Below are 288,358 nucleotides of genomic sequence, written 5' to 3' on the forward strand. Positions count from 1 at the left end.
GGGTTTGGGAGCCCCATGGTATCTCTTCTATAAGAGCACTTATCCCATTCCTGAGGATGGAGCCTCTCAAAGACCCCACCTACTAATATCATTGCCTTTGGAGATTAAGAGTTCAGTATGAATTTGGGTGGGGGACACAAACATTCAGATCTAGCAAATCTGGTAACATCAAAGAACTAAATCTCTAGTGCTTACCAATCCCAAATACATCCTGAAGATTTTGTGTTGAATAGAAGAAGAATACATTAATTAGCTACAGTTTTCATTTAGACTCCTTAGAATCTATTAAATTAAAAAAGCCAAGTTTTAGATACTATATTTTATCTTTTGTTACTCAAATAAGTAAAAATTTCTACTTTACATTTTATAAAGAAAGCTTGGTTGTTTTCTTTATAAATTGAGGTCTGGAACAAATTTATGCATTATAGTTTTGAACAGATTCAGTGAAAGACATGAAAAAAGTATTGAGAAATTTGCTTGAAAATAAATTCACTTTAATTATCTCCCCCCACATTTTCTTCAAATTGTGAAACAATTAAGATCATACCAAGAAACTAGACAAATTATTATATATCAATTCATTTTTTTATTTCAGTCATAATACTATGAGTTTTGAATTTTTTTTAAAAAAATAAGGTTTTAACACTGACAGCAAACAGTATATCCATTTTATTATTATAACTTTGGCTGAATAAATTTCACTTCTTTAAAGCTAATTATGTCTTCTCTTTCATATACTTTGAGAAAAATCAGTATATTTTTAGATAGAAAACAGAGAAAGACAATTTGAAGCTTGAAGGAAATTATGTATTTTATAATTATCGTACAGTAATATTCATCAGGATATGTACTTAAAGTTTCTGTGAAAGAAAACACATACTATTTCAAAATGTATCTTCCTGAAAGCCATATGTAATTAGCATAGGTATGGAGAAAACTCAGTATTGTTAGGATAATAAGTTCATATGAGAGACAAAAATTGTTTAATCTCTTTAGTATAATGCTTTACTATTTGACTGTACCTTAGAATGTGGACACAGATTATCATTATTTTGCAGGAAAGTAGACTGATAGTTTCAGACCTTTCAATTTGGATGGTTATCCTGTATCATTTCAAATTAACTCTTGGAATCAAAGCTAGGAAGGAAGATCATGTCAGCACCATGAGCTTGAATTTGAATGAGATAAAACAGTTTCAAAAAGTTATCTGCATTTTCTTTTTCCAAAGCTTTAGAAGTTCTTTACAGTCCAACAATTTTATATTTGAGGAAAACAGTATTAAACTCTGACCTTTTAAGGAGAAAGTATTACTCTTTTGACTGCCAGCAAAGCAATATTTTCTTAAACAGATAATATTAAAAGAAGTATGTATTAATAGAGTTATGAAATACAGAAGTATATGTGAATATATACCTAATTATTTTTCAACCAGCATATGAAAGATGCTTTGACCCATGAAGTGATTAAATAGTAATGTGCTGAGAGATAGAGCTGACCCTTTCATAGTTCCAATTTCTAGAAATTTTAGGTAGATATAACTAATTCTACTTTGAAATTCTCTCCTTCCTATGAGAGTCTAGTTTGGTATTGTTTATATACAGAGCTAAAACTCTAAACTCATTTCCTTGTACTTTATTCTAGGAAGCCTATTTTTCTTTCTTTTCTTCTCAAGTCTTAAAGTGTTCTTAACATGTAATTCAATACCCAATATTTTTATATATGTATTAGATATACATTTACTTTCACTTATTTGGAAATTAAAAAGTTATGCTTCTCCTATGGCTTATAAGATACATTCAGCTCAGTTCAGTTCAGTCACTCAATCGTGTCCCATTCTTTGTGACCTCATGGACTGGAGCATGCCAGGCTTCCCTGTCCCTCATCAGCTCCTGGAGATTACTCAAACTCATGTTCATCGAGTCGGTATGCCATCCAACTATCTCATTCTCTGCTGTCCCCTTCTCCTTGTGCCTTCAGTCTTTCCCAGCATCAGGGTCTTTTCCAATGAGTCAGTTCTTCGCATCAGATGGCCAAAGTATTGGAGTTTCAGCTTCAGCATCAGTTCTTCCGGGAATACTCAGGACTGATTTCCTTTAGGATTGACTGGTTGGATCTCCTTGCAGTCCAAGGGACTCTCAAGAGTCTTCTCCAACACCACAGTTCAAAAGCATCGATTCTTCAGTACTCAGCTTTCTTTATGGTCCAACTCTCACATCCACACATGACTACTGGGAAAACCATAGCTTTGACTAGATGGACCTTTGTCAGTAAAGTAATGTCTCTGTTTTTTAATATGCTGGCTAGGTTTATCATAGCTTTTCTTCCAAGGAGCAAGCGTCTTTTAATTTCATGGCTGCAGTCACCATCTGCAGTGATTTTGGAGCCCAAGATAATAGAGTCTGTCCTGTTTCCACTGTTTCCCATCTATTTGCCATGAGTCCCTTGGACGGCAAGGAGATCCAACCAGTCCATTCTGAAGGAGATCAGCCCTGGGATTTCTTTGGAAGGAATGATGCTAAAGCTGAAACTCCAGTACTTTGGCCACCTCATGTGAAGAGTTGACTCATTGGAAAAAACTCTGATGCTGGGAGGGATTGGGGACAGGAGAAGGGGACAAAAGAGGATGAGATGGCTGGATGGCATCACTGACTCGATGGACGTGAGTCTGAGTGAACTCCGGGAGTTGGTGATGGACAGGGAGGCCTGGCGTGCTGCGATTCATGGGGTCGCAAAGAGTCGGACACGACTGAGCAACTGATCTGAACTGAACTGAATGGGACCAGATGTCGTTAGTTTTCTGAATGTTGAGTTTTAAGCCAACTTTTTCACTCTCCTCTTTCACACTCAAGAGGCTCTTTAGTTCCTCTTCAATTTCTGCCATAAGGGTGGTTTCATATGCATGTCTGAGATTATTGATATTTCTCCCTGCAATCTTGATTCCAGCTTGTGCTTCCTCCAGCTCAGCATTTCTCATGATGTACACTGCATATAATTTAAATAAGCAAGGTGACAATATACAGCCTTGATGTACTCTTCTCCCAATTTGGAACCAGTCCATTGTTCCCTGACTGGAGGTTTACAGCAAAGGCATTTAGTTATAAGCATACATATTTCCATTCTTTTCCCATGTAGGTAATTATATAGTATTGAGGAGATTTCTCTGTGGTATACAGTCAGTCCTTGTTGTTTATATGTTTAACAGACATATCCCAAGCTCCTAATTTGTCCCTCTCCCCTTTGGTAACTGTAAGTCGTTTTTCTTGAAATCTGTGAATCTGTTTCTATTTTGTACATAAGTTCATTTCTGTCCATTTTCTTCATATAAAAGTGATATTATGTGGTATTTGTCTTTCTCTGTCTGACTTACTTCACTTTGTATGATAATCTCTGAGTCTATCCAAGTTGCTTCACATAGTATTATTTCATTCTATTTTGTGGCTGAGTAATACTCCATTATATACATGTATTTATACCATGTATCCTTTATCCATTCTTCTATTGATGCTCATTTAGGTTGCTTCTATGCCATGGCTATTATAAACTGCTGCAGTGAACACTGGGATGCAGTTTGTCAAATTATGGTATTCTTTGGATATATTTGAGGAATGGGATTACTGAACCATATGGTAGTTCTATTTCTAGTTTTTTAAGGAAACTTCACTCTGTTCTCAACAGTGGTTGGAAAAATGGGAGAAAATATTTGTAAATGAAGTGACTGACAGGGGGATTAACCTCCAAAATATACAAAGAGCTCATACAACTCATTATCAAAAAAACAGCTGAATAAAAAAAAAAATGGGCAGAAGATCTAAATAGATATTTCTTCAAAGAAGACATACAGATGACCAAAATGCATATGAGAAGATACTGAACATTGCTAATCATTAGAGAAATGAAAATCAAAACTACAATGAGGTACCACCCCACACCACTCAGAATGCCTATCATCAAAAAGTCTATGACCAGTTAATGTTGGAGAAGGTGTGGAGAAAAGAGAACCCTCCAAAAGTGTTGGTGAGAATGTTAATTGGTACTATTCTCTTAAATTTTTAAGTAATTAATGCTAAGAAAATTTCATTCCACTGCAGATAGATAAGAAGAAACAATCTTTAGAGAAATCAAACTTAATACATAATATCAGGTTAAAATTCTTCAGTAAAGAATTATAATTATATGGCTGTCTTTTCTGACCACATGAGTTGGATTATAATTGTATTTCATGTTCCACTGTTGTATTTTTTAAAGAATAATGAAAAGATTCTTTTAAATTTTGCTTTTATAAAATAGCAGATAGAATGAGAATTACAAAGTACAGTTTCTGGAATGATAATTAAATTTAATTTTCTACAAATTATTTTCTCTGTCCATATTAAATTCTAATTCATTTATTTCCTTGGTCATATCCTGTTGAAACTTCTATTTAGGATACTCTTGTCTCATATAGATCAGAAATAGTCATTTCTTGTGTTAAGATTTCAATACTAATTGCATTTCATTACAGCTTTGTGCTCAAAATGCCAGGCTTGTTTTGATTATTATCTAGAAGTATTATTCTTATTGGTGACACCTTTTTTTTTTTTTTTCTATTTTCTGAGCCCATTAAAGTGTTGTTAAGGGGCCTAATATAGTATTTCTTTTTATTGGAAGAGAAGTTTCCAGACTGAGTCAGATCCTGTAAGGAAGAATTGCTGCTTCTTCCATAATACTCTTAAATTTCCTTTCTCCTGATGAAGATAATTAAGCAAATGGACAATGATTTGAATGACAGCTTGAAACGCAAGAAGAATCATAAATGCAGTGAACTCAAGGCTGGAATTATATATCATGTGCTAGATACCAACTGATACAAAAGAGGAACATTTCTATGGTGTTCTTTAAATGTTTTTAAGAAATGTGGTTTGAATAGAAAGATGGTGCATTCATATGTAGATCATTTCAATCATCTTTGGCTTCTAACAGAAAGGTTAATATGCAAACAGTTGTTGCTTTGGAAATATCTCAACTTTCACATCTTTTCACATCTTGCTAGAACTGTATAGAACTGTGGAACGGTTCCCAGAACCTCAAGCAAAACAAAACAAAAACAGAACAAAACAAAAAGCAAAGAAGAACCGATTTATTTATGAAGACAGTTGTTAAATATTATTTCAGAGTTCAAGAGCAGTTTGAGCATCTAGAATGCTTTTTGTTTCTGTAAACAATCAAATTATGCAAGACTTTAAAGTATAAAATGAACACAGGATATTTATTTGACTCCTAAAAAAATTGTCAAGTTTTATTCAACTTAAAATCCAAGTGTTCTTTATTATACACTGAGAAATAATATAGTTTGAAACAGTTATTCCCCACAGTATAGTCTTGAATCAGCAGGCCTTGATTACTCACTCAGTAGGATGTCTTTGAATTGGTTAAATCAAATAACTGTCATGTTGGACAATTCATGAAGGATTAATGAAGTGGATGGAAACTGGAAAAAAGCCAAAATAGACTTTTGAAAAGGAAAACGATGACCATGGAAATTATATATCATCCAGTTTAGGTGTAAATATCCATCTGTCCCTATTATGTTATAATAGTTTATTATTCAAATACATACTGTAAAGGAAGATACTCAACTGATAAGCAATTGTTTTAGATTCTAAAACACACCAAAAAAAAAAAAAAAAGATAAACATTTTAGCTTTGTACAAACCATCTGTGTTTGATTAAACTGAAAAACTAGAGTGAAGAAACTTATGAGAGTAAGTTTCTGTTAAATTTTCCCATTTATAATAAAGAAATCACCAGTATCTGAAACAAAAGTGCGTTTTACAATTATTTCCTTGCTACTGGCAATAAACACTAATTAAAAGTAAAATTTTACAATATTTTGAACATTATAAAATGTTTACACACAAAAGAGATGCTTATTTATATTAAATATTTATGGCTATTAAAAAAGGAGAATACTTTCTTTATGACAGGGAAACCATTTCTGGATTAAATTAGTGAACTCAATAATTCAATTTAGTTTCTCAAAATCAAACTAATGGGTTGGATTCAATTGAATACTCCATAAAACATAAATTTTGAAGTTATTTTTTACTTTTAAAATGTACATTGAATTAATGAAAATTTTGAAAGACCTACAGGATTTTTGTTGTTGTTAGGCTTTTTATTATATCCTCTTATTAAGAAAATGTTGATCTTTGCAATCCTTTCTAGTTAAAGGTGACTTAAAGTTTCTGTAAAGAGGAAAAAGTTAAGGATGCTTAATGTTTTAAGCTCAGTGATACTGAAATTTAGCAAGTAAAAAATAAAGAATTTTTGTTAATTCTTATTTTATAATATTTTTCAAATTTTTCACTTTCAAACATTTTCATTATTCCTAGCTCAATACTATTTTACTAAATACTTGGACAGTTGCTATAAATTATTAATAGGTTCTTTGTTCATTTAGTGTGCTTTTTTTCTAATACAGATATATTTCTTAATACATTGTCCTGTGAGAAAAAAACCTGTAAAAAAATTACAATAACTATTATCTTAGCAGATCAAACCATAGCTCTTAGTCACAATGAAAACTACTCCTCTAATTAGTTTGTTACAAAATATATTTTGAAATTTTTTTCTCAACAAATTCTCCATTCTTAGACTTTATCTGATCCCTATATATATGTTCCACAGTTTTAAGACTCTTGATACCTGTGGCCACATTTTTCCTGAAGTATTGTAGACATTATGGAGATGATTATGAGTAAGGAATGAAAGGATGTGAAATATGACTTTCTTTGGATAGAATATTTTAAGCAGAGAGAAAGAAATCCTAAAGATGATGGTAGCGTATGCCTAGAATATTCAAGAGGCAGTAAGAGTAGTGAAAATGAGAAAAGGGGAGACCAGGTACAGGAGATGAGCAGTGAGGTGGGAAGCTGATGTAGTGTTTGGACTAATAAAATCTGATGTGTCTAAACAGGCTCTCTCTCTCTGCCTGTTCTACTGAGAAAATATTTAAGGAGGAAGGAATAAAGAAGGGAGAACCATCGAAATGTCATTTTAATGATATAGGTAAAAACATAAGAGGAGCATAGACCCAAAAGGTGGCAGGAGAGTTGGATAGAAGAGAATGAAATAAAGGTAGACTGATGAGAATCATCGATGAGTATAAGCTGTTAGAGAAAGACAAGAATCAAGGATGATTGAAGGGTATTTGAAGAAAACAACTGAAAGAATGGAGTCCTCATTAACTGAGATAGAAAAGATTAGTAAAGGAGTAATTAGGAGGACAGGCCAGTGGGAGACATATGAGGAGTTCAGCTCGAGGCATTGAAGCTTAAAACAGAAAAGTCTGCTAGAATCCAGTCACTTCCCATGCCCTCCTACAGTAATAACTATTTCCGGCCAACCTCACCTCTCTGGACTACTGCAATAACTCCTGACTAATGTTTTCCTTCTGTACTTGCCTCCTACAATAAATTCTGTCACCTCTTGGTGGCAACTAATGTGAAAATTATAGAGTGAGTCAAATCATGTCACGCCTACTGCTCAAAACCTTCCTATGGTCTCTTTTATATGGCTGTAACATCCTCTCTAGTCTCCTCTCTACCATTCTCTCCCTTTGTACTGGGCTCTGGACATTCTGAATTCCAACTTGCTTAGGCCACTCTTCAACCACATATCCAGGGCCTTTGGGTCTGCTATTTCCATTGCCTGGAATGTCCTTCACCAATACCTCAAGACTCAATTCATTAATTTTTTGTTATGTCTCTACTCACATTAAACCTTTATTAGAGACACCTTTCCTCATCATTTTTTCCTAAAATACCAAGTTCCCCACTCCCTAATTACCCTAATACCTAATTTCTTTACTCTTACTTATTTTAAAGCATTTAATAATATTTAAAAAAATATTTAACATACACTTTGGTAGTGCTTATTTTGGCACCAGGCTCAGTTCTAAGATCTTTACAAATATTCATTCATTTAATTTTCATAACATCTAGTGAGGTATATACTATGATTCTCTACCCTTTACAGAAAAGATAAAATAAGTGAGAGAATTTGAGTAATTTTCCCAAGAAAACCACATCTAGAAAATAATGGAGCCAGTACTGTCTACCATGTTCATTTGGTTATTGATCATATATCCACCATACTGTTTATCATGTTTATTTACTTATTTTTTTATCTTCTTTATTCTACTAAAATGTAAGCTCATTGAGAGGAAGAATTTTTTCTTCACTGCTATATCACCAGGGCCTAGAAGAGAGTTCCATACATAGAAATATTTAAACAGATATACTTTATCACAGGAGAATATAATAATATGAATAATTATCACACTATTTAGAAACATGAAAATTTTTCAGAGATATCTGTTACTTCCCCTGAGGTTCCACTGCCTCCAGGACTTCAGTTTAGGAACCATTGAATTATACAAACCGTTTTTATTGTTTGCAACAGTATAGAATAATCTTTAACAGCTTAGATTTACCTTCAGTCTAATCCCAGATCTGATATCTACTGGCTTTGTGAACTTTGTAACTTGAAGTTAGCTCATACTTCTTTTGTAATTTATAATTGAAGATAAAACTAATAACTTACCTTAGGAGCAACTGAGAGGAACAGTGGGTTTATGCTCCTAAAGAACTTAAACAGTGCTTGGCAAATAAAAAGCACTCAGTAATTGTTGCCGATGAGATTATTTTTATTTCTTGGTTTTGTTATTTAAAGAAAATCTATAGTCTCATTTGTTCAGCAGAGGCTTATCTTGAAAAAAAGTAATGGAGATCCCCCCTCCAATTTGCATCCTAATTAGACACTCTTTCAACTATTTCTCATTTCCCGCACCACACTGGCCGTTTTTCACTACATAATGTAAATAAAATGAAAATGCACAAATAAATATTTTCTTTTCCATGTATTTAGTTATATCTATGTCCAAAAATGGGCTTCCCTGCTGGCTCAGATGGTAAAGAATCTACCTGCAATGCAGGAGACCTGGGTTCAATCCCTGGGTTGGGAATATCCCCTAGAGCGGGGCATGGCAACCCATTTCAGTATTCTTGCCTGGAGAATCCTATGAACAGAGGAGCGTGGAGGGCTGCACTCCATGGTGCCGTGAAGAGTCAGACACAACTGAGTGACAAAGCAAAGCACATATCCAAAAATATTTCCTGAGGCTGCATTTTAATTTTGCTTGTTCTAATAAAAAAAAGCTCTTATTATTTGTAAGAAAAGACCAAATATTGAGTATTGATATAAAACACCTTAACTTTCTTTATAGTTATATAACTTATATATATCTATATGTGTGTGTGTCTATATGTGTATCAAATACTGTCAGGAGGTCCGTGGCATAATTTTATTTATCCAATGTGTTAGCTTGTTTCAAATATCTTTTATAGCTATTCTTATTTTCTTATTGCTATAAATTTGTACAGTTCTAATCTGTATTGACTTTTTATGTTGTAAAAAATTTCATTTCCTCTCCCCTCCAAAAAAGAAGTCCCTTTAACCCATTTCTGATATAGAATAGTACAGAACATATGAACTCATGGATATGCCCATTTTTGGCATAAAATTAAGAAACAGAAACATAAATATGTGTATGTATATTTATATGCATATATTCATATTCATGAAACAATTGGAATTTGGAGCCATGTAAAGTGAGATGTGTTTTGTAGTGGTGATGCAAATAAAGGGGATAATAAGAATAAAAAGCAAAAGACACAATGATAAATATCAATGATGAATGGGAAAGAACATTACAAATCATTCACATGAAAATAATAATGTATTATTTTAATTATCATGTTGATGTATGGCAAAACCAATACAATATTGTAAAGTAATTAGCCTCCAATTAAAATAAATGAATTTATATTAAAAAAGATATATACATTAGACATAATGTGTAACAATAATATAGATAATCTTATGCAAGTTAATTTGCAAATTTTGATGAAATTGAACAATTCAAAAACAAAACTAACATTATTGACAAAGTGAAAAATGAAAATATGATGCTTTCATTAAAATAAAAATAATTGTAAACATTAAATTTCACAAAGGAAACCCTGTGCCTAGATGATTTCACCCACATTTACTACTAAAATCTTAAAAGATAAATAATGCCATTTTTCCAGAAACTCTTCCCCAAAATAGAAGAAAGAACACTTGCCACATTGTTTTTATGAAGTCAGGCTTTGATGTCAAAACATGAAAAATATAAAAAAAAGTTCACACAGCAACCTCTTCATCAATTGGATGCAAACATTTTAAACAAATATATTAAACTAAACCCAGCAAATATTTTAAAGGATAATACTGTTTTACCATTTGGAGTTTAGTTTATAATTATAAGCTTATTTTAATATTTGAAAAATTTGGAAAATTCATCATGTTAACATAACAGAAGAGAAAATTATATAATCAACAAAGGATAGAGAAAAGCATTTGATAAATTCAAGAACAGCTTATGATAACAAAAAATATTACAAAAATTATACATAGGTAATTCCTTATTATGATAAAGAATATAACAACATTTTACAAGTATCATACTTGATAAATTGATCTAAAATGATATATAGCAAAGCACCAGGAAAACACTTTTTTTAAATTGGAAGTACTCTAGTCAATTTTATGAATTTATAGTAATTAAGACATTGTACTATCAGTTCAGTTCAGTCACTCAGTAGTGTCCGACTCTCTGCAACCCATGAATCGCAGCACGCCAGGCCTCCCTGTCCATCACCAACTCCTGGAGTTCACCCAGATTCAAGTCCATCGAGTCAGTGATGCCATCCAGCCATCTCATCCTCTGTCGTCCCCTTCTCCTCCTGCCCCCAATCCCTCCCAGTATCAGAGTCTTTTCCAATGAGTCAACTTTTTGCATGACATGGCCAAAGTACTGGAGTTTCAGCTTTAGCATCATTCCTTCCAAAGAACACCCAGGACTGATTACCTTTAGCATGGACTGTTTGGATCTCCTTGCAGTCCAAGGGACTCTCAAGAGTCTTCTCCAACACCACAGTTCAAAAGCATCAATTCTTTGGCGCTCAGCTTTCTTTGCAGTCCAACTCTCACATCCATACATGACCACTGGAAAAACCATAGCCTTGACTAGACGGACCTTTGTTGGCAAAGTAATGTCTCTGCTTTTCAATATGCTATCTAGGTTGGTCATAACTTTTCTTCCAAGGAGTAAGCATCTTTTAATTTTCATGGCTGAAGTCACCATCTGCAGTGATTTTGGAGCCCAAAAAAATAAAGTCTGACACTGTTTCCACTGTTTACCCATCTACTTCCCATGAAGTGATGGAAAATAGATGGGGAATGATGCCATGATCTTCGTTTTCTGAATGTTGAGCTTTAAGCCAACTTTTTCACTCTCCTCTTTCACTTTCATCAAGAGGCTTTTGAGTTCCTCTTCACTTTCTGCCATAAGGGTGGTGTCATCTGCATATCTGAGGTTATTGATATTTCTCCTGGCAATCTTGATTCCAGCTTGTGCTTCTTCCAGCCCAGCATTTCTCACCATGTACTCTGCATATAAGTTAAATAAGCAGGGTGACAATATACAGCCTTGATGTACTCCTTTTCCTATTTGGAACTAGTCTGTTGTTCCATGTCCAGTTCTAACTGTTGCTTCCTGACCTGCATATAGGTTTCTCAAGAGACAGGTCAGGTGTTCTGGTATTCCCATCTCTTTCAGAATTTTCCACAGTTCATTGTGATCCACACAGTCAAAGACTTTGGCATAGTCAATAAAGCAGAAACATATGTTTTTCTGGAACTCTCTTGCTTTTTCAATGATCCAGCTGATGTTGGCAATTTGATCTCTGGTTCCTCTGCCTTTTCTAAAACCAGCTTGAACATCAGGAAGTTCACAGTTCATGTATTACTGAAGCCTGGCTTGGAGAATTTTGAGCATTACTTTACTAGCATGTGAAATGAGCGCAATTGTGCGGTAATTTGAGCATTCTTTGGCATTGTCTTTCTTTGGGATTGGAATGAAAACTGACCTTTTCCAGTCTTGTGGTCACTGATGAATTTTCCAAATTTGGTGGTATATTGAGTGCAGCACTTTCACAGTATCATCTTTCAGGATTTGAAATAGCTCAACTGGAATTCCATCACCTCCACTAGCTTTGTTCATAGTGATGCTTTCTAAGGCCCACTTGACTTCACATTCCAGGATGTCTGGCTTTAGGTGAGTGATCACACTATCATTATTAACTGGGTCATGAAGATCTTTTTTGTACAGTTCTTCTGTGTATTCCTGCCACCTCTTCTTAATATCTTCTGCGTCTGTTAGGTCCATACGATTTCTGTTCTTTATCGAGCCCATCTTTGCATGAAGTGTTCCCTTGGTATCTCTAATTTTCTGGAAGTGATCTCTGGTCTTTCCCATTCTGTTATTTTCCTCTATTTCTTTGCACTGATCGCTGAGGAAGGCTTTCTTATCTCTCCTTGCTATTCTTTGGAGCTCTGCATTCAGATGTTTTTATCTTTCCTTTTCTGCTTTGCTTTTCACTTCTCTTCTTTTCACAGCTATTTCTAAGGCCTCCTCAGACAGCCATTTTGCTTTTTTGCCTTTCTTTTCCATGGGGATGGTCTTGATCCCTGTCTCCTGTACAATGTCACGAACCTCAGTCCATAGTTCATCAGGCACTCTGTCTATCAGATCTAGTCCCTTAAATCTGTTGTACTATAAGAATAGACAAATAATATAACAATATATAAAAGAGGAAGCTCAGGCATAGATTAAACAGATAGAAGGACAGGACATAAAATAAATTTGTCACTACACAGCAGTAGGGAAAAGATGAGGTTTTCAATAAATGATGATGGCACAATTGGAAATTCATGTGGAAGAAACCTGAGCACTACTTCACACCAAGCACAGAAATCAATTTGAGGTAAATTATTGATCAATGTGATTTACAGTTTCTAAAATATGCTATACAAGAATCTCTTCACACTATTAGTAAGGAAGGATATCTCAAACAGGACCGAAAAAGCAGTCACCTTAAAGAAATAGACTTATACACTGAAATCAAAATTTTAAATTTCTGTTCATTAAAAGAGAGTACAAAGAGAATAAAAAGGCAAGTCAAGGAGAGGAAGGAGTCATGTGTTACATGGATGGACAAGGGGCCTATGTGCATAATAAAGAAGGAACTTCTAGAAAAAACAAGAAGAAAACCAAGTGCAAAGACAGTGAGAAAAATACCTGAATAGTCACTGGGTTTATGAGGTTAGAGTCATGAGGAAAATTCTGGGTTCTGGCCATTTTTGATTTCCTGACCTGAGTAGTGGCCCCACAGACGTTGGCTTTGTGATATCATTCATGAAGCTGTGTAATTGTGTTGAACATTCGACTGTATTGTTCCATTTCATGTATTCATTGGAAATGTTTTAAAAGCAAGATCATTCAGGTTCCAGTGTGAAAATAAGCAATGAAGAGTGTCTTCAAAAATGAAAAGGAAACTAGCAATGGAGAACAAATTTCATGAATGCCCAGAGAGGGAATGAGAACATAGCAAAGACAGTGGAAGCAGACACTGAGAAGAAGGAAATCATCATCGAGGTAGTTAGGAGGGAGTTGTAAATATGCCTTGATGACTAACTGAAAGGGGAAGATGAGACAGAGGAAAAGACTTATATAGAGTAATGGGTAGGTCTTCAGTGTAAGCAGGGACAGTAATTATTAATTGCTGGAAGTAGTAATAGATTATATTTATGTCCTGATATGAATACAGAGAGAGAACTAGAGATGCAGATAGAAATTCAGTCATCTTACATTTTATTTGCAAACTGTTGAAACTGAACTTAAAGCTGAAGTCATGAGAATAGAATTCCTAAACCCAAAATACCCATATAGACTTGCTTGGAGTAAGCTAAAGAAATGGTTTCATTGTTGTACAATGACATTCCCTTTCAGCTTGCAACGTGGATCTTATCAATAATCAAGTTTCTTTACAGTATAAATTAAAAAAAAAGAACACAAAATGAGTAGAGATGATTCTTTTTGGAAGCAATGGTGTTCAATTAGCTCTTTATAAGTGGTGTAATAATTGGCAGCATTCAAATTGCTGACAGCTTCACTTTCTCACTCCTTTCTTTCCCTCCCTTCTTTTTTCCCCCTAGTTTCTTTTAAAGGAAGATCAAAGCCTTTATAGCTGAGTGAATGCTAATGGTGCATACATTTATTTGAAAAGCTTTAAGCCCTTGAAAATCTGCAAATAACAATTTTTTTATTCCCACATGTCTGCCTGTAAGTGTATTTGATACTATTAGAGGAATTATCTCCACTTTTTTTCTCCTTCCTATTCTTTTAAAAAGAAAACAAGCCTACTTTAACATTTTAGAAATGTTGATGAAAATGAGAGTTACATAACCTTTTTGACCCTCCATTAAATAGATACTTTGAACCACAGACTTGCCATAGAGTTAATGAGTCTCTTCCTTATGCATATGGACTTCCCTCCACATTGTACCCGGGATAAGGAGGGGCCTGAGCCTACCACACAAGCTTGGGAAAATGATTAAATCCTCTTGTTGGTGTATATGTAACTCTGACAGGTGGGAGGTGTTGCCGCCGCAGTTTGTAAAGAAAGAATGGGATATGTTCAACTGAATAAAAACATTTTACGGATTCTTACAAGAACAAAATGCATTTCCACTCTTTTAAAAATAATAAGAATTACCCATGGCAACTTTGCAAAACTGGCCCAGAGTTCTTTCAGAAAACTGAAGCTGATAAATACTACTGCTGATGGAATGGTTTCAGAGGAACTAATTTCCTGAAGTATTGGCTAAAATGTTTAATGATTGATTTTGGGGTTTCAGTCTCTGGATATACATTATAAGGGGATTTTTTCGTGTTGCTGAGTATTATGCTTAGCCAAATTTCAAGGAACACTATCTGCATCTGGATACTTTGCCTGACACACAGAAAGTCTTAAGTTACTAGTAGTTCTTGTTATTTTTGTTAAAGAAGGAAAAAGAGGAGGAGAGAGGGAGGAAGTAGAAGGTTTAAAATACCTACAGTACAGTACTCAGTGATTTAGGGAAGCTGTATTAATTTTCCTGGTTATACCTCATGTTTTCTGCTAACATCACTGAGTGAAGAATAACTGCATTATATTAAATGACACTTCCCTAGTGGCTCAGATGGTAAAGAATCTGCCTGCAATGCAGGAGACCCAGGAAGATCCCCTAGAGATGGGAATGGTTACCTACTCCATTATTCTTGCTTGGAGAATTCCATGGACAAAGGAACCTGGCAGGCTATAGTCCATGAGGTAGCAAAGAGTTGGACATGACTGAGCAACTAACACGTCACCAATTAGAAACATACAAATTGAGCTAGTTTGGCTAAAGTGAACAGTAGTTTAAGAACTGGGGAAAAAATGCCTTAAAATATCTGGCCCTTGTCATATCTAAGATCTACCTTCCAGAATATCAGTTTTTACAAGAGTGTTCAAAGGAAAGAATTTCAACCAAGGCCTTCAAACATTAAACACTAACTTGTTCTAAAGTCCATAAAGAGATTCCAGAACACCTGTGGTGGACGCTCTAAGAAAGGGAGTGAATGCCTTTATGGTGCAGTTCAGTTCAGTTCATTTGTTCAGTCATGTCTGACTCTTTGCGACCCTGTGAATCGCAGCACGCCAGGCCTCCCTGTCCATCACCAACTCCCGGAGTTCACCCAGACTCACGTCCATCGAGTCAGTGATGCCATCCAGCCGTCTCATCCTCTGTCATCCCCTTCTCCTCCTGCCCCCAATCCCTCCCATCTGGGTCTTTTTCAATGAGTCAACTCTTCACATGAGGTGGCCAAAGTACTGGAGTTTCAGCTTCAACATCAGTCCTTCCAATGAACACCCAGGACCGATCTCCTTTGAATGGACTGGTTGGATCTCCTTGCAGTCCAAGGGACTCTCAAGAGTCTTCTCCAACACCACAGTTCAAAAGCATCAATTCTTCGATACTCAGCTTTCTTCACAGTCCAACTCTCACATCCATACATGACCACTGGAAAAACCATAGCCTTGTCTAGACCAACCTTTGTTGGCAAAGTAATGTCTCTGCTTTTGAATATGCTATCTAGGTTGGTCATAACTTTCCTTCCAAGGAGTAAGTGTCTTTTAATTTCATGGCTGCAGTCACCATCTACAGTGATTTTGGAGCCCCCAAAAATAAAGTCTGACACTGCTTCCACTGTTTCCCCATCTATTTGCCATGAAGTGATGGGACCAGATGTCATGATCTTCGTTTTCTGAATGTTGAGCTTTAAGCCAACTTTTTCACTCCTCTTTCACTGGTACTTGGCTCTTAATCATCACCTTTCTAGAATATAAAGGAGGATACAATGAAAAGGACAGGAGGGCTGTGAATTAGGAGGATTTCTTTAGAGTAAAATGATTGTGTGTCTCTGACACTCACTCCAACCTGTAAATACACCCAAAGCTAGTAGTTCAGTTCAGTTTCTCAGTTGTGTCTGACTCTTTGTGATCCCATCGACTGCAGTAGAGTCCAGGAGATAAAGCTAGTAGAGACCAGATTTTCCTTTGAAAAGAGTAAATAATTTTGACAAATTTATAGTACTAAACATATTAACATGAAAAAAGTATATTATGAAGTGAGACTGGTTGCAGGATTAAAGTCAACAAAATGTATTTATTGTCTGAGAATATCCAGAAAATTTTATTTTTTTATAATATCAACAATCTAAAATTTATTAGCCTTAAATGCAATTGATTCTATGAGAAAACTAAGACAATTTGAAAAAAATATATATCTTTTAGAAATTATACCATTGATACATTAGAGACAGGTTCAATGAAACTGATTAAATGAGTATATTTTTTTTCTGTTTGCTGTTTAGATGAGGTGTTCGGAATAGGGTGCTACTGGTGGTTGGATGATGCTGGGTCTTGTATTCAAGTGGTTTCCTTTGTGTGAGTTCTAACTATTTGATACTCCCTAGGGTTAGTTCTCTGCTACTCTAGGATCTTGGAGTCAGTGCTCCCACTCCAAAGGCTCAGGGCTTTATCTCTGGTCAGGAATGAAGATTTTGCAAGTGGTTTGGTATGGCATGAAGTGAGATTAAAACAAATACCCAAAAATGAGAAAACAAAGATGAACTCCAGAACAAATGGCAGTTACAAAATCAGGCAAATAATAATTAAAATCATAGAATATACATATACACACATAGCAAAATCAAAACAGTCCAACAAAATTAAAGTACAGTAGATTGACATAGTGAACAAAAGAAATAAAAAATTTATATTTACCAGTTAAGAATAAAAAGAACTAAAACACAAACTGGAAAACAAAGCTAAAGCAAGGTGCCAAGTGGGTAATAAAGCAATGAAAACAAAACTAACAAATATGTTGAGAGGAAAGGAAAGAAAGAATAGATATACAAAGTTAAATAGCGGTAGATAAAGAAGATTTATATACATTAAAGATTGGCTGCAAAGGGAAAAGAACAGTAGGAAAAGCAAAGGAATAAATGTAAAAAAAAATAATAGTTTTAAAATAATTAAAATTAAAATTAGAAAAAGAGAAAAGAAAAAAAGAAGAAAGAACAAAAAAAAAAGGAAGAAGAAAGGAAAAAAGGAAAACTCCACAGAACTACAAAAGCCCAATATAGAGGCAGACGTTTATAATAACAATAAAAAATGTGACTGAGGGAAAAAAAAAGTTCAAAAGCTTAATTAGATTTCATAGTGCCAACAAAATTGACAAGTACATAAATATAAACCAAGAATATTTATCCTGCTTTTGTTAGTTTAATTTTTAGAATCTGTCTTTGAAGGGTCTTTTATTGTTTTAGTATACATGCTGCTGCTGTTGCTAAGTCCCTTCAGTCGTGTCTGACTCTGTGTGACCCCACAGACGGCAGCCCACCAGGCTCCCCCGTCCCTGGGATTCTCCAGGCAAGAACACTGGAGTGGGTTGCCATTTCCTTCTCCAATGCAGGAAAGTGAAAAGTGAAAAGTGAAAGGGAAGACGTTCAGTTGTATCCGACCCTCAGCGACCGCATAGACTGAAGCCTTCCAGGCTCCTCCATCCATGGGATTTTCCAGGCAAGAACACTGGAGTGGGGTGCCATTTCCTTCTCCAATGCATGAGAGTGAAAAGTGAAAGGGAAGACGTTCAGTTGTATCCGACCCTCAGCGACCGCATAGACTGAAGCCTTCCAGGCTCCTCCATCCATGGGATTTTCCAGGCAAGAATACTGGAGTGGGGTGCCATTGCCTTCTCCGTTAGTATACATAAATTTACATTTTAGGAAGAATCTTACTGGGAAGTTCAGAAAAATTTCTTAATTGTGTTTAAAAAGGTGGGCAAGTATCACCCCCTTACAGAATAGCTAGGTAGAGGGATCATTATAGAAAAAAGTATAATTTCTGGTTAAACCCAATGAGACCAACTTATTCAGCATACTGACTTTACTATATTTCAAATACCAAAATTTGCTTTATAATTAAACTTGCAGAATCCTCCATACATTCAAATCAAATCTCCTTCATGGCCATTTTCTGGCAAAAAGAAATCTAATTCAGAAATTTAAATAGGAGTGTCTCATTCTAACTTCTATTCTTGTGGAGCAGAATAGAAGAATTCTATTATTGTTTGTTATTTAATATATGAATATCTCTATGGGTCTCTATGGTAACAAAGAAGTGTTTTGGTGGTGATTGTAGTGGCTCAGATGATTGAAAAGGTGATAAGAATTATTATTTTTTAAAAATTCCAGGCCCCCTGCCAATATTTCAGAAACCTGTCTCTCTCCAAGCTTATGATTTTATTTAACTGCAAAAATTTTTAAAGGAAGAACTCCCTTAGTGGAGAACACTACTTTGTAATAAGGACAATTCTAAAACATTTCATAATATGTTGGCAAAGAATTAATGTCAAGGTGTTTACTCATTTGCTGAGCTAAGATTGTGAACTGATTAATTAAAAACATGATAACTGTTATTAAGTATTAAACATGTTCAAAGCTCTGAGCTTAGCTTTTTACATGGATCATCTCATTTAACCCTCACAGCAACCAACCTTTTTTTCCTGGATCAAGGAAACTAGGGTATAAGAAGTTAAGTAATTTCCTAAAGGGCATGCAGAATTAAAATCCTCTTTAGTCTGACTCTAGGCCCCATATCCTCAATTATTCTGCTGTCTTATCATTCTTCCTCCCTATGTTTCAAACATGGCTTGTTTGGAACATCCCAGAATTCTAATAAAATAAATGTGCACTTATTCTGTGAGATGTTGAAGGTGTGGTGTGTGTTTCATTGTCATTGTGTGTGTGTGTCTATACTTCCTGCAGTCTTCTATGTATCTAACCTAATCTTTTCTGTCAGAACCCTGTAGGATCACTTTTCTACTGTATGAGTTTACCCAGAGCAAAATTAACTCTCCCCAACATCTGTCTCTTAAACATGAAATTTATTACTCATATATCAAAGGATAATTATTACAGCTGTATCCCTCCTGATGGCATCAAGTCTTGGCTTATGCTGTCTCTGAAGATGAGAGTTTCCTTGAGTGCATTTGTTTTCTCTTTTAATTTATTTATTTTTAATTGGAGGATAATTGCTTTACAGTATTGGGTTGGTTTCCACCATATATCAACATGAATCAGCCATAGATATACATATGTCCTATCCCTCCTGAAGCTCCCTCCCACCTTCCAGCCCATCCCACGCCTCTAGGTTGTCACAGAGCACTGAATTTGAGTGCCTTTCTTTTCTTGCTTTAACTGCACAGTTCTTGCTCTGCCCACTATGGCTTCTGGGTCCAGTGGAATATGGCTGCTGAATGGGTGTCCAATGTCAGGCTGGATCTGCTATTTTCTTTGAGGCTGCTCCTTCCTCTCTTGAGGCTGCCTATAGATTGGTGAAGGGCACGGTCTCCCAGCTAACCCAATCATCTAATATCCAACATGAATCTTCCATCTCTTCCAGCACTGCCACTATCCCGGGCAGCACCTTTGTATTCATTAGGAAAAGCTCATTCTTCCTACATTGGGTAGGACTCCCTGAAGAAGGGAGTACAGGCTAGGTTTCATCATCAGGTATGTGTCCTCATGCAGCAATCCTTTTGTGCAGCTACAGCTGCAGACAAAAGCACCTACACCTAATGAAGACCTCATGTCTCAGAGACTTTCATTCCTGGTTTGCAATTCAATGGGAATGCTTTATAATTAGAAGAGTCCCAGGTGGAAAGAAAATATAAACCCAGGCTGCTCAATGGACGTATTTGAGGAAAAAAATAAAATTTGCTTCCTTCTATTCTTTCTGCCCATTTCTCACAAGGGCATTCCACTTTTAGAGCTTTTATTCTTCCTTTAGGGGCTTTCCTGCTAGCTCAGTGGTAAAGAATCTGCCTGCTGATGCAGGAGACCCAGGTTTGATCCCTGAACTAGGAAGATCCCCTGGAGAAGGAAATAGCAACCCACGCCAGTATTCTTGCTTGGGAAGAACCCGTGGACAGAGGAACTGGGTGGGCTCCAATCCACAAGATCTCAAGGAGCTGGACACGACATTGGCAACTAAGCAACAAAACACCATTCTTCCATTAGCCTAATGGTTCTTAACTTTGGCTGGATATTAGGATCACCTGAATAACTTGGACAACAATTGATCCTCAGACTTCAAACCAGTTAGATGAAACACTGTAAGGGTAGGACCTAGACATGTATATTTTCTAAGTGCTTCAGGCAGTTCCAGGGAGCTAAGTTGAGAATCACTGCAGATATAAATCACTGAGCTTGAGGTGGTGTAAGGATAAAAACCATGCCCTCTGCTCCCTTTCTTCAGATCACACCTCCTTGTAATGAGTTTGTGTGACTTTATTTATAACATGAAGGCTGCTTTTTATTACTTCAAATTTCTTAACTACAGAATTCAACTCAACCTATGATTTGCATTTTGTATCAAAATGGCTAAATCTATGTTGTTACTAATCAATCAAAATGCATTATAAACATAACAATTTTCTCTGTAGAAAATTCTATTAGAGTGGCAGAAAATAAACATTACTCAAGTGTAAAAGAGCAGCTTCTTACAACATGAATGTTCCTGAAAAAATAGCCCTTTGTAAAAACCTTAGAGTATAATAATTACCAAAAAAAGAAAAAAAGAAAGTTTAGCAACAAGTCAATAATCCCCTTTGAGAAATAGCTGTTTAAATACTTGATAAAATATCCATCTGTGGAAGAAGTAATGTGCAATGCCATCACTGGATTCTGAACTATCATAGCATATCAGAAAACCACAGTGAACAGAACAAATACTTTTGACTAAAGAGAGGTAGGTTCTCCAAACACAAATTAATCTCTTTAATGGATTTTCCTTACCTTCATGAAAAATACATTATGGGCTCTTAAGTCACACTCAACACATTGTTAGGGTTTTATATGATGTGGGGTTGGCACAGAGATGATTTTTCTTTCACACTGTGGGTAAAAAAAACAATGAGCTGGGTGGTTGGAGCCAGACTATTTAATCACTAGGTAAAGACTGGTGACCAAGAGAAGCTGAGTAATTCTCACCACCCCTCTTCCTGTGTGAGCTCCTTAAACTTTGTTGAGAAGTAAAAATAAATTATATTAATAGGTTTAATATTTGTGAAATTTTAAAGGTGTCAAAAAATGAGTCCTAGTTGGCCTCTTAACTAACTGTTGTGATTTTCTTAAAAGTTGATGAAAGAAAGATTGTCCTAACACACTCAAATTGCTCACGTTCATACCTAGATTTCTTTTTGTAATTGTGTTGTTGTTCAGTCTCTCATTCATGTCTGACTCTTTGTAACCCCATAGACTGCAGTACACCAGGCTTCCCTGTCCTTCACTATCTCTTGCAGTTTGCTCAAACTCATGTTCACAAGTCATTGATGCCATCCAACCATGCCATCCTCTGCAATCCGCTTCTCCTCCTGCTCTCAATCTTTCCCAGAATCAGGGTCTTTTCCAATGAATTGGCTCTTCCCATCAGGTGGCCACAGTATTGTAGCTTCAGCTTCAGCCTTTCCAATGAATATTCAGGGTTGATTTCTTTTAAGATTGACTGGTTTGATCTCCTTGTGGATTGATCTCCTTGCTGTCCAAGGGACTCTCAAAAGTCTTCTGTAGCACCAGAGTTCGGGCACATCAATTCTTCACTGTTATTCTTCTTTATGTTATTTCTAAATATCATTTAGATTTGCAGGTATTTACTTATGGACATAGATGTACTATGTGTATGCAAATTCATTGAGGAATGAGTGCCCACATTAACCAGGTCACGTGGAGTACATAACAAAGTATATACTGCTTCAGATACATCAAGACTCGCAGAAGAATTTTTTGTCATGTTCCTTTGTTGCCAGAGTTGTTGCAGGTGTGCAGAGATGCTGGTTTGAAATAACAGGAGCCACATCAAGTTTGTAACACAAGATCTGCCTAGCGGGGCTATTTCTCAGGATCTGGATGTGATGATCATTGAGAACAATTATCAAGGATTCATAGGATGTCTGAATTTCAGGCAAAGTACCTTCCAAAGATATCCCAGGAAGAAATTACATGACCTAGATATTTGGGATTGTCAACCTGTGATATGACTGTATTTCATCACAAAACCAAGTGAAGTATTAGGAAGGCATTTCAAAATTTTATAAGCATTCAAGTAAGTAATGAGAGTGGAACAATATTCAAATTAAAGAGGTAATTTTAATGATGGTGAAGAACTACTGCTGTGACTATGATATCTTAGAGTAATTGCTTTGAGTTACATAATGTTGGAACTTTTTTTTTTCAATTAACTGTGTGCAGCAACCCATGCATTTTCTGTGAGTTTATCACTAAACTCTAAGCTCACGTAAAATCTAGTGTGTAGTATGCCCTTAATTCCCCAAATTTCACAGTTAATAACTTTTCTAGTATAGAGGCTAAAAGTCAATGCCCCTTTTTACAGTGAACTAAGTTTGTAAAATATTTTACCTCACAAACACCAGTCTAATTGCTACTTATTTCATTTTCCAAAGGGATATATGAAAATAGAGAAAACAAGTAAGCCTTTATGTTTATTCTTGCTTCACTCCCATCCATTGTCCGCAGAACAGGTGACATACATTAGGCGACATAAATTTCTTGATTAAAAAGAAAAACTTCAAGGACTCCTCATGTTGTTAATAATAAATCCAGACTTTATACAGGAGTCCAGTTTAGAAGAACTGATCCTTGCCTCAGTCACCAACCTCTATTTGCACTGTTCACTCCTCAATCTCAGGTCATTGGTCACTGAAGAGTGGTCCCCAAAGATGTCTACATTCTATCCCAGGAAACTGGGAGTACATTACCTTATATACAAATGAAATTTTACAAACATGGTCAAGTTAAGGATCCAGAGATAGGAGAATGTGTGTGTGTGTTAAGTCACTTCAGTCGTGTCTGACTCTTCACAACCCCATAGACTGCAGCCCACCAGGCTCCTCTGTCCATGGAATTCTCCATGCAAGAATACTGGAATGGGTTGCCATGCCCCCCTTCCCAGCTCAGGGATAGAACCCGAGTCTTGCATCTCTAGAATTGGCAGGCAGGTTCTTTACATTTGTGTCACCTAGGAAGCCCAAGATAGGAGTTTATTTTACATTATCCAGTTGGTCCCAATGTAATCACATATATCCTTATAGGAAGGAGGCGGGAGAATCAAGTCAGAGGGAAAAGATGTAAAGTTGGACACAGGGGCCAGAGAGGAGAGAAGATGCCATGATACCAGATATACAGATGGCAGAAAGGGCTACAAGCCAAGGATTCTGAGGCCTCTAGGGACTGCAAAAAACAAGGAAATGGATTCTCCTTCAAAACTTAAAACAGTAACACAGGCCAGCTGCCATCTTGATTTCAGCCAAAGGAAACTGATTATGGATTTCTGACGTCCATTAAATGTATGATAATAAACTTATGTTATGTTAGACTCCTATTTTTATGGTTATTTGTTGCAACAGCAATAGGAAATAATGCTGGCACAGGACCTATTTATTATAGCAGCAATAGGAAACAAATGCAGTGTCCTCTTTCATTTTTTCACATGCCCAAAACTCTTCCTTGACTCAGAGATGTGCAGCGTCTCTAGACTCTAAGATGTACAGAGGAGAATCTCTTTCTTATTCATCTTTGTCTCCTTCATAAACAAGGTGCTGAATAGAAGTGTGTTAAATAAATGAATGATTGAAATAGAATGAAGGTGGGACTTCCCTGATGGTCCAATGGTTAAGAATTCACCTTGCAATGCAAGGAACCCGGTTCCAATCTGTGGGCAGGGAACTAAGATCCCATGTGTTGCAGAGCAGCTAAGCCTGTGCAGCACCCCTAGAGAATCCATGTACCACAAAGATCCCACAAGATGCAATGAAAATGCCACGTGCTGCATCTAAGACTTGAAACAATCAAATATTTTAAAAAAAGAATGTCAGAAGGTAAACATATACATTTGGAAACTGATTCAGGAGTGTGATTTATCTTATTCCACACAGGATCCTAGGAAAGTAGCAGGAAACTAGTAAGAACCCAGTGCATGTAATTCCCTGGAAACTTCTCAGTTTTGATTCCCTTTACTCCGTCCATACAGAATGCCCATTGTTGAAAGTATATAGAAAGGGAATGATGAAAGCAATGGGATATGAATTACTCATCTTTCTTCGCAAGTGACAACTAAACTCCTGATGGCTACAAACACAAGCAGCCCACCCTTCCTCCAAACCCTGATATCCCTAACTGCTGAATTCTCAGAGGATTTGGTAGGTCATTATTCTATACAATATCCCTTAATGAAGGAAAATATCACAAGGGGAAATTACTTCATGTTTTCAGAAATGTTGCAAATTAATCCTAATTGTTTTAAGACCAACTGACCAACTTGTGCTAAGGATCTTCTCTTACACCTCCTCCTCCTGTTGTGGTGGTGATTGTTTTTCAGTCTCTAAGTTATGTGCAACTCTCTGTGACCTCAGGGACTGTGGTCAGCCAGGCTCCATGGGGTTCTCTTGGAAAGAATACTGAAGTAGGGGATCTTCCTGGACCAGGGATGGAACCTGAGTCTCCTGCATTGGCAGGTGGATTCTTTACCAATGAGTCACCAGGGAACACCACACTTCCCCCTACAGTCTTATTTTATCTGATAAAATAACTTTCCGATGTTCAGTTAGTTTCATCAGACAACATATTGTCCTCTATTATTGTTTACATGAAACTCTTTTAAGAAGCATTGCTGGCATATACTATTTATGAAAAGGTGAGTTTGGGCTTTTCTTATTTAACAAATTATAATTTAACATATCTACATATGAGTACCTATATGAAAATGTGTATACTATTCTTTTTTATGCAATACATTAGGAAGGATATTAGATTTGGATCTTGACTATAACACATTAAATATCTTGACATATAATATTAATTTGCTGTTACTTTTTAAATGATGGTTTTAGAGAGTCATTTGGCTATTTTGAAAATGGGAACTATACTTTTTGTGCAAAGAGACAACTTTCATAGTTAGCTATGTTTCAAGCTATGCATGAATATAGTGTGAAGCCACACTATTTTACATGATGAGTAACACTTATGCCAGGTTTAAAAGTGGTGGGCTTTTTCCTTTCACAATGATGTATGAAAACTATTTCTTCTTTTGAAAGCAATGTTTTTATTTAAAATTTTACAAAAAATAGTATTCAGTTTTGTCTAGTTTTAAAATCCTTTACATTCGTTGAAGACATATGATTTCTTATTAATGAACTAAAAGTTAAGAATTATGTTCTTCGGGATTATTTATGAAAACTGTCATAAAATCTGAGATCCTCTTTTTGCTTGATCTAGTCTTACTGAAATAATATTTTCCCAGAAATTCTCCATCTAAAGCAAGATATTATAATCTTTTTAAAAATTCTAGTAAGAGTTCATGGGGATTAATGATGACTTCTTGACTATGGAAAATGACTATAAAACAAACAAACAAACAAAAAACCCTTAAATCCAGACTTTTCTACCTAAGGAGGATAAAGACAGTGAATAAGTGTTTTCTCTGAGTATCTTAATGAGATTCACAGGAACACAAAGAACTATTTTACTATTAAGATAAAATACTCATCCCTAAAAAATTGTAATGGAAAATCTGTTGAGCATTCAAGACTAGCCATTGTTAACCTCTGGGACACAGAACATTTCATGGATTTTCAGTTCTGTTCTAAACATTTTTTTTTTCTGTACTCCATTAGGGTTGTGCAAAAGATCAGGTTTTCTTCAGTTTTCTTTTATTTTTCCTTGGAAACCTTTGGCCTTTGTAAATTGTTTGGAGGGAGAAAAAATTTCATCTCTCTACAGGAAGTCCAGCTGAGTGTAAGGTACTAGGATCCAAAACCTTCAAGGATCATAACAAATGTACAAGTATGCATTTAAATTTATCTAGTTTGCTACCAAACTATAAAACTTCAGCTGAGTCAAATTATATTTGTGCCTTGGAAATAAAATAGTCAGGAGGTTAATTTACCACTAAATGAGGGGGAAAAATGATTAGCTGGCAACAGGATTAAATTTTGCCTTTTGTTCCAAGTACTGTCTTTTTTAAAAACCAGGCAGAGACTAGTTAATCAAAATATTTTGAAGTCATTGGAGAAACTTTGTTCTGGGCCTTTTAGTTTTGATGCCTTAATGGCCCTGACTTTTAAGTAACAACATTAATTAGTGAATTGAAATTCTGTTTTATTAAAATGGCAAAATCTGCTATTAGATTTTCTGGATCATTGCTGATTTTTCTGCCCCTTCACTAAGAGCCATTGGAGAAATTTCTATCTCAGCCAAAGAAAATTATGTAGTTGGATTCTGTTATTAATTAGAAGACTGAGAAATAGAGTTAGGAGAAAACAAAACTATCTACAGGGGGCTATGCATCTCTTGGTTGTCTGAATTAGCTGTTAAGACAATCAAGCTTGTTTTCCTCTAGACTGAGTTTACCTACCTAATTTTGAAGTGGTTTCAAGCATTATTATTGCATATACAAGAGAGAAGCCTAATTATCCTCTGCTGAATATTTTAATGTGTTGCTCTGCAATGCAGTTTTTAATGATAGAGAATAAATTAAACTTATATTACAGGAGGAAAGAGAATCTACAAACTGGTGCTTCTTAATTATCACCAAAGGAAAAGAAGCAGCAACACACTGATTCAGTGGGCGTATTAATAATTCAATCAACAGATGGCTAAGTGTACCTCTGAAAAATGCAAACAAATTAGTTCTCACTTGCTCTCATCTATTGGGAGGTAAAAGTAGAATTATGACTTTCTGTCTTAATACTTTTACATTACCTATATGCCAAGATATTTCAATGAAATAATCTAAGTGATGAAAGAGTATAAAGGGTTATTCTGCAATTTCTATATCACATAATATCCTCATTGCAATTAGTTCTAATAATATCTTACCTTATTAAACTTGAAGTTCAGAACTATTCACATCTTTGTTTCATGAGCTTATCTGTATCCATTTGCTTTCAGTATGCTACACTACAATAACAAATCACCCCAACGTCTCAATGGCTACAACAAAGAAAGGTTTTTTCTCTTTCTCATTAACACTCATTGCAGCTCTGCTCCATGTGTTCACCATTCTGCTACCCAGGGGAAGGCTCAGCTTCTGTCTTGAATAAGACAGAAAAAAGAAATGATGGTGGATCTAGGAGATGCCTTTAAAACATTCGTTCAGAAGTGTCATTGTTTCCATTCACGTTTAATTGGCAAAAGTAATTCCCATGGCCAAATGTGATGTCAGTAAGATGAGAAAAGTTTCCTGCAGAGATTGTCCTTGCAAGAAGATCCAACCACAATTTTGAGATCACACAATCAGTCTCATGATTATTTTTTTCCAAAATAAATTTATATAACTTTTCACCTGTCCTGAAACTAAGTTCTTAAGGCTGACAGAAAAACTTTGAGTAGACATGACAGAAATGAGGAAATATTACAGCTGATTACAAAATACGCTGCCATGGATTTACATGTTTCCTGGTCTGGCTTCCATGTAGATGAACCTGATATTATCATATAAGTATCTTCCATAAAAGGATAGATATTTTTATTAGACTCTTCTGGTTGTAGTTCTTTTTTTAGTCTAAGATTTATATGCCTATATCAAAAGGTTTTAATGAGAGTCAGTTCACTTCCTATACTGAAATTTAATCAGTAACATGGATTAATACATGGATAAAAACACAAATAAATTTTTGTATCTTGTACCAATGGGATAAAAAGTTTTGGAAATAGGGTCAATGAAATGGCTCTCTTGTTAATGTAAATAAAGAAATTGTGATAAAAATGTTTATATTAAACCCACATTTTAATCTTAGCACTAGGCTTCTTTAGAATCATTGGCAATATTTTAAGAACAGCTCACAGTTTACTAAATACCAAAACACTGTCAGAGCAGACAGATACTGCTCCAACTATGAAGTCATCCATAGAGTCTACCAATTCATCACCCAAAGCAATCAAGACTAGCTTTAAGCCAAAGAAATGGGATCGCAATTGGCTGTTGCTAAAGTCAGAACATGACCCCAGGAGCTCACTCCCAATGCCTGAAAGCAATGTTTCCTGTCTTTAAACTCAAAAGAAGAATAACATTTATTAGTGTTTTAATTAATATCCTATCGTGTACAATAAAGTTACTTTAAAACCCCAGAATATCTTGTGTCCTTTCTCCACCTACTTCATCTCTTGTCCAAGGACAGACACTATACCCTAATCATCTATATTCTTTAGTCAAAAAGAAAAATAATACAGTAACTACATCTCAAAATATCTTCTTTCTCTTTTACTGAGGGACCACATATTATATCATGAAATGAAGAATTCAATAAGATGCTGTATATTTTCTATAGTAGATTGTGTCCTTATAAGTAATTCAAAATAGGGAAGTGTAATGTATTACTTCGAAGTGAATTCTAATTAGATGTTTTAAACCATTCTCTTTTCTATTGAAAAATGATTTATCTAGTCTTTAGAAAAATTTAAAGGAAAGTATCCACACATTCAAGAGTTGAAAATAAGATACTTGTGAAAAGTGAATGTGTTAGTCACTCAGTTGTGTCCGACTCTTTGTGAGTCCATGGACTGTAGCCCTGCAGGCTCCTCTGTCCATGGAATTCTCCAGGCAAGAATACTGGAATGGGTTGCCATTTCCTTCTCGAGGGGACCTTCAGGACCCAGGGATTGAATCCAGGTCTCCGACATTGCAGGCAGATTATTTACTGTGTGAGCCACCGGAGAAGCTCCATCTGTGAGGCAATCCTAAATATATTTGTATTTTGCTCTACAGTGTACATTTGTCTTCTCATATATTCTGTTTGCAAGGGTGGTATTTCCTTGGTGGTTCAGATGATAAAGAATCTGCCTGCCTCCAATGTGGGAGACCCGGGTTCAATCTCTGGTTCAGGAAGACCCTGTGGAGAAGGGAATGGCAACCCACTTCAGGATTTTTGCCTGAAGAATTCCATGGGCAGAAGAGCCTGTGGGCTAAAGTCCATGGACTTGGAAAGAGTCGGACACGAGTGAGTGACTAACATATTCATTCACATATTCTCTTTAAGTTTTTCAATCACTGGGAGGGTTAAAGACACTATCATTCAGAAACCTTGAGTAACTGATAGAGTGGCAAAGGGATTTTTAAAGGAAGATAATGAGATGAGAGCAGACATCAAGCTGAGGGGTTGCTCTACAACCTGAACCCCCAGAGGTTGTGATGGGTGAAAAAGGAGTCCAATGGGCAGCGTCAAGGGAGCACACCCCTAATCCTCTAGCTTCCCAAATCCCCTTGTACTGTTACCTACACCCAAGAGAGAAGCTTCAGCAAGAGATAGTTGTAATTATTGTGAAACATCAATTGACTAAACTTTTCCCAGGAGAAAATAAGAACAAAATAAATTACCAAGAGAGTACACAGGTAATCAGATAATGAGAGAGAAATGAGAAATAGCATTTACAAATCCACGGAAGGTAAATGCTGCTTTGCATTCACAAACCCCAGTTTCTACTGAAGTTAGTATTCAATGACATTTCCAGTGTGCAGACATTGGGCACAAGGAAACTCAAGATTTTATAGCAATACAGTTCCCTAAGTAACTGTTCTCTGTAATAAATTAAAGCTTTTTTTTCTTTTTTTTTTTTCTTTCTAGGCCACAGTTATTTTCACTGTAACATCCTTTGACCCCTAAGAGAAAGAAGACTACACAAGGTAGATCATAGAACTCAGAGAAACAGGAAAAAAATTAATTTATGTACAATAGCAGTCAGCTAATGCTAATTTAGTATTGAATTCCAGTAATTATGGATAATGTAGCTTTTGTATAGTAGTTACTAAGGTGGGCTTCATACTATAATTTAGCATTACTTAAGAACAAAACTCAAGCAAGAACTTTTGAACAATGTGTGAAAAATGCTTAATCGTTATTAACTTTTCTTTTTGCTTGAAAATGCTCCTTTGTTCACCACATTTTTATTATTTAGAACTTATTTGTAAAATCTGAAATGTTGTAAGAGGCAAACCGTTAGGGAAAATGTAAGTTAACTTTCCTAAGGCCTTGTTATTTATCTAATTATTGTAGATAACTTCAAAGAAGTTTTACAGTCTTGAGAGTGCCACTACCTTATTTAATGTATTCTTATAGCAAAAGTTTTAAAAAAAAGTCAGCATTCTTAGATGGTAAAGTTTAAATTAAAAAGTAAATTTTTGAGTGATGGCTGTGTCCACATAAAATATCTTAAGGAAAAGGTGAAATATTTATACCTTTATGAATAATTGATTCTTTTATAGCTTTTTATATCTAGAAAAAGGCCTAAGAAACCATCTGGGGCTTTAAATTTGTAGGTTTTGTTGTTGTTGAGTCTCTCAGTCATGTCCAACTCTTTGCAACCCATAGAGGTTTTGTAGACTTTATATTATTTTTTTCTCAGTTGTATTTAAATATAATTGACATATAGCATTGTTTTAAAGTGTACAAAATAATGCTTTCTAAAAATATGTATAAATAAAACTGTATATAGAGTGACATGATTATCACAAAAATGTTTAGTTAATACTTACCATCTTACATAATAACACATTTTTTATTGTGATAAGAACTTTTATGATTTACTCTTTTAGCAGCTTTCAAATATGTAAGGCAGTATTGTCAACTATAGTCACCATGCTGCCCATTTTCTTTCCAGAACTTATCTGTCTTAAAACTGGAAATGTGTACCTTTGGACCGCATTCACTCATTTCCCTCACCCCCATACCCCTTGTCTCTGGCCACCACCAATCTGTTCTTTGTTTCCATGAGTTCACTTTTTTTTAGATTCCACATATGTGAGATCATACAGTATTTGCCTTTCTCTGTCTGACTTATTTCATTTGAAGCTTTTTAAAGTATTCTATTATTTCACAATAAAAATTGAAGAGCAATAATATTATATACACATGGCTCCCCTTCACAAGAGCAATGATTCTTCCAGGGATCATGTGATGATTTTTAACTTTAGTACTTGAGAAAGATAGCAATCTGGCTGCTCTAGAAATCATTATGTTAACTGAACGAGCTTGCTATTTATTCCTGGAGTGTGACTTTTCGGGTTGCACACCGTAATGGCAAACAATTTCATCTCAGTATAAGAGAAACCTTAGATTTAGCAATGTAAAACAAAGCATCGACAGTAGCTTCCCGAAAAGAATATGTTTTTGACAAGGTGCGGCTCAGCTGGTAAAGAATCTACCTTCAATACATGCAGGAGACCTTGGGTCAGGACTATCTCCTAGAGAAGGGAATGACTACCCACTCCAGTATTCTTGCCTGGAGAATTTCATGGACAGAGAGGCTGATCTTGTCCAGCACTACAATAGGAAAGCATCAGTTCTTCAGTGCTCAGCCTTCTTTATGATCTGGCTCTCACATCCGTACACAACTACTAGAAAAACCATCAGTTCAGTTGCTAGGTCACGTCCAACTCTTTGCAACCCCATGGACAGGAACACATCAGGCTTTCCTGCCCATCACCAGCTCCTGGAGCATGCTCAAACTCATGTCCATTTAGTCGGTGATGCCATTCAACTATCTTATCCTCTGTTGTCCTCTTCTCTTCCTGCCTTCAATCTTTCCCAGCATCAGGGTCTTTTCCACTGAGTCAGTTCTTTGCATCAGGTAGCCAAAATATTGAAGCGTCAGCTTCAGCATCAGGCCTTCCAATGAATATTCAGGACTGATTTCTTTCAGGATTGACTAGATTGATCTCTTTGTAGTCCAAGGGGCTTTCAAGAGTCTTCTCCAACACCACAGTTCAAAAGCATCAATACTTAGGGGCTCAGCTTTCTTTATAGTCCAACTCTCACATCCATACATGACAACTGGAAAAACTATAGTTTGACTAGACAGCCTTTGTCGGCAAACTAATGTCTCTGCTTTTTAATATGCTGTCGAGGTTTATCATTGCTTTTCTTCCAAGTAGCAAGTGTCTTTTAATTTCATGGTTGCAGTTACTATCTGCAGTTATTTGGGAGCCCAAGAAAATAAAGTCTCTTACTATTTCCATTGTTTCTCCATCTGTTTGCCATGAAGTGATAGGACCAGATGCTATGATCTTTGTTTTCTGATTGTTGAGTTTTAAGCCAACTTTTTCACTCTCCTCTTTCACTTTCATCAAGAGCCTCTTTAGTTCCTCTTTGCTTTTGCCCTAAGGGTAGTGTCATCTGCATATCTGAGGTTATTGATATTTCTTCCAGCAATCTTCATTCTAGCTTTTGCTTCCTCCAGCCCAGCGTTTCTCCTGATGTACTCTGCATATAAGTTAAATAAGCAGGGTGACAATATACAGCCTTGAAATACTCCTTTCCCAATTTTGAATCAGGCTGCTGTTCCATGACCAGTTCTAACTGTTGCTTCTTGACCTGCATACAGATTTCTCAGGAGGCAGATAAGGTAGTCTGGTATTTGCATCTCTTGAAGAATTTTAGACAGTTTGTTGTGATTACACAGACAAAGGCTTTGGCATAATCAATAAAGCAGAAGTAGGTGGTTTTCTAGAATGCTCTTGCTTTTTCTCTGAGCCAACAGATGTTGGTGATTTGATATCTTGTTCCTCTGCCTTTTCTAAATCCAGCTTGAACACCTGGAAGTTCATGGTTCATGTACTCTTGAAGCCTGGCTTGGAGAATATTGAGCATTACTTTGCTAGCATGTGAGATGAGTACAATTGTGCAGTAGTTTGAACATCCTTGGCCATTGCCCTTCTTTGAGCTTGGAATGAAAAATGACCTTTTCCAGTCCTGTCACCACTGCTGAGTTTTCCAACTCTGATGGCATATTGAGTGCAGCACTTTCACAGCATCATCTTTTAGGATTTGAAATAGCTCAACTGGAATTCCATCACCTCCACTAGCTTTGTTTTATAGTGATACGTCCTGAAGCCCATTTGACTTCTCATTCCAGGATGTCTGGCTCTGTGAGAGTGATCACACCATTATGGTTATCTAGGTCATGAAGATCTTTTTTGTATAGTTCTTCTGTGTATCGTTGCCACTTCTTCTTAATATCTTCCGCTTCTCTTAGGTCCATACCATTTCTGTCCTTTATCGAGCCCATCTTTGTATGAAATGTTCCTTTAGTATCTCTAATTTTTTTGAAGAGATCTCTAGTCCTTCCCATTCTGTTGTTTTCCTCTATTTCTTGCACTGATCACTGAGGAAGGCTTTCTTATCTCTCCTTGCTTTTCTTTGGAACTCTTCTTTCAAATGTGGATATCTTTCCTTTTCTCCTTTACCTTTTGCTTCTCTTCTCACGCTATTTGTAAGGCCTCCTCAGACAACCATTTTGCCTTTTGCATTTCTTTCTCTTGGGGATGGTCTTGATCCCTGCCTCCTGTACAGTGTCACAAACCTCTGTCACAGTTCTTCAGGCACTCGATCAGATCTAATCCCTTGAATCTGTTTGTCATTTCCACTGTATAATCATAAGGGATTTGATTTAGGTCATACCTGAATGGTCTGGTGGTTTTCCCCACTTTCTTCAACTTAAGTCTGAATTTTGCAATAAGGAGTTCATGATCTGAGCCACAGTCAGCTCCTGGTCTTGTTTTTGGTGACTGTATAGAGCTTCTCCATCTTCAACAGCAAAGAATATAATCAATCTGATTTCAGTATCTGCTGAAATCCATCTGCTGATGTCCATAAGTAAAGTCTTCTCTTGTGTTTTTGGAAAAAGGTGTTTTCTGTGACCAGTGCATCCTCTTGGCAAAGCTCTATTAGCCTTTGCCCTGCTTCATTTTTTACTCCAAGGCCAAATTTGCCTGTTACTCCAGTCATCTCTTGATTTCCTACTTTTGCATTCAAGTCCCCTATGATGAAAAGGACATCTTTTTTGGGTGTTAGTTCTTGTAGGTCTTCATAGAACCGTTCAACTTCAGCTTATGCAGTGTTACTGGTCAGGGCATAGACTTGGATTACTGTATTATTGAATGGTTTGCCTTGGAAACAAACAGAGATCATGCTGTCATTTTTGAGATTTCAAAAACCATACCTTTCACTATATGGACCTTTGTTGGCAAAATAGGTTTCTCATAGCTTTCTTCCAAGGATCAAGCATCTTTTAATTTTGTGGCTACAGTCACCATGCCCAGTGATTTTTGTAACCCAAGAAAAGAAAATCTGTCATTGCTTCCACTTTTCTTCATTCTATTTGCCATGAAGGGATGTGACAAGATGCTGTGATCTTAGTTTTTTGAATGTTGATTTTTAAACCAGTTATTTCACTCTCTTCTTTTATCTTCAAGAGGGCCTTTAGTTGCTCTTCACTTTCTGCCATTAGGTTGGTGTCATCTGCATATCTGAGGTTGTTGATATATCTCTTGGCAATCTTGATTCCAGCTTGTGATTCATCTAGCCTGATATTTCACATGATGTACTCTGCATTTAAGTTAAATAAGCAAGGTGAAGATAAACACCCTTATTGTACTCTTTTCCAATTGAACCAGTCCATTGTTCCATGTCCAGTTCTAACTGTTGCTTCTTGACCCACATAAGATTTCTCATAAGAATTTTTCACAATTTGTTGCAATCCACACAGTCAAAGGCTTTCACATAGTAAGTGAAGCAGAAATAGATGTTTTTCTGGAATTCCTTTGCTTTCTCTATGATCCAACAAATATTAGCAATGTGATCTCTGGTTCCTCTATCTTTTCTAAATACATCTTGTACAAGTGTTATTCCTCAGTTCATTTACTGTTGAAGTTTAGCTTGAAGGATTTTGAGCATAAACTTGCAATCATGGGAAATGAGGACAATTGTACAGTAGTTTGAACATCCTTTGGCATTGCCCTTCTTTGGGATTGGAATGAAAACTAGCCTTTCCCAGTCCTGTGGCTTCTGCTGAGTTTTCCAAATCTGATGACATATTGAGTGCAACACTTCAACAGCGTCTTTTAGGATTTGAATAGCTCAGCTGGAATTTCATCACCTCCACTAGCTTTGTTTATAGTAATGCTTCCTAAGGCCCACTTGATTTCTTAGTCTGGCTATAGGTGAGTGACCACACCATCATGGTTACCTGGGTCACTAAGACATTTTTTGAACAGTTCTTCTGTGGATCCTTGCCACTTCTTTATCTCTTCAGAATCTGTTAGGTCCTTTTAGTTTTTGTCCTTTATTTTGCCCATCCTTGCATGAAATGTTCCCTTGATGTGTCCAATTTTCTTTTCTTTCCTATTCTGTTGTTTTCCTCTATTTCTTTGTAATGTTAATTGAAGAAGGTCTTCTATCTCTCCTTGCTATTCTCTGGAGATCTGTATTCTATTGGGTATATCTCTCCCTCTCTCCTTTGCCTTTTGCTTCTATGAATTTAAATTGCAATTCTACTCTTAGTCAGTTATATGACTTTGAATAAAGCCCTAATCCTCAATATCCTTTATGTAAATCAGAGAAGGAAATCACTGCTTCATATGGTAGTTGTGAGAAATAAAATAAATAAAATCAATTAAATTAAATAGAATAATATACACAAAGTGCTTAGCATGTTATGATGACTTCTATATATTGCTCTGTATTTTTAACTTCTTAATGTCATATTTTGTTTATAGATTCTCTAATAAAGGTACCTAATTTCCAATAACATTCACTATTGCCAGATTCATACACCAACACTGTTATTTTAATATGATAATTGCTGGCTCAGTGTTTCTTAAATAGTTGAAGTTTAATGTCACACATATCATGCCACTGTTTTATTCTGTCTATATTTTATAATGTACTGGTGAAAATGCTCAAATGGGGCTAATATGTCTATTTGGAAATAAGTGTTAACTTTGTCAGTTATTAACTGTGATCTGAGCAAGTCTCTTTAAGTCTTTGTTTTCTCCTCAGTTAATTGTGATAATTATTATTGTCTGGTCAGCCCCATAGGTGTGATATAATGCTCACATTCAATAACTCATTTGAAAACCCTTTAAAATCTGAAAAGATATGTGTGAGGTTGGTAATAGTGGAAAAAGAAGTAACTTTGAAATCTAGTTCAAATCCAGTACAAATTCTAGCTCTGACCCATATTAACTTTGTGGGGATTAGAAGTCACCTACCCGCTTTGATCCTCAGTATTTATAAATATTACTGGTAATAATAATCTCTACCTTCAAAGGAATATCTTATTGCCAAATATTGTAGGGTTTTTAAATTTTTGAGATAAGTACGTCTTATCACATTTTCCCTCAGACTTAGACGTTGATTTGTACCAGTCCTACGTGCTCCCCTACGATCAGCACGAGACAACATACAGCAAATGCAACACAAAAATAACAAGCAAAAGAAAAACCCCTGATAGGCTGAGAGATGATTATTCTCCAAAGTGTGAGCCAGAGCCTACCCCTATTCTAATAGGTTCCTGATTCCAAAGGAAGGAAATTCACTGGAGTCTTAAATAAAAATGAAAGGGGGATTCTTTTGTAGTCCATGACGGTTTAATTATGCAGCACAACTATAAAGAGTGAAATTTGTTTACCATGACATGATTTCATTGCATTCGAATGGTGTAGAGAATGGCTGTCAGCAAGGCCTAGACAGCTGTCATAAAACGGATGAAATGGGTTGGCTGCCGGCAGTGAGGGCAAGCATCAAACACTGGCTTAGCCAAACAAAAAGAGTTGACAAGCCAGCCTGCTTTGAAGCAGGAAGGCATTAGTTTACCATTTGAAAATGAAGAATCCCTCATGATGCTGAACGCAAAAGGCAGGGTTGCAGAGGATGATGATCGTGACAGTAATATGACAAGCTTGAAGAGCTGTGGCTCACAATTGCATATCAAAGAGACATCTTAAGGTAAATTGTGTGTGAAAGTTGTTTATTGTTTACACTATCACATCCATGCACCTATCGCAGTTACTGAGAAGAGATTTATTCCAACTAGTGACAGCACTAAACTACAAAAGCCAATTAAGAATTAACTGTAATTTAGAGAAACATTTTAATTTCATGGATCTTAAAGATTTTGTAATAGGAATCAAGTGCTGGATAATCAGTCGATGTAGACGGATGATGCTGTGGCTTACACAAATGAAGGATCAGTGAATGTTCAGTTAGCGGTGTGGAGGAAAGAGAAAGACACTCGCAATAAGAGTTCTTCATGCTCATTCTTCAAAAAAGATAGGCATAAATAACTCAGATTCATGTACTGCCTGTGTGTCACATTTTTTTGTAAACCTAATGCCAGACGGCTCTGTTATCAAAATCATATGTGTAGCTTCTAAGACTCAGATGAAGGGAACAGACTCGTGGACACGGGGGCTGGAAGGGGAGGAGGGGATGAATTGGAAGAGTAGGATTGACATATATACACTAGCTGTTATATAACACTAGCTGCTATATAACACAGGGATGGTCAGCTCGATGCTCTATGATGAGCTAGAGGGGTGGGATAGGGGTTGGGGGAAGGGAGGTCCAAGAAGGACGGGAGATATATGTAGACATAGAGCCAACTTGGTTGTACAGCGGAAACTAACACAACATTGTAAAACAATTATTCATTCATATCAGTTGCTCAGTTTCATCCAACTCTTTGCGATCCCATAGATTGTAGCCCATCAGGCTCCTCTGTCCATGGGGTTTTCCATGCAAGAATACTGGAGTGGGTTGCCATTTCCTTCTCCAGGGGATCTTCCTGACCCAGGGATTGAACCTGGGTCTCCTGCATTGCAGGCAGATTCTTTACCATCTGAGCCACCAGGGAAGCCCTAAAACAATTATATTCCAATTTAAAAAATGTGACTTTGAGCAACTAAAAATATATTTGAGAGTAACTGGACTGTTTTATCAAGAATGTTTAAGAGAGTTTAGAATAAGAAGCAAATCATCAGCCCAGGCTTTGTGTGATTTGAAGGCTGTTTCTCCTTACCCCTGGATGGAGCATCCCCTCACCCCTGGAATAACTTTGTTCATTGCCCACACTCTGTGTGAGATGATCTGCCTTCACCTGGTAAGCATCTGTTCTGAACCTTAGCTTCAGTAGTTTCTGCGCAGGGGCCTTCCCTAACCACCCCTATTTGTAGGCTTTTTAATAACATCACAGCCTTTTAGAATTAAGAGAATGTTTGGTATATTTACTGAAAATTCATGGTTTTTAAATCCTTGTTTGAGAAGATGAGATTATTTCCTCAAGTCTCAACAGTATCAAATTGGCAAAACTACTCAAGAAGCTTCGATTTAAAAAAAAAGTAACAAGTGACTTTATTAAGTAAGGTGTGTGTGAACATGTGTCTGTATCAGTGTGTATTCACAAGATATTATATCTCAACTGTTAGATTTACTGCTATCTTTCACTTTCTTTATTAACCAATCTTATCTGTATGCTGATATTTTAAAACCAATTTTAACACTAGGGGAAATAGTAAAGAAGTCATCTTAGCTTAATGAAACCCAAAATTAATATTCTTGTACTTACATCTGAAATTGCTCCAAAATTCCCCATTATCCTCAGTTAAAGGACTTTACTAAAACAGATCAGGCTTCTGAGGTGGCGCTAGTAGAAAAGAACCTGCCTGCCAAGGCAAGAGACGTAAGATACACTTGTTGGATCCCTAGGTCGAGAAGACCCCCTGCAGGAGGGCATGGCAACCCAGTCCAGTATTCCTTCCTGAAGAATGCCATGGACAGAGGAGCCTGGCAGGTTATGGTCCTTAGGGTTGCACAGAGTCAGACATGACTAAAGTGACTCAACATGCACGCAGATCACATTACAAAAGCCAATATTTTAAACACTTCAAAACATTTTTCAATGTTTGATACTCTAGACAATTTTTTTTTTCATCAGGTTGCCCCATTCATTATTCTGCATGTTGTCTTTGTTACAGAGTACTACCATTAAACTATTAAACATATATTTTATTTTGTTATCGGCCTTTGTTCTGTGCTAAGTCACTTCAGTGAAAGTAAAGTCGCTCAGTCGTGTCTGACTCTTCGTGACCCCATGGACTGCAGCCCACCAGGCTCCTCCGTCCATGGGACTCTCCAGGCAAGAGTACTGGAGTGGGGTGCCACTGCCTTCTCTGTTGGCCTTTACTGCTGCTGCTTCTGCTAAGTCGCTTCAGTCATGTCCGACTCTCTGCGACCCCATAGACGGCGGCCCACCAGGCTCCCCCATCCCTGGGATTCTCCAGGCAAGAACACTGGAGTGGGTTGCCATTTCCTTCTCCAATACATGAAAGGGAAAAGTGAAAGTGAAGTCGCTCAGTCGTTTCCGACTCTTAGTGACCCCATGGACTGCAGCCTACCAGGCTCCTCCGTCCATGGGATTTTCCAGGCAAGAGTACTGGAATGGGGTGCCATTGCCTTCTCCGTGGCCTTTACTAGTACTTATTAAATAAAGTGTAACTGATGTTGATAGGATTATAAAATAAAATGAAGTTTTCTGACTAATACTATAAAAATGCAGCAACGGGTTATCTAAAATGCATTCAGAGTGTAATTCAGTGTATAATGATATATTTTTTGTTTTATGATATTAATGCTGATGATATTATTTATCTCTGACAACATTAGATTCTATTTTTCAAGTTATCTCATGATGATGACAGAGAAGGCAATGGCACCCCACTCCAGTACCCTTGCCTGGAAAATCCCATGGATAGAGAAGCCTGGTAGGCTGCAGTCCATGGGGTCACGAAGAATTGGACATGACTGAGTGACTTCACTTTCACTTTTCACTTTCATGCTTTGGAGAAGAACACTCCAGTGTTCTTGCCTGGAGAATCCCAGGGACGGGGGAGCCCAGTGGGCTGCCGTCTATGGGGTCTCACAGAGTCAGACACGACTGAAGCGACTTAGTAGCAGCAGCAGCAGCAACATGATGATGAATGACCCTATAAAAATATTTTTGCAAGTTATTTCATGCAATACCTTTTAGGAGATATGCAATTTGCTAAAATGAAAGTTTTAAAATGTAAATATAATTTAAAATTATATTGAATACTCCAGAGGAAATTTACAGATAAAACAAAGACACATAGAGGTATTTTATTCAGTTTCTTAAGAATAATTAGAAAAAATATATGTTTGTAAAATCAAAAATGTCAAAAAAAAAAAAAAACCATGAACCATTTGGTTATTCTTTTTTTCTTCACAGTTTTGAATGTTTCCTTTCCACAGAATGCAGCCAAAAATGGATCATATGACAATTTGAATACGGTCCAGAGAAATTAAAATGAAAAATTAAAAGCATTGGAATTGGAAGGCAAATGGAAGTTTGAGATAGCTAGACAACTTATCAGAGGTAATTATTCAGTCATTTTACCCAAATTATACTTCAGCCTTATTTGCCATAAACTCAGCAAAACATGGTGAATCTAGATAACCTACTTTTTGCTGAGGATGGATGACACCAAATTCTGTGAAAAAGTACAATCCTGAAATAAAATGAACCAGTTCCAAAATAAGTGGTAAAGGATGAGACAAAGCTGATAATGGTTAGTTCAGAGCAAAAGCTATCAAAGGCCAAGAATTTTAACTAAGTCTTACATAATTAGACAATGAAGGAACTGCTGAAAGATGTTCGCAAATTTCCTTAGTTCAAGAACTTGTGTTCTTAAAAACTCAATAAACCTATTATTTTGTAACTTTTGAAAATGCAGATCACCAAAGTTTAGGTTATTTTTAAAACAATTTTATGATTTTTTTTGATATGGATCATTTGTAAACTCTTTATTGAATATGTTACAATATTGTTTCTGTTTTAGTTCTGTTTATTTTGTTGCTTTTTTTGGTTGGGAGGCTGTCTGGGATCTTAGTTCCCTGACTAGGGATCTCTAACCTGTGTACCCTAATTGGAGGGCAAAAGTCTTAATCACTGGACCGACAGGGAAGTCCCTAGAAGGTTATTGATGATATCAATTGTCCAAAAAAATGTATGTAAAGCACACCTGAGTACAAATGGAAATGTTTTTGGAAATATTGAAATAATACTTTGAAAACAGAACTATGCAAATTTTAAAGTATTTTGGGAAAGAAGAGTCACCAAAAAATGTCAAGCCTCTTGAAGGCAAAAGTCATCGTTATTCACCAATTTCTTCCCAGAGCTTGGCATACAATACTGAACAAATTTTTGAAAATATGCATTACTAAGACCCACTTACTGACTAATTTATAGGGAGTAGTTATACTTTAATTTGATGTCCCACAAATATCTATTTAGAAGGGCCCATTAAATGCAGAGTGGCCAAGAACTGTGCTTTAATTTGGATAAAAAGCTGCCTATAAATTATGGATAATTGACTTTGCCACTTCAAACTTTCTTGAACATTTTTTGGACTCATTCTGTTCTTGATCTGAAGCTGCATAAATTAAGACAACTTTAAATGTGAACGTACTTTTCCTGTCTTATAATACTGACAGTCCAAACCACTCTCTTGCATGAAACACTATTCTATAATTGCTATCTATAAAACTTAAAAGAAAAAGAAAAAGATCCTGGTTTTGATTCACTCTCCAGATCCAGTTATCAGTGTGTGCAGCACGCGCAATCATAAGCCTTTTGCATCAGTTGGAAGAAATATGTTAAAGACATGAATGGTTTCCTGTTAGTGGAGATCATCAAATCAAGCTTCATGATGACAGTTCTCCCAAAGCCAAAGAGGGCAGCCATTTTTTCATTCTCTGTTTATCCAAAGCCATGTTCCATAGAGAGTCCATCTTATCTTCTGACTTTGTGATGAGCATCACCCCAGATTCAGTACATGACATCTTCAGATTCATAGCTCTAAAAGAATTAACACATTTTTTGGAGTAGGCTATGCTGTACTTATTGTCTTACACTGTTTCCTAAAGGGATATCTCCCAGCTAGCTCAGACGGTAAAACGTCAGCCTACAATGCCAGAGACCCGGGTTCGATCCCTGGGTCAGGAGGATCCCCTGGAGAAGGAAATGGCAACCCACTCCAGTATTCTTGCCTAGAAAATCCCTTGGACTGAGGACCCTGGTAAGCTACAGTCCACGGGTCCGCAAAGAGTTGGACACGACTGAGCGACTTCACTTTCACTTTCAAAGGGATATTTCCTTAGGTGTCTTACTTTTCAGCATTGAAATCAAGCACTAATAGCTCTGCTCTCCATAGCATTCTGGTCTAAGACTGCAAATAGAGTAAGGAAAGGATGACTTCAGTGAGCAGACTGCTGTGGCAAAACAGAGCCTTATTTTGATCAACATCTGTACCACACACAATATGGTTTCAATTTGAAACAGGGAACTCATTGACGTTGCCAAAGAACTTTGTACATTGGTGGTTATTTTATTTGGGCTAGAATGGTACACAGATTAAGATTCCAACTTTCTGCCAGAAGACCATCATGACTGCACTTTGTACTTTGCAAACTGATTTGGGACTCTGGCAACATGATTCATAAACTAATAAAATTGTAAGTATCCAAATAGATCACATGGAAATTGTGTCCCTTTATACAGTGTGTTTTTAAATATTCTGCGGGTCTTTTTCATTATATATCTTCAGATATGGAGATTCTCTCACAAGTATTTCTACCTTGAATATATCACATGACAAAGAGGATTTGATGAATCTGTCCATCCGTTCAGCATATTCTTTTAAGAGATACGAAGAGTCCTTAAGTTACCTGTATGATGCCAGTCACACATTTGTCACAATTGTCTATGTGAATTCTAAAATAATTATGAGTATAAAATGTGTACATTGTACATATTTCATATGTACATAAAAAACTTCCAAGAGTTTTTCTGGTAAATGCCAAGAGTACATCTTTATATCTTAATCTTGGTTCACTACACTCAACTTGGATCCTTTTTAAAATTCTAACAAACTTTGAAAAAAAAGTTTATTAATAATGTGAAGATGGAGGTTAACTGCACTCAGTATGATCAAAGACTCATTATAAGATATTTGGACAAGCTTTAGTTGCCTAAAATTTAGGCATAGATTTATTGTCCTGTCTTACAGATATCTCATTTGCCATTATTTCCCACCGATATAAATCTATCTCCTCCCACTTGAAATATTTCCCTCATAAATTATTCCCTTTGTAAAAATAGAAGTCAATTTTTAAAATTAAAACTTATACAGCCTTCTAATCAGTAAATATTACATACTTCAGATATATCAATGACTCAGCAGGAAAGAAATAGGTTACTTTACTATTGTATATGCTTCTTATTAATACGCCTACCGGTTTGGATTGGTCATGGAGATCGGATGAATCAACCAGTTAACAGACATTCATCTCAATTAAAAACATCTCTCCTTTTGTCTTTTGCATCTTAGACGCCAATGCAGAGTGAGCACACACCCACATTAGCAGGGCTTGCTTCGCATTTAGAGATGCACTTATTTGGCAAGAGAATATACACAAATGAAGGCTTGCTTCAACAACCATTCTGTCTCTGGGCCTGTTCTGAATTATCATTCTTACTCTTTACCCTCACATCCATTCGACCCGAAGGTTTCTGTGGTGCAGTCTTTGTTGATGTGTTGACAATGGTCTGGCCTCAGTGACTCTCTGGCTGTTCCTTGAACATGGAATGATCTCCTACTGGGGGATTCCCCATACCACTGCCTCTGCCTGCAACAGCATCACCCACACGTGTCCGTAGCTTGTTTTTCTGCTTCATTGAGCCCTCTGCTCAAATGTAACCTCCCGAGAAAGGCCCTCCCTGACCAACCCATTTAAAATAGCATGCCAGAATCCCTTGGTGGTCCAGGGGTTAAGACTCCATGCTTTAACTGCTGAGGGCCCGGGGTTCGATCCCTGGTCAGGGAACTAAGATTCCACAAGCCTCACAGCAGGGCCAAGTAAAATGAAGTAGCATGCACACTGCCATGTCAGCATCTAGCCCTTATGCTGCTTTAGTTGGCATGCAAGCATTTGTCTCCTCTAGACATGACAGTACATAATGATTGCTGTATTTGTCATTTATTGATGGGTTTTTAGCTCCATCTAATAAAACTTTATGTTCCATCATTATGTTCTTTGTCTAGTTTCTTTCTTGTTTCACCCCATGATCTAGAAGACTGCCTGACATGTGGAGAAAACTTAATATTGTTTGTGATTAAATGGATTCACCCAGGACATTGAACTTCTTTATATCTCTATTTCTTTGTTGACAGAGAATGCTGTACTTCATGGTCTTTGGTCTAAAGTATATTTGTTTGCAGTTATTATCATAGATGCATAGGTCATGTTAGAATTGAATCACTGATATTCATCTGTATGCATGAAAATTGTAAGCACCAAAATTTATTAGAAACTAGTGCCTTTTGCCTTATTAATAATAAATGAAAATACTGGATTAATGTATAATACTGATCTATAACTCTTGGACTGATAAACTATTAAAACTGCTGGATGGCTCAGTAGTGGTAACCATATAAATTACTAATGATGTGACATTACACCCAAAATATCTTTAAGGAATACATATTAGATTAATCATAGACTTTAATATTTTATTTCACACTGAAAGCTCTAATAAATGTATGCCAAAAGACATTTCATTTCTAGGCTTATTTTTCCTAAGGGGAATGTAAATTTAGTCATCTTGGAATGTTAGTCCTTTTTAAATTGAATCTATGACATAAAATAATGGAAAAAGGAAAAGTGCATTGCTGAATTATTGATTCAAAATTTAGCGATCATTTTCACATTTTACACATTAGTTTTATCATAATGCTGAATTCAAGTAAATAAAAAAGCATTTGCATGAACATAGTGATTTCGTAGATGGGTTTTCTGGAAGTAATAAAGTCACAGTGTGATATAGTTTGTTTTTTCTTATAAATAAAATATTTATAAAGACCATAGTTTTCAATAGTTTGTCAGTTAATCTCATCACCCTTCACATGGGTAAAGATTTTAAGAGCAGCATGGGAAGCAGAAACTGTGTTCCAGTCCCTTCTGATGCTGTTTTCCTCAAATGTCTTGAACGTATCTGAACAAGTGATCAATGAAATCAGCTAACTTAGGGAATTTCAGAAATGGCCTTGACAGGAATAGCAATGTCCTCCTTAAGAGCTGAGTGACTAGAGTCCTGCACAGTGTCACCAATCTAAGCCTACAGATCTTGTGGCTGAGTAACCCCAAGCTGCCTTTCCTGGCAACAAGCCCACTAAGGTATTTTCTGTTTGCACCTGAAAGAAAGCAATGTTTTCTCTACAACAGACAGCAGCAAGAGCCCCAGAGAGTGACTATATTCCAGGCAATCCAATGTACCCTTGCAGGGCTGGATTAACATTCTGAAGGCGTGGATTTATTGTGAAGCAGGTCACCACTAACGATTAATTTGTGAGGACTGTTACCTTGACAGGGCTTTCCAGGCGGCACTAGTGGTAAAGAACCTACCTGCCAAAGCAGGAGACAATAAGAGACGCGAGTTCAGTCCCTGGCTCAGGAAGATCCTCTGGAAGAGGGCATGGCAACCCACTCTAGTATTCTTGCCTGGAGAATCCCATGGAGAGAGGAGCCTGGTGGGCTGCAGTCCACGGGGTTGCAGAGTCAGACATAACTGAAGCAACTTAGCATGCATGCATGTTACCCTGTCAATTTGTCTTCAATCCCATTTCACTAGAATAATGTTATGCCACTTCATTAGTTCAGTAAGTATTCATCTGAGTCAAAATTTCATTCCCTACATTTCTGATTTGTTTTGTAATACAGTGTAAGTACTGTTCTTGCTTCAATGGAAAACATTTAAAGAAGGATGAAAGACTAGAAATTTTCCAATAAAAATCCTGTTTTACGCAGAGACTGGGATTGATTAATCAAGGGAATAGTAATTCTCTATCTCACAAAGAATTCTTAGAGAATTAGAATAGAGAATCTTGGCAAAAGATTCCTCACCCTTAACTCTGAGCTATAATCATGTTTATCATTTTACTTTTAGCTCTGTTCTCAATTATAGAGTTTATATCCTTGAGGACATTGAGATGCTTCAGAGTTTCTTGGAAAAAAAAGATGTATCCTGTTTTGAGTTATGCAAAACAATCAACATGTTCCCATATTTGGTGCATAAATTCATAATACTAAAATTCATAGGGAAATACTAAAACATGTTGGCTCATCCCAGGTGACAAAAAATTGCCCCAAATTAGATTAACATCTTACACTTAGTCCCAAAATCATGTTATATGAATATTATAATTTAGGTTATATTAACATTTTATTTTCTACTTGAAGAAAAATAATCATCTCAACATTATTAAATAACAAAATAATTCTGGTACATATCTCAATCTGTTATTATTAAAATATTTTATTTACTAAAGGCTTGTCCATATTTTATATACTAAAACCTTTTACAGATTGTTAAAATTTCTATTCAGTAAGAGACAGCCAGTGGGAGAGGATAATATTCTCAGCAAATATTAGGTATGGGACAGGTATTTAATTACAAAAAGTTCTGAGGTTGTGACATAATTTGCAGAAGTCCTGTTATTTCAGATACAGCTATTTATACACCCGTGGGTTTGTTCTAGGCTCGTCTCTTCACCTGGATTGTTTCACTCATGGGTGACTAAATGAAAATAGGGGTTTGTTTTGGCTAAGATAGCATGTAAAATTTGTTTAGAATTTATGCAGCAGAATGATCAATAAATTAAAGACAGGTATGCATAAGCAGAGTTTTCACTGTCATTCTTCCTAACCACCACTGGGTATAGAAAATTTGGAGTTGAATCCTTGGAGAAAATGAGACCCAGACATTTTTCCATAATTAGCTTTAATTCATTGCCTCTTCTATTATTATAGGCCTGGTTGAAAGCTGGCCTTTAGTGAACATGCTCTACTGGGAACTTCCAAGCATTTATTGCCAGAATGCTTAAACCAGGTTCATAACAAAGACAGTCTCCTAAGACCCAACTTAGTCTAGACTCATTAGGCTCTAGGGAAGTCCAAGAACTCTGACAGGTAGGAATGCACTAAAGCAACCTTAAAATATCTGTTCTGGCAATCATCCATATTCATGTTTTTAAAAAGAAAATGATGTTGCCCATATATCATTCAACTTGCCATACTCTATTGACAAGTGAAGACTTTTCTCAATTGGGCATGGAAAGAGTCTGGGAAAATGAAAAATTAAAATTACTCTATGAATGCAAAGTATTTTAAATAAATATTTTAATTCTATTGTTGGCATTTAAAAGTAGAAAGCATACAGTATGTTACAAATATCAAACTGTGAAAAATATGAACGTTACATAAGTAACAATGTAAAAAAAAGTATTTTCTTACCTTCCCTGAAAGTAAGAAAAATATTCAGCATAGGAAAATATCAGTATCAAAAACACAGCTTCGGTGTAAAAAAAGAAAAGTTTTTACATGGTATTAAAAAAAAAAAAAAAGGATCTACAAAATGACAGAAAGTAAGACATGTTGAAATTTGACTTTATATAAATTATAAAAACTGGGTACTTGGGGTAAATGTTAAATGGTTGAAAACTAAGTCCAATTATAGGCTTTCTTTAGGTCAATTCTTTAAAATTTTAAAAGCATAGAATATTTTTCAATAAATAAGTTTAAAAAATGTCTCTGAGAAGTGCTGCTAGGACCTCATTCCTTACAGGAGAGCGGCAGTGTCCTGGTGACAACATGCGATCATTTTGTTCCAAGTGGAAGCCTGATGAAAGTCTGAAGACCAAAACTGTTTACAAAAACGTTTCAGAATTTTTAACAAAACTTTGTAAAAAATAAAGTCCTAAAGTGCGGAACAAAATGACTTAATTTTAGTACCCACTGTCATGAAAAACATTCAATTATTCAGACATTTCAGAGCAACATTGAATACAGAATCTATAGTTCTGAAAAGTGTTAATACTTAGTCTTTCAATTAAGGATAGGAGGGCTCTTTCTACACTTTACAAAGATGGGTTAAACCTCGAGGATCTTGCAATGCAAAACATGACAATAATAATACAATGGAAACAATACACATACCCAAGGTTAAAGCACGAGTTCATTTTAGCAACGGTATTCATTTCAAAAGTCACAAATCAAACACTGGTAAATAAGGGAAAAAAACTTTCCAAATGCTGCATGCCACATAACTAGTTACAAAATACAATGCATGCAGGCAAAGAAATTTAACCAAGCATATTTAAATTAAAAGAGTTGTTTTGAGTCTGTTTCAGCAGCATTGTGGTTATTATTTTTAACTTTCCCTCCAACAACCAGTCCCTACTGGCCTCTTTTGCAAACGTGACCCACCCTAGTGGGCAACCTTACGATGGTCTGTCTCTTGTTTTTTTATATTTTTATAATGCCAGTACGCAGAGTTCACACATACTGTTCTGCCTCCCCATCTTTGGGAGCTGGCTTAGTTGTCCCACCTTTGCCTTCTTCATTAGCTGCTGCTTTTTCTGGAAGAGATGCCAAATCTTTAAAAACATCTACATAATGGCCAAAGCCAGGGCCCCAGTTCAAAAGGTTGTCCCAGTTGAAATTCCCTGCTTGCTGCCCAAGCTTCAAGGGCAGTGTGTTGTCAGCAACCCCCGGCGTTGCTGCCTGTGTGCCCACAGGTCCCCCCTCAGCCCTGCGGCCGTGGTACCTTCTAGGCTTCAGTCTGGCTCCGTAATTATCTTCATCATCTGCATCTGATTCATTGACTTGAGATAATTTGGGCATCCTGGAAGTATATACCATGGGCTTTTCCCTGTCATACTCCATTTCTGAGCAAGTGAAAGACTCGTGCGAGTCACTATCAGAAGAAGATTCTGGAGCCGGGATGCCATCAGCTGGATTCCGCGTTCTGGACAGGGGTCTTCTGCAGTCCTCTTCTGAAGACGACCTCCCATGATCTGCACTGCAGATACTTGGGTTTCTGGGGCGAGGCGTGTTGAGCCTCTCCACCTCTTCAATGGAGAGCCCTACTGGTGGAGAAGATTCCAGAGGGATCTGCCCAGTGGGCTGCTTCAGGCGACTCCCCGGTCTAGAGCCATGCGATGCCATGGCTTGAGGACTCTTGCTTCTCCTTCCCAGCCTCGTGGCATAGTTGAAAATGCCAGGCTGGCACGCATCACCATGCATCTCCAAAGTATTTCCATCCCTCATAGGGAGATGCAGTTCCCTGGCTGGGCTGTTCCTGTAGAAAGTGGAGGACTTGGAGAAAGGGGCTGGACTGTGTCGAGACAGAGGGTTGGGAGTCGGGCAAGCAGAGTGACTAAGGGAACTGGATCTCAAACCTTGACTGTAGGAAGGCTGGTACGTCAAGCTGCTGGCTCCCAAGGGCATGGGGGACTGCCTGGCAAAGCCCAGGGGGCTATGCCTCTGGATGGAAAATTTCGGGGTGTGGCTGCGGAACTGCTTGTAGTGTTGAATGATGTCGGCGTCCGAAGGGGCGATGCTGCTGGCATTGTCGATGTCGTAATGCTCTATTTCCTGCTCAGGTGAAGCCAGAGGGGCACTGGGGATGGTTTCTGAGTTGTGGGGAAGATCGGTCTCATCGTAGATGAGATAGGGGTTTTCCCTCTCAATGATGTCTGGCTTTGGGTTCCCTTCGGGCTGTTTTCTCACAGTCATGTCCTCCCCATAGGGAGGGATGTTGTCTGGGTCATCGAAAGCAACGTTCTCACTTCCCTTTTTCTTCTTCTCCTTCGGCTTCTTCTCCTCTTTGGGATTGTTGGCCTTCTTGCCCCTGCACTGATTACACAGGATCAGGCTCAAGACCAGGAGGGCCAGGACGGTGGCACAGCTGCCCACGATGGCGGGCACAGCCCACAAGGGCAGGGAGATCTCCTCGGGGCCCGGACTCAGGACACAGATGTGGCCTCCGGGGCTTCCAGCCTTGCACACCCTCCCCAGAGGACAGGAGACGCCCAGACAGGCCACCACCATCTCACATGTCCTCCCTGTGTGCGACTCCGGGCAGCTACAGGTGAAGCCGGAGTGCAGGCCTGGCTCACAGCTGCCCCCGTTCTGGCACGGGTGGGAGGCACAGTCCCCGGGGGGCACGCACTTGTATGCGTACCACTGGTTGATGCACAGCAGGTCTCCCCAGCACGGGTTGCTAGCACAGATGTTTGGGCCGCGGCAGCCAATCTTCACAGAGGGATCCGTCTTAGAAATGGAGGCCAGGCTGTGTTTGCCACTGAAAGGAAGACTCTCTCCACCATACAGCATGGAAGCGATGCAGCCATCAAACCCTGCAGGGCCAAGAAGGAGCTGTAAGGTGTTTCAGGGAAAATCAAACGCTTTAAAGGCTCCACTCATCTGGCAAAGGGAAGCTCTGCAATCACATCATGGGAGTTGAGAAACCACAACCTCCCAGCCATCCTCCAGTTGTAAGGCAATAAATCTGTGCCTGTTAGATGTAAGTTAGCAAGATGCGTAAGACTGCCATGACCAAAAGGTGGAGCAGATAGATGGGATCCTGCTCTTTCTGAAGATTTAGGAAGGGCTTGAACAGGCTGAGTTTTCATTTATCTCTCCTTTCATCCAGTCATCTATTGATTTTATTTTTACAGTTTATATACAAAGAATTACATACAAATAAATTTTAATTTAAAAATACTTTAAAAGAACCAAAATAGGCCAATAACTTCAATCATTAGCTCTTGCGGTTTTAATGGAGGTGATATTGCTCCCAAGGAGCTGAACATAAGTTCCTGAGGAACAAAAGAAAAATCTTAGCCATTACCATGGCCTGTGGGCTTCCAGAGGGCAGATATAGAATATACCTGTAGCATTAACATTTCATACTGGAGTGATGGCAGGGATTCGGAAACAAGGTCTAAAACAGCTCTTTAGGTGATGGTGATTTAAAAAAAAAAAATGTTTGAGAAAGACTTTATTAGACAAATATTTGTGTGCTAATACTGCTAACACTCCAGTCACAGAGTTCAAGAATATATCTTGCCACTCACAAAAGGGCGTGATTTACATTGGCTTATTTTCTTACAACAGCCAAATGAATTAGCGTCCATGTTCTAAAACAAGTTAAATATGTAAGAACTAATCATGATGTGGGCTTTAACTTTCACGCTTTGACTACGTTACTCGGTCATGCATTTGTCAATTTTCCTTTTACTTGATGCATCATTCCAACCTAGTGTCACATCCCTCCCATTTCCATAAGCTCCTGGGACATCTGCTTTTGTTCCTACTCTCCTGGTTTTCTTTCTATGAATTAGTCCCCTTTCTGTCTCATTTTCTACTAAACAACCACTGACTCTTAGAGTTACTCAAGGTAAGGCCTTAGGCTTTCTTTTCAGTCTACACCCTCACATTTGCTTATCACATCCACGCCCAGTACTTCAGTTACCTGCTTGACACTGCTGCTGCTGCTGCTGCTAAGTCGCTTCAGTCATGTCCGACTCTGTGCGACCCCATAGATGGCAGCCCACCAGGCTCCCCCGTCCCTGGGATCCTCCAGGCAAGAACACTGGAGTGGGTTGCCATTTCCTTCTCCAATGTAGGAAAGTGAAAAGTGAAAGTGAGGTTGCTCAGTCGTGTCCGACTCTTAGCAACCCCATGGACTGCAGCCCACCAGGCTCCTCCATCCGTGGGATTTTCCAGGCAAGAGTACTGGAGTGGGGTGCCATAGCCTTCTCCGGCTGCTTGACACTAGTAATTCCTAAAGATGTATCTCCAACTGGTCTACTCTGGATTTCTAGCACATCAACCCAAAGGCCTTTCTCAAAGGTGCTCCAAACTCAGAGAACCCCAAACCAAAATCTTGATGTTCCTGATAGATGTGCTTATTTTGGTACCATTCTGCAGTTTTCTCTCGTAGTGGCACTACCCTTCTTCTAGTTGGAAGGTCAGAAACCTCTCTGAATTTTATCAAAATCATTAACATTTTATTTGACTTTCATTCCTGATATTATTCCTTATCTCCTTCTTGTAAATATCCTGCCACCACATAGTCAATCCTCACAAAATACATTGGCTAGATCACTGCAGTATCTTCCAGCTAATTTATGCAAGTCCCCTCTTGTCCTTCTCCCATGCACTTTCCAGAGTGTAACCCAAAAGATCTTTACTATCACTGAATATCTAATTTTGATACTTCGATGATTAATTTTTCAGGTATTTTTCAGTAATTTTGATACTCCTGTGATTAACTTCTTACTGTTCCAAGAATGAGATCAAGATTGCCACATGCTCTAGAAGACCTGTCATTCTCCAACTTCATCTTTATTGGTGACATCAGTCCTCAGTGTTGTGGGTTCTGTGATCCTGACAATCTATTTTTCCCCCTTTCGTTCTCATCAATACAAATTAATTTTTCATTCCCTCCCATCCTCATTTTCATGTCAGTTTCCAGAGAAGTCTCCCTTTCTCCCTTTTTGGCAATCTCTTAGAATTCTATGTTCTTCCTCACATCATTTATCATAGGTTAAAATAATATATTTCCTTGTGTAACGACTTGATTGATGTGTGTCTTCCTTACAGGAGCATGCATTCTATGGAGAGTCCATCATTGTAGTTCACGCCAAGTACCTACAGGGCTCTGTAAATATCTGTTGTGTGAATGCACAAATGAATGAGTAAATGAATGAATGTATAAATAAATGTTCAGTGCACAAGAAAAGGATCAAAACATCCTGGACTGAATTATGAACTTGGTAGAAAATGGCTAAAGAAAGTGATGGCCAATAATTTATTACTAACCTTCTAAAGATATTTATGATGGTCTTGAAAAGTAAAAGTGGACGTGTCAATCGCTCAGTCGTATCCGACTCTTTGCGACCCCATGGACTGTAGCCCGCCAGGTTCCTCTGTCCATGGAATTCTCCAGGTGAGAATGCTGGAGTGGGTTTTCATTCCCTTCTCCAGGGAGTATTCCTAAAGGATGTTATCAGGCATCTAGCTACTTTTATAGGAACAATTTTACCTTTCTTTTGTGCCTCCACTCAGCACAAGCATTTACCTGTTTGAGCATCTCGATGAGCTTGATTGGGAGGAATTCCTCCAAGAGATATAGTGAGCACGTCCAGGCCACCAAAATCCTGAGTAGGGTGAATGATGTCTCTGTTATGAATTCTGTCAACGGACAACACTGTGGCTGTTCCATTTTTCCCAATTAGGAAAGTATGCCAGTGGCCATCAGCAACATAGACCTCAGGAATATTTCTCTCCACTTTGCCCGCAATTCCGGCATCTGATGTAAAATGTACTTTGCCATTCTTAATCTGTAAAACATATTAAAAATAATGTAGAATTAAACTATGATATGCTTAAATAAAAGCAGAAGTATAAAGAAACTAAGACACTGACCAACTTAAAGCAGAGAGAATACTTGAGTCTGGCTGTATGAGAGTATATTTACTTATATTGACTTTACAATTTTAAGTAACATGTACCTTTACCTTTAATAGGTTCACATTTAATAATTTTCAGGGTATTCTTATATTTATAACTAGTTTTTCAAGATGTATATATTCATTTTCCAGAACACAAGTGAGATAATAATAGGGTGAATACTCCTCTTAGGATAGGTAAATCACACATTTTTATGATTACTTCTTTTTTAATTGCAATTGCAAGTTAAAAAAATTGTTTAGTAAATGGCCCACAGCTATCAAAAAATACTAAAACTATATCCAAAAAGAGAAATCAGTGAGTAACTAAAAATGAAGCATAGTTGGAAAAGTAAAAGCATAAATACATTGTTTTACCTGTCATTTATTACACACTGGAATTTTATTTTTTTTTTTAAATCATGCTTATTATTTATATCATTTATTGAGATGACAAGTGTGATGAATAAAGGGTGAGTTCTTAATAATGAGGTGTCTGGGAAAGTCTTTATTTTGGCTGTCTTTTAATATTTATCTAAGGAATATTTGGTTTCTTTTACTTTGCCCAATAGAACATTGGGTAACAGGAGGCTCTTACTCCAGTTTCCAGCTCCCAGGTTTCCAGTTTTCTAAGTAGACACTTAGAAAATGGAATAATTTATAAGCAGGATGAAAAGAGCATAATCCCGTCACTACTGCCAGAGGATAAAGTGGCACTGAGCATCAAATGACGGGAATGAAAGGATGGATCCGTTTTTTGTCATTCAGATCAAATGTTATTTCTACATGCAACAAACACATCTGGTAGAACTAAAAATGAGTTCATTTTTACTTTGTGGAAAGTATGCCTAACACATTTACATACATTATTCATAATGAAATATTTTATTAAAGCTGTTTCTCCAGATAATAATATATCCCAATACTGAACCCAGGACAAAAAAAAAGAAAATTGTGGTTAAATGACAGTAATATCATCAAATGGACAAAGTCTCATGAAACACACAGGAAGTATAGCAATTCATCTTAGGTTCTAGCCAGGGTCCTTTTTGGAAAGAAGCCTTCCGAAAAGACTTCTCTAAGCTTCATGTTTCTCTCCTAATTGATCACAACCTGTCATTATTTCATTTGACCAATTTCTGGTGAAAAGGTCCATGGAACACACCATGTGTGGAGTAGGATGAATAAGAATCTATGCTTCCATTACAACATTCTTCATGTTCTACCTCTCCCCAATAACACTCTACCTAACTCTTCCATCCACCCTAGCTGTCAAAATATCATGTGCATTTTTTGCTTGGTTTTATTTATTCATTGATTCATTTGCTCATTTATTTACTTATTTTTGACTCTATAGGGCTTGGAATCATCCCAAGTCTGTACAGCATACCTGGCCTTACTTCAAAACAAAAACAAGCAAACTATATACCCAAACCAGAATGATTTGGAGTAGATACAAAGTCCATCGCCTAGCATTATTACATTTCCAAATAAGGAGATAAATCAAGTGAGGGGAAAGAAGAGACATATGTGAAACACTTTAAATACAGTGTAAAACCTATGATACATAAGAATGTTTTTCTTTTGTTTTTCTCTCTGAATTTTTCTCTCCTTAGTTTCTTTCTTTCCTCTTTTTTTTTTTTTTTTTTAATCTGAATAAAGAAAGAAAGAGAGAGAGAAAGCAACTGTCAGAAACTGAGCCAAAAAGGAAAGAAGAAAACCAGGACCGGTGGTCACTGATAAACTAATTGATAAGTAACAGTACATTCTAACTAGCTTCCTCGCCCGGATAAGCAGATCGTATTGCTGTCATCCAAGTAACTTGCCTGCTTACAACAGTCACTCTCTTCCTGTCTGTTCAGTTCTCCTTAATCACTGTTGTTGCTGTTGTTGTTGTTTTTTCCTAATCTATTTACTCTACCTGCCAAACCCCTTAATCTCTGAAAAGCTACCTTTCAAAATTTTCATACAAAGGAAATGTGAATGGCCTGCATTAGTCATTATTTTGATTCAATTTCCCTTCAGGAAGAAAAGAAATCTCCAAGTGCTTGCTACCAATGTAACAAAATCTGGAGAAGTTGCATGCTGCTGTCCTGTTGGAAATGCAAGATTTTTATGGTGGTAAAAATGGATCCTGACATTCAGCTTCTTCCTTGAGGAAGAAAAATATTCTGTCTCTGATTTCTCCAAGCACATTGTTTTTGTATGTCTTGGCTTAAAGAGATAACATACAGAAATATTTCATATGTCATTTAAATGGCACGAGGACTTGGAAGAAGCTGAACAGATAATGCACAGACCTCAATGTCAAAGCCTCTCAATGCATATAAAAAATGTTTCTTGTAAGAATATTCAGTCTACTGCTTTCTTTACTTCCAATACACTTTTCAATGAAAACTATAAGCACCAAATACCATTAAACAGTGACTTAGGTGTTTTGTTTTGCAGTTACTCTATTACTTCTGGAACTGGGCTCTTTGTTTCAATAATGGAGGTAAAATTATAACTTGAAGTTATTCTCCAACTGGATTTGGGCAGAGTTTCTCAGTCTCAGCAGCACTGACTTTCGGACTGGATGGTTCTTTCTTCCAGGGTATTGTGTTGTGTGCTGAAGGGTATTTAGCAGCATATTTGACTCCCAACCACTAGAAGCCGGTAGTACTGCCCCTCTCCCCTGCCCCCAATAACCATGACAATAAAAAATGTTTCCAGGCTTTGCCAAATCAAAATCACCCCCAGTTGGGAATGGCTAGACCAGGGAAATTATGAGAATCTTAGAAACATTTCTTTTTGTACTAAATATTTAAAGGTATATACATTCTTCCCTGGTGGCAGTAAAAAAAAAAAAAAAAAATGTGCCTGACAATGCAGGACACACGGGTTCGATCCCTGGGTTGGGAAGATCCCCTGGAGAAGGAAATAACCCACTCCAGCATTCTTGCCTGGAAAATCCCATGGACAGAGGAGCCTGGTGGGCTACAGTCCATGGGGTTGCAAAATAGTCAGACATGACTTAGCGACAAAACAAGAGGCCACGTACCAACCAGAGTTCTCCTGGATGGAGAGAAATTTTGAGAATAAAGAGGCTGAAGTTTAGAGGTGAATGTCTGTTTTTATTTTAGCATTGTATGTGAATTGAACCTGCTAATTTTCTAAGTATATTGCTTCCTTCTTTATAAACTAAGCTTTTAGTAATTTTCAAAATATTGATATATAAGTAGAAATAATTTAGGAAATATGGGTTTGTTTTCTTAAGAATTTATTATTATAAATTCTAGTAATTCTGCTGGTAATATAAAAATTACAAGCAGAATTATAATATACTTTATATATATAACTCATTTACAGCTGAGAAAAAAAAAGATGTGTAAAAAGCCTAATGATAAATCAACCATGAAATATAATGTTGCAGAAATATTTATTTAGAGATTTATTTAGAAATTATTTGGAGAAGCTAACTGAAATTTTACTTACAATAAATCCCAAAGATATTTAATTTCACAGGCGTTACATGGATAGTGAATCAAATATAAATATGTTCCAGAATAAAGGCAGAAAATTTCAAAAAAAAATTTTATTCTTGTCCTGCCAATTAATATATACATATAAGTGTTTGGAATAATTCTTGGAAAAAAACTATTTTTTCCACTTCAAAGACATATCTTTTGGTTTTACTTTGTTTTAAAGTAGGGTTAAAAACAATATAAATTTTTGTCTGGCAAAATAGATTGCAACAAATTCTTTCTTTACTGGCCTACCCAGCAGTGGTCTCTATTCTAAACAAAAGTGTTTAGAAACCAAACCATTCAGATCTTTGTTACTCTGGCCAATGCCTGAGGAATAGTTAAGATAGATGATATTGGAATAGTGCCCAGCATTAGTCGGAACTCTAATGGGTTGTAAAGAAAAGGATAGAAATTATGGGAGAAGTGATTTAAACCATGACACAGCAGGCGGTCTAATCAAATGAAGTCACCATTAGCTTTTATCTTACCTTCACAGTAGTGTAATTGCTGCTTTCTTGGATATGGATTAAAATGCCATTCTCGCTTCTTGTCCTGAATTTTACTTCCAGACTGTTCACACCAAAAGGCTCCAACATGGCACCTCGGATGCTCTGTCTCAACAAATATTCCCGCTTCTCATTCTGACTCATGTGGTAGTCCAAGCGCCCTTTGCCTTCTAATGATAAGGCTGTGTCTGGGGTAATAGCTGAAAGACAACAAAGAAAGATAAACATGAATGCATCCAACAGGCATTTCTTACAGTTTCTTTGGTGACAAAAATTTATAAAACCGAACAATGAAATTATTAAGGATTTGGAATCAGTGTTCCCTAATCCTCCTCTGAGAAAATAATTGCCACTTGAGAATTATTGTGTGAGTTGATTTCAAATGCTTAAATCTATGTCAGAACCATGAAATGTAAAACATATTGTTACAATTATTCATTTAGAAAATATTCATTAAAATATTTGATACATGCTATATACACTATGAATACCTGGAGAGACAGCTTACACTTTAAAAATACACAGTTGAAAAATTTAGTGATAAGTTTCACTGTGTTTCTAAAATGAATAATCTTTAAAGTCTCTAACATGGAAAATTTGAACAAAGAAAGGTAACAAACATTCATATTTGCAACTAACTTTATTAGTACTAATAAGTACATAGATTTAATTTGTGACCATGTATAATTATCATATATATTATATTTTCATAATCTAATAAATCTTTACACTTCTGAAGTACTTAAGTGTGTTATAGCTAACAGATCTAAAGAAAGAACATGAAGAAAATGAGCTCAAAAAGATTTCAGCAGTGAACGGTACACTTTAAGAAGGTAAACTATGTAGTATGAATCATACCTCAATTTTTTAAAAATAACCACAGGCTTTTCTCATGTGAGTGGCATTTTATTTTCCAAATATAATTAGATTCCTACTTACTACTCATTACTTTAAAAAAATATCATGTGAAAATGCACTTTTTCTGTGTTTTGATTTTATCCTAAATAAACACAAACATACCTCTGCTACTCAGATCTTTTTGATTATATACTTAATCATAAATTTTTATTCATTCTCATAGCAGAATCAAATGACTACTTAAAAAGTGGTCAGATACGTGCAATGATTTAGGTAGTAACCACTTATCTGACAACAAAGCAATTCTATTAAAAGATTCCATTAGAGTTAGTCATATACAGCCCAAAATTAGAGAATTCCATTCTCTAATGATGGAGAAGGAAAAGGCAGCCCACTCCAGTACTCTTGCCTGGAGAATCCCATGGATGGAGGAGCCTGGTGGGCTACAGTCATGGGGTCGCAAAGAGTCGGACACGACTGAGTGACTTCACTTCAGTCACTTCATACTTCATCAATGGAGAAGGAAATGGCAACCCACTCCAGTACTCTTGCCTGGAGAATCCCATGGACAGAGGAGCCTGGCTGGCCATGGTCCTTGGGGTCGCAGAGAGTCAGACACAACTGAAGCGACTAAGTAAGTATTCTCTAATGAACTCGTGAACGTCAATAATATCTTATTAATAATATTACAATTTAGAAGCAAATAACTAACAGAAGAATTTGAAAAGTAATATTTGAAACCAATTTCAATAATTCCAATTTAAAATGTAACTATCACCTTTAACTATAATAGATTTTATTGCCATTGCATGTTTTGAACTCAGTGTTCAGCAATTCAGTACTTTTACTTTTCAACCAAACACAACATGTTCACCAGAGAAATATCCCATAAAGGTAGATAATACTAAACCAAATCCTGAATATAGCTCTGGTCTTGTACATTTCCAAGCATTCCTATATAGGTAAAACAAAAATAACTAACTGATATATTTATAAAATGAAAATTAAGGACATATTTAGTAAGTATTTCTAAAAGGATTTCATGCTCCTTTGGGTTGAGAACATGAATTGGGTTGAGGACATGTCACCGTATTTTACCAATTATTCCCCATTTAATATTTTCAATAGCATCAAAACATAATACTTTTAATTCAAGTACATATTTAGGTACATATATTTATACTTTGTATGGCCATTAGAATTTCCAGTGGAAGATAAAATAGCTTGCATACATTTTTCACAGTATTTCCCAGTCAGTCCTTCCCTGCAATGACACTGTTGCCACGACCAGTAGTCTGTACACGTGCCACCGTGTTGGCAGGGACTGTGAGTACAAGCGCCTTCTAGTCTGGGGCACCTAAAATAAAATCAGAATAAAGACACAGAGCACAAAGCCGGCAGGGGGAGAAATTTGATAACGTTACATATAAACTTTTATTAACCTGTTCAGTTTTCATGAACTCAATTTTTTGTCAAACTAAAAGTTGCCTTGTAACATACGCCCTGCCTCATTCATAAAAGACAAGATCAAGCCAAACATCTTAAACAGTAAAGAAAGAGGTGGTAATTTCTTTTTTTAAGTAATTCTTAATTGAGCAACACTTCTTGGTCAAATAAACACTTTGGTTCATGTGCTCTCAGGGCTACATGTTTTTTTGAGTACCCAGCTCCTCCATTAAATGACTCATGCAACTATTCTTTACTGAATGGCTACTACATGTCAAACGTGGTTCTAAGCATGGAGATAAAATGATGAAAAAAATCCATGTGTTCATGGAATACTTTTTTTTTTCCTTGTAGGGGAGGCAAACAAAAAACTTTAGATAAATGTGTAGTATGTTTAGAAAGAAGGAAGTTCTGTGGGAAAATTAAGGCAGAGAAGAAGGACTGGGAATATTTTGGGGATGTTCTTGGATCTCTAGGTTAGAGGTTAGACACTGAAGGAAGGATTTGTCTTCATGAAGTCCTAAATAAAGTGAGAGAGCAAAGTATATCTGGTCAAAGGTCATTCCAGGCAGAGGAAAGAGCCAAGTGAGAGAGTCCTGAAGTGAAAGTGTCCTTGGCATGTTTGAGGAACACCAAATGGCTGAATGTAGTCAGAACAGTGATGTGAACAAGGAGAAGAGGTAGATAATGGTAAGGAAGACAAGGATGTGAAAAGAACTATGCCAGACACGGCTGGGACGTGACCCGAGGACTTCCATGCTTGCTGTCCATGCTGGACCTTTGCTGAACACTACATTAAAACTGCTGAATAGTTGCTGAATTGCAAAAAGGAAAGAATAATGCTGAGAACTAGACCTTCCCTGGATTAAAAAAATACACTTTCCTCTAGTAACAAATGAGGTGTGCTCCAGAATCCAATCAGACATGTAGAATAATTTTACCCTCTAGTCCAAAGTTTTGATAAGCAACTTGTGTAAGCCTGCATTAATTTCGTTCTTTCTCCTACCAAATAAACAAACAAAATGCTTGTTCATTTTCTTTCCAATGGGACATTACTTTGGGTTCCTCTGGAATCTGTGACCCTTAAATTGCAATCTGAAAATCCCAAATAAACTGCCTTTATGCCTTTTTACATTCCAGGTCCTTTTGGTTGAGGTCAGTCAACCAAGGGGAGGTCAGTCTTATAAGTCAGGGTAAGAACTGATTTCTGTTTTTATTTTCTTTAATTTTTTCTTTGTTTGTTTTATATTGGAATAGAGTTGATTGACAATATTGTGTTAGTTTCAGGTATATAGCAAACTGATTCAGTGATATACATATTTCTATTCTTTTTCAAAATTTTTTCCCATTTAGGTTATCATAGAGTGTTGAGCAGAATTCCTCATGCTATCCAGTAGGTCCTTGTTGATTACCTATTTTAAATATAGTGAACTGACATGACTTCTGTTTTTTAAGCCTCATTCTGTTTGCTGGTTGGAGAAGGCAATGGCACCCCACTCCAGTACTCTTGCCTGGAAAATCCCATGGATGGGGGAGCCTGGTAGGCTGCAGTCCAAGGGGTCGCACAGAGTCGGACACGACTGAAGCAACTTAGCAGCAGCAGCAGCTGTTTGCTGGTGGATTGACATACCACATTTTGTCAGAAAGAGGAGTCAAAGGTGGTATAGAAATTGTGGTGAACCAAGTGCGTGGACTGAGTTATTATTATCTGAGATGAGACAAAATACAAGGAGTGGGTTTGGGAGGAGTCGGGAAGGAAGGTCAGAAGTCCAGTCTTAAAATTAAGTTTGAAAGACTTGTTAGAAATACACCTTGGATATTATGTATGCTGTCAGATATGAGGGTAAAGTTCAGAGGACAGGTCAGGTTTAAGATAAATATTTCAGAGTTACCAGCTTTAGAGACAGTACTTAAAACCAAGGACTATATAAAATGACTTAAAAAATTTTTAATGACTTAATGAATACAGATACAAAACAGAAGTTAAGATGAGAAAAATGAGAGTAGAAAACCAACTTTGTATCATGTGCTGGTGAACAAACTAATAGCATTGTTCTCAGTGTTGCTGAAGTTCAAATAAGAGGAGACTTGACCACTGATTTTAGCAACACAGTGGTTTTGGGTCACTTTGACAAAGATAGAAGAAAAATGGAAAATAGGATAACAAAGTTTTTTAAAACTATGAAGTGGAAGAAATAGTAGCCTAAATTGAAATAAGAAAAACATTGTTTAGAAAGCTGGATTGTTATTTTAAGAAAGTTTGGGGAGATGAAGTCTAGGTGTAAAAGGGGGGTTGGTCTTTTCAGAATTAGGAGCAATTCATTCAGTGATAGGCTACAGGGTGGACTACAGGCTGCATGGGCAGCTGTGGAGAAATGAGCTTTGGGTAGTTTTGCTTTTATCCACCTCAATTTTCTAAGCAAGTTAAGAAGCAAATTCATTAGCTGGGAAAACGATGCAAGAGATGATGTCTGAAGTTTGTGTAAAGAAGAGGCATGATATAGCTACTGAAGAAGGAGAAAGTAAATTAGGGGAATATAATATATTGCCAGGCATTAATTATGGCTGCGCTAGAGTCTAGTAATCAGGAATTTGAAGAGAATAAGAACTCCTCAAGAGCAGGGATCTGCCTTCTCCCTTAATTTGAGTCTAGAGCCAGACCAAGGGAATAGTATATTTAAATGTAAAACTATTTACTCTCTAATCAATTTTGTACACATTATTGCTAACCCTTATATATTACTATGTGCCAGGTCCCTTTTTATGTGATTTACTTACTTAACTCATATACTTCTCACAACTATGTAAAGTATATACATGCAGACATGCACACATGCATATATCTTCCCATAATCTCACAGCTATAAGGAAATACTTAAAATTCAAAACAGCATAAAACACTTGGTATTTTTGGAGCTTTGAGCACAATAATTTCATCTTTTGATGCTCAATTATCACACACTTTTGGTATTTACAGTTTTCTTTACAATAGTAAGAAATGAGGTTGCCATACTGATCTAGGATCCCTTGTGCTGCCAAAGCTTGGCTGGGTTCCAGAGGCCTTCCATTGACTGCAAACTCCATTATACACCCGACAAAATCATGACTTTCTACGTGTCCTCTCCTCTGAAGGATTGGCTCTAGTGCTCTAATACCACCAACTGTGACTCGATTAGGCTGAACGTCCAGAGTCCTACATAAGAAAGGAAACATATGTGATTGGCACAACATTGTAACTTAATTATACTTCAATCGAAAATAAGAAAGGAAAGACATGTATATTAGTATCCATGCAGTAGATTCCCGTACAATATTTAGTTTAAGAAAGGATGACTGTAACTTTTCCTGGCATATATTAAGACATAGTACATATCAATGGAAAACATTACTTACAGATGCATGTTTTCTAAACAGATACCTACAGGATTGTTAGACTTTTCAGGGTACAGAAAATTACAAAACTAGTGGAAATAATATTTTCAGTTAGTCAAATGAGATGTATATAACAATGTTAAGTTTTTGAGAAGGCGCATACTATCAGAAGGAAAATAGAATGCAGTAGAAGTAACAATGTTAATATTAATGTCAGATTACATTTTTCCTTCACCACAGAGATAATAAGGAATCGAGTAAGTCAATTAAAGCAAATGGATGATGTATCACTATTTCTTTTTCTCTCTCTGTAACTATTTCTATAAAAATCACTTATGTTTTAGGTAAGATTGTATTTCACCTCCAGGCACTAGTGAAAAATATCTGTCAATCATTGTCACATACAACTTTCAAAAATACATTTAAAAGAGGATGGGATCCTTTTCCTAACCTTCTTGCAGGACCCCGGTCACATGCAACTATTTCATGGACCTTCTGAAAGAGGATAGGCTATGTTAAGCTTTCCTTTCTCTAGCTTTATCCTCATCTGTACCACTTCATTTTTATACTGTTTTTACACATTTTGTAGACTATTAACTTCTTGTTGTTTAGTATGAAAATCCCTTTAGAGAGGACAAAATATCTTCAACTTTTATATAATACTTAGCATGATAAAATTATTGTAAAATATAATTTCATTTTGAATTTTAATTAATAATAAAGATCAAACTAATAGTTTTACTTACCAGTCATCTGAAACTGCCACATTACTAACAGTGCAGTATCCTGCTTCTTGGTTCTCAGAACAAGAGTCCACAGTTAAAGAAGCTGCCTATAAAGCAAGAGAAAGAAATGTTCAGTATGAACTCTATCGTCCCTGTTCTTTTCAGCTAACACTACCCAGGACTTGTTTCTGCATAGACATGATCTTTAAAATGAAATAAAATTTTGATATATTGGGTGGCCAGCAAATTCATTTGGATTTTTCCATAAGATATTATGGAAAAATCCAAATGAACTTTCTGAGTAACCCAATAGTATACTATAATACAGTTTGTTTCTACGTGGACATGATTTTTAAATTGAATTAAACTTTTGATGCATTGAGTTGGCCAGAAAGTTCACTCATTTTTTCCATAAAAAATTCAAGCAAGCTTTCTGAGCCACCCAATGCTGCTGCTGCTGCTGCTAAGTCGCTTCAGTCATGTCCGACTCTTAGCGACTCCATGGACTGCAGCCTACCAGGCTTCTGCATTCATGGGATTTTCCAGGCAAGAACACTGGAGTGGGTTGCCATTTCCTTCTTCAATACATGAAAGTGGAAAGTGAAAGTGAAGTCGCTCAGTCCTATCCGACTCTTAGCGACCCCATGGACTGCAGCCTACCAGGCTCCTCCATCCATGGGATTTTCCAGGCAACAGTACTGGAGTGGGGTGCCATTGCCTTCTCTGGAGCCACCCAATAGTATAATACAGTTGTAATTCAGATGAAGCATTGGCCATATGGACTGTGGCCTGCCAGGCTCCTCCGTCTATGGAATTCTCCAGGAAAGAATACTGGAGTGGGTAGGTATTCCCTTCTCCAGGGGATCTTCCCCAGCCCAGGGATCGAACCCAGGTCTCCAGTATTGCAGGCAGATTCTTTACTGTCTGAGCCACCAGGAAAGCCCACAATTATAATACATGATCCAATTAGGGGTACACATTTCCTTTATATGTATAAAGCTAAAACTGTGAAACTATTACATGTAAGAACTGGGAAAGTGCTTTAAAAAATCTTCTCCAGCACCCTTGTTTTACAGATGAAAGAATAAAAATGTCATTAATATCTCTTAGGATATCATACGTTAGGTGTAAGACAGCTTTCTGGGATTACAATCTTAAGAAAAATGCTTATCCTACTATCTAGCTATTCCAAAAAACAAACAAAAAAATAGATGTCTAATTTTAAAAAAGTTATATCCAATAATATTTCAGTCATATTCACAGAAAGATTTTGGAAGTATAATATAAATATTACTACTGCAACCTATGAAGATTGTAATACTTATAATAAAGATAAAGTTTGAGATGATCTAAACAAGTCATATAGATGCTCTTTTCATTTTAAGAACCATTCTTTACAAATGGCATATTACAGCATATTTATCTATAGTGTGAATGCATTATTATATATTATTATACAGTAGTAACTCACCAATATCATTTAAATCACAACTTACAGTAATCATTTTTGTATCTTAAGAGATGCACACTCCCCTGAGAAAAAACCTTCTGTTTAGTATGACATATTAATACTCTATTTGATCGAGAAACAAAGTCATCAAGTCATGGTCATCAGGCTCAAGAATATGATGGAATTCAGTGCTCTCCATATTGGGCAGTGGCCACTGGGGATGACAGTGATCCACTTTAAGAGCAAGCTTGTTGCATATTCGTGTTACTCTGTGCTCTGCAAGGCTGTTGTGATGCCCCTTCTTTGTTTTCCAAACAGCAGTGAAATTCTGCAAAACTTCGCATATTTTCACTGGTGAAATTATAAAGTTGATATTCAGAGTGTGGTATTTCATAGCATGGCTAGTAAATAATAAGAGGCCTGATCCCAAATCCAGAAACACAGAAGGACTGATGGTTTCTCCTAATGAGGAACCAAAGACTCCACCTAAATTTACTTGAATACCATAGGACAAGACTAATCCAACTTTCTCCACTTCTAGAGAAGAAAAATAAATACTATGAAAGCATTTATAAGAAGGATTGTCATTTGAGGTAAATTTTAACTAAAGCAAAGCAAAGGGAGGAAACATAAAACAGGGTGGTTAAGCAAGTTAACTAACATTACCTTCGACTTAAATGCAAAAGAATCAGGTTTCCTGTCTTTCATTATGTATGGAAATGATTTGTTTCTTGAGTATCACATTTTTATCAATATCGCAGATGATTTTGTGAGACTGACCATAAAGATATATATTTAGGTGGGATTTGCAAAAGTAGATCTTAAATACTTCACATTTCAGAAATAATAAATAGGGCTGATTTATACTTACTGTGCATCAAATATTACTGGCTAAACTATTAAAAAATTTTTCCTATAAGTTAATTACTGTAACTGATTATAAACTTCATAGAGTAAACTCTCATAAACTGTGTAAATTTCTTTCTTGCCACCTTCTCAAAGAAATTATCATCAATACTATCAATTTTAGGAAACATTTACATTCTCAATTTTATGTCAAGACTTTCATGCCGCAGTGTGTATGGATAGCAGACTTGTTAATATAGATTATTTTTATATTCCTTGAAGTGTTCTCAGGAGCCTTTTTTGTGACTGTAAATATGGCCTTTTTTAAAATATAATAAAATACTTTAAAAATAAAAAAAAAAAAGACTTTCATGCCTTTTTTAGTTAACTATTTTAAATGTTAATTCTTCCAGTGATCTATAAAACTGAGTGACATTCAATCTCAGAAGAGGTATTAGGTTTTCATAATACAATATATGCTTATTTTGACTATTAATTTAAGCACATTTCCTTTCAGTTTATTTCTAAGACAAAATGGTAACACATCTCTATGTATGCTATGTAAAGTACCCATCCATTCTAGAGATTCCTAAACTTATCATAAGCTAGAGTCACGTGGACATTTACGAATGCTTTAATTAGGAAAACTTGCATATGGCATCATATTTTCAGCAATGTTAATACTTAACATATTTTTCTTATTTTCTAAAAGCTTGGTGACACAACTCAAAGGAAAAATACTTGAGGGAAAATTTTATTTGAATAAAAACTCATTCAATTTCATCTTCAGAGTTAAATGCACCTTCTCTTTTACTGTTGAATTTTTCTACCAGTACTGCTGTAAATTGAGATGTTTTTATCCTGTCTTTGCAATGATTCAGATCTGAGAAGTTAATGATTTTGCCAGTTTCCAACAAAATCCTTTTGAAACGTAGAAAGCAGCAGATTCAAAATCCAGTAGGGGCCCTACTTTGGATGTATTCCGAAATAGAGGGAATTTTTTCCTCTGACTGAAGAAATAATGACAAGGGATTCCGCCCCCCGCCCCCACACCCCCACTCCACTAAAACCTGATTAGTGTGGTGATCCATTACAAATTAACTGAACTAGCTTTTTTCTCTTTCCTGTTGGGTATATCTCATGGTGCCTCTTTCTTTGTCCTCCCTCTTGCTCTCAAGTCCTTCTTTGATAAAATCAAAGAATGCTCATGAAGTTTAAGGTGACCTTGGAGGTCATCAGGTAAAATCCTCTATTCTACACAAGAGCCCATGGATAACATCTTAGCAATATGGACACCTTATATAGCTTGGAGGGTTGTGATCTACTAAACTCCATTAGCTTCAACTCTCAGTGTTAGAAAATCACTATGGCTAATATAAGCACCAATTTATGTATATCACCAGAATCCATGTTTGTTCTAATTCTGTCAGATTCAATATGACTGGGTACATCAATAATCAGAGACACTGCAATTTTCTAAATCCCTGCTCTCCAGGAGATTTTTCTCTAAGCGAACATGTACAATTAAACTTAATTTGAACCACAATTCATGCTTTAACATTTCAAGTTTCCAGCCTGGTTGACTGGATATACAACAATAAAGCAAATTCTAATGCGGAGTGAATATCTTACCATTCCTGCTCTCCGGGCAATCACAGTGTGAAAATGTCCATCTGACACCTTCTTCATGGTGGTGAGTTTATAGGTACCACTGCCTAAATTATAAGAGAATCTTAACCTTTCTTCAGCAATTTCAAGGGCCAGAAACTCAGCCCGATCCCCTGTCTGGTTGTCATAGTTGTAAAGTAATAAAGCATGACTTTTAATAGTTGCAAATTTGACATAAATATAGTTGTTATTGGGATCCAAGCTGGGGAATTCCATGTATGATAACTCCTCAAATCCATAACTATTCAACTCGCAGTGTTTTCCAAAGACACCTGTAGATGGGAAAATTAACATTTTGACATATCACATTCAAGTAAAGTTTTATTATATGACTTTTATTAAAATGTTTTAAAGTTACAATAATAGGTTATACTTTTAACAAATTTTTATTACTCTCCAAAGAATACTGTCTAAATTTAATTGAAATAGAAATAAAAAAGATTTCAAAAGCATATAAGAAATGATAAACTGGTAAAATTGTTTTTCTTTGGCCAATTAGGAAACACATCCTAATTAATCTAACTATGCCTTATTTTGTAAAAATAGAATTAGTGGAATGGAATATGTCTGAAGAGGTTTCTTTCCTGGAAAACATTCAAAGTGATTTTGTCAATCTTTTTAAAGTTCAATATGCTGTCATTTTCAACCCAGTTACTTCCTTCATAATACACAATTCTTGAAAACAATTTTAATTCAACTAAGGATTGTAAATTTGTTTTTGACTAAAAACAAAATTAGTTCCTGCACTCCTGGTATTTTTGAGTCAAAAAATTAAGAAAAGGAATCATTGCTTTCACAGATGAAAATAAGTTTTTATCTCTCTCTCTCTCTCTCTTTTTTTTTTTTTTTTTGTTTTATACCCTCTTTGGGTATGATTTACAGCAGCTACTTTGAAATAGCTTTCTGTTTTTCTGAAATTCAGCATTCCCACTTGTTTGTGCTGGTTCTTTTTCAAACTTGAAAAATGAGTTTTATTGATGCTACAATGCTAAGCCAAAATTCTTTTCCCACAAATATTAGTAGACTGTAGCAAATGATCGGAAAATTAACCCATGCCAATACATCATAATTCATATTAACTTGCAAAGGTTTCATTCCTTCATTTTGGCTTACATCTCATGTAAATGCATTAAATTTAGATTCAGGGAATTGTTCTGCTAGAAGAAATCAATGTCATCATTTTATAGAATACTTAAAACTTGTCCAAGGTCATGGAACCATGAGAAACAGAGCCAAAATTTGAGGCCAGATCTACTGATCATCTGGTTGTTTTGACTATGCTACATTTTATATCCAAATGTTCTTTAAATTAAAATCGCCTAGAATTTCCTTGTGTCATTTATCTTTTTTCTGTAAAGGCTGAGATAATATTTATTTTAAATGAGTAGGAAATCTATATAATTTATTTTTAATAATTAACACAAAAAATTATCAGAATTATATGTATTATATATATCATATATACTATATATAGTACAAGGAGATCTAACTAGTCAATCCTAAAGGAAATCGGTCCTAAATATTCATTGGAAGGACTGAGGCTGAAGCTGAAACTCCAATACTTTGGCCACCTGATGCAAAGAACTGACTCATTGGAAAAGACCCTGATACTGGGAAAGATTGAAGCTGGGAGAAGAAGGGGATGACAGAGGATGAGATGGCTGGATGGCATCACCGACTCAATGGACATGTGTTTGAGTAAGCTTTGGGAGCTGGTGATGGACAGGGAAGACTGGTGTGCTATAGTCTATGGGGTTGCAAAGAGTCAGACACAACTGAGTGACTGAACTGAACTGAACTGATATTATATATGGCATATGTTTATTTGTGTATGTCATAAATATATCTATCATATAAATTTTATATAGAATAAAATTTCAAGTTTATATAAAATATATATTTAATTATATACAGATTATTTAAATGTGCAGAAAGAGTAATCAAAGTTAAATACAAAGGAAAAATAAGGCATACAAAATGAAGTAGATTGTTAAAGAGACATTTTCAGTTGTTCCCTTAGGTCTCTTATGATTAAGTTCTAATAAATCTATGAAAGTATACTTAAAATTTGAATATAGGTTACAGGGAAGATGTTCTATATTTTATTTAAATTGATACTGTACTTTCAAACATGATAGTATTTTTTATAGAATATATTATTTTCTTAAGGATTTTTATTATCATTTCTAGAGAAATGTAAATTTTTGTCTTTGAAATCATCTTAATGAGGATTCAAAAGTGGCTTTACAAATGGAATGCTATTTAAAGATGCTACATAAAGATCAAAAGAATTTATTCAAATTACTTTAATAAGAAATATCAAGTGTATACAAAGCTATACACATATTTAAACATAACTATATAGGCTCTCTTACAAAGTCTTAAGTACTTATATATTCTTTCTAAAACATAAGCTTATAAAAAAATTAAGTCTAAACAACAGCTCTTTTGCCTATGAGAAGGTAAACAGTGCAAAAGTTTTTCCAACTTCAAAATTATAGTTAAGATGTTGTTTTATAGGATTCACATGTAACTACTTCCAGCTATTTGTTTGAAGTATTTCATTTGCCATTTTTATTTGTATGTTTCACCTATATTCAATTTATACTACTTTTTTCTTTTAATTCGATTTCTTTTTTCTCAAATCTGTATTGTTTCAAGGTTTTTTGTTTTGCTTTGCTTTCTCTTGTAAGGCTTCGGTTTCCAGCTGACAATATGCAAGTTTAAATAATGTTTCTTTTGCCTTTTCCACTGGAAGGAATAGGGGCATAAATGCACACTGCCAGTACATGTGATCTGTCTCTATTTTAATTTATATTATTTTGCTAGTCCTTTGCCCCTGAGGATCTCTGGTATGGTGAGGAGACGGTTTACTTGGAATCCCAAAACCCTTCTACCCAAAAGGCAATGACTGTTGTATCAGCTGTACTGCAGCAACAATTTGTTTTCATTTATTATCAACTATATTATATCCTCATATGTACACATGAAGTACAAAGGAATTTTTTTAATGTAAAAAGCTTTATTCAGTCACTTAAAAATAATTTTCCCACTCCATTCCCTTTATCTTTCCTTCCAAAACACAAGTTAAACCATGACATTTGATTGTGGTTATCTGCAGAAATTTAAAATTTAAATTTACTTAAAATGGATAACCAACAAGGACCTACTGTATAGCACAGGGAACTCTGCTCAATATTATGTAACAACCTAATAGAAAAGGAAGTTAAAAAAAATAGATAATGCGTATGTGCATAACTGAATCACTTTGCTGTTCACCTGAAACTAACACAATATCAAATATATTCCAACATAAAAGTTTTTTTTGTTTTTGTTTTTAAAGAGATCATTGAAAGAAATAAATTTTAGGAGATGTAACATTGTGGTTATTTTGAACATGATCTGCCTTTTAATGCTTCAAGTGCATTATTGGTGAGAATCTCAAGGATATATACATATATTTTTAAAGAGATACTGTGAACATCATCCTGGACTGAAAATAAAATTGTGTTATAGTCACTATATCATTTTATGATAGTTTTTTTTTTTAATTTTCTTTGTTTGACTATAGACAAAGCCCTCAATTTCCAGGCCTCAGAACCATTGCTAAAATACAAGGCTTACAATTAGATATTTTCATATTCTGTTTCCCTTTATCATGCTTTTGATGTTGCGTTCTAGAAAAGCAAAACTGGATAGTCATGGAATTACTTGGAAATGAATTATTGCTACATTTACTGATTACTGTAGCTCAGCTGGTAAGTAATCTGTCTGCAAATAATCTGTCAGTAATCTGGTTCATTTCCTGGGCTGGGGTTGGGAAGATCCCCTGGCTTCTCCAGGACACGCTACTCACTCCAGTATTTATGCGCTTCCCTGGTAGCTCAGATGGGGAGACCTGGGTTCAATCCCTGGGTTGGGAAACATCCTGGAGAAGGGAATGGAAACCCACTCCAGTATTCTTGCCTACAGAATTCCATGTATGGAGGAGCCTGGCAGGCTACAGTTTATGGGGTTGCAAAGAGTCGGACACGACTGAATGACTAAGCACAGCACAGAAACATCAGATTCTTTTTAAGTTCTCTTCTCTACTATACATTGAAATTCATTTTTCAGGTCGATGTAACGCTGTAATAAATATATTCAATAAAAAAATAGAAAAAAATCATTTCCTCTCTTTCTTATGGAAAATAGACAGTATCTTAACTACCTGCAGGACCTCTAGAGATGAATACTATATTGTAGAGTAAAGCAGCCTTTAAATAAATGGAATAATCACCAACCTAAGAAACAAACCAAGTTAAAAGCTTCCTGCAAAGCTGTTCTCATAGTTCTTGGCTGTCCCAGGGCTGGGTAACATTTGGGTGAGACCTGGAAGGAATCTTTTAATTCATTCTGCTATGATGAATAAATATGTATGTATACAAAAAAAATTCTCTTTAGCAATTTTCTTCCTTAACAGAATACATTATTCTGAATTTTGATTAGTTACATGATATTATCTACAAAGCCTATATAAAAACTGTATGTCAAGTTACCAAATCCTTCTAACAGAAAAGGCTGAATTAATGCAAAAAACAAATGTAAAAAAAAACCAAAAGCAAAACAAAATGTTTCAACTATTCTCAAAGATTTTAGTAGAGAATGATGTTAAATTGCACTTAAAGGATGTTTCATTTGATAGGCTCTAGGCTAAAAAGCAGACATTCATGAGGTTTTGTGAGGAAATGTCCTGAAGAAACAACCTCAGATTTAATTATCTTGGACAGATTATTTTTCTAGTAAGGATCAAAACAATATATTCAATGGTATTTCCATAATTAACTTAGAAAATATTAAACCTTTGAGATTTTCCTTTAATAAAACCTCCTGTGTGAAACTATTAATGTTTTCTTAGTCACTCTATGACACAATGAAACAATACTAAACTCTGCCAAAATAGGTTGATATTTTGTACCAACAACTAAATTATACTTACCAAACGGACAATGACAATAGTAGGACTCCACACCACTTTGACAGGAACCACCATTAAAGCAGGGGTTACATTCACAGTAATTGACTGAAGATTCACACATTTTCCCTGAAAAGTATCAAATTCATTTAAAAAAATGTACATAAATACATTAACACCATTTCTGCATAACCATATGTAATAATGTATCCTGAGAGATCCTATCGTTGGAGAAAAGAAATACAAGAACAGTATACTTGTCATGAGGACATTGGAATATTGTATTAGAGTTCAGTCTTATTTAGTTGCCCCGTTGTAAAGATGTGCATTGTAATATTTAGCAAGGAATTTGCATAATTATCTTGGAAAGAACTACTGTTTTCAGGGAAATCACAAATGGTGAACATATTTAAATGTTTTCACTGAATTTATTTTCTCTTGTCGATGCCACTTCATTTTTTATATAGTATAACTAGAAAGCTGAAACTTTTACATTATAATTTTCACCATAGAGACTTCCTTAACACAGATTTTTCAAAGGTAGGAATGAATCTCATTTAGCTTATTTGCCAAATTACAATTCTTTCATTCTCGAGAAATATTCCTTAACTTTGACACACATGTTGTAAAGCAGAATCAAAAGTAATAAAAACCCATCAAACATTTTCAAATGCTTAGGAAGATTTATTCTTAACTATAGATTACGTATGTATGCTTTGTCTTTTTTTCTAAAATAATAACACCTAATCAGCATATATTTCAGTGTATAAAGACTTTTCATGCATTGTTTTGTTCACTGAATCAGTTAATATTGACTGAATGTCTATTATGGGCCAGGCATGCTAAAAGATGAAGGTGTAACAGTCAAAAAGTAGACAATGTCTTTCCATGGTATCTCCATTTTAGTGGGAAAAATTGATCCATACAATAGGAAACATTTGTATTTCACAGGTGGAGGAGAAGAGGTTTTTGGAGGGTAATCCCTTGCCTAAAAAATTATAAAACTATGATATCGACCATTGTAGGTCTGCTCCGAAATCTAGGTTTCAGACAGCTATGATCGAATAATTAATCACTTAGTAGGCAAAATTTAAGGTATAAGGCTAGTCCCATCTGTGTTTTGTTATTCTTGTGATGGTGTATGGGTTTTTTATGCGAATATAAATTTATTATAATACCACTACTCTGTAACTGTAGATTATTATAATATCATATTTGTTAGAGTAGTTTTTAGTTTTCCAATCTTAAGAAATGAAATCAGATGTTTCTTAATTTCCCAAGAAATTAAATATTTCTTAGAGTTCTTAATTTCCATTCATTGGTAGGAGGGAGAGTTTATTTCTGAAAAGCTATTTCCTACTTCCCAGCATGACTGCACTAATGCCTTTATTAAATGTCTCATGAAAGCATGTAGTTTTATCTACACAACTAGACAATGTTGTGCATAATCTATTTCATCATAATAAATTAATAAATATGCTTGGAACACAAAGTTTTTATTTAATTTAGTTCTGATATTGTGTCTTGATTATGTAGCCACACTTGGTCCGGTTTGAAATTTTAAGGGAGTCAGGTTTGATGACACTGCTAACTGAACATAATTCTCCATATCATAGTGTCATAAACAACATTTTTCCTTTATAAATAAATTTGGGAACCACATCTTGCAAGACAAAACAGTACAATTTCAGAATACCTTCCTATTTTAAGGGGAAATAATGAAAAATAAACAAGTTACCAATCTAGAAGCACAGAAATGAAGTGTTAAGTATTTTTGTAATGGGTCATACTGGAAAAACAGGGAGGACAAATTTATTCTAAACTCATACAAACTATCTCATCAGAGAGCTGCTCTGTCATGGGAGAACTCTTTTCTCTAGTGTTTTCTAAGTGGATTTGTCACAGATTGTTCTAGAGAAGTGTATTTTTTCCCCTAATACAGTATCTGTGTCACTCAATAGAAAATAAAATAAGATCTATTGACTATACTATTCATTATCTAGTTAGTATTAAGAAAGTCACATCCATTTTTTTTCCTCACATATGCTATGACACTCATTAAGAATTTTTATTCTTTTCCTTTCTTTTTTTTAGAAACTTTATTTTAGAGCTGTGTTAAAAGTAGCAAGTAATAAAGCTATAGATTAATATTCTTTGTAGGTACGGTTAGTAAACATTCATATTGTAAACAGATATATGTAGGTTACAAAAATCACAAACTTTACTTCTTGAAGACTGGAAATGGGGAACAAAGGCTAACCACTTTAGGGTGGATAGCCATGTTCACTTACTCAAATATTTTGACATATGTTCTCTCCAAGAAAAATGTATGAGTATTAAAACCCAATCATTGATCCTACAAATCTCAACTTGTTTGAATCCTGTTGGAAAAGACCACCTTAAATTTTGGTTTAAAAAAAAAATAACCAAAGAAATTTTTAAAAATTATATAAATTAGTTCTCTTATTTACCCCTTACAAAATAAGATTTTAACAAAGACATCTGAGTTTAATTCAAACTATAAATTATTTCTGTTAGTCCAAAGTGAGATGTGGAAAGAAACCTCAAAATAAAGACTTACTCATGTATTAAAACGTACAGTGACTACCTAAATAGAAGCAGATACAAACAGAAAATGCTAGTTCGAGAATGGATCTTTTAAAAGCTAAACTGAACTATCAGTAGAATTTGATTCTTTAAGTAAACAATATAAATACACACTGGCTGGAGAAAAAAAATTCAGTCTTTTATTTGACAGTTTACTTTAAGCCAGAGTTTTATTTTCTTATTCGTCAAAAATTTAAGAAATAACTTTTCTACAGGTTGTACAAATGAATTTAATGTTGAGTTTGGGTAAAATAGCCTTATTTGTTGGTATTAGAGCATGGTGTTAGAGTATGTATTTACCAAAATAATGGTAAATTATTTACCATTAAAATCCAGTTTGAGTACTCTATTTAATGAGTAGTATTTTTATTTTACAATTATTATCAAAGAGCTTGCCATACTACATTTAAAGATACAGTTTGAAACTCAATGTTGCAATTTAAGTTATTATTAAAAAAACTTTTTTTGTTTATGTGACGGAGAGAGGTCCTAATTTTACTTTGAATCAACATAAAGCCTTTAAATGCATTATTCAAGGGCTTGGAAAGTTTATGCTCTATTACCCAATTCGAAGTCAGCAACAAATTTTGTATTGTTCTGCACACATTTACCTACTTAAATGTTAGTGTTGATGGCATAATGAGTATCAGAGAATGCTGCAGTTTGAATTACTCTAACATGCTTCTTGTACAAACAATCTGCTGTGTTGTGCACTGTGAAACAAAATCTTGCATCATTAACTTAGTGCTGCAAGTCAATTAACAATATTTGCCATTGCCTTGAGGCTTGAAATATGCTGATGGGGCTTGCACAAAGAGAGGCATTTATGTCTCTTGAACTCAAGGAGTCTTTTTCTATTAAGATATGTTAACTGTCAGAGCAGCTGTTTAGAGGAATAAACTGATCTCATTGCTTTGATATTCATCAATTAACGGTGTTGATATTCATTATTTATTATAGATAGCTTCAGGAGATGTAAGCTCCTAGCACATGGAGAAGAGGAATTGCTAAAGATGAAAATGAACGCATAACAGGAGGCAAAGGTATATTCAAACTTATCAAGATTACAGTTTAAACTTACAGGAGAAATTTAGCATGTGTCTTCATGTTCTGGGGCAGAAGGTATGATGAAATGTTGAACATAAATCGAATATGATGTGATCATCTATGATCTTTTCCACAAGGATATGTATTCAAGTTTCACTTGTTCCAATAGCATATTTTAATGTTACATTAGAGAAAGTTTAGGGCTTCCCAAGTGGCTCAGTGGTAAAGAACCTGCCTGCCAATGCAGGATCTCCTTCAGGAGACCAGGTTCAATCCCTGGGTCAGGAAGATCCCCTGGAGGAGGAAATGGCAACCCACTCCAGTATTCTTGCCTGGGAAATCCCATGGACAAAGGACCCTGGTAGGGCTACAGTTCATGGGGTCACAAAAGAGTTGGGCACGACTGAGTGACTAACACTTAGAGAAAGTTGACCTAAATTTATTCTAACTTGTTAAATTTAGCCACCCAATGGAGCTATGATTTCTGATATCCCATAGTTTGTGTAGGCTTCAATTTAATAGCTTAGCTCATGTATGTTAGATGTTTAGTCGCTAAATCATGTCTGACTCTCTTGTGACTCCATCGACTATAGCCTGCTAGACTCCTCTGTCTATGAGATTTCCCAGGCAAGAACACTGGAGTGTGTTGCCATTTCCTCCTCCAGGGGATTTTACTGACCCAGGAATCAAACCAGGAGACTCAAGTCTCCTGCATTGGCATTTAGGAATTTTACCACTGAGCCACCAGGGAAGACCATATGTTATTAACAGATACCACAAATAATATTTTTCCATCTCTTGTATTTATAGACAGAGAAGAAGGAAAACCATGTGGAACTAATAAAGTCCATTTTTATTTAAACTGACTATTTTCTTAACAAATATAATTCCATAATATATACATGCTATTTATTCTGAATGTTTATGCTTATAAGCTTTTTTATTATTTTGGTAGAAAGTAGTTGTTTTTTTGCATGAGATGTAAATGTTTCCTATTATTATGAAAGGCACTATGAAAAGAGCTCATCTAAATTTCTTGATCAATTAGTATTATGGTTTTTCATGTGGAAACAAAGCAAAATATTATGCTTAAATAAGGGTTGCTAGTATTAAAGGCAAAAAGGAAAAAAAAACTGTCTTCCTTTATATTTTAAAACATATACAAATATGATCTAAATGTGACTACAAATAATTATATAACGATACACATAATATCTATGATGTTTACTAATACAAATTGACTTTCCATAGAAATTAGAAGTTTCTAGACTAATAGACCCTGTTATTAATGTTTTAATAGAGTTAATGTATCATTTGAGGTAAATTGTGTAATTCCACTCTTGGAAACAAAATCAAAATAAGAACTGAGCTCTTTACCAGTCTTCTATGAACAACTCTTCTGCATTTCATAGAAATTTTCATTTCATATCTAGCCAGTAAAGTTTGTTTATACTCTTTGGTTTCCAGGTCACATGATCATTGACAACGTTAAAATATGACTGCTGTGATTTCTGAAAGAATGACTCTTAGTTACAACTCCCATTTTTGTGAAAGCAAATGTTTGCCAAGTTTCTTGGTAAAATTACTATGCGCGACCTGTAAATAACTTTACAGGCCTGGAAAAAAATTCCTTTTTATACTGTCAAGTGACATAAAAGTGATGAATGGACAAATCTCATCCTCCCCTGAAATATCAGGACTTACTAGAGAGCATAGAAAAACCTCCCCCTCTGGGAATACACTCCTGGAATTACTCCAAATACACACCTAAAATGCATCCAGATGTGTGAAAGTGAAGAGGAAAGGGTAAAGGGGCTCTGAACTAATTCTGTTAAGAGAGACCCAGATTTGGAAATAAGTTCCATATCCATGCTGCCTTCTCTAATGTCATTCATTACTATGAAGGATTGAATGCAGGGTGTGCTGAAAACAGAAAACCTGGGAGCAGGAAGACAAATGCTATGTGGCTACTGGCTATAATTGTACTTTCTAATTAGTGTTCTAGTAAACACAAGAAACTTTCATTTGTACAGGAAATGAAATACTAGGTTTGTAGTTAGACTGATGTTTTCCTCCAGGATTCCCTGAACTTCTGAGGCATAAATAAAATGAAAGATATTTTCTTTTGATTTACTGGGGCATATTGATAGTTGATTCAATTTCTTATACTATTAAGCTTTGTGAAAATATAGACCTTAATTTTTCAGATGTTCTATACTATGCTATAATGTATTCATCTTGTCTAACATACTCTATGTCTAGCTAATCAAAGCCCCATTGAGTGATATAAAATTAAATTATAAGAAAATGCTCTTAACAATGAAATGAAGTGATTGTAATGGAAGATGAAGTCTCACTATTTCTTTTTTCAGTTTCTTTTTGGTTCTTTTTCTAGTAACAAAGAAAAACTGATCTGAGAAACAAGGTATACAAACAAATTTGTTTTCTCTAAAGTTCTCTAAATTCATTAAATAAAAGTATTCTTATTCCATGTATATGATGTGACCCTATCATCACAAACCTGAAAATAAAAAAATAAATATATCAGGAATATTATGGCAATAGGAATAATAACTATATCTCTTCATATCTTTTTGTTGTAATCATTCCACAATTTTCATTTTTATACTTGCATCTTTACAGGATGTTCTACACAAAAATTCCCTGTTGAGCTAACATTTAACCACTCCCTGTGAGGGATGCTTAGGGTAAGTCTCTCAGCTTCCCTCAATTCATAAACATTTACTTTTCTAATCTTTAGCACAATTTCTAACTTCACATGAAATATTCAGTTGTGTGTGTGTGTGTGTGTGTGTTTAAGACAGAGATGGGGCAGTGGCTGGGAATTATTTTAAGCAGGAAGTTCATAAACTCTCACAGCTCCAATTTGTAATACCACAGACTTTAAGAATCACTGAAAAAATTGTAGTGAAAGTCCACAAAAATAGAGTAGGAAAATATAGGTGCTTTGAAAGAATTCTGATGATCCAAAAAATATCTGAATACATACAGACTTTGAAGATGGCTTCACTATAGTACTTAATGTTAACAGAAGTAAAATTTAACCAGAATGAATATTTAAAAATTCATTCTGTGAGGTACACTTGTGCTTCAGTATGAATTGTGTCTTATGGCTTATTAGCTTTGATTGGTTCTTTAAGACATTTTAGTGCATTAGCTCTACATTTCTAAGTCAGGTTACCTGGTAAAGACTAGCTGGAAGAAAAGGAACTCAAAATGATATTTGAGGGATTACCTCTCCAAACAACATTAAATATGTATTATAAATATGTATTAATACATTTAAACAATGCATTTCTAATTTAGTGTGTGGATTAACAATTTGTCACCATGATTTTTGATATACTGTTTGTATATCAAAATAGTACAAAGAAATGCATAACAAAACAAAGAAATAAAACTATCAGACTTTACTTAACTGCCTGTTTTGCTGGATGGCCTATATATATAGAATTTGGAAACAAAGAATTATATTAAATAAAAAATACAAGATTTACATGAAGTGTTCAACTGCATGCTTATTTATATCACCCCTGATCAACTGGATTATCCACAGTTATGCAAATGGAAACTGAAGTGAGCTATGAGGAGGGACAGTATGTAAAATTAATACATTACTTCAAATGACTTCCTTACAAAAAGAGGTTATGATGGTTGTGATCCAGCTTTGGCAGCTCCGTCCCTAGAGTCACCAGAGCATAGGCTCAGCTTCCTACAGTGTAAAGTAGGAGCAATAATAAGATCTTTCTATGTCAGACATTATCTGTTGACACTCAGATTCACTTGTATCTTTCCATACTGTCGGGGCTGGAAGTTAGAAAACTATCATCTTTCCAGACTCCCTTCCAGCAGGACTGAGGTTCAGTTTGTGCCAGTGGGTGAGAGTTGAATGATAATCTGAAGGGTAAAAAGAAAGCAGTCACTGTTCTGGGAATCACCCACTACAGCCCTGCAAAGGTGAACAGGAGTGCTTTCTGGAAATACTTGTGATGTCTTTATGGCTGAGGTTATTGGTGAATTTTCCTGACTTCCATACTTAGCCAGTTTGAAGCTTCTAATGCATGTCTCAGAGAGATGCTGTGCAGTTTAAGTAGAATAAAGGACAAAAAATTCTAAGAAGGCTCACATCACAGGCTCACCATAATATTCTCTAGCAAGTGCAGATCAAAGTATGATGAGGTATGACAGGCGTTTAAAGAGCAGAGGAGGGGAGGAGCCAAGATGGCGGAGGAGTAGGACGGGGAGAACACTTTCTCCCCCACAAATTCATCAAAAGAGCATTTAAACGTCGAGTAAATTCCACAAAACAATTTCTGAATGCCGGCAGAGGACATCAGGCACCCAGAAAAGCAACCCAACTCTTCGAAAGGAGGAGCTCATCAAATGCCTCCATACCGACACTGAAACCAAGCACCACACAAGGGCCAATAAGTTCCAGGGCAAGACATACCAAGCAAATTCTCCAGCAACAAAGGAACACAGCCCTGAGCTTCAAGATACAGGCTGCCCAAAGTCACCCCAAAACTATAGACATCTCATAACTCATTACTGGATATTTCATTGCACTCCAGAGAGAAGAAATACAGCTCCACCCACCAGAACACCGACACAAGCTTCCCTAACCAGGAAACCTTGACAAGCCACCTGTACAAACCCACACACAGTGAGGAAACGCCACAATAAAGAGAACTCCACAAACTGCCAGAATACAGAAAGGACACCCCAAACTCAGCAATTTAAACAAGATGAAGAGACAGAGGAATACTCAGCAGATAAAGGAACAGGATAAATGCCCACCAAACCAAACAAAAGAGGAAGAGATAGGGAATCTACCAGATAAAGAATTCCGAATAATGATAGTGAAATTGATCCAAAATCTTGAAACTAAAATGGAATCACAGATAAATAGCCTGGAGACAAGGATTGAGAAGATGCAAGAAAGGTTTAACAAGGACCTAGAAGAAATAAAAAAGAGTCAATATATAATGAATAATGCAATAAGTGAAATTAAAAACACTCTGGAGGCAACAAATAGTAGAATAACAGAGGCAGAAGACAGGATTAGTGAATTAGAAGATAGAATGGTAGAAATAAATGAATCAGAGAGGATAAAAGAAAAACGAATTAAAAGAAATGAGGACAATCTCAGAGACCTCCAGGACAATATTAAACGCTACAACATTCGAATCATAGGGGTTCCAGAAGAAGAAGACAAAAAGAAAGACCATGAGAAAATACTTGAGGAGATAATAGTGGAAAACTTCCCTAAAATGGGGAAGGAAATAATCACCCAAGTCCAAGAAACCCAGAGAGTACCAAACAGGATAAACCCAAGGAGAAACACCCCAAGACACATATTAATCAAATTAACAAAGATCAAACACAAAGAACAAATATTAAAAGCAGCAAGGGAAAAACAACAAATAACACACAAGGGAATTCCCATAAGGATAACAGCTGATCTTTCAATAGAAACTCTTCAAGCCAGGAGGGAATGGCAAGACATACTTAAAATGATGAAAGAAAATAACCTACAGCCCAGATTATTGTACCCAGCAAGGATCTCATTCAAGTATGAAGGAGAAATCAAAAGCTTTTCAGACAAGCAAAAGCTGAGAGAATTCTGCACCACCAAACCAGCTCTCCAACAAATACTAAAGGATATTCTCTAGACAGGAAACACAAAAACGGTGTATAAACTCGAACCCAAAACAATAAAGTAAATGGCAACGGGAACATACTTATCAGTAATTACCTTAAACGTAAATGGGTTGAATGCCCCAACCAAAAGACAAAGACTGGCTGAATGGATACAAAAACAAGACCCCTACATATGTTGTCTACAAGAGACCCACCTCAAAACAGGGGACACATACAGACTGAAAGTGAAGGGCTGGAAAAAGATTTTCCATGCAAATAGGGACCAAAAGAAAGCAGGAGTAGCAATACTCATATCAGATAAAATAGACTTTAAAACAAAGGCTGTGAAAAGAGACAAAGAAGGTCACTACATAATGATCAAAGGATCAATCCAAGAAGAAGATATAACAATTATAAATATATATGCACCCAACACGGGAGCACCACGGTACGTAAGACAAATGCTAACAAGTATGAAAGGAGAAATTAACAATAACACAATAATAGTGGGAGACTTTAATACCCCACTTACACCTATGGATAGATCAACTAAACAGAAAATTAACAAGGAAACACAAACTTTAAATGATACAATAGACCAGTTAGACCTAATTGATATCTATAGGTCATTTCATCCCAAAACAATGAATTTCACCTTTTTCTCAAGCGCACATGGAACCTTCTCCAGGATAGATCACATCCTGGGCCATAAAGCTAGCCTTGGTAAATTCAAAAAGATAGAAATCATTCCAAGCATTTTTTCTGACCACAATGCAGTAAGATTAGATCTCAATTACAGGAGAAAAACTATTAAAAATTCCAACATATGGAGGCTGAACAACACGCTGCTGAATAACCAACAAATCACAGAAGACATCAAAAAAGAAATCAAAATTTGCATAGAAACGAATGAAAATGAAAACACAACAACCCAAAACCTGTGGGACACGGTAAAAGCAGTCCTAAGGGGAAAGTTCATAGCAATACAGGCACACCTCAAGAAACAAGAAAAAAGTCAAATAAATAACCTAACTCTACACCTAAAGCAACTAGAAAAGGAAGAAATGAAGAACCCCAGGGTTAGTAGAAGGAAAGAAATCTTAAAAATTAGAGCAGAAATAAATGCAAAAGAAACAAAAGAGACCATAGCAAAAATCAACAAAACCAAAAGCTGGTTCTTTGAAAGGATAAATAAAATTGACAAACCATTAGCCAGACTCATCAAGAAACAAAGGGAGAAAAATCAAATCAACAAAATTAGAAACGAAAATGGAGAGATCACAACAGACAACACAGAAATACAAAGGATCATAAGAGACTACTATCAACAATTATATGCCAATAAAATGGACAACGTGGAAGAAATGGACAAATTCTTAGAAAAGTACAACTTTCCAAAACTGGACCAGGAAGAAATAGAAAATCTTAACAGACCCATCACAAGCATGGAAATTGAAACTGTAATCAAAAATCTTCCAGCAAACAAAAGCCCCGGTCCAGACGGCTTCACAGCTGAATTCTACCAAAAATTTAGAGAAGAGCTAACACCTATCCTGCTCAAACTCTTCCAGAAAATTGCAGAGGAAGGTAAACTTCCAAACTCATTCTATGAGGCCACCATCACCCTAATACCAAAACCTGACAAAGATCCCACAAAAAAAGAAAACTACAGGCCAATATCACTGATGAACATAGATGCAAAAATCCTTAACAAAATTCTAGCAATCAGAATCCAACAACACATTAAAAAGATCATACACCATGATCAAGTGGGCTTTATCCCAGGGATGCAAGGATTCTTCAATATCCGCAAATCAATCAATGTAATACACCACATCAACAAATTGAAAAATAAAAACCATATGATTATCTCAATAGATGCAGAGAAAGCCTTTGACAAAATTCAACATCCATTTATGATAAAAACTCTCCAGAAAGCAGGAATAGAAGGAACATACCTCAACATAATAAAAGCTATATATGACAAACCCACTGCAAACATTATCCTCAATGGTGAAAAATTGAAAGCATTTCCTCTAAAGTCAGGAACAAGACAAGGGTGCCCACTTTCACCATTACTATTCAACATAGTTTTGGAAGTTTTGGCCACAGCAATCAGAGCAGAAAAAGAAATAAAAGGAATCCAAATTGGAAAAGAAGAAGTAAAACTCTCACTATTTGCAGATGACATGATCCTCTACATAGAAAACCCTAAAGAGTCCACCAGAAAATTACTAGAAATAATCAATGACTACAGTAAAGTTGCAGGATATAAAATCAACACACAGAAATCCCTTGCATTCCTATACACCAATAATGAGAAAACAGAAAGAGAAATTAAGGAAACAATTCCATTCACCATTGCAATGAAAAGAATAAAATACTTAGGAATATATCTACCTAAAGAAACTAAAGACCTATATATAGAAAACTATAAAACACTGGTGAAAGAAATCAAAGAGGACACTAATAGATGGAGAAATATACCATGTTGATGGATTGGAAGAATCAATATAGTGAAAATGAGTATACTACCCAAAGCAATTTATAGATTCAACGCAATCCCTATCAAGCTACCAACAGTATTCTTCACAGAGCTAGAACAAATAATTTCACAATTTGTATGGAAATACAAAAAACCTCGAATAGCCAAAGCGATCTTGAGAAAGAAGAATGGAACTGGAGGAATCAACCTACCTGACTTCAGGCTCTACTACAAAGCCACAGTTATCAAGACAGTATGGTACTGGCACAAAGACAGAAATATTGATCAATGGAATAAAATAGAAAGCCCAGAGATAAATCCACGCACATATGGACACCTTATCTTCGACAAAGGAGGCAAGAATATACAATGGATTAAAGATAATCTCTTTAACAAGTGGTGCTGGGAAATCTGGTCAACCACTTGTAAAAGAATGAAACTGGACCACTTTCTAACACCATACACAAAAATAAACTCAAAATGGATTAAAGATCTAAACGTAAGACCAGAAACTATAAAACTCCTAGAGGAGAACATAGGCAAAACACTCTCCGACATACATCACAGCAGGATCCTCTGTGACCCACCTCCCAGAATATTGGAAATAAAAGCAAAAATAAACAAATGGGACCTAATTAACCTTAAAAGCTTCTGCACATCAAAGGAAACTATTAGCAAGGTGAAAAGACAGCCTTCAGAATGGGAGAAAATAATAGCAAATGAAGCAACCGACAAACAACTAATCTCAAAAATATACAAGCAACTCCTACAGCTCAACTCCAGAAAAATAAACGACCCAATCAAAAAATGGGCCAAAGAACTAAATAGACATTTCTCCAAAGAAGACATACAGATGGCTAACAAACACATGAAAAGATGCTCAACATCACTCATTATCAGAGAAATGCAAATCAAAACCACTATGAGGTACCATTTCACACCAGTCAGAATGGCTGCGATCCAAAAGTCTACAAATAATAAATGCTGGAGAGGGTGTGGAGAAAAGGGAACCCTCTTACACTGTTGGTGGGAATGCAAACTAGTACAGCCACTATGGAGAACAGTGTGGAGATTCCTTAAAAAACTGGAAATAGAACTGCCTTATGATCCAGCAACCCCACTGCTGGGCATACACACTGAGGAAACCAGAAGGGAAAGAGACACGTGTACCCCAATGTTCATCGCAGCACTGTTTATAATAGCCAAGACATGGAAGCAACCTAGATGTCCATCAGCAGATGAATGGATAAGAAAGCTGTGGTACATATACACAATGGAGTATTACTCAGCCATTAAAAAGAATACTTTTGAAACAGTTCTAATGAGGTGGATGAAACTGGAGCCTATTATACAGAGTGAAGTAAGCCAGAAGGAAAAACATAAATACAGTATTCTAACGCATATATATGGAATTTAGAAAGATGGTAACAATAACCCAGTGTACGAGACAACAAAAGAGACACTGATGTATAGAACAGTCTTATGGACTCTGTGGGAGAGGGAGAGGGTGGGAAGATTTGGGAGAATGGCAATGAAACATGTAAAATATCATGTAGGAAACGAGTTGCCAGTCCAGGTTCGATGCATGATGCTGGATGCTTGGGGCTGGTGCACTGGGACGGCCCAGAGGGATGGTATGGGGAGGGAGGAGGGAGGAGGGTTCGGGATGGGGAACACATGTATACCTGTGGCGGATTCATTTTGATATTTGGCAAAACTAATACAATTATGTAAAGTTTAAAAATAAAATAAAATTGGAAGATTTAAAAAAAAAAAAAATAAAGAGCAGAGGATCTGGAGTAAAGCTTATCATCAAAACTCAGCTCACTTTCTTGTGCCGTGCTGGAGGCAAGTCATTTACCTGTATTCTCTCTAAGATCTAATTTGTTGTCTTTCAATCAGAAGGATAAGAATATTCATTTAATAGATTTGTAAGAACTAAATAACTAAATGAATAATAATGTCTGTGATGCAAGTAACTTTAAGCAGTATTGCAATTAGCCATTTGATAAATGCTATTAATATTTCATAATGAAGGCCGGGTATGCTTAGAAGTTTCAACAACTACATTTAGAAAAGGATGCAGTGTATGTTTAAATATAATGAAACAAATAAAGAAACAAACTAGAGAGGAGTAAAGCGAAAAGGCTAGTTCTATGCCCCATGCCTTAAGCAACATTTCTGCTGAGATTAGCATATGTGTCTCGCTCACACTCATGTCATTTTCCATCTCCCCATGTATTACCTAATGCAGTTACCCTTTCTTCATTCTAGGATTAAGTGTAAACTCACTCTAGGTGTGAAATAGTGTATCATACTAAAATGGAACTAATAAATAATCTTTATTGTTGAATTCACAATAGAGGAAGTCATTTGGAGAGGCTGGGGGTGGGAGAGGTGGATGATAGACTGAGAAAGGTTTTCTGGAAATCCTGAACTCATAACATGTATGTAACCCTGTAATTCATAACCGTAAGAGTACAACCCTGGTAAGTCTTATGCCTACCTTCTGCCTCTGAGGCTTGCCTTTATAGAAATTCTATAGCATACCTCTGTATCAACCATTATATTAACACTACTACTAAAGCTACTAATTAGCATTGCTATTTATTGAAAGTTGGAATCTGTGCTAGATATTTTACAAATATTATTTGTACTCATTACAACAACCCTAAAAGATAAGTAACTATGACTATTCTCATTTTATATATGGGGGAGTTGAAAGCGAGCAAGATTAGGGGACTTCCCAAAAGCTATAGATAAATCAAGTTTTGTCAAATCCCCTGATTCTTTCCATACATATGTTTGCTGCCCCTTTTCTTCATTTATATTTTAAGGACATTATTTTGTCAAAAGATAAAGCTTATATGATCTGCTTTGGCTTATTCAAACTTGCTGTAAATAATCATCAAGTGATTCAGTTCTCCAAATATAAAACCATGAAGTATACACACGATAGGCTTCATTTAAAAATATTATATACAAATACAATTATCTTAAAAACTTCTTTTAAAATAGTATTCTACAATATACTTACAAAAATTTAAAAAATATATCCTGGTTTTACCTATTTTACTGTACTTTACACTGAGTTAATAAACACCACAGGGCAACCCAATGTAACATGTATGTACTAAAAAGGTATAGTGTACAAATTATAGAAAAGAAATTGTCTCTCCTCAAACTGATCTACAGCATAAATGTATACACATTTGAAGGTACACTAACCACAGATCAGTTAATAAATAGATGATGGATAGATAGATAAGTAGGGCTAGAAACAAAGATCTATTTATAAGCATATATCATGTTCTATTAGAATGACAAACAGTAGTCAAATAATTTCTCTATATATTTAATTCTGCTCCCAAAATATCATGGTATATTGTGACTCAGTTTTGCTCTCACTAACCTGAGAAATCAGCCAATGATACTTTCTACCCGACTACTAGAAATAACAAGGCATTTAGATCTCAATCTAAATTACAACTGTTGCTTCATCTCTTCACAGTGTGGGTCAAATTTCAATAATCATAGTGATAATTATGGTGAAAATCATAAAATTGATGATGATAAAATAATTTACAACAATTACAGTTCTTTAGAACACAAAATAGTCCAGATTTTATACCTTAAATACACCATGTCCTTTAACTTTAGAACACTTTTTTGAAGATAAGATGCTGTTTTTGCTCTTGTACAAGACATTCAGTAGCTGGACTAAGAATTTAAACTCCGAATGAACTGTATAAGCTCACATCCCGACTCTACAACAAATCAACAGAATCACCTTAGACAATCAACTCAATTTCTCTCTACTTTTCTTAAGAAAAGTTTTCTTTTCTTAAAGCTTGTAAAATCATTATGCCTACCACTTGTCAGGTTTCTCCTGAGAAGTGAAATTAATACAGATAAAGTTCCTAGAACAGTGTCTGGCCAACAGTAATCGCTTAAAGCATTTGCTATGATTCTGCCTATTCTTTACAGAAAGCCATTTGAAGATGACAAAGTTCATAGCTTTCTATTATACTTGATATGACTAGAATCTTGGTGGGCAAAAAAAGAACACCATCATACCTGTGTATCCAGTTTTGCAAACACAGTTGAAGCCTCCTGGAAAGTTCTGGCAAATGGCACCGTTCTTGCAGGGACTAGGCAGGCACTCGTTGATGTCTCGCTCACAGGCCCGGCCGGTGAAGCCATCCGGGCAGCTGCACGAAAACCCTCCCACTAAATTGTGACAGGTCCCACCATTGTGGCAAGGGGATGGAAGGCATTCATCTATGTCAATTTCACACCAGCTGCCTGTGTAGCCCGGCAGACACTTGCATAAGAAAGGCTGCAGAGGTTCGTTTGCCACGATGATGACTGGAAGGCTCTCATGGCTCTTCAATTCAGTGCTCACGGCTAGCCTCCTGACACAGCTCCCTCCGTTCTGACATGGGCCAGGAGCACAGGAGTCGTGATCCACAGACTCCACCTTCACTCCGCTCTGCCTCAGGAGGATCTCCTTGATGCTTTCAAAGAAAGTGGCTACACCACTGGGATTCACATACTGATTGTGGTTTCGCTTCACAGCTGCCAAAAGAAACGTTCTGTTGTGCCCTTCATAAGCCCCATACAGTTGCACAGCGGTCCCGAGGCCCGTCAGCTGTGAACTGGCAATGCGCAAGAAATGAAGGTAGTGGTTGGTCAAGAAGTCCTTCACGGTCGGTACACCAAGACGCAGTAGGATGCTGTTATCCACTGTCGCGTTGGAAAATCCCGTGAAGAAAACTCGGATGTTGCTGGTGACTGTGCTGTGGACGCCATCGTTACTAAGGACAGTCAGATCAAACGTGCCATCTGTGGACCTCGGCTGGGAGCTCAGATCACAGGTGCCCCTTGGAATACTGAAGAGGCTGGTCACTCCCGAGGTCAGGGAGCAGTGGAAGGTGTCTAACACATCGGGATCCTGTGGCTTCACGGAGCCTAAAACCCCACCAGGAAACAAGTTACCATAATAATTAACAAATATCTCCACCGTCCGAGACTGCGATGGGTTGTCATTTTGGTCTATGACTGTGATATGCACGGTCCCCGTGGAAGACATCTGAGGCACGCCAGAATCCCTGGTAACCACGGACAGATAGAAGTCGGAGATCTGCTCTCTGTCGATCTCTCGGGTGGTGCTCAGAACTCCCGCAGTGTTCAGACTGAAATAATTGGTGGCAGGACCTGTGCTCAGCAGATAGTAGGTAAAGGGGCCTTGATTGGGAGGGAGATCGGGATCGGTGGACTGAAGGGTCATCACCAGAGTTCCTGGGCGTTTGTTTTCCATCACTTCCCCCTCGCTGATGGTCAACATAGGCCCGTTATCGTTTATATCTTCCAGGATGACTAATAAGGAGGCACTTCCAGTAGCGGAGGGGGTCCCAGAATCCACAGCCAAAACAGTGAGATTATAGATAGGTAGGGTTTCTCGATCTAACTCTGCAGTAACGGTGATCTGTCCTGTCTGTGGATTAATGGAAAAGGCACCATTTTCATTCCCTGATCCAATGAAGTAAGAAAACCTACTCCAGCTGGGAACAGAGTCTGAGTCGAAGGCACTGACAAAGGTCACGTGAGTCCCCGTGGGCACCCCTTCACTGATCTGAACGCTGTAGATGTTTAGACTAAAAACGGGGGGGTCATTGGCATCAAGCACAGTGACATTCACAGTGACCTCATCTATGTCTGCACCCCGAATGCTGCCAAAATTCTTGGCCAGTACCTTCAAAGATACCCTTTCTTCTTTTTCTCTATCAAGAAGTCCAGACACATAAATCTGTCCCGTCTTCTTGTTGATCTGGAAACCCTTCTTTCTACTGTTACCAAAAATCAAATAATGAACCTCCCCATCACTGCCCAAGTCACGGTCACTGGCAAATACTTCTCCAACAATAGTACCTGTAGGAGCTGCTTCTGAGATTTCAAAGTAGTAAAGTTTGGAAACAAAACGAGGCACGTATTCATTTGTCCCTTTTAATTGGATATTAACAGTGGCAAAGCTGCACCTCTCCTCATCGGGGACATTGAAAGCTTTCACAGTAAGGTGGTAGCTCTGCTTGGTTTCAAAATCCAAGAAGCCTTGAGTGGTGACGACTCCAGTGTTGGGGTCAATGACAAAGAGGTCACTATCAGATGACTGTATAGTGTAGGCGATCACAGCATTGGTGCCAGAGTCAGCATCTGTTGCATTTAGGTGGATAACTGTTGTCCCACTGGGGGCATTTTCCAAAACAGTGGGGAAATATTCATCAGGGAGAAATACTGGAGAATTATCATTCACATCAATCACATTTACAGTCACACTGCAGTAACCAGTCCTTGAGACCCATCCTCCGTCTGTAGCACTAACAGTCATCTCATGTTTCTGGCAGAGCTCATAATCAAGGGCTTTAGCGAGTGTTAATACACCTGTGGAGGAGTTGATTGCAAAGATGCCTTCTTCATTTCCTGAGGAAATACTGTACCTAATTAAGCCATTCATAGCTGTGTCTCTATCTCTCGCAGAAACAGTTCTAACAATGGCTCCAACACTATGGCTTTCAGGGATGGTTGCACTCATGTGACTTTGAGAGAATTCAGGTGTGTGGTAGTTTTCCTCCGTTACAATTATTTGAACAGTTGCTTGGGATGAAAGTGGAGGGTTTCCCTTATCTTTTGCGGTGACGGTGATCAAAAAGTTTTGATTCAGGTCAGATGTCAGGGGAGCTGCTACTGAAATCCACCCTGTGTGATTGTCTAACTTAAATTTTCCCAAATGATTTTCATTCAAAATGAAATATTCCACTTCAGAATTCAAGCCAAAATCTTTATCATCGACTGCAGTAACTTTGATTAACTTCGTCCCAACTTTCACATGTTTGGTGACTGGAGTGAAATATTTAGTTTTAAGAAATTGTGGTGCATTATCATTACTGTCCACCGTGTTTATGGTAACTGTTGTCTCACTAAGTAACGCAGGATTACCTCGGTCTGAAGAGGTCACTATAAAACTATGTCTGTTGATGTTCACGTTGCTGAAGCCACTGACATTTTGATATTTTAAGACCTGTTTATTGAAAATCTCTCCTGTGGAGGCATTAATCCTGAAGTACTCTGACTGAGATTTTATAAAATAAAACACTTGTCCGTTTGATCCCTCATCAGGGTCTGTCGCAGATACCTGAGTCACTTTGGAGCCAATTTCAGTAAGTTCAGGGCAATCTAAATAATAGGAGGGTCTGCTAAATCTTGGAGCATTGTCATTGACATCTGTCACAAATATTGTGACATCTGTACTTACAGTCCATCCAGAGTCATGTGCAGAAACTCGGATTCTGTAACGGTCTGTGTCTTCTCTATTTAAAGGTCTACTAATTACAATATCCCCAGTGCTGGGATTAATGGTAAATGGAAGACTTGTGTCCATTATAGAGTATCTACTAATTGCATTTACACCAATGTCTTCATCAGAAGTTGTGACACGTGTAACTGTGTACCCTAATGGGGAATTTTCAGGAACATGGGCACTGAATATTTGCGAAAACCTCGGGGCATTATCATTTTCATCTAAAATGTTAATGATGACTTTTACTGAGGTACTCTGAGAAGGGGAGCCTCTGTCTGAGGACTTTACAATAAGCACATACTGAGATATTTTTTCCCTGTCCAAAGGTCGAATGCTTCTAATTTCACCAGTGGCATGATTGATACTGAAACTGTGTTCTTTGTTGCCATTAATGATTTCATAATCCAACTGTCCATTGGGCCCACTGTCCTTGTCTACTGCAGAAACAGTGAGTATTTTTCGAGGAGAAAGGTTTTCTAATATTTCAGATACAAATGGATCTTCCTTAAAGACAGGAGGATTATCATTGACATCTAACACGGTTATGTCAAGTTTCTCATAGGAGGAGAAAGGAGGAAAGCCTCCATCTCTGGCTTCTATCCACACAACATATTTTTGTATCTTTTCAAAATCTAGAGGCTGACTTATGGAAACCTGTCCTGTTAACTGATCAATCTGGAGTGTGTTGCCAAGATTGCCACTTGCAATATAATAGGACAAAGGTTCTCCTCTCAAGGAAGACCCTGTTACAGTAGTGACCAGAGTGCCTACTGGTTGGTTTTCAGGAAACATGAAAGTCTGTTCTTTGGCTTTGACTTTAGGGAAATCTGCTTTGTTCACAAATCGAACAGTCACTGTGGTAGAATCTGTTTTGGGGACTGAGCCACCGTCTTTTACGTAGACAGAAAATGTCACTTCTGAAGTGCCATTTAGTGCTCCGGCTGCCATAATAGCTCCTCTCAGTGTGTCAATGTGAAATTTTTCAGAGTTTCTACCCGAAAGAGAATAATGGAGTTCAGAATTTGGTCCAATATCAGCATCCGTGACAGTAACTGCAAAGACGAAGGAACCTATAAAAGAGGGAGTGTGCAGTTATAAATCACATGGGACCCCGATAAAACGTCTGATAGTAAGTTAAAACAGTATACTAAAACTATATAAAGCACTCTATTGCTACCTGATACAACTTTATTTTCTCACAATTACTAGAGGAGAACAGTATATCTTATATTGTCTCGAAATTTCCCCAGTCAAATCTACTTAACAGTAGTCTTCAGGGACTGACCTGCCATTATCTACCTAAAAGCCAGACAATCTATGGAATTTAATATTTTTCAGTGTACCTTTGAGAGAAGCACAGGGAAGAGCAAATATAATCATTCCAAATTATAGTTCTTAGGAGAAAAATCTGTACATAACTTCCAACAAACACAATAATACATGAGTTCTGCTAAGAACTATGTTTTTGCCCAACAGAAAAAACACATAATTGCTCTATTATGTCTTAAAATACTTTGAATTACATTTTATGTAATCATATAAACAAAAATAATATGCTTAAAAAATAATTGTCAATTCCTTGTGCCCACTGTTCTATGGGAAAAGTTTTTTAATCTGTGAGCTATTCTTATATGGAGATAAAGTATACATATGAATGTGTGTTTATATACATGTGTGTGTACTACAACAATTATACTACAACAATTGTGTATTATGTATACACAATACATATATATGAACAATTATAGTGTAGTAAGAAATAAGAATTGAAGAATGGACTCAATTTGGATTCCAAAAGTTAGTGCTTGGGATTAAGGCCAAAGAGGAAGAGACTGTAGAGGAGATAACGCTGAAAAGCTGCCATAAGGATATGCTTTTGATAGACTTATTCAGAAAACTTTCCCAAACCTGCACTCCTAGCCCTGCAGAAGAGTTTGTGACACAAGTGAAAAGTAGTCTAATTTTAAGAAGGCCAGTGATTCTGCTAAATTACAGTATGTTTAATGAGGGGGGAAAATGCCTAAGTCTTACTCACTTTGTATAGGCGATGTTATATTACATCATTACACATTGGGTGAAACTAGAACCATGCCTGCTAGCATCATTTCAGCTGAAGGCCCACTCCAGGGATTCATGACTTTGATACTGGCTTTTCTTTTAATAAAAGTTGACACAAAAATTTATGGATTTTATACTTTCAACTAGTAGCAACTAGACCCTCTCAAGTGAATAGAAGATCAAAATTCACTAGAGGCGAAATTATGGATCTGTTTTTTTGGGTTTTTTTTTCCTCTCATTAAAAATATCTTAAAGGAGAGAAAATTAAATTAATTATAACTTCATTTATTTATTTTCCAGTTTCAAAATCCATTTCAAAAATTACCAATGGCAGATGATTTGTGTAGTTCCTAGGAGAGTAGGACATTCTTCCCAAAGAAGCAAATAAACCCAAACTAAACTTAAAAGAGGGTTTGAAAGATAAATACATATTGTCAATGTGAACATGGTTCATTATTGGCTCCATACACATATTAATAGAAAAAACTTCATCCATTAAAACTAAGTTAAAAATATTTATAGCAGTAATTAACTAGAAGGATTATTTCAATAAACCTTTTGAAAATTTGTTTATGAAGCATTGGATAAAATATTAATTTTGTAAGAATGAATACAGTTGAGAGCGTAGTACCTCCAAGATAATGTTTCGGGTATAATATAAGGACATGGCATGAAAAATAGATAATGTCCTTCCTATTAGGGCACACACAAATTACATCTCAGGATAGAAACCTACTTGACTACAAAGTGAAATCTATTTTCATATTTACCAATATTCAATTAAAATTAAGAAATAGCACTAGGAAAGCTGTGGCAATTATGAAATCTTAAATACAATTGGTCTGAGAAGAAAAAATTAGTTTGCAAGAGTCAATGTTCCTTCAACTGCTTTAAGCTAGAGTTTAATTTTAGAGGATTTGCAAACTTTGGCTACATCAGAAATATACCTGTAGAAAAAATAGAAATGTAATTATAGGAAGTGCTCAATACATAGTTTTTATTTATCTGTGAGACATCAGAGGCGGTTTGGTTACCTGGCGGAGTAGGAGACGGGATGTGTGTGACATAGGGGTGATGCTGAAATCTTGGTGGGTTGTCGTTGACATCAGTCACCGTGACGAGCACACTGGTAGAACTGGAAAGAGGTTCCGGGGACCCAGCATCGCTGGCAACAACCACTAAAGTATAATTCTCTTTTGTTTCCCTGTCTAGCAATGCGCTGGTGATGATTTGTCCTGTGGATGGGTTGATGGTGAACTGAGAATTTCCACCAATGATCCTATAACTAAAACAGAGAACAGACACGGGCATATTTCTTCCAGCTTTAATGCTGCAACATCTATTTACTAGAATTTTAACGAGCGAGGCAGAAAAGTCAGGGAAAACATTACAAGTAAGATCACAGAACAATGAAAGAATATGCTAGTTCACATTTTATGTGAACAGCACATTAACAGTCTTTATGGCAAGATGTCCTATGACCTCAAGCAGGTCTTCACAAGGTTTGTGAGCTTCCTAAATCATGCAAGTCCCTAGAATATACTCAGAAGACTATCATATTTTAAATAAACCAGCCTGAAAGCATAAATCAGGCTCTTGCTCTAATATTGTGGTCAGTGGCCAGGATCACAGATGAACATCTGTTAAATACATCTAAAAGGTATCTATCTGCTGTGTGCTGTAATATACCAGAAAAGATCAGTGGAAGGTCTTGTTCTCTAAAAACCAAACACTGTATATGACACATATTGAGAGTTGGACTATGAAGAAAGCTGAGTGCTGAAGAATTGATGCTTTTGAACTGTGGTGTTGGAGAAGACTCTTGAGAGTCCCTTGGACTGCAAGGAGATCCAACCAGTCCATTCTGAAGGAGATCAGTCCTGGGTGTTCTTTGGAAGGACTGACGCTAAAGCTGAAACTCCAATACTTTGGCCACCTCATGTGAACAGTTGACTTATTGGGAAAGACTCTGATGCTGGGAGGGATTAGGGGCAGGAGGAGAAGGGAGCGACAGAGGATGAGATGGCTGGATGGCATCACCAACTCGATGGATATGAGTCTGAGTGAACTCCGGGAGTTGGTGATGGACAGGGAGGTCTGGCGTGCTACGGTTCATGCGGTTGCAGAGAGTCAGACACGACTGAGCAACTGAACTGAACTGAACTGAACTGACTATCCAGAACAGCTCAAGAACTGATTATTCATACAGAGACATTCCTAGTTACTAATTCTCTCATTTGCTATTCCTCATATGGCCACACTGCTTTGCTTTCCTGTTGTAAGGAGTGGTATGACACCTTCATGGATATTTTGATGCTAACCAGATTGGTTAGTGGGCAGGAGTTTCCACTGAGAATAGCTTCTCTCTTCTTTCTAAAGAAAAGGCTATCTGTGTATATTTCTGAGAGCTCAGCTAGGAAAGAAGTAGCTAAGCTTGAAGGTTCAGAAGTTGGCTGTGGTCCAGAATGTTTTCTGTTGGAGGGTAGCGAGGAAATGAGGAAATGGATATCTTTCAAGTCTTCTCCTTCATGCCAACAAGCAAATGCCCTTATTGGAACTAACGGGTGTTTCTATAGTTTGCTTTGTGTCCATAAAAACATAGCAACAGCAAGTGTCTAATAGAAACAGCAGGAAAACTTTACATCGCAGCCAGTGCACATTCTTCCTATTAAGTTCATTGTTTAAAACAAACATTTTGGCACCTTCATCCTTCTTGAGAGACATCAGGAACTGTTAAGGAGCTACGTGTTCTTTTTTTGTTAAACAAAAGAGGTCCTATAAAATGAGAGCTAAATAGATGGAGCATAGAGAGGGAGTTTGGTTGAGAACTGATTTCAAAATTGATAAAATACTTTGTATCACTCAGATTCGAACATCTTATGGCAACTTCACATGCAAGATCCGGAGTAAGAACAACATAGACTGTATTTCCTGGACCAGAAGTGACTCCTCATAAAAGTACTATTACTGATTATTAACACCCTTACACAGTAGACAATACCTATTCCTGATATTAAAATAAAAATATCATAGGTTTAGAAGTTAGAAATTCAGGAGTCATGAAATAATCACATTGTCTTACCTTTTAGAGAAAGTCTGTAGAAACCTGGGTTATGAGAAGTATGTGAGTTTATTTTGGGATAACTTAATAGGGAGAGAAAAAGTGCTTCATAGTGCCACAAGCTTTTTTTTATGACAGCAAAGGTCAGGGTTCAATCAAATATTTGTTCCCTTAAGCATTCACATATAAAAATAAGAAGGATACAAAAAGCATGCAAATTTGATTTGGATGTCTTGCATATGAGAACGTCATGGTATATTAGATGGAGCAATGTGTTGAAAGGCAAATGATGAGAGTTCTGGCCCATGCTGAACTCAATAATCCATAAAAGAACTTTGAACTGTAAAGTCTTTAGTCTTTATTTTATGCTATTGCACATAAGACTGTTTAAAAGTAGCTAATATATTTACTATTTTCAAAAAGTAAAGACTAAATTGCCATGTTAACATGTGGTTAGTTTTTTCTAGACTTTCTTTGTTTCTGAAATGTATGAAAAGTGCATCCTAAATATTAGATATCCTTTACTATCTCACAATATCTATAATACCAGTTTTAATCAAATTTATACTTGTAAGTTAAAAAAACAAGACAGAGAGAGAAAAGAAGCATATGTGACAATATAAAATGAACAGACTGCCAAGATCATATGCCTGGGTTTCCTCCACTTAATTTTTTTTTTTTTTTTTAGTTTTGGTTCACTTCTCATCTTTCATGAATCTCTGTACTGTTTCTCTGATCCAAATTAGTTTTCTGTATGGTTATGAACTTTATTAGATCAAGTCTTGTGCTACCTTCTTAAATCTAAACACCTATGCTTCTCTAATGGCTCAGATGGTAAAGAATCCGCCTGCAACACAAGAGATCCACGTTTGATCCCTAGGTCAGGAAGATGCCCTGGAGAAGGGAATGGCTACCCATTCCAGTATTCTTGCCTGGAGAATCCCCACGAACAGAGGAGCCTGGCAGGCTACTGAATGACTAACACTTTCATTCTTTCATGCTGTTCTTTAGTTTTGTAGCATCTTATTGTGTTCTTAGTATGTACTCAGCAGACAACAAGGATTTCATTTATTTCCTCATTTAAGCCTCAGAACCGTCCTAATAGTGTGGTTTTGTACTGGATTTTTACTTGATAAGGAATTTGAGTCTAAGGGAGGCTAATATAGTTGTGCAAAGATGCATAAAGTCTATAAATGGCAGATGAAGACTTTGAACTTCTGTCTTTATGACCTCAACGTGCACTTTTCCCATTATCCTACAGTAGAAGGAAGATGAGACACAGCCTGGGAGCCTTCAGGGGAGACACGAAATGCTGTAGCTCATGCTAAGCCCCAAAACAACTCTTGTGAAAGTGTGTTGATGTAGGATTGGTTTACAATGATTTAGTTCTTTATCGTATGGTACTAGTGTTAAAGAACCTGCCTGCCAATGCAGGAAACGTAAGAGACACATTTTTGATCCCTGGGTCAGGAAGGTCCCCTGGAGAAGGAAATGGGAACCCACTCCAGTATTCCTGCCTGGGAAATCCCGTGGACAGAGAAACCTGGCGGGCTACGGTATATGACGTCTCAAAGAGTTGGACAGGACTGAAGAGAATGAGCACACACACAGAGTTCAATGTCAATCCACAGAGATCTTCATTTATTTTCTGACTCAAGAAATTTACTGTTTCAAATTACTGGTATAAACAGATCATTATTATCTAAAATCTCAATCAATTGTTGCATTTGTAAAGCTGAATTATCCCCATTTGATTTTGTGAATCTTTTTTTTAACCTCTTCCTGAGATTTACTATGATCATAAGGAACTGTGTTGTGGGCTGCTAGAATATGATGATCTAGTAATAGTTTAGAAACTGAACTCTGTAATATAATTCCCTTGGACATGAATTTTGATCTCACTCAAGTACTTAAATTCATAAAATTTCTTAAACTTTCTAAATCTTCTCTATCTATAAAGTATTATGCATGTATGTATTCCTTTCATTTTGTAGTTTTTGAGTGTCAAATGTAATTTCTTTTGAAAAGCACCTGACATTGTAATTAGTATGTGACACAAATTCAAAATTTAGCTTTATGTTTATAACAGTATACACACTTAGCTACAATAAACTATCATTTTTAATCTATTATAATCCATCTTTATATTTCGGTGCATGCATGCATGCGAAGTTAATTTAGTCATGTCCAACTCTTGGCAACCCTATGGACTGTAGCCCACCTGGCTCTCTGTCCATGGGGATTCTCCAAGCAAGAATACTGGAGAGGGTTGCCATTTCCTCCTCCAGGGGATCTTCCTGATCCAGGAATCAAACCCACGTTTCTTATGTCTCCTGCATTGGCAGGCGGGTTCTTTAGATTCTCACCACCTGGGAAGCCCTTATATTTGGGTAAGATGAACTAACAGATAGAAACATGGATTAGGTAGGTAAAAAATTTCTGAACTCAAGCTTATATCCTAGATAGAAGAAAGATACATGAAAAAGTAAATGCAAAACCAGGCCATATATTTAAGTGCTATGTGCTCTGAAACTGCTCAGAGGCATTGTTTCAGGAATTCAGAAGACAAAGAGATTGCTTTTGACTAGAAAAGCCTTTCCTGGAGAACAGTAAATTTAGGTTAAGATTTAAAGGGGTTACTCACTTAAAAGAGTTACTCATCTTACAATAGGGCTTCCTCAGGTAGTGCAGTGGTGATGAATCTGCCTGCCAGGGCAGGAGATGCAAGAGACTCCCTGGGTCAAAGAAGATGCCCTGGAGTAGGAAATAGCAACCCATTCCAGTATTGTTGCCTGGGAAATCCCGTGGACAGAGGAGCCTGGTGGGCTACAGCCCATCGGGTCACAAAGAGTTGGTGGTGACTGAACACACACACATCTTACAATAGTAATGAAAAGGGAGAATGAAGGTATTCTAGGCTAGGAGTCAACAACTTGCTATAAAAGATCAGTAGCTATTTTAAATTAGTAAATATTTTAGTAAATATTAGTAATATAAGTAAATATTTTCAGCTCTTTACACCATCAGATCTCTGTTGCTGCATTCAGCTTGCCCTTGTAATGCAAAATTAGTCATAGACAATACACACATGAACAGGCGTGGCTATGTTCCAGTAACACTTTGTTTACAAAAGTAGTCTCTGGCTGGAATTTGGCCTGCAGGTTGTGTTTGGAGAACCCTGCTCTAGGATAGAGAAGGACTTGAACAGAGCCAGAATGCTTGGGAAAGCACAAATCCTTTTCCCAGAAGCAGAAAGTGATCCAGTGAGGCTGAATGTTTGGCTATACATTGAAGATTTGTGCAGAATAAGCTTGGAGAGATGCTGGGGTCACTCATGGAGTGGCTGGAATATGCAAACTAGGCCTTATGCCCTAGGCAAACTGGAAGTTCAAAGCTTTTGAGGATGGGGGAGTTTCACTGTTAAAGCTGAAATACAGAGTAAGGGGGTTCATATTATTGCCATTGTTCTTTCATTCACTGACTGACTCTGCTTCATCCAAATTGCTTTGTACAGAGTTGAGAGGAATTATCATAAAATGTAAACTAGTCGTGTTACTGGCCACCTTAAAACATTTCAGTTGTTTCTCCAACTAGATGCAAAAAACAATGTGAATCTTCTCATATGGTATTCAAGGCTCATTCCTAACCCACACCAACCATACTGAATAGCTTTATTTTTCTGATGCTATGTTTTTGTATAGCTTTACCTTTGTGCCTGTTTCTGTCTTTGCCTAGAATGTCTTTAATCCTTTATTTGTTCATAAACTATTCCTCTGTCTTTCCAAAAATCATCGCTTCTACTTATTTCCTCAGGTTTCACTGACTATTGATTCCACACATGTTGTGTTTAAACTATGCTTGTTACAAGGTACTATAATTGTAATACAGCAAAATTACCTTCTATATTAAAGATTTCTCCTTATGAGAACGGAAGTGCTTAACTCCTCAGAACTTAACAAAGTACCTGGGATGTCGTAAGGGCTTCAAAATTATACAGGATGCATGCATGCTAAGTTGCTTCAGTCGGGTCTGACTCTGCGACCCTATGGACCATAGCCCACCAGACTCCTCTCTCCATGGGATTCTCCAGGCAAGAACACTGGAGTGGGTTGCCATTTCCTCCTCCAGGGGATCTTCCTGACTCAGGGATCGAACCCGAGTCTCATAAATTTCCTGCATTGGCAAGCAGTTCTTCAACACTAGTGGCACATAGGAAGCCCTTATACAGAAGAGTATGGTATATAGATTGGAAGGGTTATAAATCAGAGTCAGAAAAGTAAGCTGATTTTTATTACGTTAATCTGGGCATGATATAATTATGGACTGAATGAGGATCTTGGTAGGAGGAATACACAGAAAAGGAATACAGAGGTAGAAAAGATGACTGTTAGCCATCAGGACAAGACAAAGAAAGTGAGACAGTATCAGTAAAAGGAAGCAGAATGCCAAGATGAGAAACAGAAAAGGTTAGGAGCTTCTGATATGTTGTGCTAAAGCTGAAACGCCAATACTTTGGCCACCTGATGCAAAGAACTGGCTCATTTGAAAAGACCCTGATGCTGGGAAAGATTGAAGGTGGGAGGAGAAGGGGACAACATAGGATGAGATGGTTGGATGGCATCACTGACTCAGTGGATATGAGTTTGAGTAAACTCCAGGCGTTGGTGATGGACAGGGAGGCCTGGCGTGCTGCAGTCCATGGGGTTGCAAAGAGTTGGACATGACTGAGTGACTAAACTGAACTGAACTAATTTATGAGTGAATATGATAATTTTTGCAAAATAAAAATAGCATCAATTTGTATTATATTTGACTGTATGAGACAATAGTTATTTGAAGAGTTTTCACATTTAAATATAAGAGTTTTAGCCCAGGGACTCTGGGCTGGGCATGGCAGCTATGACAAACAAAGTATTCCAGAAGCGATGCACTGCCACTTCAAGGCCTGGCTTTTAAGAACGGTAGCAGCTTTCACCTGAGGTCCTTGGAACCCAGAGGGTTTTCTACCATATAAAGAAGTCCAACTACTCTGCTGAAGAATCACATTTAAAAGCCCTGAGACCACAAGAGCAGAGAAGCGGCTCAATGGAGCCTGATGTTCCAGCCATCCCTGCCAAGGCACCATGCATGTGAGTGAAGCCATCTTGGGTCCTCCAGACAGTCACCAGGCAAATACCACTAAGTAATACTAGTCAACCACATGGAACATGAAAATCTCCTCCCCCTGAGCTGTGTCCTAATTCCTAAATTACCAAAGGATGAAATGCAATAAGAATATAAATAAAATTAATAAGATACAATTTTAGAACAATAAGATCATTATTGTTTTAACCCTCATTTTAGGCACAGTTAGTTATTTAGCAATAATTCCTGGTGGCTTAGACAGTAAAGAATCTGCCTGCAATGTAGGAGACCTGGGTTCAATCCTTGGGTCAAGAAGATCCCCTGGAGAAGAGAATGGCTACTCACTCCAGTATTCTTGCTGGAAGAATTCCATGGACAGAGGAGCCTGGTGGGCTACAGTCCATGGGGTCACAAAGAGTTGAAGATGACTGAGCAACTAAAACTTTCACTTACTTTCAATAGGGTTAGGTGTTAATATATGACATTTCCAATGAAATGAAGCATTATATGATTTCATTCAAAGACTAATGTTTAATGAGAAAAGTAATCAAAATTTACAGAGCCAATCAGTTTTTAAAATCAGCAATAAAAAAGATAACCCAGGAGACCTCCCTGGGATGGAAGGAGGCTTTACCAGTAGCTCTCCTCCGCACCTGCATTGCCCCTAAAGAACAGGTTGGTCTTAGTCCTTATGAGATGCTATATGGGAGACCTTTTGTTTATGTCAATGACCTCTTCCTAGATCCAGAGGTTCAGACCCTCCAATCTTATACCATGGCCATTGGGCAATTCCAACAGGATATACGCTTGTGGGGTATGAACCAGGACCCAAAAGATTCTAAAGAGTCACCACTATATGCTCCAGGAACTCAAGTCCTAATTAAAGTCTGGAAAGATGGGTCCCCAAAGGCTCAACTCCAGCCCACATGGAAGGGCCCCTACCCTGTAATACTTTCTACCCCCACAGCAGTCAAGGTACCAGGACATGACTCCTGGATTCACTACTCATGAGTCAAGCCATGGAAGAAAACAGAAGAGGACACTCCATACACCTGTGAGCCCCTGGGAGATCTCAGATACCTATTCAGAACTACCAATGAGTGCCATTCTAATGAACACCCCCAAAATCTGGTCTCTGGGGATAAGATTTCTCAGGATAACTCTAAGGAGCCAACACAGCTTGACAGAGACTGTACTCTAAGACAGACAGGAGATAGATCTTCTGATCCCTGAACAAGGAGGGACTTGAGCCATCCTGGCAATGTGAATTTAAAATTGACCAATGACCCTACTAGTCCTTGTTATGCTATATTGATGATGCTTATGCTTAATCCATGTACTGTCAATTGTCTAACCTATTTTGTCTCTGCCCAGGTCAACCAGCTACAACATGCAGTGCCAGTTCAACAAAGATATAAAACTACAGCTGACCACGGAAAATATCACACACCCTTGGACACCGCTATAAGGACTCTGAGGATTGAGACCAGCAAGAGGGGGAGGCCCAATACCCCTCGCCACCCCAGTTCAGCAGGAAGTAGCCAGAAAGACCTCGATGCCCTTATTCCCAAAGAATTGGGCCTCCCATCTCTTGAGGGGGGAATGTTAGGTAGGTAGAATAGGGAAAAGGAGTCCAAAATGGCGGTGGCTAAAAGACAAAGAAGGTCAAAGGAAGGTCTGAAGACCAGAGTGAAGACTTCAAGCAGAACAAACAGCACTCCTGGCTAAGCCCAATTTGCATAGGGCAGGCCCAGGTGGAGGAAAAAAACATATAAGAGGAGGAGCCAAAGCGCTTTCTCAGGGACTCTCTCTCCCACGTGTGTACGCTCTTTTCTTTCTCTCTCTCTCTCTCTCTCCTGCTATCTTCTAAATAAAATGGAGCTGTAACACTGGAAAAAAAAATTTACAAAGGAAAAGGCACTGACCTGATAACCGCATTGGTTGAAGCATCAATATCTGAGGCATTTACCAATATAACATCTGTCCCAGTTGGTGCGTCTTCAGGAATTGTCGTGAAATACATTTTACTGGCAAAAGTGGGGACATTGTCATTGATGTCATCCACTATGACATTGATTGTTCCAGTTCCAGTCAGGGCAGGGAATCCTAGAGGGAAAAGAAAACCAAGTCTTAATGTTCATAAATCACAAAAATAATAGCAAGCTTAACAATGGGTTCTAGACAGAACTACTAAAGAGAATGTAGAAAACACCCCAAGGTAATATTTGTGAATACATAGACAGGTGATTGAGTAATTTTTAGTTTTGTTATAAGAAAAATATTTTTATTTACGAACTAGTATTTCAACTCTTTCCTAGTGATACTGCACAAAAAGAATATGTCAACCTCCTGGTCTATTTTAAAGGTACTCACTCAGCAATGTAGAACACAACAATATCATTTAAATGCCACAAAAGAGGCACTACTGGTTTCTCTAAAATTATAGTAAAATAACTCAAGCCAGATTTGGAGCATCCCTCTGGATCTGGAATAGCTGGCCAGCTGACAAAGCAGAATTAAAAACTGTATTCCTAGATATGACTATCAATTCTATCCTAAAAAAAAAAAATTAACTGAGTTTTGAGGACTTTAAATCCCCTTTTCTGTACTAACTTATATTTCTTTGCAGAAAATTTAAAAAAGAAAGCACTCTGACCTTTCATTTGCTGGAAATAGTATGTCAATGAGATGACTTGAAATCATTTCTGTTGCATTTATTTAATGTTTAAGGTAAATATGAAACAATTCATTTGTATTCCCTGTTCCAGTGCCATTATCAGCATATAGTGAAAACGCAGCATTTAACAGAACCCTGGAGTACACTGTCTATACTACACAGGGTTAGAAGACGCTTCTGTGGTGAAGGTCAGATGTCATATTTAGTTGATTCTGTGGGATATCTCAAAGGTAAATGGCAAATCATATGCTTTTAGTTGTTTTTCAGAATCATTTTTCAAACTTTAATATACCAAAATAGAAATAATGAAGGTCTGCTTACCTATATTTATCTAAAATAAAATAAGGCCCTGGATACGCTCAACTTTAAGATACAACTTTTCTTCCCATAAAATTATTTCCCATTAAATGAAGCTTTAATTCTACTTACTTTTGGTATTATATATTTTGTAAATAAAGCCATTCTTTCACTTCTCTGTAAAATGTTTATGAATATCTCTCTAATATCATGGAATGGTGTTGAGATTCACAACCTTCCAATATTATTTTTTGGAATAATATTATGATTTGCTGCTGCTGCTAAGTCGCTTCAGTCGTGTCCGACTCTGTGCGACCCCATAGACTGCAGCCCACCAGGCTCCCCCGTCCCTGGGATTCTCCAGGCAAGAACGCTGGAGTGGGTTGCCATTTCCTTCTCCAATGCATGAAAGTGAAAAGTGAAAGTGAAGTCACTCAGTCGTGTCCGACTCCTAGCGACCCCATGGACTGCAGCCTACCAGGCTCCCCTGTCCGTGGGATTTTCCAGGCAAGAGTACTGGAGTGGGGTGCCATTGCCTTCTCCTATGATTTGCTAATATGTCCTTATTGCTATTCAGACTTTTTCCTGTGTTCTTAGATTGTCATTACTGATGGCATGAAAGTGAAAGTGAAGTCTCTCAGTCGTGTCCGACTCTTTGCGACCCCATGGACTGCGGCCTACCAGGCTCCTCTGTCCATGAGATTTTCCAGGCAAGAGTACTGGAGTGGGGTGCCATTGCCTTCTCCAGCGAATCTTCCTGACCCAGGGATCAAACCCAGGTCTCCTGCATTGTAGATAGACGCTTCACCGTCTGAGCCACCAGGATCAATTTTATGTTCCAATGTATGGGAACCAAAAATCAATAGATTAGAAAATTATGGAATGCAGTGGTTTTTGTGCTCTACGCAAGGAAGCTCAAATTCTACGTTAGATGAAAAATTTGTATGACCACTTGAACGGGGCTCTACGACAAGGCATGATATCTCCAGGAAATCTATTCAATTAAATTTAGGCTGCAAGCTGATCTCTGTTGCCTTCTCTGTGAGACAATTTATGTCAAGAATTCCATTTATATTAAATTTTAAAATTAATTTCTGCAGATATCTGACCTTTTAAGTGTTGGATTTTATATTGAAGAAAACTAGTTCTTGCTATTTGCCTTTTCCGCATCAATTCAGTTCAGTTCAGTTCAGTCACTCAGTCGTGTCCAACTCTTTGCAACCCCATGAACTGCAGCATTCCAGGCCTCCCTGTCCATCACCAACTCCCGCAGTTCACCCAAACTCATGTCCATTGAGTTGGTGATGTCATCCAGCCATCTCATCCTCTGTCGTCCACTTCTCCTCCTACCCCCAATCCCTCCCAGCATCAGAGTCTTTCCCAATGAGTCAACTCTTTGCATGAGGTGGCCAAAGTACTGGAGTTTGAGCTTTAGCATCATTCCTTCCAAAGAACACTCAGGACTGATCTCCTTTAGAATGGTCTGGTTGGATCTCCTTGCAGTCCAAGGGACTCTCAAGAGTTTTCTCCAACACCACAGTTCAAAAGCATCAACTCTTTGGTGCTCAGCTTTCTTCACAGTCCAACTCTCACATCCATTCATGACCACTGGAAAAACCATAACCTTGACTAGATGGACCTTTGTTGGCAAAGTAATGTCTCTGCTTTTGAATATGCTATCTAGGTTGGTCATAACATTCCTTCCAAGGAGTAAGTGTCTTTTAATTTGATGGCTGCAATCACCAATTGCCGTGATTTTGGAGCCCCCAAAAATAAAGTCTGACACTGTTTCCACTGTTTCCCCATCTATTTCCCATGAAGTGATGGGACCAGATGCCATGATCTTAGTTTTCTGAATGTTGAGCTTTAAGCCAACTTTTTCACTCTCCTCTTTCACTTTCATCAAGAGGCTTTTTAGTTCCTCTTCACTTTCTGCCATAAGGGTGGTGTCATCTGCGTATCTGAGGTTATTGATATTTCTCCTGGCAATCTTGATTCCAGCTTGTGCTTCTTCCAGCCCAGAGTTTCTCATGATGTACTCTGCATATAAGTTAAATGAGCAGGGTGGCAATATATAGCCTTGACGTACTTCTTTTCCTATTTGGAACCAGTCTGTTTTTCCATGTCCAGTTCTAACTGTTGCTTCCTGACCTGCATACAGGTTTCTCAAGAGGCAGGTCAGGTGGTCTGGTATTCCCATCTCTTGAAGAATTTTCCACAGTTTATTGTGATCCACACAGTCAAAGGCTTTGGCATAGTCAATAAAGTAGAAATAGATGTTTTTCTGGAACACTCTCTTGCTTTTTTGATGATCCAGCGGATGTTGTCAATTTGATCTCTGGTTCCTCTGCCTTTTCTAAAACCAGCTTGAACATCTGGAAGTTAACGCTTCACGTATTGCTGAAGCCTGGCTTGGAGAATTTTGAGCATTACTTTACTAGCATGTGAGATGAGTGCCATTGTGCAGTAGTTGGAGCATTCTTTGGCATTGCCTTTCTTTGGGATTGGAATGAAAACTGACCTTTTCCAATCCTGTGGCCACTGCTGAGTTTTCCAAATTTGCTGGCATGTTGAGTGCAGCACACACACAGCATCATCTTTCAGGATTTGAAATAGCTCAACTGGAATTCCATCACCTCCACTAGCTTTGTTCGTAGTGATGCTTTCTAAGGCCCACTTGACTTCACATTCCAGGATGTCTGGCTCTAGGTCAGTGATCACACCATCATGATTATCTGGGTCGTGAAGATCTTTTTTGTACAGTTCTTCTGTGTATTCTTGCCACCTCTTCTTAATATCTTCTGCTTCTCTTAGGTCCATACCATTTCTGTCGTTTATTGAGCCCATCTTTGCATGAAATATTCCCTTGGTATCTCTAATTTTCTTGAAGAGATCTCTAGTCTTTCCCATGTTGTTTTCCTCTATTTCTTTGCATTGATCGCTGAGGAAGGCTTTCTTATCTCTCCTTGCTATTCTTTGGAACTCTGCATTCAGATGCTTATATCTTTCCTTTTCTCCTTTGCTTTTTGCTTCTCTTCTTTTCACAGCTATTTGTAAGGCTTCCCCAGACAGCCATTTTGCTTTCTTGCCTTTCTTTTCCATGGGGATGGTCTTGATCCCTGTCTCCTGTACAATGTCATGAACCTCATTCCATAGTTCATCAGGCACTCTATCTATCAGATCTAGTCCATTAAATCTATTTCTCACTTCCACTGTATAATCATTAGGAATTTGATTTAGGCCATACCTGAATGGTCTAGTGGTTTTCCCTACTTTCTTCAATTTAAGTCTGACTTTGGCAATAAGGAGTTCATGATCTAAGCCACAGTCAATGAACTACAAATATTAAAATATTGTGCTTGCCTTTTCACTGGTCACTTAAACAATGGTACAATAATATCATATGTAATTCACATTCAGAACAGATTTAGAAGTATTATGAACATTGAAGAAGCACATCAAAATAGTACTTTTAAAATCTCACTCAACATAAATATTTATTGAATCTTTAGGCATTCATGTACTGGTTTAAGAAGTTTACCTGAATTGTCTACTCTTCATAAGTTTGTCTGGCTGTTACCTCCATTTTATATATAAATAACATGAAAGAAAGGGATAGAAAGGTTGAGCAACTTTTTTAGGGCCATTGACCTGGTGAGGAATGGAACTAGGTTTTGACTTGAATGGGGAGCTCTTGACCACTGACAGAAAAGCCAGAAGGTGTTGGCAGCAGGACACATGCTGCTCAGTGAGATGCTCTGGGACTCTGGACAAGCCAGTCTCAGGGAGCAACACGAGCCCCAAGCCAGAGGAAAAGGCCCATCTGAGGCGGACCTTAGCTATTGTCCAGGTTAAGCTTGTGTAGCATTTGGGGACATCTGTCTGGCCATAAATTTTTAATTTTTCACAGCACGTGTTAAAGCCCAAATCAATATCTTCTGAGTTAATATGGATGACCAGTGTTTGGCCCTAAGCTCTGAAATGTGTGTTTAATTATACACAGTTTAATAAGATGGAAGTTAATCATGTGAATGATGTTAGTATCTCTCCCATTGTCTGCTTGAAAAAAACAATAACTAGAGCTTGTTTGTACATTTGTGTGGACAAAAGCAGATGTCATGGGAAGGAGAGTATATATCTGATGAATCATGAGGGGGATAACTAAGTCAAGGTCCCAGATATGAAAGGCTCTTTTATCTCTATTACAGACACTGTATTCCAATCACTAAATCTGTCTTCTTATATGCAAAATAGGAATAATGAGAACAAACCTATCCCAATAGGGGTGTGGAGGGAATATAACATGTTTAGGATAGTGCCTGGTGCATAGTTAGAGTGTATTCTATATTATTCTTCGTTGTTGTACTTGTTGTAGAGATCAGGAGAAAAAAAAGGAAAAGTGACATTTAAAAGGTCAGTTTTCAATCTTACAGATTAATGTGTCATAGTTCTCAGGATTTTTGTCCCCTGACAAAACTTACAAGTCAGTCCTAAGATAACATTATTCAGGAAAAGATTTTGAATCATTCTTTTCTTTTAATGATTTTTTTTTTGGTAGTTATAAGTGTGTGAGACTTGGCTTTCAAAACTTGCATAGCTTTGTATAAGATGTGTTGAACTGAAAATTTAAAAATGCAAAATTTACAAATTTCAAGTGAGAGAAGACCTGAAAATGTATGATATGCTCTCTAATCAACAATGCTTAAACTTGTTAAGAAATAACTCAGTAACTGCCAAATGGTTTTATCTTTGGTATTCTAAAGTGTCTGATGACACACATATGAAAAACCCCATAAAATGATGACTAACTCATTTGGTTAGGAACATGTGATTTCTTTCCTTGTCTATAAACTACATAAATGTTGTTGCTGATGTGTTTTCTGAATTAGTAAGCAAAACGAAAAAAAAAAAAACACAAAACATTGTTTACCTAGGAAAATATTCAACAAATTCAATCTCATGGTTTCCATAACAGAGAACAACTAATTTTTCCACAAGCTCTTGAAAGCACACCAGCAACACCATATGATCCTGGCCTGAGAAGTGGCCCCACAGTAATCCCATATCCACATGGGGCATCTTCTCAAGCCAAGAACCATCACGAGTCCCCTTTCCTCCACTAGTTAGCAGCCACAGCCCACTTTAACAGCACTTGGAGTTCTTCTCTTCCTCTTTTCTTCAAGAATTGATAGAGTGACCCAATTTCTACAATGGCCTCAATTTCTTTTTGCCCCAGGGGATGGGCATGCAGGTCTTATTTACTTTTAAAGTTTTACAAGGAAATTGTACAAAGACATAATTCTACATTTCTAAGTCTCTTACTGGGATTTAACTAACTCTGAACTCTGCCTCCAATATTTCTCTTTTATTCTCAGGATAGGGCCTTCCACCACTCAGCGTACTCTAGCCTCAGACTGGTCCTCCACAAGGCCCTGCCTCTCAGCTTTAGGCAGGAAGATGAAATCAAGGGACAGAAAGCAGGAATGCCCCCTGATTTTGAGAGAATAAGCCTCATATCCCAGGTGGCTTCATGATAAAAAACCTACCTGCCAATGCAGGAAAGGCAAGTTTGATCCCTGGGTTAGGAAGATCCTCTGGAGGAGGAAATGGCAACCCACTCCAAATATTCTTGCCTGGAAAAATCCCACGGACAGAGGAGCTCGATGGGCTACAGTCCAAAGGGTTACAAAGAGTCGGACTTGTCTGGGCACAACAACACAACAAAGACTTATGTCTACAACAGACTTCTCAGATGAAGGACACAAGTTACCTTGTCCTTGGTACACACAGATTTTGTCACTTCCTCATCTCCTTATGGAATGATGAAGCTATGTTTTGTTGCTTTTCGGTTTGTTTGCTTGCTTTTGAACCCTTCCTCTTAACCTAGTGAAGAAGTGGTTCTGGTGCTTATGTTCCTATTTCCCAACATCTTTTGGGTTATAGTCCACGTGAAATGCTACATGGTGTTCACTGTAACTTCACCTTCAGTTCAGAACTTTCCAGGCTGAAACACCCAACTGACTCTTTGTTTTCTCCTCTTGCAAATTACTAGAGAGCCACAATATTAGTACGCTAAAAACTCTAGTCTTAATTAGTCCGTGTAAACTTAGCCTGTATATTTGTATATAAATTGAAAAGCGTATGTGCATATACATGTGAAGTGAAGTCGTGCAGTCATGTCCAACTCTTTGTGACTCCATGGACTGTAGCCTACGAGGCTCCGCTATCCATGGGACTTTCCAGGCAAGAATACTGGAGTGGGCTTCCATTTCCTTCTCCAGGGGATCTTCCTGACCCAGGGATCGAACCCAGGTCTCCTGCATTGCAGATAGACGCTTTACCATCTGAGCCACATATATATTTATAGATACATATTATTGAACACTTATTTGATAATAGTATTTGAGTGGTGCTTCCCAGGTGGCACTAGTGTTAAAGAACCTTACTGGCAATGCAGGAGACACAAGAGACATGGGTTTGATCCCTCGGTTGGGAAGATCCCCTGGAGGAAGGCACAGCAACCCACTCCAGTATTCCTGCCTGGAGAATCCCATGGACAGAGTAGCCTGGGGTGCTACAGTCCATAGAGTTGACTCTTTACATGCTGAGGCGACTTAGCAGGCATGCATATGCATGAGTATCTTTTATATGTATTACTGTTAATATACAGATTCATGAAGCAAGTATTACTATTTAAGTTTTTTTAATAAAGAATTTTCAACTCAAAGAATTTAAACAATTTATTTACATTTAGCCATACTGTGTGGATCACAATAAATTGTGGAAAATTCCGGAAGAGATGGGAATACCAGACCACCTGATATGCCTCTTGAGAAATCTGTATGCGGGTCAGGAAGCAACAGTTATAACTGGACATGGAACAACAGACTGGTTCCAAATAGGACAAGGAGTACGTCAAGCCTGTATACTGTCACCCTGCTTATTTAACTTTTATGCAGAGTACATCATGAAAAATGCTGGACTGGAAGAAGCACAAGCTGGAATCAAGATTGCCAGGAGAAATATCAATAACCTCAGATATGCAGATGACACCACCCTTATGGTAGAAAGTGAAGAGGAACTAAAAAGCCTCTTGATGAAAGTGAAAGAGGAGAGTGAAAAAGTTGGCTTAAAGCTCAACATTCAGAAAACGAAGATCATGGCATCTGGTCCCATCACTTCATGGGAAATAGATGGGGAAAGAGTGGAAACAGTGTCAGACTTTGTTTTTCTGGGCTCCCAAATCACTGCAGATGGTGATTGCAGCCATGAAATTAAAAGATGCTTACTCCTTGGAAGGAAAATTATGACCAACCTAGATAGCATATTCAAAAGCAGAGACATTACTTTGCCAACAAAGGTCCATCTAGTCAAGGCTATGGTTTTTCCTGTGGTCATGTATGGATGTGAGAGTTGGACTGTGAAGAAGGCTGAGCGCCAAAGAATGGATGCTTTTGAACTGTGGTGTTGGAGAAGACTCTTGAGAGTCCCTTGGACTGCAAGGAGATCCAACCAGTCCATTCTGAAGGAGATCAGCCCTGGGATTTCTTTGGAAGGAATGATGCTGAAGCTGAAACTCCAGTACTTTGGCCACCTCACGCAAAGAGTTGACTCATTGGAAAAGACTCTGATGCTGGGAGGGATTGTGGGCAGGAGGAGAAGGGGACGACAGAGGATGAGATGGCTGGATGGCATCACTGACTCGATGGACTTGAATCTGGGTGAACTCCAGGAGTTGGTGATGGACAGGGAGGCTTGGCGTGCTGCGATTCATGGGGTCACAAAGAGTCAGACATGACTGAGTGACTGAACTGAACTGAACTGAGCTGATAGTGGACAGAGCCTTCTCTGGTCGCTCAGTGGTAAAGAATCTGCCTGCTAATGCAGGAGACTTGGGAGATGTGTGGTTGATCCTTGGGTTGGGAAGATCCTCTGGAGTAGGAAATGGTAACCCACTCCAGTATTCTTGCCCGAAAACCACATGGACTGAGAAGTATAGTCCATGGGGTCACCAAGAGTCAGAGATGACTTAGCGACGGAACAATAATGGACAGAAGGAAAGTCAACTCTGAACTCTTGAAAAAGTATATTCTCTCTGTTCATTAGGCTCAGATAAAAGTATGCCACTCTTATTTCAGATGTTTTACTCATTATTATTATTACTGATGTACTTCTACCATATTCTCTATTAAGTTATAAAATAATTGAGAGCAGAAATTATTGTTTAATTCATCATTATCTAAACCAATAATGTATAGCTTGTCTTCAATGTTTATTAAGTTCTCCTTTGACTCTATATATGGAAATCTGATCTAGTGACTACATGGCTGAAAGTTCAAAAAGCTGATCACTTCGGGGAATAAATATAGATTTTAGCCTAAGGCTGGGGTCAGAGAACAAAACTTCTGACAAAGGTCAACATTTTGGAGATAGTTATACTACTTATAACAGAGGGTCCCAATTAATCCTGAATCCCATGAGAGGAATCAGAATACTAGGGGCCAATATTTTGCTTGGACAGATCTGATAATGATGAATTATATAGGTAGTGGCGTAATAGGGCAAGATTACTCAGTTTCATCTGGAATTGATTTATGAGAACCAGATGCAATCAGAAAGAAGTAGGATGTAAGGACATAGACTCCTGATAGAAGACAGTTAGCCAATGAATGGAGCTGAAGATAGAAGTGAAATGAAAGAACAAAATCTCAGAAATTTTTAAGTACAGAGGCAAGGAGCATATAGGAGACATGTGAAATACAATCAGAAGTCAGATGATAAAAGGAAGCTCAAAAACATTTTGTACAAATATTTTGTATTTTATATATCATACATCTGTGTGTGTATATATGAGAGTAAAAGTGAACGTGTTAGTCGCTCAGTCGTGTTTGACTTTTTGTGACTCTATGGACTATAGCCTGCCAGGCTCCTCCACCCATGGAATTCTCCAGGCAAGAATAATGCAGTGGGTGGCCATTCCCTTCCCCAGGGAACCTTTCTAACCCAGGGATCAAACCTGGGTCCCCTGCATTGCAGGTGGAATCTTTACCATCTGAGCCATCAGGGAAGCCTTATATGTATTTTATAAAGTATATATATATATATATATATACACATATATACAATGGTGGTTCAGTTGCGAAATCGTGTCCGAGTCTTGCGAACCCATGGACTATATAGCCTGCCAGGCTCCTCTGTTTATGGGATTCTCCAAGCAAGAATACTGGAATGGGTTGCCATTTCCTTCTCCAACATATATACAATAAACATGGGTAAATAGATATTAAACTTCTTAAATTTTTAGAGCAACAGCAAAAAAATACATATGATTCTGAAAAGCATTTTTTTAATGTGTAAAAACACATCACACACACACACACACACACACACAACAATTATTCAGTTTAATCTTCTGATAGTCCATTACACTTGCGTAGTTCCAAACTTTGTCTTGAGTCATATTTTATACTCTTAAACTTGGGAAATGATTAAACTGGTATTGCCTTTGAACATGGGTGGCTTAAAAAGATCAAACATATGAATAAAGTTCAAGGAAACCTAAAATAAGATTTTAAAAAGAAAAATGTTTCAGGCAACTGCTCTATCAGAAAATTCATCTTCAATAAGTATAATGAATGAATCTAAAGATCTAATTAGAGGTCTAACTGCAGGCATTTTACATATTTAATGTTAGCCCCCATAAATTAAACATCTTTTCCTGAAACATGAGAAACTACTCAGCCGCATTAGAATTTTGCTTAACTGAAATCTGTTGCTTTGCCACAAAACTGATTTCATTCTTAACATCAAACATTTGGTGGAACAGTCCTCTGACTGGGTGTGTTTGTTGTAATAAAGAATGACCTCACATATTTCTTACAGTAAGTAAGCCATCCCCTGAGAAGGTATTGAAACCAACCATTCCGTATTGACTTTTAATTATGTGATTTGGCTTAAATTTGAATCCAGAAAATATGTGAAGCAAGTAAATATGTAGTAGTATTTAAATATGACCAATAGCATTTATCTTAAAATTTTCATTTTCATAATGTATTACCATTAATTAGTTCTACAAATATGTTTACATAAATTAGGTAGGTACACACTAAGGTAACGTTTTATTTTTAATTATTTCTCAGGAATCTTTATCAAAAACACTATTTCCTTTTTATAAATTCTTATACTAAAGAATCTGCCTGTAATGCAGGAGACCCAAGTTCTATCCCTGGGTCGGGAAGATCCCCTGGAGAAGGGAATTGCTACCCACTTCAATATTCTTGCCTGGAGAATTTTATGGACAGAGAAGCCTGGTGGGCTACAGTCCATAGGATCACAAAGAGTTGTACATGACTGAGCAACTATCATACTGAATAGAGGTGACAAAACTAAAGAAAGAACTTAGCAATGTTATGTAAATAAGACCGAAAATTGCTCATCGTGTGAATGTCATTAATGTCATTGAAATGTACACTTAAAAATCATTAAAGTGGTAAATTTTATGTTATATGGATACATAATTTTTAAGAGTTTATAAAATAAAATATGATGTAAACTAAATATTTTATTCCCCACATAAAGTATATGATAAAGACTTAATTTTGCTGCTGCTGCTGCTGCTAAGTTGCTTCAGTCGTGTCCAACTCTGCGCGACCCCATAGACGGCAGTCCACCAGGCCCCGCCGTCCCTGGGATTCTTCAGGCAAGAACACTGGAGAGGGTTGCCATTTCCTCCTCCAATGCATGAAAGTGAAAAGTGAAAGTGAAGTCGCTCAGTCGTGTCCGACGCTTAGCGACACCATGGACTGCAGCCTACCAGGCTCCTCAGTCCATGGGATTTTCCAGGTAAGAGTACTGGAGTGGGGTGCCATTGCCTTCTCTCAGACTTAATTTTGGAGAACATTAAAAAAAAAGAACCCTAACAACACATGTTGAAACTCTGAAATACTAGAGGCAACCACCAAATTCAAAATATAGCCGGAGTCCTGCCTATTTAGTGAAACTATCAAATCATATATCTTTGGAATAATTATCAAAATAGGCTACAAAGTAAGATTAAGTTTTAACATGATAAAATTAGAAGGAAAATTCCTCATACTAAGCTTACATTACTTTCTATTATATTTAATATTTATCCTTTAGGTAGTAGAATCATCTCTTTAATATTTCAAATCATTTGTTTCCATTTCAAAGTTGGGTTTCCTTCATCTACTCAGATTTATAGCTTAAATTAAGTAAATGAGAAATAGACTGAAATTACTTCATCAAATTTTAATTCTATGCAACATGTTAGCAATTCTAGCTATTATTTATTGGAATTTTGGAAGCTTGATCATCTTTCTTTTTGTATTTTTATCTTATGACTATACAAATGAAATATTATGTAGGAAAAGTTGTTTCTACTAAAGTGTAGCTGATTTAAAGAATATTATGTAAATAAATGATTTATGATAACACTTAGTCACTAATGGGTTTTGTACTAAACTTATTGCAAATAAGAGGAAGTAAAACAATAACCAGTTATGAACCTTGGAAGCAAAATTCTCATCTAAGACAAATACTCCAATGGAGATAACAAAACTTCCTTTGACTCAAATATATAATTAAGTTAAATGCAAGTGATTCCTGGTAACTGAAGATTACCCTAGCACTGTTTGATTTATGGAATCATTGATGTCTTACGGAAAGTTTTCAAGCATTTTTCATTACTAAGAATGTTCATCATAACAGACAAGGCAAGTTCTTCGACATCTTCCCACAAATAATACTGACAGGATGCAGTCTTTTTGGAACATCTAAAAAGCAACTCTCCTCAGATGTAAAATGTCATATTCCACATTTCTGACCTCTCTTTTGATTACAGAGACATTTGCAATGCAGTGACCCTCTCAGCTAAACAATGTAACAAACAGTTTTCATTCAAAATGTCATCATAGCCTCACCAAGAAAATAAGCATAGTGATTAGCCCTTTTAGATTTTAGGATTAACTTTTGCAAAAGCATCATGTTTCCCCTTCATTAAAAAGTAATTTCCAATCCCTGCATAAGAATGAAGTTTATCCCCTGTTTCAATCAGATGATAAATGCCCTTAATTAGGGATGCTAATAACTGAAATTTTCCCCTCAGACCTATTAATTACGCTGACACATAGTTCACTACTAGACTTTTTAACCAAATCTATAGCCAGAATATCTCTTTAGTTTGTTAGCATATTAGACTGAGAACAGATAAATAGAGGTAATATATTTAATTTGTGCACAATTTAATCTCCCACACCCCAATTAAATGCAAATAACACAGCCCAATCGACTTACTGTATGTGCATACATGTGTGTATCGTACATATTGTATATTCTAAGGATAGTATTAAACATTTGCTTTGCATTCCGTAAAACTCTGTGAAACTCTTGGATATGCATTTCTTGATCTGAGAACAGTAATCCTTTGATTTTGAATTCATGAATATTTTTGTTTTACTCGCTGTTTCAATGGCAGAGAACTGAATGTTGTTTCTCTTTTTTTGCTGCAAAAACCATTTCTCTTTTTAATATAAAATAATATTTAATCTAAAGAGAAAAAACTCATAAACATGGTTTACATGAAACAAAATATGTTAGATGAGCTAATCTATGGGAAAGAGTGAGTCATAGTTAAGAAACGGTTTCCTTGATCAGGTTTAGTGGCTTCAGATTCTATTTCTATTGATTAACAGCTGCAGGTCTGAGTCAAGTTGTTTACTTCTCTAATACTCAGCCTTGTTTTTGTTTTTCTTTTAATTCATAATATTGGAATCCAATTTACAAGGCTGTTGTGAGATTAAATCTGGTACAAACAAGCACTCAGCACGCACAGAATGAGCAAACATCCTCTAAAGTTTGTCTATGTAAGTTGCATCTCTACTCAAACGTGTTTCCTGAGAACTAAACTTTTATATCTACCTGCCATCTCCACTGGAGATTTCATAATATCTAAAAACAGTATATCAAAAAAATAATGTAAGGAAAATTCAACCTAAAAAAATTTTTCCTTTTCCTATCTCCAAATTTCTCAGGCCAGTACTCTGGGACTCATGCTTGATTTGTCTCTTTTACTAATTTTCTTTACCTCCAATTCCATCATCAAGTCCTATGGCTTAACCTTCAAAATGGATAAAATGTTTAGCTCTTTTACATCTCCTCCATGCTGTAGCCTAATTTCAAACATTCTCAAGGGCTGCTGTCCTGGCCTTTTAATCACCGTCTCTATTTCCACTGTAGTTTTCACCACTGCCACAAAACCAGATCTCTTTTCCACAAAAACAGGCCACTCCAAAATTCCTTGTTGCTCCCCTGTCCAAAGCTTTAACAAGACTTTGCCTTTCTCTTTGAATAAAATTAAAACTTCTTTCCCTGGCCTAAAACACTGCGATGATCCAGCCTCTGCTTAATTCATTTATCAATATTTCTCCTTTCTTTTACTCTGGTAGAACCGTCCAGGCCTTCCAGTTGTCCTTTGAATAAAGGCAACTTGATCCCTGTCTAGGAACCGTTTCATCTGCAAATTTACCCTGATTTTCACATTTCGCTGTCCTGACCTCTGCTATTAAAAATAATTCCTCCAATTCCTTCCTTTCTAGCCACTTAACCTGCTTTATTTAATTACATAGCACCTCATATAACTCCCGACCTATATATTACATTTTGTCTAGCTTTCTGACTAGAATGTAACTTCTGTGAGGACAGAGACTGTCATTTTTTCACCACTATGTCTCCAATTCCTAGAAGAATCCCTGGTAGAGACTGCTCCACAAATGCTTCCTGACAAAACATTGTCCAGATGCTTGGTACACATTGACAGCCCATAGAAGCATATGAGTCTCATTGACTCTAATAATAATTCACTTATAAGATCTATTAAATTACCGTTATAGTTTGGTTTTAATAAATGCAAATGCAAAGTGACAATTGGGTGGAATAATTGGCAATATTATCATCTTCTACCTGTAAAGCCTAGTGAATTTTTTATATCTTCTCCTACTTAGCAATTTAATTTGAACAATGTCTTAATTGAAGCTTGTTCTCAAACAATCAGTATTGAAATTACTGATTCCAGCTGATTTGACGCCACTTAAAATATTTTGAAACATTTATTTATTTATTTGGAAAAAGAAAAATAACAGAATGTTTTATTCATTAGAGTACAATGGATTACATATAAGAAAAGCTTTCTTAAAATTCTGTTTTTGGAAATTTATGTTTTGCAGAGGGTAATCAGATTCTGATTTTTTTTCAGATATACCATGAGTGAGCAAGGGCTCAGTTGGAAGGCAGAAATCCTGGATATTGTTCTTGACTCTGATATTCTCTGAGTCTGTAAGCTCTGGCAAACTGCCTAATTATTCCAGGCCTCAATTTTCTTATCTCAAAAATAAAGGAAATGGACTGGCTTATTTCCAAGAAGACTTCTGGCTATAAAATTAGCATTTTAAGTCAGATTTTTGTCACTTAGAATTTTTCATATATAGCTTTCTTTTAAAATCCTTCCATATTACACACTAGGTTATAACTTCAATAACCCCTTATAGTCACATATTGTTTTACTGCTTTCTCATATACTAATTCCTTCCTTTAAGAATAGTGGTGGATTTTAATAGGTCAAAGACTATGAATTTACTGGTTAGGGTAGAAAATCACCAAAGGTTAAAAAAATTCTAAGAGACTTGGAAAATTCCATGGATATATATCTATTGGAAATGCTTATCTAAACACCAAAATCCTCATAACAAAATAAGTTAAATTTTTCACATTACGTTTATGTGAAGAATAATAAGCCTTTATTATTAAGCTATGTGAAGTCAAATACCACATGTGGGATATATATATATATATATATATATAAAACTATATATATACACATACAGTGTGTATATATATATATATATACATATATTTGGGGGGGGTAGCTAAAAAGGTGTTGGGTGTTTTGGGAGATATGGGAGACTCACTTTTTTTGCTATGGGAAGTCCAGATATAAAAGTATTGCCAAATGCCAAAACTTTTCAAAAGCACAGTGTCTGTTTATGCAGATTCTGAGTTAGTGAGCCAGACCAAGAAAAGGTAGGCAGGACATCACAAAGTAGAGATAAGACCTACCTGGAAACATCTACTAGATAACAGAATTGAATAAGAGCCAGAAAGTTCAGGGGAGAGTCATGAGAATATAGCTCAAGCAGTATTTTTAAGCATTTGAAACTGAATTAAAGCCATAAAACGCTTCAGTGGGTCTTTACATATGACTGCAATTTATCACATCACACTAAACACCACAGAGCCTTAAATGCTTATGCTGCTTTTCAAAGCAGGGGTCAATTTGAATGACCACAACCAATGCAGCAAAAACTTCTGGAATTTCAGCCATCAGTTGAAAAAGATTGGCACTTTTCCTGTTTTGGTAGGTCCTTTGAAAAATCTGCAAGTGATAAGTACATGATAATAAACTGTATTTAAGTATGGTAAATAAATATGAAATAATAGTTGCATAATAACAGGATGGTTTGATAAATAATTATCATTTTTCATTCAGTAAATCATTCATTCATTCAACAAATATTTATTCAGCAAATGTTATATTACACATTCTGTTCTGAGTGTTTCTGGGAATTCAGTTTTGAACAAGACAGGAGCTTTTCTGGTAACTCAGCTGGTAAAGAATCTGCCTACAATGTGGGAGATCTGGGTCCGATTCTGGGTCGGGAAGATCCCCCTGAAGAAGGGATAGGCTACCCACGCCAGTATTCTTGGGCTCCCCTAGTGGCTGAGCTGGTAAAGAATCTGCCTGCAGTGTGGGAGACCTGGGTTTGATCCCTGGGTTGGGAAGATCCCCTGGAGGGGGAAAGGCTACCACTCCAGTATTCTGGCCTGGAGAATTCCATGGACTATATAGTCCATGGGGTCACAAAGAGTCAGACACTACTAAGCAACTTTCACTTTCACTTAGGAAGCTTACATGATACTGGAAGTATAACAGCTATTGATGAGGTAACCAAACTGTAGCCTGCCAGGCCCCTCTGTCCATAGGATTTCCCAGACAAGAATACTGGAGTGGGTTGTCATTTCCTTCTCCAGGGGATCTTCCCGACCCATGGATGGAATCCACATCTCCTGAACTGGCAGGCAGATTCTTTATTGCTGAGTCACCAGGAAAGCATTATATTCTATATGAGCATATAACTTTAAATGGCAATTAATGTTTAATAAAAAATTCACAACAGAGTAATGTGACAGAAACATTGGAGAGATGGGAAGTGGGACCTATAGACTGGCAGTCAGATAAATTGTCTCTGAGAAGTTGACATTTTACTTAGATGCAATGACAAAATGACCACGATACAGATGTCACCTGTCCCCGCCCCCCACCCCATTAAAAAATGGAAAAAAAAAACAAAAACAAAACAGCCAGCTACAAAGTAGAACACTCCAGACAGTGAGAACTACAGGTACAAATGCAAAGGGCCAAGGATGAGAAAAAGGTTGGCATTTTTAAAGGGGCCAGATTAACTGTCACTAGCAATTTGCTGTCAGTGTTTAGCAACTACTCTCCAGAAGTAAGTCACCTGATCTGTAAGCTTGCTGATTCCTATAGTGTAAATACTCCTACACTAGCTGATTTCAAGCAAACCAACATGGATATACTGAACAGAGTTGAGAGGTGATAATGACCAATGGTGGAACATAATAAAGGAAGGCAGCAGCAGATGATGACAGAAGGGTCAGATAGTGGACAGAGGCAAGATCATTTAATGCCATGTGGTCAATGGTAAGAAATTTAGTTTTTATTCTTAGAAATCACCGAATGGTTTTAATTAAGCAACAGGGCATAATCATTTAATTTATGGCTTTAAGGTTCATGAGCTGCTTGTTGGAGGGCATACTGTGGGGGAGAAAGGCAGTTAGAAAGCTATCATATTTGCCCTGGCTTGGACTAAAGTGGGGGGCTTCCTAGCTGGCACTAGTGGTAAAGAACCTGCCTACCAATGCAGGAGACATAAGAGATGCAGGTTCAATCCCTGTGTTGGGAAGATCCCGTGGAGGAGAGTATTGGCAACACACTCCGGTGTTCTTGCCTGGAGAATCCCATGGACCAAGGAGCCTGGTGGGCTACGGTCCATAGGGTCACAAAGAGTCAGACATGACCGAAGTGACTTAGCAAGCACACATGCACACAGACTAAGGTGGTGGTAATGGAAATGATGAAAATTGGATCAATCAGGACATTTTGTGAGTCAGAATCTAGTTGTCAATGGACTTGTGGAACAAAGTTTGCCTTGAGCAATTGTGAAACCGGGGGCAGAGAACAACTTATGGAGATTAGGAAGCATAAAAGTCAGAAATTTTATTTGGCCTTACTAAGCTTAAGATGTCCAACAAATGTGCTGACTAATATTAATAGCTAAAATGAGTCATTTCCACATTTGTTCCTGCTAATACATTTTTCATGTAGGAATTAGCGTTTCCATCAAATATATAACACTATAAAGGTAACCGCCCTCCAATGTAGGAGATGTGGATTCGATCCCTAAGTCAGGAAGATCAGCTGGAGAAGGAAATGGCAACCCACTCCAGTATTCTTGCCCGGAAAATCCCATGGACAGAGGAGTCTGGTGGGCAATAGTTCAAAGGGTCACAAAGAGTCAGACACAACTGAGCGACTGAGCACACACTCACAAAGGTAACTTGTTCAAGGTCACATACCTAAAAATTGTCAGAGGTGGAATTTGAACCTCTTTTTAACCACAAAGCTATGTTTTTACCTTTATAATATACTTCCATTTTGTAAATTAATTCTTAGGATTAATTTTTTGGACGTATAAAGCTCTGAGTTCCCTGACAATTCCCTGCTACTTATGGTATTTAAAACATATTACTTAATTTATTGCACTTATGAGAAAATGGTAAGGAAAACTTTTGGCAGGAAGGATCCTTGGGAACAGAGTGTCAAAATATGAGGAGGACAGTAACTGCTTTAGGGCCAGCTCTCCTCTTAGGATGAACCAAATGTGCTGGGTTCTCTGCAGTACCTTCATGACTACAGACCTGGGTGAAGCCTTAGCCTCCTGGGACTGTCTACTTGGTACATATTTCTAGAAGAAATAACAATGAGTAATTTGGACTGAGGGCAGAACATCCATACTTTTTATTATATCAGTTGAACAAATATTATCTTTAATTGAGTTTTAGCCTTACCTCTTTAAATTAATCTTTAGTAAGTAAATCCTATGGGAGGAAAAAAAAAAAAAAGTGAGGTAGAATTATTACCCTCTGTCCTGGTTTTGTTATTTAACAATGCAACATTTGGTCCCACACATATAGGATAGTGTGCTTGTATTCATTTTAAGCAGTGGACAGGAGTCCTTAGAGAGCTTCCAGATGTGCTACTCTACAGCCATGCAGTCAGTAAATAAAAATACGATGAAAGTGGAATGCTAATATCTTCTCCACAAATATTCAAAGATTTAGAGGTCTGCTGATAAAAATAAGCTGCTGCTTCAATTGCTGCCATATTGCCAAAGTTGACCCATCTTTGGGTTGCCATCAGGTAAGAATTTCAAAAGAGCAAAGGAAAAATGATTTGTGAGCTAAGGAATAAAACTGTCAATTTTTTTTTTCTTGTTTAGAACACTTTGATATTTTCCTGGTTCTCAGAACACTGTCAATTTGAGAATAACCTGGCATCTGGGACTTAAAAGCTGCCATATTTTTCTGAATTTTCTCATGTCATCTACTAATTTGACTTTTAAATCATAGCAGTGAATAAGTATTTTAAATCCTGTGTCAGAGACTTCATTCCTGGAATATAAAACTGCAAATTCTGAAGCCTGATATCTGAAGCTCTCACTGTGGATATTGATGACACTGGAAGTATAGAAAGGAATTGGGTATAAAATTATGGTTGCACATGAGTTTTAATAATTTTAAAAACATCTAGTCCAACATACCTCACGATTTCTGATTGCTTTATATGATTCATATTAAAGGATCTCCATATACCTACTTGAATTCTTCTACTCCTGTGTCCCTACAAGCCACCAGTCCATCTCAAGACAGCCCCGCAAAAAAGCACTCATAAAAATCTGTACTTTGGAGAAATTTTCAAGTAATTATCTAATTTCTAAGACTGCCAAAATACTCTGACCAAGGGACCAATGTCCTTGAATCTCATTCATGCTCCCATCATGATTCTTAACATTATGCTTAAGGCCCTGAATGACAGACATCCACATAATTTCATTTTACTGATAATCTGAACTGTAAGTTTTTAATAACTCATAACTCTCCTATCTCATTATTGGATAGAATATAAACACACTTGGTCTTCACATTTTTCATTTAATGGCAATAGTCCTTCATAGAAATTAGAGTCGCACTTGCATTATTTGTCCTTATATTAACACTTTTAGATCCCCAATTTTCCCCAGGATCATGGCTGATGGCATCATGAATGCACACTGCCCAGCTCCCTGAAACCAGGACTTGGTTCTTGTGAAGTCTGCACATTTAGACTAATACTCTAATGAATCTCCTCGTTGTGAAAATTCCTCTCAACAGGCTGACTCACCCAAGTGTACTAGAAGAGAACACTTTTAACTCTATTATTTCCAGTTTTCTTTCCCTTCCTTTCTTCCTTCCTTGGTCCCTCCCTCCTTCCCTCTTTCTTCCTCCCCCTCTTTCTTTTGCTTCCTATCTTCCTACTTTTCTTTTCCTTTCATTCTTTTTTTCCTAATGAAATGTCAATTTTATGCTGTCATATTGATGGAGAAGCATCATTACAAGTGGTGGTTAAGTTTGCTGACTAGCCCACAAAGTCCTCCCTAACCATAATTTGGCTGACCTACAGTTTTTAAATGGTTAAGCACTTACCATGCAATATATTCTTTGGAAATCTGAAAAAACTGATATCACAATAAAAATTCTTAATGTAGTAATGCATAAAATGAAAAAAATATGAATTGCAATTTTTAAAAAATGTTTTTTAAACAATTGATACATTTTTTAATAAGACTAGTAAGAAACAGGGCAGACATTCATAAGAATTTTTGAATGTTTAAAGTGCATGGATCACAATTCATTAAAATCATTATATATAAAATGTTTTAGGCATATTTAACAAATATTGTATCAGTTAAACATTGTAATAAACTACTTTGTAATTACTATTATCCCCATTTTACTGAGAAAATACTGAGATTGAAAGAGATGATAGATTTTGTCTGAATCACAAAAAAAAATTTGAGAGAAACAGAATTTAAATCACCATCAGTTCAAATTTAAAGCTTTTAATCAGTATATTATATAGACAATTATTGGGTTTATTTTGCAAATAAAATTATTTTGGAAATTAATATATATTTTTCAAATTTTACTTTACCTCAGCACTAAAACCTTCACATACACTAAACTTGGAAGTCAGATATACTAGGATCTGAATCCTACTCTGCCACGTCTTGGCTGTGTGTGTGTGTGTGTGTGTGTGTATGAGTGCTCAGTCGTGTCTGACTCTTTGCGACCCTATAGACTGTAGCTCTCCAGGCTCTTCTGTCTATGCGACTTTCCAGGCAAGAATACTGGAGTAGTTTAGCCATTTTCTACTCCAGGGGATCTTCCCAACCCAGGGACTGAGCCCACGTCTCTTGAGTCTCCTTCATTGGCAGGTGGATTCTTTACCACTGCGCCACCTCCTGAGCAAATTACTTAATTACTCTGAGGAGTTTACTGAAACTACAGTGGAAATAAACACACCATAGTCTCTGAGATAATAAAGTAATATGTAGAAATGGGTTAATATCTGTAAAATCTGGCAAACTGCATGACTCAGATTGCCAAATGTCAGAAAACAACCATTCCCTTCCCCTGCACAATATCTCCCTCTTGGCTTCACAGGCGCACAAAAAGATTTTTAAATTCTCAGAATGATCTGATTGAAAACATACACTCTTGTCTAGATGTCTACATTCTTTCTCTGACATGGCTTTTGACTTAGAATGTTCCAAATCACAAATCCCCTGATGGAGAACTTCTATGAGTTGTGCCCTGTCCGTCCAGGGTCACCCTACACTGCATCTCTGATTCTCACAATCACAATCTGCTCCTCGCCCTGGGATGACCTTTGTGTGACACACCATCTTGTGCAGCAAGTTTTATAGTGACGGATGCCTTAGCAGCCAGATTCCTGGGTCTGGTTTCTCCTCCCCCAAATGATCTCCACAAAGACTCTGTTTCTGGGAGTGCCTAGAATTGACTGCACATATCCAGCAACTGCAGAGGAGAGCTGAGTCTGCGGTGTTTTCATAATAAAATCTCACCTCTAAATATCTGACCGTTTACTGGTTTGTACACCTCTTTATCCTTTCTTTTCTCCAGACGACTCTTGAAATATGGATTGACCTGAGCCATGTGGCAGTGACTGCATTTGCCACATGAAAATGTTTATCTACTGACCGAGAAGTACTGCCTACACATATAATGAAACATGTTTCAGATCAACTTGGTTTAAGTTTTATATGGTTACCACACTACATTCTGCTCATCATTGCCTGGGATTTTATAGTTTGCATGCAATGTAACACAGTCATTCACACAGATTAAAAAAAAAAAAAAAGAAAGAGACTAGTGCTTTCTTTCACAAAGCAATAGTCTAAGATGAAGTAAACGGCAAATAATACAGACAGAGCCATCTTGATAAATAAGCAGTGGCACTATCATTAGTATACTTAACATAAATTTATAATTACTCTTAATCTTCAAATCTCCTTTTTTTATGAAGTGGTGACATGAAATTGTATACTCTGAAATTGGTCACAAATAACAAAAATAGCAATAAATTATATTCATCAAAAACATTTCAACCACAGCAAAAACAGCTCATTTGGAAATTCAGAATAATTCTCCTATAGCAGTAGCCACACATCTACATAAATATCCATATACCAAAAATGTCAGTCCTTTGAAGTTCCAACAAATCTGCCTGTTCTTAAAACAATTTCAACAAATTAATAAAGAGATGTCAACATTACTAACTTCAACAATTAAAACAGTAAGTTTTAACAATTTTTATAAATGAGTGTTACGTAAGGACAATGCTTCATAATTCCCTGAGACTTTTGAAGATCAATGATTTATTTATTCATTTGCTTATTCAACACATATGTAAGCACATCTACTTTCTTCAAGGCACAGAGGTTCTTTAACAAATTTTAGTTGTTTCAGCTTTGAATTAGAACTGTAACAAAACAGTGGTTAACAGTAATGTTACTTTTTGAATAGACTGTATTTTATGCTACTTGCTCTACAATTGTATGCAATTTCTGTTTCTAAACAGTGAGAGCTAATGTATACTGCTTCTCTTTCTCCCTATCGTAGTTCATTACACTGCTACTCAGTGAGAAGCCAGGCTCTCACTGGTACCCTTTTTGGAGTTCTGTGGGGCTTCATCAGACGCTTATTATATCTACTTATGATTTTGCAGAACCTACAGGACTAATGAAGTAGAACTCTGGACCCACTCTCTTATCTCCATGACCAGTTAGAACCATCTGAATGTTTTCAAAGCTAAGGTACTTGAAATATCCACAGTCAAGGGGGACAGTATAGAGTCAACCCCAGAGATACTGGGTCAGCCTACCGGGCAAGGATATATTGTGTCTTACAGGAGTACAGCTTTGTTTGTAATGTGCTTAAACACTTAACATTTACATATAAATTTCATAAAGTGATATATGTTCTATAAAATGGTGTGGATACAACCGAAGTTCCAAGCATTAGTAAATTTCAAAGAACATTTAGTTTAGTGGTAAACATACTTCCATTTACATATATTATGAAGAAATTTTTCACTGTCGAACAAGGTTATTACAGATTTACCTGAATCTGTAGCTGTGATCAGCAAGACAAAATGTTCCTTTGTTTCACGGTCCAAACTCTGTGTTACTCGAAGTTCTCCACTAGCTGAGAGAGTGAAAGCATTGTCTTCATTACCACCAAATAGAACATACGACAGTTTGCTGTTGGAACCTTGATCATCATCTCTTGCCACCACCTACAGGAGAAAATAATACAGGCCATGAATGTGAGTAATACTCACAAAATGTATATCATGAAATAAAGTGTATTATTAAAAATAATAGGGTAGAGCCATACAGACCAATATTAAAAGGTTTCAGAGACATGTTTGTAAGTTTTAGGTAAAATTTTAAAATGGCACAGAGTACAATATATAATTTGTATAAAACCAGGTATAAAATAACACATTGCATTTTTGGAAGACTTCACAAAAATTTTTTTAACAGCAGATTCATCCAGGTAGTTGGATTTGTAAAGAGGAATGAAGAGCAACGTTTGTAAAAGTTTTCAAACTTTAACATCATTTTATTTTCTTACTATGTATAGAATAACTGTTATAGTGAAACAAAATTCAAAAATGCACAAATGTGTGCAGCAGAGATAAACACAAAAGGATATAACTGAAATACAATATTTCATCTACAAGGAAATCAACAGGTCCTTAGGAGTAATTTTCATAAACCTGTCCTTTTCAAGATCTGCTGTATCAGCAGGTAAGCATTTTTGGATGAGAATGAGGAAGAGAGTGGGGCAGCATGACACTGTAATTAAATGAATTGTCTTACAAAGAGCACAATATTTGTTTGATTTAAATATACTTACCTGAAGAACTGTTCTGGGTAATGTTCCCAGATTCTCAGGGACATTTACAGAATATGGAGATAGCTCAAATATGGGGACAAAATCATTAATATCCAGTAGAACAATGCTGATGGTAGAGGTATCAGTTCTGGGAGTGCTGCCCCGATCTGTTGCCTGAACAGTTAAAGAGTAAGTAGGGGTCTTCTCTCGATCCAAAGGCTTAGCCACGGTGATTGCCCCTGTGACTGAGTCGATCCGAAATTCCTGATTGGCATTACCGTCAACAATGCCATAGCGGACCTGTCCATTTGTACCTTCATCTCCATCTGCTGCAAATACTTGTGTTATATCCGTTCCAGTAAGTGTATTTTCATTAATCTCCACTTTATACATAGCCTGTGCAAAAACAGGGTTATTATCATTGATGTCAAGTACCATAACTACCACCTCTGTAGATGAAGACAGAGATGGGTGACCTTTGTCCGTAGCCACCACCGTGAGAGTATAATTGGAAACCTCCTCTCTATCTAGCTCTCCAGTAAGCCTTACTTCTCCATCGATGGTCCCGATAGTGAACTTATTTCCCGAAGGGTTCAGTAGGGTGTACTCAATGTAGCTGTTTGGGCCGCTGTCTGGGTCAGTTGCTTGTGCTTTGAAAACAATGGTATCAATAGGTGTGTTTTCTGGAATGTAGGTCAATTTAGGGGAAAGAAAGGTTGGGGGGTTATCATTGACATCCAACAAAATAATGGAGATTTGAGCAGTGCTTGTGAATCTGGAGGCTGGAAGCTGTGGCAGGTCATGCACTTGAACGACCAGATTGTAGAAGGACTGACTCTCCCGATCCAAAGGTTTTAGAACTTTCAATACCCCATTCTTGTCGACTGTAAACTGCCCAAGGCTATCGCCAGAAGCAATACTGTAAGCCAACTGAGAGTTGATGCCTGAAATGGAAGGGGGAAAAAATTAAATTTTCTGAACTAAATGCTGATCGCAAACTAAACTGCACCAAAAATTTCATGATATGAACCTGTGTATTTGATACACATGACCTCCAAACACACCTTATGAATGGTTTAGCCACAGTTAATTTTCTTTCTAAGGAATACATAACCCATAACTTTTTTCTTGGTATCATTTGATTTGAAAAGATGTTTACAATCTGGTGAACAAATGATCTATATACTGCTGGCTATTTACCAAGGTGTTGAAATGCTAAATTACGAGAGTGAAGAGGAAAAAAATATACTAGAGAGCGGATATTTTTCTATACATTTCTTTATTTCTGTCACGTAATTCCTGAGAGTTCAACATTAACAGTGCCACACTCTACTACTAGCCAAACATTTATCACATTAGTAATTTATTGAGGCCAACACCAATTTTCAGAGAATGATAATAAAATTTTCTGATATATGGCATTAGTCATGGATGCTTTAAGTCTACTTTTACATTTCTTGGCAGAACCAATAAATACTTTTTAATTCCTATTAAGTGTCTGGCTAATACCTCTGAGAAAATAATTCTCTTTCAAAGTTTATTATGTTTATTTACTGTGGTTTAAAAGTATTTTTGAAGAAAATGTTAGCAGTAAATGTATGCATAAAAGACTCCAAATATAAAGATTCACACTCTTTTTGGGCTATTTTTAGATAATGTTTTATCAGTTTTTCCCAGGAACATGTGTCACATTTTAATTTAAAAAGGCATATAAATCATTTCAGAAAATGATTGTAGAATTCTAGAGATGATGTGGAGAATCGCTCAGCCTACTTATTGGTTTAGTAAATAATTTAAAGCTAAATTACAGATAAGCAGTGCAAACACAAAGAAAAAATTATATTTCCTGCCCCAGAATAGCAGTTTCTTCACTGGTCCATAATGTCATGTGTACTTTTATATTTTATCATAAACATGTTGGGCAATTATAGGATGGCCTAAGAATTTCTAAGAAACATATTTTACATCTAGATAATCCATCCTTAATAAAGATACTCTACTCTGGGATCTTATGCTATGGAAAATCCATTGAGTTATATAAACTACTTACAAATGGCTCCTATATTTATGAACTTTAACTATTCAAGTGTCAAAAATGATGTCCACTCTTTGCCAAAAGTCTCCTAGAACAAGTTGATCACCCTTTTCTTGAAAAGTACTCTTTCTTAGGATTCTGTAGATACTTCAGTTAGCTTCTGCCTTTTCTTGAAACCCATTAAGTCCTTGTAAAGGCAAGTTTTAGTTGAGTAATACAGTTTTTTTTTTTTTCCCTACCAGGTAGTGCCTGCTTATTTGTTTTTTTTTTTTAATGCTAGAATTATTCTTTTCCCATGCTTTGATAGTTTCTTATCTAATATCCTTTGTCTATATGTTGATGCAGAGGAAACTATTTATGGAGATAACTTTCAGGCACTGGCTTATTCACAAAAATTTCTAGGATAAACAAGGATTGAGTAGATCTTTGAAAAGGTAGGGGTTTTCTCCTCATTAAGAGTTGTGGCTTTTAATCTTTGCAGTTTATTTAAGACCATTCACAAGAGAACAAAGCAGAGGTTATAAAGTTCAAAATACTTAGGACACTGAGGATCAGGAAAAATATGAATAAATAAAGCTAATGGAGGCTACAGGTCAACTCGCCAGCAGGAGATAAAGAGAATTTTAAGATCTGGATAGAACAAGGTCAACAGCCTACTTCAACTCTCTGACTTAAAATTCCACAGGTTTGGGGGAAGAAAAGTTCTATCAACTGATGCAAAAAAAAAAGAAAAAGGTTTCATCAACTGGTACCAAATATGGATATATTACTGAGAAAGTATTTTGATTGAGAAAGTAACTTGATTTTAAATATATATATATATACACACACATATATATTATAGTGATATATATTTAATATATTTCTAAATAGAATTACTCTCTTAGGAATTTTTTTTTGCATTTCCTATGGTTAACTCTGTCAGTAAATATTTAGTTCCTATTCTTTGAGGTAAAAATTCAGACACAATTATTATTCAGAAAAAGTTATGAAGACACCTGAATAAAAATAATACCAATGAGCAGAGATATATTTCTATATAAGCATATAAACCTTTCATGCCCAAGATCAAAAGAAATTTAAAATACTGACAAAACTACGCATGGCTACAAAGTGATGGCTTCACATTTCTACATAAATCAACTGGAAGGCAAGCAGTTAAATCTAGGATTGGAACACCCCTGGTCCACTTTTTATGCTATTTCCTGGAGTAAACAATTAACCTGCAGAGGCAAAAAGAGAACATGATCCCAAGATTTTATAGCCTTGTTGTAAACAGCAGGACAGCTTCTTTTTTAGGGAGAAAGTTTGCTGGGTAGGTGGGTGGTGGAAGTAATAAATATTAACTAGAATTATGAAAAAGATAAAAATGATTTTATATTTAAATTCATAATGATGACTATATCAAATGATGACATTAAAAATGAACTGGTAATGATAACAGTCACTATCTTTGAGAACATAAACATAGAAATACAACTGGTTTTGCACAAAATATTGCAGCACAATCTAAGAAATAGCTTTCATCTCAGGAACTGAAACTGTACTGCTGCAATTACAGGTCATGGAAACCATCTCTATGGACTTTACTGTCAAGAAAAGGACTTTTCACTCCTGTCATGTCTAAGTGACTTTGGGCATGTGCTCTACATCTATAAAATACATGTATACATATTGAGACTCAAAATTCTCCCTGAACCTTTATACTATCCTAAAAAAACGTTCTTCTCTCTCTACTCCTTGCATCAAATATCCCAATCATGAATCAGTAAACATATTATTTTAATATTCTATAATTTATTCATACGTGCTAGAACTTGAATTTAGTGGGCTTTTACAGCCCCCAGATCTTTAAGCTAAGAACAGTCCATATTTCTAACCATTTATTTTCAGTGTTCTGAAAGTGGTTTAGTTACATGATTCTTTCTGGCAGTTTTATTGTGTGTGTGGTTGTGTTGGTTTTTTTTTTTTTGGTTGGTTTTTATTTCAGTGTTGAGAATAATTTAGTTCCAGGAAATACAGCACATAACCGTAGGTATGTGGCTCTGTTACAAAATGTGCATATTTATTCACAGTCCATAAATGCCTAATTATTTCTATAATGAACTAGTATTTGTCAACTTATCGTACAGCTGCAACACATGGAACTCTTGCAAACAGCATTCACTTTTATAAAGCAGTTCCAACAAGGTCATCAGGTCACTGGAATATGAAACTCATTTACAGGTCAGTTGATCTGCATTGTGTACCAAGCGTATATCAGTAAATTTATTCAACAATAATTACTTTATTCTCAAAGTACTCTATGACTCCCCAATATTTTTAAGAGTATATGAATTTATTTCTAGGATAATATAATAATTATCAAAGCTAGACTATTTCTATGAAACTTCAATTTATAATGTGTGTGCTCAGTCACTCAGTCCTATCTGACTCTTTGCAACTCCATGTAGCTTGTCAGGCTCCTCTTTCCATCCATGGAATTTTCCTTGCAATACTGGAGTGGGTTCCCATTTCCTTCTCCAAGGGATCTTCCCAACCCAGGGCTCTAACCCACGTCTCTTGTATCTTCTGCATTGGCAGACAAGTTCTGTACCTCTAGAACCCACCATACTTTGCCTCAATATAATACTTTCTTAGCTATATGAATGAAAGCTTTGAGATTAACACATGTGCTACTTATCTTGTGAACACAGTAAAATATTTGCTTTTTTCTTATAAATGGTTATGCAATCTAAAATTTTAGGTTAAACTTAGAGAATCTAGATATAAGTAGCAGAAAATGTTAAATTTATTTTCATATAAAATGTCTTCATTTAAGATGACAATATTATCTCCTCTGAAAGCTTTTGGTCTGAGATTAAAACTAAATTGTTAATTAGAAAAGTCTAAATAACATTGTGAAACACATTGGGAGCTATTTAGTATAACTGAGTTGGCAGTTTTAAACAAAGAAGGTTACCCTTGTACAGTCTTATCATGATCCTTGAAATTCAGAGAGAATAGAAACTGTGTCCTATATTTTAGGTCAAGGTGCAGGAAATTACACTGATAAAAGTATTCAATACTAAAACAATGAAAAACTGTAGCTTGAAACTTTTATCTAACACAATTAAAGGAAAAAAAAATCCATAAAAAGCAACTTGAAGTCAATGGTTAATACATTTCTGTGAATATGCTTGCATGGAATATTCCAGCAGGAATGGAAACTTCACAAAGGAAGTTAATATTTGCTATTTTCTCAGTTCTCTACAGTTGAGTTTTGAGGATAAATGGAATTTACTCTAGACCTGCACACAATCTTATGATATAATAGGCTCTCTCTAATGCTTAAAGTCACAAAGAAATTTGACAGATAATTCTTCACTACAGAAAAGTTACAACAAATTTAAAAATGTTCATATCCAGAGATCAGGTAAATTAATTAAGTTTGTAATAATAGATAAGGCAACATTCAAAATGAAGATTAACCTCAACTGTGCATAAAGTCTAATGGGAGACACTTACACGTACAGAACTAGGCTGATGTACATGAAGGACTGTGCAACATTCTTAGGCCAGGACTGGCTACATACTAGGGACAAGTGGTCTGCCATGTTTGCTGGTCTCACATTCAAGGATTCAACCAACATAGACCGAAAATATTTTGAGGGAAAAAAATTCCAGAAAGTTCCAAATTTCAAGCAAAACTTAAATCTTCTGTGCTCTGGAAACTATTTATATAGCATTTATATTGTAGTAGGTATTGTAAGTAATTTAAAGATGATTTGAAGTATATGGGTGAATGTGCATGGGTTGTATGCAAACATTACGCTACTTTATATAAAGGACTTGAGCATATTGGATTTTGGTATCAATGAGGCTTCCCTAGAGGCTCAGAGATACAGAATCTCCCTGCAATGCAGGAGACCGGGGTTTGATCCCTGAGTCAGGAAAATCCCCTGGAGAAGGGAACGGCTACCAACTCCAGTATTCTTGCCTAGAGAATCTCATGGACGGAGGAGTCTGGCGGCTACAGTCCTCGGGGTCGCAAAGAGTCAGACCCTACTGAGCAACTAAACTTTCACTTCACTAACTTTCCAGAGGTCCTGGAACCAATCCCCTGCTGGTACAAGGGATGACTGTATTTGACAACTGTCAGTTGTTGTTTTTAATATTCTTAGCAATTTGTGGTACTAACATTATAGGCACTTCTGTTTTAGGAATATTTATGTTTTCATTATTAACTATGCTTAAATAAGAGAGGAAGACTTCAAAATGCACTTAATGGATTCTAATTAAAGCATTTCCTATTTCATGAATTGAAAGATATATAAATACACTGTGCTCTGCCTCTCATATCTTTGTAAGTGGCGATTCTAGACACTCTTGAAACTAAGTATAGAGCAGAATGGGATGAATGGTACTCTGAGATCACATAAATCATTTAAGTCAGCAAGAACCAGGAAATTCTAAATTAAGGTTGATATGCCTATGCCACGAGGCATATCCTTGGGCTAGAGACCAGTTTCCTCTTAAAATACTGTCCCTTGTTTTCTTAACTAAATGAACATTTAGCTGCATCCAGTGGAAGGAAAAACAAGGTATTAACTTTCCGAACAAAGATTGACAATCTGTACAATGTTATCTCTAAAGGCTATATTATCTGGTATGTATATTTACAAAATTAGTCTTAAAAAAAGACCAAGGGAGTCATACTTTAAAGTTTTCAAAGAAATAAAAATCAAACAAATCAAATAAACAAATATCAAACATTGTAAAGTCTAGATTTAATTTAAAATCTCAACTAGATTATATAGCATAAAAATTAAAGAGATCTGAGACCGTCTTTGGAGTTAAAGCACGAAAGCTTGCTGAGATACTCTGAGCCATTTTCGGTCAGAAATATAAAACTAATCATGCAATTTGAAGTATTTTTTGAGACTTGGTTTTCCTTTAGCATCCACATTTTATCCTTTTTATGTTAAAAGAATATATGTAAGCAAATAGTTATCTGAAGAAAACCTACCAAAAAGCTGCTTTATGACTTCTACATTGCTAAACTGCAGTGGTGTCACACATTTAGAGAGAATAAAGGAAGATAAATTTATAAAGCTTATAAGATGCACACAATGTATGCTGTGTAAATGTTATAAAAAAGAACTTAACTAATAAAATCCTTAGTTTTTTAATTCTCTATAGTTAAGTTATAAACCTATTCCTCAACTTTGGGTCTATATTTACAAAATGCAATTTTGTGACAGCTGCACACAGTAAATAAATATGATACAAATCTAATGATTAATGTTTAATAAACTTTAAGTATGCAAAATAAAGTACATACCATCATCTGCATCGGTAACATTAAACACAAGAACAGTAGATCCTAGAGGTAGATTCTCCATTAAAGATGTGCTGTATGAATTCAAGCTGAAAATGGGTGGGTTATCATTTACATCTAGTATGTTGAAGTAAACCCTGATGGTAGTAAATTGTCCCCCACCATCTTCAGCCCGAACAGTGAGGATATAATATTGCTGTGTTTCATAATCCAACATTCGAGTCAAATTAAAGACTCCAGTAACTGGATTCAGGAAAAATATGCCATCTTCATCATCTTCATTCACAATATATGTAATTTCTCCATTTACACCAGAGTCATCATCTGTAGCCAAAATAGCTGCTACCAAAGAACCTAGAATAAATTGAGAATCTAAAATTAATGGGACAGGGTATTGCTAAGAGATGATATATGATACCAAAACATTTATTTGTATAGTAAAATATTTAAACTAGAAAATCACTATGAAAATATAATGAAAACAACACTGTAGATTTCTACATTAACATGGATGTCAACATTCCCAAATCTCCAGTAGATCTTATGTGTGTGTGTGCACGCTCAGTCACTCAGTCATGTCTGACTCTTTGCGACCTCATGGACTGTAGCCCACCAGGCTCCTCTATCCATGGAATTTTCTTGGCAAGAATACTGGAGTTGGTTTCCGTTTCCTAGTCCAGGAGATCTTCCCAACCCAGGGATTGAACCTATGTCTCTGGAGTCTCCTGCATTGACAGGCGTATCCTTTATCACTGTGCCACCTTGGAAGCCAGTAGATCTTATGTTGCGATGTAAATGTTCTGGGAAATGAACACAACTTCTGACATTATTTTTCTACCTACCAATTCATGACCATATTGATGAATTCAGTGAACATATATTGGGGCCCACTGCTAGTGTCAGGAACTGGCAATTCCAAGCAATAATACAGAATTATGCTAAGGGCATACCACTTAACAGCTTATATGACCATTGCTAGAAATGAGGTGAGAAAGAAATGTGATGGGAATTTCATGAAGGACATGAACAATTCATCTTGGTGAACTGACTGCAGTGAGATTTTAGTCCTCTATAAATGTTTCATTCCTTTGTCAAATGAGTTTTTAAAACATATGCCTTATTTTACAAACTCATTCAAATATAATTCACAATACAATTTCAGTTTTAGATAAGAATTTCTGATAGTGGAAAAGAAGCCAACCCACACCAGAAACAGGGATATTGAGTACTCACATGCAACAGTTACAACATAAAATATTCAAAGAAGCAAGGTGAGAATTCAGGATTCCTATTCTACTAACATTTATTCAGCATCTGCTAATCCTCAAGCCCCATGTTAGCAAACTCATACATGTTTTATCCTAATTCTAACAAGAATCACTGTTTCCATATACAGAAGAAGGAATTGAAGCTAAGAGAAATTAATTAATTGCCCGGGTTCACACAGCTAGTAAGTACTATAACGGGTATTCACAGGTTTTCCTGTGCTTTTTTTGCTTTCTATGCTCAGGAACATAATCACATCAGACATCCTTACAGTGGAAAAACAGTATCAAAACTATGGTTGCCAGGAAACTTAACAATGCATGTCACAGATACTTTCAGAAACAAATATCTGTAATTAAGACATCAGATGATTAGCTTTTCTCATTTGCTCTCAAAAGTCTAGAAATTTGTTTGGGAACTGTAGCAAAGACAGTTAATTAAAATATTTAAAAATACAACGTTTATGCCCAGTAGCACATACTAGTCCCAGTTCAAGAGCAGCCAAAACCTAGTCCGTGTAACTGTAGTCAAAGGTGACCCTTGCAAAATATACTTAAAAGTGTGCCACCTACCTGGGGTTGTGTCTTCTGGGATGTCAAAGGAGTACACAGGCCTGGAGAACTTGGGTGTGTGGTCATTCACATCACTGACAGTAATATTTATTCTCATATCCGAGGACTGAAGACCATCATCCGCACGAACCAGCAAGGAATATTTGGAACGACGTTCTCTGTCCAGTCTCTTGGTAGCTATCAGATCTCCAGATTCAGGGTCAATTCGGAAACTGTCATCGGCTCCACTGATGATTGTATATGTGACAAGAGCATTTGCACCCTACGGAAAAGAGAGCAGAATCTGAACTGCTAGAAGTAGAACAGGAAAAGTTCTGCTCCTTGTGCTGAATGTATACTTGACAAAGTGAGGCTCTCGGGTTTAATTTCATATGATACTGTAATATTTCAAATAGTAACAGTCCAGTGTAGTTAACTAAATAGTCTTTCACTATTCATTTCATTAAATAACACAGCGAATCTCAACCTTCAAAATGTGTGTGTGTGTGCGTGCGCGCGCTCTATGCATGCTCAGTTGTGTCTGACTCTGCAGCCCTGTGGACTACAACCCACCAGGGTCCTCTGTGCATGGGATTGTTCAGGCAAGAATACTGGAGTGGGTTGCCATTTCCTCCTCTAGGGAATCTTCCCAACTCAGGGATCGAACCAGCATCTCCTGTGTCTCCTGCATTGGCAGGTGGATTCTTTAAGACTTGAGTCACTTGGGAAGCCCATATATATGTGTGTATGTGAGGGAATGGTAACCTACTCCAGTATTCTAGCTGGAAAATCCCATGGACAGAGGAGGCTGGCTGGTTATGGTCTATAGGATCACAAAGTATTGGACATGATTGAGGAATTAAGCACAGCACACACACACATATATAAATTCTTAAAATATATCATAGAAAGGGGTCAAACTGTCACTGTGGAAAATGCAAATGATGATAATACTATTAACTACATATCCGGAGGTTTGCCAGGCCCAGGGAGAGCACTGTGTATGCATTATCTTGCTTTAGTTCATGCTTCCCTGGTGGCTAAGCGTCTGCCTACAATACAGGAGACCCGGGTTCAATCCCTGGATTGGGAAGATCCGCCTGGAGAAGGAAATGACAACCACTCCAGAATTCTTGCCTGGAAAATCCCATGGACTGACGGAGGAGCCTGGTAGGCTATAGTCCATGAGGTCGAAAAGAGTCGGACACGACTGAGCCACTTCATTTTCAGTTTTTCTCACTGTGAGATACTATTTCTCAAAAGAAGATGCAAAGTTTGGAGATGGTACTTAACTTATCCAGAGTCATACTGGGGGTGAGTGGATTTCAAACCCTAGTTTGTCTGACTCTGAGCTCATGTTCCTCTGATTCAACATAAGAAGGTAATTAAATTAAGAAAGCTCTAAATGGAAACATGGACTTCCCTGGTGGCTCAGACAGTAAAGAATCCACCTGAAATGAGGGAGACCTGGGTTCGACCCCTGGGTTGGAAAGATCCCCTGGAGGAGGGCATGACAAACCACTCCAGCATTCTTGCTTTGAGAATTCCAACAGCAGAGGAGCCTGATCGGCTTCAGTCCATGGGTTGCAAAGAGTCGGACAAAACTGAATGACTAAGCACAACACAGCACAAATGGAAGCTTACAATGTGCACTATAAGAACCAAAGAGAGGGATTACTTTGACCAGTTGCTAGTGTGAAGAGATTTGCTTGCTTAATTAATTAACTAATCTATGTATTTTATACACTTTTGGTTGCACTGGGTCTCCTTGCTTTACGCAGCCTTCCTCTAGCTGCAGCAGGTGGGGCCACTCTTGGTTGCAGTGCGCAGGCTTCTCATCGTGGTGGCTTCTCCTGTTGTGGAGCACAGCTTCTAGGCCCACGGGCTTCAGGAGTTGCAGAACATGGGCTCAGTAGTTGTGGTTTGCGGGCTCTAGGGTTTGGGCTCAGTAGCTGTGGTGCACGGGCTTCCTTGCTCCATGGCATGTGGAATCCTCCTGGACCAGGGATCGAACCCATGTTGCCTGCATTGGCAGGTAGATTCTTATCCACTGTACCACCTGGGAATTTCAGTGTGGAGAGTTTTATCGTAGAACAAAAAAAGAAAAAATGAGCTAAAATATTAGATTATGGGTATAGATTGGTATACCCAATCTATAGCTGGTAAAGAATCCACCTGCAATGCAGGAGACCCCGGTTTGATCCTGTGTCAGGGAGTTCCCCTGGAGAAGGGCATGGGAACCCACTTCAGTACTTTTGGGCTTCCATGGTGGCTCAGATGGTAAAGAATTTGCCGGCAATGCGAAGACCTGGGCTGGAAAGATCCCCTGGAGGAAGGCATGGCAATCCACTCCAGTATTCTTGCCTGGAGAATCCCCATGGACAGAGGAGCCTGGCAGGCTACACTCCATGGGGTAGCAAAGAGCTGGACATGACTGAGCAACTAAGAACAGCACAGCACATACACTGGAGAATCTCAGTTACAACACACATTGAACTGTATGACCAAGAAACCACTGATCTTGTTTTAATTGGAAACAATCTTTTAAGGCTCTTGATGGTATAGGATGGACTGGAAAGAAGAGAGGCCAGAGAAGGGGTGAGAGAGTAGACTTTGGCCCCAGGAGACTGGGACTTCATTTCTTCAAGAGGAAACTATATAATCTGCATTATTTTCTGGTTCAAGTCCCTGTTCTGTAAAATGAAAGCAGGGATGCATTCTTGTGTTCACTCAGATCTTTGAACTGTAGCACTCAAGATCTGAAGTATAAACTAGGAATTTGGCTGAAGGAATGGAAAAGAAAAATAGAACATTTATTAAGTGTTTATTGAGTGCTAAGCACTGCTCTGAGTGCATCACTTCATGGGCACTAATTGATTTGATACTTAAAAGCAATCCAGTTGGGTAAGCACTATTATTATCCCCATTTTGAAGATAAAGAAACTGAGACAAAGAAATCTGAACCCTGGTTATCTTGCCCCAGAAGTGAGGCTCTCAACCATTGTGTACCAAACATAATATACACAGAACAAATTAGTAAGATCTGATGGGTTATTGGATACAGAAGTAACTAAGGATAGCTCTCAGTTGTTCAACATTCTCTTTTATTCTTGTTCTTTCTTTTATCAACTCTATGCAATGAGCCTAAAAGTGAAAGAGAAAGAAAAAAAATTTCAAATTACTTTGGCTGGGAATTAGGAGAATGTTCTTGCTGAAGACATCTCAGGATAAGGTCTGCTTGGACTCAGGAGACATTATGCATTGAAATTTTATAATTTTATGTATGGTATGTTAAGAGAGTGGAGGATAGCTTCATAGAAATGATTATGTGGCAATGATTATAGCCATAGGAATGGATATGTGGTCAGAGATTTGAAAAGAGGTTTGATAAAACTATCTGAAGGTCAATTATGTGGCTCACAGTTGAAGCCAGATGATTTGTTGACAATTTATATGAGAATAGATAGTAAAAGGTACAGCAGCATAAAGAATGAATATCATATTGAAAGAATGGGAAATAAGGGAAGTGACTGAGGAAAGAAGAGGAGAAGGAACCTGGGAGACCCAGAGGACAGCTTGCCACAGAGGTTAAAGGGAAGGTTTCAGAAAGAGTAGATTTTAGCAGAGTCAAAAATAAAGAAACTAAGGCAAATTAAAATTAAAATCACAATCTAGATTTGATAATGAGGGATGGTAACTATAGTATTCAAAAAATCTCTTATAAACTTATTTGTATATTATTGAAATAATGAACAGTTTGATTTAGATATGCTTAATCACATGTATGGAGAAGGCAATGGCACCCCACTCCAGTACTCTTGCCTGGAAAATCCCATGGAAGGAGGAGCCTGGTAGGCAGCAGTCCATGGGGTCGCACAGAGTCGGACACGACTGAGCAACTTCACTTTCACTTTTCACTTTCATGCATTGGAGAAGGCAGTGGCACCCCACTCCAGTGTTCTTGCCTGGAGAATCCCAGGGACGGGGAAGCCTAATGGGCTGCTGTCTATGGGGTCGCACAGAGTCGGACACAACTGAAGTGACTTAGCAGCAGCAGCAATCACATGTATATTATAGTTGGAATTCTGAGTTGCACATTATACATTGTACTGGTTGAGACTGCATGCTCTGGGGCCATAGTTTTGGTTTTGAATCTCTGCTCCACTACCTATTAATCATGTATCATTGGGCTACTCCTTAACTTCTATGAGCCTATGTTTCCTTACCGAGACAATCTGGCTGGTAATAATATCTGATACATGGGACTGTAATGTAGCAGTACTTAATCTGTATTGAATCTGAGGATTAAAGGAGTTCACACATGTAAAGGACCTACAACAATGCATGAAAAGCTTTAAGTGTATGACAGTGCTAACTGTTTTTATTCCTATTTTAATTATTTTTTATAAAAGGAATATAACAAGTTAGATGCATTTGATGACAGAGATGTTTGCAAATGAGTAATTTAAATCAAAATTTGATTAGAGTTGCTATATATCCAAGGAAAAATACTGTCTGATTTTCTATTTTATATAGTATTACATCCTGACACTGAGGTATATGTAGTGTTGGAATTGTCAACTTCAAAAATTACTTTTTGATTTCAATATACTCATATAAAACAAATATGTGTAGATATGTAGATATGTTGAGATATAGGTATAGATATAGATATAGATATATTACCATATCAGCTCTAGAAATGTATTTGTTAAAGTATCCAGGCTTAGAACTCTCAAGAAGCTTTTAGGAAGAACATAAATTTAAGACATTTAGACTCTAAGGCTGACATGCTGGGAAACTACAGAATCTGCAGTTTCCATACATCTTTTCCCTCATAGATTAAATATGCTTCATTCTCAAGATCAAATATATAAGGGCATGACTGCTAACAGTCGAAGGCAAAAATACTCTTTCAAAATTCATGTTTAGAGGTATTTGCTATATTTGTACTGCATTCCCAAACCAATCTTAAAATTTAGTAATGTGAAATCCTCAAAGCACATTTTAATTTAGTAATGACAGCTGGATTTGACATACTATGCACATTTATCTTGTATATTCAGGTGTACATAGACCATCTAATGTATTTATTGTAATTGTATGGTTTAACAAAAACATTCAATAAGAATTTTAGACTTTGAATCTAACTACATTCTGTACTTTTTGTTCTGTTTCACAAGGAATTCCACTATTCTGTGAAACAGTCCAGAGAAAAACAGCTACACTCAATTCTGAACTATTAAAATAGATTCATTTTGATATTTGGCAAAACTAATACAATTATGTAAAGTTTAAAAAAAAAAAGAATTTGGAAATTAGGGGAAAGCCAAGATGCAAAACCGAATTTCAAGCTATTATATAAATGGTTCAAAATTTAGAAATGTCCCATCTACAAAATGACTATAATAATTAATACTCCTGAACTTATGATAATTCTTCTGAACAGAAAACCAAAGGCATCAGACTGTTGATAAACCATAATTTTTCACTTTCAAAATCAGCTGATGTGGTGCATTAGAAGTTCCAGTGAATGTCTGAAAATTCATGGCCAAGAGTAATGATTTAATGAGGTCTTTTGAAAAGTCTATTTATTTATTTAGTATCCCAAATATGCAGTATCAGCAATGCTACAAGAAACAAATATCATATTTCAGCTGTAGCACAGTGGAAATAATGCTGTTTAAAAACATTCTACTCTCCTGAGGAACCACAGAGACAAAAGTACGTGGAAGGAATTCTAAAAGTAAATAGCTATAAATTCTAAATGCATTTTATAATCTTAAGTAGTAGTTTCAAAAGCAAGTATGGTACCATGGAATAAAGCTTTAATGTCCTGGCCCATTACAAGCATAATCATTCGTTTATCAAAGGAAACAAGACACAGACAATCATGTGCTTCTGAGAGATGTCTATCTTGATCCAACATATGTTTCAAATGATATTTAAATTATGCTCAATATGTACATATTGCTTTCAGATTCCTTTACCGGGCATTATTCTTCAGTGACCTACACCAGGTTTTCTAACATACTAATATTTTATGTTTGATTTAGTAATTAAGGAAAAGTATATAAACTATATAATATGTGGACATAATTTTCTGATGACCTATGTAATCTTAGTGTTTTAAAGAATTCTATTAATGTTTCAAAATCAACCTGCAAGATAGCTGCATGACAATTTAATGCTGGCCAAAAAGTAAAAGAAACTCCTTGCATTTCAATATTGGTTCCTACTCAAAACTAGATGAAGAAAGAACCAGAACCATGATTTGGTAAGAGATAAATCATTTCAAACGTGTACATACATATTTTCAAATTTAACCTAGAGGTAAGGAGCTGAGAACAGAATAGAAGATAAAAGGTTTATCTAAAAACATTAATAATAATTTATTGTAAACCACTCAAAAAAGGAAACAGCCAATAATTCTGAATGTCCTAGGAAGCCTAGGTAGCCATTCCAATTTGGCATACAGGCAAAGAAATGTTGGTTCCTCATGTCAGGAGTGGACATAGTCTGTAGTTATTAAAACATCACTAAAAAGTTAAAAAAAAAACATATTCAAGAAGGAAAAGGATCTCATGAGCTTAAGTTTTTAAAAATAATAGTGCCAAAGCACTTCTACAAAAATGTCCTTCTTTTCTTTAAAGTTCCAGGTAAAACTACTTCCTTCCTTCCAGCCTCTACTGTCTTTTTCCCCTTCCACCTCCACTCTCCCTGCCCCCACATAGTGGTCCTATTACAAAGTACTTGGTGGTGATTTCTACCACTCTTTCCTTGAATTGCAAACAGTCTTCCTTCCTTTTCCCTAGACTGTTACTGTTTTATAGTTTTCCTCCTTTGTGCCTCTTTAACTTCCCACTGTCTCACCTCAAATGCACTTCTTGCATAAACTAGACATCATCACCTTGCATTTAGTACTTTAAAAAAAAAGCCTAGAATGTCTAAGTGATAACACTGGCATAGATACAGTTTTTTTAACTTGAAAAGGGAAACTCAATAGAAATAAAACAAAGTGCACTAAAATCGTGTTGAGGTAAATACCTAGAGACGTAATGACCTTCCCAGCCTTCTTCAAATCTCATACTAAATATAAACACATCTCAAAACATCAACTTGAAGACAAGGCAAGTGTATGCAGGTGCACATGCACACACACACACACGCACACACAGAAAAGTCACGGAGAGAAAAACAAACATACAGGCAGCACCGCATTTGATTTAACCCTTCTATCACAGTTTAAAAAGAAAAAAGTAGGGAGGAAAGTAAAATTATAACAGACTTTGCATAATATTATTATAAGGGCGGAATGTTGGCATTTCTTTCAAATAATCACTGAATAATAAATTATATAATATAATTATATATAATTATTATAGATATTTTATGAATTTATAATCATAATATATTGTATATTATATTTATATATAATTTGTAATATATAATGTATATTATATAAATTATAGTGTTATACAAATATAATATATTTCTATATCATAATTAGTATATAAATATTATAATTACATAATATTGTACATTTATTATTAATATATGTATATATATTACATTATATATTTATATAATATAAAATATTATGTATAATATATGATTATAATATATAATGCGTATATAATATTATAATATTATATCTAACTTAAAATTATATATTATAATATAGATATAATTTATAATATATTATATAATACATAATTATGAAATACAATATAATTATATAATATATATAAAACATAATGCATTTATGATACATATGATATTATATATAATATATGATTATATATATTATAAAACATATATATGTAATTATTAAATATAAAATAATAATAAAGCTGAGCACCGAATAATAATTCTTAAGAGTAGTGCTCAAAATTCTCCAAGCCAAGCTTCAGCAGTATGTGAATTATGAACTTCCAGATGTTCAAGCTGGTTTTAGAAAAGGCAGAGGAACCAGAGATCAAACTGCCAACACCCACTGGATCATGGAAAAAGCAAGAGAGTTCCCAGAAAAAACATCTATTTCTGCTTTATTGACTATGCCAAAGCCTTTGATTGTGTGGATCACAATAAACTGTGGAGAATTCTGAAAGAGATGGAAATACCAGACCACCTGACCTGCCTCTTGAGAAACCTATATGCAGGTCAGGAAGCAACAGTTAGAACGACATGGAACAGACTGGTTCCAAATAAGAAAAGGAGTACATCAAGGCTGTATATTGTCACCCTGCTTATCTAACTTATATGCAGAGTACATCATGAGATGTACTGGGCTGGAAGAAGCACAAGCCGGAATCAATATTGCTGGGAGAAATATCCATAATCTCAGATATGCAGATGACACCACCCTTATGGCAGAAAGTGAAGAGGAACTAAAAAGCCTCTTGATGAAAGTGAAAGAGGAGAGTGAAAAAGCTGGCTTAAAGCTCAACATTCAGAAAACGAAGAACAAGCCGTCTGGTCCCATCACTTCATGGCAAATAGATGGGGAAACAGTGGAAAGAGTGTCAGATTTTACTTTTTTGGGCTCCAAAATCATGGCAGATGGTGATTGCAGCCAGGAAATTAAAAGACGCTTACTCCTTGGAAGGAATGTTATGACCAACCTAGATAGCATATTGAAAACCAGAGACATTACTTTGCCAACAAAGGTCTGTCTAGTCAAGGCTATGGTTTTTCCAGTGGTCATGTATGGATGTGATTGTTGGACTGTGAAGAAAGCTGAGCACCGAAGAATTGATGCTTTTGAAGTGTGGTGTTGGAGAAGACTCTTGAGAGTCCCTTGGACTGCAAGGAGATCCAGTCCATTCTAAAGGAGATCAGTCCTGGGTGTTCTTTGGAAGGAATGACGCTAAAGCTGAAACTCCAGTACTTTGGCCACCTCATGCGATGAGCTGACTCATTGGAAAAGACTCTGAGGCTGGGAGGGATTGGGGGCAGGAGGAGAAGGGGACGACAGAGGATGAGATGGCTGGATGGCATCACTGACTGGATGGACGTGAGTCTGAGTGAACTCCGGGAGTTAGTGATGGACAGGGAGGCCTGGCGTGCTGCAATTCATGGGGCTGCAAAGAGTCAGACATGACTGAGTGAATGAACTGAATTGAACTGAACTGAAGAGAGTAGTGCATTTCACTAGGATATGTATATTATAATTAACATGATTATTAATTCCTGCCTTGAATAAATCACTTGAAATAAATGAGTTTTACTTGTTCTGTTCCTACAGAGAGTATCATAAACTTTCATTATCTTTTATTTAGCAAAAAGCTAAAAAACAAAAAAAAGAAGCTCATGCAATTACTATAAGCTCATGCAAATGATACATCAAATAGTTGTAGCAACTGCTCTAATTGATGTATCATTTGCATGAGCTTATAGTAATTGCATGAGCTTCTTTTTTTTGTTTTTTAGCTTTTTGCTAAATAAAAGATAAAAAATGTTTATGAATTAAGCTATCCAAATATATATGACCAATGATGAGATTTAAGAAAATCTCAGCAGTATTTACTAAATTATAGCTGATGATATTTCATATGTATCAATAATAATACAAACATTCTGCATACAACTCTTTTCATGGTAGCTAAAGTTTGGAAAAACTTTCTCTACACAAAATTTACTAGAAAGTACTAAACATAAAACACCAAATCTTTTTCAGTAGAAAACTACAATTACTTAAATGTACTTGCTTTATTTTGTTTCCTTTTCCTAAGTTACATTTTGGCAAAATGTATAGATGACTAATGGAGGAAGCACAAGCTGGAATCAAGATTGCCGGGAGAAATATCAATAACCTCAGATATGCAGATGACAACACCCTTATGGCAGAAAGTGAAGAAGAACTAAAGAGCTTCTTGATGAAAGTGAAAGAGGAGAGTGAAAAAGTTGGCTTAAAGCTCAACATTCAGAAAACTAAGATCATGGCATCCAGTCCCATTACTTCATGGCAAATAGATGGGGAAACAGTGGAAACAGTGGCTAACTTTATTTTTTGAGCTCCAAAATCACTGCAGATGATGGCTGCAACCATGAAATTAAAAGATGTTTACTCCTGGGAAGGAAAGTTATGACCAACCTAGACAGTATATTAAAAAGCAGAGACATTACTTTGTCAACAAAGGTCCATTTAGTCAAGGCTGTGGTTTTTCCAGTGGTCATGTATGGATGTGAGAGTTGGACTATAAAGAAGGCTGAGCACCAAAGTATTGATGCTTTTGAACTGTGGTGTTGGAGAAGACTCTTGAGAGTCCCTTGGACTGCAAGGAGATCCAACCAGTCCATCCTGAAGGAGATCAGTCCTGGGTGTTCATTGGAAGGACTGATGCTAAAGCTGAAACTCCAGTACTTTGGCCACCTGATGTAAAGAGCTGACTCATGTGAAAAGACCTGGATGCTGGGAAAGATTGAAGGTTCGAGGAGAAGGGGACAATAGAGGATGAGATGGCTGGATGGCATCACTGACTCAATGGACATGAGTTTGAGTAAACTCCGGGAGTTGGTGGTAGACAGGGAGGCCTGGCATGCTGCAGTCCATGGGGTGGCAAAGAGTCGGACATAACTGAGTGATTGAACTAAACTGACTGATAAATGACTAAGTTGTTACATTCTGTACTGGCTGTTAAAATTAGTCTATTATTGAATTATTCACCTTTTTTAAGTTAAATAAGCCAAAAATCAAGTTATCATATCCTTCTGGAGTTTAAATGAGGTAAGGAAATTAAATTATCTATTTGGGGCTTAGCAAAAAGGGAAATGGGCTACTAGTGTATGGGAACATTATTCCTCTTTCCAAAATTCTAGAAATTAACTAAAACCTTTACCTAGCAAGGAGGAGAAAACAAGTGATGTTATTTTTTTAATGGGAAAAATATAAATTACAAATTATGTAAGTTGTCATGATGTTTGGAGCATGATGATTGCTTTAGTTAAACTTAAAACATAAACATGGAAGACAGAAATCTAAATTGTGCCCCCCAAAATCAGTTTACTGCTAGGAAACTTATTAATGGAATTCAAAATTCATTGGCTTCCTAGATAATTTCCTTAAAATATATAAGGCTATTACTAAGTTATACACTTTATGTTTGCATATCCATGAAATTAAAAGACACTTACTCCTTGGAAGGAAATTTATAACCAACCTAGATAGCATATTGAAAAGCAGAGACATTACTTTGCCAACAAAGGTTCATGTAGTCAAGGCTATGGTTTTTCCTGTGGTCATGTATGGATGTGAGAGTTGGACTGTGAAGAAGGCTGAGTGCCAAAGAATTGATGCTTTTGAACTGTGGTGTTGGAGAAGACTCTTGAGAGTCCCTTGGACTGCAAGGAGATCCTACCAGCCCATTCTGAAGGAGATCAGTCCTGGGATTTCTTTGGAAGGAATGATGCTAAAGTTGAAACTCCAGTACTTTGGCCACCTCATGCGAGGAATTAACTCATTGGAATAGACTCTGATGCTGGGAGGGATTGTGGGCAGGAGGAGAAGGGGACGCCAGAGGATGAGATGGCTGCATGGCGTCACTGACTCGATGGACGTGAGTCTGAGTGAACTCCGGGAGTTGGTGATGGACAGGGAGGCCTGGCGTGCTGCGATTCACAGGGTCACAAAGAGTCGGACACGACTGAGCAACTGAACTGAACTGATATGTATATATATGGGGCTTTCCAGGTGGTGCTAGTGGTAAAGAAGCCACCTGCCAATGCAGGAGACATAAGAGATGTGGATTCAATCCCTGGGTAGAGACAATCCCCTGGAGGGGGGCATGGCAACCTACTCCAATATTCTTGCCTAGAGAATCCCCATGGACAGAAGAGCCTGGCAGGCTACAGTCCATAGGGTCACACAGAGTTAGACACGACTGAAGAGACTTAACATGCACACATGCATATATGCAAGTTAAATGAAAAGTTTCAAAGTTGTCTTATTTTTTTTAATTTTCAATAATTTGCTTTTTTCAAATACAAATAAAAATAAATTCTTAGCTATATATGCTATAAGATAGCAAATGGGAGTGATGGGGCATTAAAAATAAGATATTTCTGTAAATATTTTTTATCCTTTGAGAAATTAAAATAATTTGGCTAATGAATCTAAGACGCACCAGCAATAAACTGAGCTGAAATTGCTGATCAAAGGAAAGTTGCCTCTAGGCAGTCTCTATCTTAGCATTTCTATGTCACATTTCAAGAGTTAATGTCCTTTGGAAAAGAGCACTCAATGCTTAGCCTTAATTATTAGTTAATAAATGTTGTCAACATACAGTAGAAATTTGATAGATCACTGGAAAATTATGTTTCAAAAAGTCAGAGACAAGGTCTGAGCTACCTCATCAGCATCCATGGCTGTCAGCTGCATAATCTTAGAACCATCTCCGATATTCTCCTCCACTGTGAGATCCAGCATGTCTGTTGGGAACACTGGTGGATTGTCATTGATATCTTGAAGTGTTATTTCTACCTACAAGAAAGAAAAGAAATAATATATGAATGCTGCATATGTCTGCAAAATACCAGTTAAATTGTATATCAAGAATCTGCTCAACTAAGCCTTCCAAAAAGAATCAGAATCTTTAAATATAACATCCCAGAAAATACCCTAGAGAAAGTTGTGAATTATTTATAGGAAAAGAATAGCCAAGAAAGATCATTTGACGTATTGATAGTAACTGATTTTAAATGATCACCTAGGAGTTTAGAATAGAATTGGTCCACAGATCAACTGTCATTTAAATCCCCAGATTTGTGCACCAGTGAAGAATTGTTCAGATTAGCACTGTCTGTCTTTCAGCCATTAAGTGCTGCCTGACACACAGATGACATGGTATAAAATTTCTTCCTGAAAGGTTTAGATATTGGCAACTAATGTCCAGGGAAAATAAAGAAGTTCACATTTTAAGAAACACTCAGCACTTTTTCCCTTTAAAGTCAACTTTCAATTTTTGGGGGAAGAAAACTATACATACCTTTTCTTTCTATCGTCACTCCCATCAACACTTCTTAGTGTGACTAAAGCTAAACAATCATCCTGTTCATATGTGGTATTAAGATAGGTTGCAAATATTAACTTTCCTTGAAAGATCCTCATCAGAAATCAAGAGTTATTTGTTTTCCTACCTAAGAAAGGGCTTCCCTGCTAGCTCAGTTGGTAAAGAATCCTCCTGTAATACAAGAGACCCTGGTTTGATTCCCGGGTCAGGAAGATCTGCTGGAGATGGGATAGGCTACCCACTCTGGTATTTTTGGGCTTCCCTTGTGGCTCAGCTGGTAAAGAATCTGCCTGTAACGTGGGAGACCTGGGTTCAGTCCCTGGGTTGGGAAGATCCCCTGGAGAAGGGAAAGGCTATCCACTCTAGTATTCTTGCCTAGAGAATTCATGGGGTTGCAAAGTCGGACACGACTGAGTGACTTTCAAAAAAAAAAAAAACCCTAAGAAAAATTGTTTAGAAAGAACAATCTGTGAATATTAAATAATAACTTCAAACCATGTGTTTTCTCTTTTGAGTTAGGTGCTAAAAGCTGAATATCTGATGAGAAAAAGGGAGATAGCTGCTAATAAAACTGAAAATTTCCCCAGTTGGATCACAAAATTAAGTCATGGAGGAAAGTCCATCCACCCATTTAGCTCGGATGTAACCAGAACATTTTTCTTCTAGGATGAAATGTCATCTTTTATACTTATACTGTAAATACTCCATCAGATCAAGAGTGATGAGAGTGGATATTAGGAAACAGCAAAATAATTCTAGTTTTATCTTTTCCAGGAAGAGGAAAGGGTGGAAGGAGAGGTAGTAAATAGGATTGTCAGTATTCTCTGGCAAAGAATGAGTGGGAAATACAGAGAGCTAGACAAATAAATGGATGAGCAATTGATAAAAAGAGAAACCCAGAAAACAATATACAGAATTCAGTACTAAGTCATTATTGTAGTTCCACCACTTAACAGGACAGTTTTGATCATAACTAATGTCTCAAATTGGTCTAGGAAATGGTTAGGGCAGCCTTAGTAGTTAGAAATCTGCTATTTTGCTTTTGGCTAACACCATTCTCTACACCACTGCCTTTAAAAGAGATGGAGATCATTAAAACTGCAGCTTGTAAGGAGCATTTCCAATTTCCTTGCAAAGTTGTAAATAACAAGAGTTTTTGAATTAGAACAACCAGAGTTCAGATTCTGTCTCTGCACTTATTAACTGGGGAAATTTGAGCACTTAATTTCTTTGAGCCTCACTCTCCTTATCTTAAAATTGGGATAATAATGTATCTTAGAGCATTTTATGAAGACTAACCCCTGATGATGCTAGCAAAATGCTTATCACAGGGGGAAACTTTCAATGAAAAGTAGATCTTGGTTTTTAAATTATTGGAACAGAACTGGGCATTCCTTAGAGCCAGGGAGAGACTGTATTTGTGATAGAATATGACTCTTGAGAGTCCCTTGGACTGCAAGGAGATCAAACCAGTCAACCCTAGAGGAAATAAATTCTGAATATCATTGGAGGGACTGACTAATGCTGAGGCTGAAGCTCCAAATCTTTGACCACCTGATGCAAAAAACTGACTCAGAAAAGACCCTGATGCCGGGAAAGGTTGAAGGCAGGAAGAGAAAGGGACAACAGAAGATGAGATGGTTGCATGGCATCACTGACTTAATGGACATGTGTTTCAGCAAGCTCTGGGAGATGATGAAGGACAGTGAGGGCCTGGTGTGCTGCAGTCCATGGGGTCACAAAGAGTCAGACACAGCTGAGAGGCTGAACAACAATGTACTTCTAGTGTGTGGTACAGGTCCTGATATATCTTTGATGTCATGTTTAATTGGTGCCATTCTGGATTCTCTTTACCCTCAATTTAGCATTCTTCTTTACACACACACACACACATTCACAAATACTTACATACACACACACTCATATATGCATCTGTTGTTCAGCCGCTCAGTAGTGTCCAATCTTTCCTAGCTTCAGGGTCTTTTCTAATGAGTCAGCTCTTCACATCAGGTGGTCAGACTATTGGAGCTTCAGTTTCAGCCCTTGCCCTTCCAATGAATATTCAGGATTGGTTTCCTTTAGGATTTACTGGTTTCATCTCCTTGCAGTCCAAGGGACTCTCAAGAGTCTTCTCTAACACCACAGTTCAAAAGCATCAATTCTTCAGCACTCAGCTTTCTTTATGGTCCAACTCTCACATCCATACATGACCACTGGAAAAACCACACATTTAACTATATGAACCTTTGTTGGCAAAGTTATATCTCTGCTTTTAATATGCTGTCTAGGTTGGTCATAGCTTTTCTTCCAAGGACCAAGTGTCTTTTAATTTCATGGCTGCAGTCACTATCTGCAGTGATTTTGGAGCCCCCCAAAATAAAGTCTGTCGCTGTTACCATTGTTTCCCCATCTATTTGCCATGAAGTGATGGAACTGGATGCCATGATCTTAATTTTTTGAATGTTGAGGTTTAAGCCAGCTTATTCACTCTCCTCTTGCACCTCAACAAGAGGCTCTTTAGTTCCTTTTCCCTTTCTACCATAAGGGTGGTGTCATCTGCATATCTGAGGTTATTGATATTTCTCCTGCCAATCTTGATTCTAGCTTATGCTTCATCCAGCCTTGCATTTTATATGATGTACTCTGCATATAAGTTAAATAAGCAGGGTGACCGTACACACTCTTGATGTACTCCTTTCCCAATTTGGAATCTGTCCGTTGTTCCATGTCCTGTTCTAATCATTGCTTCTTGACCTGCATACAGGTTTCTCAGAAGGCAATTAAGGTAGCCTGGTACTCCTATCTCTTTAAGAATTTTCCACAGTTTGTTGTGATCCATACAGTCAAAGGTTTTATCATGGTCAATGAAGCAGAAATAGATATTTTTCTGGAACTCTCTTGCTTTACCTATGATCCAACGGATGTTGGTAATTTGATCCCTGGTTCCTCTGCCTTTTCTAAATCCAGTTTGTCAGGTATGGTAGATCCTATAGTAAAAATATGTTACAAAAAGTAGATTCTTCATTATGGATGATGAGTGCTTGAATTGAACAAGACCCTTCTATATTTTAATAGTTATAATTAACACGAACGTGCCAAACCCTGTTGTAAGTTATATGTATGTGCACATTCATATACATACACACACATAAATGCAAAAAAAAATCCTTAAAAGAGCCCTATGAGGAAAGTACTATTATATTCCCATTAGAGAAATGAGTTAACCAATGTACACAGGTTAAATAATTATCCAATGCCAGAGAGCTAGTAAGTCAGTAGTAAGTTTCCTTTACTACAATGCAAACCTGTTTGCTGCTGCTGCTGCTGCTAAGTTGCTTCATTCGTGTTTGACTCTGTGCAACCCCAGAGACGGCAGCCCACCAGGCTCCCCAGTCCCTGGGATTCTCCAGGCAAGAACACTGGAGTGGGTTGCCATTTCCTTCTCCAATGCAAGAAAGTGAAGAGTGAAAGTGAAGTCGCTCAGTCGTGTCCGACTCCTAGAGACCCCATGGACTGCAGCCTACCAGGCTCCTCTGTCCGTGGGATTTGCCAGGCAAGAGTACTGGAGTGGGGTGCCACTGCCTTCTCCAGCAAACCTGTCTATCTCTCTCTATTTATAAGCACACCCCCTCTCTCTCTTTAGGCATGTGTTTTCAATAAACATAATGAATCATATATGAAAAGTATGTCACAGCTTTATAAATGTATTTTTATAAATGTGCATATTATTCCTGTCCACAATTTGGATCACTTACATATGAACTAACTAGCCATATAATCTTGGGTCAGTCTATAAATCTTTGTCAAGATTAAAAATAAATCAGCTAGGTGATCCCTAGATTTAGCTCTCGGAATCTGAGACCATGTATGTTCTATGAGATTTTGGCCAACTTCATCATTTCAGGTACAAAAATTTGTTTCTGTCTTTATTAGCAAGGATAAATTTAGTTAAATATTAATAGACTCAAAACTAAACATTTCTGAATATATCTATAATCTACCAGTTATAGACACAGATCTAGGACATTTCATCATTGGATGTTGACATACATAAAGGTTATATTTTGATTAAAGACACCAGAGGTCATTCATCTGGTAGGTCAGGCTATGCTTTTTCCAAAATCAGTGTCAGCCTGCCAATCAAAAAACTGTAACTGTATTCTTCTTCAAAGAAAAATCTAGATATTCTCTCTAATTTTCCAGTCTCTCTGCTCCACTTCACAATTCCTCAAGTATTCCTCAAAAACTTTCAGCATGACTTCTCTAGATTCCCTCACTAGCCTAGAGTATGAATAACCAAGAGGAGGAGATCTGAACTCACTGGTGTAGTAGATTTCATCTGGCAATCCCTTCACTTCTGAATCAGTGTGTAAGTTCTTCGGTTTCTACCAAGAGTTCCAAGATCATGAACACTGTTTGCCTATGAAGTGGTCACTGATTCCCATATTTATTCATTTAATCTTTTAGACTCTATTACATAAAAGGTATATGTTAGTCACTATATAGTAAATACTAATGCTATGCTAAGTCACTTCAGTCGTGTCCGACTCTGTGCGACCCCATAGACAGCAGCCCACCAGGCTCCCCGTCCATGGGATTCTCCAGGCAAGAAGACTGGAGTGGGTTGCCATTTCCTTCTCCAATGCATGAAAGTGAAAAGTGCAAGTGAGGTCACTCTGTCCTGTCTGACTCTTTACGACCTCATGGACTGCAGCCTACCAGGCTCCTCCATCCATGGGATTTTCCAGGCAAGAGTACTGGAGTGGGGTGCCATTGCCTTCTCCAATATAGTAAATATATAAGAAAATAAGATGGGCCACCATTTCTTGTGGGGAACAAATGAAGTCTGACCATGGAAATATGTACAAATAGAAACATCTGTTTGGAAATACACAGTTGACATCTTGATTCCAAGCAGTTAGTCCCCTACACTATGGGTAATTCTTCAAGCAGTCTTGTATCTTGCCCTTGGAAGTTACCATTTTTCCTGATGAGTCCAGATTCTAACATGCACTTGGCTCACTGTCTTGGATCTCCCATCAACCTAAGAGTCTTATTTCAATATTACCCTCACTTTGGACTAAGATTTGGTATGGTTTTTTGAAATATTGTCATATAAAACACAAGAATCAAACTAACCATTTAAAAAAGATATCTAGAAAGAAAATATAGTTTATTAAATATAATAATAAGTTATCTAGAGGTATTAATTAAGACACTATAATTTTAAAGAGTGCTTTCTGTACAAATCAGGTAACTTTAAATAATGAAGATAATGGCTATTAGTGGTTTATTTATAAATTATCTGATTTTAAAAATTGTCTAAAATGTAATTCCTAAACTAAAGAAAGTATGTTGATAAATGCATTTCATTCTTTTAAAATACATACCCCAAACTACTGCATAGCTTTTAGTACTAGCATTGCCCCTCTAATGTTTTACATTTTTTTTTACATTTGTTTGGACATGAAATAAGCAAAATAATTGTACTATTAAATATTATTTTGCAAAAAATAATCACATTTTGAACTCAGAAGCTTCCCTTCACAAATGGCTGTATTTTAAATGAAAGCAAAACAAATAAAGACTGCCAATAGGTTACATAATTTAAGTCCAGGGGACAACTTCAAAGTATCAATTCTATAAGTTTGTGAAAACTGACCCTCAAAGATAAAAGAAACATTACACTATGAAGATAAAGTACTTGCATATTTTATGCCTGCCTATCAGATGTTGACCTTTGTGCTTAGATAGTGGGCCCTTAGCAGACATATATGGTTTCACCTACCATTACAAGGGCATTTGGTAGCTTCGTGGTTGACTTGTTTATAACAAAATATCAGCTACACCTAATGACAGGTATTGTCTATGACCACAACTGCATTACCATTCAGATACCTTCAGAATAATGACTTTTTGGCCAAGACACCTCATCCCTAGTCAATGAAACCCTCGTAAATACTGATGTTTAAAGAAAAATACATGACTGAGATTAAGGGAGCTAACAATCAATTAATTAAAAAGTGTCTGTCTTGTGGTAGTTTTGTAAAGGTAAAATTTTATTTAAAAATATGGCTTTAAATAATGTCACCAAACTTTTACGCTGAACAGCCAAATAGATCTTTAAAAAATAAAATGTTTACTGTGTAAATTGTTGCTATGAAATGGGTACAATGCTTTACTCCTTAAAAATGTTTCCCTATTATATGCAATTTATCATTTTATTCTGCACTGCATCAGGAATGATATTTTGGGAATTTTAAGTTTTTAAGTAAAAAAAATCAGAATTCAACTACATCATAAATGAGCAAGTTGCTAATTAGCAATAGCAATTATCAAATCATTCCATATGTCTAAATATAAAACATGGTATTTCACTAATATAAGTTGATATTATGAAAGTAATACTCTATATTCAAGGCTAAGGAATCAACTAAAATATTAAGGTCCATTATGAGCTCATTCCTCAGCTAGTAAACTGACAATTGCATTGTGGTCACTATCTCAACCACAATTAAAAACATATTCTTAAATTCATATTCTCTCTGCAAGCTAAATGAATTGGTTCTTAATGTATCAGGATGAAAAATACCCCCAAACATATTTTTAACTCACAATCTTCCTGCAACCTACATAAGGTGTTCTTAATGAACAAGGATGAAAAGCAATCTTTTTTTTTTTCCTTTAAAAGATTGTATAATACTACAAAAGATTATGTTAGGTAGTCTAAGTAGGAAAAAGGGAGTCCAAAAATGTCAGTTAGAAAAAGCCCAGGAAAAGAGACAAAGGAAGAAAATCCAAGGACTAGAATGGGAATCTTGGATGGGAAAAAACACACCCAAACATGCTCCCTTCCTGATAGGTGGTGGACACAAGCCCTATTTTGTATAGGACATAACCAATCAGGCTCCGGGGGAGGAAACAAAAAGTATAAAAAGGGAACCCAAGCAGGGTTGAGGCCACTCCTACAGGGTCCACTAGCTCTCATGTCTTGGGTGTGTACTTTCTGCTGTCTGCCTAATAAAATCCCGCCTGTGTGAGCTGTAACACTGGTCTGTTGTTTCAAATCCTTGCTGTGATGAGACAAAATAGACTGGAATAGAGTTAGAAAATAGAAATAGAAATCTATGCATTTGCAATAAGTAATATCAAAGTTCTTAGAATCCCAGATATCATCAAGTTCATCTCCCAGTCAAAAGCAAGGCATTGAACTGTCAGGTCATTTATCTAAGGAAAAGCAACAGTCAGACTCTTAACTCTAGCCCACTGATTTTTGCAGAGATCTGTGGACAGGTCTAGGGAGGAAGCAGCATAATATGCCTTAGACCACTCCCTCTAAAAATACGCATTTGATGTGTACAGAAAATTAATTTTTTAAAAAATTAATGTTTGGTTATCTACCCTACAAATACTATTTTTCCAGATCCTTGCTCATTTTAAGTTCCTTTATGTTTATATTAATGGAAAATAATCTGTGATGGTTTGCCTTAGTGATGCCACTGCAAGACTGTTAAACAATCAGCAGATAGGTGGTGGGTATACGTTGCATGTAAAGAAACTATAGCTAAATTATCTCTTTGCTGTTGTTCAGTCACTCAGTTGTGTCTGACTTTTTGTGACCCCATGGACTGTAGCACTTCACTCTCTCCCGGAGTTTGCTCAAACTCATGTGCATTGAGTTGGTGATGCCATCCAAACCATCTCATCCTCTGACACCCCCTTCTTATCCTGCACTCAGACTTTCTCCATAGATAGCAGTAAACGTTATTGCTTTGAAAATGCCTACAAAGAAGCTACTTCTTCCATGCCCTGGCCATTGTAAATAATGCTGTGATGAACACTGGGATTCTTGTGTCTTTTTGAAATATGGTTTTCTCAGGGTAAATGCCCAGTAGTGGGATTGCTGGGCTATCCAGCAATACGACTATCATATGATACTTCTATTTTTCTTTTTTAAGGAACCTGCATACTATTCTCCATAGAGGTTTTATCAAATTGCATTCCTATCAGCAGTGCAAGAGGGTTCCCTTTTCTCCACTTTCTCTCCTGCATATACTGTGTGTAGATTTTTTGATGATGGCCATTCTGACCGGTGTGAAGTGATATATACAGCTGATTCATTTTGTTATATAGAAGAAATCAACACAAAATTTTAAAGCAATCATACTCCAATAAAATAGTAAATTAAAAAAGAAGTCATTTTTCTCAAAAGATGCAATAAGAATCATTTTCAAAAATGAAAAAGGTTTAAATGGTTTGTGAGACAGACATAAAATACATATACTATAAAACAGTAAAAGAAGACATATCACAGCAAATAGTACTTGATCAGTTGCTTTTTGTTAGTGCCCAATATAATTATTGACATTACTGCCTTTATATTTTCATGAAACTGACACTCAAAATTTCTCAAATACTACTATTACCATATGAATTGTGACAACGCATTGCACCAAAAATAATGCTTAGACTTCACATGTATTACCTCCAAAGACACTATGATAATGCCACCAAGTTGTATTTAAACAATCTTTTAATTAACAAGTCTGCCAATAATTATTTATTTCACCAGAAGTATTTTTGCTCTGATTTCTTTAATACATTTACAAATTACAGAAATTGGTCATTTGCAAAACTTCTCAGGCTAACAGATCATTTATACTGTTCAAATTTGTGACTTTCAGAATTTTGAGGTCAAAAATTGTCTTCTTTATTTTTGCATTCTCACAACTTATTCATCTCTCGCATGTAACTGTTTCTCCAGAAATATTTGTTTTCAAAGCAAACCCGTTATTTGACATTTTATTAGAGTCACAAGTTCAGCAAATTTTAAAAAATTAAGTATGTTACTGGTGTGGGCTTCCATTGTGTTTCAGACAGTAAAGCAGGAGACCTGGGTTCGATCCCTGGGTTGGGAAGATCTTCTGAAGAAAGGAATGGCTACCCACTCCAGTATTCTTGCCTGGAGAATTCCATGGACAGGGGGGCTTGGTGGGGTATGGTCCATGGGGTCACAGTCGGACAGGACTAAGCAACTAACACACACACACAAACACTGGTATATAAAAAATGTATTCATCAACATTGACCTGTATTACAATAATATTTAGGATCAATCCAATCCCATTGATTTCTTAGTTCTTGTGTCTCCATCATGTTATCATCTATAATTTATGACATAAAATCATATTTGATGATAATTCAATAACTTTATACTCAGATGATTTAAAACAACTTCAGAAAAACCATCTGTTGTAAAAACATATACAATAACAATTCAGGAAGTCTCCCACCTGGAAGACTGCAATATAGGGTCCTATGAAATGCCCATCACTGTTTCAGAAACAACTACACTAAACACCACAGAGTCATGAATAAACCTACAAAAATAATTGCGGTCATTCAAATGTGCATTACCCTTAATAGGTTATTACAATGTCACTCCAATAACACTTTGCTAAATGATGCCTTAGTTTATACTGTGTTGGTGCTACTGCAATTGAGGACAAAGTCTAATGTTACACTCAAAACAATTTTTATTTCATCAGAGTGAAACAAAATGCTGAAATCTAGCATTTAATTTTTCTGTATGGAGGCTCAAGTGAGGAGTTGAAATTGAAAGCAAATTAACCAATTTGAAATCCACACCAAGATCAGTACAACCATCACCCCTGAGCTGTCACTTCCTTTGGCTCTGAAAAGGAAAACTCCACCTTTCCTGTCTGAGAGGAGGCTGTGTGTGAACATGAGTCTGCCTGCATTGCAGTGAAAGGCTCTGTTCTGGGGGACCTCTGGGTTGAGTGTGCAAAGAAACATTCTATGACTTGACTTTAAACTTGGGAATCAAAAGCAACATTTGTTAAAAAAAGTCATCAGGCTAGAAATATGAAAGTCATGGCTCAAGCAAATAATCAAACTTAAATTTTAAATGTTTGGCAATAACTTCCCATTCGCTCACTTCAAATAAAGCCAAATACTATGTGATTCACTCAAGTTAGTGGGACTGACATATTTTGCATGTTATATTGGCTTCCAATGACAAGGCTTTATTTAGTAAATTTATGTTAAATCCTGTATATTCACTGAGATGAGATAGAAGGGCTTCCTTGGTGACTCATATGGTAAAGTATCTGCCTGCAATGTAGGAGACCAGGTTTCAATCTCTGAGTCAGGAAGATCCCCTGGAGAAGAGAACGGCAACCCACTCCAGTAATCTTGCCTAGAGTTCTATGGACAAAGGAGCCTGACAGGCTACAGCCTATGGGATTGCATATAGAGTTGGAGACTCCTGAGCAACTAATATAGCAAAAGGTCTGACTAATTACATCTCAGCAGAAAGCTTGGCAGTCTACATTAGCTTTTTGGTAGGAGAACTAATCACATAATTTCATTTGGAAGGACATATGTCTCACTTCTTTTTAAGATTTCAAGTATGAGGTTAAGTTCAGTCTTTAAGAACAAGAAAATTCAACACCTACTTGCACTATCATTTATGAGTTTAATCTCCAAGCACTTCCACCTCTTAACAACAAGAATAGAGCTGTATTGCCATGAAAGGATGATGCCAGGGTCTGCATATTTCCTTTAATTTTGTTCTTCATTTCTTTCCCTATTTTGGGTGACCACTGGGAATTCTGCTGCCATGAGTCTCGGCGAAATGTGTCACTACATCCAGAACACTTCATCATGTTGCAGAGCCAAAATCTATTATGGTTTGCAAGTGACTCATATTTTAGTTATGAGAGAGCCCTAGCAAAGAACAGTTTACATCTAAAAGTCCTAAATGTCAGGAATGTAATGTTTGGACTGCATAGGTATTCAAGGTCCGGTCATACTCTGCAAACAATGCTTTGAGGTATTTATTTATTTATGATGTATAACCAAACTTTTTCACAAGAGTCTGTGGTAGCTATAATAATAGTGTACTGTCTCATCTTGGTGGTATTTCTCTACTTTTGAAACTGAAATCTTAAAGAAAATGGAGAAAATAAAACCACGGAAAAATGACCTATGATTTTATATTATGAAAGACCAGCAGGGGCTAGATGTAACCGAGTAGAAAAAAATCACTAGAGCCACTATTACACATCAACATGAACCAGAAATTCTTGAGAATACAGGTCTGTTGCAGGACCCAACTTTACTGAAGTTTCGGGGATGATCAGAAAGTGAGTCTTTGTATTTAGGTATAGGTTTTCTTCAGAACGACAAGAAAGAATAGAAAATATGTATTTCACAGAAGCTGAGCAGTAAAATGTTATATACTAAATGTTATTTGGGCTTCCCAGGTGGAACTAGTGGTAACAAACCCGCCTGTCAATGCAGGAGACCTGAGACACAAGTTCAATCCCTGGGTCGGAAGATCCCCTGGAGGAGGGCATCCAACCCACTCCAATATTCTTGCTTGGAGAATCCTGTGGATAGAGGAGCCTAGAGGGCTACAGTCCACAGTGTGGCAAAAAGTTGGATGTGACTGAAGCAACTTGGCACACAAACATTATTTTACTATATTTTAAAATATAGTAAAAGAAACATTGATAGTATTTGAGGGAGCGACATTTAATTTGGTAGTTAATTAGAATACCCCTTTTTAAAATTTTAGGGTAACAAATACTTTGTCATTTCAAACTTTATACCTGAAATTTAGATTAAGTTTTGTGTATATTTAGATATATACATTTATTTCATATAAATTTGTACTTTTTTCTATTCCAAGTATTCTGGAATAAGAGGAAAGAAGGAAGCATATATATTTTAGATTTTAAAAACATCTTTTAAAAGCAAAGTAAAAATTACTTTAATGAGTTTTAAAACAGAACATATTTTACATATAAGCTACATGTATGTAACTGTGACCAATTATACTTGTCAAACAAAAGCAATTACATTAATCTCTCACCACCAAAACTCATCTAGCAGTCAGCAGCATATGTTCCTGGGATTTCAGTGCATTTCTTACCAGAAAAGAAATATGTATGAGTCACAAGCGGGCTTGGACAGTAGCCAGAAATGACAAGAATGGCTTGAAGTGCGGACAAGACATAGTTAACTCCATTCCTGAAATAAAATGCTTTCCATAACTCACCAAATGTGTGGTGACATAATAAAAAGCTAGTTTTGTTGTGCTTTCAATATTGTTCAAATTAGAACCAAATAAGGATTTCTTTTAAGGCAAAGGCAATCATGTGTAACCACTTCAACTTTTCCTGAAATCAATACTGCATAATTTCTGCATTTTAACAGATTCTTAAGGACGCCTAAAAGTAAATGCAGGATAAAGGATCAAGTTAAAATATCTGTGGTTGCATATGAAACTTATGGAAATTTTTATACTATTCTTCAAAACAAACACCCTGAAAAGCATCCCAGAGTATACTTTTCAACAGTTGTTCATCTGAACGTGGTAAACATACCTCAGAAGGAAAAGCTAGTATAAGAAAAACAAATAAAAATATTTCACCAAATTTTTCCTCACTTTTTTTTGACATAATAGATCCTGTAAATTTTTTTTAATAGAAAGGGCTTCTATTAAGACTGCTGCAAAATAGAAACATAGTTTGATTTATATTAAAGATACTAGCTGCAGTAATTCGAATTATTGATCCCAGTTCTTCACCCCTTCCTATAAATGACTCCACAGTCCCTCCCAACTTTAGGGGGAGTTTCTCTCTCTACTTCTTGACTTTGGGTTCATCCATAATTATTTCAGTTAGTGGGATATTTACAAATACGACCCAGGTAAAGACTTGGAAGGTATTTGCCTTCTTGTACCTCTGCCATAGTTACTAGAATACCATACCCATGCAAGTTTACTAGTACCAGAAAGGGGATAACAGACGTTGAATAGAGGAGGCATTGACATTGAGAGATGTACAGACTGAAGCAGGCTTTCCAGTTGAGCTCAAGCCTAGATCAGCCTAACTGCCTACTCAGAGATGTGTGTGTGCTCAGCTGCTCAGTTGTGCCCGACTCTTTGTTAACCCATGGACTGTAGCCCTCTAGGCTCCTCTGTCCATTGGATTTTACAGGCAAGAATACTGGAATGGGTTGCCATTTCCTTCTTTAGGGGATCTTCCTGACCCAAGGATCAAACCCATGTCTCCTGCATTGGCAAGTGAGTTCTTTACCTCTGAGCCACCAAGGAAGCCCCTACCCAGAGATGCAGGAGAATCCATGTGTATTGCTCTAGTCCTTTGTCCTTCCCAGGTGGTGCAGATGGTAAAGAACCTGCCTGCCAGTGCAGGAGACATAAGAGATGAGGGTTCAATCCCTGGGTTGGGAAGATCCCCTGGAGAAGGACATGGCAACCCACTCCAGTATTCTTTCTTGGGGAATCCCACGGACAGAGGAGCCTGATGGGCCACAGTCCAAGGGCTGCACAGAATCGGAGGTGACTGAGCACGCATGCACACAGTAGTCCTTTAAGGTTGTGTGGCTCTTTGTTATGCAACATTACTGTGACAATAGCTAACAGATACAGATACCAAAAAGTGGATTCATTTAGTGAAAATGTTACTTAATTTTAATGTTTAAATAATGGATTACTGTTCTGTTTAACATGAGGAGCAAAAAGAAAAAAAAAAGTTAATGTATACTGATAACTGTTGTATACCTTGTACTATTAGATAATTTTTTTTCCTTTTAAAGTAACAGCTTTATTGAGATGTAATTCATGTATCATAAAATTTCCCCATTTTTAAGTGTACAATTCAATGATTTCTTCCCCCTAGGATTGTAAAACATTTTTTTTCCAATTATACATATACACATGCATCTATTCTTTTTCAAATTCTTTTCCCAATAGACACATAGACTAAGAGAATGAACTTATGGTTACCAAGGGGGAAGGGTGGAGGGGAAGGAATAGGTTTGGGATTGACATGCACACATTGGTATATTTAAAATGAGTAACCATAAAGGTTACTGCTGTACAGCACAGAGAATTCTGCTCAGTATTATAGGGTAATTTTTAATGTTATGAGCTTATGAACAAATCTTCCTACCCTGTATAGCTTCTCACTCTTACTTAACACCCATGCCCTTTTAGAAGGACAAAGCAAAACAAGACATGATCCCCAAGCTCTCCTGTCTCTCCCATAATCCCCAAATTAGAGGAACAGGGTGGGAATACTTGACTCAAAACCAAATCATGGCTGGGTTGAGTCAATGAAATTGTCTTTCTTAAAAGGGTAGAAATGTATGAAAAAAAACAATGGGAAACTCTATAAGAAAGCAATGGCACAACTACAATGAGACAATAATTTCTACGAATGCTTGGTCCCACCGTTAGTGGTTTTCTAGCACCCACCTGAGGCCTGGCTAAACTTTTCTTATGGAACTGTGGCAATGCCAAAATGATCCTTCAGCCCCATTTCACCTTTGCACATTACTTTTTACCCTTAAAGAAATATCTGCTACTCTATGCAAAAGACATGTTTTGACTTATGGCTCTTCTATTCCATTTTAGTTAGTTTATGGTTTATATTGCTTATATTTCCTTATATATATTTAAATAACTATTTCACAATGTTAAAATTAAAGTCCCATTTAGAGTTTTTTTTTTAACTTCAAAATGGTAACAATTTTTAAACATATGAAACAGCATTAGCTCATCAATAATCAAGAATGAATATAACTTTTATCTAATTTAAAATGTAGAATACATCTGAAAATTTTGAAATCACTGTCAAAGTAAAAATTTTTGCAGTGCACTGTGCTTTATTTTAAAAGCCTATTTCCATGAATTCAGAGTGGTTTTCTTCTAAACTTCAATGGAACATTTAGTTTCTGCCATAGTGTCTAGCATACGGTAAGCACTTAATATGTTTAGTCACTGTTTTTAAAGACAATATGTTTATTCGCTGTTTTTAAAGTCAATATACTTATTCGGGTAGCATATTTTGTTGTTACATACGTAAAAATGAAGAGAATGGTATTTATATGCAAAATTAAGAGCAGAGAACACTAGTTGGGATGAACCATCAAATATTACAATTATCAATACATTGTGTAGCAAAGATCCTAATAATGATTCCCTAATGTTTACCGAAGTAAAAGCTAATTAATAGGAAAGGATACTTTTAAATGTAAAAGATCAATTAAAAAAAATGGAAAGCACATTTTCTTTAAAAAAAGTGTTCAGTTTGGAAGGCTGTGTTTTATTTTTCACTGTCAAAACCAAAGTACCAAGTTTTTCAGTGTAGTAACAGTATCAAAAATTTTAATGTGTCATTTTTTTAAGTATTTCATCTTAAAATCACTGAACTGCTACAGAAGTGTGCTCTCTCCATAAAGAGAAAAAATTGTGCAAAATACAGTAAAAATCTGTATACTTTGTAAGATAAGAGATTAGACTCAAGAGTAATGAAAAAGATATGCCAATTATAAATACCTACTGACCACAAGTAATCATCTCCATGAAGTAACATGGTTTGATTATTTTGTCCAAATATACTCTCACTGTTTGTGATTTTATGACTGTATACTATGAGTAGGGTGACATCAATAGAAGCTTTGATTTTATTTTGCAAATAAAAGGATATTCTCTTCATTAAAACAAAAACAAAAGAAAAAAGTTTCAGGTAATCTTCCATTACTAGTTTTTTTTTTCTGCATTTATATTTGAGAAACATTTTAAAAACCCATTTTAAAGCATTTTTATGCCTATGGTAAATATTCAAAAATTAAACTATATAAGAGAATGGGACTTTATGTAAATCTGGCAGTGTGGAATTGCAAATACTTTAAATCTGTCAGAATTAATAAGAAAAACAAAAGAAACAGTGCAGTTCTCCTGTCTAGACTAATAGAATTCTCACAGTCTGTTTATGTTAATAAATTTTATAGGAAATCTATCCCTTTCCTCTCGTGATTGTATATAGATTTTAAAGCCTGGGAGTATTTTTTCAGTTAATCAGAGAATGGTTGTTAAGAGAATAAACTACTAGTCATTATTAACTGCTTTCCTATTGTTAAAGTGTGATTAAGCATTGTCAAACCTGTTATTATTGATAATTTTTAATATTCTATGTGTATTATGAAAAATCATCACACAATTTTTCATATAAAATTCTTCTTTTCACCATAAACATTTTTACATTACACTGTATAGTCTTTCCTTTAAAAGTATTTCCTAAAAATGTTTAAAAACTTAAAATAGACTATTGATTGTGACAAAAACACCTTTGTAAGTTAATGTTGTTATTCGCATTAATGTTATTAATGCATTAATAATATTTATAATAGCTAAGTAACCTCTTTCACTTTATGTCTTTTTAGTAAATAACCATCTTCACCCATCTAGTTTCCCTAAGGATAAACTCCATAAAAGCATAGGAAAAACAAGTTAGAAATTTCGTTCCTTAAAATATAACAAATATGAATTAAATTCAAAATTCAGTGAGGAGAAAGATTAAATATATACAATTTACTTACTAGAGTGGGGTGCCAATTCCTCCTCCAGGGGATCTTCCCAACCCAGAGTTCAAACCCGCATCTTCTGTGTCTCCTGCATTGAAGGTGGATTCTTTACCCACTGAGCCACTAGGGAAGCCCTTAGAGCTCTGTTGTTGTCGTTGTTCAATCATCAAGTCGTGTCCAACTCTTCATGACCTCATGGACTGCAGCACACCAGGCTTCCCTGTCCATCACATCTCCTAGAGTTTGCCCAAGTTCATGTCCATTGCATCAGGGAAGCCATCTAACCATCTCATCCTCTGTTGTCCCCTTCTCCTCCTGCCTTCAATTCTGCCCAGCATCAGGGTCTTTTCCAGTGAATCGGCTGTTTACATTAGGTGGCCAAAGTATTGGAGCCTCAGCATCAGTCCCTCCAATGAATATTCAAGGTTGATTTCCTCTAAGATTGACTGGTTTGACCTCCTTGCTGTCCAAGGGAGTCTCAAGAGTCTTCTCCAGCACCACAGTTTGAGGCATCAATTCTTCAGTGCTCTGCCTTCTTTATGATTCAGCTCTCACAACTGTACATGACTACTGGAAAGACCACAGCCTTGACTATGCAGACCTTTGTCAGCAAAGTGGTGTCTTTGCTTTTTAACACACTGTCTAGTTTTGTCAAAACTTTCACGCCAAGAAGCAATTGTTTTCTAATTTCACGGCTGCAGTCACCATTCGCAGTGATTTTAGAGCCCAAGAAGAGGAGATCTGTCACTGCTTCCACCTTTTCCCCTCCTATTTGCCATGAAGTGATGGGGCTAGATGCCATGATCTTAGTTTCTTTAATATTGAGCTTCAAGCCAACTCTATTACTCTCGTCCTTCACCCTCATCAAGAGACTCTTCAGTTCCTCTTCCTTTCTGCCATTAGAGTGGTATTATCCATATATCTGAGGTTGTTGATATTTCTCCTGGCAATCTTGATTCCAGCTTGTAACTCATCCAACCCAGCATTTCTCATGATGTGTTCTGTGTATACATTAAATAAATAAGATGACAATAAACAGCCTCGCTATACTCCTTTCTCAATCCTGAACCAGTCAGTTGTTCCATACAAGGTTATAACTGTTGCTTCTTGACCAGCATATAGATTTCTCAGGAGACAGGTAAGATGGTTTGGTATTCCCAACTATTTAAGAGTTTTCCACAGATTTTTATGATCCACACAGACAAAGGCTTTAGCATAGTCAATGAAACAAATGTAGATGTTTTTTTCTGGAATGTCCTTGCTTTCTCTATGATCCAGTGAATGTTGGCAATTTGCCTTCTGGTTCCTCTGCCTTTCTAAGCTCACCTTGGACATCTGGAAGTTCTCAGTTCACATAATGCTGAACCTAGCATGCAGGATTTTGAGCATAACCTTACTGGTTTGGGAGATGAGTTCAAGTCCGGTGACTTGAACATTCTTTCTTACTGCCCTTCTTGGGAATTAGGATGAGGATTGACCTTTTCCAGTTCTGTGGCCACTGCTGGTGTTCCAAATTTGCTGACATATTGAGTGGAACACTTTGATAGCATCATCTTTCAGGATTTTAAATAACTGCTGGAATTCCATCACCTCTACTAGCTTTATTGACAGCAGTGCTTCCTAAGTCCCACTTGACTTCACACTCCAGAATGTCTGCCTCTGGGTGAGTGACCGCAACATCTTGGTTATCTGGGTCATTAAGATCAATTTTGTATAGTTCTTTTGTGTATTGTTTCCATCTCTTCTTGACCTCTTCTGCTTCTATTAGGTCTTCACTGTTTCTGTCCTTTATTGTGCCCATTATTGGATGGAATGTTCCTTAGATAATTCCAATTTTCTTGAAGAGATCTTTAGTCTTTCCCCTTCAGTTGTTTTCCTCTATCTCTTTGCCTTGTTCATTGAAGAAGGCCTCCTTATCTCTCCTTGCTATTCTCTGGAACTCTGTGTTTAGTTGGGTATACCTTTCCCTTTCTCCCTTGCTTTTTGCTGTTATTCTCTCTTCAGCTATTTGTAAAGATCAGAGTTTTATGATCTATTAATTCACTTTTTCAAAAGTTGTTTAACATGTTAATATATTCCATTCTCTTTGACAACATGTCAATAAAATAAAATTTGTTCTCACTTAAAAAAAAAGTCTATTCTTTGTCAAACTAAGCCAAGACAAGTTTTATGCTTCCAAATAACTGCAAACTCAAAGAAAATAGAATGACCTTTAACCATTTTCCGTACTTTGTTTAATCAAGGTTTTTCTGTTGATCCTTCTGTAGATACATTTCTTATTCGCAAAGCACAGCATTAATTATTTTTTACACCATGAAGTTTCAATAAAGCCATTTGAAACTGCAAATTGAGCAATTTTTATAAACATTTTATAATAGATGACAAAATTCCCAGTTTTTCCATTGCTTATGAAACCACCCTTTAGGAATACTCAATCTTAGTGTAGCCTACTTCTTATATTTAATTTTTTTCATAGTAGCAATTAAGAAAGAAATCTAAGTTATATTACAATGGTGAATATTGAGCATGAAAATTTTAATATTTTATTGCATAGCATTTTGAATGTTGTTTAATTTAGAGCATACACTCACATCTATTTGGAAAATTGCATTGCAACATTTGGTGAGCAAGAATAATGATAAATATTTATTTTGTCACAGGAAAAATAAATTTACAAACCCATAGATGAGGAGATATGTATAAAATTCTTGGAACCAAGAAATCTGTAACACAAATATTACCCCCTTAAAAGAAAATACAGTTAATCATTGTGCATTTGGGGACCTAATTTGATAGTTTTATGATTCATCTGTGATAAGGAAAAAAATTTCTCACCCAGTACCCATTTTGAAAAATAATATTAAATTACAGCTTATTTTTATACTAAAAATGACTGATGTGTCATATATTGTTATTTGAGAAACAGCTATACTATACAACTATGTAAAAAGTATACTTTTGTAGTTGTATTTAGTTAATTTATCCAATAAATATTTATCTAGGGTCTACTATGTGCTGTTCAAGTGATAGATGTGTCAGTCAGTCAGTTCAGTCGCTCAGTCGTGTCCGACTCTTGGTGACCCCATGAATCGCAGCACACCAGGCCTCCCTGTCCATCACCAACTCCCGGAGTTCACCCAGATTCACGTCCATCGAGTCAGTGATGCCATCCAGCCATCTCATCCTCTTCTCCTCCTGCTCCCCAATCCCTCCCAGCATAGATGTGTAGCAATGATAAAAACCATCTTTTCTGACCTCACAGATCCAATGACATTCTTAAAGTTATCCTTTATCTTAGGTTCTTACTGCTGCAAACAGTCTAGGTTTTTGAAAGACTATATTCCTAAATTCATTGGTCTTTATGTCCAATTCAATACAATATATGTAACCAGTAATATATGTATAAATTTGGAACAGAGTACATACATTTTTTATCTATAGCAATTTTTTATTTATAGCAATAGCTATTCTCACATCTATGAATTTTTTTAATTGTGTTTGAGAGAGGAGTGCTTTATCTTAGGCTCTAGTTATCAATAAGCTTCACAGTCCTTTTTATACCTGCAATATGCTTTCAGGTTTTCTGCTTGAGCAAACTGTTTATTAAAAGAACCTACAACATATAATTTATACTCAATTGCCTACTGGAGAGAATAGTTGTCTGAATAAATGAACAAGTTTTTTCTACTTTTAATAAATGTTTTTAAAACATCTTATTTCTATTTGTTAAGGCAATATTAAAATCAACTACAATGTCCCAAGTTTGCTTTGTTTTTTGAGGCTTTGCCAACATTTTAAGATTTGTTCATTCATGATTAGAATAGATTTTAATTCTTGGAATTTCAGTGTTCTAGAAAAGCAAAGTTTACTATAAAAACATAAAATTTTAAAGTTTAATTTGATTAATAACCTGTCTTTTAAGAACTGCACGATTACTTAGAACATACGTAACAAAAGAATAAATAACTACTCAGTTATGTATAATATTTGTTAACAGTCATAAAATAGTATACTTAAGACTCCTAGTAGTTTATACTTAAGTAAATCTTAGCAAAACCACAATTGTCTTATTTGGGGCCTAGTTTCAGAGATAATATTAATTGTAAGGCAAGTAAACATAAGGGTAGGGAGAGCAGCATAATCTAGAGTGGAGACAGTACACACTTAAATACGTAAGAATATAAACTTAGTAAAAACTTTGTAAATGGATTGCTTACACAAATGAGAAATCTATAAAAATTTGCAAACTAAATGTTTGCTCAATAAAATAAAAATAATAGCCATAACTGGTATACAACAGATGTTGTTTTACTGAAAATAAGATCTCTAATCGTTAGCAGGGTTAGATTTAGCAAAAGTACCTCTACATTTTGTTGTTGTTGTTTAGTCACTAAGTCATGTCCAATTCTTTAGCGACCCCATGGACTGTAGCCCGCCAGGCTCCTCTGTCCATGGGATTTTCCCAGCAAGAATACTGGAGTGGGTTGTCGCTTCCTCCTCTAGGGAATTTTCCCAACCCGGTATTGAACTCACATCTCCTGCATCAGCAGGCGGATTTTACATCACTGAGCCACCTGGGAAGCAGAGTTGGGTTTTAATCTTGATGCCATTATCCAGGCAGCTGTCACCTTTTTAAGCCTCAGCTTCTTCAGAGGAAGAAGCTTCCAAATGTAAAAAGAATGATGTTTTGCATAATATCAGACAAATAAAAGTCATTAGACAGTGATGGTGACTATAAACATACTCACCCTGCAGTGTCAGTGACTATAAATCTAATTTCTTATTAAAATGAAAAGCTTACTAGTAATTATCACACAGAAAATATTTGCTAATAAAATCTTACAATCAGCTAAAAATAGTGATTAAATAGTCCTTAAAAAACTTTTGTGAATAGCACCAAAAGTCAGGAAAACCCTTATGTCAGGTTACAAGGACATGTAGGGCTTCCCCAGTGGCTCAGTGGTACAGAATCCACCTGCAATGCAGGAGTCACAGGAGACATGAGTTCAATCCCTGGGTCGGGAAGATCCCCTGGATGAGGGCATGGCAGCTCACTCCAGTATTCTTGCCTGGAGAATCCCCATGGACAGAGAGTCTGGCAGGCTACAGTCCATAGGGTCGCAAAGAGTCAGGTACAACTGAAGCAACTTAGCACACACGCACAAAGACATCTAGTGGATAATGAAAATTACTGAACCCAGGGCGGAGATACAAGAGTTCATTTACTTTCAACGTGGTGAATAGACTTATAATCATGACGGAATTTTCAGAATACACACTTCCAGGCCTAAATCCAAGGGAGCCCACTCATTAGGGTACCCAAGCAGGCTGCCAAGGCCTGAGTAAATATAAAAAATAATCATTCACTAAAATAAAGAGGAATACTCCAGGCAAATGTTCATTAGAGCTAGGGGTATAATAAGATAGGGAATAAAACCTTGATCACTTTTTTTTTTTTTTTGGTCTTTTCTATAGTAAAAACTGCCTCAACCAAACATACACATGAGAAATAACTAAGCTGTTTTTGCCAAATGTGTTGTGCCATTAAAATTTCAGATAAAGGAGACTGCCTGTGAAAATGTTGTTGCTATATTTTGAATTTAGAATCAACAAGGAACCTAAATAAGGATCAAACTTTCTCTTTGTTAGCTTTATGAGTTGCCATAGAAAAATTTCAACCTTTGCCAATAAATGTTATGATGTCGCCCTTTCTCAAGTGATAATCTATTTTTTTTAAAAAATCCAAATAACTCTTGAGTGTTAATTCATTTTGCTCTGAAGACACTAAGATGTGTCTATGAATTTGTCCCACATAAAGTTGTTCCAAATATATGAGACAAATGTCATACTTGGCAACTTATCTGATGCTAGCAAGCCTACATTGTTTCTTTAGGCGCTAAAAATCGCAATAAATGTGTTATTTTAATCACCTATTTGCATGCTTCTGGGAATCTATATCTGAATACTTAATTATTCCTTGTGTTTTTACAAGCCATTTCATCTGCATTTAGCTAGGATTATCTGGCTCCCTCTGCTATACCCTTATAGTCATGAAGTGGTTTATTTGGCAAGTACTGGTAGAATACCACTACTAAGCACCTCATTATGAGACACTCTTTAACAAGCAAAGAAAGAAAATAAGGGTCAATCTCCACCATTCTGTGAATATATGAAAAACTAGTGAATTTAAAAGGGTGACCTTTGTGATAAGTGAATTACATCTTGCCACCAGAGAAGCCCTGACATCTTGCTACAGTTCTTAAAAAATACCTAAGAGGGCTCTGAAATCAATGTATCCATAGAATAAGGAAGTGATGCTTATTTCATATAATTTATTTATACTGAAGCCAACCAAGATGGCTCTTTAAAAAAAGTACCTTCCTTTCTGAGTTTTTCTAAACAGTATTTTTAGTAATGTGTTATGGAATACTGTCAAGCTTATCAAATTACACGGATGCTTCGTAACTTCAAAACGGGGACTTGTGTTACTATAAGCTTATCATTCTTTCATTATATTCAGTTTCACTTTAAAAGTAAGCATACAAGAGAAATGCATGGAGAAGGTTGAAGCCATGACTGCAATCACTGACGTACAATCAAATGATAACACAGAAGGTGATTTAATAGAGTTTTAGAATTGGTAAAGACTTTAGAGATCATCTCCTTTGATTCCTTTGATAAAGAATTCCAGGCCAAAGAGTTAAAGTGGATCTCTACTTTCAGGGTTTTTGAGATCTGTGACTAGAACTGATATTTTTTTCCCTAACATTTCACACTTTTAACAAATATATCATTTATCCTGATTTATTTAAGTTTAATAAAAGAAAAATAGCCTGAAATAGAATGCATATATTTCCCATTATTTTCTAATACATTTATTATCTTCATGTGCTAAGTTGCTTCAGTTGTGTCCGATTCTTTGCAACCCTATGGACTGTAGTCTTTCAGGCTCCTCTGTCCATTGGATTCTCCAAGCAAGAATACTGGAGTGAGTTGCCATCCCCTTTTCCATAACTTAATGTAGATGCTATTAATAATTAAAAATAGATATTAAATTAGAGTTGTTCCTTGCCCTCTACTTATTTCTAAAGATAAATATGAATGCTAGTAATGAGTTTAAATCCCAGATTTGTCGTTTTGGTCTATATGATCTATATGAACCTACAAAGTTATTTAACCTGTATGTGCCCTTTTTTCTTCACCAGTAATTTTGAGATAATAAAAGCACCACATTCAGTGGGTTGCTGTGATGATGAAACGAGATAGAGTTTAGAGCACATAGGATAGTGTATGGCACACATTTAGTGCTCATAAAATCACTGCAGACAGTGACTGCAGCCATGAAATTAAAAGATGCTTGATCCCTGGAAGAAAAGTTATGACAAACGTAGATAGCACATTAAAAAGCAAAGACATCACTTTGCCAACAAAGGTCCATATAGTAAAAACTATGGATTTTCTGGTAGTCATGTACAGATATGAGAGTTGGACCATAAGAGGACCAAAGAATTAATGCTTTTGAACTGTGGTGTTGGAGAAGACTTTTGAGAGTCCCTTGGGCTGCAAGGAGATACAACCAGTCCATCCTAAAGGAAATCAGTTCTGAGTATTCACTGGAAGGACTGATGTTGAAGCTTAAGCTCCAATACCTTGGCCACCTGATGTTAACAACTGACTCCTCAGAAAAGACCCTGATGCTGGGAAAGATTGAAGGCAAAGAAGAAGAGGGTGTCAGAGGATGAGATGGTTAGATAACATCACTGACTCAATGGACATGAATTTGTGCAAACTCTGGGAGACTGAGAAGGACAGGGAAGCCTGGCCTACTGGAGTCCATAGGGTTGCAAAGAGTTAGACATGACTTAGTGACTGAACAACAAAAAGAGATGGTGTCAGTACTAGTGTTGAATAGTACACAGCTGAAGTGTCATTTGTAGGCAACGGAAGACATTCAATACACACATAGAAATATAGATTCTAGTAATAGAAATAAAGCTTCAATTATTAGAAGGAACATATTCTAGATTCACAGTAACAAATGTCAACCTTTTATACAGATCTGACCATTATTCAGGATCTCTTTTTAGATAAAACATACCTTTGTTAGAGCAATTAGGAAAAATCAAGATAAAAATGGAAACTATAGGCAAAATATCCTTCATGTTAACTTACTTCATGTATGTGAAGCTACATCACTACAACTCTGACTTGAACAATTTATTAAATTATTATTACTTCACTAAAATAAACTTTAATAGATTTAAATCAAATAATACTTAACATTTATACAAATTTTAAAACACCCCATTTCATATTTGTAATCTTTTAGGAAAAGAAGCAATATAATTATTCATGCCAGATTATTAATGGTGGTTATTTCTGTTTTGTTCTTTACCATATTTTCTAAATTTGATGCAATAAAACATTAAAATTTTGTGAAAAGAGAAAAAAATCAATAAATACTATTTAAAAAGTAAAAGTGCTGGATTTAGAATTTAAAATAAAAATATTTTAACTATATAAATAAATCCACAAAAGCACAGATTGCTATTATGATATTTTAGACTAAAAGCATCAGTTTTCCACTTGCTACTGTATGTGATATCTATCATGACAACTTTTCTCAACTATGAATGCTATGTCCGTAAGCATGGATATGATAATATTGTCTTTCTCATTGGACAAGCAGATTTTTGAGGGTACAAGCACACCAAAACTGAGTTGAAATCAGTTCCCTACTATTATGCACATAAATGTGATTTGAAGCTATAAAAATTTCCCATTCAATACTAACAGCACAGTTAACCATGAATTTCAATGTGTTCATATATAAGGAGAGGACTGTTTGAAAGCTCCCCCTGTACCTTTTCTTGCCGACTCTGCCATTTCCTCATTGTGTGATCTAAGTATCTCAAACTCACCAAAGGCAGTTAACAATTCTTGGCACACTACCTTAGGTCATTTTAAAGATTAAGTAACATGATAACTATTAAAATAGTTTTAGCAAGACATTTACACTTATAAAGCATTATCATACTATGCTACCAAGGACCAGGTTCTGTTCTATGCTTGGCTATACTAACCAATGAGGAAAACATGATTCTCAGCCTGATGGAGCAGAATAGTTGAATGATTTACATCAATGATGCCGCCTTCTCAGAGGGTAGTTCCCTGGTGACTCAGACAGTAAAGAGTCTGCCTGCAATGCTGGAGACCCAGGTTCGATCCTTGGGTTGGGAAGATCCTCTGCAGAAGGAAATGGCAACCCACTCCAGTAGTCTTGCTGGGAAAAGGCCATGGCCGGAGGAGCCTCGCGGGCTATAGTCCATGGGGCTGCAAAGAGTCAGACACAACTGAGCAATCTCACTTTCAGTTCTCTAATTGACCTAATATAAAGGATATTCTCCACATACCTCCATCATTCTCCAGTATATCACTATGTTTAGTATTTATTCATAAAATAGCTCATAATTATCCAATCTATATGTTTGTGTAATTATCCTCCAACTCTCTCAGAATTGATCCCCTCCTCTGCCCACAAAACAGATATTTTTCATCTTATTCATTTTTATGTTTCCAGCTCCTTGGACAAAATCTAGCAAAATACTATGGACTCTTTCATTATTCACTGAATAAATGAAATTGTAAGCCAACTATTTCTATATCATTACTTATGATACTCATAGCAGATAGCAGGAAATCAAGTTGATTTCTCAGTTGGATATATTCTGGTACATCCCATCCCACCCACCAGAATCTAACCCTCAGTTACCTGCTGCCCTTCACAACAGCTATCCTGGGAGATTTCATGGTTCTCCATACTCTCCACTGTTGGTTTTTGGAAGGAAGTTTTTTGAAAGGCACATGCAGTTACTTTTTAAAGACTCATTAATACATATCAATGAATCAATATTTATGTTATATATTTCATATTGTAGAAAAAAACAATAAACTATATTGTTATATATTTCATATTGTAGTGATCACTATAAAATCACTCAGAAACATATCAGTTGATGTTTCAACTGCTGATTAATAGAGATCTGTAATGATTTCTATAAAATTTTGACACTAGACGATATCTACCCTCCCTTCCCCCACCTTCAGTCATGCCATCATCATTAAAACTTTGGTTCTATTGGGAAATAAGATTTAACTTACACAATTTTAATATTATTAACATCTTGAATAATGTCTGCATATAAGGTTTAGAGCTTTTGCTTTCATTTATTCTTTCTTTAAAATTAATTTTATTGGCATATAGTTGGTTTACAATGTTGAATTAATTTCTACTGTACAGTTTACGTGGACAAGGCAATGGCACCCCACTCCAGTACTCTTGCCTGGAAAATCCCATGGATGGAGGAGCCTGGTAGGCTGCAGTCCATGAGGTCGTAAAGAGTCAGACAGGACAGAGTGACCTCACTTGCACTTTTCACTTTCATGCATCGGAGAAGGAAATGGCAACCCACTCCAGTGTTCTTGCCTGGAGAATCCCAGGGATGGGGGAGCCTGGTGGGCTGCCATCTATGGGGTCGCACAGAGTCAGACACGACTGAAGCGACTTAGCAGCAGCAGCAGCAGTACAGTTTACTCTTTAGTTATAATGATTATTAATTGAATTGCATCTCTTATCAACAACTTATCTTCAAATGCCTGCCTAGTGTGCTGCCTACAGCTGTGAAACAGAACTGCTTTTATTTTCCAATAGTATATCTTGAATCTTTACGTATGCCAGGCATTGTGAAGAGAGTAAGAATAACTTATTACATGGGTTAGTGCTTTGTAGTATAATAGGAAGTTTCTCACATATGTCACAATTTCACAGCAACTCTGGGAAATGGAACTCTCCCCTACTTTATAGGGTTTCTGTCAGAATACAATTAAAAAACATGAAAGTTTAATAATTATTAGCTATAACAATAATACTATAAGAACAATTGTATCCCTACTTTACAGATTAGAAAACTAAGAGAGAAACGACCTAATTTATCTAGTTGTGACATAACTAAGTCTAGCTTTTATGTTTCCAAATCTACTATGGATCTTATCGCCCCATAGCTGCCCCCTTTAAGGATCATATAATATTAAAACTCAATGCATATAACAACAAAAGATAAAAGCAATCCAAGTACCTATCAACAGCTGAATGAATAAATAAAATGTAATATATACATACAATAGAATATCACTCAGCCTTAACAAAGGAAGTACGTTCTAACATATGCTACAGTATGGATGAAACTTGAAACCGTTACATTCAGTGAAATATGTCAATCACAGAAAGAAATATATTGTATGATCTACTGATAAATTACCTCAAGTGGTCAGATTCATGGAGATAAAAAACTAAAAGGTGGTTGCCTGGAGTTATTAGGACTTGGGAGAAAGGGAGAATGAGGATTTAACAAATACAGAGCTTTAGTTTGGGAAGGCAAACAAGTTCTGGAGGTGGATGATGGTGACAGACTTGTACACTTAAAACAGTTTAAGATAAATTTTATGTCATATATATTTTATCAGAATTAAAAAAAAAAACCTCAATGGGTATAGCCACAGCTTCACCATTTATACTAAACAACAGAATAAATTAATTAATACAGATGATAATAATCTCCCAAGTTGTTCCAGGAAAGGTAGGCATTTTTCTTGGCCATTTTTGATTGTAGACAGTTGTTCTTGATCCCTTAAAAACTATGTCAATAAGATTTAAAACATTACATTTAGATAAGAGCTCTGCTGATTTTATGTTATTTACCTGAAATCATATCTCACTTATGCCCTCCAACCACGGTTTATGTATATCAGATATCTGAGGTATATTTATTTTAATAGAAAAGCAAAAGGCTGATATCGATTTATCTAACATAAGGGGACATACATATCATACACGAAAAATAGAACTCAAGCTACATAATATGATTCTCTCTTGGCGTATTTATTCTCAAAGTATTCTAAGGTTGTGTAGTGCCAAATGCAATATTTTTTTTTCATCCCTTTGCCAAAGTGAAACTTGACCACTGAAGTCTGAAAGATGTACAACAAAAAGGCACAAATAGATGAGACTTTAAATTCACTCCAGGAACATTAGGGGCTATGCAAGCATGGAGAACATGATTACCTTAAAAAGTACAGTTTCCAGAAATTCTCATAAGAATTCCTCAGCAGGCACTTGGCTGGAATCCAAGTTTCTCTTTTTCTCCAAAAAAAAAAAAAAGCTTTTGGATATTTTCCTATCTTGACATTTAGAGAGATCTCGGGCATTGCCAAATGTCATGTGTGCATGTGATATTTTTTTAATCATACATTTAAAAGCATCTTAATTTGCATTCAGTTTTCAGTTTCAGGATCAAGAAAGTCTCAGATTCAATGGAAAGAGTTAACATTTTTCATCCAATACCACATATATATATCCTAACTAGAGAAATATCACAGACTCCCTGGCTTTCTTCCAATGACTCTACCAGTCAGGCTCATTGGCTCAATTCCCATTCTACTCTAAAACATTTTTTAGGTTTGCTTTTCTTTGTCTTTTTCATATTTTAACTGCATAAACTGTTTACTACAAATGCTATGGCGCTTCCCTCCAAGCGATTCAGATAAAAAACACAGCTCCTTAACAATCACTCAGTCGTACTGGAAAAATTGACTTTCTCAATCTTACACGTTACTTCCACAAACCTACACTTAACTCTCTACAAATCAGGATTTGCACTTGAATCTGTTCAAGCTCTTCTGCCACAGTGAAAGGCCATTTCAAGATTCTCTATAGTCTTTGCCAAAATTTCTGTCTATAAATACTTAACACTTCATACTGACTCCAGAAAAATAATTTCCAAACTAGTGACAAATACTAAATTGACTATTTAGAAAGCCCTATAAAATCTAAAACAGAAGGGGGAAAAAAACTGGACTGGCAGATTTAGAGAGTTCTACACCATCAGGTAGGAAATTGCCTTTTCCTCTTTTGTTCATAATATCTACCTACCTGAGACAGGGTGGAATTTCCACACACAGATACCCTTTCTCCTGTTTAAAACTATGGTAGATTTGTTGGCAGAAGTCTCCAAACTCAATTTTGTATAGACTAGTTTGCAGCTGTTCCTTATGTGCTACTTAAGAGAATGTAAATGCTGTAGATGTCTGAGTATAAATGGTAATGGTCACCATTGAATTTCTCTGCAGGAGAACTTTTTTGTTTCAACCATCTTTTACTGAATTCTATTCACTTTGAAAAACTAAACAATTTCTTCATTTTCTAGGCTATATGGTTTTAAAACTAGTTATAGAGTATGCTCCTTTTTTCCCCAACCTAGTACTTAAGCTTATTGAGGCATAATTAACTTATAAAATTGTAAGCTATTTAAAGGATAAATTGTGATCATTTGAGATATGTATGCATTGTGAAAGGATTCCCCCATCTAGGTAATTAACACATTTATCACCTCACATGTTTATCTTTTTGGTTTTGATAAGAACATTGAAGTTTTAGCAAAATTCAATTATATGATACACTGTTATCAACTATAGTCCCAATATTTCATAATAGATCCTCCAGCCTTATTCATCTTAAAGCTGAGAATATGTAACATTTTACCAACCTCTCCTTATTCTTACCTTCTTATGCCCTGGAAATCACTTTTCTACTTTCTGAGTTTTTCAACATTATGTGTATTTCAATAGATATTTAAATATCTATTAGATATCTATGTGTATTTAATATTAAGTTATGCATTTTTCATATACCCCATTATTTCTTAGCAGATAAACCATCTGCAATCTTTTATTTTGCTGGGTAAGGGTACAGACTTTGGACCCAGAACATTTCGGTTTAAATCTATTTCTGGCAGTTACAAATTGTACGACCTTTGGATAGACATACCATAACTTCCTGTTCCTTAATTTCCTCATCTGTTCAATGTGTAGTGTAAGTAAATGTCTCATAGAATTTGTACAAATATTAAATGCTTTAATACATGTGAAAAGTTTAGAAAAATGTCTGGAAATTACTTACTCTTACCTCTATCAAAAATTGCTTCAAGTCAATCTTACTTGAAAGAATTGGTATTGCTAGATGAGGCTTGCGTAGAGCAGTGTATCAAAATAAATTGACAACACTTGATGCATATTTGCAATGCTAAAAATGAAGGGGAACACGTTGTAGTATACATATATGCTGAGGCATTCCAAATGTCTCCCCTATTAGTTTTAATCAGATATTCATTTTCTATTCCTCCTTTCCATATTCTGCATTTCTTAACTTTTACCCTCTTAACCTTTTTACCTTCTTAACCTTTACCCTCCTTCCTCACAGCTAATATTCTTGTTCAAATGATGGTCATAACACTCCCAGTTTAATACACAATTCTATTAATCTGACAACCAGTCTTGCTGTCCTCAAAAAATGTAATAGCTCTGGTGAGAAATATTAACCTAACTAGACTATTGGGAATAGAAATTGTGTTATAAACAGGAAGGAAAATGGAAGTTAAACTGGTAAGACTAGACAATTGATTCCATACAGGAAGCAAGCAAGAAAGAGGAAGATGAGTTACAGGATAAAGTAGAGGTTTGAATCTTGCAGTGATGATGTTTAATATCAGAAGAGAGCCCATTTTCATTTGGATAACACATCTGCTCTTGTTACTTTCACGAATGCCAAAATCCAGATCTAAATTTTAACCTGGACTTCTCTGTCGTGTTAAAGAGGCAAATTTCCGCCTAACTGATACTTACTTTGTGTGTCTCAGAGTAATTTCACATTCACATGTATCACCTTTCATGGGTTGCCCCTCCTCCAGTGTTCTGTTCAAGGCAGAAACCTAGCCATCATCTTGCCACTCCCAACATCCTTCCATCATCCTCAATGTCCACATCCAATTCATCACCAAGAAACACCAGTACCAGCTCATCGACACATATCAAATCAACGCCAATATCTCTAATCTCTCTGCCTCTTCCTACTCCATGGCTCTATTTTCTGGGCTGAACTGCTAAGGCCACAATGCCTCTAACCTCTAACTGGTCTCTTTACATCTTTTTATGGTTCCATTCAGCTAGAAGATTTTTAATGAAACACAAATATGATCAAATCAATACCTGGATGAAAATTCTTCAACAGCTTCTCCTTTTGGCATGAGAAATAAAAAAACATTTAACCTGAAGTCTAGAGTTTTTTTACACTCATACCAAAGCTAATTCCCCAGAGTTATCTCTCACTTCTTTTCTTTCAGCTCTGTCACTTCAATAAACCTCACTTTTTTCTATTACTCAGCATTGTACTCTCTCTGGGCATTTATGCATGGTATTCCTTTTGCTTGGAACACTGCCTCGTAACCACTGAACTTGGCCTAATTAATTTCAAGTGATCCTTCAAGCCACAGTGTAAATATCTCTTCCATACTGACTCTTTCCATGATCCATACATACTCTAGTTTTAATTTCTTTCCAGTCTTTTCTTAAAGTACTTGGTTTTTCCATCACACACTCATCATAATGTATTGAAATATCTTATCAAAAACTGTTTTTCTCAATGAGCACACTGAACTTGAAGTATATTGATGGCTAAATTTCCAGATAGAAATCCAGCAAAAAAATGTGATGCTCTTGAAATAAAGAGAGAAGGTAAAGAGTAACCAGCATAAATGTGACAGTTGACACTGAGACTGCTAAGGAGACACTGTGGAGAGAGAAGAGGGGAAGTCCAAGGAAAGGGATATGAGAAAACTTCCATTTCATTTGTAGCAAGAGGGAGATATAGGAGAAAGAGAGTCTATAAATGCAAACATTCAGAGAAGTAACCAAAGAAAAAGCATGCTTTAATAGAGTAATAGGATGACCCAAAACTGAAGGAGATCATCCCAGCACAACACTCTAAAACAAGGAACAAATTAGAATACATTACAATTAAATATGAATATTGCAAAAGTATTTACATAGGTGCTGCTAGTTTATTTTTCAAACTAAATTATTTATAGCATAAGTGCTCAATTTATTAATATACTGTTTTGTTGCAGTTTAAAATGTAACTAATACACGTAAATTATACTTCAGTAAAAGTATGCATTTATTCCTATCTACCTAAATGCCCACATATATAGATATATACATAGTTGGTATTGTGCATCATTTCAATTACTGTGAAATTTAGTTTCATAATTTGTCTTATTTATTTTTAACTAATGGGAAAATTTATTTTTGTTTAATTTAAGAATTTTTTCTAATGTGCTCTAAGAGGTTCACAACTTTTATATAAACCATCCAACTCATACTAAGCTAGAAAAACAATTATTAATGTCTTCTTTTTGATTTGGTCACAATAACTGGATCCATTCAAATAGACTTTGAGTATTATATATTTGATAGAGGTTTTTCTGTATTTATTCTTTTTTACTTGACCAAGTTCTCTTTCTTACTTGACAAAGAATACATAGATTAACAGATAATCTTCTATCAAATAGTAGTTTTGGATATTAATAAATTCATATTGTATTCAACCATGTAATAAAGCTCAAATAGTAAACCTGTTCATCTTCATATATGCTCATAAACTGAAGTGTTCCTCTTACAGATTCTTCACTTTCTTATCAGAAGAACCATTTCTTTTCACCAAACTTCATACAGTATTCCTTATTTTGGTCATAATGATAACTCTACTTACTCTTTCAATTAATATCTTTCAATATCTACCTGATGGCTGCCTCATTTCTCAGAATGTTATACTGAAAAGAATCTGATGCTTGCCCTCAAAGAGTTTGACTCCTATCTTCTTGAAAGAAAATGTAGAGCCTGTATTTCTCTACAGAGTTGAAAAAGGGGGAAACTGCACGTGTGCACACTCCCGCAAACACACGCATACACACACTCTCAATCAGTAATCTTGGTAATAGAGGGGATAATATTATGGAATAACAATGGAAAGAAATGTAAATAGTATCATCAGTGGGTCATGAATCCAGTGTGGAGCAACAACCAAGAGCTTCCACCGAGACATTCTACTGGATGTCAGAAAACTGCAAGGTTCACCCATGCTTGAGTGCTCAGTCACTTCAGTCACGTCCAACTCTTTGCAACCCCAACTGCAGCCCACCAGGCTCCTCTGTCCATGGGATTCTCCAGGCAAGAGTAGTGGAATGGGTTGCCATGCCCTTCACCAGAGGGTCTTTCCGAACCAGGGATCGAATCTGCGTCTCCTGTGTCTCCTGCATTACAGGCAGATTATTTAACCACTGAATCACCTGTGAGGTCCCATGCTTAATCAAGAATAAAACAGAATATAAGACTCAAAATAAACATCCTACCCTAGCAGTTGAAGTCTGGTTTGAACCCAACAGTCCTTTTCTCCCTTTTCTTGTGGGGGTCCCTGTGCTTCATGTGTGACTGAAGTTCACACCAGTGAATCTGGGGCACGCACCCGAGGATAACTGAATGGAGCTCATGACTGATGGAGAAGGATGGGCAATCAGCAACAATTACAGGGACAAAAATGATCATTTGTCTGTACTGATGTTCTTGCTTCCTACAATATCTTCCCTACTGTATTTCCCTACTCTGTACACAAAATGCAGGGCAGGCAGCACTGTGCTTGTCATAGTCTATTCTGCCAATGAAGTAAATAACCCCTTCTCTGTGAGGGTTTTGTGGCTTACAATTTCCCAAAGTTTGAAATTATCACAACTTTAAAATCAATTGTTTATTTGTCTGTGCTCCCTATTAAGGCAAAGTTAATCTCTCTTTTTATGCTCTCTAACAAGGCAGCAGGTTTTGAATGAATATTTGTTAGATCACTTCTCCGCATTACTGCCTACACACCATCCTGGGTTAAAAACGAAGACAATGACCAGATTTCCCAAACCTGTCTTGGGTAAGCAGATCTCTACTCCATCATTAACCACTGACAATGCATCATACTTTGTTTACTCTGCCAAATGCCATCTCCCTGATGGCACCTTCCAGATTACAATTTGATGGATCTCATTCCCTTTATTCCCCCTGTACTTTGTTATATTTCATTCATCGTACATGTCATACTGACCTGCTTCATATGCGTAACTGCTATATATGCTTAGCTAATAATTGACTGAAATCCCAAAGAACAGAGACACTACTTTTTATTATCTCTGAATTCCCTCCAACATCTATCACAATACCTCTGTGAATGAGTTGAGATCTAATACATATTCATTACACCTAATTGATTTGAACTTGGCCCCATAGGGGGAAAAAAATGCATATTTAGCCACACAGGAACTAGTAATTTGACACCGAAATTAATGAAAAATACTTGAAACAATACATATTGTTATACTTATATCCATAAATATTTACCCCAGATTTATGCAAAACCATATTTCACATGTTTATCATCTTTAGTAAGTTAAAGTTTTAATGAAATAAAGATGGCTATGCCCCACACATTATATATGCCATTGATCCTTCCCCCTCCCTTAAAGGTATGTTGAGTTTTGCAAGTATATTCAGGGGTATGACTAGTTCCTGAATTAGTTAATTATTTCAGAAATAATGACTTAACTGAGTGGTTATTCTGCAGGAACAATAATAATAGCTAACATGTGAATCCTGTATTTGTTGTATAATTTTACCCTCCTTACAAGCCTCAGAGGGAAATGTTGTGATCCATGTCTTCCAGATGAAGAGATAGAAGCTTAATGAAGTTAGTTAATTTGCTAAGGTCACAAAGCCAATAAATTGTGAAAGTGGGATATGAAACCAGACATTATGACTCCAGATCTCTTAACTGCTTAGGAGAGAGGGAAGGAGATGGTAATTCCTAGGGTGAAGTGCTGGGGCTTGTAAAGCATAAAGGAGGAACACTGTGAAGGCATATGAGAGCTTTGTGAATGTCAGGGGGTGACCAGAAAAGAATAAAAAATAAGATGAATTCGAGTGAAGAAAGTGAGGGAAAGATGGTGTGAAGCCAGGAGGGAGAAAAATGTAGAACTTTGGGACACTCAAATATAGGCTATTGTGTTTCAAGTGAAAATTCATCTAGGAATACGCGGGTGAGAGGATTCCAGTGGAGGGGCAATACGGAGTGTTTTTAGGAGTAACGTTAAGCAGCATAAACTTTGGAATTATTTCTCCCCTGAGATCCAGGCTAGGGCCCATACATAAAAGAAAGATAAACAAATGAGAAAGTAAAACAATAAATCAACACACAAAACTAGGCAAAACATAAGGGCATTCATTCCTTGTATGCTACTATGACAGTCATGTTTCAATATTAACGTATATCCAAGTATTATTTTCTTCTGACAATCACTCTCCACAATTTCAGTTTTTGCTTTGCAGCCTCTATTTCCTTTTGCATTACTATACTTATACCAACCAGAAGCCACAGTTTTTGATTTAAAAGGAAAATTAGAGAACAAGGGAATTATAAATAATGATCTCATAAATAATTATTTTTCAGGACTGAGAAATCTTACAGTTTACTTATTAGTTGACTTACCAGGGAACAATATGACAAGCCACAGTGAAATAAACTATCTGCATTAAAAAATAAGCAGTGTATTGTCTTAAAATATACTATTTAGCAAAGATGTATGAACACAGTGTTCTTGCCTGGAAAATCCCATGGACAGAGGAGCCTGGTGGGCTACAGTCCATGGGGTCACAAAGAGTCCGACACAACTGAGTGACTGAGTACACACACGTGCATGAACACAGTATATCTGGGGGATATATTGGCCTTCAATATATATAGGTGTTTCAATACAGATAACTCTTTATTAGAAAAACACTAATATTACTAAAATCAATAATATTTAACAATTAACCTAATTTACTACAGTAAAAAGATTTTTCATTTGTCCGTAACAGTCTTAGGTTAGTAACCTCCATATGTCTATGATGATTTTCCCATCAGGAAAATGGAGAGAATAGTGGTGCCAACCTCACAGGACCATTGGGGGCATTAAATGTGGTATTATGTGTCAACACACGGGAGCAGAAACTACTGTATATATAGATGTTTGTACTGCTGCTTCTATGCTAAATGTTTGTTGAACATTTAACTTCTAAGTTTGATCATAAATGTAATATAGACCAATCAACAATGGTGACTGTTTTTCATGCACAATTAACTATCTTCTAAATAAAACAATAGTAAAATAATCATTTCATATAATGAATATGTTTGTATGATTTATAACACCTAGAAAGTGAGTTATAAACAGGACAACATACATGGCCTTACTTCCACTTTGAGTTGCCTTCCTTCTTGTAAGAGATATAATTTTTGGCTCCTAAATTCATCCATTTGTCTGTCCATACTCGTGCTTAGTTGTGTCCAATTCTTTGCAACCCCATGGACTGTAGTCTGCCAGGCTCCTCCATCCATGGGATTTCCCATAGCAAGAATTTCAGGCAAGAATACTGGAGTGGGTTGCCATTTCCTTCTCCAAGGGATCTTCCCAACCCAGGGATCAAACCCTGGTCTCCTGCATTGCAGGCAGATTCTTTACTCACTGAGCCATCAGGGAAGCCTAAATCTATAACCCACATCAAATCTTCACAAAAGACAGAAAATGTGGATGTAAATGTAACAAAAAATCATGTATCTCATAACATAACAGGTGATTTCTTTATAATAACAAGTCTGAATTATTTCAAAATAGAAATGTAAAATTAAACACTATTATTTTAAAGAAAAAAAAGGAGGGGGGGGGCTGCCAGTCAATCAAAGTCCCTTTTACTCTTTTCCTAACTATGCATGCACAATAATAGTGGGGCTTTTCCCCCCTTGCTCTCTTACTTAAAATAACTCTAGTCGGATTTATGTATTCAAAGATTAAATAACTACAAAAGAAACTAATACCAAAGGGCAAGAGGAAATAATCTTAGAGCTTTATGAAGCAGTTAGCTATTCCTTTCATAAGTGAAGGGGATGGGATATATGGCCCAGTTCATTAATCTGTAGGATTTGGCAAGCAATGTCGAGAGGTTGTCGAGGCTATATCCCACAATGAACAAGAGCATCTGTGGTAAATGACAGCCCCCTAGGAGGAGGGTCTGAGCCCTTTGTACAAACTCCCTTGATTCAAACATACCCACAAAGCACATGCCAGCAGTGTTCAACAATTTACGCTTAGCTGTTACACTTCACATAGGAGCTGCAGTGAGGAGATAAAATATCTTGTTTTTCATCAGTGAAAGGAGTAAAATCTACCAGAATGAGCAGTAAAATAACATCTTCTATGTCTTTGTGTGAAAACCTAATGTTAGTAAATATTGCTGGAATGTTCAATATATCTTAAATACCAGTGGGTATATTACTAAAATAATTTCTATTGAAATTCCATTTGATCCCTTTGCTTTGTTATTATTACTTAAGGGTCCAAAATTGTCTGGGTTAAAGTATAAATCTATCCTGGATCTTGTAGCTCTGTAGGAATCTATCAATTTAAGTAAGCAACTGACTATTTTTATTGTAGAGCAAGAGATTGTATATCTGCCTAAACTCATAAAAACTGGAATCAAAAATATCCGATTCAGAAATTTTTATTTGCTTGAAGCAAAGTTAGCCTTTTATCCTATGATCTTTTGTTACCCCTGAGATGTTCTAATTTTTCTTTTTATTTACAAATGCTAAAAAACAGCAACTTTTACACTTAGCACATTGATGGTTAATTATTGTATTTATTTGAATATTGCTTTATGTTGCCTTTTATAGAATACATCATATGGTGTATTCACTTTTTATTTTATTCATTCATCATTAGTGCCATGTGCTTTGTATAACAGGAGGTAATGGGAGATGCTGGCATTGCAGTGAGTGGTTGCAATAAGAATACAAAATAGAAGAAATGAGAAAACATAATCACACCCTCAGGGGATTTAATTTCCACTTTCTTAGATTCCTGAACGTTCAACATGGAACTATTAAAGACTGAATGCAACGCCCTACCATCTATCTTTGGTGAATGATTTTCACTTATATGTGTATTGGGCTAAATTTATAAAATATTCTCTAACTCAACTATAACTTACTGTATTCTCTGGTCTTTTCAATTGTATACAGTGGAAAGACCAGATAATACGGTCATATTTTAAAATAATTCTCACATAAGGCCTTTCCAAATATACAATCACTTTTAAAATTAATTCTCATATAAGAGCTTTCCAAACCATAAACATGGCTCATGGTTTACAAAATGGCGAAAAATGGATCTACAATTTTAGAGCAAAATAATATTACTACAATGATCTTCTGCACATGTAGAAGACTTCTTTTCATATCCCTTTAATGAGTTAAGTAAAAGAAACCTCTTCAGATTGTGTATGTAAATACCAATCTGTTACATATTAGTTCAAGTATCTGTTTAATATAAATATTGATTCAGACGTGCAATAAATTCATAAACAGCATTTCTCTACATTTACTTTGAAGACAAATTACCCAAGGAGGTAAAAATGTCAGGCTGTTTATCACAGATCCAATTTTAAGACATGTCAAGGAATAAAAATGTATGTCTCTTAGGCAACTTTGCTCTTCTCCAGCTGAGGAATGCAAGCCAGGGTGTACTATTATTGTTAGGACTACAAAGATAAGACCACCCTGAGTGGCTCGTGTGAACACTGTCACAGCTGCTTCTTTTCGCTTTGAAATCATTCAAAGTGATGCATGAGGAATGAGTCTGCTTTTATCAGCCTCCCACTCGGGGTCTGCTTAGCCCACTGAGGAAAATACTTGTGATACACTGCTGACAGAAAACAAAACATGATCCAAACAGCAGGGCTGCTGCTCACAGGATATTATTATGTCAATCAAAGGATGCAGCTGTGATAGAGAACATCCTCTAAGGCAAATACATTTGAGGGGAGGAAGAGACTTTTTGTGCTTCTCTATATCAGAGCTAGGCAAATTGTCAATGGCCCTGTAGCCAGATGATCTGTATTTTAAAAATCTTGGAAATCACTTTCATCATCATCACCATCATTATCATATATTTTTCTCTCTCCCATGAAGGAAAGCCCCACACATCCCGATGCACTTGAATCCATTGATTAGTGAAGGGGAAAAAAAAATGAACCACTGTCTCCACATCATCAGATACAATTGAGGTAAAGCTGTAAAATAGTTCACAAAAAATCTGAAAGGCATCGTTCTATGCACACTACATACATTAAATCCTTTAATCTTTACAAAAGCTTAAACGTAAGCGTCTTCCTCATTTCACAAATAAGAAAACTGAAGTTCACAAAAACTAATAAACTTGACCAAGATCGTAGAGCTGGTAAAAAGCTGAGTTTCAAACCACATCTATAATCATTTTCCCATAATTCCATCACCACAACAGGATCAATCTTTTCTTTTAATTTACCCAAATGCATTTGGAATCAACTTTGAAATGTATCTTGCAATGAGATGGATCAAATAAATTTTTACTTTGCTGTGTCTTGTTATATTAAAATATATAGAGGCTTTCAATTTACTAAGAGTACCTTCCAATATTCTGTTATAGCTAGCCAACTCAAACAGATATTTGAGAAGCTATTTCACTTACTGTAAAGAATTATGTTTTAGGAACAGAGGAAGTTAATAGATACATTTTTAAATTATTTGCTTGGAAATCAACATTTCCGTAACTCTTATCATATGAAGGTCCCCTAAATGGGATAAAAATATAAATTGTTAATGATATGCACAAAATCATTTGGAAAAAGTCAAGTATCAAAATTATTAACAATTAGAGACTATGGCAAATTTCTTTTTATGCATACCTGAATAGAAAAACGTGTGGATCATGTCAGGAAAGGCTGCCATGATATAAATATACCTTGAAGCTAAACTACTATGATTTTCTCCCCAGTTTTTGAATCCAAGAATTCAGGAAGTCTCAGAAACCATTCTAAGAATAATGCTTTGAACAGTTCCTTTAAGATATCATGTTTGATTTAGGACCCTGACCAACCTAAAAACTAAGTTTATTTACCCTCTTACCCAATTGTTCCAATAAGTTATTTTCATGAAACCCTCATTGGCTTGTTCACTATTTTCCCATCTACCAAACTTTCCTTCCTTATCTCCTTTTTCCTGTTGGATTTGAGACTTGACACTAATTTCCCAGGCATAGCCATTGACCTTCCAGACCATGATTCATTTCTGTCTCTGAACTGGCTTCTTAGGACAAAGAAGGGTGAACTCCATCACTATTTATGTTAGCCTGAGACTCTCTTTTCTTATTTGGCATACACTATTATCGCACATTGGATGAGAAAAGGGAGTGGGAATTTGCTTAATATTCCATCAGAAAAGAAAGAATCACAACGAATTTATGGATAATCACAATAAAAAGAATCTACATATAAAATTTGAAAGTTAATTCCATCTGCATTAAATCCCAAAGTATCTTGGTTATCCTTTCTGCACGTGAATCAAAACTTGCTGTTGTTCAACTGCTAAGCTGTGTCTGTCTCTCTGCAACTCCATGGACCCTGGCCTTCCAGGCTCCTCTGTCCTCCACTGTCTCCTGGATAGTGTATCAAAAACTTTATCCAGAAGCAAATAAAATACATGTTGAGGGTTACAAATAGAAATGTTCGTTAAGTAAAAAATCTCTTATAAATTAAAATTTTCCATTAATTTTAACACCAGCCAATGACAGAAAATAAATTACTTGCTCATTTAATACACCATGAAAATATGGTGCAAAATATTTTAAATCCAGTTTGGTTACAGTGATGATGCAAATAGTCACTTACCTTTGTCTTTGAAACAAGGACATCAGTTTTATAAATAGCACATTTTCAGTATTTACTTTTTCACCTTATAAATTACACCTTAGAAAGATTTGTTGAATAACAGCACAGATATCTATCTGCTTATGATCATTAAAATTTAATTCCGTTCGAAGGAAGGATGATTAATTTTATAACATTTCTAAGACCTTTGGATCAATTTGAATATGGTGGCTTTGCAAATTCTAAGACACCAGTCCAACCAAAGCATGTTATTACATAGTCTTCATTTGCAGCTTTTCAGTCATTAAATATTTTGCTCTAAAGAATAAAATGCATAAAATATTAATTTATAATTAAATATATGTATAACTCATATTACTGTTTTATAACCCAATACCATCACTGAGACTTACTATTTAGTAATAATATGTATAATTTGACTGATGCTCCTCCCAAATCTATGTAACCATAAGCTGTATGATAGCAATGTTTTCTTCTAAAGACACATAAAATTTTCTGTCTTTAAAGATGGTGTTAAGTCCTCAATTAACTCACAGATTAACAAAAGACAGTAAACATCCTATGAAAAGAATTACTTTAAAGCATATTTCAATGAATGCTGGAGAGGGTGTGGAGAAAAGGGAACCCTTTGCACTGTTGGTGGGAACGTAAATTAATACAGCTACTACAGAAGACAGTTTGGAGATTCCTTGAAACATATTTATCTCACTCCTGGACCAATTCCAATGGAACAAAATACAATTTTAAACCAAAAAGAAAACAATAAATTTTTAAATTTATATCATATTCTCAAACAATGTAAATGGACAAGTCAATAGTGGACAGATGTTGAGATGATGCCTAACAGGCAATGAATAGATCCTTTGTTTGTGATGATGTAATGTTTGGGTGAAACTTCTGTAGACTATCATCACTAAATGCTGGATGGTTTTCATTTTCAAATTATTGTAAAACTGCTTGAATAAAAAAGTCATTCTAACTGAATGCCAAACTTTCTATAGGACTGAACATTTCTTGAAAAATGAGATTTGGTTTGGGTCATCTAAAACCTTTGTTAGCCATTAAGGATGTACCTCTTGCATCCTTCTAAATTTCACTTCCTTTTAGAATTTCAGAAGGATCTGAAACCTCTTCCAATTAGAGCGGAGTCATATTCTAACATTATCCAACAGAAGAGGGCTAATGATGAATTAAAAACACATTCACCAAAGGACAATTATTTGTAAAACACTCTGCTGGGGACAGGGAAGTACAGGAATAAATTATTTTCTAATGCCAACACATTGGATCTAATGGAACTTATTTTAGTCTTATGGCCTATATAGTTGGTGCTAGATTTTTTTTTTTCCCTTTAGTGCCAAGGTTGCAGGATATTGAATATGCATAAGAAAGCCCCAGTTTCATTTCACAAGAGAACAACTTATACATGTTGAACATGCAAAGGAGAAGACTGGTGGTACTGACAGAGGAAAACACCCCTATCGTTAGTTACCCACATGGGGAGCTGATCTGAAAAACCACTCTGAAATCAGGGACCTCAAAATCCCACTTTAGGAATATCCTTACTGTGACAAATGGAGTACTTGAAAATACTGACAGATAGGTGTAAAAAGCAACAGTTGAAAAAGAATTCTTTATTTAAGAGGAATAGTCAAGCAGAGGAGATATATTTCCCAAACCTGTTGGCAACCTGCATGCTGGTACATCTTCAAACAAAACACATTTTTAAAGAAAACACTTACCTATTCTGTTCAAACTTTTTTTGGTCATGAAAAGTGAGTTGTTATTTTAAAAATAAATGTTAGAAGGAAGAAAACACTTGAAACAGTTAAACTGGAGCTATTCTGGCTGAAATATTGTAGAGTGAAAAAAATACTGGTGACAAAGCTCTACCTGGCCCTTGAGGCTTCTTCAGCTCTAGTTTGGAAATCACTGCATTAGGTGATCAAAAATGCTTCCTGGGTATTCTAATTTCCCTTCATATAATCACTTAGAATTATACTATATTTAAGGGCAGCACATCAAGGTATGAGTCATTATCATAACTATTCTATATTACACAAATCCTGAAAAGTAAAGTAACAACTTTCTGCAAGAATATAAATTCCTTTAATAAAAAGTTTTGTTAGAGAAAGTAAGAGTTACACTACAAGAAAGTTAAATCTTAATATAACTACTGTATGTTGAAATTTTGATATAAAATGTTTGAGCAGGTAGAATCAATCTTTCTGAAATTATTTGAATTGTTGTACTAAATCTAGTCCAAAATGAAAGATCCTTCAAGCCAAGTTTATCCTGAGGGTTGGGAAGACTCTAGAATTCTGTAGGAAGTGGAGGAAATTGAAAGAATTCTGAAGAACTCATCTTTCTCAGAATGAAGAATTGTGAATATAAAAATTTAGTTACTGATCACGATCGAAAGGTAATTTGAACAAATATTTCTGAAGTTCACTGATCAATGTTGAAAAATCTTAACAAAATCATTCCCTTTCACTCCATTACTTGTTAGCTTTATATGGAGTACAGGTCTATGTATTAGCACAATCAACTTATTACCTGAAACAGCTAAAAAGCTGTGGCATGAACAAGAACTCTCGTACTATAATAAAATTGAAGTTATTCTGATAAAAAGTGAAATGTGAAAATTCATCAAATTGCTGACTAGTTAATACAAATAATATGACTAGAAAAAAATAGTTTCTTAACAAAACAACAGAGGATAACAAAAGAAAATATATCACATTATTCATGGTTTCTCAAAAATGTAAAATTCTGTATTGCTCATTTATTTATGACCAATACTGCTGGAACTAAAAGTTGCCAGACTAAGTGTTAAAAAAAAAAAGGCAGACTGACCAAAATCAACAAGAAATGAAAGTTAGTATTTTAAAAGTAATCACTGCTATCAGTGATTTCATATCATATCATATATTTCATCTGTATATATGAATTCCAAATTGATCATGCCAAGCTTACGTTCATAAATATTTTAATCTTCAAATCAGAAAGTCATGATTCACTGGCTTTGAGTGGAAGTTCATTAAATAAAAATGATGTAAAACAGAATTTAAAAACAGAATTTACTCCAATCTGGCCACTCAACCACATCACATGACCATATGCAAATCCACTGAGCATTGGCTGGGGTTGACTGCCAACTGATGCAGGGCCTGGAGTAAGGAATCTTCCACGGAGAAACCTCAGGAACCATTCTCATGCCTCTAATCCCAAAACAGTAATACTAATTCTAATATCAATAATCATTTAAGGAACTATTCAGTCCCAATTGTCAGAGAGGGAAACGTGATGAACCACACTGCTTTAAAGATCAGACATTCTTCTCCAAGTTTAATGGACAGCCTAGCTGGGAAGAATGAATAGACACCTTGGAAATCTTTCTGCTTAGGTCTGTCCCTAGTAACATTAAATGGCTTACTGCAGTGTATGAGAGAGAACTTTCAAGGAAATCAGCAGGAGCTCTGTAAACTTGTTCTGTTTTCCTATGGATGACAGCCAGTACCCATTTCTCCCAACTTGTATGGATCCAAGCCTTCCTGGAGGCCAGCTCTGGGGACAAAGGTGCTTCTCCAAAGCTGTTATAGATAGGGACATTTGGGCTGAATGAGAAACACAGTAAACAAAAGCAAAAACTACCAACTCGAAACACTGGCTATACAACACATACTTCCTTCCTAGTCTTTCACTGCTTACAAAGACCAAACTGGATTCTTTCTGTTGTACACAAGAAAGTAAGTCATTGAACTGACTTTTTCTTTTTTTTTAAAGCAACATTAAGGAACAGAACTTTGGAAGATGTCTAAATAAAGTAAGATGAAGTTTTGATTTTTGTACTTGGAAAATAAAGATAAAATTTCAGCAATTATAGGGCCAACTCAAAATCTACAGTTTTCTCATTTAAAAAAAAAATTTACATGGCCCAAGTAGAGAAAAAGCTTCAATTATCTCATCTTGTTGAGGAGAAAGAAAGAAAACACTGAGTGTGACCAAAGATAAACACAACCGAGTTACTTTGGCATTCAACTGGTTCTAAAGTGTGTGAATTGCAGGAGTCAAATTTACAATTCCTTTGTGTTCTTTCAAAAAGCTGTATTATCCAAAAGAAATCACAATATAAATTATTCACTTACTCTGTGAAATGTGCATTTTTATGAAGTACTAAACAATCAGAAATTTACTAAATCTAAACTGAATTGATATTAATGGATTCATATGTGAAAACCTGAAAATAGTTGCCAAATAAATGTAATGTAATCAGTAGTTGTAAATTCAATACACATGTCTGAAATTTCACATTGAGTTTAGGGTCCCGTGTAAGCACTCTGAATTGAATTAAGGCAGATTTTAATCAGTTTTTACTGTCCTTCACCTTTGTAAAAATTAATGTTGTGATTTTATTTCTGAAATGAGCTTTTGTGCACTTGAACTTAGCTTTGAACTTGTGTGACATATGAATGTCAAACAAAATGATAATATTCTAAATGAATTCATCATTGTATTCCAAATGTACTGCTAGTATATTTAGAAGTTTAAAAGTGGGCATATATATCAAATCAATCCATTGCATATATTACATATATAATTCTATTTGTTTTATTTGTCTGCTTAAGCTCCTGTAAACCTCTCTTGGTATGAAGTTAACCTAGAATACAAGACCTTCAATGCACTAGATCCAATATTGCACCTCTCACTATGGAAGTGCACAGGACCATTTGTGAAGAGCATGAAAACTATTCCAAACTAATTTAAACCTCTTTACTTTCAGCCCATTTCATCTCAGGATACTGTAATTCATCTATAACCTATGTATTAATATATCATCTCAGGATATTATTTTAATTTAATCTATAACATATATATTAATATAGTATATGTAATATAATACTGTGTATTGTGTTATGTGTCCTAAATATATTTCTTTCAAGCTACAAGTACTAGCCATTATCTTTAATATACTGGGCAATTCTCACCAAATGCCAATTTCAGCAATATTTCACATCATACTATAAACTTCAACAAAGTTTTATTTTCTTAATGTCTTTTATTTTCTTCTCCAGACTTATAAGCCCTAATCTTTATATTTTCATTATACTTTTCTAAACCCTTCTGGATAATTTGTGTCCCTTTTTCAGTATCATTGTATTTTTCTCAATTATAGCAACAAAAAATATTAATATATATAATAATATTCCTAATGCACAGATTCATCATTATTTATGTGATGATATATATACCCTCTAATCTTCTTCCTAAATTTGGTTGAAATTTTGGAATAATAACTGCTATTTTCAGAGTATTATCTATGTATATAAGCTCCCAGATCCTTCCATATTCTTCAACTTCATTAAATACAAATGTAGTTTTCTCTTGGATGTGATAATTTTAAAGTAAATTATCCCCAATTTTCAAATAAACTTAGGACACTCTTTTAGGGAAAAAAAAGCCTTGCTCCAGTCACAAGTAAAATATAGCACTCTCAACGTCATTTTGGCTGAGATTATCTATGTAGACAGCATCATATGATTCCAAGTTGAATATTTACTTAGATCATCTATACATATTCTCCAGGATTATTAATTTATGTAACTACACAATAAAAATACAGCCCCTCCAGTCTTCAATCTACGTTAAGAATATAATTTTCACATTAATGAATTTTTTTCCCACTCTAATCCTGTGCTTTTTATGCACTTCCTCAATAAATCATTATTGATTGTACTCTAGCTGTCATGCATTTTACTCTGGGGCTACAGTGATGAGAGGAAAGAGGACAGTAAGGATCCCCCACATTTCTGAAGCATTTACCCCAGATATTGTAAATGTGCAAACGTTACTTAACTGTTTTTTCCTTTCTTCTATTACCTTTCGCTGTATCATTTTTAACTAGTACATTAATTAGTAGGTCTTCCCATCTACATGTCTGTATCTCTACATATAAAATAGCTCATATAGTTGAAATATATATAGAGAGAGATTATTATGTGTGTATATGATATAGACTGTATATTATATAAAGTTGGTAATATATATCTATGGTTGATGTTCACTAATTAAAATTACAGAAACCAAAAATAAAGTACTTCTTATTAGTTATTTTCACAACATATCAATTCAAAGAATACTTTTGTTTTTTCATTAATTTTCAGAAAATTGCTTCATTCTAAATATTCATTTTCATCATTACACAATATACTTTAATACTCATTAAAATCTCTATTCACTGTTAGCCACTATTTTCTCCATTACTTTGTCATAATGTATTGATTTATTCTCACTTGCTAATACAAACATTGATTGAGTCCCTAGTGAATATATTGATAATTGTTGGTACTGGATTCCATCAACATAATGACATTTCTGTTGAGTTTCCAAAAATTAGTTCATAGAAAATATCCATTGATCAAGCTGATGCAAAAGAAAAAAAATGTCTTTTAAAATTCACTAAGGTAAAATTAAATGCTGAGCCATATTTCCTATAAAATTGAATATATAATACAAATATTCACATTTATTAATGTCAAGATTTAGAAATCTAAAATAAAACTATGCAAGGCTATGAATTCCTTTGGTTTGGAAAAATGAACCATTAAGTATTGGCATTTTTATATAGTCCTTGACCAGCCCTGAGCCTACCTCTCAGGCTCATGGTTTTTATAGCATTTGGAATTAATTGCTCCCACCTATTTCCTTCAAAGAGTTTAAGTGCTTCCACTGTTGAGAGTCACTGAATTGTAACTTAAATATTTCTCTTAGCACAGGACAGACCTTATTTAGAGAAAAGGGTAATACTTTCATTAAGCTCTACAGAGGAAAATCAGTCAGCTTCAAGACACAAGGACTACTGTTCCTATTCACAGCTTTGTTTTAAATCTTCCCTTGTTTTTCCTCAACAAACCATGGCACAATGCTTGCTGCACGTTCCCCTCCCAAACTGTGGCTGTCAATACCAGGTTGTTCGGCCCCTGAATATGCGAGCAGGCAAGAATCAGTCTTCCCATGAAAATCAAGTCAATGACCTGCCTCCTTGGCTTCTTGTGAACCAAAAGACAACCATAATTTTTTATCCTTTCCATTCTCACGTGTTGTAAATGTTCACTCAAGTCCACAATCCAATACAAAATGCATTAATTCCTCCAAAGTGAGTTCACCGTGCATGATTTAATTATAGCCAATTGGACATACTTTCCCTTTACTTTTTCTTTAAAAAATAAATAAATAATTCAAGGCTCTAGCTCTAAGTAATTCTTTATTCAATACTTTTGCATTATCCTTATCATCTAATCATGTGGGGAAAACTAAGGTTTTGTCCTATTGGTTTGTCAAAAAGGTAAGTATAGCCATAAAAGTTTTATCCACAAACTTTTTATCCTCAAAGACTCAAGTTTAATCAAGTGACAACCTCTCTATTTCCCACCACTTACTGTACTCCAACTTGAACAACAGAAAAAGAAGGGAAATACTACAACCGCTTTTATTTTAACCTTCACATTTTGCAGTCAGTCAGTGTTGAAGTCAGATATACAAGATTACACACAGTTTTCCAAGATTTGCATTTAAAAGATTGTATACAAGCTTCAATACAGGTTGCTTTTCCGTGACCATAGAAACATCAGAAAAGTTGGAAAATTCAGTCCACTGAACTTCAAATGACTTTATTAAAGTGTCACTAATCAGAGTAAAAAGACAGAAAGTTTTAGTGTTTGGCCTAACAAAGTGAATAACTCTCAAAGTCTAATGACCTACTAAGAGTATTTCTTAAAATGAAAAAAAAAAAAAGAGAGAGAGAGAGAAGGTCTGGTTGAAAGCAAATGAAATAAGAAAAACCTTCACTGCCTTCTTCAAAAGATTGATTTCATACAGATAACCACAGCTCAGCTGAACTGTGACACTGAGTAGAGGGCTCTTTGGCTGGGCAGCTGGGAAAATCTGCCTGGTTAACTATTAAAGCACTGTTATGTACAGGTTTACTTAAAATACAGCTATCAGTAAGATTTCACTTTAAAGATAATTCTGTAGCTCCATTTATAGCTTCATGTTTATCCTTTGAAACTCTAAAAGCATTCTAATTTAATTATAAGCCAAAAAGAAAGTCCAACATGCAAATGCAAATCTATTAATAATGCATGCTAGAGCAATATTCAGGAGTACTACCAAAGTCTACACCCTAAAAACATTCTGTTTAAAGCTATGCTTTCTCCTACTTTTGGGAAATGAAGGAAAATTAACACACAAGTGATATATAAATTTTCTTTTTGTGGAATCAAAGGTTATCTTCAATATTAGCTATATTTAACTGGCTATAATATTAATAACAACATCCACAAAGAGCAGAAATATTAAAGGAAAATAACTTAGTAAAAGGAAAGTGAAAGTGTCTCAGGTGTGTCTGACTCTGCAACCCCATGAACTATATAGTCCATGGACTTCTCCAGGCCACAATACTGGAGTGGGTAGCTGTTCCCTTCTCCAGGGGGTCTAAAGGAAAACCGTATGTAACTTTTCCCTTTATTTTCCAATGGTTCCTAGGAGCTTCTCAGACATTTCTCTTTGGCCTTAAGCAAAAAGTTAACAGGGAAAAACTAGAAGTACACTATGTTATGTCAAACAAAGAGCCCCCAAATCAGAAGTGAAGAAAGGGGAAATTTACCAATACTTTCACTGCCCCATATTTCTATTTACAGAGTTTCCCTCCCCCCTCCAGAATCCTAGTCTGATGTAAAAAATACACTGAAGTGATTAAGCAGGTCAATGACCTGCTCCATTCACTGTTTCCTCCAGGAGGCTCCTGGATGTTCACCTAATTTACCAATTTCATGAAGACTTGTGGATCACTTATATTGTGTAAAAGAAAGCTTTAGCTACTATAAGGCTTTAAATAAAGAAATTCACATATGACCAAATTACACATTTACAAAGGTAAAAGAGAAATAATAGCTACAACAGTACCAAGAAAACCAAACCCACACAATTTAATTCAGCTAATTCAATTTTCTCAGCATTTTTTGATCCTGGTCACGTGTCAGGCACCACTACAGACATGAAGATCCAAGGACGGATGAGAAATGGACCAGGCACAAAGATGTCATAATGTGGGAAGGGAGGCAGTTGGGAATGCTAAGTAACTGTAATTCAATGTGGTAAGCATTACATGCATAATATGAATAAAATGCTAAGGAACTGAGGAGCAGGGAATAGTTAAGTCTACCTGGGAAGCAACTGAGGATTTTCTCACAGGGGGGTTCTTGACCTAAACAGTAAATGATGGGAAGGAATCTTCCAAACAGGAAAAGTAAGTAATGTCCATCAGCTAGAGCATGCAAAAAAGCAACAGCAGAATTAGGTACTTCCAGTGACTAAGCACACCACACAGCAAACTGGTGTGAGGATGAAAACTTTTGAGGATGAAAACTTTGGTTCCAATGAACTGTCCCCACTTGAGTAACTTCACAGGAAAATACTGGCCTCCCTACTCTTTCTATGCACATGCTGTGTGTTCAATTACAACAAAAATGAAATAATTTACCTAATAAATTTATTTCTGAACTTTTCAAGGTAATTGGGAAAGTCATTCATCACAAGAGGGGTAAAATACATCAAAATAATACATTTATCAATCAAATACTCTTTTTAAAAGTCCACATGCAATATGTCTTGAATGTACTCTGGCAAAATTACAGAACTGTTCAAGGTTCATCAGAAACTTTTTACACTGTAGTAATTCAACTATCAGAAGTTCCTCCAACTTCAAAAATATAGATTGTACAATTTAACAAGAAAATCTCACAGGTCTAATGCACGGCTCCTGCTCAATTTGCCTAACTTGTATCACAAACCAAACCTGTATTAATTCTTCCATTACAACACCATATGGTCCTGTGATCAGCTCAATTAACTGTTTTTGGTCCTCATTTTACACAGGCCTGGGTTCAATTCACCCTTGAAAAATGCCTAGTGTTTCCTCCTTCAGTCTATGTAGGTCCAAGATCAAAATTATCTTCAAGAAGTCCTTTCAAATTAACTTGCTTAATAATATGGTTAACTTATCTGGCCATTTTTACACAACTTTTACTACATTATTTTTTTGTAGATATATAGCTTTGGCTTCTCAAATTTTCTGTCAGATCAAGGCCAACATTTATTTTTAATTTATTTTCTTGATCAGTGAAAATTTTCACATATTAGATAGTCAACACTCAAACACAGACTTTTAAAAATTGCTTCAAAAGTCTGAGAGTAAATTATGAAATGCTATTAAAACAATATCAAGACATACAATTAAAGTCTCATCAATTTTTTTTCCTTTTTTCAAAGTGGAATTGTAAATGAGATGAAAATTCGTGACTGGTTTAGAGGTCAAGATAGAACAGTAAGTGGTTAATAACACATCCTGGAGATGAAGTGGGGGGTCTCTAGTCCTGGCAGCTGGAAAGTAACCAGGCCCATGAACTGAAGCTGCTTAATTAATCATTGTCTTTAAACTAGTAGAGATAGTTCAACATAACTGGGATAAAATCCTGACTTTTTTCTGAAAACGTCTTCACTTACAAAGAAGCTCTCAGTATGCACAAGAGTAGACACAGAGAATTTAAAGACATATGTTAGCTTACACAGGAAAACATGGGGGCCTGATTATAAAAATCACACATTTCTTTACCAAGAAGCCACTGGATAGGATTTAAAACTGCAAAATGACTGATCACTTAAAGCTTACAGCACCCTTCTACTTAAGTTATATTGAAGTCTGGCAAAATTTTGTTATTTAGTAAATAAAACACTCATACAACTAACACTGGCCATATAGTTAATTACAACCCATTGTGCAGTTTCAAAATCATATAGCAGTGATTTATTTACTTCAGAACACTTACTAAAAGAATGCACACCGATGAAGCATTTCTGTTTAAATACCCTGATTTAATATAATAATATAGTCTTTTTATTTTTTATTCAGAATATATAATGTCAGTCCATAAAAGGGAACTGAAGCCAAGAAAAAACTAATTTATAAAATTCATTCACTTTCAAGTGAGTTTTCAGGATTTTGTTAGCAGTCCTAAATTTCATTGTTCCTGTTTTTCTTGGCTTAATCCTTTTGCCTAACCTTATATATACATATATATACAATTATATAAAACAATTCAATTTGTTTAACTATGGAGATTTGAATGTGTCCTAGACATAAATAAAAAACTATCTCGCTGGTGACTACCCTGCATAAACATTTTACATTAATATATTCCACAGAAGAAATAGCTCTAATTTTGACTGTAAATAATACATTTAACATCAGTTACATAATCTCAATAAAATTTTAAATTTTCAAAAAGTGAAATACCAAGAGCTATTGTAATAAAACAATAGCATTTTCAATTTCACAATATAAAAGGTATTTTTAATCACTCGAACTATAAGATTTAGCATTATTTATGCTTGATAAATATTATACTCTTAAAAATTCCTTTATATCAGTAAACTATTTCATATTGGTAAGACCAGATTTGTTTGATCCCTCACTTTTATCAACACTAATCACCATGCTGATATTTTAGAAATTTATAGATCAAAAGTTAGAATTATTTTATCGTACTCTTTAATACATTTTATAAAAATAACTTACATGCAAGATTAAGATAATCACATAGTTACTCATTTATTTATTCAATCAACCTTTAATAACACCAAGCTCATTTTTTTCAGTTTGGGAAAATTTATACTTTGTATCATTTGATTAATTGTTGAAACAAAATACTTTGCAATATTTCTGTCACCTTTGTGCATATAACCTCAAGGATGTCATTTTGGTTAACTGTATGTATTCTTTTTATAAAAAGAAGGAATGAAAGAACATTTAGGAAATCATTAATCTTTTGGATATGAAGGAAAGCCACACATAGTCTCAATAAATCAATGTCTTTGGAAGACACAAAAGATTTCTGGTTTAATTCAAAATCCTTTATTTAAAATGCCAAATGTCTTTATATTATGCAGAAGTGCTCCAGATGGCTAGGCACATGTTTCAATTACGCTAAATTGCATTTTTTCCACTTGTTCTCTTACTCTTTACATCTAGAATGTTACTGATTGTATCTTGAGTGGGCAGGTAAAAATACTCTTACTTGTAAATGTAAATGCTTTTTGGATAAGGGAAAAGAAAACATACATGAATTAAAAGACATTGTGCAACATATTGTCAGAAGTTAAAAAGAATAATTGAGCAAAGGAAGGATCCTAAAATCTTGTTAAAGTTTTATTAATTATTAATCTATTTTCTCATAAGTGGAAATTAACTATACCCTGCATTCACTTCTCAGAAGACCAGAACTAATGATACTTTGGGCCTCTATACTGGTAATAATTCCACAGTTACAGAACCATAATATGAAAACTAAGAGGTCTTTCTCAAATAAGTCAGTAAAGTACATAATATATTATTTGTTATGAAATGTAAATCTCTAATATTAGCATAAACTGCTATATGCCTACTGCCTCAGGTCACTTCATGTATTTTTCAAAGCACCATTTATCCATTCTGTTCAAAGCAAAAAGTCCTTATTTAAGGTCCTTCTAAATATACTCTTCTAGGGTTGACTCATAGAGCCATTCCTTGTACTTGGAACATTATTTAGTACTTTCATATTGGTTTTTTCCTGGATCTCTCTGGAAATTATTGCTTTTCATAAGACAATTTAATCTCTGAAAGTTTAGCAGTACCAACAAAAATCTATCACTTTTATCTCCTTTCTAAATGTACCACAAATACATAAAATATATAAATAAATAGAAGCTATCTTGTGACAGGTAATTTTTGAGAAGGCAGTGAGGGGATTCTGAATGCTATTTAACTATAATATATTTACATGAGTTTAATTAATTAATAAGTAGAGCTGTATGCATTTTTACTTATTCAATTAATGTTTCAGTATTTCATTAGTTTCTGGAGACATTTGTTACAGCTTGTCAACTAAATCCAAAGGAGTCTAGTATTTTTGAGAGGCTATCAAAGAGGAAAAGGTAATTTTCCACTGGGGCTCCCTGTGTTGATCTTACTGTTATTACTATCACTTCAGAGAAGTTTCCAAATTGGCAAAAGTATAATTAATCTCTTTAAAAAAAACCTAACCAATTAAAGAAGAAAGGCTTTCACAAAGAGATCAGAGGCAATTGGCATCAGAATCACTTGAGGGGCTTGTTGCAATGACATGATCCAAGGACATTCCTTGAATTTTCTAAAACATAATTTTCATTTTAAAGAAGCATCCACATGAGGAATCATGTGCATTATGTTCTGAGAACTAATCAAACTAAAATGTATCACTATATGAAAATGGAATATTTTTAAAAGTTTGAATTTTGTTTATTGAATATACAAAATAGAAACAATAAAAGCCCTTGGAAAAATAAGTCGAAGAAAATATTTTCATACATTCTCATATTTTGCACAAGTTAGTGATATTTCAAAGACTGTCTTTCCAGATACATTTGATTAAAATTTTGCTTCTACATTCAATCTATCTTTTAATTTATGATTTATTCCCAAAAAGACTTAAAGTGATCTCAAATTCTACCTATGCAATAAACACATAAAATTATACCAACAATACACCACAAATAGTGAAAATACTGATTTCTTATTTAAAAGTTCCCATACTAACGTCTATCGGAAACTTCATTAGCATGTGCTACTGATAGGGATAGGTTTTACAGTGCCTGGGCTCCAGTTTGGGTTTTATGCCTTGCTAATAGTATGACCCAAAAGGAGTAAATTGTTTTTAATATTTATTTTTATTTATTGATTGGTTTGGCTGCACCAGTCTTAGTTGTGGGGTCTTCAGTTGCAACGTGTGAATTAATAGTTGCATGAACCCCTTGCACTGGGATCACAGAGTCAGTGGACCACCAACAAAGTCCCCAAGAGTGTAATTCATCTTTCCCTAGGCTTGAGTTTTCTCATCTATAAAAGAGGAGTGTGTGAGTGTGTGCTCAGTCACTAAGTCATGATGGACCCTATTGCAACCCCACGGATTGTAGCCCACCAGCCTCCTCAGTCTGGGGGATTTCCCAGGCAAGAATACTGGATTGGGTTGCCATTTCCTTTTCTAGAGGATCTTCCCAACGCAGGGATCAAACCTGCATCTCCTGCATTGGCACATGGGTTCTTTATTGTGGAACCACCAAGAAAATAGCAGTTATATCATATATTTCACAGTATTATTTTGAGATTTGAATTAAAGAGTACAAATCATCATCTTTTCTTAATAAATGGTTTGAGTTATTTTAGGAATAGTTTCTGGAGAAGGCAATGGCACCCCACTCCAGCACTCTTGCCTGGAAAATCCCATGGACGGCGGAGCCTGGTTGGCTGCAGTCCATGGGGTCTCGAAGAGTTGGACACGACTGAGCAACTTCCCTTTCACTTTTCATTTTCATGCACTGGAGAAGGAAATGGCAACCCACTCCAGTGTTCTTGCCTGGAGAATCCCAGGGACGGGGAAGCCTGGTGGGCTGCCGTCTATGGGGTCACACAGAGTCGGACACGACTGAAGCAACTTAGCAGCAGCAGCAAGAATAGTTTCTATTATTGTTTAATGATCACTGTTTAATAACCATGCTTTTATTGTTTAACAACATTATCAGAGACAGAAATAATGTTGAAGACAGATGAATCAAATATAAGCATGCATAGAGGCTTCTTTGGGCAAGGGTTGCTCCTAAGGGCAGGCATAAGCCCAGAATGGACAAGTGTCCTAGTGGGAAGGGAGGACAGGAGGCTCATTAGGACTGAGGGGCAGCCTTAGACTATCTAAGAGCATCTTGATACTACAGTATCTCTGGGGTAAGGCTCAAGATGGATGTACTTTAAATCAAACTCTGTTTAGTTACACAATGAGTTCTCATATGAAACATTTTAAAAATAGAAAAATATTAAAGATAGGTTTTGTCTTACAGCTTTCTTCTCAGAAGATAGACCAAGAAAATGATTCCACTTCTAATAATTTAAAGTTTGCAGACAACCCCTTATAAAGTACAAAACTGAATTCTTAAGTAAGATAAATAATCTCAATTGTGTGAAACCAGTCACTATGATCCATTGGTAAAACTTTATTTAATCACAGCAGTCTTCTATGTGTTCTGATAATGGTTTGTGTAATGTTTGTGTTCCTGTTGGACTGTTTGTCCTCGAAGGCACAGATCTGTAAAATGAAACTTTGAATCTCCAGTACTAAACACCATGTTTGGCATATTGAACACTGGGATGAAAGTTAAGGATGGGAAGGCAATACAGAAGCAAATAAATTATTCACAATAAGACCAAGGTCTTTTCTTATGTAGAAGTCCTTGATTACTGTAGAAAAAAATATTTTATTATATATGGAATAATATATATATATAGCATATATAGAATATATGGAAAAAAAAGTGAAAGTGTTAGACACTCAATCATGTCCCACTCTTTGAAACCCCATGGACTCCTCTGTCCATAGGATTCTCCAGGCAAGAATACTGGAGTGGGTTGCCATTCCCTTCTCCAGTGGATATTCCTGACCCAGGCAAACCTCAGTCTCCTGCATTGCAGGTGGTTTCTTTACCATCAGAGCCAGCAGAGAAGCCCCAAGTTGAACACGGACACCTGGGCAAATGGACAGGAGAAAGAGCAACAACTCTTCTGTTTCTGTGTCCATCTTCCATCTCAGAAGAAAACTGGAAATCCTAAGTTTGAATTCTCTTCCGAGAAATACCGCAAGGTAGCTCCCAACTTTGCTCTCATTTAAAAGCAGAGGTGAAAACATGAGGTGTCTCTTATGCAGCTCTCAATGCTGTAACCTTGCTATCATGCCTGGTTTATGACAAAGTTAGCATCTATGCAAATGAAAAAGGTGAGAGAGAGATGAACTATATACTTATTTGGGATGAACATTCTGGGTACATTTATTTAATTTCTTAAAACTGCTCTGTGAAATAGACTTCACAAAGAGGTAACTGACACACTAACATATTAGACAGCTTCCCTAAGATCATGAATTGTACCCTAGTGTGTCTGTACCAGAAGTACTTGCTCTTCTCACTGTTTGCTATATTTGAATTCAATAGTCTTCTTGTTCACCTGGCTTGATAATGAAGACTTTACACATGAAATAGCATTAATCTTCAACGCAATCTGCATATAAATATACCTGGTTATATATACATACATAGATGTCTAAATAGGCTCCATATTGCCCCTTCTTCCGTGCATGACTAAATCCATATTATTATCAGTTACTAAATTGACATTGAATATGTTATTTTTTTTCTTTCTTCTAACCCATTATTAAAAGCAGAAATTGATTCATTTGTTTTTGAGTGTTTAATTAGGATATCTGTTTAGGTATATCAATGAAAGAAATGTCCCTTTCAAAGTTAGTTTAACATCTAATTTAATTCAGTTAATCATAAAATCCCTTGGACTGCAAGGAGATGAATCGGTCAATCCTAAAGGAAATCAACCCTGAATATTGGAAGGACTGATGCTGAAGCTGAAGCTCCAATACATTGGCCACCTGATGCGAAGAGCCAACTCATTGGAAAAAACCTTGATGCTGGGAAGGACTGAAGGCAGGAGAAGAAGGGGACAACAGAGGGTCAGATGGTTGGATGGCATCACTGACTCATTAGACATGAGTTTGAGCAAGCTCCAGGATATGGTGAAGAACAGGGAAGTCTGGTGTGCTGCAGTCCACGGGATCACAACAAGTTGGACATGATTGAGCCACTGAACAACAACAATGAATCATAAATTCAAATCTTAGCAAATAGAAATTTTCTGTGATTTCTCAGCATGTCTTGCCTTTTAATGTGACTCATGGTTAATCTTTGAAGCAAGTAATATTCTTTGAAGGGAGATTATTAACTGCTTCAAAAAATCATTAGATTATATTTTTTAGTTTTTAAAAATTGAATATTCATTATATAAATATTTCAAACAAAAAAGTAAGATCTGGCTGGCTATGCTACAGGTCAAGATTCAGATGCCTTTTGTTATATTTATGGTGTTTTTCTTTTTATCTCATTCTATTACCTTAGCAGATAATTTATAAAATTAAACAATAGTAGAATGTGGTAGAAAGAAAAAAGCTTTGAAACCAAAGGAATTCAAATCCAGCTTTACCACAGAACAATTTACTCAAATTGCTGTGGTCCTTGATACTTCATCTGTGAAAGGGAAATACTGAGATGCACTTCAAAGAACTTTTGAGAGGAGTAGATGAGATAATATCTGTAAAGCATTCAGGACAGTGTCTGACATAAGTTGGAAATCAACAAAAACTGGTATCTTCCTATCACTCCAGTTCTGTTTAAATGTATTTGCCTTCATAGTCATGGTGCACTCAAAACTATTGCAATGTGAATGCCTTGACCTCAGATCAGACACATAAAGAGAGCAGTACCATGTTTAATTTCCTCCATTAGGACAGAAAGAAGACAACTAACTCAGAAAGGCACAGAGAAAATGGAACAGCTTCTAAAACAATTTTTCTTAGAAATAAAACTTGTAAAATTGCAGTGATTACTATGCATTGTGGGAATATTTAAAATTATGTCTCTTCTAGATGTTTCAATTATGAAATAAAGGTATTTTACACCTTAAATATGTTCTGATGTCTAATTTCTAACAGCCTGTCTTTCAATAAAGTTTTTATTTTTATTGCATGTCTCAGGTAGCCTGCCTGTGTTTTAAAATGACTCTAATATTTGATACTCTTAACAGAACACGGTCCATAAATTGGATGACGCTTATCTGGTGTCACATTATATTAAAATTAAAAGAAGAATCCTGAAATTTATTTAAATTATAGGCAAATAAACAATGTAAAAACTACCTCCATTTCCTTGACTTAGGTAATAACCTTTCTTTGCTAAGGTATGTTTTTCAGCTTATTAGTCACCATCATTTAAAAAGTTATTTTTTGCCAGATATATTATAATGGAGAAAATAACCAGAGCAGTATTTTCTAATGTGCTTCCTTAGTAATTTCCTTTAAACTAGGAAATACAATTTGTAAGTTGTGTTTTGTTCCCCATCCACATGGCATCATTTGAAATGTCATCGTAATTTCTGCATGAACAGTAGCTATTTACATGCCTCGTAGCTGTTTACACTTTTTTCCTTTTTAATCATTGCCTTATGGACCACACAGGAGTAAATAAGTAAAAAAGGAGTAAATATGTGAACGTAGCACCAATAAGGGAGAAGGCAATGGCACCCCACTCCAGTACTGTTGCCTGGAAATCCCATGGATGGAGGAGCCTGGTAGGCTGCAGTCCATGGGGTCGCAAAGAGTAGGACACAACTGATCGACTTCACTTTCACTTTCTACTTTCATGCATTGGAGAAGGAAATGGCAACCCACTCCAGTGTTCTTGCCTGGAGAATCCCATGGACGGAGAAGCCTGGTAGGCTGCAGTCCATGGGGTGGCACAGAGTTGGACACGACTGAAGCGACTTAGCAGCAGCAGCAGCAGCACCAATAAATGTAAACCAAGCGGACTTTTAGGAAAATATGCGGTGCTTTGTACAGTGGTTAAGGTAAGTAGTTAGAATTCTCTCCTTTTACCAGATGAAGGTGCTGTAGCTCAGAGAAGTTTAACTTCTGCTTCAAGATCACAAAGCTTGAAAAGGTACAGCCAGGATTTGAACAAAATTAGTCTGACCTCCAAATTCATGCTTATTTCAGTATTTAATCATGCAACGCACTCAATAATACACAATATTAAGAATAACATAGAACTCCTTCAGAAATTGAAGTACATATTAAACCCTTTAATTAAGGATTTAAAATAATTATTTTTAGAAACACTTAAAGTCAGAAAATAAAATTTAGATTTTTCCCTTTGTCAAATGTTTACCCTGTATACTATAAGAAGTTATATCAACTAACATAATGTATTTCCTTAGGCCACTCTTTGTTTCAAGTAGTATTTGAGGTAGAAGGTAGGGACAAGCTAAGAAGTGAATGTATAATGTGATTTATTTAATTTCAGACATGTATAACAAAGACCTTTCTCCTGGAGAACTGCCTTTGCTTAATGTTAATACGTCTCAAAGCAACACCTCCTTATATCTTCTGCTATCCAACATCTAAAACTACCAATTTTTTTTCCTTAACAAAAACTTTATTCTCTAAATGTATATTTTCTTGGTTGCTGAGCAGCAAAAATTCTTCATTTTAGTATAAACACAGTGACACATAGGCAGAAAAGTGCCTAGAAGAAAATATAGTAATAGACACTTCTATCAGCTATGGCCATCTGTGCTCAGTTTGACCCAAAGTTTTGGCAAGCTTATGTGGTCCCTCCCATCACAAAGCATCTTGTCCTATAAAGAAAATTTTTACTCCCACATCCTACATTTTCCAGCAAGTCAGAGGTCAAGTGTGTTCTAAATCTGCCAGGCCCTGGACTTGAAATCCTAAGGATTCATTACTTACTTGTAATTAACTACAACCTCAATGGATAAATAACTTTGCCTGTTTTATTATGCAAGGTAATAAAATACTAAGCTGTAGATGCAACACAGACAGTTCTGCCCCATTTAGTCATACAAATAAATTAGTATTCTAGTCTCTTCAGTGGAGAATTGAAGTTACATCTTAAAAAAAGAAACTGAGTCAACTTTTTTGTAACAATTAAAGGGCTGGCATACAGCTATTAGTGAGGAAAAATACTACGATAAAGCAATATAATTAATTCAAGTAAACTTTAGTAATTCAGTTGTTTCTAAGAAATGGTCACAACCTAAGACACAGGTTGCTAGATTTGGGCCAAGCCTTTTAAGCAATTGCCTTAAATGAACCTTTAAAGAATACAAATAAAGATCCCTCATGGATTGATCAAGCTAAAATCTTATTGAAACCCAAATGGTCCGTTCATCCCTGGGATGTGCTACAGAAATGCTAATCTGAAAGCCCCAGTAGGAATCTTCTTTATCTGATTATAAAATATTAATTCACTACATGAAATTAAGCCAAACAAGAGCACATTACCAATGGGGCTTCTCTTTTGATCCACCAATAGTTTGGTAGAATCGCACTTTTACCATTTGTCATAAGTACATTCTAAAAGACATCAAAATAAGAGATATTGAAGATGTGTCATTGTATTAGTAATAGTACCATTGAGAAAACCATCAGTTAAACATAGATCTCTTTTGAGCATCTGTGAGATAAATTCTTCTTAGGTCCTTAAGGTTTAGAAAATCTGTATTTCTTTTGTTAACTGCCTTTTGTGTGTATGTGCTTGTTTAATTGAGGACACCATGGCTTACCTACCTGATATTATATCTCTGTTTAATCTGGCCTTTAGCAAACTAAATATAATTTAGTGGACTATCTAAGTCATACATGTTCTGTATGCTAATTTTATATAGTCCAGGATTATTTTTTTAGTTATACTTATTTTTGCTTCCAAGAGACTCATTTAACTATTCCACCATCCTTTTCTTTGTGTGTGTGTCTATATATATATATATAGACACACACATATATATATATATATTTTGTAACCTGCTTCAAACCCACTGTAGCATGAAGTAGATGTGTCTATAAACATAAAGAGTAACTATTTTGACTAAAAGACAGTTACATACAACAGACCACTATGCCAAGCAGAAGGGAAGCATATCTACTATGGATATTTGCTTATTTTGAACAATTTCAGCAAGTAATAAAGCATTTTTCTTTTCAGGGAAATGTTTTAATTATGAATTAGAAAATTTACACCAAAAAAGTTACCAGAATTTATATGTATTACAGAGAACAAAGTATTTTTGAAGAAAAGATAGTTTTACCTTTATTTGATGGGACCTAGTCAGTTTGACTTCAATGAAGAGAACTACATTAAGTAATGGACCAAAAAATTTCAAAATAGATTCTCAGGTAAACGCACATGATTCCGTGGTAGTCAATATTTGACAATTGAGAGATGAACATTTCTCATCTAAATAAAAGAGAAGGCTTTAAGATGAAACAGACACTGAATAATCTATTTTAATTTGATTGTTTCATGAGCAACTAAGCCTCTCAACAAAGTTTCTGGATTAGTAAATTAATTCCCTTAAGAGACTATAACTATTATTGAATTATGTCAACAATAATAAAATGATGAACGGAGCAATAGCATCAACATAACTGCAGACTGAGCGGTGTGATTTAGCCAAGCATGTGGACCAAAGTCAGGAAAACCTGAATGTTAGTTTAGGTTTGCGACCACATACAAGTCATGATATTCTCTGTGTCTCTTCCTATAAATGAAGCAAAAAACACCTTATCTGTCTCCTCAATGACTTGTTAGGGAAATCAAGGGGAAAAAAGGAAAAATAGTACTCTAGGGGAGCCAGGGGGCTGCCGTCTATGGGGTCGCACAGAGTCGGACACGACTGAAGCAACTTAGCAGCAGCAGCAGCAGCAGCAAAGCACTTTAGAAATAGAAAGCTTTTTTTTTTTTAAATGTTAATACTTCTGTGCATATCTGTACTTTGGAAAGAAAGAGCATGGAAACTAACAAATTTTAGTGAGCGCCTTTTTTTCCTCATTCATACAAGAAGCCTTGAAATAGGTAATCATATCCATTTTACAAATGAGGAAAATGAAATTCAGAGAGTAACCATGACAATGTTTGAATCAAGCTTCTTCCAAATCAAAAACCTGCTCTCTTTCACCTAAACTTCAGTCCGAATGAAATGCTAAATAATATTTTCTTTGCTGTATTTTATTAGTCAAGTTGACTGATATCATTGATGTTAAATATTGAGCAAGGATGGTAAATTTGAAAAAAGAACGATAGCACTTAAACTTATCAATATCCAAAGTAGAATATTGCTATTCTGCTTCTTAGCAGAAAGAGCAACATGGTTCATAATAAATTAAGATTTGCTCTCTAAAGCAAAATTTGATAAGTTCTAAGGAAATGAGAAGCCATGGGAATACAGTGACATATATACATTGTTTTATATATATATATTCTAAAATGTTCTACTTGACCAAAAATGTCTATAAAATAAGCATTAGTGATCTCACTGTACTTTAGGCAATACAGATTTCTGGAGATTGAGTTACAGGTTTTAACCACTCACATCACGCAGCCACGGTCATTTAATCCAGGAAAATCAGTCCTGGATAATTAGCTAGCTTCACTAATTTCAGAAGAAGCTCCACAGCTTGGCTTGAGACATGAAAAATGACTCCTTTCCTTCAGCACGCTTCACTGACTGAGCTCCTGGCCCTTAGGCAGAATATTTGCAGCATGTTCAACAGTAATTCCTTAGTTTATCGAAGATTTACTGAGTGTCTGTCCTGAGCCAGACATATTGAAGGTGCTGGGAATACAGCAATAATAAAGAGCAGAAAACCTTTCCCCCGGTGGAACATATATTTTTGAAGGAAGACACAATAAACAAAATAAAGAAGTAGCATATGTATTCTGTTAGGTGATGATAGAGACTAAGAAGAAACAAGAAGAAGGAAAGAGAAAAAGGAAGGTGGAGGGAAGGAAAACTCTGCAAGATGACTTTGAGAAAAGAGGTAAGAAAAGTGCTCAGCAAGCAGTTGAGGCTGAGAGTGCAGCCAGCACAAGATAGGAGCACCCGAGGCCTGGCCAGAGCCCACACTGAGATTGCTGAGCAAGCTCAGGGATGGAGATCCAGGGGAAGAGATGTCAGAAAATCACTGATGAGAGGGTCTCATGGGGCCTTAGGGCTCACTCTAAAGATCTGGCTTTACAACCAGTGAAGTGCAAAGCCTGGGGTTTTGAAGAAGTGAGTGAAATGCTCTCACCTATATTTTAAAGGATCACTTCTGCTAGACTAGATAAAAGAGATCAAAGACAGAAGCAGGGAGGTCAATTGATCTGTTCATTCATTCATTCAACAAAAATTTACTTTGTGCTTACTATGTTCCAAGTAATGTTCTGTGCTCTTGAGCGACATCAGTGAACATAGCATACCTCCATATACCTCCTCTTGTGGAAGAAGACAGATAAAACATAACCAAAATTATGGATCAGCAAATCATATCACACACATGCACTTATATATGCACTTATCTGTATAGTGTATGTATGCTATTTAAAGCAACGAGATTGGTTGGACTCCTCACCTCAGGAGAACAGAGTTGGTTAGAAAGAGAAGAATTTCAAGAACTGATTCCAGGGCATCCCAGCACTGAGCATCTTGGGAGATGAGAAAAAGCTAGTGAAGGAGGCTGATCAATTCTATCGGGGAGGAAGATGAAACACCACAGTAGGGAAATGGAAATCAGGCAGAACGGGAGAGGGTGGGACTATAAGAATAAGTCAGAAAATAATAATTCTCACTTAGAATGGGAGATACTGGCAAATATTTGAAGTGCAGGAGAAAACAATCCAACTAGCTATCTGGAGGAAAGGGCATTCTATGGAGAGCGAGGAGCCAGGAGCAACAGTTTTGAGGTAGGTGTGTGCCTAGCAAGTTCTGGGACCCAGCAAGAAGCCAGTATGAATAAAGCAAATACTCAAGGAAGAAGAAGAGTAGGAAAGAATGCTGGAGATCAGTAAGAAGATGTCTTCAACAATCCAAGGGAAGGATGATGGTGTCTTGGACCAAGGGAGTTAAAGTGTAAGTGATGAGAAAAGATCAGTTTCCAGATATATTTTTAAGAGAGAGCCAAGATTAACTGACAGATTACACACAGGTTGAGAAAAGTGAGAAGTCAAAGAATAACTCCAGATTTTGACCTGAGCAGTTAGAAGATTGGGGTTGCCATCAAAGGAGGAGAAGATGGTTAAGGGTTGAGTCAGTTTTTATTGGGGAAGATACAGGAGCTCAGAGTTGGAAATGTTAACTTCAAACATCTATTGAGAAACTATTCAAATATGTAAATGTTTTTATATGAATATGGAATTCAGGAGTGCTATACAAGTTAAAGACAAAATTTTGGAGTCATCTATGTATATGTTACCTAAAATCATGAGGTTGATTGAGATCTTCCAGGGGATAAGTATAGATTAAAAAGCACTAGTTTTTTGAGAACTGATTCCAGGGATATTCCAACATTTGAAATTTGAAGGCATGGAGAGAAGTTGTTGAAGAAGGCTGAAAAGGGACTGGTCCAAGAAATAGAATAAAACTCCCCAGAGTCTGATGACTTAGAAGTACATATACAATGGGCACTGGGAATTGCCCAGTGATGTAAAAATGTGGCTATTATTGAGACACTGGTAACAACAATTTCACTAGAGTTGCAGAAGTTAAGCCTGATGTGGGTGGATTTATGAGACAAAGAGAAGAAAGAAGACAGGTATAGGCAACTCTTTCAAAAATTTTGCTGAAAAGGGAAGAAAGTAAATGAGGCAGTAACTGGAAGAATGGAAATATATTTTCACTGAAAGCTGAAGAAAATAAAATGAAGAACTGACACTACAGGTCCATTTATTCAAGTGTAACCTAGATAAAGATTAAGAAGTACCTGTATAATCCTACTGGGCTTCCCAGGTGGTACAGTGGTAAAGAATCAGCCTGTCAATGCAGGAGACATGGGTTTGATCCCTGGGGGAGGAAGGTACCCTGGAGAAGGAAATGGAAACCCACTCCAGTATCCTTGCCTGGGAAATGCCATGAACAGATGAGCCCAGTGGGCTACATTCCATGGGGTTGAAAAGAGTTGGAAATGAGTTAGCGACTAAACAACAAAGTTATCCTGCTATTGGGTCTTTAAATTTCACTTTACCCTTTATTTTTTCAGTCACTAGTATGAAGGATCATAAAAATGTGAAAACAACTTTTTTACACAGTAAAACCTGAATGCCTATGAGAGTACTGAAAGTATCAACCATCGTTATAACATTCTGTGCTGGGATTAAACATACATACTCAAGTCAGACTGCTGGGTTCAAATCTACTTCCACCATAAACAAGCTCCATAAACTTGACTTTCATTAGCCGCAGTATCCTCATTTGTTAAATGGTGAGATGTCACGGATTACAGTGAAGGCAAGACATTGCCCAGTGCTCACCAGTGTCTGACATAATGTAAGCACTTTATATATATTAGAATCTACATATGATAAAATGTTAGCAAAAAAATGTCAATAACCTGAAACAAACAATCCATAACAATGCCATTGGCTCCCAACTGCCTGCTGTCAGAGTTTATAAATGTTTCTCAACATTTTCTGAATACCTTAAAACTTGGTTTTAACTCCCAATTGTTTCCTAAATATTGATATATGTCTGGACTCTGTGTCCCTATAGTCAATTCCTGGGTACCACATATAAAAGAAAGAAAGTGAAAGTCACTCAGTTGTGTCCAACTGTTTGCGACCCCATGGACTATACAGTTCATGGAATTCTCCAGGCCAGAATACTGGAGTGGGTAGCCTTTCCCTTCTCCAGGGGATCTTCCCAACCCAGGGATCAAACCCAGTTATCCCACATTGCAGGCGGATTGTTTACCAGCTGAGCCACAAGGGAAGTCCACATATAAAGTATCTTCCAATTAGATTGTATCATCTTCCTGACCTTATTGTCCTATTCTGTCTCAGGATTTTAATACCAGGGAAAATCCATCAACCTTTGTATGATGGTTGCATACAACTTTGTACAGTGGTTGCACACATGTTCCTGCTACTGCTGCTGCTAAGTCGCTTCAGTGGTGTCCGACTCTGTGCGACCTCATAGACGGCAGCCCACCAGGCTTCCCATCCCTGTGATTCTCCAGGCAAGAACACTGGAGTGGGTTGCACACATGTTAGTACATAGCATTATGTATATTTTAATATGTTACATGTACACATTTTATAAATAATATTTGCCTAATAGAATTTTTTCATTTTCATTTATCTGCATTATTCATACTCTCTCCTCCCTTATTGTAGTATTAAAATCAGCCATATGTTGTCAAAGACTACTTAAAGCCTGAAAGCAATAGAATATATTTACCATAGTCCATATCTAGGACACTTTAACAAACCCTTTATTTTGACCATATGATTTGCCAGTTACTATTCCCCAATTTTCACTCCCAAGCTCCTAATTCTGAATACTACCTAATATCATGGTTATTAAAAAGAGTCGAACCTTAGATTTATTAATTCTTAGAAGAGAGGACACACTTCAGAGCCTGTGGAATTCTTTATAGTCACTAACTCAACAATTCCTCACAGCTAATGAGGTTCTTCGGCAGTTTTTCACTGTAATGATGACAAAGTGCAAGACACAGACAATGCAATGAAAAATTGATTCCACAAAATATGAAGTACATAAACATCTTTTCAAAACTATTCTTAGGGTAGTTGCTTCAAAGTATAGTGAAACAAAAAAAAAGATTAAAAATAATTTGGGTTTTAATAAAGGCAAAGAAAGAAATAAACAATAACTTTGTCAGAAGATAAATTATATCTATGGAAGTCTGTAACCAAAAGAGAGAGAGGAAATTGAGTATCCTGAAGCCATATATGAAATTATGCAGCATGAGCTTAATCATTCATCAGTATTCTTTATCTGTGTACATGACTTGAAAATTTATAGAGCCCTTTAAGTCACAGTGTTTTGTTTAACAAATTCAAAAACATACCAACAGGGAAAAAACAAAATCAGAAAATAATCATAGATTATTAAAAAATAAACACCATAGAAGTCAAAAGCTGAGAAAGTAAGAAAATGTTTTCCTCCTTTTCATATAATCTTCACAAGTCATCCACACAATTTCATCATTATTTCTTAGGAGAGTAAGATTTATCATCTGAAAACCCAAAAGTGGATTCTCTACCTTCATAATGTATAGTGACTGCTTCCAATCTGCAGAATACTGTGGGTGAGGAAAGTCACCGAATATGCCCTCCCTTTGTCTCCAAGGCCCCTCTCATGTTCTCACCCTCTTCCCTGTTCCAGAAACACCTCCACATGTCCTCAAACTGGTGTCCTGGTTCCTATCCAAGTGACCCATAGGAATGAACAGCATCTGCTGAAGGTCTTGATTGAGGCAGCAGAAGTCATACTTCTCTTGGTTCAGACAATACATAATACCACTTTTCAAAGACTTTCTAACTCCAAAAAAAGGGTATAAAAACAAGGTTACCAAAAGCTTACATATACAGTTGTATCCATCAGACTAAAGGCCCTCTCTTAACTAAGGCCACAGACTGCCCTGGCTTTATAGGAGAGTAACTATGAACTCAGATAATGGACTACAAGTCTGAATGTGGTTTTCTTTCTATCTATCTGAATTTAAACAAATCACTTAACTTTTCTGAGACTGCTTCCACAACTACAAAGAGGGAGTGATATGACATGTTGTGAGGCTCCAATGATAAAATTGCTGAAGAAACACTTAATACTCAGCTCAATCACTGAACACAGTAATACTCAATACATTTTATAATAATTATTACCATTATTATTAAATATTCAATTATTTGCTTGTATTTTGCCTATGAGGAACGATACACAAGATATACAGGCATTTAATGTAAGGCTCACTCACCTTTATTCTGAACAGTCTGGAAGAAAAGTATTTCTAAGCTTGATATTCAGTATTAATTACAAATGTTCCCACCATTTCTCTTGGAAATCTTGATGGTTTCATTGTGAAAATAAATTGGTTTATTATCAGTTGCTAAAATTCATTTCTAATCTTTAAAAAACCATAATTTGTTCACTTAATATTCTAAGCACACTTTTAATAGACTATTTCTAGTTGTCTTACTATTTTTACTGAATTGCAAAAATGTCAGTACTTAGACCAATGGTTCTCTCACTACAGAATATGGTGCCCTAGGCATACCAGAGACCATTAAAGACACCTGGGAAATCAAAACTGTATTCATAATAACACAAAGCAGTGTTTGCCGTTTCACTGTGTTGACATTTACGCTAGAGGTGCAAAACTGATAGCTGGTAAAACTGCTGCTACCTTAGCACAAAGCCAAGCAGTAGCTCCGAAGTATTCCAGGTGTAATTATATTATTCACTTACTAGTCACAGTGAAAATAAAATGCCAGTTTCACTTAAAAACTGAAGACTTTTCCTTGAAGAAACAGTAAATTATTAATTTTATTAAATCTCAACCCTTAAATCCCAATGTCTTTTCAATATTTGAAAAGACACAAACAGTGAAGCATGAACAAAGGGCCATTAATCTGTTCCTATGTACAGTGGTCTCAAAGAAAAGCATGTGTGTGATGGATTGAGTTGTAAGCTGAACTAGTGCTTTATTTTTGGAATACAATTTTTCCTTGAAAAAAACAACTCATAGAGAAACCATGCTTTTTTAAAAAAAATGGCAGACAGTTTTTGTTTGCTTGATAATGAACAAAGGGAGCCTGATACTTCAGGAAACAACTAACAATATATGTTATTAATGATAAAATTTGAGCTTTCAAGTGAAAATTCAAATTTGGAAAACTCTGAACCATTACCATGAGGTTGTGAGTCAATATATGTAAAGGCTCTTTTGATAAGATCCTTATCAGTTATACCAATATTTTCCAAATGACCAGTGCCTGATGTTTCTAAGTCATACATAGGTAAAATTTCCGTTCATAAAGCAAGGTAGATCAATATCTTCATGCAACAAAGCATGAAAAATTCAAGGGTAGGGTTTCAGATTCCTTATTGCAAGTAAATTTTAAGAAATAGCCACTTGTGAAATTCTGGTATAGTATCAAAAGAAACTGTTATCTGAAAAGGATATCAAAATATCTCTCTCTTATCCAGCTTTGTCTGAGGGAAGACAGATTATTTTCATATATTTTAACCAGAACAACATATTACAATAGACAAAATGAGATTTGAGAATCCAGCTGTCTTCTCTTCATCCGAATATTAAAGGGATTTGTGAAAACATAAAATAATGTGTCTTTTTTGTTAGTTCTTAGGGTTGACAAAATTAAGTTATTTTAATAATAAATATATATTATATGGTTACTGTAATTTTTCAAGAAATTAATAAATATTTTAAAATTTTCTCAATTTTAATGTTCATAACATGAATTATCAATAGATAAGACACACCCAAGCCAAAGCTCTTTGGGGTCCTGAGGCCAACCAATTTGAGAACTGCAACCTGGAAGTATATATAGGATTTCCTTCGATTTAAACGCTAAGCTCCATGTGAGACCACCCACCTCAATTCTTCTTTCCTCTTTGAGCTTTCTGACAATTCTCAGTTCATTTGTAGAACAGAGATAACTGGTATGTCTTTGTGTCCCTAGTTCAATTAATGATAAGATCAAACTTACTAATAGCCCCCTCCATTCCCCCTGCTTCTCTCTGTTGATTATTCCTGAGACACAACAACACATGTACCAGCCTTAGCTCTTCTACCATCTCATATAGCAAACATGTAGTGAGCACCTTCTATATATCAGGTAATATACCAGACTCTAGGCGATAATATTATTTTCAAGGAAATATTATACTGGGCTTCCCTGGTGGCTCAGATGGTAAAGCATCTGCCTGCAATGCGGGAGACCCGGGTTTGATTCCTGGGTCGGGAAGATCCCCTAGAGAAGGAAATGGCAATCCACTCCAGCACTCTTGCCTGGAAAACCCCATGGATGGAGGAGCCTGATAGGCTACAGTCCATGGGGTCGCAAAGAGTTTATACCAGACTCTAGGAGATATTATTATTATCAAGGAAATATTATACTAGGAGATCATAAAGACCAATGAGACAAAGCCTCTGACCTTCAAAAGTCCAACCCAGTTCCTAAATTGCATGTTCCCATAAAACACATGTTAAAAAAGAAATGCCTGTGGATGTGCTACATCTCTATTTTTTGTTGTTGAAGGTAGAAAAGAGGTACAAAATGTATATGAGCTATTCTAACATAATCAAGACTCTTCTGAGAATACAAAGACGAAATGAAAGGATAATAAACCTTGTGTCTGCAACACAAAGCCATCCTTTAAAGACACTCTTATATATACCAAAGTTTTAGCCATGATAGGTAGGGGAGGTGAAGGTGTACAACTGGACAGTCTCCGAAAGGAGCAGTACTGGAGCCAAATCCCCAGGACCCCTCCCACTCCACACAAGTGTCAGAGCTTAAAAAAGAATGCAGATTAAATCATTTCTCTTTTACCACTGACCCTCCGTCCATGGAATGTGATCAGCCATGACTCTAGCCAGAAACCTGAGTAAGCAACCCAGACTCCTATCAATGTACAGGAATAAATTGTTTAAAAATGCATTGGAGCAGAGTTTGCACTTGGAAACGAACAATTGAAAAATCACCTCTGACAACCCTATGTAATTTATAGCTTCTTTTTGCAGAATCATGGTAAATTAATTGTTTGAGCAGAAGGAAAAAAGAACTTTATTGTATACAATTGAAAGATACAACCAATAATAATATGAAATTCTAGCTCCCAACTACTGCTTTCAATATTCTTGGAGAAACACATTTGCTTTTCATTTTAGGAGTGGTTGGAACTGGGGAACTGAAACTTGGTTTACAATTTCAGCACTTTAGTTCACAGGAGATACCCTGACAAACAATTTTTTCTCATAAAAAAAGTCATCATGGTGAATTCTCTCCAGATCTTTAAACAGGTTATAGCAAATATGAATAAGTTTTCATATTGGTGTTATTTGAGGTTAAAATATAACAGACTTATTACCTCCTATTATTAACAAAATGATTTATAATTATTACTTTTACTCCTCATGTCTAATGAAGAGACAGCACTATTTAATAAGTTTAAGCCAAGTCAATTTTTGCATATCTAATGGGTAAATAGTAAGACTAAATAAATCTTCTAATGATAACAATGGACATTTATTCTTATTGCCAAGCAAAGGTAAACACTTTAACCAAACAACAACCAATAACATAATCTGTGTAATAGTTTAAAATTTTTTTCTAAAGCCTAGAATGACTTAATTGCCTGTCTTTAATAAGTATTTCCATTTTTAAACTAATTAAATCTCTTCATCTAAGAAATAATTCCAGAGAAGGAAAATAGAGCCAGGAAGTGGGTTTAGCAGAGGAATAACCCCAAATCAAAATAAAATTACATGTAAATCATAGCCTGAGTTAAACCAAATAACTCAATATGTAAGACCTATCTCAGATCATTGAAAACCTAATTAGGTAAAAGAGGACATATGGGTAGAAGTTTCTTCAGGGCTGTGTGTACAAGATAAAAGTGAATTTCACTTAGAATGATATCTCTAAGAATTATGTCTCTATGGAAATTATATCTCTAATTATATATCCAATATCCTCTAGGCCATGAATATACTGCTTCATCAATAGAAGAGCCACAACTAGCTATTTTGAAAAAAAAAAATCACATGGGATTCAAAAAGATAATAATAATAAATGAACATTTTAAATGAAGAAAACCCTCACCGCTATAAAAAAGAAAAGAAAGCAAGAAAACAAACACATGAGCCTCAAATTCACTAGCATGTTGTGTCTGGGTTCCTGCCAACTATCACAAACCACATTTGATATTTTGTGTTTTTGGCTGAGTGACACCAGAATATCTTTGAAGGGATATACTGAAGGGGAGAGAGAACTTAGGAACCAGCAAATGAGCCATCCAGGGTATAACTGTATCATTTCTAGTTGATGGTCAAAACAACATTGGAAGCAGTTCAATTAAAAAAGCAAATCAATGATACACTGAGGTAGTAATAGTCAAAAATATACCCCGGGAAAGGCCAAGCTTGAAATTTTTTGGCTTATGCTATGAAACATTAGTGTCTAACCTATCAGCAGACAGAACAACTTGTACTTATACCATGGCATTGAACAATATGGTATTGTCTCAAGAAACAGCTTCTAATCTCTGATCATTCACAGCACATTACATGCTTTAGTTCAAGAGAGAAGCGAAAGGATTATGTTGAGTCAGAAGACAGTGCCTTAAATGTGAAGGCAGATGAAATCAGGAATCTCCCCAAACTTGGCTCAGCACATTAAAATTAGTCACTGTCTATAAAGAAACTGCCAAGACTGCTGAGGAGGTGAAAGTTAATACTGTCCTGATGTAAACCGTCAATCCATTGCCACTCCCCCTAGAAAGCCATGCTACATTGCTGATTTCTACCAAAGTTCTTCATTGTGGAACAGAGATTTCTCAAGTCTGAAATTCCTCATCCTCTGGTAGACCTCCTTAACTGTGAGGTGTAATTTAACTTGAATAAATGGATTTTTTCCTGAACTTCTGAAATCGCTAAAGAATTCTCCTTAGCTTTACACGTAAGATAGTATGAGACAAAATACATACTTTGGTTCGGATCAGGTTGAAAGCTAACCTGTCAGTATTTCTTGTTAGTCTGTAAGATAGAACGTTTTTATATGGTCCTGTCAGTAAAATGAACAATTCAACAATAAAGGTAAATCATTATAGAAAGCAAATAGAAAGAGAATGATCTTTCCAAAAAAAAAAAAAAATCAACAAATAATTCATAAGGAATGACAAAATCATTACCTCTGCTCTCTGTGTTCTGGGAAAGGCAGTTGACTTTTCTATGGCATAGACATCCACCAGGTAAAGACATGCTCCTTGCTCCCGGTCTAGTATGGCTGCAGTCTGAATGATGCCACTCCGTCGTCCAATAGTAAAGAGCCGTCCAACAGTTTTTTCCTCGCAACGGACTGAGACAATATAATACTCCACTGGGGCTTCAGATCCTCTAGGGCTAGCTGCTTCTATTGATATCACATTGGTGCCAATGGGTTCTCCTTCCTTCAAAATGGTTATATATTTGGGTTGTGTAAAAACAGGTCCATCAAGGCCCTGCAGAATGACGGTCAATTCAGTGGTTGATTTCCTCCTTTCAGGGCCAAGGTCTGTTGCTGAAACTATGAGATTATAGATCAGCTGAGAAGGCACCAGCGCTGAAGCCACTCTCAGGTCCCCACTATAGCGATCCACAATGAAGGTGTCTGTGTCACCATTGACGATCTCATACTCCACCTCTCCATTCGCCCCTTCATCTGGGTCAGCAGCCATGATTGTGGTCAGAACAGAACCAATCACAGCCGAAGGGTCTGCCGCCAGGGCATTTTGTGATATAAACATTGGAACATTGTCATTGAGGTCTGTAACCAAAATAGTCACGTTTTTCAAAGCATATCGTCTAGTTTCTATAGGCACAGCTTGATCATTGGCTTTAACGGTTAACTCAAAGAGATTAGCAAATTCCCGATCTATCTCAGCATTAGTATAAATAGTGCCTTTGACTTCATCTATGCCAAAGTGGTTGCCCCGTGGCATCTGCTGGATGATTGTATAGGAGAGTTGCCCATTAATGTCTGCATCGGGGTCATGTGCAGTCACAGAAATGACAGATGTTCCAATGGGGATGTTCTCAACAATAGACTTGAAAATATCCCCCGGAGGGAAGGTAGGAGGATTGTCATTGAAGTCTCTCACGTGTATAACCACCGACATTGTAGATGAACGTGGAGGCCTTCCTTGGTCTTTTGCTGTTATATTTAATTTGTACAAAGACTGTGTTTCAAAGTCCAATTTTTTGGCAAGAAAAATACTCCCAGTGTTTGGGCTAATGCTGAAAGTTCCATGGTTGTTAGTCCCAGTGATACTATAATGTAAGTCAGCATTGTCACCTGAATCTGAATCAGTTGCAGTAACAGAGGACACGAGTTCACCGATTCTCATGTTTTCCAAAACATCAACGAATAGTGTTGATTTAGGGAAAGAAGGAGTATTGTCATTTTCATCTAAAATATCAATATTTAAGGTACAAGTCGAATTGAGGGAGACTGCTCCTGAATCCACTGCTTGAATTACAAGGGAATAGGCAGGTGTGGCTTCATAGTCTAACCTGCCAATCAGTGTCACCTGACCAGAGGTGCTGTCTATAGCAAACTGTCTTTCTTCATTTCCTTTTATTACAGAATAGTGAATAAGTCCATTACTACCTTCATCAACATCTGAGGCAGATACTCTTAAAACCTGTGTCAGGTTGGCTGCTGACTCTGATATTGTAGCTTGGTAAAAGTCTTTTAAAAATTTGGGAGCATTATCATTTATATCCTTCATGTAAACATGTACCGTGGCCTGATCCTTAAGAGGCTGAGGGAGCCCCTGATCTGTTGCGATGACTGTAAAGCTAAACACCGCAGTCCCCCTCCTCCTCATAAGAGACTCCCTGTCAAACTGATGGGTATTTGTAATTTCCCCACTAATTGTATGCAACTCAAAATCTGGCTGCACCATTTCAAAAGAATACCTTACTTCTCCATTTGGCCCAAAGTCTTTATCTATAGCACTTACTTTGCCCACAAACGACCCAGGTCTCTGTTCTTCTTCAAAGTAAAATGTGTAATTGGTACTGTTAAAAAGAGGTCTGTTATCATTTACATCTTCTAAAATTACAGTAACATTCACAGTAGCACTAAGGGGTTCCACCGCTCTGTCAGAAGCAACAACTAGTAAAACATATCTGTCTTGAAGTTCACGGTCCAGTTCACTTTTTATATACAATTGACCATCTGGGAAAATGCCGAAAGCATCCCCGGTATTGCCTTCAGCAATGCTGTACGCAATTTCACCATTTGCTCCCGAATCCTTATCAAAAGCTTGCACTTTAAAGAATCGAGAATTCACAGGTTCTGACTCAGAAAGGGTGACCTCATAAGAAAGCTGGTCAAACACTGGTGGGTTGTCATTTACATCATGGACATAAACTGTTAAGATGAAACTAGAGGAGAGCTGGGGAACACCCATATCAGATGCTAAGATCTCTATCTGGTAGGAACCAGCATGAACATCCAGGGGTCCAAGCAGACTAATATTACCATTCCTTTCATTGATAGTAAAGAGATTCTTGGGGTTTTGCTTCAGGCTATAGAGTACCATGCCATTGACACCTTCATCGGGGTCCACAGCTTTGGCTTGGAAAATGCTGTGACCTGCCTGCCAATTTTCCACCACATTCACACTCTCTACTGCCTGAAGGAAATGGGGAGAGTTGTCATTCAAATCCTTAACTGTTATGTTAACCATAGAGTCTCCAGTCACTGTGCCCCCACTGGCTACTACTTTCAGCTGATAAAAGGATTGCTCTTCTCTGTCAATCACACTTGCTGTGGTAAGCTGCCCAGTAACCTGGTTGATAGCAAACATACCTTTCTGATCCCCGGTAGTAATGAGATAACTGATGTTGGAATTGAGATCCATGGTGGATGCGGACACACTACCCACATGATATCCCAGGGCCACATTCTCAAAGACCACGAAGCTGTAGGCAGCCTGGCTGAATACAGGCGGGTTGTCTTGAGTGTCCAACACAGTGATGGTTACTATCGCCTGGTTGGGAGACTGCAAATTGCCACCATCAGTAGCCACTATTTGCAACTGGTAAGCAGTTTTTTCTTCTCTGTCTAGGGCCATTCTTGTAGAAATAACCCCACTCTGAGCATTGACCTGAAACCGAGACCTGTCCCCAGCTGATATACTATATTTGATGGTTCCATTGAGACCCAAGTCTGGGTCAGTGGCAGACACCGTGGTGATGTAGCTACCTCCAGGCTCATTCTCCTGAATATGAGCAAAATATTGGACTGGGTAAAACACAGGGCTGTTGTCGTTAATATCCAGGAGGCTCACATTTATGCGAACCATTGATGACTGGGGAGGTGACCCCATATCTGTGGCCAGAACCAACAGGGAGTAGAAAGCTTGTTCCTCCCTGTCCAAGGAAGAGATAGTACTCAACCTCCCAGACACAGGATCCAGGCGAAAGGACCTCTGGTCGGTCTCAGCTTCCTGTAGGGAGAATCGCACTGTCCCATTGTCACCCAGGTCCCCATCGGTTGCCCCAAGCACCAGTAGTTCAGTCCCGGTAGGCGCATTCTCAACGACAGAGACATTATATCCTTCTGGCTGGCTAAACACTGGCTTCTCATCATTCACATCCAAGAGAGTCACAACAAGCTGGGCATAGGAAACCTTGGGGTGAACCCCCTGGTCCCGAGCACTGATATTCAGTACAATCTGGGAAGCAAGTTCACGGTCCAAGCCCCCAGCAAGCCCCGTGGTCACTAGACCACTGTGTTCACTGATGTGGAACCAACCCAGTCCATTACCAGAGACGATGCTGTAACGCAGGTTAGCATTGAGACCAGAATCGCCGTCAGTGGCGGACACTCCACTCACATAGCTTCCCGGGGGCGCCTCCTCGCTCAGGTTCACTCTGTACACTTGCTGTGCAAACACAGGAGGGTGGTCATTGATGTCATTGACGAAAATCACCAGACTCGCCACGGAAGAGCGCGCCTGAACCGCTGCGCCAGGGGGCGCCCCGTAGTTATCTGAGACAGAAACTGTCAGGTTGTAAGAAGGGATGCGCTCCCGGTCTAGGGCGCTGGCAACTTTGATGAGACTCAGGTTTGGCACTTTGCTGCTCTGCACCTCAAAGTGGCGCTGCTCGTTGCCCCCAAGGATCTGCACGGAGATGTTCCCGTTGGCCGCTGGGGAGTCTGCGTCCGTCACGGTGAGCAGAGCCACCACCGTGCCCACTTGAGCATTCTCATCTACCGAGGCGTAGCGCGAGGTGGCAGGGAAGTAGCGGAATTTTACCACGGGGTCATTGTCGTTGACGTCCAGCAGCTGAATCAGCGCCTCGGCACGCCCCGTGAGGGAAGGAACGCCTCGGTCCATAGCCTGCACCGTAAGCGAGTACTGGCGCCGGGCCTCGAAGTCCAAGGGCTCCCGCACCGTGATGAGCCCCGTTTCGGGGTCCATTTGGAAGGGGGTCCCCTCGTCCTGAAGCCGATAGCGGATATCCGCGTTGGTGCCCTCGTCCGCGTCCGCCGCCGCCACCTGGAGGACGCTGGAGCCCACCGCGGCGTCCTCAGGCACCCCCGCCTGGTAGTGGGAACTGCCAAAAACCGGGGGGTTGTCATTAATGTCCTGCACAGTCACGTTTACCTGAAGGTAGCCCCGCCGCTTGGGCTCGCCCTTGTCCTCCACTTCCACCAACAGCTGGTACTGCGGTGTGACCTCGCGGTCCAGCCCGCCCTTGGACACCAGGTGCAGGAACGCGCCCTCGCCGCTCGGGTTCAGGGTGATATCCAGGCGGAAGCGACCCGCCTCGTTGCCCTGGATGATGCGATAGGACCGGTGGTCAACGCCATTGGAGCCGATGTCCGAATCGGTGGCGGTATCCAAGATGACTTGCCGCCCGCTGCTACTGTCCTCCTTGAAACTGACCACAATCGAGGGTTCTGGGAAGACCGGGGCGTTGTCATTGAGGTCCCGAACCAACACCCGCACTTCGGTGGGGTAGGTGGGTGAGCTGGAAAGAACCACCAGGTTGATCACGTCACTGGGCAGGCTCTCGCGGTCGATGGTCGCAGTGGTGTACAGGGCCCCGGTGCTACTGTTTATAGCAAACAGGGCGTGGCTTTCGCTGAGCCTGTAGGTGAAGCCTGGGCGCGTCTGGATGGTACCCACCAGTGTGCCGGGAGGTTGCTCCTCCAGCACCTGAAATACCTGGCGCTGCTCCGCCCCGCTGACCCGGGCGGGCCCCGGGAGCAGTGACAGCAGCCAAAAGACACGAAGGAGCTGAAGTAATGTTAAAGTGGGCAGCGGGAGCCACGGGCGGCCAGGAGCCCTGTCTGCTGCCAAGTCCATGGTCTTGGCTCCCTGGAACGGAGTGATAAAGAGAAGGAAGAGGTGAGGCCAAAAAAAAAAAAAAAGTGATAATGACAGGGATCAAGTAGCACCAGCAGACACGCAGCCGATGGCTCTGAGAGCTCTGCTATTTCAAAGAACTTCCAGTCCAGAAGAAGCAATTCGCACGAGCAAAAGCCTCCAGGTAGCCATTTGGACGCTTAGTGAGGGAAGAGATGCCTTGAGGAAAAGCGGCAGGGCATTCCTCAGGCACTTACTCCTGCTTGTGGACGAGTTCCCAGAGCAGTTTCTCCAGTCTCCTATATTTCCCCCTTCACTTTATTTTCGAATCCGGAGAGTCTGAGCGTTTTCGCCAGGGGTGGATAGGAGTTGGGAGAAGTTGCCTGTATTTAAGGTATAGGAAGAATTACCTCAAACTATTATCTTCAGAAACTTTAAAACTTACCCAAGGCGAAGAAACTGAGGAAGGAAGGACAAACTTCCGCAGCGGTGTGGAGAGAACAACTGCGCACTGGAGAGGGGACGATGGGGAACCGAGGATTATCGAATTCCTTTTCCAAAAGCTGGAGACAAGGAGTTTCCTCGAGTTCCCCTCTCCTCAAGAACAAGGCTGCAAAGCCCTTCAGCAGGGCTGCAGAAGTGGCGCGGAGGCCCAGGCGGCGGCGTCTACGCTCGGGCAGCCAGCAAACTGCATTCCAAACGCTCGCGGGGCGCTCTGGAGCGCTCAGCTCCGTCCCTTCTCCTCCAGGAGGAGCTGCCGCCGCCCCTGCTGCCGTTTCCAGCCCTTAGGCGGGCACAGGCAAAATCCAGCGCTCCTCAGCATTTTTTTTTTTTTTTTTTTTTTACCTCTGCCGGGACGCCTGCCGACCCATTATTTGTACATCCAAATCAAGCGCAGGTCCCCCTTTCTTCTCGGCCTCGCCGGCGTCGGGCAGGAGCAGCGCGCTGTCCCCGCGTCCCCTCCCCTCACCATGCCAGGGGACTCCTCCGGCAGTCCCAGTCAGAAGCCCACTCTAGTGCGCCTCGCCCCTGACCTCTTGCCCTTTGGTTTTATTGTCCCGTGTCAGTTTCACTTTGTAATCCACAAGGCTTTTTGTTTGGGGCGGGGTAGGGTGGTGGCGATCGGTCCCCCTTTTCTTCTGCACTGTTGACGGCGGAGGCGGGGAAGTCGGCGCTGGACTGTGGCGGCGCCTCCAGCAGCTCCGGACGGCGGCTGTCAGCGCTCTCCCTCTCGCCTGCCCGGGCTGAAGGTTGCAGCACCGCTGTGGAGCTGGAGCTCCGCGAGCCCCTCTCAACCTCCGGCTGGTCCCTCTCACTCTCCCCGCCCCTTCCCCGCCGCACACGCGCGCGCGCGCGCACACACACACACACACACACACACACACACACACACCGCGCCGCCGAAACACAAACAGAGGGGGAGGGAAGACCGCGAGCTGAGCAGGACTCAGAAACTTTGCTCGCCACTCATTGATCCCCGCACTTTAGTTCAGCCGGACTCCCGCTGGCTCCCGGTGCTGTCACCTACCGCCCCTCCCTCGCCCCAGCCCCATTGGACCCGAGCTGAAGCGGCCCCGCCTGGCACTCCTACAGCCAGCGCGCTCCGACTTTTTCGGCCTCCGACTGGCTTCTCCGGATGCTAATCACTCCAGCCTCCCGGAGGACGGTAGGCGGTCGGGTGTGGGAGCCCGGCGAGTAGGAGGCGCTGAGAAAGGGAGGGTGAGGGCTAGGGGGGTGATTCCCTCCCCTCTTTTTCTTTCTTTCTTTCTTTTTTTTCTTTTTGGTCAAATCTTGGCCGGCATCTGAGCAATAACAGCAAAAAGCTGCTGCCGAATAGATGGGGGTGGGGTCAGGTTTGCAGATAAATAACTTTAGGGACCGGGTCTAGGGGAAGACCGTTAGGTTGTTATGCTAGTAATAACTCAAGGGTAAGGGGGTCGAGAGAAATAAAAGAAAGGCAGGGGGTGAGGGTCTGTTAGAGCGGGAGGAAGGATTAAGCAAAGCCTGTCTGGGAATGCAAAGCGCAGATTTGCTTTAACCGTTTCCTGCCCTTTCTCTTTCGAAGGGAAGGAAGGGAGCTGCTGTACAATAAGATCCAACAGCATCCAAACCGAACCTTCCCTATTCCTTCTCTGTCTACAGAGCGAGCCAACTGCGGTCCAGGTCTAACCCTAAAGCTGTCTCCATTCGCCCCTCCCCTACCTCCAGGTGAGTAGGGGCACCAAGGCCTGGGCACCAACTGCACTTTGGATTTCCTATAGGAAAAGCCGGAGGAACTCCTGTTTTGTTTCCTTTCCCAAAGTTTGGAATTTTGATCTTTGTTGGGAGTATTGCCCTCTAGCCATTTTCTAGCCAAAGAAATCCTGACGAAATGGTTTCTTTCTGTTTTGGTTTAATTTTTGTCTGGGGGATAGGTAGATATGAGAAAAATTGAAATGAATAGAATGAAATTTAAATTTTAAAATTATCCACGTGCCACTCGAGGCACTCAGATTAACTCCCCTGCTATATACTGTGGCTGATTTTTCGGTATCACGCAGCATTTCAAAGGTGGGGGGGGGGGGGGGAGGTGAATAGGATTCAGGTCAGTATTATTTCCCCTTTAAGGAAAACCGCTTAGAAAATAAGAATTTAAGCCAAGTAATGCAAATATAGGGCGTAAGTCATACATTTCATCCACAGTGACCCCCTCCAAATTTAAAATTTCTGAGCTGGGAGATGATTTAGCCATGAGTAAATACTGCCCTCTGCTGTTTTCTTTCAGTCTTACATCTTTAGTCGTCTGGTTTCTTGTTTAAAACTAAAGGCAGAGACTAGAAGGATCTGGTTACAAGGCGAATTCCTCCTTCTTGCCTAGGGATAGTTGCAGAGAAAAAAGATCTTTGGGGATCTCCTAGTGCCTTTCTTTACTTAGGTAAAAAAAAATGTTTTTAACCAATAAGGCAGACAGCAAATCCAGGTCCTCTCATCCAGACAGCCTGTAACCCAAAATTGATATATGTAAATCTGAATGGTAAAAAACATTATCAACAATTCCTTTGTTTAGAACATTTACTTCCGCGGTTTTCTATACCATATATACCAATATACATATATACACAGTATATATGATGAGTGAATTGGAAAAGGACAAGAAAGTATTTCATCATTTTTGTATTTTCAGCCCATGAAAATTGTAAAAGCATTGGAAATTATTCTTTTAAAAGAGATATTTAAAAGTGTTTTCTCAAAACTCATGTTTCTGCCAATAAATTTTGGGTTTTATTTTGATGTAATTTAATCCACAAAGATTTGTATATTTACAAAGTGAAACCAGAAATTTTCACAAACCATGGCTATGATATGTGATTTTGAGAATATTAGGGTTTTTGTTTGTTATTGTTTACTAATGCGTAACAGTTCAATCATTTGGGTAGGAAAGAGTAGAAAGAGAGCATTTAGTTCTTCTCGGAGATCAGGTATACTTTTTTCTGTTTTCCTGTTTGTTTGGAGAGCCTGTGGGATAATCTTCATATTTAGTCTCAAGAACATTAATATTAAATCTGCATCATTTATGAGTGAATTTAGTTTGGCGGTCATGGATTAACATTCATTTTGTGGAATAGGAGGAAGTGTAATATATATATTTTTAATTAAAAAATTCAAGATATGACAAAGCTAAGTAATAAAGAAAATGTATATATATTCAAGATGTAAAATCATTTTTTTGAACAATTCTGAAAGAATATAAAAAATGATTTGGACAATGACATGTTTGTATAAATAAATGGAAACCTTCCATGATAACTAAAGTAACATCTTCATTTATAGATAAAACCTACACATAAAATTGCAATCTGTTACACATAGGTGTGTAATTTAATGTATGGTTCAGAGAATGGTTTTAATAAAAGACAAACAATGAAGCTTTCCTTATATTTAATTTTTCTTCTTTGGATTTCAGAAGTTGTAGTGTGTGTATATATATACATATAAAATATATATATTATATATATAAAATATATAAATAAATTTAAATATATAAATATATATTCATTTTGTTGTGGGCATCCTTACTTTTCATTACTCATTATATATATAAGTAAGGATGCCCACAACAAAATGAAATAAAGATGTATTGTAACTGTATGGGTGAAAAAAGCAAATTTTATTTTTGTTTTTCCATTGAAAGCTGATCTATTTTAAGAAAAGGATTACTTTTTGAAAGCTTTCAAAAAACTTGAAATTATATGCTTCTAAAAGAGAAGACATTCATCAGTTTTAATAGACTGTGGGGAAAAATTTTATTTTTTGTGTCCAGACTTGAAAGGAGCTAGAATTTTAAAGCATACAGTAAAAAATAAAAAGATTTTGTGACAATCTATTATCCTAATGTGTACACAGTTACCATCATTACTTTATTAAAGGTCTGAAATCACTTTTTTTCATGTTTTAGACCCTAGGTGAAGAAGCTTAGGTATATAATTCATTAGGAACATTGTCACAGAAAAGGATTCTCCCTCTGCTCCTTCCTTTTCTGCCCTCTTCTTTCCTCTCTTCTCCTCTTCCATACCTTCTTTCTTCCCTTCTCTCTTCTTCTTTTCCTCTCCCTTCTCTCCCTATTTTCTCTTCCACTTCCTTTCCCTCTCCTTTCTCCTCCTCTCCTTTCCTCTTTTCTCTACCTTTCCAATTCCTGCCCTTCTCTTCCCTTATCTCCATTCCCCTCCTTTCTCTCCCCTCCCATCCTTCCCCTCCCATCCTTCATTTTACACTTTACTATATTTTGCTCACCTTACCTTATTCTACCTTACTCTTTTCTCTCCTTAGCATTCTTCACTTCTATTACAGGACTCCGAGAGGCAAACATTCTAATAAGTGGAATGTGTACTTCTTGGTTTTATGTTTTTGCAAAATATGTATTATTTTGTTGTGCTGTATTTTTGACTGAGATAAATCATTTGGGTTATATGGTGTATGTGTCTCATCCTGTTTTTTATCTTTTTCACCAAGTGCTATTTTTAAGGTTTATACATGTTGTAAGTGTACTGCTAGATTGTTTCTGACTTCTGCGGTTTTACAGTAACATATGTATCCATTTCTCTTAACCTGTCTACTTACATGGTTATAGACATCCAGTTTGCCTTCAACTCCCTGACATCACAGATTAATCTGCAGTGAACATCCTTGCAATTTGTCCCCAAAAGGCAGTGAATATTTTGCGGAGAGAATCCCAGGGACGGGGGAGCCTGGTGGGCTGCAGTCCATGAGGTCGCTGAGGGTCAGACGCGATTGAGCGACTTCATTTTCACTTTTCACTTTCATGCATTGGAGAAGGAAATGGCAACCCACTCCAGTGTTCTTGCCTGGAGAACCCCAGGGACGGGAGAGCCTGGTGGGCTGCCGTCTATGGGGTCGCACAGAGTCGGCCACGACTGAAGCGACTTAGCATAGCATAGCATAGTGGGGAATGGAAGATGCCTTTATCACATATCTGAAATGAATTGCTGATTGTTAAACAAGAGAGAATTAAGTTTGTAGGATACAGTATTTTGGAGCAAGATGTGAATTGATCCTAGAATTGGGAAGCATGAAGTTCAGAGATGGCAAACTTTTAGCAAGGGTTAGATATCTGAAGTTAGTAGACTGTACTTTTTGCTTAGTGGCAGATTGTCTCTTGGTATCATTGACACAAGTGGGGTAGGATTTTTGTCCTTATTTATTTTATTTTTCTTACTCTTATATCTGACTCTTTTGCTTTCCAACTTCTTCTGCTAAATGTTTAACTCAGTATTTTAAAGTTTCTTATTTCCTGATAAATATATTGCTATAAATTTCCCTTGAAGTACTGTACTAGCTGTACTCCACAAAATATTAATTATAAAATGCTACATGCAATGATTTCATTTTTATGCACTTAAATTTTTAGTAAATTTATTTTATAGTTTCCTCTGTAGCACAAGATTATTTATTAATATATATATTTATAAATATGTATAGAGTAATAAAGAGCCCTCTCCTTCAGCAACCCTACTGCCTTTCACCACCTTCCCTGGTACCCAAAATCTATATCCCTTTGTTGGTATTTATTCATTGTGTTATATTCAAACTATCTGTGATAGGAAGGGAAAGTGCCTGCCATCTTCAAGGAATCCTACCATTTAAAGGACAAGGAATACTCATGTGAAGGAATATATGATAGCAATGAAAAGTGCTCAATTTTAATTTTTAAGTGATTTCTATCTACTTCTGCTTCCCACTCTTTGCATCTTCTCCTTTTTAAAAGTTGACTGTAAACCATTTTTTAATTGCAAATTTGCTGAACATATTCCAAACGAAACAGTAACTATGCATGTCTAAGAATGTAGTATGTGGGTGTCCCACAATCGTTTTTAGACAAATTCCAAAATAAAGTGTTAAGTCTCAAAAAACAAAACAAAGCAAAAGTACCTGTGATGAAAAGAAGTCTACAGTTTCTTTCCTCTCTTATCTTCAGTTCAGTTCAGTTGCTCAGTCATGTCCGACTCTTTGCAACCCCATGAATAGCAGCACGCCAGGCCTCCCTGTCCATCACCAACTCCCAGAGTTCACTCAGACTCACGTCCATCCAGTCAGTGATGCCATCCAGCCATCTCATCCTCTGTTGTCCCCTTCTCCTCCTGCCCACAATCCCTCCCAGTATCAGAGTCTTTTCCAATGAGTCAACTCTTCACATGAGGTGGCCAAAGTACTGGAGTTTCAGCTTTAGCATACTTCCTTCCAAAGAAATCCCAGGGCTGATCTCCTTCAGAATGGACTGGTAGGATCTCCTTGCAGTCCAAGGGACTCTCAAGAGTCTTCTGCAACACTACAGTTCAAAAGCACCAATTCTTCGGCGCTCAGCCTTCTTCACAGTCCAACTCTCACATCCATACATGGCCACAGGAAAAACCATAGCCTTAACTAGATGGACCTTTGTTGGCAAAGTAATGTCTCTGCTTTTGAATATGCTATCTAGGTTGGTCATAACTTTCCTTCCAAGGAGTAAGCGTCTTTTAATTTCATGGCTGCAGTCACTATCTGCAGTGATTTTGGAGCCCAGAAAAGTAAAGTCTGACACTGTTTCCACTGTTTCCTCATCTATTTCCCATGAAGTGATAGAACTGGATGCCATGATCTTCGTTTTCTGAATGTTGAGTTTTAAGCGAACTTTTTCACTCTCCTCTCTCACTTTCATCAAGAGGCTTTTCAGTTCCTCTTCACTTTCTGCCATAAGGGTGGTGTCATCTGCATATCTGAGGCTATTGATATTTCTCCCGGCAATCTTGATTCCAGCTTGTGTTAACCCACTTCAATCAGTCTTACCCAAAGCAATCCAATGAAATTTTTCTTATCAGAATCTCAGTTGATCATGTCCTTCTCCTTGATTAACTTTACTCATTTCCCTTCCTCGATGCCATCCTGCCTCATATTTTCAGTCTCAGATGTTTTACTGTGTAGCAAGCACTCTAGGGTTCATGGGACAAATAGTCACCATCACCATCTGTTCTCTAACCTCTGTCTCTTGCTGATCTCATCCTATATCAAGACTTCAAATAAGTTGATTACACTCAGAAAAGAATGTGAACTCTGCAGTTCTTGGATTCAATGTTCTGTCCACATCCATGAAATTGTTTGTTAACTATGCTATTCAGATCTTATATATCATTACTGACTTTCTGTTAGCTTCATGTATTGATTCTAAAAGTGGCATGGAGGCATGTTAAATCTGCATTTGTGACTGCAAATTTAAATATCCTTGTAGTTATGTAGCTATTCTTGTTTTGCATGTTAAGACATTTTAATATATATTTTATATTTTATTTATTCTTCATGTTGTACATTTTATATTTGTAAATGCACACATATATATAATTTATATATTCATCATGAATTAAACATTTCCTAATTAAGATTTGATTTTCTTTATCCCAAATAATGTGCTTTTCCTTAAAGTCTGCTTTAGTCTGATACAAGTACAGGTAACCAGCATTCTTTGTTACTATCATGACAGATTTTATTTTTTTCCCATCCTTTCACCTTTTATTATCTGTACCCTAATGTTTTAAAAGTCTTTTGGACACAGAATTAAATTTGAAAATGCATTCACTTTTTAAAAAATTTATTCACACTTAATATTTATACTTAAATTCTGTTTAAATCTGCTATCTAACTTTGTGTTTTGCTATTTTCCTCTAGTTTTATCTTTTGTTTATCTCTATGCTTCTTACCTGTTTTTAATTAATTAGGTATTTTTTTCACTTTCTGCTACTACTTTGAGTGATATATGCTCTGTTTTAGCTATTTTCCTTTTACTTCAAGAAATTACAAAATTATTCTTCTCAAAGTCTAAAATAATTCAATACCTTACGAAAAAGGAGAGTTCTTCAACAATACGTTTTAAATATACATTGGTTTACTTCTCAACTTACATCTTAATTTGGTATTGCTTTTTAATTCTTTTATTTAAATTTTAATCTTGTATAACATTTTTATTTTTTAAAAAGCAATAATGTAACGCAGTTTGTTGCATTTCAATATTTCTTCTGTCACAAACATCCTATCCTGGATCTCCTGTATTTTGTCTGCAATATGTTTTTTAGAATTTCGTTTTGGAATGGGAAGCTATTGGTAGAAACCCTTAATAGTGCCCCTGTTCTTGAAATACGTTTTCTTAAAAGATAAATTTATAAATTCAAAATTAATTAGAGTCATTTAGACATAAATTTTTTGTCACATGCCATACTAGTGCAAATATGAAAAAAGATATTTAAAGAAATAAATTAGGGTATTTCTAATATTACACATTGATATTTTAATTCACATGAATTTTTTCAGAATCATCATTAAATTTATCAGCACAATTTAATTATACAGAAGTTGGACTCTCATTTTACTGTCAATCTAATTCCTATTTTTCTTAATTTTTCGTTCAAGGCAATTTTTGATTTTTTTCATTGATTCTCCTTGAAATGGCTCTTTTTTATGTTTTGCAGTTTTGATTTTTATTTATATGTAGGTGTAAAATGTTTTTTAATCGTAGTTGGAAATTGAAGTCTTCATAATGCAAATCATACTTTCATTATTTCTGAAAAGTGGCAGCCTTTATATTTGTTTTTGCAGGTCTTACTCTTGGTTGTGTTCTCCTTGTTCTTCCTCCTGGAACTATACTTAGAGACACATTAGAACTTCACATGATATCTTGTAAATCTCAATATAACTTAATATCTTCTCTTTTATTTTCTCCATGCTTAATTTTGAATATCTTTTTCTGAATTGTTTTCTAGTTACTAATTCTGTCTTTAGCTGTGTCTGCTAAGTTGCTTCAGTTGTGTCTGACTCTATGTGACCCTATGGACTGTGACCCACCAGACTCCTCTGTCCATGGGGATTCTCCATGCAAGAATACTGGAGTGGGTTGCCATGCTGTTCTCAAGGGGATCTTCCCCATGTCTAACCTACTTTTAAACTCATCTACTTACTATCAGTTTAATTACAGAATTCTTACACCTTAACATCTTGATGTATTTTGAGGTTAGCTATCCCCTGCAGACCTGGAGAAGGAAATGGCAACCCACTTCAGTATTCTTGCCTGAAGAATCCCCATGGACAGAGGAGCCTGGCAGGCTACAGTCCGTGGGGTCACAAGAGTCAGACACGACTTAGTGACTAAACCACCACTATCCCCGTCAGATATTTTCAAGCTTGTTTTTCCTTCCTTTGAACATGTTAAACATAGATTTTGGTGTTATTTAGATAGGTATCTGAAGATTCCCGTATCAGACATATTTAATCATGTTTATGCTTTTCATTTTTATTGCTAGTTTTAGCTCATAGTAAATTGTTTCCTCGTGTGATTAGTTACATTTGAAAATAAACTGATCATTTTAATTGGTAAATTCTTTGTGCTATTCCTTGAAGCTTAGGATTGGTGTGCTCCCATAAAGAAGAGCTGATTATACTTCCATTAGGTGCTTGTGGGTTACTATTAGTCTGCAACAACTACTGTTTTCTTTGAAGCTAAGATGCCAACAACAGAAGAGCAACATTTTTATGAATCACTAAGTAATGCTGCCAAGTAAACCATAAAAAAAAAAATACTTTCTCATCACTTTGGACTTTTATGTAAAGACAGCATATACTCATTTAGCTTGTAGTCATGTCATTCTTCTCTATGTATAAAAAGGAAAGTATAAGCAAAATAAATTGAACAAGGCACTCTCAGATCCTTTTCACACTGAAAATCCAGCTCAAAGATGTATAGCATTTATTGAAAAAGTATTCCATTTTGCTTCTGACTTTTTCTAACATACTAAAACTGCTTGTTTGATGTTCATGCGTAGTCAATAATAGTTAAGTCACAACTGCTACCAGGCTTTTTTCCGATATGATATACATCCTAACTACTAAATGTTAAAATAGGACCAAAAAAAGTAGAATCTTAGAACAATTAAATATAGTGAATTTACAACTTGAGGGTTTTTTTTTTTTTTTTTCCTGTACCTCTTCAGTAATGTGGGGGCTTCCCTGATAGCTCAGTTGGTAAAGAATCTGCCTGCAATGCAGGAGGCCCTGGTTCAATTCCTGGGTTGGGAAGATCTACTGGAGAAGGGATAGGCTACCACCCACCCCAATATTCTTGGGGACTTCCCTGGTGGCTCAGACAATAAAGCATCTGCCTACAATAAGGGAGATCCAGGTTCAAACCCTGGGTTGGGAAGATCTCCTAGAGAAGGAAGTGGCAACCCACTCCAGTATTCTTGCCTGGAAAATCCCACGGACGGAGGAGCCTGGTAAGCTACACTTCATGGGGTCGCAAAGAGTTGGACATGACTGAGCAACTTTACTTTCCTTTATGTCTCAGCTGGCAAAGAATCTGCCTGCAATGTGGGAGACCTGGGTTTGACTCCTGGGTTAGAAAGATCCCCTGGAGAAGGGAAAGGCTACCCACTTCAGTATTCTGGCCTGGAGAATTCCATTCACTGTATAGTCCATGGGGTCACAGAGTCGACACAACTGAGCGACTTTCAGTAATGTGATTTTGAGTGCTGCCTTATGCCTTCAACTTCTCCATACTTCAGTCTAATAATTGCCAAGACAATTTTATTTTCAGTTTTTTTGGAGAAGGCAAGGTGACTAGGTATATCTGGTTATGAAGATAACTAATTATCTTAACATTGGACTTAGGAGCTCCAGCTTTAATAAGAAAAGTTCCCTATTAAAGCCCACATCCTCTGACAGCTTAAAAGTCAAAACCATATTAGTTAAATTTGGCAAATATCCTTAGGGCCAAAGCTACTTCAGTGTTGGATTTTCCTCTATGGGTTCTCATCTAGACTAGAATGGTAATTCCTGACTATCATATCATGTTAGCTCTTTGATCTTTTAAGAAACTATTTTAAAATTTAGTAATTTTAGTGGTTTTGAGTGGTAAATAATAGCCTAGCATATTACCAGAATAGGAAGTCTATTTACCTTATTTCTTCAAATAGTTTCCTTTTACCTTTTGTTTTTCCTCCTTTGGGAAATTTTACTATTTGATACTTACCCATAAGTCAGGTCTCTTTAGCTTTTCTTGAGGTTTTCTAGAAAATTTCTCTATCTGATGTTCCAATTTAACGAATTTGATATTCAGGTATATTCAATATATCACTGTTTACTCTTTTGTCCTCTTTATATTGGGCTTTCCTGGTAGTTCAGAAGGTAAAGAATCTGCCTTTACATTAATGCCATGATTTGATTCTTGGGTCATGAAGATACCCTGGAGAAGAGAATGGCTACCCTCTCTAGTATTCTACTCAATTTTTTTCATACTAACCAAATAATTATACTTCATTCATTTTAAAGTGAATTTTAATTCTTTTATATTGACAATATCTGTGCATCGATTGTCTATCTGTGCTGCTCTTTACTTGCTTGCAAAGCTGTGTCTGAGTCTTTGCAACCCCATGGAATACTGGAGTGGTTGCCATTTCCTTCTCTAAGGGATATTCCCAACCCAGGGGCAGATTCTTTCCTGCTGAGCCATCAAGGAAGCCCCTATCTGTGCTGAGGAGTGATCAAAGGCCAGACCTCAGTCTGTGAGTTTAAAGTCGGGTTTGGCAATTTTTTTCTATAAAAGAGAAAATTGTAAATACTTTAGGTTTTGAAAGCCAGACAGTCTCTGTCACACCATTTAAACTTTCCCTATAATGTGACAGCAGCTATAGATAATGCGGAAATTATTAGGGATGATTGTGTTTCAATAAAAATTTATTTACAAAAACAGGAACTAGGCTCAATTTGGCCTTCAGGCTGTCATTTGCTGACCACTATTTTAGTGCATAGGAGATAAGCTTGGTACTGAAATCTCTATCAGATGACCATTGCTGATCATTCCCATTTGTAATCTTTTTTTTTTTTTCACCTATATAGGTACATGTATATAAAGTCAGTATTTTCAATATGATTCAAGATTTCTGTATGTTTTAAAAAACTGCTTTTCTTACCTTCTGACCTTTTGTGATCTTAAATTTAAAACTTTGAGGTATAGTATAATTGGGAAGTGACAATCTCCCTAAATTGTAATCTACAGTCTTAGAGATTTTTAGAGAGTAAGACAGGATATTCAATACCTAAGGGCAACTCTTCAGAGTGTACTTACTTCATGAGAACACTGATGTCTTGGCTGCTGCTACCAATTTCTGCGGGGAAGCAGGCAATAATAGCCTCAAGGCAACATAGAGTAGAAGCAAAAGCTATTTTTTCCCTAAACATTCATTCTTTCTAGTCTTTATAAAAATTTTCTGGCCCTTATTATTGATACTTAGCTTTTTCCTTTCATTTTCCATATCTCTTTTTTATAATATATATATACATATACATATATATAGTATATAATATATATGTTTACCTATTTTTTTTTTCTGGACGGTGTTCAATTTCCAAAGATTATGGAACCACAAGTGTATGTAAATAAATCTGAAACTACATGATGGAAACCAAAATCATATTCTGTAATATCACACTTATGAGAGAAACCAAATGAAGGGTTAGCTTTAGAATCCTTCATAATATAGTACATGTGAGTATGTGAGCAAACCCACTGGAATGGAAATTGCTTATACTAAATGTGAGACTAGGTTTCTGAATATTGTGGCATTTGCCACAAACTAGTAATTACGTACCATAATTTGGAGAAACTGCTCAAACAACTGTTTGTGACAATCTACTTTTTTGTTGAAATGTATAATATATCATGGATTGGTTATATTTTAATTTTTATTAGGTATAGGTATACTGTTTATCTCAAACTAAAAATATATAAATATGGGTAATAGTTAATGGTTTCGTTAACATAAAAATGAACCTGATGTTGAATTTCATGCTGGAATATAAAGAGAATTAAGGAAATAGATACCTCTAATATGTATAGATAAATGTCTTAGAGAAGTGTCAAATAAAATGGTATGATATTCAGTGTAGTTTTACTAGACTTTGAACATATGAAAACATTGAAAATACAGGACAATTTAAGCTATAACTTCCATCTATACTATGGGTATGGAGAATTAGGAGAATCTTACCAGAAGTGTTGATTCTAATGAAACAAATAATCTTCACTCACAGCTAACATGTTATCTTATTCTGTGTTTTACCTTTATTTGAGATGATGAAATAAGACTACTATAAGACACCTTTGTGTTATTGCCAAATGAGCATATTCCCTTGCCATTATAATAATTGTACATAAATTTTTATTGGATGAATAATATATATAATATGAATAGGCCAAAAGTTATTAATTTTTCCTTCAATGTTGACCTTCAGGATTTTTTCAGGTTAATTTGCTATTAAATTCATGCTTTGATAATTATTATTCACGTATCAAAACGAAATTTATTGAAAACTGTGTATCAGGTACTTTAAAAGCTACAGAGGTGAGACAGTGGTGAATCAAACAGACATAGCTTCTGCATAGTTAATCAAATTGCAGAAATTTTTTAAAAAATTTAAACTTTTAAGGACCCTTTTTACTTATTGCCAAGTTGCCTTCCAGAAAGAATCTATCAGTTTGTAATTGAAACCAAAGTATATCAGAGTTGTCCTCCCAGAAAAACAAAGAAATACATTTGAATATAATATGTCTTAAATCCTGGTTTATTTACAGGGGGTTAAAAGATGTTTTCTTCTATCATATATTTCTATTATATTCATAAATTAGCTATTTGTTTTCATTTTTTAAGCAATTATTATTTGTTGTCAATTTAATCAGTTTGGGTCTCAAATCTATTTTTCAATTGTTGCTGCTATTGTTACTAAATCAATTTATTTTCCTGTATAAACACCTACCTTTGTTTTAACTTTGTAATCCTGTCCTTTATCCAGAGACTAAAATAATTATTGATGAAACTTTAATTCTAGTTTCCTCTTTCTGCTCTTCCTTCTATTAAATACTTCTTTATCCTAATTATATCAAATAGCACAATGCCACCAGAGCAGGGACAATAAAACATTTTCTTTTCTCTAAAGGTAGCATGATGTCTGAAATTCAGATAGCATTCAGCAAATGTCTGCCCAATTTCATCCCCGATAGGATGCCTAAAATTAAAAATACATTTATAATCTTAAAAAGCAGTAATAAGTGGTTCGAATGGTACAGTTTAAAACAATGTTTTCTAAAATGTGGTAAAGGGTGGTACTCACAGATAATTCCAGGAGGCTCAGAAGAGGATATTGAACAGCAAAAAAAAAAAAAAAAATCAAAACACTAAGGTGCATGCTGTGGCTTGACATTCATCTTCCATTCAAACCTTCCAGTCTACCCCTAGTGTGCACTTCTAGAGGCTTTTCTTCAGACACCCTCTCAGCCATGGTTGTTCATACAATGGTCCTCTGTTTAAATGCAACCACTTGGAGTCTGTTAGGTAAACATGGGCAGAGGCCATCTTCATTCTACTTGAGCCTGTTTTCTGCCAGCCAGCACAGCTTTGAATGAAGGTCCACACTGGTGTGCCGGTGTCCAATCCATATGTATAGAGAAGTAATAGTTGCATCATTTGCGGTTACCACAATTTCTAACCGCTGGATCTCAGTTACTTGTTGGTGTTGGTAAAGTTAATTATTCTAGTGGTGGACTCCTGTTTTCCACCTTGCTGATTGTGGCAGAATCCATGGTGCTCATGGTGGGGCATTTCTGTTTCTATCACCATGCCTGCTACAAATCTGAGAGCACCTAACTCCCTGAATGTTCTTCCTGAAACAGCTATACTGTCTAATAGTCCCTGTAACTCGATGTTGACTGACACAATCACAAATTATAAAAATCATTCCACTTCCATTTCTCTTTAAAATGAAGGAGAAATTCTATGATTGGAATTAGACTATTACCTCCTATTTAACATCACGTATCTTTCTTTTGAATAGAGTGTTCTAAGTGAATAGACACATACGACAAACATAATTCATGGAGATTTGATTAACATGAGACTGTTTGAACACAGTATAGGTTCTCCTTAATGAAGAAGATTAAAGTCTAAAATGTCAGAAGTAATGAGCACAATATAATTGGAAAAAAAAAACCTTAGAACTTGGTGTATACTAGAGGACAAAGGAAAAATAACAGAGGATCTCAGTAGTACTTAAGCATTTGATATTTTATGGTACTCAGAGCCCTTATTAAAAAGAGTGCATTATCTGTACTATTTAGCTGGAATATTCCAGATGTCTCTAGTCTTTATAAACATATCACAACATCTTAATTCTGTGTTTATTTGAATTGCTCCTTAGTCATGTCTCTTTTTCATTCCATTCTTAATCACTGAGTCTGTGATTAAAAATGGCAAACATGTGTTTTAAGAGAAACTAAGCTGTGATTTCAGTTGTGGGTAGTAATTTCAGAGTGGCAGAACACATTAACCCCTTCCTTTCCACCCTACACATGAATGTATAACAAGACAAAGGAAACAGGAAACACAAATAAACCAGCAAAGCATAGAAAAATGAACTACTTTTCAGTTCACATGCTTTGTATGGTTTCGCCGGCAGAGGATGAAATGGTTGAAAGGCATCACTGACTCAATGGACATGAGTTTGAGCAAATTCCAGGAGATAGTAAAGGACAGGGAAGCCAGGCAGGTTACAGTCCATGGGATCTCAAAGAGTCAGACATGACTTAGCCACTAAATAACAACAACTGAGGAGAGGTTTCTGAAGGAACAAACAAAAGAAAAGTGACAGTTAAATATTTATAAAACAGGGTTCGGCTAAAATAACACAAGCAATCACAAATAGGATACTATTGTGGTTAAGACTTGATTTTTGCTCTCAAAGAAAGATCAGTTTTAGAATCTGACAATCATTGGATTCTACTGACTCTGCTTTCTTCTCTCTTCAGGGTCAAGTGTAAGTCATTTCACCATTCCATGACGGACTTCTTCATTTGTAAATAAGAGAAATCAGCTCATGAGTTAACTCTAAGTTGATTATCATCTGCCAGAATATGAGATATATGTCAATTTAATTAGAAAAGGTTCTAGATAAAAGTTAAATACTGTTAATCATATCTATACTGGCAAAATATTGAAAACATAATTTCAATTTTCATGGAAAGGAAACAATTTTATTCATTTAAAAACAGCATTGAAAGTGCAAGTGTGAAAGTGTTAGTTGCTCAGTTGTGTCCGACTCTTTGCAACCCCATGGACTGTAGACTACCAGTTCCTTCTGTCCAGGGAATTCTCCCGACAAGAATACTGCATTAGATTTATGGAGTGTCATGAATTATGGTAAATTTCTAAAACCTTGGAGCAAAAAATAAAAAATATATAAAATAAATGCATTTGAATATTGATGGGTAAGGTCAAATATTATTGTATGGCTGTGTGAAAGACAATACTAATCGTGTATTTATTTTTAAATAAATCTAAGTTCAATGGAGTAGATTCAGACAGAACAATCTGTTAAAAAACTTGATTAAAAAAATATCCTGTATAAAGTTGAAGCAAAGTCTATTTAAGTAATACATAGACAAATATAGTAACACATAGACAAATATTTCAGAAAATCTAAAAGTTTTGTTGGCTCCAAATTTTAAAAAACACATTTAAAGAAATTCTAATGTCATGTTACTACTTTCAGTGAAACTATATATGTCCCTGAATTGCTATACTGCAACCAAAATGCTACTGTATAGTCCTATCACTAAATTTTTTGGGGAGTCGATATATTAAATTGAACAATATTTTATAAAAGTATTTTTTTGCTTTTGATTCAGGAAACTGGTAGTAAGATGTTTACATCAATCATGTTAAGGTCATAGTCCAAACTGATCTCCAGCAGGGCTGAGACATGTTATTTTTTCATTTTTAAAGAACTTTTTTTTGAAAAAAAAAAGAAAAAAGCTCTATGATTTGAAATAAGCATCTTTGCTTTGATAACTTGTGTTTCGTCTTTGCCTGTTGAAGGGTATGTTATGATGATTGCCTTATTGTAGACTCCTGCTTGCAAATGGTAAATCTGTCTCTGTTTTTCATCCCTTTTTGATGATTGCATTTATCAAATAGTTACATAACTCAAGATGGTAAATTGATGCCGTTAAGAAGATTGAATAAGCTGATGTAACTGCCATACTGATTCATAGCCAGTTGTTTATGTCTATAATAATTTTGGCAAAGTTTGCAATAATTTTGCTTGTTCGCAGTGTTCTGTATTATTAATAGCACAGTTTTGTGCTCAGTGAATTCTAATCCTTACAGCCCACCAGATATCTCTCAGAATAAAGTGCTTTCTTTCCTATCTGTCCTGAAGGTAGATTGTGATTTTCAGATTGATTGATTGATTTAATGAATGATGGTGGAGAGCTGTACCTTCCATGCTGGAAGACAGAAGTAGAGATAATGCTTGTAAATTACTTAGTGTAAGGAAGAGTTCAATAAATGTTAGCTATTTTTCCCTATTTATGTGACAGAATTCAGTAGGAGTGCTCATTTAGAACAAATGAATAAAATCAATCACAGAAGTTATGTTCAGTCTTTAAATTAAAAAGAACATAGTAAAACTCAATATATTAGTTATCTGCTGCTGCTTAACAGTGATACTACAAACTTGGTGACTTAGAACCACACACATTCATTTCTTCTCTGGGAGCAGTTTAATTGAGTCCTCCGGTTTAGGATCTTTCAAAGTTGCAATCAGAGTCTTGGCCAAGTGGTGGTCTCATCTGAGGCTCAATGGGGAGGGATCAACTTCTTCACTCACAGTGTTATTGGCAGAATTCAGTCCCCTTCAGTTTGCCAGATTGAGGACCTCCGTTCTCTTCTTTCTCTGAGCTGGAGGCCACCTTCAGCTTCTTGTCACATGCTCTTCTCCACACAGCAGCTCACAAACATGGCAGCCTGTGTCTTCAAACCCAGCCAAAGAAAGACAGAGTCTCTTAGCAAGATGAGTAACAATCTTTTGGAGTGTATACACATAATATAGTACATCAGATCACCTTTGGCATATTCTGTTGGTTAAAAGCAGTTCATGAGTCCCACCTACACTAGAGGGGAGGGTACCAGACAAAGCATCAGCATCAATAGCAGAGGGCATGATGATGGGTACTACCTTAAAAGTCTGCTGACTATACTCCCTAAGAACAAAAATTACAAAGTGGTGGCTGTACTTCATTGTTTAAATTCATTAATTTCCTTCTTGCTTGCTGCCCTTACATAATAAAAGATAATTTTTTTCTAATTAAAGCACTTGAGAAAAAAAGCAATATTGTAATTTTTTAAGCACTATAGCATTGGAAGGAGATTAGTATCTTGGGTTTGCATGAAACTTCAGAGTTCACAATGTACTAATATTTATAAATATTATTATTTTAGACTAGAAAATGGAGAGTAGAACTGATATCAATTTCAAGATTACAACTCAGAGTTTAGATTCCATGTGAAGCCTTGATTATAGCATCCTGCTGTGTATCTGTTGATGAGTTCAATATGCGCCTCTCTCGATTCTGGCTATTTAAAAATAGCTTTCTTAGTTAAAAATAATTCATATTGGATAGGGTGATGCATAGGGGAGTGGGCAGTGGCCAGCTTTCACTGTAGCCAGACAAGCTGTTGGGGCAGGAGAATCAAGTGTAGAGAGCGCTATATCTTGGTCATCAAGATGAAAGGTGCCATAGGTCAACCGGGAAATGTAGGTACACCAAGCATGAATGAAACTGGTGACACAGATCATTTCATTTCTTTGTTTGAAATACTTGGTACGAACCATTTTATAGAGCATGTCTATAAGCACTGTGTGTGAAAGATCTGGCGATCAAGAGACTATTTTCATAGAGGACATACAAACCAGAACTCCATGTACAGCTTGAAAATACAACTGTCTTCTAATCTCAAAGCTGCTTTGCTCTTAACTAAGTCTGTAGGACTTCTCTGGTAGTTCTGGTGAACCTGCCTGCAAGGCAGGAGACCCCAGTTCGATCCCTGTGTTGGGAAGATCCCCTGGAGGTGGAAATGGCAACCCACTGTAGTATTGTTGCCTGGAGAGCCCCATGGACAGAGGAGCCTGTCAGGCTACAGTCCAAAGAGTTAGACATGGTGACTAACATTTTGACTTGCAAGACTGTATCTCCTTCCCCAGAAGTAAACAGATGGCACCCGTTCTTCTTATAGGCCTTTTTCTCTGGAATAGTCTCTACTTGAAGTATTCTCTTCCTGGTTGTGAAGCAGAAGTTACTCCATGTGTATGAGTAGCCACCTTATAACTCTTCATTAATGTGGTTCAGAGTAACATTCATATGGTAATAACTTTATGAAGATGACACACTTAAGTCTATAGGGTTATCACTGATAATTCTCAAGGTGATGATTGTCCATGATGAGGTTTGATATTCTGTCTTTTACTCACTAGTTGATCCCAACTCAGGTCAACCGGATATTCAGAGGGCATTTGAAAAATGCAGGTGGAACCATAAACATAGTTGTTACAAATTTATGTATCCATGGAGAGTTGCAAAAGCAACCCTTCTAAAACCAAAGACTGCAATACTATATAAAAAGATATTTAGCTTTATGAAAGAAAGATGCTTGACAGTGTTAGTGCATGCACTTTGTGTTTGTTTGATAAATATAAGTTAGAAGATCCTATGTATTTAGTTTTTCTCCATGAAATCCTTCTGTATGTGATGAACTCCTAGAAGAGATGCTATCTCATACAAAGAAACTTGATGAACACCATGATAAAAGTCTTCAGGTTACAGAATTTCAGTGTTTAAACTCCAATGTGCAAAGAGCTTATAAACTGTCATTCCTGTGCCTGCAAGGAAAGGAAGAACAGTCTGAAAATCAGTGACTTTTCTTGGACTCATCAGAGACCTGAGATTATAAGGAAATTTGTTACCCTCAAATCTGGAGAGACAGGTAAATTCAGAGAGTCACAGATGAGATCTACTTACCTAGGGCAGAAGCTGCTGGAGTCATAAACTGGTAAGGACACTTAAATGATGATTTTGATGAATTGCTGGAGGCTGAGTGTGGACTAGGATGAAAGTGGAAAAACCCATGGGGGCTGTGGTCTTGGACTGACCCCAGTACATCCCCAGGTTTTATCTCCAGGAGCCCCACTGGGCTTTCATAATGCACATGCAAATTCTCTATCTTTGTGATTCCGGCAGGAGGAGAGGAAGAGTAATCATTGTGTGAGAAGTCCAGAGGATCCTCCATAACAAAAGCCACTTTTCAGGGGGAAAAGATTTTACCCAGAGCCTTATCCCAGGCAGCCAAAGGGAATTCTGCCTGACCCAGGTCACTCTTACCTCCCTGTCTAACCTAAAGTGTGGAGAGAAGCTAAGCAATGGTTGTAGAAACACCAGTCGAGGTCTAAGGTCTTAGCTCAGAGCTGCAGGTGCACTGGAAGACTGAGATTGAATCATAAGATGACAGTATGAATCTCCTGCCCCACAACATATCACCCCACACTGGATTCCAGTAAAATAGTGCAATACAGCTGACAGAGCTGTGAGTTGCAGATGTTCCCTGAGGAGGGCATACTGAGGGAAGCCAGAGTGGGCAAGGGAGACACAAATTAGGACAGTAGAGGAATATAAAGCCACTGGCCTCAACAGCTACTGCAGGCATTAATTAATAAGCAACTCCTATTCAGATTAGCGTAAACCATCATGCTAATGGCCTATTTACTTTAAAACCTATTCTCCAATACAGCATCACTGGCATTTAACAAAAAACTACAAGGTATACCAAAAGTCAATAAAAAGATCTGAAGAGGCAAAGCAAGCATCAATGCCAGACTCAGACAAGACACAAATATCGGAATTACTGAAGAGAGAACTTAAAATAACTATGAATTATATGTGTTCCAATTGAAAAAGGACAATAACCGAGGATAGACAAATAATGTAAGCAGACAGACAGAGACTGTAAGAATGTATCAAAAGAAGTGCTCAGTATCAAAGACAGTATTCTAGAAATGGAGATGCTTTAAGTGTCTCATCAGTATGGACACAACTGAAGAAGGATTTGGTGAGTTTCATTGACCAATAGAAACTTCCCAAACTGAAATGCATAGAATAAAAAGAATTAAACAAGTAGAAACTCCATGAACTTGGGGCATTTCTAAAAGTAGCATTTGCATATTAGGAATGCCAGAATGAGAAGAAAGAGAATATGAGAACAGAAGAAATATTTGAAATAATAAAGGGCAAAATATTTCCTAAATTAATAGCAGACACCAAGCTACAGATCCAGGAAGCTCAGAGAATAACACAGGTTAAACACAAAACATGTAAAATATCATGTAGGAAACCAGTTGCCAGTCCAGGTTCGATGCATGATACTGGATGCTTGGGGCTAGTGCACTGGGATGACCCAGAGGGATGGTATGGGGAGGGAAGAGGGAGGAGGGTTCAGGATGGGGAACACATGCATACCTGTGGCGGATTCATTTTGATATTGGGCAAAACTAATACAATTATGTAAAGTTTAAAAATAAAATAAAATTTAAAAAAAGGAAAAAAAACACAAAACAAACAAACTAAAACAAAACAAAACAAAACCTCATAAAAACTACAACTAGACATAGCATATTCACACTACTAGAAAAGAAAGACAAAGACAAAAATCTGGAAAGAAACCAAGGGAGGGAGAGGAAACACTTTACCTACAGAGGAAGAAAAATAAGAATTACAGTGGACTGCACATCAGAAATTATGCAAATAAGAAGAGTAGAATGAAAGTACTGAAAGGAAAAAAACGGTGGGAAGATTTGGGAGAATGGCATTGAAACATGTAAAATATCACGTATGAAACGAGATGCCAGTCCAGATTCGATGCACGATACTGGATGCTTGGGGCTAGTGCACTGGGATGACCCAGAGGGATGGTATGGGGAGGGAGGAGGAAGGAGGGTTCAGGATGGGGAACACATGTATACCTGTGGCGGATTCATTTTGATATTTGGCAAAACTAATACAATTATGTAAAGTTTAAAAATAACATTAAAAAAAAGAAAACTATTAAACTATCATAGATAAACATTCATTATTAAAAAAAAAAAAAACTAGACCTGAGAATTCTACATCCAGTGAAATTATTCTTCAAAAGAATGTCCTTCAAAAGGATGGTATGACTTTCTCTCTCTCTTTTTCTGATGCATACACACACACACATATACACACATCACACAAACTCACACAGAAACTTAGAGAATTCATCCCCAGAAGTCATGCTGTAAAGGAAATATTAAAAGAGGTGCATTTAAGAGAATGGAACTGATGTAAGTCAGAAACTTAGATCTACGTAAATAAGGAAGAATTGAAGAAACAAATGAATAAAAATAATTTTATTTTTATTTTGATAAATATAAAATATAACAAGAATAGTGACAATGTATTGGATAATTAGAACATATGGTTAAGTGAAATGAGTGACAGAAATATCATAAGAAAGGGACAGAGGGATTAGAAATACTCTATAAGAAACCTGTATTACGCATGGAGTGGTACAGTTATTTGAAGGTGACTTAGATTAATTTATTTATTTCAAACTCTAAAAAAACTGTTTAAAAATTTTTAAGTAGTATAACTGAATAATTGATATAGTAAGAGAGGAGACAATGTTCCAATTATATAAAGTGCTCAATGATATCCATAGAAAGCAGAAAAAGAAGGGGAAAAGGAAGCAAAGAATAAATACAAGAAAGATTAAAAAGACATATTGTTGGTTCAGTTGCCCAGTCGTGCCCGACTCTTTGGGACTCCATGGACTGCAGCATGCCAGGGCTCCCTGTCCTTCACCATCTCCCACAGTTTGTCCAAGTCCATGTCCATTGAATCAGTGATGCCATCCAACTATCTCATTCTCTGCCACCCTCTTCTCCTCCTGCCCTCAATCTTTCCCAGCATCAGAGTATGGTACCCATTAACCCAATTGTATCAATAATCATTTAAGTATTAACAGTCTAAATATCTATATTCAGAATATACAAAGAATTCATACACAAATAATTCTATTAAAAAATGGACAGAAGACCTGAATAGATATTTTTCTAAAAAATGCATTTAGATGGCCAACAGACATGTGAAAAGATGCTAAACAATACTATTCATCAGGGAAATACAAATCAAAACCACAATGAGGTGTCACCTCATACCTGTCAGAATGACTACAATCAAAAAGACAAATAAGTGTTGTCAACTGGGTGGAAAAGAGGGAACCTGTGTTCACTGTTGGGGAGGTATATTAATTGGTATAGCCACTTCGGAAAACAGAATAGAAGCTCCTCAAAAAATTAATAGTTAAAGATTTACAGAATATTAGTATTATTTTTTTAATCAAAGTATAGCTGATTAACAATGTTGTGGTAATTTCCAGTGTACAACAAAGTGATTCAACTGTATGTATTTGTATGGATGTGAGAGTTGGACTGTGAAGAAAGCTGAGCGCCAAAGAATTGATGCTTTTGAACTGTGGTGTTGGAGAAGACTCTTCAGAGTCCCTTGGACTGCAAGGAGATCCAACTAGTCCATCCTAAAGGAGATCAGTCCTGGGTATTCTTTGGAAGGAATGATGCTAAAGCTGAAACTCCAGTACTTTGGCCACCTCATGTGAACAGTTGACTCATTGGAAAAGACTCTGATGCTGGGAGGGATTGGGGGCAGGAGGAGAAGGGGATGACAGAGGTTGAGATGTCTGGATGGCATCACCGACTCAATGGATGTGAGTATGAGTGAACTCCGGGAGCTGGTGATGGACAGGGAGGCCTGGCATGTTGCAATTTATGGGTCACAAAGAGTTGGACATGACTGAGTGACTGAACTGAACTGAACTGAATGTGTATATATATATTCTTTTTAACATTTTTTTCATTTTAGATTATTACAAAATATTGAATATAGTGCTAAACTGTCAGAACAGGGCTTTGTTGTTTATTTTAGTAGTTTGTATTTGCTAATCCCAAACTCCTAGTTTATCCCTACCTCCATTTCCTCTTTGGTAACCATAAGTTTGTGAATATGTTTCTGTTTCATAAATAAGCTCATTTGCATTGAATTTTAGATTCCACATATAAGTGATATGTGATATTTGTCTGTCTCAGTATGGCAATCTCTAAGTCTGTCCATGCAAATGATATTATTTCCATTTTTTTTGTGGTTGAGTATTATTGCATGGTGTGTATGGACCACATATTCTTTATCTGTTCATCTGGCCATGGCCATTTAGGTTGTTTCCATGTCATGGCTATTGTAAATAGTGCTGCTATGAACACTGGCGTGCATATATCTTTTCAAATTATAGTTTGCTCCAAGTACATGCCCAGAAGTGGGAATACCATATCATATGGTAGCTCTGTTGTTAGTTTTTAAGGAATAACCTTAATGTTTTCCATAGTGGCTACACCAAGTTAAGTTCCCACCAATGGTATAGGAGGATCCCCTTTTCTCTACTCCCTCTTTAGCATTTGTTATTTGTAGATTTTTTAATGATGGCTCTTCTGACTGGTGTGAGGTGATACCTCATTGTAGTTTTGATTTCCATTTCTCTGATAACTAGCAATGTCGATCATGTCTCTTCATGTGCCTGTTGACCTTTTGTATGTGTTCTTTGGATAAATATCTATTTAGGTCTTCTGCCCATTTTTATTGCGTTGTTTGTTGTTGTTGAGTTGTATGAGCTGTTGTATATTTTAGAAATTAGTCTCTTGTCAGTCGCATCATTTGCAAATATTTTCTCCTAGTTCATAGGTTATCTTTCATTTTGCTTATGATTTCCTTGTCTATGCAAAAGCTTACAATTTTTATTAAGTCCCATATGTGTTTGTATTTGCTTATATTTGTATTGCCTTGGGAGACTGACCTAAAAAAACACTGGTATGATTTATGTCAGAGAATGTTTTATCTATGCTGTCTTCTAGAAGTTTTACAGTGTCCTGTCTTATATTTAAGTCCTTAGGCCATTTTGAGTTTATTTTGTGTATGATGTGAGGGAGTGCTCCAGCCTCACTGATTTACATATTGTTGTCCAGGTTTCCCAAAACTACTTATTGAAGAGATTGTCTCTTCTTCATTGTATATTCCTGCCCCTTTTGTCAAAGATTAATTGACCATAAGTTTGTGGGTTTATTTCTGGACTCTATTCTGTTGCATTGATCCATATATCTGTTTTTGTGCTGATACCATGCTGTTTTCATTATTATAGCTTTGTAGTATTGTCTGAAGTCTGAGTGGGTTATGCCTCCAGCTTTATTCTTTCTCCTCAAGATTGCTTTGACAGCTGATGTCTTTAGTGCCAAATCAAATCCTGAGTATTGTAAATTTTAACACAAACAACATTGTACCCTAAACTTTCTAGGGTATATTTTAGACTTAGAAAAGTAGAGAAAGATCAAATCAGAACAGTAAGTCTCAGATTTGGTGATTTTTCATTGTGACTTATGGGGGGAAAAATGTATTCATTTTTTTTTTTTTTTTTTTTTTCTGGAGTCCACACTTCTTGTCAATGATTTTTTGAGGGAAAGAGGGTTACCAAAAAACCTTCTATACTCTTATGTAAGATGTTTTGGACTTCCCCTCAACCTTTCATTTTTAAGGAGAGAGTGGAAATGAGTGGTAACTATTCAGGATACCTTTCTACTATAATATTATAAAGAAGAAGAAAGAAAAAGCATTTGGAATAATAAATTGTCTTTCCTTGACTGATCCTTTCCTAAATTATACAACAATTGAAATAACTTTACAATGAAATGTAAAGCATGTACAATTAATTCCTATATAAATAGATTCTTTTTTTCCCACGTGATTCTATGAAAGGAGAGACACCATTGTGGTATGAATGATTGAGGATAAGAAATAGGTGACCTGACCTGTACAAAATTTGTTTTATGTCTAAAACATAAATATCAACAATTAGTAAGAACCCTTAATCAAAGTATATTGTTATAGATTGTTATTATGTAAAATTAGTTATATTTCTTTACATAGAGATAATAGTTTTTCATCCCTTTTCAGTGAGATCATGAAAAAAGAGTCTATGTATACTTATTGATACTATTTTTATTTAATATATCATAATTATTTTTATTTTTCTCTTGTGATTTGTTTGACATAATTTAAAAATTGAAAACTTGGTACTAATTCTTAATAAGATGATAATTTTGTCCTTTCACTATTAATGTTACTCTGTACTATTACTACTGTTTTATCATCCTAGTACAAAGTGAAGCTTAGGTATTTTTTTATTTGAAAGATGTAATTAATATTCCTAAAAACAGCCAGAAACTTCAAAACTTGAGGAAAAATTAGTGATAGGGCCCACACGGGGTTTCATTGATAAGAGGGCTCATTATGTCAACCTTGCAAACAAAGAATAAAATCACAGTAATCCGTGAGACTGACCAAATTGCCCAAATGGCATTCTGTTTTCTCACTGGCACCCATCTTCTCAAAGCTGCAAGACCACCAGATCCCAGACCTCTGGCTATGTGACCACAGGACTCAACTACAGACTAAAAATTAACCATCCCTTCAGAGAATTTTTCATTGGTGGGGTATAAGAAGGACCCCATCAGAAAGGGAGGACGCTGGTTCTCCTTAAGAGCCAGTCACTCTCTTTTCCCTCCAATAAATTTCCCCTTTCTTGCCTGACTGCCCGGCTCACTGTCTTTTTCCCTGCATTTGCCTTATGGTCTCTCCCAAGAATAGGAGTGGGGCATTTTGGGAGTATGAGGAAAGAATGGGAGAATGGGGTATCTTGAAGTGTGCAAGGTAGAGGCTCAGTTATTTGTGGTGTAGATATTAAACTTTCAACCCCATAACAGAGACCTGAGAGACCTTGGTTTTTCCAGAGTGGGCAGGCATAGCAGAATATGTGGCCCCTGTGTCAATGAGATAGGAGATTGGCTTACCTGCCACTGTAAGAGTTACCCTGGGCTCCATAGAGGTGATGAGAGTTGGGGCCTGGGGTCCTGGGCACCGTCAGTCTTCAGCAGCGAGTCTGAGGAGGCAGGGCAGAGCTGGGTCAGAGGACTCCTGCTCAGGACCAGGAGAGGATGACCGGATCTCTAGAGGGGGATTTGTGCAGTCAACCTTCCAGTGTCCCTTTATGCCACAGCTGGGACATGGACCTGGAGGGGGCCTTGGCTTTAGGCATGAGCAGGCCCAGTGGCCTTCTTTGCTGCATTTGAAGCAAGGCCCACGTGGCTTCCTTTCTTTGTTGGTTGATGGAGGCTTGGAGCCATGTAGGGCAGTGGCAAAAAGGTGATATTTGGCCTGATCTCGTTGGGCTTCCTCTAGCTTTGCCTGTTCTTCCCGGTTGTTGAAAATCTTAAAGGATAAATTTAAAATGTCTCGTTGAGGGGTTTGAGGGCTTTCTTCTGCCTTTTTAATTTCTTTCAGATATCTGGGAACGACTGGAAGATACAATGGGTGTTAAGGACTATGGTGCCCTCTGCTGAAGTGGAGTCTAATTTTGTATATTTTTGTAGGGCTTCCTTTAACCTGGCTGGAAATTGTGCCAGGTTTTCATTTAGTCTTTGAGTTATTTCCTGGAGCTTATCAAAGTTGAAGGCTCTATGCCCTGCCTTTTGAAGGCTCACAATGAGGCAAGCAAGCATATGATTACAGGTTGCTCACCCAGGTCTCCCTGCCTGATAATCCCAGTTGGGATCATCTCTGGGGACAGCCATTGCCCCTATGGGCTTAGGCCTGTGTATCTCATCAGCATGCGCCTGAGAGGCTTGCCATACTCATTCCTTTTCTTCTGGGAGAAGAGTGGAGAAAAGTACGATATAAATATCATGCCAGGTTAAGTCATAAGACTTGGTAAGATACTTAAATTCTTTTAGCTAATTGTCAGGGTCTGAGGAGAAGGAGTCAAGATGCTTTTTAATCTGAGATAGATTAGTGAGGGAGAATGGAACATGAACCAAACAATGCGTTCTGCTCCAGCTACGTCCTGTAAAGGGAGTAGTGAAGCAGGAGAAGGAGCGGGGTCCTGCTGTGAAGTTTCCTGTTTTAAGATTGTTCAGACCAGGTATGCGGAGGGGATCTAGGGAGGTTGGGGTAAAGCCTTGGGACCAGGGTAGAGGGTGGGGCTGAGGTCTCAGAGCTTGCCGCAGGCACAGGCTGGGGAGGGGGGTTGGGAGCTGCTGCAGTTGAGAAGGAAGGAGGGAGGAGGGGACATAAGGTGGAGGTTGTGGAATTGGACCTGGAGTGGCTGCAATGGGATCGGGAGTGATAGGGGGTGGGCTGTGGTCCAAGGAAGAAGAAGTCTGAACAGGGATCAGGAGACATTGTATTAGGAGGGTGTGGCCCAGAGTGGGCTAAGAGTGTTTGAGAAGTAGAACAGGATTCACAGAGAGAGGGTCTAGAGCAGAGAGTGAAGAAAGCCTGAACATAAGGGATTTCTAACTATTTGCTGTTGTGATGGCAGAAGTTATGGAGGTTCTGTAGAGTATTAAAATCCAGAGTTTCATTTTCTGGCCATGGGACCTATTATCAAGTCTGTATTGTGGCCACACAGTGTTAGAATAGTAAATAAGTCTTTTTGGTCTTATCTCCCCTTGGAAACCCAAGGCTTTTAGGTTTCAGAGAAGGCATCCTGGAGGAGCAGATTTTGAGGGCTGGGGGAATGGCTTGCTTAAGGGTGTTAATGGCTGAATGGATATTTGATTTTAGCTCTAGGGGTTCTGAAAGATCTCCTCAGGTGGCTTAATATAGGGATTGTGCCAAGAGGAATCCAGAGGCATAGGTATCCAGCTAACCCCAAGAAGGACAGGATCTTTGTTTTTGATGTAGGGAGTGGTAGGGTGTATATAAGGGACTTTCTATGGTAGTAATATATTTTTTCATTGGTGTTAAAAGGACTCCGAGATAGGTGACTCTTTGAAGAGTTGTATAGTGTGTTGTTGAGAGGTGTGAGCGAAGGACTACAAAGGAGATCATCCACATATTGGAAGATAATACTTGGAATAAGGTCAAGAGAAGTTAGGTCTGATGCTAGAGCGTGGCCAAAAAAATGAGGGCTATCATGAAAGCCTTGTGGAAGGACTGTCCATGTCAGCTGTTGGGAGCGATGATTGTTTGGATCAATCCAGGTAAAGACAAAGGGATCTTGAGAGTCTGAGTGTAAAGGGATAGTAAAGAAGGCATCTTTGAGGTCTAGGACTGTGAAGTGGGTAGTGGAAGAGGGAGTGAGAGAGAGAAGAGTATAGGGATTTGGAACTACTGTGTGTATGGGGATAACAACCACATTGATAAGTCACAGGTCCTAGACCAGGTGATAGGAGTCATTTGGTTTTTTGACAGCTAGGACAGGGGTGTCATAGGGAGAGTGAGTTGGGCACAAGAGGCCCTGATGTAGGAGTTTAGAGACAATAGCTTTCACCCTTGTTGATGTTTTTGGGAGATGGAGTATTATGGTTGATCAGGGAATTTAGAGGGATCTTTGAGATGGATATGAATTCGAGCATGGTGAGAGGCAACAGATGGGTTATCTGTATCCCAGACTATGGGGTTTATGGACTAGGAGGCCAATGGGGCGGGGGCAGAAGAGGTGGGATTGAGCTGGGTCAGAGGACTCCTGCTCGGGACCAGGAGGGGATGTCCAGATTCCTAGAGGGGGATTTGGGCAGTCGACCTTCCAATGTCCAAGCTGTGACATAAAGGGACATTGGAACATTGACATAATGACATCTTATCAATGAGACCCCATGTGGGCCCTATCAATTAGGTCTTGATACATCCAATTCCCTGATAGCTCAGTTGGTAAAGAATCCACCTGCAATGCTGGAGACCCCGGTTTGATTCCTGGATCAGGAAGATCCGCTAAAGAAGAGATAGGCTACCCACTCCAGTATTCTGGCCTGGAGAATTCCTTGAACTGTATAGCCCATAGGGTGGCAAAGAACTGGACACTACTGAGCAACTTTCTTTCACTTTCACACACTGTCATATCTAGTTCCAGTGTCAAACAGAAGTGGATGAAAATTCGGTACTGCCACAGAGTACTCAGACGATACTCTAGATACAGTTCTTTGACTTTAGAGACGAATACAGAATCTGAAGATTCCTATCCTGGGCTTGTATCAGGACTCTGCAAGGTGAAAGAAATAATACTTGCAGACTACAAGAATGTCATGTGTCTACCTCAAAGTTTGGTTGTTGTTGTTGTTATTTTTAATCGCTAAGATGTTTCCAACACTTTGTGACCCCCTGGACTAGCCCGCCAGGCTCCTCCGTCCATGGAATTCTCCAGACAAGAATACTGGAGTGGGTTGCCATTTTCTTCTCCAGAAGATCTTCCCGACCCAGGGATAGAACCCATGTCTCCTGCACTGGAGGGGGATTCTTTAGTACTGAACTACCAAAGTTGGTAGTGAGAAATAAATAAATAATTCGTGTGGAATGCTTTGCATAGTTACACTATTACAGCAAACGGATGCTCTATGTTGATTAGATTAACGCACAGCTCACACTGTATAGGCTGGTTTTCCCTTCTGGATCTAAATGCTAAAGGAAAATCACTTCTAACAATGTTGTTTTTCAAGGTAGCCACATGGTGGCAGGCTTTAACCAAAAAGGGACAAATGTTTCTGAAATACTTGCAATATCATCTTTTGCTTTTGGACGATTTGTAAAAGACAAAAGTTTATAAAATTAAACCTAGAAGGCACTTTATTTTATTCATTTTTATGGTCTAAAAACCTCAAAATAGAATTTCATGTATCAGAGAGCTCTGTTTTGGTATCAGATAGGGGCCTATTTCTTTCCCCAAAGATTGTTCTGTGGAGTGGAAGGAGGGGGGACTTTCCTTTCACTGGATAGTTTTTCTCTTCTGAATTTCTTCTTCTGACCAGATAGAGTCAGGTTCTGCTTAAGAAGAGAGATCAATTTTAGTATAAGAGTTGAAGAATGTGAATACCTGGGTTAAAATCACGAAGACTGCTACTGCTGCTAAGTCACTTCAGTCGTGTCCGACTCTGTGAGACCCCATAGACGGCAGCTCACCAGGTTCCCCCGTCCCTGGGATTCTCCAGGCAAGAATACTGGAGTGGGTTGCCATTTCCTTCTCCAATGCGTGAAAAGTGAAAGTGAAGTCGCTCAGTCGTGTCCAACTCTTCATGACCCCATGGACTGCAGCCTACCAGGCTCCTCCGCCCATGGGATTATCCAGGCAAGAGTATTGGAGTGGGGTGCCATTGCCTTCTCCGTCACAAAGACTAGTACATTATTAATCTGTCTTTACCACTTACACTCATCAGGGTCTTATTTTCATTAAACATTTTTTTTTTAATTCTCAACACAGATCTGACTGTATCAGAATATATTCTGTGCTATGCTTTGCTTAGTTGCTTAGTCATGTCTGACTCTTTGTGACTCCATAGACTACTGCCAGGCTTCTCTCTCTATGGGATTCTCCAGGCAAGAATGCTGGAGTGGGTTGCTATGCCCACCTCCAAGGGATCTTCTCAACCCAGGGATTGAACCCAGGTCTCCCACGTTGCAAGAAGATTCTTTACTGTCTGTCACTGGTCTAAATGTTTGCCTTTTGCTATATCAAACTAATTTTCCCTAACCAACTGTCAGTACTTTCTTTCATATGCATGCAACAACCATCTCTTTCTCTCCCACTGAGCATCACCCCACCCCATATACAGCAAATCCTTGTCTTATATGGTGATTATTTCAATTATAAAATATATTATATGTATCTCAATATATTTGATTGGAGAAGGATATGGCAACCCACTCCAGTCTTCTTGCCTGGAGAATCCCAGGGATGGGGGAGCCTGGTGGGCTGCTGTCTATGGGGTCGCACAGAGTCGGACACGACTGAAGCAACTTAGCAGCAGCAGCAATATATTTGAGTATTATTACAACAGATTGACTTTCAAAGTGGAATTACAGTGTCAGAATATCCACTACTTTTAATCTTATCTTTAATATAGTGAAGGCATGTATTATTTATGTTTTATATGTTAGTATGGTTTTAAAAATACTAGAGAAGTAACCACAATATGAGTAAAGAAACACGGCAGTAAGTGAAAGCACTGGCCTCTGAGGGACATTAGCAGGGAGCAACTTCATTCTTTTTCATGTCTGCTCACTCCTGGACCCCATCTGCAGTCTACTATTTCCTCAGGCATTCGGATAAACTCTTGGTGAGTCGTAGAGGTGTGGGTATTTTCAAGTTCAATGCAGTCTAGTATAAAATCTTCAGACCCTCTACCAATTTAAAGCCTTTTTTGCTGTCCCACCCTGTTGTTGTTCAGTCGCTAAGTTGTTTCTGACTCTGAAACAGCATGAAGTGCAGCATACCAGGCTTTCCTGTCCTTCACTATCCCCTGGAGTTTGCTCAAACTCATGTCCATTGAGTCGATGATGCCGTGCAACCATCTCATCCTCTGTCTTCCCCTTCTCCTCCTGCCCTCAATCTTTCCCAGCATCAGGGTCTTTTCCAGTGATTGGACTCTTTGCATCAGGTGGCCAAAGTATTGAACCTGCTTCAAAGGTGCGTGCCTTTGAGAAGGTTCTGGTGGATAGCTTCTTTGTTTCTTTATTCCACTCTATTTATAATACTTCATCTCCAGGTTTAGAGAGTGGGGAGAAGCAGTAGTGAAGGACAGAAAGAGTCTATTTTAGGGACAGAACTGTAATCAGAGGTGACAGATGTCATAGCTGCTCCTTTCTCAGGGCTCCTTAGAGAAAGCTGTTGGGTCCAGCTGAAATCCTTGGTGTGGTTTCTACTTTTCCTGGCTTCTCACTTACAGCTCCCTGCCCCATTATCTCAGTTAATGCGCATGCCCTCTCCACTGAGGTCGTCTCCCTCCTGTCAGGAAAACTTTCTGCATGCATCCTCTTCAAGCATGCTTGCTTTCATCCAGATGTCCACGTATGACTCATGGAGAATGCGCCCCTGGCTCTGTGTTGGTGAAAGAATAGCTCACGCCCAGAGAAATCACTCCTGAAACACTCTAGAAGCAACTTTCCATATCAGTCTCTTTCCTACTCAAATTCCAGAGCACACACATGAAGCCCTCCCTCTGGTTTAGCCTAGGGTGAAAGGCATACCATCCTTCCCCAGGGTGAAATGGGCAAGAGGCTGGGGAGAGCAAGACACAAAGGGTTTTGTTTTTTTTTTAATGAAGTTCACATTCACTCCTGGTCTTCTCTTCTGTTGGTGAGGTGTGAGTAATGGGCTGATGCTGCCAGAACTAAATTCACAATGTTCTGAGTAGGTCTGTGATCTCTCTTTAGAAGATGAAGATTTCGAGGATTTATTTTATTGACCTCAGTATTTGGGACTTTGGTGACATTATAATACAATGGAAATTTCATATTTAAACTTTATGCTATACTGGTGTGTGTGTGTGTGTGTGTGTGTGTGTGTGCTAAGTCATTTCAGTCGTATCTGATTCTTTGTGATCCCATGGACTGTAGCCCTCTAGGCTCCTCTGTCCATGGGATTTCCCAGGCAAGAACATTGGAGTATGTTGTCTTCTCCAAGGGGATCTTCCCAACCCAGAGATAAATCCTGCTTCTCATCTCTTAGGTCTCCTTCATTGGCAGGCAGGTTCTTTACCACTAGCACTACCTGGGAAGCCCTATCCTATACATATTTAGATTTTATTAAACTGAAAATGCTATGCAATAAAAAATTTTAGACCAATGACTTAGTAGTAAAAATATACATTTTGTAGTTGGTCTAGGTTTGAATGCAGGATGAGATTATTAGCTGTGTGACCTTGGGCAAGTTACTTAATTTTTCAGAAGCTCATTTTTCTCATCTGTAAGGGGGAATTGCCTCACATGTTTATATTGTATAGAATTAAATGAGATAATACCTGAAGGTTCTTAATATGTATCTAGCACATTAGGCACATTTTAAAAAAGGTGGTTTGAAAATCATTTCCATTTCATTGTTCTTTGGCAGCTATCCTCTCACTCCTCAAACCAGTCTTATATGCCACTGTCAAATTCATGCTCTGAACATGCCACATTTGTCACATGCTCAGCTCACTTAGGAATTAGGGGTGCCTCCCTGGCCTAAGTCAAATGTAAATGTTTTAGCCTAACACAGTACTGGCCAGACTCTACCAAACGCCTTGTCCAGTCATATCTGTATCCAAAACTCTCTCTCTACCACACTCGGTGTATTTACAAATGTTCCATGTGTACATTCTTCTCTTTCCTACTTTTCTTGCACTGTTTTCCCTTCTTAACACCTACTCTCTTGAATTATCCAGATTTCTCTCATCTGAAAGTCCGTACGTTGTCCCTGACCTTTCAAACCTGCTGTATTCTCAGGCTTATTTCCTAACGACTTCCCTTTCTCTCTTAGTTGGCACACCATCCAAGCTTGAGTCACTCTTTCTTGCATATATGGACGAAATACACCCCTAGGAGGTTGGGATACTGGTTGCTGAACAAGGCAGACGTGTGGGGAGGTGGCTCCCCTGAGGTTGAACCTTAAGCAGTGACAATGGACAGTGAATTCCACCTCCTTTATCTCTCCTGTGGACCTGTCTGAAGAGTAGCTGTATTTTTACGGTCCTTTTACCAACACTGTGTGTGCTGTAGAACATATCTGCCAGCAGAGGCTTTGTCCCGGAGGTTGTTCTGAAGTTGTGGCCAGTATTGTAGTGCTTCTTATTACATTATACAGCTTTTCATCTTTTCCTGGCTTTTTCCCCCACTGTCCTCAGTTGTCTGGGCTTACACCTCCCAAATAAAGGGTCAACACTTCATCTAAGCCTCAGGATCTACTTTCTAAAGGACGCAGGTCAGGTCAGCTGTGAAAAGTCTGTTTCCAAATGCTTAAAATTATATAATATTTGCAGTACTCATTTAGCACTTAATGCTCAATTCCTGTTCTAATATCCTATGCATGGATGCTAAGTCATTTCAGTCGTGTCCGACTCTTTGCAACCTTGTGGACCGTCACCCTCCAGGCTCCTCTGTCCATGGAATTCTCCAGACAAGAATACTGAAGTGGGTTGTCATGCCCTCTTCCAGGGGATCTTCCCAATCCAGGGATTGAACCTCATCTCTTACTTCTCCTCCATTGGCAGGTGGCTTCTTTTACCACTAGTGCCACCTGAGAAGCCCCTCTAAGATCACGTATGTACTGTTATTTACTCCTTTTCTTAATGCCTACATCAAACAGTCAGACTATATTTTCTTTCTGGGAAGGGTTCATGTTGGGTTTTTCCTTTAACACTTTTTCAGGTAGCATTATTCCCAAGAAAGAAGCTCACTATGTATTTTTAAAAGAAATATATAAATAATGGATTCTGTTTGTAGCCATTTGGTTATACTAGTTACACCAGTATTTTCTATTACAAATAGAAATTTCCTATAAAAACTTCACTGCCTTGAAAAAGATTTATTTCTCTTTATTGGTAGACTCACAATATTCACAGATTTTTAAGGTTCAAATATTCTTAAAGACAAAGGAAAACACTTTTATTTATTCCATACTTCTTGTTCTCTAATTCTTACTACATTAGGGCCTCAAAAATAATCCAGCAAAAATGAAAAAGAACATTTAGCAAATAATGATAGTAAACCAGGAATTGAGGGAATGGGGTTTGTAGGTAATAAAATAGTAAAAGAAGTCTCTTAGCAAGACAAATAAAGAAGACAAACACACCAAGAAAGAAAATTGCTCAATTACAAGGCACTTTTAAAATTTCTCTGGCACTGTTTTTACATTGCTGTAGGCCGAATTTGAAAATTCTAGAAAGTTGCAAAAGACAAGAAAATGACTTTTGTAAAAACTTCGGGATGTTTAAACCCAGTGAATACATTGTATTACGTTGCGTTGACAATATTTTAGCATACTTTGCAGGCTAGTACCTAGAAATGTCCATTCTCTTGAATTGGAATAACTGAGCATTAGTACTGGAGGGACTTTAGAAATAACCTGTTCCCATCCAATATATGAGAGACCTAAGGCAGAGAAAAGTAATAAAACATGCACCGAAACCTCTCAGCTAGTAAGTGGAGGAACCAGTTTTAGAATTCACTTCCTGAAGTGTGGTAAGATGCCCTGTGGAGTAAATCATCATTTCTCAGTTACTTAATTAAAATAAAATAAAAAGAATGTGAAGTGTTCTATTATCACAGTATTAGATCATTGTAGAACTTGGGTTATCTTTCAAAATCATGTAATGCAACTTTGGAGTTGGTGATGATAGATTTTAGAAATAAGACATAGAAAATGGAAACAAATATCCTCCTTTGAGGCTGATTTAAAGAAATAAGCAGATCTTCAGACACTGATAAAGATTTATTTTTAAATCTAATATTTTAAAATGTATTTTGTAAAGTAAAACCATCACAATATGGAATACACTCAAGCATTAACTTATAATTTAATATCAAGCAATGGAATCAGTGAACATGTATATATAAGTTTTATAAAATCAATTCTTATTCAGTTGTCTGTGTTTGAATTATTAGGTTATGTGCAACACAGATGGATTTGAAAAAAATTTAGGGAAAGTACAGATGAAATTGTTTGAATTTATATAAGGTTATAACAACATACTAAAACACAAAACGGAGGCTTAGAAAGAATTCTGGTTTCTTGGAATAGGAAATGAGGAAAATGAGAATAAAAACAAGTAGAAACAATCTCATGGCAGAGTGTCTGTCTGAAACTAGAATGATAATGTTTTTGTTGATGGCTTCTCAAGTGTCTCTCTCTCTTTAATAAGCTTTATTTTATAGAGCAGTTTTAGGTTCACAGCAACACTGAAAGGGAACTTCAAAAAGATCTCATATAACCTCCCTTATTATCATCATAGACTGCAGTTATAATTGATGAACCTACAATGGGAAATCATAATCACTCAAAGTCCATAGTTTACATTAGGGTTTAGCATTGGTGTTATGCATTCTCTTGATTTTGACAAATATATATTAATATATATCTATAATATTGTATCATGCAGAATAGTTTCACCATCCTAAAAATCCTCTGTGGTATGCCTATTCTTCCTTCCCTCCCCCTATCTCCTGGCAACCATGAATCTTATTACTGTCTCCATAGTTTTACCTTTTCCAGAAGGTGAAATAGTTGGAATCATACAGTATGTGGTCTTTTCAGATTGGCTTCTTTCACATAATGATATGCTTTTAAGGTTTTTCACGTTTCTTCATGGCTTGATTGACAACAAGGAAGCCAGTGTGGCAGGAATGAAACAAACAAGAGGAAAAAGGAAGAGATGAAGTCAGAGAGATAGCAAACTGGAAAGGGGTGAGTCATGTAGGACATGGTAGACCATAGTAGGACTTTGGATTTCATCTTCACTTTTCTTCTGCACTGATATTTTTTGGAACAAAATAAATTAAATATTTTACCAGTCAGGTTTATCCAGATAAACAGAACCAACCAAATGAATGTGTGTGTGTGTGTATGTGTATATATATATATATATATATATATATATATAAAATACTGAATTGGCTTAGGCAGTTATGGAAGCTGACAAGTCAAATCTGTTGTCAGCCAGCTGGAGATCCAGGAGAACCATGTTTCAGCTTGAGTATGAAAATAAGAATAACCAGTGTCCCAGCTGGAAGAGAGTCAGCCAGGAGGAATTCTGCCTCACTCAGTCTTTGTCTTATTCAGGTCTTAAACTCATTAGACAAGGTCTACCCACATTAGGGAGGGCATTTCTACTTCATTCATTCTACCAGCTCAAACGTTATTCTCATTTAGAAATACTCTCAAGAGCACACCCAGAATAAAGTTTGACCAAACGCCTGGGCATCCTATGACCCAGTCAAGTTGAAACATAGCATTAACTCTCAAAAGTGTTATTTCTTATGAATACTTCTATATCTAAATTATTATTTAGAAGAAATCACTATGTGTTAATCTGGCATTGCATAAGTAACTTTTGGATCTGTCCTTTCAACCGTTCAATCATGTCCAACTCTTTGCGACCCCATGGACTGCAGCACACCAGGCCTTCCTGTCCATCATCAACTCCCAGAGTTTACTCAAACTCGTGTCCATTGAGTCAGTGATGCCATCCAACCATCTCATCCTCTGTCGTCCCCTTCTCTTCCTGCCTTCAATTTTTCCCAGCATCAGGGTCTTTTCAAATGAGTTGGTTCTTCACATCAGGTGGCCAATATTGGAGTTTCAGCTTCAGCATCAGTCCTTCCAATAAATACTCAGGACTGATTTCCTTTAGGATGGACTGGTTGGATCTCCTTGCAGTCCAAGGGACTCTCAAGAGTCTTCTCCAACACCACAGTTCAAAAGCATCAATTCTTCAGCACTCAGCTTTCTTTATAGTCCAACTCTCACATCCATACATGATCACTAGAAAAACCATAGCCTTGACTAGACGGACCTCTGTTGGCTAAAGGCATGCTGTTTTTACTTTAAATAGTCTTTATGGCAGCCAGAATTTCTTTTCTTTCCTACTTTCTCATTCTGCTTAAAAGAAGCCTCCAAATGTCCACTATGGAGAAATTAAGTGACGTTCTTTAGAACTTTATAAGCAACAGCCTAAGGAATCAGAGCTTTGAGAATGCTATTGAAATTTGGCAAAACTAATACAATTTGTAAAGTTTAAAAATAAAATAAAATTAAAAAAAAAAAAAAAAAGAAATGACATGGTTTGGATATACTCACTCCCTGAATCCTGTGAACCAAAGTATATAGTGTTACCTCAAAGGAACCCACATCTTAAAACTCCTTAGCATCATGCTGACTTTTCAGATAGATGAAATTATATTTAATAATTATAGCTTCTAGGTTGTGTTTTTAAAAACTCTCATCTAAAAATTATATTTGTATATTAAAAACATAATGAGCTTAATTAGAATAATCTTGCTTGTACTTGCTTGCTTTGTCTTGCTTGTAGCTTTCTTTCCTTTATAACGAACACATCTAAAACATTTTAGCCCTGGAGTTTCTATTTATGCTGTAAAATTAATTTCATCATCGCCAAGGTTATTGAGTTATCCTTCAAGGAGCACTAGAGTCAGGCTACACTAGAACAATTATTCACATCTCATTGCAACTCCACGTTCAGTGGTGTCATGTTGAAATAACTTGAAATTGACCATAATAGAAGTTTTGACACCACATAAATGAAAAAATGCAACATATCAGAGTCCTTTGCCTTCTCCTCCACCCCCTCCCCAAACACCCTACAAGCTGATTGTTAAACATTGCGACTTATTACTTTTATTTAGGAATATATTTACTACATATACTAAGAAAAATTTATATTAAAAAATTTAAATCTCTTTTCAATGCAGCTTAAAAAATAAATAATTTTTATAATTTTATGCAGTCAAAATGGAAATTTCTGCCTGTGTTTAAGTCCTATGTTTTTTTAATCATGTCTAAGAAATTCATAAAGTAAAAAGTGTGTAAATGAAATGTGAATAATAGTTGCTATTTTATAGTTAATAGTTGCATGCATAGTTACTAGTTGTATGTCTGACTCTTTTGCAACCCCTTGGACTATCGTCCATCAGGCCCCTCTGTCCGTGGACTTTCCCAGGCAAGAATACTGGAGTGGGTTGCCATTTCCTACCCCTGGAGATCCACTCAATCCTGTACTTATAGGCCTATACTCCCATACTTGAAACTCAGGGGACTAGATGTATTTTGAAATTTGGATTTCCTTTTTAATTTTGGAAAGATATTATGCTGTAATAGTGTATGGTATTATAGAATTTCCTACTATTATTTTTTTTTGGTGGGGAGGCAGCCATAATCAATACATTCAGGGACCGGAATGCATAATCGCATTAAATAGGATAAAGATCATGAGTAACCTCATATCTAGTCTGGTTAGGTTTTATCTTCAAGTAAGTTTATGTTAGATTTGCAGAAGGGATTATGGAGCTCCATAGTTCCTTGACCACTGAAAAGGTGGTTAATAAGCAGTATCTCTAAAAATGCACTGAGATATGATGATCTAGACAAAGCAGAGAGGAAGTCAGTTCAAAAGGCCAAGGAGTTCTCTGGAACTCCAGTGAGCTCAGTAGCGATGTGATGCTCCAGGCAGGTAAAAGGTCTGCAGAGTAAGGTTTTTGCTCAATGCCTTTTGTGACTGTACAATACAAACCAGGCACAGAGCCATATTCAGCTTCTTAGTCAAATCCTAACATGTATGCATCGCAGGTGTGCATTCTGTACACTCTGGAAGGGGGGTGGTGTGAGAGAGCTTTATGGATGAACTGAAAGATTTACTGAGTCATCTGAAGAAAACCAGCGTGGGAAAATTCTCTTCTGCCAATGTAGAGAAGGAGCAGGAAACAACCGGCCCCTGAATGGGCTGCCACGTCCTCACATGTAGAAACAGGCCTGCTGCTCATACACTTTCAGGAGTATTATGAAACAAGGAAAGCCTGTGTCCTTGGATTGGGTTTGAACTCTTTGAAAAAATTCAGAGAACTGATTATGATTCATACGTACCAGTCATAAAAATAAAGCAGTATTTCTTTGCAAGCTCATGCTGCATACAATAAAACATATTCTTTGAAAAGTCAAATCCATCCACTTATGTCCACATAGTCATTAGGTACAACACAGGCAGGCAAACACAAATGGCGACATCTCCTAGCTCAGAGGGCTCTGTATTGCCTTTGATTTCCAGTGGAATGGTTTTAAGTCATGAGAAGTGGAAGTTGGAATGCATGCTCGTATTCATATATTTTTATTTACATAGTCCATGTAATAATCTTAAATGTTTCACATGAATTGTTCACTCTCAGTCTACCCAGTACTTAGTATTTTAAATTATTTTGCAATGTGTTTAAGCTACATGGTAACACAAAAATCAGTGTATAATTTATCAACATGAATAAAAATAAGGGCTTATCAGTTAAAAATCCATAAGATGAACTAGAGGTAGATTTAAAACCAGGCAATTTTATTTTATCCCTGATTTGGTCACACTTGAATCTTATATCCTTTTTTATAGCGGCTTAACTCCTTTGAAATTATATTCTGCCCTTATCAAATAATTACTGTAATTATGTTTCAATGTTGAATTGCGGCTGAAAATATTTTTTCAAAATGTAAAGCGCTATTGTTTTTCATATATGCATTTTACAAACATTTTTTGAGTTCACTACATGCCAGGCAGTTCTGGCTTTTGGTGTATATAAGATGTAAAAATAGGCATTTCTAGAAGGCAGATGATGAGAGAAAGATGACTATGAAATGCCCATGGTGTGGTCTAATAGTGTAGATAGCATTTATATTCTATTGCACATCCTATAGTAATATGCATGTGAAACAGGAAGAATACTCTAGAGAAATAAATGCGTGCTTATTAGCTCTGAATTATAGTAAGTGAATGGAGGGGGAAATGGCAACCCATTCTAGTATTCTTGCTGGGAAAATCCCACAGACAGAGGAGCCTGGTGGGCTACAGCCTATGAGGTTGCAAAGAATCAGACACGACTGAAGAGACCGAGCATAGTAAGTGAAAATGCTCATGTAGGAAGACCACTGAGGAACTGAATAGGGCACTTCAAAAGTTAAGGTGTATTTGGAAGAAGAGTAATCACCAGATGAAATGGAAATGAAGGAGGGAGATCAGTAGGAGGGAAGAAGAGACATTAGGTTAATAAGGCTAATTATTGGTTTCACGGTTCACAGATAACAGCATAGAAAGGAAGATAATCCAGGGCATAAAAATAAATAACAAGTAAATGTTGGAAATGGTTAGAAGAAATCTCTCTATAACATAACTACTAAAACAGGTACGATTTTATGCTCCCTACAGTCTGAAATGTCTCTTTTAAATTGCCTGTGGGGTATGAGGGTTGTTTATGAGATGTTGTGCATGGGATTTCTAGCAGGGGAGATTCACCATGGGAAATAACAGTGTAAAAATTAACAAGTGTATGAAGTTATTATATTAAAGATTTGTCAAAATATTTTCCTAATAAAGCTATGAAAAATATAAACATGCTAACACATACTTGATAGAAGTACAAATTGAAACCTTTCTGAAAGTGATTTAGGGCATGTAAGAATTGAAGAAGTGCATATTTTATGAGCCAGTAATTTTACTTCTAGAGATCTAATTTATAGAAACAAAAAGCCCAGCCTTTAATTGAATAGGTCAAAAGATATTTATTGCATTATTCTTTATACAAATGTACAAACCATTAACTAAAACCCTTGGGACAAAATATGTTTAAGAATTCTGATGGTTAGGGATTTTTATAGCAATAATATGAAGCATATTCTATATATTATTAATACCACTAGGGGGCTGGGGCAGCACCTCATAATGAAACACATTTATATTTCTTCAGCAAAATGTATGAGTGTTCAAATTAACTAGGTTAAATAAAGATTATAAATAGCATCATATTGCTTCAGGTCAGGTTTCTCAACACATGAATCAGAAAGAAGTTTAATTTTTGAATTGGCAAATAAGTTATTGAGAACCTATAATTAAATTTCAGAAAGGAATTATCTGAACACCTATAGAAAATGTTCAGCTTCTATTTACAATACTATGTTAGATTTATAAGTGTTGATCTGGAAAAATGACTCTGATACATTGTGTAAAGGGAAAAGATAATTTTTCAGATTAACACGAATAGTATATTCCATTTGTGTGGGGAAGAAGAACATCTGCATCTCTACATTTGTATTTTGTCGTAAGCATGGGAAAAAGAGTAGATGTGTTTGCACAAAAGACAGTTATGTAATATAATTTTAAATCATCATAATGTAATAGGTTTAAAAATAAGGTGGACTTATTGAGTGTATCATAAACTTTGACCTCATATGCTTGGTTTGTAGCAATAACGGCTTTTTATAGATATTTTGTAGTAATGAGTGTAGTTAATGTCTCATCATTCTCTGATAAGACAAGCAGTTCACAAAATGTGTGATTATCATTTAGATGCAAAAATGTATTAACTCAATTAATTAAAATTGCAAAGAGAGCAATTAAAAGGTAGGAGGGATATTCATCTATTTTTGCTGACAAAATAAGTTCCTTTAACTAAATGTAGAAATGACATTTAGACTGAGGAAATTGTAGCCTGTAAAGAATCAATTCTCCCTTCCTAAAATCATTAAAATCATGGTGTATGTTGCATTGTGTGGGAAAATTCTTATTTAGTGATGTGGGTATGAAAGAGTATAGAGTATAAAAATTAATGAAACAATGTTAAAAACTTATTAAGTTTAGGATTCCAATTCTGTTAACTGACTGATGAGTATTAAAAATTAATTTTGCTAAATGCTTGACTGTATGTTAGAATTAAATTAGTTTTTTAGCATATCAGTCAGTTCAGTCACTCAGTTGTGTCTGACTCTTCGAGACCCCATGGACTGCAGCAAGCCAGGCTTCCCTGTCTATCACCAACTTCTGGAGCTTGCTCAAACACATGTCCATCAGTCAATGATGCCATCCAACAATCTTATCCTCTATCATCCCCTTCTCCTCTTGCCTTCTATCTTTCCCAGCATTGGGGTCTTTTCCAATAAGTCAGTTCTTCCCATTAAGTGATCAAAGTATTGGAGTTTCAACTTCAACATCAGTCCTTCCAATGAATATTCAGGACTGATTTCCTTTAGGATGGACTGGTTTGATCTCCTTGCAGTCCAAGGGACTCTCAAGAGTCTTCTCCAGCACCACAGCATGAATTCTTCGGTGCTCAGCTTTCTTTATAGTCCAACTCTCACATCCATACATGACTACTGGAAAAACCATAGCTTTGACTAGACAGACCTTTGTTGGCAAAGTAATGTCTCTTGTTTTTAATATGCTGTCTAGGTTGGTCATAACTTTTCTACCAAGGAGTAAGCGTCTTTTAATTTCATGGCTGCAGTCACCATCTGTAGTGATTTTGGAGCCCAAAAAAATAAAGTCTGCCACTGTTTCCATTGCTTCCCCATCTATTTGCCATGAAGTGATGGGACCGAATGCCATGGTCTTAGTTTTCGGAATGTTCAGTTTTAAGCCAACATTTTCACTCTCCTATTTCATTTTGATCAAGAGGCCCTTTAGTTCTTCGCTTTCTGCCATAAGGGTGGTGTCATCTACATATCTGAGGTTACTGATATTTCTCCCGGCAATCTTGACTCCAGCTAGTGCTCCATCCAGCCTGGCATTTCGCATGATGTACTCTGCATATAAGCTAAATAAGCAGGGTAACAATATACAGCCTTGTTGTACTCTTTTCTGATTTGGAACCAGTCTATCTTTCCATGTCCAGTTCTAACTGTTGTTTCTTTACTGTTGCATACAGATTTCTCAGGAGGCAAGTCAGGTGGTCTGGCATTCCCATCTCTTTCAGAATTTTCCAGTTTGTTGTGATCCACACAGTAAAAGGTTTTGGCATAGTCAATAAAGCAGAAGTAAATGTTTTTCTGGAACTCTCTTGCTTTTTCAATGATCCAATGGATGTTGGCAATTTGACCTCTGATTCCTCTGCCTTTTCTAAACCCAGCTTGAGCATATGGAAGTTGGACATTTGTTGGCAAAGTTGTCTCTGCTTTTTAATATGCTGTCTAGTTTTGTCATAGCCTTTCTTCTAAGGAGCAACTGTCTCTTAATTTCATGGCTGCAGTCACCATCTGCAGTGATTTTGGAGCCCAAGAAAATAAAGTCTGTCACTGTTTCCATTGTTTCCTTATCTATTTGCCATGAAGTGATGGGATCTTCATTTTTTGAATGTTGCATTTTAAGCCAGCGTTTTCACTTTCCTCTTTCACTTTCATCAAGAGACTCTTTAGTTCTTCTTTGCTTTCTGCCATAAGGGTTGTGTCATCTGCATGTCTGAGGTTATTGATATTTCTCCTGGGAATCTTGATTCCAGCTGTGTTTCATCCAGCCCGGCATTTCACATGATGTACTCTGCATGTAAGTTAAATAAACAGGGTGACAATATACAGCCTTGATGTCCCAATTTAGAACCAGTCTATTGTTCATGTCCAGTTCTAACTATGGCTTCTTGACCTGCATACAGATTTCTCAGCATATATGGGGCATTTAAACTTCCAGAAGTTATCAAATTATTCTGGAAGCTCAACTTTATACAATGGACTGAGGTTAACCATATATTATAAGGACCTGCAAGAAAAATATTTTAAGAAGTATTATAGAATAAGAACTTCAGTATCTTTCATTAAGGAATATCCTTTGTACATTCAGCCAAGAGGGACTGGTTGTTACCTTATTTGCATGGCATGGCTCTGTTAGGTGGTAAAGACTGGTGGCAACTTTTAGACTCTTAGTGTGTGCCTGGGACTAACTCTTTATTACATATTTTGAATGTTCCTTCACCAGAATTCTTGAAAAATAATATCCTTTCCAAAGAGTTGTTATAATTCAATAAAATGGGCTATCAAAAGTTAAAATTATCTCAATAGCTGTGAAGCTCATCTCTCTGATTACACCTTTGCCCTCATATATGTTCTACTCAAGGAGACAGTAATTCTGTGGGGGGGCGGGGGGTGGGGAAGGAGAAGTAACACCTTTATTCTGCTCAAAACCTTCCAGTAGTTTCCTATCTCACTCTGTAAACATTGAAATCTTTGTAACGACCTGTAAGTCCCCACATGATCCAGTTCTTAGCTAATTTACTGCCCTCATTTTTTGGGATCCCACTGCTTAAGCCACACTAGCCTCTTTGCTTTTCAAGAAAATATGAGGCCCACTTTTGACTCAGAACATTTGTACTTTGTATTTCTTTTGACTGGAATATTTTTCCCCTAAATGTTCTCATGCCTCAATTTTTCACATCTTTCAAATCTTTACTCAGCTCTCACCTTCTTGGTAAAGACTTCCATGGTGTCCTGTTTAAAATTTCAAACTCTACCTATAAAAGTTTTCATCTTCTATTCTTAATAATTTATCTCCATACTTCGAGTAACACATGAAGTGCTATATTTTACAATTTCATTTTATTTTCTGGCTTTTTTCACTAGCATATATGCTCTGTGAGACCAAGATTTTTGTCTAATTTGTTCATCATTGTAGTTCCAGTACATAGAAGAATAGCTAAAACTTAGTATGCAACAATACACTGTATTTGATGAATGAGAGAAATACAAAGACAGGGGTCAAAAATAACTGTAAAGTTCTGACTGAGCAATATGAAGAAGTGAGTTGAGACTTCTCTGGCAATCCAATGGTTAAGACTCCATACTTCCACTGCAGGGAGCATGGGTTCAATCCCTGGCTGGAGAACTAAGATCCCACATGTCGCATGGTGTGGCAAAAAAAAAAAAAAAAAAGGAATAAGTTGTCTTTAAATGAAATGGGATATACAGATATACACTGACAGAGAATTAGGTCTTAAAGGTGAGGGAATCTGGACCTCAGTGTTTGACATGTCACATTTGAGATGCATACCCAATTGAAGATGTTGAGTAAACAACTGGATACCTGGGTCTTGAGTTTAAGGAACAGGTTTACTCAGAAGAGAGTTGGGAGTCATTGACATATAAAAAGAAGATGGTATTGCAAAAAAATTGAGTGTAGATAGAAGGGAAAAGAGGCCTAAGATTAAGGCATGATTCATTTCAACACTAGCAGGCAAAGGAGATAAGTTATTCATTGAAGAAGAGGATAAACACAGCCGGTGAGTTGAAAGGAAGTTCATGAGGGGAGGGATGTCTTAGAAACCAAGAGAAGAGAGTATTTCAAAGGAGAAAAGAGTAACTGACTACATCAAATACTGCTGACAGATCGAGTAAGGTAGGGACTGAGAATTGAATGAGGAGCTAGCCATGTGGAGGTCACTCAGGGTTTCACAAGAGCAGTTACAGGAGGAAGGCAATGGGGAAAGCCTGGTTCAAGCATTCCAAGAAAAAGGGGCAGTGAGGGATTGAAAAAAGTGAACATGAAATACTGAGTTCACAGAATATCATTAAAAGGAACAAAAGAATTGAAGTGGTTGTTGAAGAAGGGAGTGGATTTAAGGGATTTATTTTTGTCTTATTTAGTTTTCTTTTAAAGAGAGAATTTGTGGCATAAAATGGAGAGATGCAAAAGAGAAGGAAAACTTCGTAAGGCAGGAGATAGCAGGAACTGCAAGAGAAATGCCCTTGAATGGTGGTGAGAGTTATTGGGGCAGAGTGCAAATGAGGAAGGAGGAAGTTCTTCTGTAAATTGGAACATCAGAAGTTCTTATTTAGCAACAAGACAGATGGCAAGTGTATGTGACTAGATGAAGGTAGGTGGAGAGATTTGGTGGTTGGTGGTCTCTTCTGCAGCTTCGGAGAGTTTCACTGAAATGGGAAGCAGTATCACTTGGTGAAATTAAAAAATGGAGAATAAATATGATGTGGTTGTTTAGAAGAGAAGGATAGTGAATGGGTTAGGAAAACTCAATTATCATATTATTAGGGGGCAATCTGGGTTGGTGGTCACAAATCTGAGGTGGGACAGGTCAGCGTGTGTGTGTTCTTTATTCCAAACCTCATAGCTGTGCAGGCACAAAGTAAATAGAACATGCATTGGGGTATAAGTAAGACATGTGTGCATGTTCAGTTGCTTCAGACCTGTCCAATTCTTTATGACCCTATGAACTGTAACATGCCAGGCTCCCCTCTCCATGGGATTCTCCAGGAAAGAATACTGGAGTAGGTTGCCACGCCCTCCTCCAGGGGTTCTTCCCCACCCAGGGATTGAACTTGCATGTCTTTCATCTCTTGCATTAGCAGGCAGATTCTTTACCACTAGCGCCATCTGGGAAGCCCATAACTAAGACAGTGATTGTAATTCTTGATCATGAGACTTAAAATGGGTAAGGGACACTTGAGAATATAAAAGGAGTAAGAAAGAATGAATGATGGCAGTTTCAGAGCCCCAGTGGGGTTTACAAAATACTGGAGTCAGGATACTGTGGAAAGTAAGCAGAAGATATGATTGAAGTTGAGGATACTAAAGATCATGGCTATGGAGAAGTTGGGCTTTGCTGGTGGCTCAGACAGTAAAGAATCTGCCTGCAATGTGGGAGATGGGAGACCTGGGTTTGATCCCTGGATTAGAAAGATCCCCTGAAGGAGGGCATGGCAACCCACTCCAGTATTCTTGCCTTAAGTATCCCCATGGACAGAGGAGCCTGGTTGGCTATAGATCATGGGGTCGCAAAGAGTATGACATGATTGAGCAACTAAGCACAGCATAGCCTGGAGAGGTTATAGCTATTAAAATTGACAAGGTCTAGGTTATGAATAAGAGAGTATGTGGCTAAGGTGTTTGTAGAGTGGAAAGAGGACAGAAACTGAGAGGCCAAGCATTGGAGTATTCCCTCCCTGAATTATGACTGTAGATATGTACCAGGAACAAAATAAAAAACTAAATCTTTAATGAAAAGGGAAAATAAGCCAAAAGTTGGTAGATGACTACAACAATGAGGGCTAGTCTTGCTATATTAATCCTGTATTGTAGAGTTTTTTGGTGATGGTTTCAGGGAAGAATAAGGGTCTGGAAACAACCATGAGAATTAAGGATGCCTTCAACACACACCAATGGAGAGGATTTTAGTGGAAATATATACTCAGAGGAGAGCCTGGTTGCAGTTATATCAGATAAGGAAAAGAGCATTCATAGAAAGGTTTGAGGGGATTTTCCAGGTATCTGACCTTGATTAATCTAGAAAGAATCAAGGGAGGGTTTAGAGTTTGATGCATGTGAGATCTTAGTTCCCCAACCCGGGATCGAACTCATGCTTCTTCTAGTAGAAGTGCAGAATTTTAACCACTGAACGATCAGGGAAGTTCAGTTCCTGTCTTAGTGACTTGAACATGTCCTGTCCTACATGTTGCTTAGTCGCTTCAGTTGTGTCCAAGTCTTTTGCGACCCCATGGACTGCAGCCCACCAGGCTCCTCTGTCCATGGGATTCTTCAGGCAAGAATACTGAAGTCGGTTGCCATGCCCTTTTCCAATTGTATTGCTCAAACATATGAAAAAAAAATGGTGGGCTTAATTTATTAGTAACATTATTTTGATCATTGTTTTTGTTTGAGGAAACATAGCAAATAATTGGAAACATAAAAGCCTCCTCTTTTAAGGTCAAATTTCTATTCAAAAGTCCTGTTTAGCCCTTTGGGACTACAACTCTCAGATATTGAGTATTACATTTTCTTTGAGGCCAAAAATACCCTAGCTTAGCCAAAGCTTATGAGATCAGATTTCTATTTGTGTCTATCGTGCATACTTTCAACCTCATTGAAACTGCAGTTGTCAGAAAAGGATAAATAATATTCTTTTTACATGAGTAAAATTCCCAGCTCAGTAGAAGACTTGGTTTGACCTGGATTAATGAGCTATGAAAGCTCAGCTATCAATAGGGCTCCTACAACACTAGAATTTACCTGGCTTCACCTGGCTTTGTTCACCATTCTTCAAGATTCAGTGTTCAGGGGCCCTGGGAATTCTTCCCTAACTTCTCCAAGTCTTGGTTAGTGACAGATTTACAGTATCCTTGCTAAACCCTAACTGTAAAACACACTCAATCACTTGTTCTGGCAGTGTCTTTCCAAGAACTGCAGAATCAGCATTTCTCTGGAACTTGTTAATAATGCAAGATTTTGTGTCACATCACCTCTTGAATCAGAAATTCGTGTGGTTGGCACTCAGCAGTCTGTGTGTTCGGATGTTCCAGGTGATTGAAGACCATTGTACTGAACATATTCTGCTTGATCTTTTATTTACCTGTTTAGCTCCTAGCATAGTAGTGGTCCCAAGAATGTGTCCAGCACATATTTATTATATCAATTATCAAAATGAAATTCAGGCTATACAGCTTCTCAAGTCTAGCTAGAGGGTAGATGCAATCAGTGTTTAGCTGCTCTTTGTGTCTGACTCTGCGACCATGGACTGTATCCCATCAGGCTCCTCTGTCTGTGGAATTCTCTGGCCTGGCATACTGCAGTCCCTGGCGTCACAAAGAGTCAGACATGACTGGACAACCGAACAAGATGCAATCAATTTTATTTTACAGTTAAAAAAAAAAAAAGAATGACAAAAAATAAAAGAATTTCTATTTGTAAGGACAGTGAGTAGAAAATAAATTTTGAAACAGATAAAAATAAAAATACTGATAATATATGATTTATTGTTTAGTTATTGTTTTGATCTAGTTTTTGGCTATATATAAATCAAATATTCATTCTCCTCCATAGATTTTTATCTCTTTTCCTTTAGAAACTCCTGCTGAAAGAGTGAATATTAACTTCTTTCAACATTAGGTAGAGAATAACTCTTAGAATAGTTGAAAGTATATTTTAACTGTCACAAAGTGATTTATATCTATTAAGAGCAAATTATGCCAATACATGAGTATGTATCAATATGATACATTTGTGTATATCCATAGGTATGCAGCAAGTACACATATGATTCTTATATATATAACTGTGTGATACATGTATACATGTTTACAAAAGACAAAATAATAATAAATTTATTTAACTTTAAATCTACATGAGAAATTATATAGTTAATAATTTCCCCTCCGTGACAGTGTTTTCTGAATGAATATTAATAAATTTAGTTGAATTTCCAAACCATAGTGTGGTACTAGCATATACAAGCAAGATCTAACTGCTATTTTATAATCAAATGTGTTTGACAAGTAAATAGTAGTCTTGTGATTATGCACAGCTTGTCTATGTATGAATCTAGAAGCACAAGCTGGAATCAAGATTGCCAGGAGAAATATCAATAACCTCGGATATGCAGATGATACCACCCTTATGGCAGAAAGTGAAGAGGAACTAAAAAGCCTCTTAAGGAAAGCGAAAGAGGAGAGTAAAAAAGTTGGCTTAAAGCTCAACATTCAGAAAACTAAGATCATGGCATCTGGTCCCATCATTTCATGGGAAATAAATGGGGAAACAGTGGAAGCAGTGTCAGACTTTATTGTTGGGGGCTCCAAAATCAATGCAGATGGTGAATTCAGCCATGAAATTAAAAGATGCTTACTCCTTGGAAGGAAAGTTATGACCAACCTAGATAGCATATTCAAAAGCAGAGACATTACTTTTCCAATAAAGGTCCATCTAGTCAAGGCTATGGTTCTTCCAGTGGTCATGTATAGATGTGAGAGTTGCACTGTGAAGAAAGCTGAGCACTGAAGAATTGGTGCCTTTGAACTGTGGTGTTGGAGAAGACTCTTGAGAGTCCCTTAGACTGCAAGGAGGTCCAACCAGTCCATTCTAAAGGAGATCAGCCCTGGGTGTTCATTGGAAGGACTGATGCTGAAGCTGAAACTCCAATACTTTGGCCACCTCATGCGAAGAGTTGACTCATTGGAAAAGACTCTGATGCTGGGAGGGATTGCGGGCAGGAGGAGAATGGGACCACAGAGGATGAGATGGATGGATGGCATCACCGACTTGATGGACATGAGTTTGGGTAAACTCTGGGAGTTGGTGATGGAAAGGGAGGCCTGGCGTGCTGCGATTCATGGGATTGCAAAGAGTCGGACACGACTGAGCCACCGAACTGAACTGAACTGATAGTCCCTTATAAACAGTAGATGTGAAGATGACAGTTTCTGCTTGAATTAATAAATATGCACATTAATTTATTAATGTATAAAGATTTATTTTTTGAATGAGGGGACTTTCTCTGAAGTATGGGCTATATTAATCTCTCACCAGTTAGACTCACCATTTAAGCAAATCATTTAAATTTATTTTCCTTTCAATAGTTTAGATTTCCATCCTGTTATTTTAGCTCTTGCATCACTAGAGGCCACTGTTGTCTTTTCGATATATTTCATAAGTAGGAAAGTCTTTAAATGCACTTGTCTGAATAATCTCAAAAGCAATAGATTTTAGAATAGGACAATTACGTGTACTATGTTTTGTGAAATCAGGCTATTTGAAATAAAAATGATTTTTAATATTAAAGCAAAATGTGAAATTTTTATTTAAAATATTTCATTATATTTTTACCAAATATAGATGTTATTTCTCATGTGGCATTGTTTTCCCCAAAAATGAATGTTCCTCAATAATATAGAAGGATTATAGATCTATTTTCCATGAAATATCTTTGGAAAATAATGGATTCTAAAAGATCCACCAAAGGTAAATAGTATGGTTAAAGGTATTGACTGCCAACAGTTATTGACCGTAAGAATATTATATCCAATACATCATTTAATACTCATTACAGTCTTATGAATTAGCTCCCAGTGGTATTCTCAATGTAGGTTGAGGAATCTAGGGTACCGAAAATGTAAATAAATGCCCAAGATTGTATGCCATTAACATTATATTAATGTTATAGGTTTTCTCAAAAGGGCCACTAAAAAAGTATATATGGAATATAACTGTACATGTGTGTAAGTGTGTATGAGGTTATATGTATAGAATTATATATATACACACACTCACAAATTCTGACAGTGATATCATTGTCCAGAACTGTGCAAGATCTGAGATTTTACCCTACTTGCTAGAAAATTAACCTTTTACTGTTTAATATATCCTGACCGAAAACGTCATAGACAAAGGACTTTATTGCTCACAGCCAGAGCAATGGTCAGTTTCCTAATTGTGTCAGTTTCCCCCTGCCTCCCAGTCTCACAGATTCCTGCATATGCAGTGGATTGTAGCACAGCAGGACACTCGACTTGGGGGATTTACTGCTTCTGCAGCAAGTGTGCACAAGCCTGCTCTTGGAGGGAGAGATGGTGCCTCATGGAGGTTTCTCCCTGCAATCACAACCTTGAGAAATATCTCAGGTAGAGAGTGTGTCAGAGTGTTAAATTCTTAGAATACTCAGCAATTTCATCCAGATACCACAGCAGATTGCCTCTCTAAACAGTCATCATTTGTTGTTGATAAAAAGAGATTTTTATTTTTTTATATGTTTTATTATATTTTACACATTTTTAATGGTTGTCTCCTCAATCTTCAAAGGAAGGAGGAATGGATAATAAATGCAGTGCTGTAAAACCAAGACAGTGATCCGTATATTTCCCTCAAATGCATTTCTGGGCCTTTCTTGTAGTCTGTATTAAATTTGCTTTGCTGTCTCAGCATGTATTGTTTGTTTCCCCATTCTGTCTTGTTACATTCTCATTTATTTAATAAAAAATGTATTCAGTACCTACTTGGTGTAGGTAAAATTTTTGTGTTAAAAGCACTTTCATAGCCTCAAAGTAGAAATTGTATTTCATCTAGCTATGATGTAGTTTTTAAAATATATATATAATTTGTAACATTATATCAAGTACCATGTATCAAAGACAAATTGCATTTATAAACTTTCTTTTTATGAATATTAGCAGCTATAATGCTGCTAAAACTGTTTCTATTTTTTCAGTGAAATATAGTTGATTTACAATATTATATTAGTTTTAGGCATATAGCATAGTGATTCAGTATTGTTATAGACTATACTCTATTAAAAGTTATTACAAAATAATGGCTATGATTCCCTGTGCTATACAATATATACTTGTTGTTCATCTGTTCTACGCATGGTACTTTGTACCTTTAATCCCATACTCCTAACATGCTCTTCTCCCATTCCCTCTCCTCTTTGGTAACCACTAATTTGTTTTCTATCTCCAAGTCTGTTTCTATTTTGCATATACATTCATTTATATTATTTTTTTGATTATACATGTAAGTTATATCATATAGTATTTGCCTTCCTCTGTCTGACTTATTTCACTAAGCATAATATTCTCTAGGTCTAGTCACCTTGCTGCAAATGTCAGAATTTCATTTTTTTTATGGCAAAGCAATATGTGTATGTATATAATATATATAGCAAATATTTATTCATTCATCCCATGATGGGCACTTGGCCATTGTGTACAGTGCTGTTATGAATACTGGGGCATGTATATCTTTTTAAGTTAGTGTTTTCATTTTTTTCCAGGTATAAATCCAGGAGGGGAATTGCTGGATCATGTAATAATTCTATTTTTCCTTTTTTGAGGGACCTCCATACTATTTTTTATAGTGGCTGTTCTGATAATTTATGTTCCCACCAACAATGTATAAAGGGTCCCTTTTATTCACATCCTCTCTAACATTTGTTATTTGTAGACTTTTTGATGGTAACCATCTGATAACTCTGTTGTCTTAATTTGCATTTTCATGAACATCTTTTCATTAAAATTGTTTCTTGTTTATTTTATAAAATAGCTTTAACTTTAAACTATTGAAATCTAGTAGTATTTTCTAAACAGTTTTATTGTTATAAACTGTTAATAAAAGGAGTTTCTCAAGATAAAATAATTTGAAACCACTATTAATAATAATTTTGCCAAAGAAATAATGTTTTACATTACCATTATCTTATTAATACATTCTACTTTAGTACACATAACATCATCTTTTACTGAAAAGCATAGAATAAGAAAGCATAGAATTAGAAAGAAAATCATAGAATAAGAAAAAGAACTGGATTATTAAATGTCCTCAAAATCCAAATATCAGAGAATATAATTGAAAATATAATATATTTTACATAGTGGCAACTTAATACTGGACTTGGTAACGTGTGTTCGTTCAGTCACTTTACTTTTTGCAACCCTATAGACTGTAGCCCGTCAGGCTCCTCTGTCCATGGTATTCTCCAGGCAAGAATACTGGAGGGAGTTGCCATGTCCTCCTCCAGGAATCTTCCTGACCCAAAAAATTGAACCTGCACCTCTTGAGTCTCTTGCATTGCAAGTGGATTCTTTGCCCCAGTAAAATAAGTGTGTTATTTAAATCCACACTAACTTTTCATTTTTTTCCAGTAAAAATAAATGGCAGGATCTAATTCCAAATTTCAAATATTGCTACATGACATTGGGTTGTTCACCTATTTTCACCCATTCTAGGAAAAAGTATTACAGAAGAGTTTTTCTAAAATTTTAAAAATGTAACTAACATATTGGTAAAGATAATATACATTTTATCATGAAAACAGGTTCAGTATACCTTTGTACAGTGAAAAAATTTTCACTTTTAATCAAAATTCCAATATTCTACTTCTTAAGTTATTAAATTTCAATTGTGAATTTAATTTTTTGGGAAACTGGAGATCTTTGTAATTAGCAGAAAACTTGAGGATTTGCTATTCTACCTGAATTATTCTACCTGAATTATATCCACGTAATTCAGAAAGGATGTGCCTGCAAATACACTTATAAGGTCACCACCCACTCTTTGCATGAACATTGTCCAAACTTATTTTTCATATTATACAAGTGTACTGATACCTGTTCATTCAAATATTTTGAATTAATTTAGAGTAGCATCATGCAGTAGAAGGAAGTATACAGGTTTTAGAATAAGTTGCAACATTAGCTCTGCCATTTACTAACCAAAAATATTTAAAAGCATTATTTATTTATTTATTTGGCCGTGTGAAGTCTTAGTTGTGGCAAGTGGGATCTTTCATTGTGGTGCCCAGGCTCTATTGTGGTGTGTGGGCTCAGTCGTTGTGGCTGACAAGCTTAGTCGCTCTGCGACATGTGGACTCTTAGTTCCCTGACTAGGAATTGAACCCAAGTACCCTGCATTGCAAAGTGTATTTATTCTTAACCACTGGACCACCAGGGAAGTCCCAGTATTTACATTTTCTGAATCTCAATTCTCTCAATTTCTTGCTCATCCTTGAGATATCAGAGTAAAGATGTGGGGAAGATAAAATCATCTTCATCACATGAAATGACAGAGGTTAGGGACCTAGAAGCCTGCCTAGAAATCAGTCAATGTTAGTTACTCTTGTTTCGTTTGCCATTCCCTTTACATCAATATTTATGGTGCCTTTGTAGCCCATACACTATCTTGTACACAGAATAGAATATAGGCCCTTAAATAATATAAATAATAGCAGTACTCTAAATGATGAAAGAAAGAAATATGATCATATCAAGCTATTCTAAAATATTTATGGAAAGTTCATTTCTTTTTGTATCAGTAAATATAATTCAAAAATATTTCACCAGATATTTCTTTTTTTGAAGGAGTAGAGGGTCAACTACAAATTTATCATCTGGAGGTAGGGATATTTTTTTACCTGTTAGTTAATGATGATAAAGATAACTATTTTTTAATTCCATGAAAGTTTTCTATCAATTGCATAAGTTTACTTCTTTGGAAATCTAATGTGATATATGATTAAATAATGCTAGAAACATATATTCCTTTGAAAACAAAGGAATAATTGATTATTTGCTCTTCACTTTTAATCAAAAAATCCTGCCATAAAATTAGATAGGAAGTTGATGGAACATCTGGGAGGCTTTATTAGTGCTATTTAAGTAGCTAATTACTAGGAGAAGGAAGAAGAATGTGCTTTAGACTGCAGACTTCCTGAGAATGCAAAGGAGTTTAGAGTTTATTCCATAAAATGGTTATTGTCCTGTCAATCATATTTTACAACTAGTCTCTGTAAGGTCCCCATAAACATCAGCAAGTTTGCTCAACCAAAAATAGATCCCTAAGTATTCTTATCTTTACAGATAAAACATCCCAAACTCATTGTGAGTTCTAGGAGAAATGAATTCTTCTGAGGTGCTCTGTTGACATGGTAACCTTGTTGGATATTTCTCCAGGATACTTAATGTACAAACTGTTGTGTTAATTATGGCATTGTATCTGTACCTCGATGGAAGGGTCATAAAATTGTAAGATAAATTATCGATCCTTGGATTTATGATATTGTGTGTTTGGGAGAGAGTTATGAGCAAATTAATACAGGAATGGTTGCATTGAATAAAGGCTGTTGAACAAGCTGATGTGACATTTTGATAGCTAAACCTTCACTGGTCATTGCGCTCACACATGCAGATTGTGTTTTAAACAGCTGACTAAAATAACCAGTTACTGTTATTTGGTTACTGAATGAGCAATTAGATGAGCTGTCTACAAACTTTTTCTATAAGAATGAGGTAGTGAGCATTTTTAGCTTTATGAGTCGGAAGGTCTCTGTCCCAAATAGTCAGTTCTGCTATTGTATCATGAAAACAGTCAGAGAGATAATATGTAAATTAAAGGGCATGGCTGTGTTTCATAAATAAAATTTATTTACCAAAAACCAGTTAGCAGGTCGAACTTGGAAGGTGAGCTGAAGTTGGCCTATCCTTGAATTAGACCAGTCACAGCATTTTAGCTTATGTACTCCATCTAAACTTACATACCATGAAGAGAGATTTCATCTGTTCTCACCCCCGACATGCAGAGTTTGCATAGCACCTGAAAGATAGGAGTTAAAACATTTTGTTAACTTAAAAGGTAATTGTGTATACACTATAAAATAATTTCTAATAACTCTAAGTTGTTGTTTCCTTCTCTGGTAGCTCAGTTGGTAAAGAATCTACCTGAAATGCAGGAGACCTGGGTTCGATCCCTGGGTTGGGAAGATCCCTGGAGAAGAGAAAGGCTACCCATTCCACTATTCTGGCCTGGAGAATTCCAGACATGACTGAGTGACTTTCATTTAGACTAAATTTGATTTGTATCACTAGCTGTACTTTAGAATATACTAATAAATTTTAATGAATTTTATAATTGTTCTCAGGATACATATCCTAACATTTGACAGAATTTCTAGGCTATTAGGGATATATATCTTAGATAATCCTGTCTTCCTTATCAACATTTTTTAAGAACAGTTCCAAGATAGAAAACCACAAAAATCCTTTTAAGTTATATTCAGTTCATTTCAGTTCAGTTCGGTTGCTCAGTCGTGTCCGACTCTTTGCGACCCCATGAATCGCAGCACGCCAGGCCTCCCTGTCCATCACTA

At 36.7% G+C, this 288,358-nt stretch overlaps 1 protein-coding gene across 2 annotated transcripts; it reads right to left on the bottom strand.

Moving 5' to 3' along the window:
• Positions 1 to 40,530: 40,530 nt before the first annotated feature.
• On the bottom strand, positions 40,531 to 231,459 carry FAT4 (FAT atypical cadherin 4). Of its 2 annotated transcripts, none has more exons than XM_010813782.4 (17): positions 224,968 to 231,459; positions 150,692 to 150,823; positions 138,364 to 138,625; positions 136,529 to 136,879; positions 129,192 to 130,114; positions 128,391 to 128,565; positions 104,449 to 104,629; positions 95,373 to 95,623; positions 89,001 to 93,350; positions 73,148 to 73,252; positions 68,134 to 68,441; positions 64,227 to 64,312; positions 63,122 to 63,301; positions 59,895 to 60,019; positions 57,787 to 58,004; positions 53,423 to 53,684; positions 40,531 to 42,295 (listed from the first exon to the last, which is right to left on the bottom strand). In XM_010813782.4, the coding sequence occupies exons 1-17, from the start codon at positions 230,140 to 230,142 to the stop codon at positions 42,288 to 42,290; spliced, it is 13,092 nt and encodes a 4,363-aa protein (XP_010812084.1). In that variant the 5' UTR covers positions 230,143 to 231,459; the 3' UTR covers positions 40,531 to 42,287. The 2 variants fall into 2 exon arrangements, with proteins under 2 accessions (XP_010812084.1, XP_005217662.1); XM_005217605.4 differs by lacking the exon at positions 40,531 to 42,295 and adding an exon at positions 46,793 to 50,693.
• Between the last annotated feature and the right edge of the window lie 56,899 nt (positions 231,460 to 288,358).

The sequence above is a fragment of the Bos taurus genome, chromosome 17, assembly GCF_002263795.3.
Source record: "Bos taurus isolate L1 Dominette 01449 registration number 42190680 breed Hereford chromosome 17, ARS-UCD2.0, whole genome shotgun sequence".
NCBI classification, from domain to species: Eukaryota; Metazoa; Chordata; class Mammalia; order Artiodactyla; family Bovidae; genus Bos; species Bos taurus.

Coding starts and splice junctions, on each gene's coding strand:
- FAT4 (XM_005217605.4), bottom strand. CDS start 230,142: ATGGACTTGGCAGCAGACAGGGCTCCTGGCCGCCCGTGGCTCCCGCTG. Junction 130,115..136,528: donor TGTTACCGATGCAGATGATG/GTATGTACTTTA, acceptor CTTCCATTTCAG/GCATCAACTCTCAGTTGGCT. Junction 73,253..89,000: donor TTGCAAAACTGGATACACAG/GTATGATGGTGT, acceptor GATACTTTTCAG/GGAAAATGTGTGAATCTTCA.